Source organism: Triturus cristatus, chromosome 10 (genome assembly GCF_964204655.1).
Source record: "Triturus cristatus chromosome 10, aTriCri1.1, whole genome shotgun sequence".
Taxonomy (NCBI): Eukaryota; Metazoa; Chordata; class Amphibia; order Caudata; family Salamandridae; genus Triturus; species Triturus cristatus.
This window is the reverse complement of record NC_140593.1, coordinates 253,153,892-253,442,249: the sequence shown is the minus strand read 5'-3', so window position 1 is coordinate 253,442,249 and position 288,358 is coordinate 253,153,892.

Here is a 288,358-nt window from a genome sequence, read left to right as displayed (position 1 = left end):
ACAACCTCCAATGACTGGAATATCAGCTTTCCAGCACCATGCCATTCTTGAGACTTGTGCAGCATCATTTAAATTGAAATCGAGAGCTGTATGCCAGTGGCGAAGAGCCAAAGCGGTAACTGCATAGTTAAACAGAGCCCTTAGTTATTAAAATTGACCCCGTGCTTTGATAGCAATATGTTTAGTGATATATTCAAAAATGAAATAATACAAGTGTTTCAAATTGAAATATTCCCTGTACTCGATCCAGCTGGGCTCATAATCCGGACGTCAGTGTAAGCCAAGAATGGGAAGCTGGCACAGCTGTTGCATCTCTTAGCGACCTTCATCCCGCACTCCCGCCCCTGGCTTCCGTCTCCTGAGAGTCCTTCAGTTTCACTTCTGGCATGTGCTGCCCGCCTCTGCATTTCAACTCATAGTGATTACAATTGATTACATACCTCAATGTACCCGGCACGTTCTAGTGCAACAGTGTAGCTCTTCGAGGCAGAAATTATCTTGTATTTTAAAGACACCTACGGTACCTTTTCCTTGCCACAGATAGTTATACTCTGCCTTTTCAAGGTCATTACACCGCTATCAAGTTTTTTTTTACAGTGTTTCATATGATTACCAGGCAAGAAAGGCTCATGTAGCAAATGCTTAAATATGATTATCTTTCACCTGAATGTTTGAGTCAGACCGAGATTTCCAATACATCGAATATTGATTGCTTGTCGTAGGTAAGAGCTGGGCAAATGTGGCAGTACCTTGCTACACAACTTTCAAATGAACAGCCATACTGAATTATGAGAGAAGATTACGTATGTTTTAAAGTAAATATATTTCTTTCAGCTGTTCTACTTCGCGTGGGTATTTTGATGTATTGTTTTTTATCAATTCTAATGTAATTATATTGGTAAGTTTACTTTGGACAAACGTATACTCTGTTATCTGCATCGATCAATGCTATAGAAACAATAGTACCTATAATAAGAATTATAACCATCTTCGTCATCTCTGGTCTTTGGACATGCAGTTGCTCCCTCTATGGACCTAATTGATAAACTAGATGTTTCAGATATACACCAGCTGGTCACTGCACTGACTCCCTTCAGGTGCCCCATTCTGGACCTACTTTTATCGTTTTCCGGTCTCATTGTCAAGATTTTCATCCTGTTTTTGATACGGACATTTTTGTAATCACTCTTTTCTAGGAGTTTTACTAAATATGACCTACAACAGCCCTACCACAAGAAAAAGGGTAATCAATCAATCAATCAATCAGGGGGTTTAAAGCTACTCACCTGTGAGGGTCTCAAGGCGCTGAGGGGGGGAGGGAGAGGGGGGGTGCAGCTCCGGTTCAGCTGAAGAGCCAGGTGTGCAGAGTAGGGGAACGTCTGATGCTGATTGGGAGCCCGTTCCAGGCATTGGCTGCGATGTAAGAGAAAGCTTTTCCACCCCCTCTGGTTCTACGGATTTGCGGGGTATCTGCCAAGGCGAAGTCGGCGGAGCGGAGGATCCTTTCAGGTATTTGGAAGGAGACTCTTTCATTGAGGTATTTGGGTCTGATGTTGTGCAGGGATGTGTAGGCATGGGTGAGTAGCTTGAAGGTTACTCTCTTCTCGATGGAGAGTCAGTGGAGGTCTCTCAGGTGTTGGGTGATGTGCTCATGCCATGGAATGACGAGGACAAGTCTGGCCGCGGTGTTCTGGATGGTTTGGAGTTTGCGTAGTAGGAATTTGTTGATTCCAGCATAGAGGGCGTTTCCATAGTCCAGTCTGCTTGTTATGAGTGCGTGAGTGTTGGTCTTTCTGGCTTCAGGGGGGATCCACTTGAAGGTCTTGCGGAGGATGCAGAGTGTGCTGAAGCAGGTGGACGCAATGGCGTTGATCTGTCGGGTCATCTTGAGGGAGGAGTCAAGTATGATGCTGAGGTTTCGGGCGTGGTCCATGGGTGTTGGGGGGTGCTGAGGGCAGAGGGCCACCAGGAGTTGTCCCTTGCAGAGGGGGAAGGTCCAAGGACTAAGACTTCTGTCTTCTCCTAGTTGAGTTTCAGGCAGCTGCTGCTCATCCAGGCTCCGAAGTCTTTCATTCCTTCTTGGAAGCTGAGTCTGGTGGTTTCAGGGTCCTTCATGAGGTAGAGGAAGAGCTGGGTGTCGTCGGCGTAGGATACAATGCTGAGTCCATGTTGTCGGATGATGGCGGCGAGGGGGGCTATGTAGATGTTGAGGAGCGTAGGACTGAGCGATGATCCATGTGGTACTCCGCAGTTGAACTCTGTGGGTTTGGAGAGGAAAGGTGGAAGTCTGATCCTTTGGATTCTGCAGGCGAGGAAGGAGCAGAGCCAGTCGAAGGCGGTTCCCTGTATTCTGGCGTCATGAAGTCTGGCTGCGAGGGACCAGTGGGAGACGGCCTTGAAGGCTGCGGAGAGGTCAAGTAGGATGAGGGCTGCAGTGTGGCCTTGGTAGAGGAGCATGCAGATGTCGTCTGTGGCGGCAAGGAGGGCAGTCTCGGTGCTGTGGTTGCTGTGGAATCCGGATTGGGAGGGGTCGAGGATGGGGTTCTCTTCAATGAAGTTTGTCAGCTGGGCGTTGACAATCTTCTTGGTGACTGTGGTTGCGAAGGGAAGGAGAGAGATGGGTCGGTAGTTCTTAGGTCCGCCAGGTCTGCAGAGGGTTTCTTAAGGAGGGGCTTGACTTCTGCGTGCTTCGAGTCATCGGGTAAAATGCCGGATTTGAAGGTGGCATTGATGGTGCGTAGCAGCTCGGGTGCTTTGGAAGCGGAGGCTCAGTGGAAGATGTGTGGAGGGCAGGAGTCTGTGGGGGCTCCTGAATGAGTGCTCTTCATGGTCATGGTGGTATCATCGGTGGTGACCGGGGTCCAGGCGGTGATGGTGAGCCATCTGTCATCACTGGAGGGAAGGGTGTCTTCTGGAGTCTGCTCGCTGAAGTTGTCGTTGAGGGCTTTGATTTTCAGGTGGAAGTAGGAGCCGGATATGTTGCAAAGGTCTTGGGAGGGGGTGACGTCTGTGGCTTCGCTGTGGGTCTTGGTGAATTGCAGGATGAACTTGAAGAGTTACTTTGAGTCTTTGAGATGATGGACAGAATGCTGAACATTGTCAAACATTCACCACCAGTCACAGATGTGGGATAAATCCTTAATTGTTTTGCTCCCCATTCCACCCCATTCTGGACCCAACTATATGCAAATAAATGTTGGCCTTGCTCCCCAAGGGAAAAATTCAGCCCGAACCGCTAGGCCAGGTCCTCCCTGGGCCCGAAAACAAGCATCCTGGGACCAGTTTCGGAGTATTACCCTCTCATCAGCAAGGCTGACTGGAATCCAGTGGCGCAGTGAGCACAGGACCCACATCTGGGCATACCCTTCCCACTTAGGGTGACTATAGCAACACAAAACCATGATGGACACAATTTTAAACATTGTCAAATATTCACCCCCAGTCACAGATGTGGGTTAAATCCTTCGTTTTTTCACTCACCATGCCACCCCAGTTTGGACTCAGCCGTATGCAATCATTCTTGACCCTGCTCCCCATGGGAACAGTCCAGCCTGAACCGTCAGGCCAGGTCCTTCCTGGACCATAAAACTAGCAACCTGGGACCAGTTTCTGGGTATCACTCCTCATCAGCCAGGTTAGCTTGAATCCAGTGGCATAGTGAGAACAGGACCCACATATTAGAAAGTGGCCATTTCTCTGCTCTTAAAGTAGCTCTGTGTGCCTGCAGCCTGTCTCCAATACATGTCTGGGCTGGGTGACAACAACTCTTTGTGCATTCCCTCTATCCAGCCACAAACACAGGATGGTTGGGTGTGACAGAGGACTCATCTGCATTCCTCTGCATTCTGATAGCCTTCCTGGGCAGTAAGTGGGAGAAGGAGCTGACACTTACATCTGAATAGGCTGTGTCCTGTCCCCACACAAAGGACTGATTACCCTCCTGCAGATAGCCTGGCAGATAAGGCTGGGATAAAAGGGGACCTGTGCACTTCAACGGAGCTGCTTTGAAGTCACCCCCTGTTAGAATTGGGGGCCTCTAATTGGCAGAGTCATGCACATTTGTCCAAGTGGGTACGGAGGATACAGACTTTAGATAACCCCTGCTCTCCCCCTTGGTAGCTTGCACAAGCAGACTGGCTTATCCCAAAGGCAATGTGTAAAGTATTTGTACTCAAAACACACAGTAATATACTGATAACACCACAAATGGACACCACACCAGTTTAGAAAAATAAAGTATCTTTATCTAAACTCAACAAGACCAAAATGTCAAAAAATCAAACATACATGTAGTAAAATAGCACTTAAAAATAAATATTTTCAAAATAAAGCTTGTAGAAAACAAATAGCTCCTCCTGGGGCAATTGCGACTCTGTGACAGCAACAAATCCAAAGTACGGCGCCGACTGCGAGGTCAGGCATTGAGTCACACGGACCCCCAGGCAAACAGTTCCTTAGAAATGAAGACTATGATGATGATCGGCGTCGTAGAGGTGAGGTATCGGTGGTGAGGTCGAGGCCACAGGGGGAGGCCAGGTATCATGTCAGAGAGGAGGCGACGTGTCGAATCCAGGATGGAAAGTCGGTTACACCGCCTGTAAGACATCAGTTCCGGTGAGGTGATGCAAAGTCAGCGAGTTTGTGGACTCACCCTCAGCGGTTATCGGTGGTGCGATAACAGGATACAGGCGCTGGTGATGACGGAGTTGGTGCGAGTGCTGGCATCGGGAATGCTGATAACTCCAGGCATCGAAGGGCGTCGGGGCTGCTGTGCAGGCTGGTAGGTGCATCGTGCATGTCACTAGTAGTGCTTTGGCCTTAAAGCAGTTGGTAGCATCACAGTGGCGTCGCTGACGGCATCGGAGATTGCTTTTCTTGCTTCTATTAGGTTCCTTCCAGCTCCCCACAGCAGGAACAACCTCTCGAGGCTCAAAACTGGAATAGGCACCTCCTGGCAGGTCAGAATTCTCAGCAATAGAGTTCAAGGGAGCTGGGGTGAAGTCTTTGTGTCCGTGAGGCGTCAGAACAGGAGGCCAACACACACAGGCCCTTGGAGATTCTTCTTCAAGCAGGTTTCTCAGCAAAGCTCCAGTCTTTATCCTTTCCTTGGCAGAAGCAGCAACTGTAGGCCAACCCCACACAGCACACAGCAAAGGGGCAGTACCCCTCCTCACACCTCTACAGCTCTTCTCCTTGGCAAAGGTTCCTCTTGAGTTCAGTAGTGATCTAAAGTTCTGGGGTTAAAGGTCCACTACTTATGCCCATTTTTGTCTTTGTTCCTCTTTGTGCAAGGGTATTTGAGCCCAGTCCAAACCAGTTCTGTCCTGACTTGTGGAGTATGACCACAGGGGGTGGAGACAGCGTTGTGCAAGGGAAACAGGCTCTATTTAGGTGGAAGGAAAAATCCTCCCACTACTCTAAATGCAGCCAAGGTCTATTCAGCTCAGCTCTGAGTCATCCAAGAAGGGCCAGACACAACGTAACTCCCACAGTGGCTTTCTAGAGTGAATGCACATCCTCAGCCCCTGTCTCTCCAAAACCAGACAGTCAATCCACAAACAGACAGAGGCACACAGAATAGTTAAACAAGAAAATGCCTACTTTCTAAAAGTGGCATTTTGAAACACATAATTTAAAAACATCTTTACTAAAAGATGTGTTATTTAATTCTGAGTTCAGAGAGCCTAAACATTATTCCTCTATCTTGTCCCAATGGGAAGTTATACTTGTAAGGTGTTACAAAGTATCCCCCATGCTATCCTATGGGAAAGATAGCATTTCAATAGTGAAAAACTAAATTGACAGTTTTTCACTGTTAGGACTTGTCCCACACACATGTACATGTACCTTTCACATACACTGCACCCTGCCCATGGGGGTTACCTGAGACGTGCCTCAGATGTAAGAAAAGTGAAGGTTAGGGCTTGGAAAGTGGGTGCACTTGCCAGGACGACATGGCAGTTAAAAACTGCACACATATACTGCAGTGGCAGGTCTGAGATACATGTACAGGCGTTATTCATGTGGGTGGCACAATCAATGCTGTAGGCCCACAAGTAGCATTTCATTTACAGGCCATGGGCACACTCAGTGCACTTTACTAGGGACTTACCAGTAAATCAAAAATGCCAATCATGGATAACCAATCATGATAACAATTTACACAGAGAGTATATGCACATTAGCACTGATGAGCAGTGGTAAAGTGCCCAGAGTCCTAAATGAAACAAAAACAGGTCAGGAAAAACAGGAGGAAGAAGCTAAATGTTTGAGGATAACCCTGCAAAAAGGGCCAATTCTAACACTCCCACTTCAAAGGCACATTGGGTATTAGTACTGGCGCTCTGATCCTACCAAATCAGTATACTACTAGACCTGTGAAGTACTCTGCCAGGAGTAAGGACTGTTGTGCTACAAGGATTGCCACTCTGCTTGCCTGAGTGTTCCAAGGAACTGCTTTACTGCTGTGCTGAGCTGTCCCTGTTGCATGCTGATCTCTGCCCTGCTGAGGACAAGGACTGGACCCATCTCACCTGAAAGCAGAGTGACTCCAAGGGCGTGCTGGCTTGCTTCCTGTTTTCTGAAGTCTCAAAGACACAAAGGACTTCTTGTAACTCTGCTGGTACTGCTGGACTCTGCCATCGGTGCCCTCTCCAGCCATGGGCTTCAGAAGTGGATTTTGCAACTGATTTGCTACATAACTGGTGCATCCTCACCACTGCGCCAATCAGAACCAACGCAGTCCCCTTTGAAGCTGATGCAGTGCCGATCCGTAGACATCACAGTGCGGCTCAACGTTGACATGGATCTCAACTGCAATGTTCCATGACAATACAGCCCAAGTCCAAGGCCCTGACTGCGAGGCTCGACTTTGGCACATCGACCTAACTGTCTAAATTGGAACTGACACATCAGACTCTTGACGACGATGCTTTGCTCAATCTGAGGTACTTTTTGAGCAGACCTTGCGTGGGTCCTGTAGCCGGCCTGCCCTCCATAGTGGTTGGCCTGAACTTTCAATTTACCTCGGACCAGCCCAACCTCAAGTAAACCTTTAGCACTATTGACTTCTAAGCACTGTTTTTGGATTTAATCTATCTTTAAAAATTCATATCTTGACTTCTACTTATTGGATTTGCGTTGTTTTGGTTTGGTTTACTCAGATACATTTTCTCTATCATTCTAAAACAGTGTGGGGTCTTTTTGATGATTTTTCATTGTGTTACTGTGTGAGTGATCTGCACAAATACTTTACACATTGCATTTTTAGATAAGCCTGACTGCTCTGTGCCAACCTACCAAAGGGTGAGCAAAGATTATCTTTTAGTGTGAATCTAGCTAACCCTTAATAGGATCGTGGTCCCTGCTTGGACAGGGTGTAAACCTCTGTCAACTAGAGACCCCCTTTCTAACAGTTCCTTAGTCTGAAGACAATGAGAGAATGTAATGTATTGTGTATGGTGGGGGACACATGACTAACATATACATTTATGTATTATATTGAATTTTAAAAGGCGAGAGTAAATAAGAGAAAAGAAGCCATGACCAACCCACTGGAGCAAAAGTAATGACAACATATTATCTCCTCAATATACTATTTTAGGGGACAAGCAAGTAACAAATTGACTTTATAGAGGACACTTACATTTGAATGATATACAAAATATATGACAACATTTGCCTTCTTCAGCAATATAAATTCATTGAGTCTTTTTTTTCATTTTGCACCAGTGTTTTGAGATGAGTTTAGGATTCTAATATTACATGCAAACCATTCACAAGCATGGATAATTATTTATGTGCAGATACAGATCTGTTCCTTTCTTCTTACATCTGTGCTATAATTGAAAGAAATGTATGTCTACTTGAGTCTAATAGATTCTATCAATTCCTGTTATTAATGGTTTTGTTTTCTCTATACAATTGAAGTTCATGTGAAAGGCTAAGGAAAGTAACTTTAAGTCCACAATTTGTATATGGAATAGGAAGAAGAACCATTATGTATTCCCAACAACCATACCTTATATTAAAGATAAGATTAAGGATTTTGATAATATATAGCAGCAACATGGTTTCTCAAATATAAATACAATATTTTTAAAAAGATACAAGTAGAATGGGTCGATTGCCTCCTTAAATAAAAAAAAGTTTAAATAGAAATACTATTTCAAATTAAATATTAATATATGTACATTATCTATCTATCTATCTATCTATCTATCTATCTATCTATCTATCTATCTATCTATCTATCTATCTATCTATCTATCTATCTATTTATCTATAATTGGATTGGTTATTTATATAGCTGACAAGGCGCTGAAGTACTTTCTGAATGGGTAGCAAGCTACTCCAAGTGAGCCCAGTGTAAGTGATTACTCGACTATAAGGTCAGTAGGTATTCATGATGTTTCCATTTAGTGCCACACATTTTGAAATATTGTCACACAACGTACTGCCAGATTGCCCAAGTTTCACATTCACTGCTAGTTAATGCACTTGAATTAATGGAACGCTTCACACTATTAGTAAAATATTTGCCATGTGTATGGAAAATAGATTGTCATACCAGTATCCACTTTGGCCTTGTTTAGATAACTCATCTCACGAGGCAAGCTTTGGTCACATGCTCCATGCAGCTATGACGAAATCTGGCAAAGTATATACTCAGAGAAAAAGAGCAAGAGAAAACATACCCAGTTGCCTTCTCCCAAATAATCACTTACTCACAAAAGGGCAAGTAGGAAAAATAGGAAGAGGCGGAGTCCAATAAGGACACCACTTAACAATCCCACCAAGTTATCCAGAGATATTGGAGTAGAGGCCTCACTCACTGAATCATGAAATGCTTCATTATTGACACCTATCCACACCTTGGTAGGTTGATACCACCATGGCAGACTCAACCAAGAGAATGGGAGTCCTTATATAATATTTCTCTGGATAATGCAGGGATCTAAACAGTAGTAAGAGAATTAAAAATACCTCACTGGATACCCAAACGTTATACTCTTTATTTGTAGGGTACCATGGGTATACATAAAACCTGATTCTGGGTTTTAAGCCATCTTTAGTTTCTCAACTGACCCTGATTTTTCATTGCCAACATGTTTCGGCCGCCATCAAGAGCCCGTCCGGGCCTGTGGCCTTCGTTAGGGCTTATTGCATATCCCTGCCTACCTAAGCATGTATTCCATGCACATACGTGAGGTGTAAGACTCTCACCTGAGACTGTGTTCAATCATTCAAGGATAGCATATTGTTGGGTTATTCAAGTGTCAACCTGTAGTCAAACATGTGTCATGGTACTGGCACCGAGAGTGTACCTACACGATTCTGCTCAGATTGCAGCCAAACAGTATATACTACACAGGACTGTGTACATTCTGTTATTTTCACTCCATACTTTCTATCCAGCAATAAAATAGGACGCTTGTGAAGGGCAACTGCTGGATAAGGGGTCAAGAAGCAGAACCTATGATGTCATCAGAGATCAAAGAGAGCATGATGTTACTTCCTTTACACCAGGAACTTTGGTGAATCAATGTCTTTAACAACTTCTGGCAAATAAAGGAGCTTCAACAGTTTTCACATTGGAAGATTTATTAAATGTTTGCATTGCATATTAAAGTGCTACTAGAGGGATAAAGTGCTATTGTAGCTCTGGTTCGTGGGCGATTTCTTCAAGTCTCATAATCGAAAATATGCATCTACACAGTTATCACTTTTCTCTTGTGTATATTTATTAATTTGCTCATGTTTCACATTTTCACTATCTTTCCTTTTCCGAAACAACTAAAAGGTGATAATCCAAGTCCATACAGAGGTTGCAGTTTAAAAGAACACACATTTTTTTTTTCTATATTAATGACATAAAAGGACCACATGATTGATCTTGTCCGGCAAGGTCCGTGCTTATTTTAACCCAGACAATAATTAGGTGTGTGTTTTTTAACATTGATTTTATACTAACATCATAACGTATTTTTGTTTATATTTCCAAATCTCATTAAAGGGCTAGACGAGTCGAACAACTGGCTGAAGTCCACCTTATGACCCTCTGGAGTGGAGTTCACAATTTAAAAAACCTCTCCGGGGAAGCAGGTGAGGCCAGGGGGCATTGCACATTAAGAGACATGAAGCAGACATAGATGAAATCATTACAAGTTTTTGAATCTTAATTATTTATCGAATTGTTCAGTAAAGTGGAAACCCTGCAGTGTGCAGGCTGTGTATAGAAGAGGAGAAAGGTTATAAAAATACCCTTTCACAACCCGTGCCAAGATCAGCAGCCTATCAGCTGCCACGGAATTTATTAAAGCAGCCAGACTCTGTTCTGCCTCCGTTAGTCCTGGCAACGTAGGTTTAGCAGCAACTAAATGTCCCTACCTAATGAAATGTGTGTTGTTTCTTACTTTTTCTTTGAAATGCAACGTTTTGTATGTGCGAGACATTGTGCTTTACAAATGGGACAACACATTTTTTTTTTTTTGCTTCTCTAGATGATGCATTGATGACCTACTCAAATTTTGAAACAGAAAAATAGAAAAGGAAAACATACTTATCAGCAAAATTGCCACAAACTTTTGTTTTGTTCTATATGCTCAGGGATGGGCTAGTACTTTGCATGACATGAGTTATCGGCCACGACCATGCCCCTTTTCATACAGCTAACTGTTCTTTATAATTCCCTCTTACTCCACATCTCTGGTATTGCCTTGATCCTACACATAGTCCCAGTTGAATTGCTGTTCTTTCTGACTGTATGTTCAAATAATGAATTGCATCATGGAATCACATTCATATACTGTCTCTCTAATTATCCTTCTCATTTATCTTGACTGCTTGCTCGGACAGCATGTTTCATTGAGACCTTTGCATCACCCCCTTTTGATGACATTACATTTTTCATCACACAGATGCTTGCCAACTTGCCGTTAACCTGCACACGACTCTCATCTTAAAGTCTGAGCTACAAAAAGACTGCCACTTGCCGTCATAGGACGTGTCTCCAGATCCACTCCATTACTGCATGATATCAAAGGTTGTAGCAGGGGCTCAACAGATGTTCATGCTTGGAATCATATATCTGTTCACCGCTATACAGTTGTAAAAAATTTGTTGCAATTAGAGCGCTGAATTTGTGGTTGTACTTTTAAGAGTTTTGTATTTTTCACAATAATGAATGGCCCTTTTTTATGTCACATAGGGCAAATATTTTATAACATAAAGCGTATCCTCCTTTTGCTTTCGTGGCATAGCTAGGTTAACATAAGCCCAAGTGCAGGCAAAGTAACTAGGCTCCCTCACTAGGGTGACATCGCAGTCTGTCAGCTGCTTCAGACACTCATCAACCTCCTTCAACATAGTCTATTTCTGCCATATCAAAACTCACCACCAGTCTCATACACACGCTATTGGAAATTCTACTCCCTGTACTACAGTTCTGCAAGTTAAAGCCATACCCCTAAATGTATAACTAAAGCCAATAGGTGTGACCCTTGTAAAGTGCATGCACACAAAGGCATAACATGAAAGGACCCCACACTCACTCAGCTGCCCTCTCATAGGCACACCCTTCATGCTGCACTCAGACAGGCATATGCCTCACTCTGCACTCACACAGGCACAACTTTCAATCTGAAGAGACCACTCTCCCTGTACTCACAAAATGCAATAATAATCATGTATTCACAATGGCACATTCCTCACAATGCACTCTCAAAACATGGTGGCTATCTTGCACTCACAAAAGCACACTGGTCACACACAGGTACTCCACTCCTAGGAAGTAGCAGAGTTGGTGCACATGATGGCACAGGTTGAATGTGTGTTGTATCGGTCCACTAGTGCAATTCAAAGCTGTTGAGGTAAGCTACACTGAAGCCTGAATGTCAACTGAGGTCATCTAATCTCTCATCAGCCACACTTGGGCCATCTCAGAATTCTATGTGAGTCTGGTGTGTGCACTTTGCGGTGAAGTGAGGGGTAGGTATGTTTAAACTTTTCAGTAAATTTACTATGTACTCTCTCTTCTGTTTGGCTTAATGGACTGTGGTGCTTTTTGTAAAATAAGAATTTAGCCCACATTTAGGGTGCACATGGCAACTGACTTGCCTCCTAGTTCACTTTTAATCAATGCCTCTCAATGCAGTGATATAATTGGACATACTAGGGTAAAATACTTATTAAAGAAATATACTTTTTTGAATTTCGAAGACATTCTATCATAATTTTTCAACATATTTGTTCCACATTTTCCATGCCAAATGATGCCATGGCTTAGCTCCTATCAGGGCTCTTAGATCCAAGATAGACAATTGGCTCAGCTCTCCCTGTTAATTTGTTATCTCACCCACCTCAACAATTTAACTGGTACATACCCACAAGAAATCTACGCTCATCAGGAGCCAAAATGGTGACCGTTCCGACTACTAAAAAGGTTTCATGGGGAGGACGAAGATTTGTCTTCGGAGCGGCCAAGGCGTGGAATGATCTTCCAGCCCAGCTCAGAAATTCCCCTGATCTGCTGACTTTCAGAAGGACTCTGAAAACTTGGCTGTTCAACAATTAAAACTCCTTCAATGGTGATGGCTGAAAACACAGGTAACTAGCGCCAGGACACCCCAGGGTAACCGTTGCGCTTTAGAAATAAATTTAACATAACATAACCTCTACAACACTACAGTGTATAACAGTCACTCGAGTTCTCCCACTATCATTATCTCACTCTGGGATGCACACATTTTTTTTATGAGATTCTGCCTAGTTTTCACAGATCTCAGAAGAATAATGCTTCCTATTTCTGGTTTTAATAAGGAAGAATTATACATTAGCACCCAAGACATGGTTTTTAAGTTAACTATGCACTCGTTAGCATTAACTGAAACAAGCCACCTTCAAATAATTTATTTCCCAGTTCTAGTAGACCCAGACCCAGCCGGGTCTGGTGGCTCAGTGGACTAATGCGTCTGCTGCAGGGGCCTGTGTTCGACCTCATGGTCACAGGTTCAAATCCCGGCGGGTCCACTCAGCCTTTCATCCATCTGAGGTCGATAAAATGAGTACCATTGAGTTGGGTAACAATAAACATCTGTTATTCAGCGCCAAGATACCCGTAGTGGTGAACGTGCGCTTTACAAATACACGTGTTATGTTATGTTATGTTAGTACTCTATCCTAAACATGTCTATGTTCTTTTTTATTTTGTTTTAATGGTTTTTTTAAAGGTTATCTAAATACAAAGCTGAGAAACATAAACAGTACAAAGGGCAGCATACAGTGGTATGTGCAGGTAAGGAACATCTGCAATAAAACGATCTGGCATGTAGTCACCATTAAGATCATTACAAAAGAATGCACAGAAGAGAAATATGTTAGGATTAAGGTTCCACTGATGTTCCTTCTGGCCTGTGGGTCCCAAAGACAGCGATGCATGTATGCAAGTCCTTGGCGATAGATGTGGAAGTGAGATCCTGGAGAAGCTCCAATAGCTGGTCTTGTCAGTCCACATCATGCTTGCAGATATAGTGGAGTGAATCATACTTTCCATTAAGGAATTGTGTGAGAAAGGATAGGGGAATGGATGGGTAGATGGATATAGCACTAAAGACTCTGCAATACTATAGCCTTATAGCCCGCCGTAGCAGGCTATACCGGCTATTAAAGGCCCGCTGCACCGTTAAAGGCCCGAGCTGAAATAAATGCAATGGGAGCCAGGATGTAAGATGGGTGAGGAATCTACCCGATCCATGAACAAGGACGAGAAGCTAAAGGAGGGGAGGGTAGAACAAAGGAGGTAGCATCCACAGAATAATGATGACCTTGGCCATGTGTGCGGGTATCATGAGAAGTACAATGGAGGTCGGGCCGTGCCTGGGTAGTACTAATGTAGTTACATTTAGCTCCACTGCACCCGCTGCACTATTTATAGCCATGCCCCTGCAGATTTTGTAACATCTCGGTGGTCAGAAAGTGTGTTCAAATTCCAAGTTTTGCCATCTAAACCTATCTTTACCTCTTCTGCAGATGACACCTGGATCATTTATTAATCTCCAGGTTATGAGTAAAATTGTGTCATGTGCTCTAATTTTTATCTCTTTTTTAGATGCCACCTGGATCATTTGTTGATCTCAAGGTTACGGGTAAAATTGTGCCATGTGTTCTAATTTTTCCTTTGAGAATGAGTTTGATTTATATGTAAAAGGTTGCCTGAGAAAATATTTCAAATTAAAGAATTTTAATTGAAAACAGCTCAAAACAATTATTTTGGTTTATTCCATTATTTACAATCACCAAATTTAAATGTAAGTCCCCACTAGGGGATTTTCTTTCTGAAAATAAAAAAAATAGTGACTTTCTCATAGGTCTGTTTCATGTTTGATGCAGATGTCCGGCAAAGTAACAATGCATTGACAGGAGCCACCATGATGGTAGTTCCTGTCAATGGTTGTAATGTCTGCCGGGCCGACATAATTTGGCTGGCGGAGACTCCATCAGGGTGATGGAGTAATTTACTCCATTACCCTGACGGAATTAACTCCATCTGCCAAATTATAAATCAGGCCCTTTGTCTTGAGATTGAAGGTAGATTGAATTAGTATAGTCAAGATGAGATTGAAAGATAGCGTTCATTATTGGCGTATCAAAGAGCACTCAATAAAGAGGGTTCAATTGTCGCATAGTTTCCACCCATCAGTAGAAACTGTGCGTTTGTGGACGACATAAACTTTGAATGGTGAAAGACTGATTCCAAGCACCCCTGCATGATATATTGTCCCTTGGACCAGCTATCTAACAGTGCCACAGTTAGCCCCCCCTAAACCTAGGAAGGGAGGAAACAGTTCTGGCAACTACTGAACATGACAACTCTGTTCCCTTAGGAACCATGGTGACAAACTTAGAACCTTTTCCTTAATCACTCATGCTCTCTTTAGCTCAGAGAACTACACAAATAATACACAAAGGGATGTTTGCAATATTTATTGAACCGTAGTGATTCTTGTATAGAAGATATGTGCTGCAATGATTAATAGACAGAAGCAAAAGAAAGTTATGTGTCAAGACAGTGAATAAAGCGAAGAGTTCCACCATCTTTTGGAGACAACTTATAAAGGCATACATATACAATGTTATAACAATCTAGCGTACTCCTATTATGCAAACCTAACCTTCGTGTCTTGGGTGCAAATGTATGAACTGCCAAGAAACTCCCTTCTGGACGATCTAACTCCTTTATCTGGCGGTTAAGATTGTAGGACCCCTTCTTGGTCATGAACTTGACACCCCCCATGGAGATGTCAGTCAGCTGCTAGGAGAAACCTTCAGCATGCAGGGTCCCCTCGAAGTCAGCAGCAGTGTCTCCTCTGATTGTATTTGAAAACAAAAGGGTATATAGAAAAAGGCAACCTTGCCTTGGGCCGAGATTGTGATCGGGCTGCCATTGTTTGTATTCCACATATGGAGGTAATAACAAACACATCTCTATCATGCATGTGAGGGCATTGCACTTAACACCAAGGTATTGTGATAGTGTTCTCACAAATCTCTCTGTGTCAGCAAGGTCGGTGTTTCTTAGAGGTGACAAAATAAAGGCAACCTTTGGAAAGAACTGTGTACATGTAAAATTGCACTATTTAGTACCAGGCATCACACGAGCACATGACACCCACTCCTTTTACATAAGCCGGCTAAGAAGCTATCTAAAGCAAATTAATCCCATCACTAAAAAATGCGTCAGCTTATATAAAAGAAAATGCTGAAAAGAGTATAGGATAAAAGCACATTAAATCCAGGCACTCATGCTACATGGAGAACAAAAGCATAAAGAAAGCCAAGCATATATAAAAATATAAATGCAGTAAAAATGGAAGGCAATGTAAAAACAAATAAGGAGGTTTAGAACAGGCCAAATAAAAGGTTCTCACCACACAGTAAGCCAGATGTTTACATGTTCGGAGGGGTAGACGAAACATTGCTGTTCCCAGCGTCCACAGACAATATTCCCAGAGGCACACCTTGGACCAAATCAATAGAACAAATATGTTCCCATCCAACCCCCCTAGCAGCTGCTGAAGGAGCCCATACAGCCACCTGATGTTCTATTGAAACAGAGCCTAGATCCAAACCACTAGGTGCTGAGGCGACCCAGGGAAGTGCATAGAACATGTCCAGGAGCAAAGGAATCCTCAAGGGACTGCTCTACAAATTGTCCTATAGTGGGTCCATCAGTATATATATGTCTGAAGGATCAACCAATTGTGACCCCAAGTACAAGTCCAGGACACACTCATAAGTGCACAAGAGACAGCTGAACACAGACTGTATGCAAAGAAAACATACAGGCCGGAAAGGCAGGAACCAATGCTCATTCAGCAAAGGCATGCCAAAGAAATGCACCATGCATTCACGGCACAACAGGACATGAGACAGTGCCAGCTCCATCTGATCTTGAACTGGGACATTCATTGAGCAGCAAAAATAATAGAAGCAGTATCCTTGCAACTAGGATCAGGACCAGTGGAAGACCGCCAAAGATGCTCCTGAAGATGGAGTGGATAAAGGATGGAATAATTCCAAACATCTTCTGGAAGGTGCTGACCAACCCAGAGCCAATGCTCTTGACATACCCTACAATTTCAGTCGTACTAGACATGTTAAAAATATGATGAACCAGCTCCACAAAATGTCGTGGGAAGTTGGTATGGAGAAGCAGCTGTATCTCCGAAGAGGAAGGTGCCACCTGAAGATCAAACATCTTCTTGGCTGAAATTAAGGCTACATCTTTTTTAAACAATAAGGCTTTCAGTTTGCTCAGGGCATCAAAGTGCATGTCGTTAAGATTAATTGAAGGCCACAGTGTATCTTCCATAACTACTTGGGCAGGCAGAAATAGAACCTGTGTACAACATATAATAATGGAAGACCCGATCAACACATGGGCAACCCTTAGTTTAATCGCACAGCAACTTTAACTGTTCAACATCAGGGAACTGCCATTCGAGAGCAATGTGTAAACCAGATGTAGTACGGTCTCCGGAGATCCTTTCCTGTAGAAAGACAGATTTTCCACAGATGCATTGCATGCCTCGTGCATTGAAACATTCTTGCATACTAGGGACTCACTTAAAGTATTCTCACAGTCAGAGATGCTGAGAAACACTTCAGTCTCCTTGACACCGGAATGTGAAAGGAAGTTCCCATTGTTCATCTATGAACCTTTCGCCTAACGGTTCATATCTGATTACTTGATGGTGTTGTAGACACTACTGAAAGTGAAAATTCAAGATTGACAGTGTAACGTACCCATGAATTATCCAATCCGAGGATGCTATCTCTGCAACGGTAAAAGATAATTTCTCCAGCCTCTCAATGTGTAACATTGTTTTTTTAGCATCGTTCCATACCATAGTTATCTGTTGTTCAGAAAAATGGTAAGGGGAAAGCAGGTTTGTGATATTTGTGTTGCCACGGAATGTGGCCAGAATGTAGTGTTTACAATGTCCAGCTCAACAATAGAAGTGACCTAAGTTGAGACTGCCCATGTTGTAATGAGGACAAGTCTTGCTGAAGCACATCTATTGTAGAAGAGATAATGTTACCTAAAGAATAAATTCTGGATGATAAGGTAGTCATACCATTGTCCACTACTGCAAGAACATGTTCTAAGTTGGTCTCGTCAATCTCACACAGCCTTTCAGCAGCTTCTTGTTGAGATATTTTCCATACCTCATTATAGATACTCTAAAGGAAGCATTTTTGACATGGTTTCCGAGGACCCAATAGAAAGTCCTGTAATTCCAGGTCATCAGATAAAAGGGAAAAGTAATGTTTCACCTCAGACAGTGTTGAGGCCTTTAGCTAATCAAGGAACAACTTCTCAATACTGTAAGTTGTTACCACCCCCGAATGTTCACTCTTCACATATCGCATGTCAGGCCTATTGGCTGTAAATTCGTTGCAGTTACCTAGGAATCTATGTTGACATTTGTCACTGTCTAGTGGCCATACTAACCATCCCTTCTAAATTGGGATCTGATGAGTTGTGCCCACTTTTACACAGCATAGTGTCAATAATGTTTTCATCACATGGCTTTACCTGCTGGCAGTTGACAGATTGTGTAAGAGTGGGAACCTGTTGTGTGTTCAAATCTTTAATCCTGGCCAAGCCAAGGCACTGTCTGTTGCACAGTTTTGTTCAGGAAAATCATCTGTTGTGGTATTAAACAGGTCCTAAATAAGGCCTCAGTTCCCTGAACCTGCCAGTCTTTAGTCCCCCACATAGATTATACATCTGCCATATCACTAAAAAGTTGAAACCTTGTACAGATAGCTGGGAAAGGTAAGAAGCAAGGTCAGCCAGTCAGAAACTTTATTCGGGCTTTACGACCATTAAAGTGCAAAAGTGTACAGTACAATAAGTTCTTTGACACATACGTTGCCATAATTCATTATACAAACAAAGTTATCTGACGAATCAAGGAATATTAACTTCATAAAAGCAGTTAAAAATTAGGATTTAACAAAGGAAAGTAAGCTGATGAGAGAACTCTTGCATGATGTATTCCATAAGGATTACATAAAACTGCACATGCATATGGAGCAAAAGTACAATATTGCATACATGATGTTGTTACAATACGAGCACATCGGCCATTTTCCAGTCAAACAACTCCACCAAATGAAGCAACAACCTTAACGAAAAAAACAACAGTTTGTTAAAACAATGCATTAATAAAAACCACAGTACAGGTGGAAAGAAACCTTGACAAAGATAAACTGGAAGGGAAGCTCTCACGAGTTGAAGCCCTTAGAGGAATGCATGAAAGTGCAAGTGTATTAAGTGCAAAAAATGCAATATTGTGTGCATATTAAAAGATACTTTATGGGCACAGCTTCCAATATTGGTCCAATAGCTCCATCAGAATGGGGCGGCTACACCAGCGAATAAAAACAGCAGTTTATGGAGAGAACAGTGGGTTAATGATGCCATGGTACAGGGGGGACCCAAGGAGTGTTGTACAAATAACCAATATACATGTTCACAGTGGCATGGGCGCAATTCCAGAAGCTATTAATACGAGGGACGTAAAATAAGGCCATAAACTAGCTAAGATAAAAGTCAGTGCAAAGTCTGAAGATGTGATTTAACCATTCTGTAATGCATTCCTCCTGATAAACAACATTTTCCCCAAGAATGTTGCCCCTGCACAGACTACTAGTGGCCTTGATGCTGTTTTTAAAATACACAGTGCTTCTTGGTGTCATAAAGAACCCATCTGCCTGCAAACAGGGGCTAACTATTTACGTCTAGGGGATTTATATAGCGGGAAAGCAAAAAACAGTGTGCTTAATCATCTCATCAACCCCTGGGCAACATGGGCAGTAGCGTGATGCCCGCTGCCATGCCACTGTGAACGATTTCAGAGGGAGGGAGCCGAATCTGAATTGAATATATAACTTTCTGTCATTTGGGATGGTGATGACCTTCATGTACTGCTCTTACACAACTAATAGCTTAAACTCCAGAAATTCTAATGTAAGGGGGCCTCCGATTGTGTGAGTGACAACTGTCGGTGCCACCCAATTGCAATAGTGGGCCTTAACGTATTTTCTGCTAGGCTCTAGACTGGTGTCGGACTCATTCTACAGATTCCCTAGGCCTATGGAGGAAAGCAGTGACTGGATGTTGCTAAACCACCCAATTGTTTTGAAACAATCAAGCTTAAGGACTTATTCAAGGGTGACTGCGCAGTGGATAAGCTTGGGTGTTTGTTTTAAACGCAACCAGAAAAGAAGGGTGCGTAGCCTTGCTTTGCCCACTATAGTAGTTCTGCTCCTATCTAATCTTAGTGGAAGAAGCGGGGTACTCTGGGAGAGAGAGCGAAACGATCTTAGAAATTTGTTTTCGGTACAGAGAAGGCCCTCTAGATTGTCAAACCCCCATATTTCAGTCCCATAAAGAGCTGAACCTACCACCTTCTGATCATATATCTGGAGTGGAGCTGCTGCAATTTGTCTAGTTTGAGAAGCCCTGTGTTCCTTAATCAGTGCCCCTGTGTTTTTCTCTGCTGAAGAATTTGCTTCGAGATATGTTGTTTCCAGGACATTTTCTCTGTCAGGGTTATACCCAAATAATCAAAAGTGTCCACTCTTTCCAGGGGAGTCCCCCCCACCAGCAGTTTGCCTCTGAACAATTTGTGGGAGTTCTTCAGGATGAGCTTTGTTTTCGAGGTGCTAACTTCCAGTCCTCTCATTCCACAAAAGGCCATGAAGCGATCAAGTAGCAACTGGAGGCCACTGGGGGTCTTTGAAACCAATTGCATGTCGTCTGCAAACAGTAAAGTTGATATTTTTACACTTCCCATTAAGGGGGCTCTGCATGGACTTTTGCTAGATGTTTCACCACTTCATTTATGAAGAGCGAAAATAGGGTGAGTGCTAGGACGCAGCCCTGCAGTACCCCTCTGACGATTTTGATTGAGTCTGACAGCTGCCCTTGAACCCCCCAGTGAACCTTTGCATAGTTATCCTCATGCAAGCGGATTAGAAGCGCCAAGATGTCAGTTGGAAGCCCCAGATCACTCAGGACATGCCAAAGATAAGGTCGAAGGCCGACTTTAGGTCAATAAAGGCGGTGTAGAGACTGCCCTGTTCTAATGCCACTGTCTTCCAGGCCAACAAGGTGAAACGAAAGACCTGATCAATGGTGCTGATTTTCCTCCTGAACCCATGCTTGGAAGGGGGATAGTATGTTGTTCTCCTCCATCCAGTCAGTGATTTTGGTAAGGAGAGCACAGGAGAAGACCTTCTATTCACCATCAATTTGGCTGATCAGCCTATAATTGGAGGACAGCGAGCGATCCCCATTCTTGAAAACAGGAATAACCTCAGCTCCCTTACACGACGGGAGTATTGGGGCCCCAGCAGCATTGCCGTTCGCTAGTGTCCGGATGTAGTTGAAACAATTGGGAATGTCGATGAGAAAGACGTTTCCAGGTATGGAATTGATGCTTTGTGTTATATCACCTGAGGCAAATAAATCGCTGTTGGACTGGGTGCTGGTATATTCTTTGATGGAGCCTTCAGTGACTGTTCCTCCTGATCCCGAATATACTGCAGAAAAATAATCAAACCAGGCAGCATCTGCAATATTATTGGTTGGTGGTCTAGGTCTGTCAACATCCCCCCTATTGACTAGCAACCAGAACTGCTGTGAATCTTTCCTTTGGCAGACATCGCTAATCTGTAGCCAAAGGCTCTCGGCCCACTCCTTTTTTGCTTCTGCCTGCGCCTTCTTATAGGATCTCCTAGCCAGTCTTATATCTGCTACTTTATTTGCTTTAATCGCAGCTGTCAAATCTGTCCGTAGCGTCTTACATTTTTGGTTGAACCAGGAAAATTGGAAATTGGCGGATGGCTTCTTGCGCTGAGATCTCGGCAGGATGAAGTGGGAAGCTAGCTGAGTAAAAAAAGACGTATTAATGGCCTTAACCGTTGCAAGCTCGTCCCTCTGCTCTAGCCTATTATGGAGTTTGCTAATACTATCCAGAAGTGTTTGCTTTATTACTTCTAGCTTGTTGGTATCAATAGCTATGCGTGCCCATTTAAGGTGCCTGTTGTCATTCGTAGGGCATACATCCTTGGAAGAGAGCTTTGTACCAAAGCTGCTGCTGTTCTTGGTCCAAAAAGTGATCATGGCAAGCTTGAGAGGGTTATGGTCACTGTCTATAGTCGACCCGACTACCATATCCAATACTTCAGGCCGCAGTCTCACTTCTAACAATACGTAGTCAATTCGGCTCATATTAGCAGTTCTGTTGGAGGTGTTGGCCCCCATCTTGTCGGATTAGGTGCGACCGTTGGCTGCCCTAAACTCATACTCAAGTGTTACGACTTGGAGCTGCAAGGCAGTTTGTGTCCATTTTTTGACTGGTGGTAAATCAAGGGGCTGGACATGCCTAGCTCATCTACCTGGTCGCTGTCGGTTATGTCTCTAGAGTCCAATGGTTCAAAGGTGGTATTGAAATCTCCTGCTATTATTAGAGGAGATAAGGATTCTCTTTCCCCAAGACTGTCTTCCAATGCTTGAATTGCTGGTGAGCTGGAGCCCGCCTTGATACCATGAGCAGAGACATTAAATATGTCCACCGCCCTGCCGTTCCTACCCCTAAGGTTAGTCGCAAGAATGTTTGGACTATTGGGCTTGATCTTTCTGGTGGTACATTGTAAATCTTAACCCAGATCATCAGCCCTCCTGACGGTCGGCCTGGTCCAGTGGTGACTGCCGGACAGCTTAGTGTGACATATCCAGGGATAGCAACAGGTGCAGTGGCCCACGTTCCCAATCAGGGAGTGCCACCTTGTACCTTAGCCCTGCCACTTTCCATTTTAATATATGCAGTTTGGGTATCGGTTCTTCTAAGTCAGTGCAAACTGAATAATGGTCCTCTGTTGCGCAGCTCATCCAAAGGTGTATAGAGCTTGCTTGTAGATCTAGGCTTGTCCTTGATAGAGTACCAGCAGTGGATTGCATTGGGTCAAGAGCCTCAAGGCTAGGGGACTGTAGAATGAGTGGCAAAAAATGCAGTGGATTCCCGGCCTTGTGGGCCTCAAAGGCTAGAAGTTCAGCCTTATCTGGGTGGCATGGAGTCATGCATACTGCATAATTCTTGCACATCAGTCAATCGTTCGAAGCCAGGGATTAATCAGACCCCATCAAGAGGCCTTCCCTTTTGTTATCTTGGAACTGAAGTATGACTAGGGGATTATACTTAATCTATATGTTGGTGGTTGAAGGTAAGCATGATCTTGTCTCCAGTGCTATTAGATTGTGTGCTAAGTTCTCGTCTCTTAGATGCATCTCAATGGAATCCGTTAGAGAGGCGCAGTGGGATAATCGTTTTACCCAGAGAATGTCATCCTTGATGATAGACCTGCACCCCCTAATTTTCTGAATCTAGTGGATTGATCTATTAATCAAAGAGCAATTATCTTCGCATTTGGCATAGGACTGGACTTTGGGTACATTAATCATAAAAATGCTTTTGGAGGAGCATTGGTCTTGTTCACACCTTAGGCTATAATGATGTTCCATATTAGTTGAGTTAGTGTCATTATTACCCACTGGTTCCAGAGGCTTCGTGTTGTTTAGTTGTAATGGGTGACAAGTTTGGATGGACATGAGAGGCACTAAGTTGTTCATGGGCTTTGGGGTGGTACTGCTTCCTAGTGGGATGGCCTGATTCAATAACGAGCTCCAGGTCTGTTTGGGTGTGTCTGATCTATATTGATCTTTATCCACAAGTAGCTTAACCTGTTTTGTGAGCGCTAAGATTAGCGATTTTAGTAAGGTAACTTCATCTCTAAGTTCGTAGATGATCCTACAGGTGTCCATCCCTTCTGTTGGATGCTCTGCTAGATGACCCTCCTCTCTCTAAACTCTATCTCGGTGTCCATATACGCAGCTGCTGGACTTGATGGCAAAAGGGCCTTTTCTGCTTCTTCCTGCTTTCCTGTCATGTTTTCAGGCAAATCACGAAGTGGTGAGTATCGGTTGGCTAAAGAGATATTGATGATAGTATTGATGTCAGTAGTGTCATTAGTGTCATCAGTTAAACTTTTATCTGCCACTGCAGAGGGAGAGGTAAGAATCTCTACCTCCCTACCAACCTCCACTGGTGCATCATGCATAGTGAAGTTGGGACTTGGGGTCTTATTCTTTGGGCTCCATGTAGTGCTCTTGGTGAATATAGATGGGATTCGTTTGACTTGATTAAAGTTTAGACTAGGGGAAAGGACTGGTTTGGCTGATGTTTGCAGGTTGCCTGGGGTAACTGGGTTTAAAACAGGAGCTAAGATACGATGACATTCTACCAATAGATTGTCAATGCGATCGAGAACACTGTTGTTGACTGTGGATTTGCGAGCCATCTTGGTTTTACTGGCTTCCTGCGTGGCCCCTCGGTCTTTCCACCCCCATCATTATCAATGGATATCCTTTTCCCCATGTCACTAAATTGATAAGTGGCTATGATACAAAGGTAGATCTTATAATACCAAAGAAATAGGCTTTGTAGCAGTAGTTATGGATCCTTGACGAGGGTACTAGCTAAAGCAGTTGTATAAGGGCACCCAAAGCAATTCTTAGACTAGGAAGAAATGGTATTAGGGAATCAGTAAGTGTACTTCTTTAACTCACAGTTTTAGATGGTAATGGGCCACAAGTCCCAAAGAGTTCCACTTGAGGGTTGCGGAATCTAGAGCTGCTGCAAGGCACCTCGGGGCGCAAGGAACGACATCAAGGCCACGGGGGTTGCTGTTCTAGTTCCCCGGTCTCACGCTCAGGGGTAGAGTCATGAAGAGAGCCAATCCTTGTTATCTGAATATCACTGGAGAAGTCCAGCAACACCAAACCCTGGCCGTGAGAATGACCTGGTTTTCCTTCTATTTCCAAAGGGAGTTAGTGGCACCACCAAGGAGAATAATTCCAGGTTTCTGAAAAAATAGATCCAAGGGGGGTGGCCCTGCCCTGCCTCTGTCTGGTGCTGATGGGCGCAGACTGGTCCGCCCTTGGCCCGGGCTTAGCCTGGGCACAGCCCGGGCACGCCCGCATGCGTCCCGCACTGCAGGAGCCCTTCCCGGTATTAGTAGTGCCTCCTGGCATGCCGGGATGACGGCGGTGGCAGGCAGCCGCGAATCAGGCCGGGTCTTGTGGTTTCGTCTGGCCCGGTATCAGTGGTGCTAGATCGGGCATAGGGTAAATCGGCTTAGTTTCAGTTAACATATTTTTCTTTTCAGTGATGGTGCAAGCCTATAATAAAATGACCCTGGGTCAGATGTGTCATGGCCAGAAAAGTTGTCAAACTTATGTGCAAATGCTTTTGAACTACCCCATGGTGGTGTAGGGCAGTGTTCCCATTCCGTAATGTTAAAAACTTCACGAGATGTACTAGCCTTGTGTAAAAAATTATAACCGTAATGTTGAAAACAAACATCATATCAAATTAGTTCTACCATCCTATAGCTCATCAGAAGAAAAAACAGTTGAATGTTCTAGATCTTCTAACATTTCATACATTGTATTAATGTGCCAATTGTAGAAATAGTAATAGGTCGAAAATGTCATTTAAGGAAATTGTAAAGACAAGCAGAATTTGTAACAGTTCAGTGGGACCATACACATCAAATGATACCTTGTCCCATACAAACCTGTCCGGAACTGGAGCAGCTGACATGTTAACCAGGGACAAGTCTCTCTGTTCACAATGTGATGATGTGTGTGGTTTCAGAACCAAGTTAACCATGTGTACTGCAGAGCATTCCAGGACAAACTGTCCATTGAGTAGTAGAAAGAAACAGTCACAAAACCGATCCAGAGAACCAGTAAAAGTATTGCAATTGTAATCCAAAGTTGTAGCCATGGAGAGACAAAGTATGTTCTTTTCAGCCAAAGGTAGAAAACATGTACCTTCAGCTCTAAAGGCAGGGGCGGTTGGGGCGAGGCAACACTTAAGCATCAGAGGAGAAGTCATCAAAGTCAATGAAGTATCCAGAGGCTGTCCGGTCTATCTTTGGCAGCTCAGTAGATTGTGTTGAACATGATGCAGCTTTGGTCTGTAGTACATTGACTTACACCTTGTTCTTTTCAGGATTCCGAATATAAATCTGCATTTCTGTACTTGTTGACTACACAGTTGTAGTTGTTTCTTAAACAGGTACTATGAATACTTCATTGTTGTTTTATCAATGTCTCTTGTTGAAGGGATCAGGCTTAATTTGAAATTAAAGCTTCCTTCTGAATCTTCTGTATGGCAGCAAGAGGAGATTGGTAGCTACCAAGGAGTCGATACGGCTTACTTTTGCGAATTGGCAACATAGTGTGGTTTGATCAGATCAAGAGAGACATACCTTTTATCTCTGTGTACGTCAAGGGGCGGGAGAAGCACGGTTCATGTACCTTCAACAGCCAGGACTGGAACAGCTCTTTCAGATGGTCAAAACTCTTTCTTGTCCACAATCTTATCTTTGGCCGAATCCCCAATCTTTGGGATCCTGCTAGTTCTGGATCCTGCTAGTTCTTCCTGGAACAACTTTCACTTGGACATTGCTTTGTTCATCCCGGAAATCATTTAATTCCTGTAAAACAGCCAAATATTTATTGATGGCAAATGGTGTTTTGGCCTCCACTCTGCTGGCATTATTGAGGTCTGGGACCCACATCTTAACCCCAAACAGGATCTCATAAGACGTCCAACCACCCAGGGACGTTCATGGCATATTGTTCAATGCTCTCTGGGCGCCATATAGATGATGGCCCCAACTGCAACCAGAGCCTTATACCCTTACTTTCAAAGACTGCTTTAAGTCACGTTTTTTCCTCTCCACAACCGCATTTCCCTTGGGATGGGATGGAGATGGGAAACGCAGGGTTGCACCAAAACTCCCCATGGCCTCTTTGTAAGCCGAAGAGCTAAAAGCCGGACCCTGATCAGAATGTACTGTGCCAACTGCATATGTCCCTATAGAGGCTCACAGATCCTTTTTAACAGTTCGGGCGGCAGCCGATTACTGTGGCCATGCCAACAGGAATCGAGAGCAGGGATCCGCTGCAACCAAGATATGCTTGTAGTACCCATCAAATGATAGGGGCCTGTAATGGTCCAATTTAACACAAGCCAAAGGCTTGTTTGAAATCAAAAGTTGTGTATGGGGTGGACACGCTACAGTGGAACCCTTCATCTGCTGACAGATATTGCATCTCATGACAAAGTCCTTGGTCTGTTTATAAAGGGCCAGCCACCAATAGCGTTGCTGCAATAATGAAATTGCAGACGCTAGACCCTCATGTGCAGCCAGTATTAATCGTAGCCTGTGTTCACTGTTTGGTATTACTTTGTCCCCCACTCCTGGAATCTGAGCATAGGGTGTGTTTTGTGCATCTAGCTTGTAGGAGTACTTGAGTGGAAAGCCTTTCAGCAGGTGTGTGTCATTGTACACAACATTGATGGCCACCATGATGTCTCTGTTTATTCTCGTACTCGAGCCATTGATTGCAGCATCTGTGGTAGGAAAACCATCCCCTTTGTGGCTTCATCAGCCAGCAAATTCCCTGCACTGTGAATGCCAGTACGTAGATGACTCAATGTATGAATGACATGAGCCCATGGCAAGCGTTCTTTCAGCTTCACCACCTGTTCCCAAAACAACTTGTGCTTCATTGTGCAGCCTTTTGAATCCCTGAATCTATTCTGACTCCAATAATGAAAATGCTCATTATATGACTGTGCACAATGATTCAAATCACACATAAAAAGTGTGGGGAATCTGGCATCCATATTCTGTAGTGCCAGTAATAGAGCTGTTAGTTCTGCCTGCTGTGCCAAGCAATCACCTAGTGACTGCGTGTAGGTTTTTTCAGAATGGAAGTTTTCATTGCGCATACGCCTTTTATGACTGCGCATGCGGCTGAATATTGGTGTTTGGTCCCTACAGCAGGCTGAGCAGAACCATTAGTGTATATGATGTAGTCATAGCGATCTATAGGCATTATTTAATTAGGCAGAGGATATTCTTGTTCGTACTAGAGAAATGCTTGTGTCTTTAATGTAGGGTCAAATCTGTAGTGTATATCTATTGCAGTGAGGGAGTTTGCCCATTGTATCTATCTTGGATGTGAAACTTTAGTGTTTGTAACCCTTACTTTAATAGCCACCTCTAGGGTCGATACTGGGGTCACGACAATTATTCATTTTCCTTGAGCCAGGGCACGCTCTCTCACTACAGCATTTTGAGCTGCTGTCAGTATTTTCTCAGTAGGTGCAAAATGCTTCTCAGCATTGGTATAGAGATCCGATTTATATGCAATTGGTACTGTGTCACCTTCATTGAATGTATGTGCATCCTGATGTACCCACGATTACATGGATCACCAAGTTTGTTGTGTTTACACTTGTGTGTAAATGTTTGGAAAGTATCATATCAGCTTGGCGGAACGTAAAAGGTCTGTATGTTCTAGTGTACATTGTATACTTGAAATGTCTGGATGAATTAAGTTGTAGAATGGATTTACCCATTCTAGGTATGTATGTACTGCCAAAGTTTAAGAATCCTAATATGGATTGTAATCTTTTCAGAGTGGTTTGAGCAATGCACATTTTTCTAAAAAAATGGGTTGCCATGCTCTTGCCTTCACTTGAAAGCTCATATCCCAAAAATAGAACAGTGAGGTAGGCATATTTAGATTTTTTGAAATTGAATCTATAGCCCATGTGAACAAATCCCAAGATTATGCGGTATACTCTGGTCAAGTGTTCCATCAGGTCATTGTACGTTAAGTATATGCCATCGACATATAACTATGCCTAGTCTTCAAAATGTTCAAGTAATTCTGTAACTCTGGCTAAAAACAGCCCGGGGCTGTTCTTATACCCCTGGGACAAACAGCAGAATTGTTTCTGAGAGCCCAGCGCCGTAAAGGTGGTCAAATATCTGCTTCCAGGTGCTTTATTTTGGCAGAAAACCCCATTTGAGATGGCTAATGTTATTTTGTATTTTTTCTGCGCAATGTTATAAATGAGTGTGACACTGTGTGCATTTTGTACTGCAAATGCTGGAGTAGCTGTGTTCAGGTATCTGTAATCTAGATGTTATGATTAATCTGGTTTCATTACAGAAAATAGAGGATTATTAATTGAAGAGGTGCAACTTTCAATCACACCTTGATATTCAAGTTGTTCTAGGATTTCCTTAACTTGTTGATTCTCTATTGGGTATTGTCTTTGAGTTCCTGGGGTTGCCCTCAATGGTATGTCATGAGAAGGTGAACTGTCATCCCACCCCCACATGGTTGCAATATAATGCAGGAGCTAGCACTAAGGTCCACTCTCTACTGTGTGATGTTTAATTGATTCTGGAACGAGGTCGGAAAAGGATGGTAAAATCACCATTTCCCCCTTTGGGCGATGCATTATAAAGCCAGGTGGCCAATTTGTTTTGGGCCAAAAGAATATTGTACCCTTGAGTGAGAAAGAGGACATTAATGAACCTTTTTATGCCCCCCTCTAACCGTAGTTAGACTTTGTATAGACAATGTTGAACACTTACCCATTATGTACTCACTCAGCGCTACTCCCACAAGACAATCCATCAGATTCTGGTGAACTATCATGACTTCTACCACGCTGTCCAGCATTGTCAATGCCCATTCCCCGTTCAGAAGCCAAGTCGCTGTGGGGCATGCCTGACCTTAAATCGGACTACCTTCTTCTTTTTAAATTGATATATAGATATTTTAGGCTTGTCTTCCTGTTTAATTATGTAATCAGACGAGCATAGTGAGCCCTTCCTTGGTTTTGCATGCTCTTCTAATCTGCACTCTGATCATCCTCCTCTCTCTGAACTTTTATTGGATGAATCCTGAAAAGAACGTGTATCAGTATCTTGATACCTATCAGGTGGGTTAACATTATCACATTAAAGTAGGTTATAACGTTTCTCAGTAGATTTCTGTGAAGGAGACCCACCTTGTGATTTTACTTTATCCTTGTTTTTCTTATTGTCCCACTTCTTCTTCATTGACGAGTCAGGTGCTTGCTTAGAGTTATCCTTTTCAGAATTACTCTTTAACTGTGGTTTCCCAGATCTGGCTTCCACATTATCTCTACCGTGTAGCATAGTTTCTTCGATAATTTTAGGTAATTTGTGCTCCTCCTGGGCAGGAGTTAAATTCCTAATGTGTTAGCGTATAGATAATGCTGCTGCTTCCCCTTTAATGTTACTCATCATTATGGCAGATACTGCTGCAAAGTTGCTCATCAGTTTCATCCCTAAGTCCATGGCAGGTGCTGCCCATGCTCATTCTGTACCTGTTTTAGTACTTCAGGTAAAATCGCCAAGGAAGGGGTACCATGTGTTCTGGTATATACTGCAGCAAAGACCGTACCCCACATATCACAGTCCTCTAGTGGAGGGGCAATACCCATCGGCAAGCAAATTGTCAGTATCCTGTGTATTTCCTGCTGGCCCATATGGGGAAATACTGCTTCAACTGTTTTGCTTTCTATGCAATCCAAAATAGAATTTCTTCCCTTTATGTGGGATTTTTTCCCATTATTGCATTCAATGTTTATAGGCTAATGTGGTAATGTGGTAATGTGGTAGGCTAATGACCGCTTGGGGTGGTACAACTTGAACAGCCTGTGCAGGAGTAAATGTTAATGTTCATATCACAAACTGTGTAAGGCATCGGTATATTGTGACTAGATTATTATATAATCCTCATAGCTGTGCTGCGGTTAAATTATTGGTACCGGGATGCGGTGTGTATCCGGTTAGTACTGGTCATGTCACCCCTCATTGCTGAGTGGGCCTAGTCTCACGTTTTCTACAGCATGGGGAAGATTGCCTTTAAACCAATTAGCATGTTCTTGGTAAGCGAGGGAACTTATATTGCCTTATAAGGAGTGTGCTCAGCTGGTATTTCAACTACTTCATATGCGTGAAATACAGTGTAGCATCATCTGCAGGTGGGACGCTAACCCAGGAGTAGAATACCTCTGTTCTATATGCCTCGTGGGCCTCTACCACGAAGTCAACGTTCCCACCATCTAGTGTGAGGCCATTTTGTAATAGTTTCTGAGTAGCTACGTATCTGCAGTTTTCAGAGATGTTTAGTGCTATGTTATGTAATAAATGAATTACAGAGTAGGCTAACACAGTGGGAAGTAAATCCTTCCAAGCTTGAACAGTCAACAGCCAATACATAGGAGAATATTCTCCACCACCACAGACGTCTCCGGTTAAAAGGTGTATAGGGACCTCTGAGAAAGCATGATTGAAATACTCAGTTGATCCCTACAAAATAAGAAACCAACCAAAATTGGAGGCACCATGTTGTGAGTTTTCCACTAATCAGTATGAACTGCGCATTTGTAGACGACATAAACTTTGGATGGTGCCAGACTGATTCCATGCACCCCCTTCAGGATATGTTGTCCATTGGACCAGCTAACTCACAGTGCTACTGTTAGCCCCCCTAAACCTAGGCAGGAAGCAAACACTTCTGCCCACTACTGAACATGACATTTCTGTTTCCTTAGGAACGGTGGTGACATACCCTGAACCTTTCGCTCAGTCACTAGTGATGTCTTTTGCTCAGAGAAATATACAGAGAATACATGATGGGACATTTACAATATTTATTGAACAGTAGCGATTCTCGTATAGAAGATATGTGCTTCAATGACATAGGCAGAAGAAAATTATAATAAGTGTCAAGACCGGGAATAAATGAAGAGTTCCACCATCTTGTTGCGACAACTTATATAGGCATACATATACAATGTTATAATAATCTAGCGTAAACCTACCATGCAAACCCTAACCTACGTGTCTAGGGTGTGAGTGTATGATCTGCGAAGAAACGCCCTTTTGGATAATCAAACCCCTTTACCTGGTGGGTAAGAATGTAGGACCCCTTCTTGATCACAAACTGGACACCTTTCACAGAGATGTCAGTCAGCTACTAGGAGAAAGCTTCAGCATGCAGAGACCCCACAAAGTCAGCAGAAGTGTCTCCTCTGATTGTCTTTGGAAATGAAAGGTTATATATAGAAAAAGGCATCCTTGCCTTGGGCTAAGATTGTAATCAGATTGCCAATGTTTGTATCCACAGATAGCTGTGTTGCCATGTGGACGTAATACCAAACACATTTGTATCATGCATATGAGGGCCTTGCACATAATGCAAAGGCAATGCGACAGTGTTCTCACAAAGTTCCCAGTGCCAGCAAGATTGTTGTTTCTTAGAAACTAATACACGTGTCACTAATGCAAATGTGTGTCAAAAGTCGATGTGACAAAGTAAAGGCACCTTTAGGAAAGAACTGTGTACATGTAAAAATGGCACTATTTCCTACCAGACCTAACACAGGTACATGGCACAATAAATTGGAGAATGTTATGTTATGTTGTTATGTTAAAAGCACTTTTATAGCGCACAGCTGCCCCAGCTAAGGGGCATCCTGGCGCTTGGAGAAAAGGTCCCAACACAACAAGGCTAAAAAAAGGGCAGACAACCGCAGAACAGAATACTAACATGAGGGAGGAAACAGATGCGTCTTAATGGCCCTCCTAAACATCAGAAGCTCATCCATTTCACGCATGTGAGGTGGAAGAGAATTCCACAACTTTGCGGCCAAAACCCGAAAGGACCGGCCTCCGGCCCTACATAGCCTGAACCGAGGAACCACCACCAGGTTTTGACCTAGCGATCTAAGAGGACGCGAAGGCACATAGGGCACCAAAAAAGTGGAGAGGATCTGAGGGGAGGCCTTCCGGAGGATCTTAAATGAGAGGCACAAAGTCTTAAAATGGATCCTCTGTACCATCGGCAACCAGTGCAAAGCACGGATGGTACTTTCCGCAGAACAGAACCTCGGTAATCCTACCAGGGCTCTCGCTGCGGCATTCAGGACACGTTGCATCCGTGCAATTTCAGCCTGATTAGCCCCCAACAAGAGCGAGCTGGCATAGTCAAGCCGCGATAGTATGGATGCCTGAATAACCAGCTGTCTGGTAGGGGCATCCAAGAATCTCAGGATGTCTCGCAACCCTCGCAGAATGCCAAAGCAGGTGGCCACCACTTTTTTTGTGTGGACACTGAAGCTCAAAACAGAGTCTATCCATACCCCCAAGTTCTTTACCTCTGACACTGGCACAGGAGTCACACCCAATTCCGGCGGCCACCACCTATCACCCCAAAGGTCCGTCCGCTTGCCCACAATCAGGACCTCAGTTTTTTGAGCATTTAATTGGAGGCAATTGGCATTCATCCAACTAGCCACTGCCAAGAGCCCATCCCGGAATCTGGGGGCCTCAAGGTCGGAGTCACCACTCAGGGCGACCACCAGCTGCGTGTCGTCCGCATAGGAGACCATAGTCAGGCCCCAGTGCTTGACGACATCCGCTAGCGGTCTCACATATAGATTAAACAAAGTGGGACTTAACGACGAGCCCTGAGGCACACCCATCTCCAGCGAGTAGAACTTGGACTCAAAAGGCGGCGTGGCAACCTTAAAGGTCCGACCAGTTAAAAAAGAACGGAATCATTCGAGAGCAATGCCCATAACACCCGCCTCCCTAAGCCGTTGAAGTAGAATCCCATGCGACACCGTGGCAAATGCGGCACTGAGATCCAGTAATATCAGTGCCGTAGTCTGACCAGAGTCGAGCATAGTGCGCAGATGTTCTGTCATAAAGAGCAAGGCGGTCTCGGTGCTGTGACCAGCCCGGAAGCCATTCTGGGAAGAATCGAGAATATTTAACTTTTTTAGAAAGTGAAGAAAACAGCTGTGGCCACATTTGTGGCTTCCATGGACAGGTGTTGTCTAAAAGTACTCTCAAGGAACTCTTCAGGAAGTTGTTGGCCATCCGACTACATTCATGGCAGCCTGGAGGTCTGTAGCTTCTGTTTCAAGCACTAATTTAACCGTGTGAGTCACCCAATACAGGATTCTTTTAAACAGATTTTGAATGTATTATTGATGCTGCATATTCAGTGTATTGACATCGAATTTCTTAGGGAATACAAGTCATAGGAAGGAGGTTGTGGTCTGATATCATGTGACACATGTAATCTGTGGTCAAGTATGTGGCCTCACACGTGTACAGTGTGCAGGAATCTATCTATCCTAGTTTGAAGAAAGTGTCTTTAGAGTAGAAGAGTTGACGCTCTGGCCAGCGTATTCAGTTTCCAATTCATCTATCATTCTCCAATTACACTGCCAATTTGTGACTCTCACTGGTATTGTGTGAACTGCTGCTCTGGGTTATAGTGGTTATTATCAGTCTATGTCCAAAACACTGTATAACCCCCCTCATATAGCGACATGGTGTTAGTTTGACGCCAGTTCTGTCATTACTGCTAGGAAATATATTTGTAAGGTGTTTAAAATCATACACATTTATTAACCTCATTGGTTCTCCATCCAGTCTGCTTTCTACTATTCGTTATCAGCCAGATGGTTCTGTTAAAGCAGCTGCAGTACAAAAGGAACGCCTGGACTTTTTCACATCAATTAAACCCAACACATAGTAATAGTGGGATGTGTAGTACAGCTGTCATTTCCAGTTTCCATAGTTTCTCTCTTTCCCCCTCGGTAAAGTGTGTTTCCTGTAGGAAATTGAAGTCTGTCCCTTACCATCCTATGTTGGCAAAAATGTCATGGGGCTTGGATGAGTTATCCATCCCTTTCATGTTTTATGTTACCAATGTATATGTTTTTAGTTTTATCATGTGTTTTTCTCTCAGAAGACTGTGGGGGGTATGTCTGATCTGTTGCATCTAGTGAGCACTGATATTGGGCACGTAATTTATCTTACACTTCTAATATCTGACCCAGGGGTGCAGATCTGGGTTGGTGTTGTGCACTGAGTACCCTCCCTATTGTTCATGTTCCATCCTGCTGGAGCTATGGCTTAAAAATAATGGTAAACTCCTACCCAGGGCAAGGGGTTCAACTTTCATTGCCCAGTATTAACACTAACCTTCTGGAAAGATTCTTCATTGCCACCTTGCAGGTGGAATGTCTATGTGAGGGGGGGTGAAGTCAAGCAAATTGTCACTGACATGTTCAAGCTATCTTTGGTACCTCAACTGTATACGTTTAGTGCCACTTGTCACCTGAGAGGGCTGGTTCAACAAGGACAATTTTGCATTGAGGATACAAGGCATACATTTTGTTTCATAAGTCTGTATCTTTCACTGTGGTCATCAGACTGCATGGGCCTTTGTTCAATTTGGCAGAATATTTTGCTCCACTGTAAAAGCCTTTTTCTGTGTCACTTGCTCAAATATGCTATCATACTATTATCTATTCACCTCTCATAGGTGTGACCTAGGTGTGACCGTGGTCATATCATGACCTTAGTCTTCAGTGTCATTTTCCTCTAATTCTATTAAGTCTGTCTCTTTCATTGGAATGTCTATGAGCTCCCAGGCCCTGACAGTCACTAATGCTGCTTCATGTACATCAGAAATTTGGGTGTCAATTGTTTGGTTGTGTCTTTGTATCTCATTCTGCTCCTCCCTCTGTTTGAGAAACTGTGACGCGGCACTTGGGACCTTCGCAACCTGAGCACAGGAAGACCTACCTGTCATTGTGTCCGTGACTGTCCCACCCATACTGAAAGGCACGTACTCCTACACCATTTGCCACTCCACCTGAGAGCTGCTTTCTTCCCCTCCTCCATCAGCAGTCTCGCAAAACCTACTCGCACAACATCTACACAAACAACATACGCCCCACACTGTCATGCCTGTTACTAAATATTCACTCCCTCATCAAATATGATATCAGTATCTGTGACCTCCTGAAAGACCTCTCTGCATAGCTTCTCTTCTTGACCGAAACCTGGCTCACACCGACATCGGTCCTGGCATTGTTGTGGCTATGCCCCCAACTTCAAAGCAATGCAGAACCTGCAAACCCTGATGAGGACTTTGACAACATCACCGCGGACCAACCCACTGCCCTCACCTGTATAGACCACTCCTTGGTCAGCTTAGACCTGCACATCCCCCACCAATGGGCACCCTCTAAGAACACTCAAAGAAACTGGAGCAGAATTTCAGATGAAGCCTGGATATCTGAGCTCCAAACCAATTGCCTGCAACTCTGAGACGACCTCACGCAGTACATCACTCAAATCAACACCTGGACAACCTCATTCACAGACTCCCAAGCCCCACTCAAAACCACCACCACCCCCCACAGGACAAGACCCCAGGCAGGTTGGTACACAGAAGATCTCAGACTCTGCAAGCACCACTGCAAGCAACTAGAATGCAACTGGAGATACACATGACGACAATGACAAAGGAGCCTTCAAATCAGTCCTCCGACACTACCACCAGAAAATAAAAAACCAAAAAAAGTTCTCAATCCTGACTGACCAAATAAAAAACAGCACCAACAACGTCAAAGAAATCTTTGCAATTGTGAAAGATGTCACCTCCGCCGGTGCTAGCTCCAGCACTTTTACACCCTTTTAAGACCTCTACAACCAGCTCACACTTTTTCATGACAAAATAAGCAATATCCACAACAACTTGGAAAGTTAACCAGACCGATTCACCCATGTCACCCTCCAACCCGACAAGACGATCCACCCAGGAATTGCCTGACTTGCTGGCCACCAATCTCTGTAACAGAAACAGTCTCAACCATGTGATCCATGGAGGCATGACCTGATGCTGATGGACTAGGCTGCTCATCCAAGGAGCTACCGGCGTGACCTTTCCACCTGGCACCATCCTGTCCCAAATAAGAGCTCTTGGCCCTCTGTACCAGTGTTAGCAATGTACTAACCCCAAGACTGCTGGGGCCCTGAAAATGCTGCTGAGTGGAGATCGACTCTGGGGTGAGGAGAGACAGCAAGGAGCCTTCAAAATGGTAGCCCCCTAGCTGAGCGAAAAGGGGGAACAATTTAATTGCCTGGATGTCGACGCGGGCTCACGACTGCCTGGAGTGAGCTACGAGAGCTTCGGGACAAGCTCCCGGCCTGCCTGCAGAACAACCGCCACCCCTCACAGTACAGTTTGAAAGGCTGAGGGTGGCATCAAACATGAGATGCTCTTATGGGATGATCCTGGGAAGTGAGGCGGCCATCGAACTATGGTCAGAACACCCAGGCGGCCACCTACATTGTCTGTGGTGCCGCCCACTAAGTTGAAAGATTCAGGCCCGGCTTGGGCTGCCATACGGCCTCCGCAGAGCTGGAACTACAAGAGAGTGGCCCTCAGAGGTGCCGAGGGGGAGCACATTGGCTGAACTAGCCTAGTTAAGCCACATTAGTAATTGGAAGACGTTGAATGCTTCACAATGGCGGTCCCTGAACTGTGCTGAAAGGGGAGTGTTCTATCCACCCAGTCATTGACGTGGGCTTTCGCCCACCTGGAGTGAGCTATGGGAGCACCGGGATAAGCACCAGGCCCACTTACACACTAACCGCCACCCCCCTGAGTGCCTATTGTAAGGCTCTCAGTTTGGACGAGCCTGGGGAAAGAAGCAGCCCATGACTCCGGCTACACCAGACAGGCAACAGCCTACATTGCCTACATGGCCTCTCACTGAGGAGAGAGAGTTAGACCCCCAGCTGGAATTATTGGGGAGTGTGAACCCTAGCAGTGCTGACGAGGAGCGCAGGATGCTGGATAGACCCACTTAGGCACCATTAGCACATGGGAGACATTGGATAGCAGAAAAAGGAAGGCCCTGGTGGTGCAATAAAGTGGCCAGACAAGGAAAATCAGTGAGGGGGCCTCAGGAGAGACAGGTGTAAGCATAACCCACCTCCCTATAGCATGCGGGGAAATGAGGACTCCAGTGTTGCCCAACCCCCTTTGGCCTGGACTGACCCTCCTGGTTTCGGCACTGGCCCATGCATCAGATGCTTGCGGTCTTGACGCCCATCCCCAGCCATGGGCGCTGCAGTGAGATGACACATGGAACCCAGAAAGGGACTGATGCAGGGAACAATCGCACACAGGAGAACACAGAGGTGCAGGGTGACAACCTCCTATTCCATTTGACACATTTGACTCCATATTACTGGCTATCAAAGATACTAGATAGGCCCCAAACTTGCGATGGACACAGTAGTGACAAGCATCGGCTTACATAGAGTGGACCAGAGCAAACTGACTGATTGAATTGGGAAGAATGGACTGGTATTAACAGACTTAGCCTCCACAAATGGGCAGATGAAAAAATAGATGGCCAGCATGAAAGATAGAAGATGCAGAGGGGAGAGCATGCAGAAATAACATACGAATAGTGGGACTTCCAGCGAGAGCAGAGGGTGGTGACATGGTGGCCTTCCTGGACAACTGGCTCAAAAGTGCAGTAGCACCCAGCGCATTTCTCCCTTCTTTGCCCTGGATTGCACCCACAGAGTCCCGGCACACCCACACACCCCAGGTGTGCCATGCGCCAAATACTACTAAGGATCCTGCACTACAGAGATTCGAATCATAAAGTCCGACAAGCCAGACATCACGGAGAGCTATGCATCAAAAACAATAAAGTTATGATTTTCCCTGATATTAATCTGGCAGTGCTAAGAGTCTAAAAAGTACCTTCAAATGTTGGAATTTAAATACATATTGCTATATCCCACCAAGCACCATGTGGTCACTGATCAGGAGATTCATTTTTCCACAGACCCGAGGAGCTGTGGGATTGGATGATGAGACCGCCCCAGACCTGGGACCAACTAGATAATCGCCCTCATTCCTGTTCTCGTACCCGCTCCAAAGACATGCAGAGAGACTTCCCATTAGAGGCCTGAGCTCATCCCGATTATGAGAAAGCAGTGGAAACAATGAAAAAACTCACAATTTCTGAATCTGACAGAGAGACCCACTGCTGCCCATATACTCATAGGGAGACACCAACTCTGTACCGGAAACGGTCTCAATAATGGGCTCAGCCTGAAAAATCAAAGTGCCCCATAACACCCCAGGTTGGCAGATGATCTTGGTTGAGCAGTTTAGACCCTAAGGCCCAGGAAGTATTGGTGACTCTACACTGTGGGGGACACCTACGCTAACAGCACACTGCACTTACAATCTACATACGCTGTTGTAGCCAGGCAGTAAGTGATGCTACCAGGGATGCTGGACATGCTTAAATGGTCACCACTCCTTAAGTAGATAGGCACTGTTGACTGCTAATATGTTGGATTGCTTCAAAATGTTTGGATGGGGGGGTGTTGCCTTTCGCTCCTGGCATGGCAAAGGTGGGTTCTCTAGTTTATTACTAATGGTTGTCTTTGCTCCAAGTTTCATGTAGCATTAGTGAGAATTGGGTAATGGAGAGCCAGTAGTGGGGGTGCACCGGTTGGCAGGATTGCATATATGCCTGGCAATTCCAACACCTACAAAAAAATATCCTGGATTGTTTGGTGCTTCAATACGGTGACTAAAGGATATAAAGTTCAGACCTACTTGATGCGGAAGGGGGTTCATATCGCCCTATTGCAAGAAAAGTACTTGACTAGAGGTGTGGGCATAGCACTATTCAAAGGGTGGAGAGGTCATACCACATTCACAGAATACTCAGTTTTGCGCCAGGGGGACTTTGATTTGGGTGAAGCCCGGAGAACAATTCCAGGTCTTTCAGGAGAAACTGGATAAGGGGGGAGATGCACTATCCTCAATAGCTGCCTGGCGGGTAGGAATATCACAATTGTAAATGTTTATGCCCATAACATAGACCAGGGGTTATTTCCTGGCCCCATCCATGCCTTGAGTAGGCCTCATTGAAGGGGATTTCAATTGCATAGCAGACACTGGCCTTGACTGCTCACACTCCCCCACAGGGGATTCCCTTGTCACCTGCCTGATGAAGAAATGGAAATTCTCAACTTGGCAGGTCCACTGGGGCTTTGCGATGCTTGGCATTTGGCCAACCCCACAGGTAGAGTCTACTGATTTTTCTTGGCCCGGCATGACATCAACATCTGCCTCAACAAAATTCTATGTTTGCCAGATATACAAGAATCAGTAGTGAATACAGAATATCTGACTAGGACCATCCCAGACCATAATCCAAATCAATCAGTGGTTTGTAAAGCGCAACTGCTCACCTGTGAGGGTCTCAATTTATTTTTATTTTATTTAGAAAGTTTTATAGAGCGCGAACAAGATCCTTGCGGATATCAGAGCGCTTTACATAACAGCAGCCTGTAAGAGGAACAAAAAACAGAGATAAGCAAGTGAACAAACATATAAAAACCATGATGAGAGCAAATATAGTGGTATAGAGGAATTACAACATGGTGCTGTCACATAAGACAGGAACTAGCGAACTCAGTTCTGAAGGGAAAGAGCTCAAGTAAATTTTGCCATGAGAAGCACTTTGACTTCTTTTTTGAAAGTGGCGGAGGAGGCATTCCGTCTGGTTTCGGGGGGAAGAGTGTTCCAAATTTTGGGTGCCATCCCAGAGAAGGATCGATTATATGTTTTCTTTTTGTTGAACCTTTGAGATTTCAGTAAAAGGTTTTCGGCACTCCTGGAAGTCCATAGACCACCAGAGATTGTCAGTTTCTGCGCGAGGTAGCTGGGAGAGTTGTGGTGTAAGGCTTTATGAGTCATGCACGCCACTTTTAGGTGGATTCTAGCTTCAAATGGAAGCCAATTCAAGGATTTTAAGTCAGGGGTAATGTGTGCAGTTTTTTTCGAGCCAGTGATGAGTCCTGCCGCAGCGTTGATAGACGCTCTTAAGGGTGCTGTTGCGGCTTTTGGTAGTCCACACAGGGAGACGCTTCCGTAATCCACACAAGGGAGAACTAGCGCTTGTACTGCCAACTTGAGGTCCTCGATTGGCAGGAAGGGTTTCAGCTTCCTTAGGGTACTTATCTGGAAATTAGCTCTGTTTGTGGCGTTACTGATGTGTTTTTGCATCATGAGGTTGTTGTTGTCGTACTTTGAAATTTGGGACCGCGTAGGAGGCAGGGCCCTACCCCTGTCTATCCCGGTATTAGCGAACCGCAAATGTCAATGTGGTATGTACAAGTGCTTTGTATGACGTTCTAGCTATGAAAGCACTGTGTATACGATATTATACATCACTACGTGGGTTCCATCTTAGAGCGGTGGCCATCATATGGTTGCCCTCACATAGGCTACATATTATGAAGCAAATACGGGCCTTTAGAACACATGTGTCTTCCTTTGACTTCTCTGTGACCTGGGCAGCTTGGCTCCGCTGCCCCAGGTCAGTCCGGTCCCACGAGCTCCCCGTCCTACGGCCACCTGTGATTAGCATCAGGGCTTGACACACCATAAAGCCTTTTCCTCCCACACGAGCCTCCAGCTAATCTCTTTCACACCTGACTGTTCCTGCTTTATGGCTTGTTTTCCAAACAGGAGATGCTCGTCTTTATTGGGGCCTGTTGATATCTGATGTGGGATCTGAGCCTTGCTGGGTAAATAATTGTGGGCTGGCTTAACTGGAATGTGGGATGGTCATCATGACTCTGCCTTTTCGTTTGTAATGTATACATTTATATGGCCATATCATAAAACAAGGAATGTATGCCTGAAGCAGGATATTTTTGTATTTAAGGAGAAGCCCGTTTCTGTAACTTTAAGCAGTCTCCTGAGAACATACACGCTGTTGTACATCTAGGATACCTGTAATTGGTCTGCAGCCAATAAACTGATCTTTGACTTCACCCAGAAGACTCTGTGTTTCTGTAGGTCTGAAACAGGAAGAACCCAAAGTCATAGGGTGTGTTCCCCTGCACCGCTGGGCTTAAAATTCCCAGTACTTCAGTTGGCGCCCAACTCTTGACGATTTCAGCGGTACCGGTCCAAGCCAGAGGTTCGTGAGGAGCTTCGTGTGGAAATTCTGGAGGAAGGCCGCCACTTCATCGACCCCTGCATGTCGACGTGGTCCGAAAGTCTTTTCTGCGAGGTTCTCCGCGTCCCGACGGCTACGAAGGACTGCTGCCCTGATTAATCGCCCTGTTTTGGACCCTTGACAATTTTGGTAGAGCGAAACAATCGAGAGAGTCTTCTGGTGACGCCATTGATCATCGATATTCAGTTAAGTATAAGTGGAGCGTCTCCCAGTTTGTTTGGTATCCTTTGGGATTTTTGGTATCCTTCGGGATCATTTTGATTTGGAGTTTGCAAACGCCAAAGCCAGAGGACTCGTGTATTCACGAGACTATCGTAATCGATAATCCTTTGAAGTTTAGAACTAGACTAGTGAGCGAAGATGCCTGGTGCTAGTGTATTTGGAAGTTTGTTTTGTTTGGGTTGTGGAAGGGATTTCCAGTTAGAGGATTCATGTCCGGTTCCTCCAATTGGAACTCCAACTTATGAGCTTTATGTAAAACATGGCGTGGGCCCCATTGCATATAATGAGGTATGGATCCGATACACCAGAAAGGACGGTGTTTTAAAATGGCCCCAAAATGGTAGTTTCGATACAGATATCTTAGATAATTTGGAAGTGAAATTGTTTAAAAAGAAAGCCCGGCCGGCGATGTTTGATTCTTTCCGCCTATGGCGAAAGGAAGCCAAACAGAAGGAAATTAAGCTAGCGAAAAGGAATAAGAGAGAAAGAGGTATGTCAATGATGCAAGCAGCTGTGCAATTTAAAGACAATGAGGAGGAACAAATGAATGAACAGCTACATAGACAGCGCAAACTAGGGAGGGATCGATAAATGTTACCCTGTTTTGTCACCCCTTGTGCAAGATGAGACAAAAGAGAAAGAGAAAGATTCCCTAATGTCCCATTTGTTAAGTTCGCCACCCCCGTATGCGCAGAATGCCACAGCGCCTCCACAGCTTGTAAATGTGCAGCCCCCAGTAAATATGCCGCAAGCCTTCCCACAGCCGCCAGCTCCTCCTCAGCTGGCTCCTATCCCTGCAGTGCAGCCCTCTCAAGGGTCGCCAGTTTTGTTACCTGTTGCCCCCGCGCTTCCTGCGACTTTGCCTAGCACATCAGCTGCCTACCCTGGCGCTCCTTCTTACACTACCCAGGTACCTGTATCTGGCTCCGCTTTTCTTCCCTCTGTCTATCCCCCCGTTCTCGCCTCAACTTCTCCTTCAGCACGACAACGACTAGCTAATGTAGTTACTAGTTTAATGTCGCCTCTCTTTGGGTCATCCAGTGCGACTCCTGGCTTACAGCGTAAGCAATTGCGCAGTCAGCTGCCTGGTCCCGACGAGAAAGAGGTGTTAGATCATCTGGCGCGTAGGTGGATTGGTTTCCCTTCACTCTATAATGTGGAATCAGTTGTTAACGTTTTTCACCAATGGGATGCCCCAACACAGAGGTATGTCTTTGACAAAATGTGTGAATTCCTCTGTGAGGAATTGGAGGATAATGGTGCAAACCCAAACCCCCAGGAATTGTGTCGAGTACGATTTGATTTTGAAAAAGGTACAATTGTGGGTCCCAATGTAGATAAAGCAGTTGCGACTTTACTGTCCTTCAGAAATGGCGATTGTCAGCAATCATTGTTCGAACAGGAACTCCCTGTGGGGAAAAAGGTAAAAGCATGCCAATATCCGATGCGTGAGGTTCCCCCAGTTGGGAGACCTGCTGAGCCAAATGCTGTTCCGCCTGTCTTAGCACATTTTCAGCTTGTTTGGGTACATGTTCCATGGAAGCGTTCTGAGGTGTTAGCACTTAAGCAGTCATTGCCTGACCCCCGTAAAAACCCTACAGGATATTATAAGGAGTTATCACAAACTGCAGAATCATGTGTAATGAATCTGGCTGACATAGATATGCTGTTTGGGAATGTGGTTCCACAGCCTTTATGGGGATCCATTCGTAATGTAGATCACGCTGCAGAATTGGGTAACACATGGGCTAATATCATTGCTGCAGAGGCTGGCCAAGTTGGTGGTGCGAAACCTGACCCTTTAGTAGCAGAACTCCCTGGTAGAGTTATTACATACATGAAGACTATAATGTCCGCGATGCGCGTAAATTGGGATAAACTGTCCGCATGCAAGCAGAAGAAAGATGAGACAGTGTCCGATTTCTTTACCAGGTTTGAAGAAACGTTTATCGACCACAGTTGTCAAGACAGGGGAACAACCTTTACAACGCAACTTTTACAACGCACTACACTTACAACGCATTTTTTACAACGCACAATCCATTACAACGCATGACATTACAACGCATGACACTACAACGCATTTTTAAAAACTACCTTTACAACGCATTCCATTACAACGCATACTACCATTACAACGCATACCATTACAACGCATAATATAGTAATTTTTACCCCTATACTATCCAACACTTACCCTACTGTTGCACCCCCTGGAGTTAGAATAGTAATTTTTACCCCTATACTATCCAACACTTACCCTACTGTTGCACCCCCTGGAGTTAGAATAGTAATTTTTACCCCTATACTATCCAACACTTACCCTACTGTTGCACCCCCTGGAGTTAGAATAGTAATTTTTACCCCTATACTATCCAACACTTACCCTACTGTTGCACCCCCTGGAGTTAGAATAGTAATTTTTACCCCTATACTATCCAACACTTACCCTACTGTTGCACCCCCTGGAGTTAGAATAGTAATTTTTACCCCTATACTATCCAACACTTACCCTACTGTTGCACCCCCTGGAGTTAGAATAGTAATTTGTACCCCTATACTATCCAACACTTACCCTACTGTTGCACCCCTTGGAGTTAGAATAGTAATTTTTACCCCTATACTATCCAACATTTACCCTACTGTTGCACCCCCTGGAGTTAGAATAGTAATTTTTAACCCTATACTATCCAACACTTACCCTACTGTTGCACCCCCTGGAGTTAGAATAGTAATTTTTACCCCTATACTATCTAATACTTACCTTAAATGCAATTTAATATTATGCGTTGTAATGGTATGCGTTGTAAAGGTAGTATGCGTTGTAATGGAAATGCGTTGTAAAGGTAGTTTTTACAAATGCGTTGTAGTGTCCTGCATTGTAATGTCATGCGTTGTAATGGATTGTGCGTTGTAAAAAATGCGTTGTAAGTGCATGCGTTGTAAAAGTGTGCGTTGTAACGACATACATCCGGTCAAGACATGAGCACTGAAGTCGGCCAACGGTTATTTGTTGATAAATTTGTGCAGAATCTACTTCCCGAGTTGTCTAAAAAATTAAAAGACTCAGAAAGTTCCTGGGCTGTTTCCTCTTCAGCGCAAATACTGGCTACTGCACAGTATTATGAAAATAGAGATAAAGATGAGAAGGATAGAACAGATAAGAAAACGAAAGTTCTGAAAACAAAGGTCCTCTTGCAGCAGGCTTATCCACCACGTGGAGGACAGAATAATTATAGGCAAACACAAGGTATCTATCAGCAGCCCCAACAATTTCAGAGTAATCAGCAAATGAATGGGTATTATCAACCACGAATCCCTGTAGGTCCCAACCAATGTTCATATTGCAAAGAGGAAGGTCATTTTAAATACAGTTGCCCTAAATTAATGCAGCGTAACAGTAATGCGTATGGCGCAAGAGGTAGAGGTGGTCAGCAAGCTCCTAGAGGCAGAGGGCGTGGAAATGCTCCCCAGAACGCGCGTCCTCTTCCGCCTCAAAATACCATGAATAGCTTTGATCAGACCAACGCGACTGGTAATACAGCTCAGTACTACAATAATGATTATTATGCAGAAGACGACAATGTGGAAGGTAATGATTACTAGGACAGCCGTAGACCGAGAGAGGGAGTTGTTTCAGTGCCAGTGGATCAGAGCGGACCTTATGTTAAAGTAACTACAGCAAATGTAACGGAGCCCTTTCTGCTAGACACTGGTGCTGCAAAGAGTTCAATTATGCATTCAAAACTCCCTGGCGCGCCTTTGTCTGGCGAAATGAATGTTTCAGTAGGTTTTTCTGGCGCCCCAGTTAGGAACCCGATTTCTAGTCCTATGTCACTTTCTGTTGGACCTTGTGAGCTAAAAGCACCCCTCATCCTAACGACAGGTTGTGGTGAAAATTTGCTAGGATTAGATTTGCTAAAAAGATTGCATGCAACGCTATATTGTTCTCCCTCAGGAGTACAACTTACATTAGGTAAGAAAGTGATTTCCCCGATGTATTTGTCTAAAAATGCAATGCCACCTGAATTGTCATCCCTTCCGGATGGCGTTTGGGCTACTGGTCCCAACGATGTGGGACTTCTGGAAATACCGCCATACGTGGTCACTTTAAAAGCCAATGTCAGATTGCCACGTATTCCCCAGTACAAGATCTCCAATGAAGGTCAGAAAGCATTGTTAGCAATTGTCAGTGATTTGATTAAAAAGGATGTAATTGAAGAGACAAGAGGCAACGTTTGCAATAGTCCTGTTTTACCTGTCTTAAAACGAACGGACCCTTCACAGCCACCTGTTTACAGATTTGTGATTGATCTTAGAGAGGTTAATAAGATTGTTGTGCCACAGTTTCCAGTTGTCCCTGATATAACTGCCTTGTTAACTATGATTCCAGCCTCCGCTGCATGGTTCTCAGTGATCGATCTGAAGAATGCTTTCTTTAGCATCCCAATTGCAGAGGAGAGCAGAGACATTTTTGGCTTCAGTTTAGGAGGTCGCAGCTTCCGCTTTAAATGCGCTCCACAGGGCTACTGTGAAAGTCCATCAATATACAGTCAGGCTTTAAAAGCGCAGCTTGATGCACTTGTTTTACCTAGTGGCGCTATCCTTATTCAGTACGTTGACGATTTGCTAATCGCCGCGGATACTGAAAAGATTTGCAAAGAAGTTACATTGTCATTGTTGCGTCATTTGTCTGCCTTCCATCACAAAGTGTCTCTCTCAAAGATGCAATATTGTCGACAAGAAGTGACCTACTTAGGTCATCTCTTATCGAAGGAGGGAAGGAAACTGACCCAGAAAGAATTCAAGCCATTGCACAGTTGAGTGTGCCTAGAACACAGAGAGAAGTACTTGCTTTCTTGGGCATTACTTCATACTGTAGGCACTGGATACCAAATTTTTCCTTGCTGGCAAAACCTTTGTTAGCATTAACATGTAAAGACACACCGAATCCTATCCCATGGTCTGAAGAGTGTCAGAAAGGTTTTTTGGAATTGCGTAATGCATTGTGTTCAGCTCCTGTGTTGGGTACCCCTGACTACAGTAAGCCTTTTACATTGTATGTTCATGAGAAAGATGGTTGCGCATTATCAGTGTTAACACAGCCTTTTGGCGATAGACCGCGTCCATGCGCATATTTTTCGTCAACCTTGGACCCGGTAGCGAGGGCATTGCCAAGTTATCTGAGAGCCACAGCCGCCGCAGCTATGTCTATTCGACAGTCTGCTGGCCTAGTGATGGATAATACATTGATTGTTATGGTTCCACATGCTGTGGACACATTGTTAAACAGGACCAAGACACAACACTTAACTAGTGCGCGATTATCCGGATATGAGTTGACACTGTTAGCAAATCATATACACATAAAGAGATGCAACACGTTGAATCCAGCTACACTATTACCAATTCCAGCTGACCTAGATGAGATTGAGCAACATGATTGTCTGTTCAGAACAGAAGAAGAGACGAAAGGGAGAGTAGATCTTAAAGATACTCCCCTGACTGAGTGTGATGGTACTTTATGGGTGGATGGTTCGTGTTTCAAGCTTCCAAATGGTGATACAACTGCTGCATATGCTATCACGACTTTGCACATGATTGTTGAAACTGCACGTGTGCCACAAAATTCGGCTCAAGCAGCAGAATTGATTGCCCTTACAAGAGCATGCTTGTTGTCTAAAGGAATGAAAGTGAACATATATACGGATAGCCAGTACGCCTTTGGCGTGGCGCACAGTTTAGGGCGATTGTGGAAAGAACGTGGGTTCCTGACTTCACATGGAGCTAAGATTCAGAATGGCAAGTTGGTGAATGATCTCCTTGAGTCGCTGACCCTACCGCTACAAGTTGCGATTATGAAATGCAGTGCGCACAAGAAAATCACTGATGATGTTGGTCGTGGTAATGCGTTTGCTGATGAAGTCGCGAAAGAAACAGCAAAAGATGTGAAGACTCGAATGTATGTTGCAGGCCCTGCAAGATGGGTTGGTGATGTTGGAATGTGTGAAAACACAATAGAGAGTGTGAAGTCCCTTCAAGCTGAAGCCACAGAGAAAGAGTTGAGCAAGTGGAGAGAAAGTACGGGTAAGTTGGATGAGAATGGTTGTTGGATTGATTTGTCAGAACATAGGCGATGGTTGTTACCTGATGCATATGTGCTTCCAGTGGTTACTATGGCACATGGAATGGCACATATCAGTATGAAAGGAATCTGTAAGTTGTTGGCTCCAGTATGGCAGAATGCTGGAATTCCCAAGTGTGCAGAGAATGTGGTCAAGAATTGTATGGTATGCTTGAAATACAACCCTGGTAGGGGAACCCCAACTCCAGCTGGTCATTTTGCGCCTCCATCATATCCATTTGAAGTTTTGCAGCTAGATTTTATCCACATGGAAAGGTGCAACAACCTGAAATATGTATTGGTGGTTGTCTGCGCTTTTTCAAAATGGATAGAGGCATATCCCCTAAAAGACAACACTGCTCTATCCACAGCCAAAGCCCTTGTGAAGGAATTTTTTCCTAGGTTTGGAATGCCGAGAATGGTGTGGAGTGATAATGGGAGTGAGTTTGTGGGTCGAGTGATGAAGAATGTGTGTGAGGGATTAGGGATTAAGCAAAAGTTCCACGCTGCAAATCACCCCCAATCAGCTGGATTAGTAGAGCGCTACAATGGCGCTCTAAAACTCGAGCTGGCCAAAATCCAGGCGAGCTCCGGTCTTAAATGGCCTGACGCTCTGCCTCTAGCACTCCTGTCCACCAGAATGACCGTACACTCACGAGTGGGACTTAGCCCATACGAGGTTATTTTTGGCCGCCCAGCCAATGTATGGGGTGTGCCAAGACCGGCGAAATTCAGCGAAATCGAACATCCAGTACTGCTTGATTACTTGTATGAATTGACGGCTAAATTGCATGTTTTACACCAAAAGGTGCATGATACTCTCCCCCAGGCCTCTGAGGCTCCAGGACACCCTATCGACCCTGGCACATGGGTGCTCATCAAGAATTTCCAGCGGAAGAGCAACGATGAGCCCCGTTGGATTGGCCCTCACCTCGTACTTCTGTCTACAAGATCAGCTGTTCGAGTAAAGGGGAAAAAGAATTGGATCCACGGCGCCCACATCAAGAGGATACCTTTGCCTCTACCATATGACCAGTGGGTCCAGGAGGGTATCGCCGATTCTGAAACAGACACTGTACCTCGTTTTGTACCATTCAGTATGGCACGCGTAAGAGGCACAACTTCAGCACAACAGAGTGACGATATTTTGCAAGAAGCTGTGCCACCGTCAATTCGATTGGACACCACCGAGCCTGAACTCTTGTTTCAAGATCAGACAGTACCTGGCCGTTTCCGCTATAACTTAAGACCAAGGCCTATGGATAAATAAATATTCTTTCCATTACCTTTTTCTTTTTTGATATCATAGCTCTCCCATCTGAAGGACTTTCTTGATTTTTGTTTTTCGAACCACCATCCGGGTTCAGCCGCAGGGTCGCGGTGCCAAGACTTTGGGGTACAGGCCGAAGATGTTAGGTCAACGGTTCTGGTTGGTCTAGGGCGTTCCCTGGGCCGACAGGCGTACTCCTTAGCAGAAGATACTCACCCGCCGCGAGCGGCACGATTAGAGGGTGGAGTTTTTCAAGATGGAGAGACTCGCTGAAGAAATTAACTTTAAAACGAAAATATGTAAAATAATGAAGAGCAAACGTTTTGTATTATTATGTCTGTTTATATTATGTAGTATGGTAGTGTTTACTGTAGGATTTGTATTCTTCTCCTCTCAAGAGCCCATTGCACCCACTGTACAGCCTATACCTCCTCCTACTGTCTCCTCACACTCTTTTCACCCTCTGCCTGAACATGAACAAGCTAGACGATCAGAGTTTGTAAACAACTCGTTTATTCAGCTCCTGCACCAGCACCAACTAGTCATGAATACAACCAATTGCTGGGTGTGTGGGTTAATGCCACATACCATTAACAAGGGTATTCCTTATCTAGTGCTGCCGTTTAGTTACAATGGATCGTCATGGGCATTCCAGACCATGTTTCTCTGTGCATTAGACGCCTACTCCCCGCGACAACCGCGTTCCATCAGACCTAGCACAAATAATAAAGCCTTAGTGAAAGGAGTTGCCGATATGAGCAGAGATATCGATGCATACTCATCTATTCCCAAAGATGAATTGAGAGCTTATGTAGGGTGGAACGCGACGGGGTATAGTATTAGTCTGAGTGAAAGACAGCGAAAAATCTCATCCCCAAATTGGGTCGTACCCCACATAGGTCGGTTCTGTTTACAAGGTAATGGTCAGAATCCAAGAGCTCAACTGGGGAGAAGTGACTGTACTGAAACGTACACTTTTCCATCGCAGTTTTCCCCTGCGTTTTTGGCTGCCAAGGGTACATATTTTGTCTGCAATGACCGAGCATATACATGGTTGCCCCCTGATTTCTCGGGCACGTGTTATATTGCAAATTTGCTACCGCCAACATTCACTGCTGCCTCCGACTATCACAAGACCAGAGTTGTGAGAGGCGTGATTAGTAAGGAGGATACTGCTGGTCAGGAAGCGGGAGACTTCTTTTTGGGTTTCCTGCCGTTTTGGGGACCTATGGTCAATAGTAGGAACCTGAGACAACTGACTCGTGTGGTTGATGTTACGGCTGGTGCCCTTGGTAATTTGACAGCTGAGCTCCAAGCGGATCGCCTCATGACTTTGCAGAACCGCATGGTTCTAGACGTCATACTTGCAGACCGCGGTGGGGTATGTAAGGTCATCCAATCCAGTTGTTGCATTTTCATACCAGATAACGCTCCAACGGTTTATCAAGCCATCTCCAAACTGCATAAAATATCTGAATCCATACACGTGGATAAAGGAGATTGGTCACTGGTGGGGTGGTTCTGGGAACTGATATCTGCCTGGGGTTGGAAGATTCTGATGGTCATTGGAATGATCTTAGCCATCCTTTTCCTGTTCTGTCTGTGCATCCAGTGTGCTCCTGCGATATGTGGCCTCTGTGCTACATTATGTGTAAGGAAACCTGTATCGAGGGACGAGCTAAGTAATAGGATGATGCTACAGCAACATCTCCATGACTTCGTGAATATTGACCTAGACTCGGATTGATGTGAGTATAGTTATTGCCTATGTAAGGGCAAAAGGAGGGTCTGTCGTACTTTGAAATTTGGGACCGCGTAGGAGGCAGGGCCCTACCCCTGTCTATCCCGGTATTAGCGAACCGCAAATGGTCAATGTGGTATGTACAAGTGCTTTGTATGACGTTCTAGCTATGAAAGCACTGTGTATACGATATTATACATCACTACGTGGGTTCCATCTTAGAGCAGTGGCCATCTTATGGTTGCCCTCACATAGGCTACATATTATGAAGCAAATACGGGCCTTTAGAACACATGTGTCTTCCTTTGACTTCTCTGTGACCTGGGCAGCTTGGCTCCGCTGCCACAGGTCAGTCCGGTCCCACAAGCTCCCCGTCCTACGGCCACCTGTGATTAGCATCAGGGCTTGACACACCATAAAGCCTTTTCATCCCACACGAGCCTCCAGCTAATCTCTTTCACACCTGACTGTTCCTGCTTTATGGCTTGTTTTCCAAACAGGAGATGCTCGTCTTTATTGGGGCCTGTTGATATCTGATGTGGGATCTGAGCCTTGCTGGGTAAATAATTGTGGGCTGGCTTAACTGGAATGTGGGAGGGTCATCATGATTCTGCCTTTTCGTTTGTAATGTATACATTTATATGGCCATATCATAAAACAAGGAATGTATGCCTGAAGCAGGATATTTTTGTATTTAAGGAGAAGCCCGTTTCTGTAACTTTAAGCAGTCTCCTGAGAACATACACGCTGTTGTACTTCTAGGATACCTGTAATTGGTCTGCAGCCAATAAACTGATCTTTGACTTCACCCAGAAGACTCTGTGTTTCTGTAGGTCTGAAACAGGAAGAACCCGAAGTCATAGGGTGTGTTCCCCTGCACCGCTGGGCTTAAAATTCCCAGTACTTCATTGTCGAGAGTGATCCCCAAGGATGTTGCAGAATCCACGATAGTTGGTTGTACGTTGAATGCGGGGAGTTGTTTGATCAGGTCATGCATTAGACTACGTTCCTAGTTTATCCTTATTGAGGTCCTGAATGCGCTAATCGAAAGTTTTAGGACTTTTTTATCCTTGATCTAATGGCCATTAGTCCTGTCTCTACTACGCTACAATTATATGCGTTTATGATTCCCTTAGTTAATTGAGAACCATAGTCATCTTGAATACAACTACATAGGACTCGTTATCTATCACGTTATATTATCATGTCTACCTTATCTATTTGTCGTTTCATTTTTAGTTGCTTTGCAAAAACTTATACTCCCATTGAAGTCAGCTCACGTCCGTGGACTTCTAACATAAACGCTGGTTCCTAGTATGTATACATCTATGTTGTCTACTATTGAGGTGATGGGTATGCTAAATTTCTTTCTCTATACTTCTTGATTCACATATTTTTCGGTTTATCTATTCACTCTTAGGTGATTTAGGATTCTTGGGTGTAATTATCTCTCACCCTATACTTCAGCTTCATTTTTATCTTATTAAAAAATATTTTAGTATACTCATTTTGTTTTTTGTACCCACAGACCAACGGTTGTCAATATTGAATTTGTATTAGTACCCTCACCACGTGATGTTGGAAATGAATTTATGATCTCTACTAGTTGTTATTTTGAAAGACCTATCGAACAAGCCCTGAAGAAGGAGCCTGTATGTGATATATAGGATCTCCGAAACGCGCGTCGGCGCTGGTCTTGTGTAATTATTATTGTTTTATTGTCTTGTACATTGTTTTCTTATATAACATCATTCTCTCCTTTTGTAAATTGTGATGTTTTTCTTTTTGTAAATTGTGATGTTTATTGTTATAGTTTGGTATTGTGTCATATGTTATTACGGTGTGGGTCTTTTTAGACAGGATGTAATTCTGTTTTATGATTAAAAAACAATATGTATTATATGTAATAATACACACTCTATATATAAAAAATACACATGTATATGTTTTTCAAAAAATGAAAAAATGAAAAAAAAAAAAATGAATTGATGTAACTTTTGTACACTGTTGACTGTGGGTTTTGCATTATTATATGGACTTTTTGCCTAAGATTGAAATAGATAGGTGTAGGAAGTTCTGTTGTATTCTACATGCATTAAAGGGATCTTGGCCGGTGGTGCTATGAGGAGGAATTCTGTTTTTAATGCGTTGAGTTTGAGATGATTTTCTGATAACCAAGACTGGGTGATCATGAGAGTGGAGTTGAGCAAATTAATGTCCTCTATGGAGTTGATCTTGAGGTATAGTTGTGTGTCGTCTGCATACATATGAAATTGAACATTGGATGTTTGCAGGATTTCAGTGAGCGGTTCCATGAACAGGTTGAATAAGGACAGTGAGAGTGCGGACCCTTGTGGCACCCCAAGAGGTACAGGGGAGGCATTGGAGAGCGCGTTGTTAACCTTGAATTTTTGTGAACGGTTATGCAGGAAGGATGTAAACCATTTTAGCACTGTGCCAGACAGACCCATCCTATGCTCCAGGAGATCTAATAGTTTCTGGTGTTTGACCGTATCAAAGGCTGATGAGAGTTCTAGTAAGATGAGTAAGCACGAACCATTCTGGTCAAGGATTTGTAGCGCATCATCAAGAATGTGTGTCATGGCCGATTCAGTGCTGTGACGCGCTCTGAAGCCTGATTGGTGTTTATTTAGTAGGTTGAAGTGATCTATGTGATTGGTCAGTTGTCCGTTTACACATTTTTCCAGCAATTTGGCCAAAGTGGGGATGTTGGAAATGGGACGGTAGTTGTTGAGGTCAGTGGGGTCCGCAGTGAGTTTCTTTAGGATAGGTGAGACTTGGCCTACTTTGAGGGAGTCCGGGATGCAGCCTTGTTGGAGTGAGCTGTTAATGATTTTGGTCCAGAGTGGAAGGAGCCACGGTGAAAGGGCTTTGACTGCATTAGCCGGGAGGGGGTCAGTGAAATGATTGCCCGGTTTCAGGTTGTTGAGAATCTTGCCTAGGTTGTCTTCAGTGTACGTCTCAAAGGAAGACCAGGCTGCCTTGTTTTTGGGGCAGGCCTTAGGGGGGGAAAGGCATGGGATGGGTGTAAATAACGGGGTGATTACCGTATGAGGAGCAGTGTGTAGTGGGCTGTCATTAAGGAGGTCCTTTATGAGGTTGTCGGTCTTCAGATTGAAGAAGGTGGAGAATTCTTGACAGTTAGGTTGTGGGCGATCTAGGTCTCGGGCCCGTTGGGGAGCTTCCTTGGTTTGATTTTTGACAAGTTCGAAGAGCTTTTTTGGCCGGTTTTTAGCTTGGTCAAGTTGGTGTCTGAAGAAGTCAGCTTTAGTGCGTTTAATTTATTTGTAGTATGCATTTCTCTTTTTCCTAAGGAGTTTGAGGTGGAGAGCCGATGGGACTGCTCTCCAGTTGCGTTCTGAGGATCTGAGGGCTCTTCGATCTTCATTAAGTAGAGCGTTGTACCAGGGCTTGGAATCTTTAATGGGAGCTCTCTTAAGTTGCAGTGGGGCGGCCTCATTTATTATCGAGGTCATGGCGTCGAGATAGTGATTCGTGAGAACATGGACAAGGCACTAGAGGAGGGGGGGGCGCAGATCCGTAGGGTGCTGGGGTCATCGGAAGAGCCACGTTCTTACTGACTCTAGCTTGGGACCAAACATGACCCATTATCCCAAGCTGGAAACTGAAAACCAGTAGTCTTGACAACTCTATATTTTGTAACACTGTAGGGGAAAAAATCTGGCAATATTTTGCCAATAATGACTGTAAAGCCTTTTCACTACTAACTGAATGGAAGGTATTCAAAGAAGTCATGTGGGGACAATGGATATCTGAGTCAGTGGACGTTTGCCAAACTCTCATAATGGAGATAGCTACTCTTGAGATGGCCCTGATACGATTAGAGTGGGATAGACCAGGGAATTCAGGGTTGCAGAGGGCACTCCTTGATGCTAAGGATGTGATTGCAGAATGCGATGAGTGGATCAGATGCTTCGATTACAAAGAATATATGATCAGGGCACACAAAGAACAAGATAAAGCTGGAAACCTGCTTGCATGGTTGGCTAATCCGACCAACAGGGATTCACAAACATTAGAAATTAACACAACTCAGGGCATCAGATTCCACAAGCAGGGTCAGATAAAACAAGCCTTTGCTGATTATTACATAACACTATATTTTAGCTATCCTCGAAACAGAGGGGAAAGTATACATTTCCTTAGGAGTTACTTCTACAATGCCTTACGATGGAGGATGCAGAAGAACTGGGAGTGGGCATATCAGTAGAAGAGATTAGGAGGTGCTACAAATGGCTTGAGGTAAAGTTCTGAGCACAGGCTGCCTCCCAGTAGATTTTATGAGACTTATGCTGGAACTGTGGCTCCCTGGCTGGACGCCCTCAATCATCCCTCCTGAGTTTACAGCTTACAGACCATTATTGGACCTGGAATGGGGTTTCCTTCACTGGTCACACCTTTCCTAAACCTTCTATACTCTGCTCCAACCATGAAAGTTTGAATGGGGGAAGTAATCTCTGAGCAGTGGTCAGTGGAAAGGGGCAGCAGACTGCCCCATGTCACCTTCATTATCCTGCGCGGCTGTGGAACCACTGGCGCGCAGAGCTTGCTCAGGTCACCTCATCCCAGGGATAGATGCCTGTGGCATTACTCTTTGCGTCTTGTTATACACAGACGATATGCTGTTGGTCCTGGGGGAACAGGCGAGAATACCGGAAAGCAGGGCACAAGTCGGGGCTACACGCTGATACACGGCGTCCACCCACTATTTTCAGAGGGTGGGCGCTGTCCCCCCTGCAAGAAGTGGGCCCCACTCAAATATGATGAACTTGTCCCGGTGTAATTTTCAGTCACCGGGACACATTCAGCTGCGCCTGCACGTTGTCTGCTTTTGTTTCCAGCAGCATCGTGCAGGCAGTGAGGGGGGCTTTCATATTTCAGACTCCAGCTGAGCCCATAAGAAAGGCCGAATTTAAGGGGCCAACAGGCCTCCTTTTGCTTCACTATTCTGACTCGGAGCTATCTAAGGCTCACACTTAGATGCAAATGCAATGGAGGGAAAACAAAGGCACACAGATTGTTGTTATCGCTTCACAAATATTTGAGAGACATGCTTTTTACGCTGTTCAATCCCTGATATGCATGCCCTGCAAGAATGTCAGATTTGGTGGTAGGCTCCAGTATTTACACAAATAACAATGTAACACAATTTTGTTTTATTTCATTTATAGCGCTACTCATCCCAATGCAGGGTGTCAGAGCACTTTGCATCACACCTGCACATTATATACTGACAATAAATTATTTAAATGTGTTAAGCAATGTACAAAATGTGTTACAAAAAACAGTGAGGGTTACAAGGTGAATGAGTCTCATGTCCTTCCTAGCTACATGTACTATATTAGAAGGATTATAATTTATGAAGTGCAAGTGACAAAAGGATCTCTTTGTTAAAAGTACCAACTCATCTAGCTACATAAAATAAAAGTCTGTCATCTGCATTTTAGATGATGTGCTTTGCAGGAGACGCATTAACCCTCTGCACTACTTCGTCAAAACTTGACTAGAGAAAACACAGGCCTCCGGCAAACACACTACTCTCCAAAGTTATTCTTACCATTAATATTCATATTCATCCATGGGATTTACTGGGCCCACAAGGATCTCTGCAGCAGGTGCCGCACCCCATAAGATAGTTTAAAATGCATACTTTGCTACCAATTAAGCAGAATCGATTTACTACTACCTGTCTCTTTGTTTTCAACTTCTTTTTGACAGCGTTTTCAAAAAATAAGGGCCTCATTTACAAGAGACCTCACTTTTTATGACACCCCGGTGGTGCAGGCCTCTGAATAATATATTTAAGCCGACGCAAAGCAACCTTGCATGGCTTTGCATGGCCTCATAGATGTGAAGTCAGACAAAGCAGCGTAAATCGCTGCGATGCCTAACTCTATGTCAAGGAGGTGTTCCATGGACGCTGTGGTGGGTATTCCCATGCAACACCCATGGGTTTTGACACATTTCCCTATTTACAAGGATTTGTAAACCTGAGAATGTGTCCAAACTGTGCACCTCTCCAGTGGAGGAGTAACTAGGAGAAATAACTTTAGTCTTCTCGTTTTTTCCTCTTTCCATGTGTGCTGCATTTTGCAGCACACATAGAAAGAGGAAAACACCTCCATTGATTGATTTTGTGCAGGAAGTTGTCCCTTCCTGCACAAAAAGAATCCTGCCAACAATGCAGACCCCTCTGCACTATGGTGCCAAGGGAACCTGCATTGGTGCTAGGCAACAATTTGTGCACCTGCACATGCAGAAAGGACAGGAATGTGCCGTATTTCATTAATACTGTGCATTTCTACCCTTTCCTTAGTGCTGCAAGAAGCTTGCGGCACTGCCCTGCACCAAAAAGTTGTAAATGAGTCCCTTAATGCATAAATTGACGCCCACATTTTGCGTCGGGGTTGCATCACTTGTTTGGCACTACCCAGATGCAAAATCTAATTTGTTAAATTGCAAAATGTGCTCAAATGTACTCATTATAGACACACAAAACGTGTGGAGTAGTAAGACCTGATGGCACTTCCTGTGAGGTCTTGGTTGAGATATCACTTCCTGTGATGCCATGAAGTCACGCTGTGATATCACACGCCATGATGTTCCTTGCATACTGTCTAACTTGGTTATTCCCCCCACATCTTTTTTTCGGACTTGTGCCCTGTCTAAAAGGGAGATACAGCTCCTCACCAACTTCGGCGACGAATCCCGGCAGGGCATAAACTGGGGCAAGACCAGTTTGTTCCCCATTCAGGTCCCCTCTAATGAGGTGCCAGACATACACAGAATGTGGTGGGAACTGACCTCAATAAAGTACTTGGGAGATTGAGTCTACAGAACTCACCCTGACTTTCTTGAGGTGAGCATATGGGCATGATCATGGCACCTTAGGGCCAGTGTGGCCTTTTGGAATACATTCCTCATCTCAGTTGCTGGCCGTATAACTATATCCAAGATGGTAGCGCTGTCACCCAGCTCTACTATTTTGCCACTCTGCCTGTGCTTATTCTCAGAGGGAAATTTAAAGACATTGGGCCATATTTATTAAAGGGCTGCATCACTTTTGCCCCACGCAACGGGGTGCATGTGCGATGCAAGCCTTCAGTGTGAATTATCAAGCCATGCAAGGCCACCTTGCGTAGCTCTGAGTGTCTTGATAAATCCAGAGTAAAGCAATGCAGCACAAATTGATGCATTATGTTTCTATACTCCAAGGAGGCAGTTCATGGGTGGTGCGTGGGTTTTCCCACACACCACCCATGGAGATTGATGTCTTCCCAGATTTACCATAAGAGGTAGACCTGGGAATGTGCCAAAACTGGTAAGCCTCCCTAGGTGAGGAGTTAAATGTTTATTTCTCCTCACTCTTTCCTCTTTCCATGTGAGCTGCCATAGGGGATGTTTTTTGTGCAGGAAGGTACCCCTTCCTGCAAAACAAAAACAGTACTGCTTTCAACTTAGGCACCCTTGCACCATGGTACAAGAGTGCCTGCATTGGCGCTAGGCAGCACATTGTGCGCCAGTGGTGGGAAATGTTAGGAGTATGCTGTATTATGTTAAATATGGCACAAGGTGGCTTGCTGCGCTGCGTGACATTTTGATAAATAGCCCCTTAGACTCTATCTTGATAGACCAAATATGGGGTAGGGGATGGCGTATAGTATCCCTGACTAAAGTGATACGGCCAAGCTCAGATTGGGGCCTAGGAGTCCCAGACTTTGAAACATGCTACCCGGTGGCTCAGCTACAGTGGTTCCTGCATTGGATTCAGGTGATACGAGCACAGCCTGAGAGACTTCCTCCACCTAATGCCCCACCTCCAGATTTGTTGTGGTCCCTTCTACTTAACCCCAATCGGCCCCTGGAATTCTCAGCGACTTAAAGATGGCTAGATATTGCTGGATGCATGCACATCAGAAATGCAACACTTTAATACTTTATTCCCCTTAGAACCCTCTATGGGCTCTGGCCAATTTGTGCAGGAAGAGCACGGCAGGAGACTACAGAGGTGGGTGGACATGGAGATTGAAATTATTGGTGAACTGTTTCATGGGGATAACCACTAACTTTTGACGAGTTCAGAGAAGAATATGACATCCTATGGCACACTATTGGCGGCCATGAGATGGCACTGGGGGATGGGGAAATACCAAACCCCTGACACACTAGGCCTACTGGTATATATGCTCTACAGTGGCCACATGAAAGCTAGTGTCAGGGCTGTATGAATCTCTGCGAGTAGACATGACACAGCCTCTCACCCAGCTTAAAGAGAAATGGGAGGAAGATATAGACAATCTAATCTCTGAGGGAAACTAGGCTAAAATCCTAGCAGCAAGTCCAAAAATATCCCATAACACACAATTTAAACTAATCCACTAGTATGTATTACAATGGGCATAGCTCACCCATGGCAGACTCAATATTATATGGCTAATACTTCACATACATGCCCCAGATGCCATTTGGAAGTTGTGGGAATGTTGCATCTGGTGTGGGGGACCCTCTGATGGCTAGATACTTTCTGCAGCTTGAATGATAATACAGACTGTAGTATTGACTTGTTGGCCATGGCTTGCATACTAGGCCTTTGCCCCTGACCCACCAAACAAAAAATGAACATGCTATTTCATATACCTACCTCTAGTCCTGGCCAAGCTTTGCATACCACTTCGGTGGAAGGGTTCCACTGGACCGCAGATAGACAGATGGAAGGTCTACCTCCTTAGATGGGCTAAACAGGAAGGGGGAGTTGTTCTCTGAGATGTCAGGAAGGGTGGGGAAACACTGGTGTTTGCTAGAGTCTGGGAGAATTTGGTAGAGGCCAAGACAGAGAATATGGCCACTGACATTAATGCCTCATCCCGATGAAGGCTCCCCCCTCAGCTAGCACTGAGACATGGACTTCGGATGACAGAAGGTTGAGTCCACTCCCTTTAACTAGGGGACTGATTAACGGCTTAGACAGTTAACAGACACTGGGAGGCCCTGAAAATCAATGGAGAAACCCCACTGGGTCAAGCCTACCGGTGCTGTGGCCATCCACATCTCTCTTTCACCATAATCCTATCATGTGACACAACACACCATGGGAATACAGGATGGTAAAGGTAAGGGGACGGATAGCATTTTTGTAACATTGGGACCAAATTTTTCAACTGTTGAAAGATTTTAATCTTGACATGTAATTGCTGTCATGCACTGCTGTATTGTGGCAATCGAGGCTGCCTGATCGTGGGGTTCACCTCCCAAAGCTTAAATAATCTTTCAAATTGCTTATTGTATGTCCTATACTGTGAAGCGATCCAATTATGGTATTACTTGCTACCTGCATAGCTCAGTGCAATTATATCAAATTCAATAACATTCAATAAAATTAATTTAAAAAACATGCGATTCATCCATTCAGGAGCCCCTTCGACCTCAGCCAACACTTCACCAGAGGGCTTGCCCCCATACACTCTAAACTCACCCCAATCCTCAATTTCTCCCTCATTTCTGCATCCTTCCCAGAAGCCAGGAAGCATGCCACCATTCTTCCACTCCTGAAGAAACCCTCAGCAGACCTGAAGATACTGGCTAACAACTAACCTATCTCCCTGCTTACCTACCCAGCAAAAATCCTAGAAAAACTCATCATCAGATGAATTTTGGACTACCTCAACAAGAAATACCTCCTCAACCCCTCTCCATCATGCTTCAGAGCCAACCACAGCACTTAAACTGCCCTCATCACTGTCACTGATGATATGTGCATGATCGTGGACAGAGGAGACACAGTGGCACTGCTCCTGCTTCACCTATCTGCATATTTTAACACCGTCTCCAAACCCACCTCATCCAATGCCTCAACAACTCTGGAATAAGAGGACCTGCTCTGTTTCTTCTCCAAGGGATGATTACAGTTGGTCAACCTGGCACCTTACACCTCTACTGCCGCTAACTTCATCTGTAGAATCCCCCAGGAATCCTTGCTCAGCCCTACCCTCTTCAACATATATCTGACTCCATTCACTGACATCATCAGATCCTCTGGAATTAACATCATCTCTTACATGGGCAACACCATCTCTTCCTCTCCCTCTCTGATGACATGTCCAACACCCAGGTCACTTTCACCACCTGCATGTCTAAAGTTAACAACAGGATGAAGGTGAACTTCCTCAAGCTCAACTCTGACAAAATGGATGTGGTACTTCTCAGAAAGGGTACCACTTTTTGGACTCTGGTCTAATTGACAGCAAAACATGGACAAGAACCTAACCTGCCAATAAACTCAGGAAGCTAGACACAGTGGTGGACAAACAACTCTTGATAATCACCTAAGTCAACACCGTGGCAACATCCTGCTTCCACACCCTCAAACTCCTGAGAAAGGTCTCAAGTGGCTCCCATGGACAACTGGAGAACAACCACCCAGACTCTGATAACCAGCACTCTAGACTATGGCAACACTCTCAACGTAGGCCTCTCCGCCCACCTCACCAAATGTCTGCAGGTCATCCAGAAAACAGTACCAAGACTTATGCTCCAGCTCCCACTGCGCACATCACATCACAAACCAATTCAAGAAATTACGCTGTCTCCCAGTTCACAGACACAATTTCTCACTCACTCATACAGGTGCTACATAATCCTCGTCCCACCTCCCTGAACATCTGCATTAGCTTCCACACTTTATCCAGAACCTTCCAGTTGGCCAACTTCCTGATAGTTCACAACCCCTCGCTTCCGAAGAAATAGAGCAGATGGTCGAGCTTTGCTCCTAAAGTTTGGAACAGCCATCCCCTGCACATCAGAGCCCCTAGCTCTGTCCTTGAGTTTTGCAAGAAACTCAAAACCTAGCTTTTAAATAGGTCCCAGTGGGGAGCCGTCACATCTACTGCCAGCCGGATACCCCCTCACGTGATCTACGTATAAACATTACATAACATATAACATACCATATGACATACCACATAATATGACACATAACATAACATAACATGGACCGCAGTGCTCAATTAGGCTAGCGGATCTTGTGCTTGTGCTCTTTCAGCCATTTTAAACCAGCTTGTTTCTAGAAGTTTTAGGGCAAAAGCTACTGTTAACAAACATTTGTTTTAGTATTTCTCTAGCATTTTTTATGGTGCTGAGTATGGCTTTGAATTTGCCCATTGAGGTTTAAGTGTCCATGTTATCCAAGTGGTGCAGTTGTGGAGGGTCATTGTTGTTTTAATTTGTTCCTTGTTCTGATGATGGCTGGGTAGTGAAAAGAAGAGTGAGGGAATCCCTATTTTTTGCCTCTGTAGATTGCTCCTCCAAATAGTCATGTTGTTTGCAGTCCTTTGCCACCATGATGTAACAAAGTTGGTGATGTCAAATCGAGTCCACATAGAGCTAAACGCACTATGTTTCTAGGCTACAGTGCACATCCCAGTCCATTTGTACGTGGTGTGAAGCTAAATACGTGCCAGGAACACCCCGCCACACCAAGAAGCATTCCGTTCTTGTTCTCAGAGCATTGGGGGAGAGGCTAGTAGGGCTCTGTAGGAATGTAGGATTTGCTTTTATGGTTACCCCCACTTTTTGCCTGGTGCTATGCTGTTTCTGACTAGTCTGACTGGGATCCTGCTAATCAGGACCCCAGTATCTCTGCTTCATCCCTTAAATTGTTATGGTAAGTATTTAGGTACATCCCAGATTGGATACTGGGGTACCCTTATAAGTCCCTAGTATGTGGTACTAAGGTACCCAGGGCATAGGTACCCCAGAGGTCCCCCATAGGCTGAAGCATGTATTATGCCACCTGTGGGAGACCATTCAAATTGTCACTACAGGACTGTCATTGCAGCCTGTGTAAGCTGGCGCTAACACCTCTTACGACAGATATAGGTTCCCTATATCTAGGGTCACTGCACTTAAAACCTATAAGTCACCCCTACAGCAGGCCTTTCCAATCCTGAAGGCAGTATGCTCTGTTCTAAGTGTCAGGGTGCCCCTGCATGAGCAGGACACCCCTACAACCTTCGGAGTCCATTCTCCTGGGGTGTACGTGAGACAGCCATATATCATATAGAGGGGCACTGGGTCATTATGCGATGACCATCTCGAAACCGACTGTAACAAACCCTATTGTGTTTGGTATCAAACATGTTGGAATCCGACTAGCAAACCCTAAACGGTGTGGGAGGTATGATTCCAATCACTGTAAAGGCCCACGATTAGGTCCTCAGTGCTCCCGGTGCCAGTGTTCTAGACACGGACAGCACAACATGGCTGCTGCCGACCAGAGACACGATTCTGCCCTTCTGCGGCTGAGCCAAGCTCGAGCACGGGAAGGCAGAACAATAGGCATCCAGTCACAGGGAAGTGTGACCACCTCCCAGACAGGGTTTAGTGTATTGGGGCTGGGTGGGAGCGCTTGCCAGCACCACATAGTCTGTGTACAGGGCACATTTGGTGCCCTCCATTCAAAGTCCATTTCAAACCAGTTCAGGGAGTCATTGGCTCCCGCTCTGGTGTGGAACTGTACAAAGGGCAGGGGAGTATCCTCCTCCTTGTCCAGCCCCTCCTTAGGGAGGAACCCCTGAATCATCCCAAACCTTTCCTTACGGTATTTAAGGGCTTACCTGAGGTTGGGTCCCTAGATTCGTCTTGGGACACGATTCAATTCAGACATCACTTCAAATCCGACCATCTGGGCACTCTGGTCTTCGCTGGACTTCTCTCTGGGCATCAAGGTTGCAACCCGGAAGACTCCTGCTGCTCCTGATCTCTGCGCCCTGCTCATCAGCTGCAACGTCCGTGCCTGTGCTCCATACAGGAAACCTTCCAAGGCCTGTAGGCATCCAAGACACCTGAAGGAATCTCCCTTGAAGTGAAGGAGTCACTTCCCTGCATCTGCAGGCACCACAACTGAGCTGACCGGTCTTCTGATCCTGGGCTCCCACGGACTCCGAAAGGCTCAGGCTTCTTTGGCAAGCTGCTTGAGGTCCTCTTGTGACTCCAGTTCCTCCGGCCTGTGGGTCCTGCCCAGGGTCACATTTGAATTATTTTGGGCTTCCCTGATTGCTTGGGACCTGCCCTGACTCCCCTGCTTGTGGTGAGTCATCTGGACCTTGCTGGTCCCGACATTGCACCTTCTTCAACGTCCTCGTTGGTTGCAGTTGCCAAGGCTTGTTGGTGTTCTCGCCGGACACTGACCCCCTCAGTTCTCGACATCCGATGTGGGACAGCTCGTGTACAACTCCTGGTCTTCAACAGCATTGCCTGAATCACACAGCTGCAGTTTCAAGGTCACCGTCGGCTCCCCTGCAGCACCCGACATCGGTGGGCATTCGTCTTTCATGCCTCCTGGTCATTACTGAGTGGCATAGCCTTTGTCCCCTCTGCTTGCAGGCTCTTCACATCTTGAATCCACCCTTATGGTGATTTTAGTGGTCTTAGACAATCTTAGAAAGCTTTCTAAGTGGTAGCTGTGGAGAGCAGCCTTCAGGCTTAGTCCAGATGGAGTGTAATGCAGCTTGTTTTACCAGTACTTAATCTTATGGTATTGGTTAAGTGAAAAAACTACACAGTGTAGTTATAAAAACATGTATTTATTATAAACACTCACTAACACATTGCAATATCCCCTACCCATAGATATAACCATAATACACACAATTCTTTGATATTAGAACACGTAAGTAGCACAAATATACAGTGGTCTCCGGGGGGGCGACCAAACCATATACTAAAATAGTGGAATGCGAACTACGACTTAAGTCGAGATTGGACACAGAAGATGTAGAAGAGCCGGGGACCCAAGGAGCCACCCAAGGTAAGTACCCTGGAACCCTACGGAGGCCTTTTGCAGAGTGGGAACACGACTGCATGCTCAATACAAGTCAATGGCTCAGTCACAGTTGCTGTTTTAAAGAAGAAGGACCCTTCCCAGCAGACCCTGAAAAAAACCCTGGAAAATAGAAGGTTGGAGAGTCACCCCACCCGTGTATACCCCAGGAACCAGGATACCTACACCAGGGAAGCCGGGTGCATACGAGCGAAGTGATGTCGGAAACCACTGTGGACAACAATGGAGAACTTTAGTGAAGATGCAGCTGGCGAAGAAGTCGTAAGTGTCCGGTGGAACCCAAAGGTGGATTCAAGATGAGATGTAACTGCAATCAGAGGGGACAAAGTCTATGCCACTCAGGAGTGACCAGGAGGCACCGAAGATTAATCCCCACCGATGTCAGGGATGCAGGAGAGTTGCCGGTGCCCTTGAAGTTGCAGCTGTGTGGACCAGGTGATGCTGTGGAAGACCAGGAGCCATTCACGAGCTGTCCCACATCAGATGTCAAGAGCCTGGGGGTCTGTGTCTAACGGGCACCAACAAGCCTTGACAACAGCAACCAACGTAGTCGTCGAAAAAGGTACAGTGTCGGGACCAGCACGGTCCAAGTGACACACCATGAGCAGGTAAGTCAAAGCAGGCCCTGAGCAAGCAGGGGAGTCAACTGGAGCCAAAGTAGACCCTCAAGAGGACTCGCAGGCTGAAGGCACAGGAGTTGCAAGAGGCCATCGACCAGCTAACCAAATGATGAAGGGCCTCTGTGCAGAGGTTGCGGTGCAGGTGAAGATCTTGGTTGCAGGAAATGCTTGAGTATGGAGCGTCTTGGAGCCCGAAGATCTCTGGTGAAGAGAGTCAATAAGCCTTGGCAACGGCAAGTTGAGGCAGTACACAGCGGTACTGCTCCAGCGGTTCAAACGAGGGATAGTAGCTTCAAACTTGCTGTGAAGACAGTGCAGGTCTCTAGCAAGTTGCAAAACTACCACCTGTGTTGCGGAACCTTTTGGAGTCCCTAGCAGCTTAGGAACAGCAGACCAGTCAGCTTCGTTGCTGTGCCTGCAGATGCAGGGAAGTGATTCCTTCACATCAAGTGAGGTTCCTTTGAGTGCCTTGGAGGTCCACAGGTCTGTAGAATAACCTGTATGGAACACAGATAGAGATGACACAGAATATTGGCAGAACGATGAGACCAGGAGCAGCAGGATTCTTCCCCATTGCAGTCTCGGTTCCCGAAGTGAAGTCCAGCAAAGTCCAAAGTGCCCAGATGGATGAAGATGAAGTGGTTTCGGATCTGAATCTTGTCCCACGACGAATCTAAGGACCTACCCACAGGTAAGCCCTTTTGTACCCTAAGGAAAGGGTTGGGACTATTCAGCGGTCCCACCCAGAGGACGGCTGGACAGTGGGGAGGATACTCCTATGTCCTTTGTCCATCAGTAGCCAATCTGGGGGGGGCCTAAGTACTCACCATTACCAATTTAGGGAAGGAGCACAGAGACTGTGGTCCTGATTAGTAGGATCCCAGTCAGACTAGTCAGTAAAACATAATAAGACCAGCACAAAGTGGGAGTGGCCATGAAAGCAGATTCTACTTTCCTACACAACCACCCCTCCCCCAAACGTAAGGAAATGAGACTAACCTTTCCCAGCTGAGTCTTCATTTTCTAAGCTGAAATATCTAGAGAGTCCATCTGCGTTGGAAGGGTTTCTCCCAGGCCTATGTTCCAGTGAATAGTCCATCCCATGTAGGGAAATGGACCACTTCAAAAGTTTGGGATTTTCACCCTTCATTTGTTTAAGCCATGAGAGGGGCTTATGGTCTGGCTGAACAAAGTATTGAGGACAAAACAGGTATGGCCTCAACTTCTTCAAGGCCTAGACTACAGCAAAGGCCTCCCTCTCTAAAGCTGACCAACGTTTCTCCCTGGGGGTCAAACTTGTGCTTATGAAAGCTACTGGTTGGTCTTGGCCCTCTGCATTTAGCTGTGACAAAACAGCTCCTATCCCTATCTCAGATGCATCTGTCTGGACAAGGAAGATTTTGGAATAGTCTGGACTTTGCAGAATGGGAGCAGTGCACATGGCCTGTTTCAGGTCCTCAAATGCCTTTTGACAGCTAACTGTACACTGAACTTTCTTAGGCATTCTCTTGGAGGTGAGGTAATTAAGGGGAGTGACAATGGATCCACATCACTTAACAAATCTCCTGTAGTATCCATTCAGGCCCAAGAAAGCTCTGACCTGAGTCTGGGTAGTGGGAGCAACCAAGTCAATGATGGTCTGGATTTTACTCTCCAATGGCTGAACTTGGCCTCCGCCTACCAGGTGACCAAAGTATACAACCTTGCTCTGCCCTATCTGGCACTTTGTGGCATTGATAGTGCTTTCTGCAGGGCCTCCAGAACATTTCTGAGGTGGACCAGGTAATCTTCCCAGGTGGAGCTAAAAACAGCAATATCGTATAGATATGCTGCACTATAGGCTTCCAGACCTGTTAAGACTTTATTCACCAGCCTCTGAAATGGGAGCCCATCCAGGCACACCGAATCCCTCGATCATGTGGCTGTCTGGAAGGAATAAATAAAGTCACCCAGAAACAGGCTGCAGGCCCTAAATAAGGGAGGAAACTACCAACTTTTTAAAAGAGACATTTTCAAAATTGTAACTTAAAATCTAACTTTACCATTAAAGAAGGTTTTAAATTACAATTTATCAGACAGCAAGCGTAAAAATTTCCACCTGTTCCTAATCAAATGTTGTCACTTATTAAATGTAATAAGAAAACCCAATATTATCCTGTGGGAGAAGTAGGCCTCACAGAAGTAAAAAAACGAATTTGTGAGTTTTTCATTACCCGGACATGTCAAACTTAAAAGTACATGTCCAACCATTTAATTACAATGCACCCTGCCCTATGCGCTACCTACGGCCAACCTCAGGAGGGACTTATTTGTAATAAATGGGGAGTTTAAGGCTTGGAAAGGGGGTTATATTGCCAAGTTCAATTTGCTGTTTAAATCTGCATTCAGGCTGCAATGGCAGACCTGGTACATGTTTTAAGGGGCTACTTATGTGGGTGGCACAAAAAGTGCTGGAGGCCTACTAGTAGCATTTGATATACAGGCCCTGGTTATATGGTTTACTACTTGACTAGGGACTTATAAGTCAATGAAATATGCCAATCAGGTGTAAAGCAATTAATGATGTTTTAGAGAGTGAGCACATGCACCTTAGCACTGATTAGCAGTGGTAAGGTGCACAGAGCCCTAAGGCCAACAAAAACAAACTCATCAAAATAGGAGGGTGAAGGCAAAAGGTTTGGGGAAAAACCACTGTGAAGCTGACAGGTCTAACAACCTCCCACTTAGTAGTCAATATTCTCAATTTTCTAGCCACTCCTCCCTCATTTACTACTAAATCATAGCTATATGTGTGTGTGGAGATTCCAGCAGTCGAGGCGGAGATCTTCACACAGAAGTGATAGGAATGGCGGAGACCTTTGCATGCAGGTCTATGAATTGCATTTTGTAGTATGTGAGCAGTACTATTGTACTAAATGTACTACAAAATGCAGTTTGTGAATAATCCTCAATATGTTAATCTCTTCAACGCTCACTTGGGCCTAACAGGCCCTAGAAGGATTACCCTAATGCCCTCATTACAAGTTAGGCAGAATAGGGGAAGGTATTTACCATGTGTTAAATACCTTGTATTACCTTTACCTCTCGGTGAGGATTTTATCATGTGGTAAAAACCTCCTATTGAGAGTGTTTTCAAACAAGCTTTTGCAGAGGATCACAATTTCGCCCTGCACCTGGAATAAGGGTAACACCATCATTCAGCGTCGGATTGGTAACGCGGGCACTTGGGCAATGCCCGAGGGGCTGGTATTCGAATTCCAGCTGTGGGCTGTTTTTTTGAGCAGCCTTGGGGGGGGCGATTTGGGCGGTTTCTGCGTTGTTCGATGCCACCAGCGGCCCAGTGGGTGCCTGAGTGGCCTTTCTGGAGGTAGATGGGCATCCATTACCTCCCTTTTATCAACGGCAGAGGTGTCACTCCCTTTCTCTCGCTGGTCCAGCCCATTACTATATGCATTTTGAGCTGGGGGCAGAGGGCCTGAGCAAAAGTGGTCTCACTTGTTTTCAGGTTTGTTTCACCAGTGTAAACTAATCCGTGCATTTTTTTTAAACACCCCCTCCCTTTTTTAGGTCTCGCCTGACCCAGCGCATGCGCTAGTCTGGCGAGAATTTTTGAGAGGGCTCCAAAAAGTACTACCAGGCCAGCCTAGAGCAACAGTGCGTGTGCGCTGGCGCGCGCCGCGCCTGACCGCGATTACTTTCACTTTGATGTTTGATCGCGATCACTTTCGTGGCCGCACGACCGCTTGGCATAGCCAATAGGTCTCGCTTTTGGGACCTTATAAGTATTTAGTTATGCAACTGTTGCATGGCTAAACACTTATAAGGTTCCAAAGGCGACACCTATTGGCCATGCCAATGCTTGTTTATAACATTTCGCCGAAGCAGTGGTTTGTGGAAAGGCAATATGCAAATGTTGGCCACTTTTTTTTTGCGTGCCCGGTCCGATTTTGAATCCCAATCCAACCCGGCCATCATTAACAGTATTGAAATGTACTCTTAGCCCAATAGTTGCCGTCGCATATCTTATCAGACAAATGATGGGGTGAGCAGTATCACGGCAGAGCGGAAGCTTTAAAGTATTGTTTACCTCCTTTGCCTGTGCGCGCGCTAAAAAGGTTACTGACCCAACCAGGCCCTCCCCTCCTCCCACTGCCCCTCTCTTGCCTCGTTAGAGATAACCGTGACCTGCTGAAGGCTTAGCTTTTTCTGTTATCGGGTGAATTATCACAACTCAGCACCGAAAGCCCCATGACGCTCCACAGATTTTAACAGCTTGGCATCGGCACATTGCTCAGCCTGAACCGCGTGAGCGTATCTGGACTCTGTAACATTCTGGGGCTCATTTGTCAAAGCAGACATTAGAGCAATTTCCAGGTCCCGTGCCAAAAAGACGGGGTATCTCACCGTGAGGGAGGCGAGCGCATGAATGTTATTTTTGGCCGCTCAACACATTTCTGCAAAACATAATTTCTTTACTGGGTCGATTTGGCTGTCTGTCATAATTATTAAGACAGAACAACCTACCAGTTCGGGGAGCAGGGCACTTTCCAGCTTTTACGTCTTTGCAGGTCGTATCTGCGCTGCTTTTTGATCGGAATCTACCATTGACCGCCAATGGATGTAAAAGGTTAAAGTGAAAGGTTTTTGTTAAGTGCGGCATTTGACACCGAAATGGCTTCTTGGTGCTAGAGAAGACATGTCTGTTGCTATCAGTGCTTGTGGACTGTATTCCAGCCTCACTAAATGGACATAATGTGAGCCTGTGGTGGTGCCCAGAGGGGCCCTGTGCAAGGCAGAGCTCATGAAATCTGTAAAACGCTAGCCTGAGTGAAACTTTAGGGGTCCCTCATCAAATATTTCAGGATAAGCCTCCGATTATGTTGTTTACTTTCAGAAGAACATATGAGTTTTTTAATGCACACATAAAAGAAAGATGAGCAGCCATTTATAAGTCAATTGGAAGCTCTTACCACAATCGAGGGTGTCTGTGTGTAGCCCAATCAAAGGGCGGACACTCTTAAATGTCTTCCATTATCCGGGTCATTTTAGTCACATTGTTATGCATACTTGCTTCCAGCGATTGCAGCTTAGGCTCATGCATAGGCTATAATTGTATGGAAACCATTTCGATACATACTGTAACTGCCCCACAGCCTAATTCTATTCCATGTCTGGGACTCAAAGCCCATCTTCTCCCAGACATAACTGCAGTCTGCTCAAGCCCACTCTCTTCCTTTCATACCTTGTTATGAGTCTACCTACCAAAGAATGTAGGGGCATATTATCAAGAACCGACGTTAGAATTATCGCCGCTTTAGCGGCAGGAAACTGCCGCTAAAGCGGCGATAATGGGCTTGATAACATGCCCTTGAGAATTCCAATAAAAGCCCATGTTCACAAACATGGGCTTCTATTGGAATTCTCTGCGGCATATTATCAACTGCCGCTAAAAGCGGCGATAATTTTAACGCCGGTTCTTGATAATATGCCCCGTAGACTACTAAAAAGCACTTGGCGCAGGATCACAGAAAATTAGCAACATAATATATGGGATAACATATTTTCTGCTATACATTATGAGGATATTGCAAGTCACTGAGACTTCTGTGATCATATAGTGAAACGAGGCCAAAGGCCAAGTTCTTTTATAAGATCATGGAACTCCGAGGTGGCTTGCAATATCCTTTCAACGTATGGTTGTTGGTATTTTATTCCTTATAATAAAGAATCACACCATTACTCTTCCCATACACTATCACTCTTCACACACGCCTCTTAAATCCTTGGGGGGTTGCTGCTTCATATGACAGTGATACTGTGTCTGCGAATGTGAAGAATAAAACAAAACTACACCAGAAACAGTTATTAATTTGTTGCAAAAACATATAAGAATCAGTTTAATGTAATCAGATTTACAAAAACGACTATAGATCAAAATGAGTAGTAACACGCAGAGAGATTTTCTTTCTTCTAATAAACTGTATGCAAAAATATAAATATGTTGCCATAAATCTCTCCTTTTTGCAGATAAGTGATCATTTTAGAAAGAGGAACTGCAAGACTAGAAGCTTTTATTGTTTAAACTGCAGCTGCAAAAATGCTCCATAACCTGCCCATTATCTTGGCTGTTGATTTTGGTAGCAGGCATTATAACAACACAATTAACTGTAATAAACTATTATAATTGAACAGCTAGTTATTTTCTTAGTACAGGTGACTAATAAAATCACAACTGGACTATAACAAGCATTTGCAATGCAAATAGGTCTTGCATTTGTGAGTTAGAGCTATTGACATTTTAAATGGCAATGTTTTTCACCTACACGTTTTATTTTTGAAGTGAATGTATGTAGTGTGCAAAATCCCTTGGAAAGGTCCTACACTTCGTAATAAATATATTGAAAAAGACACAAAGTGTGGATTGTGTCAACAAATGCTTGGCACGTACCTCATGGGTAAAGTGCCGCTACACATGCACACCGTGGTGCTTTACAGATGCGAAACTCATGAATAAAATTAGTGCTTACAGACTAACCAACGCGATCGGAGCATGTGAATCTGAATCCCGGCTTCTCTTTCATTTTCTAGACTATTTAACTCACTCTCCTGCGTCTTGGTTATCCCCCAAACAGTGGGACGCAATGAAGTTTGCCAAGGGGGCGGGGGGCAGGGGTCTTCGGGGGTACATGATATTCATTGCCTAGTTGTCAAAGGTTGCCCGGTGCTACTAGTTAAAAGTGTGCAGATTTCATTAAGATATTAAGAGTACTTTACTCACATCTATGAGAAAATCGACATTAACTGAACAAAATGCCAGAATGCGTGTCAGTTTTCACAGTGTTTTAGACAGTACTGGTTGCTTAGTTTCATTGCATAAAGTTTTGTATTTACTCTTTTACACAGCATTCAAAGTAGGTTACCTAACTCCAAAGCCCCGAGTTGTTAAATGACCCATAGAAGGGAGTGTTTTACAGTTGAGCAAATGTGTTCAAATGTGATTTTGGTAGTGCCATGGAATGATCAGCCAATGAGGTACTCGATGAGCAGGTATTTAACTACACGTTCAAAACGTACGGTATTGTGGCTGTTGTTTGTTTGTACATAACCACCTCTCTGAATGTGTTTATTAGCACAGAGCTTCATCTACCAGACAGTGCTCACAGAGGGGCGACTAAAGAACAGAACAAAATGTATTCATTTATCCTGAGTGTGAAGGCACCCGGAAGGCTTAGGTGCCCGCCCGGAGAGGCTAGGGATCCCAGCGTTTCTACAGACTCTGCCGTGCCCCTCTGCACCAGCAGGGCACGGCTCAGAATCTGCCGCTTCTGCTAAGAATAGGTGAGGGGTATGAGGTTGGGGCATGCAGGAGTTGCCAGCAGATTTCCAGGTTATTGAAAGTGATGATTCTGACATGAGGCATTGGAGACTGACTTTGTCTGTTTGTCTGCACCAGTCTATTTATCTACCATCTACCAGGCTCACTGTCATGTATCCATTCATCTCTCTTTGTTAGAGGTGCGCGAGCCAATATATTAATTAACAGGTAGAGCCAGCCGGAGATGAGCCAAGTGTATACGAGCCAGTGGGCGAGCTGTGAAAATGATCGGCATGTTAATCATACAGTAAACATGATGTAAATGTGCGATAATGTCTCTTCAGAATTCAAAAAAGTGAATTTCTTTAGTGCGCCACCTCAGTACATAAGATTATAGCACTGAATTGAGAGGAAGTTATTAAAAGTGCTCGTTTTAAGCATGTGTTAAAACACTGCCGCTCCTCCCGCCCGACAACAATGCCATTTGTGAACTAAGAGGCATCAGTTGCCATGCATACACCGAATGTTGCCTAGAGTCTTATTATATTTAGAGTAACATTAAAATCTAGTTCATTAAACACAAGAAGTTTTTGTACAGCATCTTGAACTCGCATATTTCAAGGTGGCAATAATAAAGATGAAAACGGAAGTGCCGGCAGGCAAGAAAACACGAACAGGAGTGGGGGGGGGGGGTGTGGGAGGGTGAGAAGTCACAGACTGAGGGCGAGGGAGGTGGGTGTGGTGGGGAAACAGGGAAGAAAATAGTGTTAGGAGTAAAAGGGCCAATGGACGTGGAAGGATACAAATGATGAATGAGGAGGGACTAACAAGCCTCAAACCAATCAGAAGGCAGCATTTAAGACAAAAGCCAATGGGCAGAGAGTGGGGAGAGCTTCCACACTAAAGTATATGCTGCATGTCTCGCAAAGCGAACGCAGGGCATTTGCGCTACAATGCTAGACGAGACCTAAAAGAAAATAGTGTCAGGAGTAAAGGGGGCCAATAGCCATGGAAGGATACAAATGATGAATGAGGAGGGACTAACACACCTCAAACCAATCGGAAGGCAGCATTTAGGACAAAAGCCAATGGGCAGAATGTGGGCGGAGCTTCCACGAAGCTTCCACACTACAGTATATACTGCATGCCTCGCAAAGCGATGGCAGCGCATTCGCGCTGCAACGCCAGGCAAGACCTAAAAAGGAAGTAAGAGACAGGTGTTTACACTGGCTATGCAGGCTTCAGTATATGGCATGTTTTTCTTAAACCCTATTTAGCAGCAGGGGCGACTTCTCCATTAGGACGGAGGAGCGCCGCCCCACTTCTTTCTCGCAGTGCGAGAAGCAGAAAATAAAATGGTATTTTAAATACCATTTTATTTTCTGCTTCTCACGCTGCGAGAAAGCAGAAGGCAGAGGTATGCCTGGTTGGGGGCGGGCGGGAGGATATGCCTGGTTGGGGGCGGGCGGGTGGGTGGGTTGGTGAGGAGTGGCTTGCATCACTCTGAGTACCCTGACTGCTTTGGTCGGCCCTGGGGCTGACCAAAGCAGTCATGCACACTCTACATTTTCTCTATGAAGGCTGCAAGCAGCCTACATACAGAAAATGACCTCCCTACAGGTGTCCAGCTGGGCGCTGTCCGGGACTCTGCACCAATCACAATGCTGCCATTACTGCATTGTGATTGGCTACAGGAGGGGAGGGAGTATGCCTGTTCCTGTTCAGGTCCGGCCCAGGAGCAGAGTCGGCGCGGGACCGGGATCAGGTAAGTTTTACTTTTATTTTAATTTTAAACCCCCTTGTGGTAACACCCACGTGATAACCCCTGCGCACCCCTCCACTTCCCCACCCGCGAGAATTGCGAGCCGCGACTGTTTACCAGGTATTGCTTCCTGAGCACTATGCATATTGCCGGAGAAGAAATCGCCACCTTTGTGATAAATATAAACACTCAAATATGTAAATGTTGTATGGGTCAGTTGCAATGATCCCATAGGGAGCTTATTAACCTCCGTGGCACTTGATGCCTTACCTTAGTTAATGGGGAATTCAGAGATAAAACAAAACTTATTAATCAAGTAAACAACCAGATTCCCCATATAAAAGAGCATGTCACAGCAAAAAATGAAACCAAGCGCAATGCATGATACAGGAATACTCCTTTTGGTGGGTGCATATTACATATCATATGAGCCCACAGCTCCTTGGCAATAACAAACAGGAAGTGTGACATCTGACTTGTGCCATCGTTCCACTGGGAACTGTGCTAATATTATTTAGCAAGTTTAGTAGCAATGGGATAACCCAGTATCCCTCAGAACCTGGGTAATCGTATATAGAGAAAACAATGGTTCTGTCGGGTATCACATATTCCTTAAGCAGACGAAAAATCAATGAGTTATTCAATGTTTACTTTGAATTAAAGGAACACACACGAAAACCATATGGGGTATTGCGTCACTTTTTATAAAAAGTGACGCAATACCCCATATGGTTTTCATGTGTGTTCCTTTAATTTAAAGTAAACATTGAATAACTCATTGATATTATTTAGCAGCCTGGTACAGCTCAACATGTCAGGACCTGCTTAGGACTCCATGAAAATATGTCCAATTTATGGTATCAAAAGCTTTTTCATTTTCAATAGAAATGAGAGAGTGCAATGACATTATATTCCTCACATAGGAAATCAAGTGGTACGATTGTCTAAAGTAATGGAAATATTCTTGGCCAGTATAAAATGGATCTGGTCATCATGTGCTGTAAGAGGCAGTGCCATCAATATCTTATTGGCTATTAAGTTAGCGTTGCCAAGGGTTTATATGAGGGCTTGTCCATGGGATGCTTGACAGGCTTAATGAGCTCCTCCATCATAGCTTTTTTAGTTGAAAGGGGAGGACAAAAGCATCTCTTGATGAGAATATAGTTCTTCAGATGTCTTGGAGTAAGTGGTGAGGCATGTGTTGCATACAATTCCAGCAGCAGTACGTTTGAGTCAGGTGTCTTTCCTCGTTACATCATAATAATCAATCCTTTGATTTCTTAGACAAAGATTGGAGTCTCCATACATTTTTAGCCTCTAGACTCACTCTTGGAAGACCTCTTCTATAAAGTGGGTTAGAACAGATGCATCCAATATGTTTACTTCCCATATAGTTTTTTATAATAGGAAGGTCTCATTGTATCCATCTTTGTAAAGACATTGGTTATCACATCACTAATGATGATCAGATCATTACGATTGGTATTTTACCTATTCATGCTATTTTAAGTTCAGAATTGAGTTTATTAGGAGATAGTAAAATAAAAATATAGAATACAATGAAGCAATTAAACGGTCACATAAATAGAAACAAGGCATTAAAAGGAATAGTTGGGTATATATTAAGGTTTAACACAGCTTGAAAAGAGGTATATTGAATTAGAATATTCAAAGAAATATTACTTTGTATATAAAGAATAAAATGATAATATTAAACATAAGCAAATTAGTACATTGCCAATATGAGGAAAGTCATGGAGGTTTAGGAACTTCTTGTTGAATGGTGCTTTGAGAAAAATAGTTCTTAGCATTAGCATCTAGGATCAAAGTAACAAGTGACCATAAATTCAAAAGTTTTATAGCAATATAAGCAGGATGTACAAAAGCAGTCTCTAATCTATGGTTATTTCAAACTGCATACCGCCAAGTTTGAAATCATAATTTAGTGAAATCTTTCCAATTTTTGGTGATTTGTTGAAAAGCAACTGCTAATAATAGATCTAAGTTCTTTTTATTAGAATTACAATTGTTCCAAACAGGAGATAAACTTCCTAAAAATAAATTAGTAATGGAATAAGGGATCGGGGAAACAAAAATGTAATTAATTTGAGACCAAACACTTTTCCAAAAATTGTGCACATAAGGACAAGTAAAAAGTAAATGTTTTAAGTAAGGGAGTGTGGAGGAACAAGTCCAACATGAGGTCTGTGTGCCTTTTACTTAGAGTTACACGACATAAAAGAAGTCTATTATAGATAAAAAGACTGTTTGTTTGGTATTGGCCGCTCTAGAGGATTTTTTTTATTTTGGACCATACTTTATTCCACAGGAGAATCGACCAGTCAACCTATAAATCATGTTCCCACGATAATTCTACTTTCGTTTTTTCTCTGACAATATGTGAAGTGCGGAGATGAGAATAAATAATGGAAGCTTTGGGACAAGTACGAAGAAGATCATGTAACCTGTTAAAAGGAGAAGAAGTAGGAGGACTAGGAGACAGAAAGTGACCGTTTGCAGTATAGAGGGCATGTTTCAGGAGATTATAGTTGGGCTGAAAGGAGGAAAAGAGGTCAAAAAATTGGCTGTCCTGTGAAAAAGGTATAACCTCATCTTGTTCAAAGAGCTGATGTACCCAGATTTGCCCTCTGTGTCTCCAGGATTTCCAATAGAGGGCTTTGCCACCAATCAATACAAGTTTATTATGCCATACTGTGGTTTCAAGAAAAGAGTCTGAATCTCTGGGGACTAATGACGGCCCAGATTCTAAGATTTTACCTGTATGTTTAAGAATATGGGTAGATAAGGTTTAGGGTTTGCGGGAGAAAGATAAATATTTTTTAAATGAAAAGGGGGAGAGATAAGAACGCTCTAGCTCGACTCAAATTGGACAGTCCAGAAAAGACTTGGAAAGCCACCTCGAGGACTGGCATAGTAAAAAAGATTTGTGATAAGTGGAAAAATCAGGGAAGTTTGGCCCACCCTCCGATTTTGGACTGTTAACTTTAATAAAAACATGGTAGATTTTTTTATTGCTCCACACATATAAAGATAATGTGGAGTTAATCTCTTTTAAACATTTGAAGGGAATGGGTACTGGAATTTTAGAAACTGTATAAAGTATTATGGGGGCTAACATCGTTTTAATGGTGTCTAAATGGCCCCACCAGGAAAGGTATAGGGAATGCCAATTATTAGTTAGTGTGGAGATTTTCTGTATACATTTATCCATACACAGGGAGAGTGTTGTTGATGTTGACAGAGTAAAATGTAATCCTTGGGGGCATATCAGCAACAGACGGCGATAAATATCGCAAAGCGCGCTTAGCGCTTTAATATTTATCGCCGTCTGTCTCTGGAATTTATCGCCCGGTTAGCGCGTTATCATCAACACGTATCACCGAGGTGATCAAAAATCCTGCAAAAGCGGCGCTATGCGGAAATATCGCTGGAAATTCAGCGATCTTCCCGCAGCGATAGGGGAAAGCTTGATGATAGGGAGATGTGGATTCAGCCATAATATCCACCTCCCATTATATGCATAGCTAAGTCTGGTGTTTTGCAGACGTTAGCTTACGGCGGTAATCGACATTAGTGCAACTTTTCTGGACGCAACGCGGGCATTGATAATAGGGAGAACTTGTCTTTGCGACTCTTTCCCTTTACTGTTAGTGAGGAATGCCGACTTTGCATGTCATTAGCAATAAATATCGCTGACATGCAAAGCGGCAAGAAAACGGGCGCTATTGCCAGTGAACTGTCGCTAACTGCTGTTAGCGACAGCTTGCTAATAGGACGATAAAAATATCGCCGCTTTAGCAGCAAAAAGTGCGGCTAAAGCGGCGATATTGCCCTTGATAATATGCCCCTAAGTATTTTATGTGATTAGGACTCCATGTAAAATTTGAGATAATAAAATCATCTTTAAAAGTATATTTAGTCAGAGGTAATATTTCACATTTATCATTGTTCAATTTGTAGCCAGAAACTGAAGCAAAGGGTTCGTCTTTTTGTAATAATGCGGGGAGAGAGGATTGAGGTTGTGAAATGAATAGCAATACATACTCAACATAGGCCTGGGCGGTAAATTCCGTTCCGCCCACGGAATTTGCTGAAGTTGGGTAATTTCGCGTTCCTGCGGAGAACGCGGAATTGCCCAAAATTCTGCGATCCACAGCTTCGCGGAATTTTTTGCTTGTTCGTGCTTTCAAAATGCGTGTTCGCAAGATATTTCCCATCGAACAGGAAAAAATCATCGTGAACGGGCGGAACAAGCAATTCCGCGTGTTCGCCGGAACTCTGCGTGCTCGTGCAGATTGTTTACCATAATGTGGAGCTTTGCGGAGCTTTGCAGAGCTTTGGGTAGCGCGACTACGCAAATTCCGCCCACCCCTAACTCAGCATATGTTGCCAGTTTAATTTGTTGATTTTTAAAACCAAATCCATGTATATCCTGATTTTGAGGTATTCCAGACAAAAGGGTTCTAGGGCTTAATTTAAAAGGAATGGGGAAAGAGGACAATCTTGATGAACACCTCTACCCAAATGAAAATATGAAGACGTAAGACCATTTGCACAAACAGCTGTACCCAGATGTGAATAAAGAACAGAAATCAAAGATATCATTTTTGGGCCAAAACCAAACCATTTCAGTGTTTGAGAGAGATAAGGCCAATCAACTCGATCAAACGCTTTTTCTGCGTTTAAGTCCACTGCTGCTAGAGAATGGGGCATGTGGGAAGATTTTGATACAATATCAAAAAACAAGTGTGTATTGTCATATATAAGACATCCTTTAACAAAACCGGATTGTTTCTTACCTAGTAATTGAGGGAAGTATGATTCCAATCAAAGGGCCAGAGCCTGAGAAAAAATCTTATAATCATTATTGACTAGCGAGATAGGTCTATAATTTTTACAATATTTTAAATGCTTCCCTTCTTTAGGGATAAGAAAATTTAGGGCATCTAAAAACGAACCTGAAGATTTGCCTGAACTTAAAAAAGTATCTAAAAGATTATGGGGCATATTATCAAGGCTGGCGTTATAAATTATCGCCGGTTTAGCGACAGAAAACTGCCGCTAAAGCGGCGATAATGGGCTTGATAATATGCCCTTGTGAATTCCCATAGAAGCCCATGTTCTGGTGTGAACATGGGCTTCTATGGGAATTCTCCAGGGCATATTATCAAGCCCATTATCGCCGATTTAGCGGCAGTTTTCTGCCGCTAAACCGGCGATAATTTTAAAGCCGTCCTTGATAATATGCCCCTGTGTGTTTAGGGAGGAGTAGTTGTGTGAAATGTGTAAAAAACTCAACAGTCAAGCCATCAGGACCTGGATCTTTATCTTTTTTAAGTGTATACAAGACAGAAAGGAGTTCTTTTTGTGATACATCAGACTCTAACAAGAGTGACATAGGAATGTTGTGTACCAGAAAGATATTTAGGAAATATGAAGCTCCAAGGGAAAATTCTCTGTTGTGTACAGTGATTTATAAAAATGAAGAAATCCATCTAAAATTTCAGAATCTTTAAATTTCAATGATTGTCATACATCCATAATTGATTCAATGTTAAGCTTATTATGTTTAACCTTAAGATCATTAGCTAATACTTTACCAGCTTTGTTCTGGCCACCATAAATCTTTGTGCAAGAGAAAGGTGAAGTATCAGTTTGAATAAATAAAAAATATTCATTAAAGAAGGAGACAAAAGAGGAGGTGAACACAGGGTCCAAAAGGTGTGCATTATTAAAACTCCATCGTTTAGGCACATTGGGTTTTTGCAAAATATCCAATTAAATAGAGATGGGAGCATGGTCAGATATAAGGATAGAACCAATATCCGCAGCTCTTAAGGATTGGAAAATATTGTGAGATATAAAAAAATAACCTATTCGTGATTGGGTCTGGTGAACCGGTGAGTAATAAGTGTACTCCCTTGTAGTGGGATTGCAAAGTCTCCAAGCATCAATAAGCTTATTTTGTTGGACAGTGTGAACAAAAAATGTATGCACCTTATGTGATGTAAAAGAGACTCTCGAATTACCGTCAATAAAGGAATCAACAACTTGGTTGCAGTCCCCTCCAAGGACAAAATTATCATCAATGCATTGTGTAATTTGCTGAGAAAGATTTGACCAAAAAGGGGGATCACCAGAAGTGGGAGTATAAATATTGAATAAAGAAACCGGAGCATTCCCAATCAACAGTTTAGTATATAGCCATCTTCCATCGTCATCGGAAATCTGAGAAAGCAACTTGACAGAAAGTGATTTACGACAAAGGGCCCGATTCCGATCTCGAACGGAAAGCATTCCTACCGACACTGTTTAGGAATGCTTTCCAAAGAAGTTGATTGAGAACTGTCCGAATGACGGAGTACGATGCATTGAATGCAAACTCCAACCGACGCGTTCGGAGTCCGATTCGTCCGACCAGTTCATCCGTAACCAAGCCCGATCAGACCGAATGGTACTGGAATGCTGACACATAGCATTGCGGGCATGAATCAGACACGGTTCAACCCGTGAACAGTTGACGATGTATACAACGCAGTCTTTGAAACGTGTCAGCTTGTGACAAATAATGCAACCGACTTGTTTATGAACGTTGAAACATAGCATTGCGGGCATGAATCAGACACGATTCATCCCGCGAACAGATGACGATGTGTACAACACGGTCTTTGAAACGTGTCGGCTTGTGACGGAAAATGAAACTGCAAAATGTCAAATCTTAGGAAAACAAGCATTGGCCAGGCCAAAAGAAAAATCTAAATCATTAGCCATACCTGCCAGTCCACCTATATAAAGTGAAAAACAGATTAGCATGATCCTTTGTAACAACTGAACTGCTGAGAGGACACAGACATAGCCAGAGATTCATTGCTTTCTGCCTCATACACTCACACTTCAACCACCACTCAACTTGCACACATTTTTATATTTGCAAAAATACACTCTCAAACACACACTCATTTACTTATTCACACTCACCTTCACACTCACCCTAACCTCCATCTTCACCCTCACAAAAGCAGGCATGTTTCACAGATAAGGAGTTGGAAGTACTTGTAGATGAAATACTCAGAATAGAGCCACAGTTATTTGGGAACCAAGTCCAACAGACACCCCTGTCCCTCAAAAATAGGTTGTGCGAGAGGGTAGTTGACAAGGTGAACGCTCAAGCACCTTGCCTGCGCACAATGGATGATATCAGGAACAGTTACTATGATGTGCAGAGGAAGGGCAAGAAGCTGATTGTAAGACAACACGCCTTAAGTCAGCGGACTGGTGGTGGCCCTCCTGCACCACCAGTGCACTTCACTTCCTGGGAGAAGAAAGTGCATGCCATCCTTCCACCCGAGAGTGTCTATGGAATACCAGGAGAACCAGAGGCTGGTAAGTACCTACTCAACTGTCCAATGATGTTATCAATTACACATCCAAACACATCTCTGTCAAGGACACAGTGATATAAATCACTGTTAGCAAAGCCATAACAATATGGAGCAAATGAGCATGTGATGTGTATGCCAGTTTGACAAACAAAATACCTGCAATGTGAGAGTAAATTTAAATATGTCATAACATGTACAAACTTCTAACAAACTCACAGCAAGGCTTTGTGCTCCCAACAACAGTCACCAGCATCAGCCATCTTGCCAGCACACTTTCACTCACTCACAGGGAAGCTGAGACAAAAGAAGGAAGGTTAGGATGGCTGGAAAGGTGGGTGTGGGCACAGACCTCATGTGAGTTGGAGTCACAGATAACAATCCTCCTCCCACATAGCCCAACAACCCCACCTGGAAGTATGCTTTACTCACAGTAGAAAAGTTCCTGCAAGATGGCTGACATTGGGGACTGGTGTGGTGAGCACAAGGCCCTGATGGGAGTTGTGGTCAAAACAAACACCAGGCACCACTGTCAGACATCTTGAATGTAAAGTTGTACTCACTGTCAGGGAAGCATGGTTCATGGTGGACTATTTGGTCTGGGCGGGAGGAGGACTGTCTGCAATGAATACGTTTACCGTCATGCCCTGTCCTCCACACAACTTCCCAGCCAGCCCAAACAGAACACATGGGACTATGCTGTCCATGAGACTGAATGGAAATGTACTTGCAAGATGGCTGACACTGGGGACTGGTGTGGGAAGCACAATGCCTTGATGGGAGTTGTGGGCAGAAGCAAACAACAGGTCTTAATGTCAGATATCTTGCAAGTACATTTCCATTCAGTCTCAGGGACAGCATGGTCCCAGTTGTGCTGTCAGGGCTGGCTGAGAAGGTGTGTTGAGGACAGGACATGATGGGAGATGTGGCCATTGACAACACTCCTCCACCTTGCTGGGATTGTCAGGTTCTCACTCTGCGGAACCCAGACGCAGCAATAAGCTCCACCTCCGGACCTTCCAAACACCCTGAAGGAATATCACACAGGGTGTTCGAACGATACCGCGAGGGAAAAAACCCCTAAAAGGGGAAAAAACCTTAGGAGGGGAAAGGAAGGGTCAGCGGGGAAAAGGAAGCTGAAAAAACACAAAACACATGGATTAACAGAAGGCATACATACTACTCTCAGTAAATTCTCACTACAACCAATGATGATTCACCTGCATTGTTTCTGCACAATAGCTCTCTTCCATGGAACGCTACCGCTATCCATTCTCCCTACAGGACACAAAAACCAGATCAATAAGCAGGGGGGTTGCGATCTCCCACTCTCCGTATATGGTACATCAATATGCAACCTACCCTCATTAGAGGACTGCTAAACCCTCACTGGATTCAATGTATTAACTCCTATGTACAGAGAGTTCACTCCTGATTGAGACCCCCAAGTGTTGCTGCATATGAAGAAAGAAAATATCTTGCCGCGGTGTATATTGACTGCATATACTCCGTAGGTCTACCAAAGGAACTCTCCCCGCACGGGGACCCCTCCAACCACGGTAGGGCGTAGTGATCAACTACCGCCGTCCGCGTTGGCACTTATAATCCAAATGCGAGCGCGCTTTTCGTGACGGCAATGCAGAGGATGCCTTCCCCTAGCACTCCGCCACTTGTAATCACTCCGTGATACCTCCAGCAAGGCACCACCACTAGTCTTCTCCCTGAACTCACCGCTCAGCTGTCCGGTCTCTCACAGAGTCCCTCGGACTATCGCCGGATTTCAATACCCTCCCGGGTGCGTCAGCTTGATATCTGCCTCGAGCGCGCCACCTGTCCAAAAGCAAGACGGTCCTTGTCTGCAACCAAATGGAGAGGGGAGCGCCACTGGAACTCCAGATAACGAGAGCAGCCGCTCCCGCTGACCCCACAGAATCACGAACGTCTCCTTCTCTGTTTGCTCTCCCTATATCCGGTCCTGCAGCAAAGGCTGCTGGGATCGGTAGTTCAAACCCCCGGGAATCTGGGAAATGCAGTGTTTTCGACAGGCGCGAGGGCTAAACCCTGACAGTACGCCCCCCTCCCAAGCGCCTCCTAGGACCAGGCTTAGATGGAAACCTCCGGTGAGAAGATGCAACGGCTCTTGGGGCGTGCACGTTGCTCCCGGGTTCCCAGGAGTCATCCTCCACCGGATAACCCTTCCAGGAGACCAGGTACCACAACACTCCCCTACGCAGCTGCGAATCGCGTATGGACTGTACTTCATATTCAAGCCCTTCATCACCACACACCGGTGGGGGACTCCTCCTGTGGGCCGTAAAGGCCTTCTTTAGTAAGTGTACATGGAACACGGGATGAATCCTTAGCGAGCATGGTAGTCGCAATTTGTAGGCCACTGGGTTAACTTGCTTCACTATAGGATACGGACCAATGTAGCGTGGGTGGAATACGCTTCGTAGTTTGAAACGGATGTATCTGGTGGACAACCACACCTTGTCCCCCACTTGGAACTGAGGGCCCGGGTTCCTGTGCTTATCCTCCCAATGCTTGTATACTTCTTTCGCCTTCACCACATGGGTGTGCACCGCCTTGTGCACCTTCCTCAACATGCGTAAGTGCGCCATCACCGCGGGCTGGTTTCGGACTGCCAAAGGGATGTCGATGGGCAAGGTGTTGGCGTCGTACCCGAAATTGGCTCTAAACGGTGACATGCCTGTAGAACTGTGCCAAGCATTGTTATAGGCCAATTCGGCCACCCATAACAGATCCACCCATGATTCGTGAGCTTCTTTGGAATAGCACCGAAGGTATTTCTTTAGGGTCTGATTTAACCTCTCGGTCTGCCCGTCGGTCTGTGGGTGAAAGCTCGTTGACAGTGCAGCTTCCATCCCTAGTGCCTGACACCATGTTTTCCAGAAGCGGGCAACAAACTGCGGCCCTCTGTCAGACACGATCACCCCGGGGCAGGCCGTGTAGGCGTATGACCTGAGAAGCCAGTAACTGAGCAGTCTGGCTGGCCGTGGGAAGATTCGTACATGGTAAAAAATGACCCATCTTGGTTAAGTTATCAACTACCACCAAGATAGCTGAACACCCTTTGTCCACAGGCAACCCTGTTATAAAATCTAAGCTTATGTTCTGCCATGGGCGAGCCGGCGTGGGCATGGGCATTAGTTGGCCTTTCATTCTGGCGTTCTCCCCCTTAGCTCTGGCACACACCTCACACTCCCTCACCCACCGCTTGGCGTCTTCCACCATCGAGCCCCACCAAAAGTGTCTCCGAAGCAGGTGCAATGTCTTGGTGACTCCTGGATGACCGGCCATGGGCGTTACGTGACACCATACGAAGGCCTTTTTCTGCATATCCACCGTGGGCACATACAGTCCTTCTCCTTGAAAAGGCAGCCCTTGTTTCACCACCCTTCCTGGTTTACTCACCGCCCATCGTTCCCATGCCACTAGCGATCTGGAACCCCTGATCGTGTCCAGGAACTTCTCAACCCGGACCACGCAAATCACCTTTGTAGCCGGAATGATGGCCTGAGGGGTGATCTCTTGTTACTCCCCTGGCACCACCTGTCGAGACAGCGCGTCTGCTTTCCGATTATCGCTGCCCGGTCTATATGTGACCACAAAGTTGTACACTGCGAAGAACAGCATCCAACGCATTTGTCACTGCGTTAAATGCCTCGCGGAAGTCATGTACTGAAGGTTTTTGTGGTCAGTATAGACTGTTACTGCCTGACATGCCCCCCACAGATAGTGCCGCCACTCCTGAAAAGCCCTCTTGATAGCCAGAAGCTCTTTCTCGGCTATAGTGTAGTTAACTTCAGCAGGGCTCAATTTTAGTGACAGGAATGCTACCGGATGGAGGAAGCCAGTGTGCGCATCACGCTGGGATAAAACAGCTCCTATCGCTTCCTCCGAAGCGTCGGCTTCCACCACAAATGGATATTCTGTTACAGGATGCGCCAAAACCGGAGCCGTAGTGAACGCCCTCTTTAAAGACTTGAAGGCCTCATCGGCCTCTCTGGACCACACGAATGGTACCCCTTTTCTCAACAACCTAGTTATAGGAACCGCTGTGTGGGAAAACTGCACTATGAACCGGCGGTAGTAGTTGGCGAACCCCAAAAAACTTTGCACTTCACGCACATTCTTTGGGGCCGGCCACTCCTGTACCGCCCGGACCTTCCTATCCGACATCTGTAACCCCTGGGGACTGAGATTCACCCCCAAGAACTCCACCTCACGTAGTCCAAACTCACATTTGCTTAATTTAACATACAAACTGTGTTCTCCCAACCTCTCCAACACACGGCACACATGCTCAACATGACAAGACTCGTCCTGGGAGTATATCAGGATGTCGTCTATGTACATGGCCACAAAACGGTCCACATACTCCTTCAGCACATCGTTAATAAAGAATTGGAAAGCCGCCGGGGCATTACACAACCCAAACGGCATTACCGTGTACTCGTAGAGGCCGTATCGCGTCTTGAACGCCGTCTTCCACTCATCCCCCTCGCGCACTCTGACCAGGTGATAAGCCCCCCGCAAGTCCAAGCGGGTATAGATCTTTGCTTCCCTCACCTGGTCAAGCAACACCGATATGAGGGGGAGAGGATAACGGTTGCGTACGGTGTTTTTATTCAAGACGCGATAGTCCACACACGCCCTTAGATCCCCATTGGCTTTCGCAATAAAGAAGATGGGAGAGGCAGCCGGAGAGCGCGAAAGCCTGATGAAGCCCAGGCGAAGGTAATGGTCAATGTACTCTTTGAGATGGACAGTTTCTGGTACCGACAAGGCATACACTCTGCACGTTGGGTGGTTAGCTCCCTCCACCAAATCAATTCGGCAATCGTACTCCCTGTGAGGGGGTAACGTTTCCGCTCTGGCTTCGCTGATCACGTCGCTGTAACCACTGTACTCAACAGGGAGTTGTACGTTGGTTTCCACCGCCATGGCGGCTAAGTATGGGGAAGCTAACACTGCAATGTGAGTCGAAGGACAGGGTGACAGATGATCCTGACAGTATTCGGGCACAAAACGGAGCGCCTTAGCTCTCCAATTGACAACAGGGTTGTGTCGTCGCAACCAGGGCATGCCTAAGATAACCTCGTATTGGGGGGCTGCTATGATGTTTAGGGTCAAAATCTCAGAATGCACCTCTCCCTGTGCCCTAACAGAGAGCCCTACCTTGCTGGTCCTTTCAGTTATCTGACCGGATTTCAACGGCTGTCCGTCCACCGCCAAAACTTCCTCAGGATTATCTCTGGGAACACGGGGTAAGGCCAGACGGGACACCAAACCTTCGTCTATAAAATTGCCCGTTGCGCCTGAGTCCACCATCCCCGAAACTCGATGGGTTTTTTGGTCGCATTCAAGCTCCATGCTCACGACAAGATGTGACTCTGTTTCCCCTACCCCGATGGTGGATAATGAGGTGAGTTTCCATTCGTGACCTCCCTCCTCCCCCGGTCTTTGGGCCTCGGACTGTACCTTATCTGTCACTAAGGAAGAGACTGCTACTCGCTTGAACCTATTGACACCAGAGGTCTTGGGTTTTGAGGGGCATTCTCTAACGTAATGCCCCTTCTTACCGCAGTACATGCAGAGACCCTGCGTTCTCCTGGCCTCCCTCTCTTCTTTGGACAACTGAGCTCGAAGTGCCCCTATTTCCATCGGTTCAGAACTATCTTCGGACCCTCCCAATGGCTTACGACCTGACCGCTCTGGAATTCCAGACCCTCTGTCCCATCGTCTCCGGCTACCCCCTCTCTCTGTCATACGACTATCCAGTCGTAACACCAGATTAATCATATCCACACACGTGGTTGGCTAAGGGTCAACTTGGGCCACTACATCCTTCAACTCCTCCTTTAACCCTTGGTAAAAAAGAGACATCCGTTTTTCCTCTGGCCAGTCCGCCTCAGCCACCAACCGATTAAACGTAGTCAAATACGTAATCAACTCATTCCTTCCCTGCCGTAACTCCAGGAGTTCTTTGTCTGCACTGAAGGTGGTAGCTCTCCTATCAAAATTTTCTCGAATTCTACCTTAAAGGCTGACCAATCCGACAAGATAGGATCGTTGCGCTTTACCAACGGCACAGCCCAATTGGCTGCGTCCCCCGCCAAATAGGAGATGGCGAAGGCCACTCGCGAATGGTTGTTGGGGAATGAGGCTGGTTTACAGGAGAAGTGCAATAACACCTGTGTTAAAAACACTTGCGTCTTGCGAGGGTCGCCTGAGAACCTCTCGGGGGTTGCCAAAGGAATGGGAGGGGGCACCGTTACTTGAATGGAAGACGCAGAAGAGGAAGCACTGAAAGGGTTCCTAGATAACTGTTCCACCTTGTCTCTTAAAGCAGTAGTTTCGGCTCTAGCCGATGCCAACTCCTGTTGCACCAGAACTAACGCATGTAACACATCCACCATGGACGCCATTATTGCTGCGACTGAATCGGGCAGAATGCAATTTGTGGGTTTGTGATTCTGTCAAGTTCTCACTCTGCGGAACCCAGACGCAGCAATAAGCTCCACCTCCGGACCTTCCAAACACCCTGAAGGAATATCACACAGGGTGTTCGAACGATACGGCGAGGGAAAAAACCCCTAAAAGGGGAAAAAACCTTAGGAGGGGAAAGGAAGGGTCAGCGGGGAAAAGGAAGCTGAAAAAACACAAAACACATGGATTAACAGAAGGCATACATACTACTCTCAGTAAATTCTCACTACAACCAATGATGATTCACCTGCATTGTTTCTGCACAATAGCTCTCTTCCATGGAACGCTCCCGCTATCCATTCTCCCTACAGGACACAAAAACCAGATCAATAAGCAGGGGGGTTGCGATCTCCCACTCTCCGTATATGGTACATCAATACGCAACCTACCCTAATTAGAGGACTGCTAAACCCTCACTGGATTCAATGTATTAACTCCTATGTACAGAGGGTTCACTCCTGATTGAGACCACCAAGTGTTGCTGCATATGAAGAAAGAAAATATCTTGCCGCGGTGTATATTGACTGCATATACTCCGTAGGTCTACCAAAGGAACTCTCCCCGCACGGGGACCCCTCCAACCACGGTAGGGCGTAGTGATCAACTACCGCCGTCCACGTTGGCACTTATAATCCAAATGCGAGCGCGCTTTTCGTGACGGCAATGCAGAGGATGCCTTCCCCTAGCACTCCGCCACTTGTAATCACTCCGTGATACCTCCAGCAAGGCACCACCACTAGTCTTCTCCCTGAACTCACCGCTCCGCTGTCCGGTCTCTCACAGAGTCCCTCGGACTATCGCCGGATTTCAATACCCTCCCGGGTGCGTCAGCTCGATATCTGCCTCGAGCGCGCCACCTGCAAGACGGTCCTTGTCTGCAACCAAATGGAGAGGGGAAGCGCCACTGGAACTCCGGATAACGAGAGCAGCCGCTCCCGCTGACCCCACAGAATCACGAACGTCTCCTTCTCTGTTTGCTCTCCCTTTATCCGGTCCTGCAGCAAAGGCTGCTGGGATCGGTAGTTCAAACCCCCGGGAATCTGGGAAATGCAGTGTTTTCGGCAGGCGCGAGGGCTAAACCCTGACAGGGAGAGGACAAACTCTGGACATCAAATCATCCTTAGCTTCAGTAGACAATGTCATGGTAATGATCTGAGGGGCTGTGGACAGTCACAACAATCATTGTGTCTTTCATGTACCCACAGGGCAAGCTGGGAACACCTCAGCAACAAACCAGGACAGCAAGTCCCAGGCTCTGGTCAACCCTGAGCTCTTCGGCGTTGAGGTCTCTCAACGTACTTCGGATGACGATAAACTACCTGGCCCATCAGGTGTGGGTCAGACCACCGCACCAGTAGCAGTAACACCGGCAGTGACCCTTCCCGCCTCAACATCCAACACATAGCTGACCTTCACAAACACAGCATCCCGAGCCAACACTGAAAGCACAGCAACACAGGGCAATCTCGAGTTGGCGGACAACCCCAGTACTGCCAACGAGGAAGGAGGCTCTGTGGTGAATGTGCCAGCACCAACTGGTCCTGCTTGGGTGGGTAGGGGTGGTGGGAAGGATAGTGGGAACATGCACCAACATGTAGCTGGTGCTGATGCTGCAGATGACCCACACCTATCCAGAATCCTCCATGCCTATGAGGGTTGCACTGTTGATTTTGGCCTTGTAGTTGGGATCCTCAGAACCATGCAAGATCAGTAGGCAGCCCATTATGCTAAAGAGGAGGAAATTGTTTTTTTTTTTAAAATATGACCTAATGGCGGTGCACAGGGACATTGTCACCTGCCTCTGCCAAATTGACACCAACATGTCCAAACCTCCCTGTGTGCCCACAACATCAGGTGTATCAACAACTGCGCCTGTCACAGGGAGTGATGTGGATGCTGGTGGAGCGCCCCTTGCACCGCCGACGCTGCCTGCACCTAAGGGTCCCCCCGAGAAACAGGGTTGTCCGCCGAAGAAGACAACATGAGAGACCGATGGCTATGCATTACCCCCACGAAGTGGAAACCTGCTCCTGATACACTCCACTGTGTGCCAAGCATACACTTTATTCACTCTCACTGAACTCTCCTACATTGGATGGAGGGTCTTAGTTGGACTTTGAACTCGGCCTGGGCAGTAAATTCCATTCTGCTCGTGGAATTTGGGTAATTTCGCGTTCCGCGGAGAACGCGGAATTACCCAAATTTCTGCGTTCCGCGGCTTGGTGGAATTTTTTGCTTGTTCGCGTTCTCAAAATTTGTGTTTGTGAGATATTTCCCCCCGAGCACGCAAACAGCGATCGCGAAGAGGAAAAAAGCATTGCGAACAAGCAAAACTGCGTGTTCGCGGAGATTTTTTACCGTTTCGCAGAGCTTTGCATAGCGCGACTACGCAAATTCCGCCCACCCCTAGTTTGAACTCAAATAACTGTGGATTTACTGCTGACAACTTCATCTACAAAAATTACCAACTCCTTTCTGCACTTTGTTGACTCTGTTTTGTTTGATCACTCCCCCATCAAATCATTTGTCTTCAACCAACCATGCACTAAAATAACTCACTTTGTACCAAATACTTGCTCATGTTGTGACTTTGAAACACAAATGTGCACGTTGAAATGGCGCACTGAAGATCAAAGTTGAAGGTGTCCACAAAATTGGACAAGGAATCAATCTAGTAATGTCAACTACTGGCTTGGCAGTAGATTTAACCATGAGAGACAGACAAAACCAGATTATCACACAACCCATCATACATGATAATGATGCCATCGTAGTCTACTGTCTGCACACATCTCCATCTGCAAGCCCTAAAACATTCATTGTTAACAAAATTGAACTCAATGGAACATGTTTTGTATCAGGATAACCTGTGCATTTGTGCAAACAGACAAGGCACAATGCAATGTGGAACACAGGTTTATTTAAATTATATAACCTTGCACCTTGAAACAAACTGCACTCACATCACACAGTTGCAAACGTCTCACAAGTCCAAACAAATGACCATTTTTTCAAAAGGTGTCGTGGCCCAGGGATGTCCACCACTGTTCACTGTTGGAGTACGACACAGGATCATGGCTCTGGTGTGGTCACAACTCAGCAGTTCACTTGGTGAATGATCCTGGGAAGGAGAAAAACATAATTGAGTCATGAACTCATGAGAGATTTAGATTGATGTTACAAACTGCCTCAGCTAAAGCATGCCCATGTCAATGTGAACACAAGCTGTTACTGAGTGTAGCAATGTTCTTGTCACATGCAAATTTGGATTAGGCAATTCTGTCCAAAACTATTGAAGAATAACAGACACTCAGCAGCATACATACACATAGGACAACAGAAACACCCAAACAAACATTTATGGGCTGACTCCTCTCATTCAATACTCACATTTATGTGAATAGGTTGCGGATAAGTTGTTGTCGCAAGTCACCCTCATCATCTTCATCATCACTGGCATCATGTCCCAAGTCTGATTCCTCCCTTGCTGGTGGCTGCTGGTCTCCGTCATCCAGTATTAGTGGTATTTCCATATGGATTGCAAGGTTGTGGAGCTTGCATGCTGGAGTGATAATGTTACACACCTTCAGGGGGCCATATCGTAGTGCACCTCCTGTCCGATCCAAGCACCGGAACCTTGTCTTCAGTAGCCCAAATGTGCGCTCATTCATTCTCCTGTTCCTCCCATGTGCCTCATTGTAATGAATCTCAGCTGGGATGACAGGGTTCTGGAGTGGTGTCAGCAACCAAGGCATGTTGGGGTATCCAGAGTCTCCTACAATGAACGCAGAAATTACTTCAGTTTTATGAAAACAGAGCACAATCTGACATACAAGCCACACACAACATAAACATACAACATAACCTACCAGCAAGACAGGCAAGCTCAGGTTGCAGCTGAGACATCTACTTTGGGATGGCACTACTCCTCATGATGAACGTGTCATGTGCTGATCCAGGGAAACATGCAAACACATGGGAGATCACCATGTCAGCCAAACATACCGCCAGGACATTGAATGAGTGGAAGTGTTTCCGTTTCCTGTAGGTCTGCTCATTGGCTTGTGGGGGGATCAAAGCTACATGTGTCCCATCAATTGAGCCAATGACATGTGGCATGGTCCCCAATGCATAAATCTCCCCCTTGATGTCTGTGAACTGTGTAGGTGTTAGGAACTTCATGTATTGTTACAGGAAATGTAGCAATGCCTCCATAACATCACTAAGCACACAGCTGAACATGGTCTGTGACTTGCGACCCTGATGTTGCCAGTGTATACTGAAATGAACCCATGGCGAATAAATGTAGGGCCGCCATCACCTTTACCTTAGGTGTCAGCGAAGTGGCATATGCGCATCCAGGCTGCAAATGCAGTGCCAACTGGTCAGCCAGCTCAACAATAAGTGGCCTGCTAAAGTGGTATCTACGGATGCAATCATGTTCTTCCATGGTCTGGAGGTCGGGAAGGGCCTGTAGACTGGAGATCTTCGGTGATACCTATGTGTAGAGTGTTGACACAGTTGATGTCAAATTACAATGTAGAAAGCTACATGCAGTGCAACACACGTTACATGATATTTGGACAAAAAGAAGTTCCAGGACATTGAAATGAACATTGATTGGATACATGTTGAGCCTAGATACAAAGCACAGCATTATTTCCCTTTCCAGACATGTCAACAAACTATGGTTACACAGCAGTGTTAGTGCTGTACTGTAAATAGTCACTAGTGTTTGTCACCGTACATGTGAGCAACCATCACATACTCAACTACATGCCAAACCCATTATACAAGAAATGGATTTGTGACAGCCATCACATGGTTGAAAGGTAAACACAATAGGATTAAGTAATGACACATACATGTTAGACAGCAGACACAGAGTGGGTCACCAGGAGAAACCTGCACACCACTGTCACAGGTTGGCCACTGTCCTAATGTCATGTCTGACAAACATTTACAATCACATACACTGAACTGCTACAATGTAGGGGTGGCATTAAGGTTGCAATCATCCACATAAGCCTGGGACACAAACACACAACCGCAACTCACATAACATACACCAGCTGATGTGGCAGCTAAATGTCATGGTGCAAAATGTCAAAATGTACTGCATTGTACATGACTCAGACACAGCAAAGTCCCAGTCAGAAACTTCCCCCAATGCACAGTGGGCCACACAGTCCACCAAAGCAGTGAATATGTGTAGCCAAAACATGTTTTCACTAATGATCCCCTGGGACAGTGACCAAGCCTAGGAGGGTAATCTGAGAAGTGTACTCTCAATGTAATGGGCCTCACAAACAGGGTGTTGTGTGCCCCTCAAGGTTAGCTCATCGTTGGAGTGTGACCTATCAATTCAAATGTACAAGATAGCATGAAAACACTGCCTCCACACATGTAATGCACCAGAATATCTTTATTTGCACTAGTGTCTGCCCTGCCGACCGATTAGTGGAAGGACTTGGTAGCCGCATCCGAACCGAGTCCATCGTACCCATTTGCAGTTGGCTGTCATGGTGAATGACGCGGGTGAGTATTAAAAGGATGCAGTAGCCGCATCCAAACCGTGTCCGTCGCACCCAGTTGCTGATGGTTGTCATGGTGAACGACGCGTGCAAGTATTCAAATTATGTGGTAGCCGCATCCGAACGGAGTCCGTCGCACCCATTTGCTGATAGTCATCATGGTGAACGACGCAGGTGAGTATTTAAAGGACGCGGTAGCTGCATCCGAACCGAGTCCTTCGCACCCATTTGCTGTTGGTCGTCATGGTGATCGTCGAGGGTGAGTATTCAAAGGACATGGGAGCTGCATTCGAACTGAGTCTGTTGCACCCATTTGCTGATGGTCGTCATGGTGAAAGACACGGGTGAGTATTCAAAGGCGCATCCAAACCGAGTCCATCACACCCATTGGTTGTTGGTTGTCACGGTAACAGACGCACGTTTTTTTCGTGTCCGATTTGCGTGCAAAACAATTCGGTAACCTTCCATCACCAATGTATCTAAGTCAATAGTGGGACGATGCGGGTATTTTGAGCTTTGCGGTAGGCGTGTCGTATGCTAGCAATGTTATGGATTAGACAGATTTGGATAATGCGACTGAGTCAGACCTATCGCTTTGTCCGCATGGAAAAGAGACCGCCTCTGCTGTACAGATAAAAGTCTGTCTGTTCCCTACAGCCCTCACTTGCCTGCACTACCTGCACATTACCTGCATCTCCCCATCTCTCTGCTGCTGTCTCCACATCCTCTGGGAGCTACCATGGCACGTACAGTGGACAGGGCCCCAGCCTTCACTGAAGAAGAAAACCAGGCCCTGCCGGACAGCCTCCTCCCAATGTACAGCCAGCTGTACGGCAAACCAGAGGAGCAGGTGAGTGATGATTCCACTGCCTTTTCATTGGACATATGCAAAAACGTGCACTGCTAGCATTGGGAATCTCAAGTGTAAGCATGCAAACAGAGTTCCTGTAAGTTACGGTGTGTGTAAAATTGTGTTATGGCCAGGTAAACTGCTGTAGAAGTGTATGTACTGGGTGGTGTTGACTTCTCAGCACTGTTCACATGGGATGGAGGGATCATTGCACACAGGACAACTGCCCATAATGCCACTTGTTCACCCCTTAGACATTGTTTGCAATCTTATCCTGAGCAATGTGTAAAATTGTGTGAACAGGAAACATGTAGCATGTGACTCAAGGGACTGTCACAATGACATCCTCACATGTTGACTCCCATCAGAAGGTCAAGATGTGGCAGACCATCACCCAGATAGTTCGCTCAGTGGGGGTCACCAACCAACATGTCTGCCACTGCCAGAAGAGGTGGCAGGACCTCCAGGGCTAGACTCGGAGGATTGCACGGGTAAAACTGAACCTGTCACGTCCACTCAAGAGTGGTGGATGCCAGACCCTGACCCCCCCACATGCTCCGGATTCTGGTGGCGGTCTTCCCTGACATGGATGGGCAGTTGAAGGTCAGACAGCAGCAAGGAGTGGGTGAGCATGTGCCATTTCACACACCTATGTTCAACATGCATGTTGCAGTCTCTCACCCTTCTGCCAGTATTACAGTTGGTAAGTATTCCAAACACACAGGTCTGTCTCAAGGGATTCATATGCACCCTGACTACTAAATTTCCTGTTGTGCCCCTTTCTATCTGTGACATATGTGTCACTTATGTCCAGGCTAGTGACTGTAGGCTCATGCTCATGTGATCTGCACAATCTACAACATGTACATGGAGATGACCTTCTTGAGTGATGCACATGTCTGACATGTGTCAGCACAGTGACTGATGTATGACCTGTAGAGTAGATAAAATATATATGTGCAGTATGTTGCAAGTGGAGCACACAGGTGTGTGATGCCAATGCTCTACACCCTGGCTACAGTTGACACTCATGTGGATGCCTTGTAGAGTTTATCCTGATCATCCAGGCAAATTTGTGTTGCAGCTGTAGTGCTCATGGGCCAAGGGGAGGAATGCGAATTCCGGGCAACTGTGTCACTGGCCTATCACATGTCAGTATGTGTTATTCCTTTTTCCATCTTGAAATGAGAAAATCCATGTGTCAGACTCTGTCACAGTGACTACATGTGACAATCTTTGACAGACACAGGTGGTCACTGTTGGAAACAAGGCTGCACTTCAAATGTATTATTATGTTTTGCATACATAACTGTTTACATGTGTGTAAAATCTCTTGACTATACATACTTGTGGCTTGGTCATCCATGTGCATGCTGCATTACTTTCATCGTGATAGATGTCAACTGTGCATCCAAGTTCGTTTGTGTGTTCACAAACCCTGATGGCGAGCAATGTCAGTTTGTCAAAGTGTGCAAATTGTGTCTGCCACGTAAGGGACATGCAGACTTGGCAGCCAAAAATTTGGACTGAAGTAGTCTGGACAGGATTGGGACACAGTGGTGACTGGAATTATGTGATATTAAGGTCTGTACTACAAGTACATACAGATGGTGCACCCAGACAGTAGTGTGTGGCATAATGTACCACATGAAGCATTGTAATGATGCAGTCATTGGTCTTCAAATTATGTTTGACATTGTATAAATATGTAACAGTTGGACTGTATACAATGTGCATGACATCCTGGCTAATCCCACCAAAACTGTCCATGGTTAACATAAGACAGTGGGCCAAGTGCCTCTCACCCTAGCTAGGCATAACACCTTGTGGTTTACAAAATGAGAATCAGATGTGTGACCTGATAGCAGAGGACCAAAGACAATGGACAAATGACCACTATCACTGTTATCTGTGTGAAATGTGTCATTCACTGACTATGGAAGCCTGCTATATTGCAGGCTGAACATTTTCCTAGCTATGCCATAGTCATGGCTTCCAAATGAGATGACTGGGGATCGAAGAATGTTTACCATGTCACATTTCAAATGTGTGCATCACATTTGCAGTGTCAGTTCAAAACTCCCTTGCAGGAGCTGAGACGGGTATGTAATGACACAAGACCGTCAGGAGCATTAGTGATCATACCACATGCTACATGGTGTAGGAGTTGACAGTGTGGTTGTGGTTAGAGCCGCACTTCGCTATACCATTTCTTCTTTATCCAAATAGATGTGCACAACAATTCCTGCACCGCCTTAGTTAAGTGCAACTGCAAACGCAGAACAGAAATAAAGAGTATTTGGAATGGTGCACCATAAGTGTTCTTGTCCATAGTCAATAAGGAAATCAGTCCGGCAATGTCTTCTTTTTAGACATCTCTATTATTAAGTCAGCTCAAGTTCTTCCATCAATGAACATCACCCAGCCAAAGCGTTTTGTTCAGATATTACTTGAACTTCGTCAGGTCTCATGGAATATCGATATGTTTGGGTATCCAATTTGATCCCAGGCCTCTTCAAGTGAAGGGTGTGGCACCTGTGTCACTTTCGAGTGCGCCAATCATCAAATACAGAGCTGGCGAGTGTTGAAATGACAAGACCTCATATTAGAGCCACGGGTTTGATAGCCCTTAAAATATGCCTATTAACAGCGACCTCACATCTAAGCACCAACAGGGTCAGAGTCTGGATACCCAAACCTATTGATATTCCATAAGCCCTGACGAAGTTCAAGTAATATCTGACCAAAACATGTTGGCTGGATGATGTTCGTTGATGCTATGAACTTGAGTTGACTTAATAAAAGAGATGTCTGAAAAGAATACATTGCCAGACTCATTTTCTTATTGACTTTGGACAAGAATGCTTATGGTGCACCATTCCAAATACTCTTCAATGTTGCACATGACATCATGTGTCTGTGAACCATGGTTAACTGGCTGACTGACAAGTGCTATATACGTATATGTGTAATGAGTAGAAAGCTGCAGTCAAAATGATGTATATGCTTGCACTGTGATGATTTGTGATGATAACCATTTGTCAAGTACATGCGGAAGCATCTCTCTAGACTGGGTCCAGTGTGGAGGAGTGACCTAGTGGCATGGAGGGTGAGGGAGCCATACTGAGGGCAGCTCCACATCACCATCAGAAGGAGCTGCCAAAGATTACACCTCTAGCGATGACTCCCTTGTGGTGGTGGGTGAGCCGCCAGGATTGGTTCAGACTATATCTGAGTCTGCCACCACCACCACCATCTCCCCCCTCCCAGCCGCTCCCATTTAGGGGAGCATGTCTTCTTTGGGCCAGGCACTGCACCTCCTCCACCAGTCTCCCCTGCTGCCCTGAGTGTGGAGGCCTTGGATTTGCTGAAGCAGATCCATGTGGGGCAGACATCCATGCTGAATGTCCTCCATGCGCATACCGGTCTTTTGACACAATTAGTGTCATACATGGAGGGCATCCACTCGAACATGTCTGCCCAACAGAGCTCAAACCAGGCACTGGCCTCCACGCTGATGGCAGCAGTGTTACTGATCCATCAGTCCCTCACCCCTCCTTCCTCTTCCCCATCCACAGTCCCAACTACCCTACCAGATCCAAGCACACGCAAACATGCGCATGCACACACACCAACATCCACATGCAGCACACAACCCCACACACACAACTCCAAACACACACACACATACACTTGGGACTGACAGCACATACACCAGGGTGAGGCGTAAACTTGACAAACATGTATCCACAGGCACTGTGCATACCTCAGATACCTTGGCCTCCACAACCCCTACCCTTGACTCTATTGCACCCACCTCGGCCCAGAAGCTATTCCTCCGTGACCTTGGCCTCTTCCTCAAAGACCCATCTGTTCCTCCTCCCAAGGGGAAGAGGAAACCGCCCCGACCTCACATCCAAACCTGGCCCCACCACCCCCCTAAAGAGGAATAGCCCAAATACCCCCACCTGAAAAATCCCCCCGTAGAGTCCCAAATCAAAAACCCCACCACCAACCCATACTTCACCCAGAAAAAAAGGACATCCCAATCCAAGGCCCCCCTCCCAAAGATCCAGAGTCCATCACTATCACAGGTTTCCCCCTCAACATTCCCCCTCCAACTGTCCCCCCTCTGTCTGAAACTGCCACTACAGTGGACCTCCCTACTCAATCTGGCCCAACAACTGCAGTGGACCCTCTCTCCCTCAATCTGACCTATCCACTGCAGTGGACCCTCTACCCCCTCAAAGTGGCCCATCCACTGCAGTAGACCCTCCACCCTCTCAATCTGGCCCATCAACTGCAGTGGACCCACACACCCCTCCGGATCCCATCCCTCCCACAACCCAACACAGTCTTCCCTAGTCCGGTCCCATTGGTGCCTGACATGCCCCCAGATGCCCTTATCAGAGGAGGTGTCTCCTTGTACATAGAGTGCAGGCAAGTGATGGAGGGGGATTACCCCTGACCCCCTTAAAGACTTGGAAAACTATGGACTGGCCATTGGCCTTATGTTTAAGTTTAAAATGTTTGCATTTTCATGCTGAATAATGCATGTTTAAAGTTTCTCACTGTTGATTTCTGTGTCCCACAATTTGCTTATAAGTCAACTGTTACTCGTTTACAATTCTTTTGTGGGTATAGAATGAGGTTCTTATGTCATGGACTGCATGTTGTCCATGGAGTATGTGACCTATTACAATATGTATACAAGTCTGCATAGTTTACCTTTGCAGGGTATCATCATCCATATCATTTTAGCCCCTGAAAGTGACATGAATCTGCCAAGCTTCTCTGTTTTAATTTCACCTTCGCACATAGGTAATGCTGACATATGTTAACATAGTGCAGGTGTTGCAAAGTGCAACAATTTATGATGGGCATGCAGAATATTTTTGTGATGTGCAGCAAGTCACCTGTCTCTTCAGTACATCTGGATTTTGTATACATGGTGGTGACTTTGGACACAACCATGTGCACAAGGTATTGGTCCAAAGGCTATCATGTGACTTGATAGTATTTGATCCATATCTGTGTCTCCTTTTGATCTGGTAGAGCCCTGCCAATGACAAGCTTGCTACAGGTGGGCTTCCAATGTAGGGAATTTCCATCATGGCATTGTGACCATCTGTGACATCTCCTGAGCCCATGGTATGTGTGAGGTGAGTATGAATCTTTCAGTCTTCAGTCTTCGGTTGCCTCCAAATACCCAGGTATACGAAGATCTTGTTTGAGAAGATTTCCATGGTCTTACTAGTCCAGTGCTTTCTCATCCAAATGTGTGTTGCGCCATCCTGCTTTTGTCTGGATACTTCATGTTGATGCTCTATTTTTTTGTCTGTGCAAGCTTTAACGTCATGTATTCACCCACACACCATTTGTACTTGAGCATGAGATTTGTGTGTTGGCAGTTTTGGTGTTGTTGACATGGTGTGTCCACATTTACCCTATGTGAGTGCTTGACATGCAGGTGTGTGATTCAGAGTACGCACGCTTGATTTCCATCCTCCATCCTGCTCAAGGTACGGTAGTAATGTGTAGATGTGATATGGGAATATCTAGCAGGACAAGGTTGGATTGTGATGGGAGCTGTGGTCTGTGGCACTATTGTGCAATTGGGCAGTGACGTGGCATTTTTGATGAGTGAGGCTTGTTGATACTGGGCATGAGTCCATGGTGTTCGTGCTCATGGAAGTCTGATGTGGTTGTGACAGGGCCACATTGCGACGAGGATTAAATAGCCATATGTAACAGAGTTGACAATTGTTTGTGAAGGTATGTACAACAGTACTGTGATTATGGTTGCTCAATGGAGAAAAGTGAGGTATTGTAGAGTTGTAGTATGTTGTGTTTGATAATTGATTCATGCAGATGGATCTTTTACTCAAGTGACAAGTGGTTGGACTTGTGCTAATATTAGTGTGTATGTGGTGATATGCAAGTGACTGAGTACACATCCATTGATCTATGTATGTGTCTTGTTGTGAGATCCTGTGATGTGTGGAGTGTGCATGTCAGGGTGTGCAGTGATGCTGCACATTGTGCCATGAGTGCAGTCCAAGGCATCACTGAGTGTGATACTGTTGAGGGGAGTTGTCCATCTGGCATGTTACGTTTGACGTCTGCTGAGGAGGGGATATCTACTGTACATTGTGTGCATGTCATGCATATGAGAGGTGTTGTGCACATGCTGATTGATAGTGGTGCTGCCAGTGTATGTGTGGATGAGATGAGGGCAGTGCACATGTGAGTGAGGATGACTCAGATTGTAATAGTTTGAGTAGTGTGCCGGAACTTGTTTGTCAGACATGCTTTTGCATTTAGATTAAACAGAGGGGGCTCATGATGTGCTTGTGTGACTGTTAGTAATGAGAGTTGAGTATGTACTGTGACCTAGATGTTGGAGGGGTGAGACATGCACATGTTGAGTTGATGCAGGCCTTGTGTTGAAGGTGACTTGTGCATATGTGTTGATTATGTGTATGTGAGTGTGCAGACACAGTAGCCAGAGTGAATCTGTAGATGTGTTATGTGTTTTCTGAAGCTTGCTATTTGCCAATGTATGCACATGGATGATTGTTGTAATGGTCACTTTAAGGACACTGGAGTGTGCTAAACCGATTGGCATCACAGAAGGAGTAGCCTCCCCCTAGCCTTGGCTTGTGTGAGTTGTGTATGGGTATGAGTGGCAAGTTACCCTTTAAAGTCAGTAGTGGTCACTGATTGGTCAACAAAGCCCTTGTATGATGCCCTGTGATGGATGTGGTGATTGCTTCTGATGTTAAGTCATGATTCGAGAATATTGTCTGGCATTCCATTACTTAGGAGGTTATTGGCACCTCAAGTGAATGTGCATGGATGTGTGTTGTTATGCCACCTGTGCTCAGACTAGTCCAGACATGCATCCCCACACTTCCCAGTAGACTACACACGCGTCTATATTCATGGAATTCTGACTTTGAATGGCCAAGATGTTGGGCCACCAGGGGAGTGGACTCATAGTGATGACAACTATTGTTGCGCTATGGACAGCACTTTGCACTGTGAGTTGTCTTCAGTACACAATCTGCATTATCAAAATGGCATTAGTCATTAGCTGCACATACTTCAACTTTTGTAGTATTGTGCAGGCTTGCTGTGAATGACATGCAACAAAGTTGACAGTGTACATTTTCTGAGTTAGAGTTGTGTGCAGCACCACCAGGCCACACATGGTGACTGTCTCCAACATTGTTGTTGGTCTTATGGTTTTCACCATTGCAAGTAGGAATGTAGTCTACAGATGTGGCCCTGACAACTGTGACACAAACACTTCTGGTTTGTTGTATTGTTAGAGTAATAATTTTTTTGTATAGTTTGTCTACTTGTGTGCTGTTGGTTCTGGTATCCTCTGTGCTTCAGTGTACACAGACTCATAACAATGTCATCCTTCTGTGAGTATGCATACTCCTGTTGACCTGCGAATTTTGAGTGTGTGTTGTGGTAGACAGATGCTTAGACTATGTGTCACATACAAATGTGTAGGTCTGACACTTCCTGTTCCACTGTCAAATGTGTGTTTCTCCTAGTATGTACCGTGCTAGGTGTACTTACCTAATGCTGACATTCCCTCATTGCTCATACTCAACATGCTATGGACCCATGGTCAAATTTGAATCACAATGATGCCAGGACACTCATTGAGTTCTTACCATGCATTCCCTGATCTTCACTGTCATGGTGGCCTCTGCGATGTCACCTGTCAATGTTGTTTGCAATGAGAATCAATTCTGCTGATCAAGGGGTGGGGTGTGGGATATTAGACTGCCCAATAGTGACTTAGCTCACTGCAAGGCCCCTACCTCCAATACAGCCTACCTGCACCTGCCATGCCCTGAAAGTCATGTTTGGGTGTGTGAGAAGACACTGCTACTTTGATGGCACATGACAAAGGGCGCAACAGAGTGTCTGCTCTGAAGTTTGGACCACATCATCAATTTGCAGCACAGCAGCTCAGCGAACTTGATACTGGCACCACAGTGCTGTGGCCTGATGTGGACTTGGGAAGTGAGTCAGTCTCTTGTTGTGGTTGTTGGAGGCCACCCACAGCTTGGGCCGCGGGTGAACCTGGTGACACCTGCTCATCGTCAAATGCCATATTGCCCACATTGCCAATCTAATGGCCTATCCAGGCCACTTCCTGATTGAACTCAACACACATATGGCTCAGTGTAGTTCAGCACCCCCGTCGTGTGTGTCAGGCCAGGCTGACACCGCTTACACACACATGATGAAATTTATCTGATGTGCGTGGCTAGCCCATTGCCTTTGTGCATCAGCACCCATGTATTTCACCTGTATTTGAGGTGCATTGAGTAGATGGTGGTCTTAGTTCTTTTTTTCTCTTGGCCCTGGTCCTCCGACATCTCCACTCTGGCCATTCTTTAAGCTTGCCAATCAACGTTAATGCCAGAGTGTGGGACTGAGTTTCATTGAAAGAGAAAATGTGCTTAGAATATTTTGTTGTTGCAGCAGCTTGTACTACAAATGTGTGTATTGATGCATTTTTGATGGTAAAACAATACATTGTCCAATTACACATTGCTGGGAGTGTTAACCCTCCAAACACCCGATTGGGCTACACATAGCTGTGTGTTAATAAACCCCCAAACAATGCTTGCATGTACATTGCTGTGGGTATTTGGCCCCCAACACACAAAGAATCTCTCACTTGCGGATGGGGGTTTGCCCACACAACCCTTATGATTATGCCATCCTGGGTGTATTTGACACCCACAACCCACACATTTGCCTCTACATTGCAGCAGGGTTACCCCCATAACCCCAATTTGTCTCCACATTGCTGGTGGGGTTAGCCCCCCAAACCCCATATTGTCTCCACATTGCTGGGGGAGGTTAGCCCCCCAAACACCATATTGTCTCCACATTGCTAGGGGGTTAGACCCCCAAACACCATATTGTATCCACATTGCTTGGGGGGGTTAGTCCCCCAAACCTCATTTTGTCTCCACATTGCTGGGAGTAGGCCCCACAAGCACCATATTGTCTCCACATTACTGGGGGGAATAGCCCCCCAAACCCCATTTTGTCTCCACATTGCTGGGAGTGTTAGCCATCCACCCCCTATAGGGTAGACAGTGCTGGTAGTGTTAGCCATCCACCCCTCTATAGGCATTAGATTGCTGGTAGTGTTAGCCATCCACCCCCCTCCATAGTGTAGACAATGCTGGGAGTGTTAGCTATCCACCCCGCTTTGGGGTAGACAATGCTGGCAGTGTTAGCCATGCACCCCCCTATAGGCATTAGATTGCTGGTAGTGTTAGTCATCCCTCCAATGGGCGTTATATTTCTGGGAGTGTTAGCCATCCACCCCCTATGAGGTAGAGAATGCTGGTAGTGTTAGCCATCCATCACCCTATAGGCATTAGATTGCTGGTAGTGTTAGCCATCCACCCGCCTATGGGGTAGACAATGGAGGTAGTGTTAGCCATCCACCCCCCTATAGGTATTAGATTGCGGGTAGTGTTAGCCATCCACCACCTATAGGCACTGATTTCTGGTAGGTTTAGCCATCCACCCCCCAATAGGGTAGACAATGCTGGGAGTGTTAGCCTTATGGGGTAGGCAATTCTGGTAGTGTTAGCCGTTCACCCCCTATAGGCATTAGATTGCTGGTAGTGTTAGCCATCCCCCCATGGGCATGAGATTGCTGGGAGTGTTATCCATCCACCCCCTGTGGGGTAGACAATGCTTAGTAGTGTTAGCCATCCACCCCCCATAGGCATTAGATTGCTGGTAGTATTATACATCCACCCCCTATAGGGTAGACAATGCTGGGAGTATTAGCCATCCACCCCCTATAGGGTAGACAGTGCTGGTAGTGTTAGCCATCCACCCCTCTATAGGCATTAGATTGCTGGTAGTGTTAGCCATCCACCCCCCGCCATAGTGTAGACAATGCTGGGAGTGTTAGCCATCCACCCCGCTTTGGGGTAGACAATGCTGGCAGTGTTAGCCATGCACCCCCCTATAGGCATTAGATTGCTGGTAGTGTTAGTCATCCCTCCAATGGGCGTTATATTTCTGGGAGTGTTAGCCATCCACCCCCTATGAGGTAGAGAATGCTGGTAGTGTTAGCCATCCATCACCCTATAGGCATTAGATTGCTGGTAGTGTTAGCCATCCACCTGCCTATGGGGTAGACAATGGAGGTAGTGTTAGCCATCCACCCCCCTATAGGTATTAGATTGCGGGTAGTGTTAGCCATCCACCACCTATAGGCACTGATTTCTGGTAGGTTTAGCCATCCACCCCCCAATAGGGTAGACAATGCTGGGAGTGTTAGCCTTATGGGGTAGGCAATTCTGGTAGTGTTAGCCGTTCACCCCCTATAGGCATTAGATTGCTGGTAGTGTTAGCCATCCCCCCCATGGGCATGAGATTGCTGGGAGTGTTATCCATCCACCCCCTGTGGGGTAGACAATGCTTAGTAGTGTTAGCCATCCACCCCCCCATAGGCATTAGATTGCTGGTAGTATTATACATCCTCCCCCTATAGGGTAGACAATGCTGGGAGTATTAGCCATCCACACTCCTATGGGGTAGACAATGCTGGTATTGTTGACCATCCACCCCCTGTAGGCATTATATTGCTGGTAGTGTTAGCCTCCCCCCATGGACATTAGATTGCTGGGAGTGTTAGCCATCCCCCCTATGGGATAGTGTTAGCCATCCAACCTTCTATAGGCATTAGATTGCTGGTAGTGTTAACCATCCAACCCCCTGTAGGCATTAGATTGCTGGGAGTGTTAGCCATCAACCTCCCTATGGGCATTAGATTGCTGGTATTGTAAGCCATCTACCCCCCCATAGGGTAGACAATGCTACAAGTATTCCCCCACCATAATGGTGACTGTGGTTTCTCACAAGCTGTGTGTACTGTTGCCTTATGCAGGGTAGTGGCATTTTTGTCTGTGAGGAACACGTCGGTTGGGATTGTAGTATTGTCCGTAGGCATAGAGTATGAGTATGACATGAGTGATAGGATTCATGGCTGCACCGTCTTGTTCGCAGGGATCGTGTTGTTGCACGCTTCAGAGCTGAAATACTGCTCTTCCGGATGCTGTGACGTGTGGGTAGTGATGACGGATTCGGCACATGGGAAGTACGCATCATACTTGTAAAGTCGTAATCGGGCTGGAAATATGCCTCAGTTCAACTCCATTCAGCGTTTACAGAGGCTTCACGTGGGGAAAATGGTGATGGATTCGAAGTGACCGAGATGTTCGGTGAGTAAGGGATTTTGAGCATCTTACTTCGAAGTTTGGAAGACGCAGCTTCCAGTACGAGTCGGTTGGAGGCTCTGGCTCCAGACGGCTCTGTGAAGGCCTTCTTTACGGGTTCGGAATCAACCCCAAATATAGCTGGGTCTGGTGGCTTAGTGGAAAAATGCATCCACTGCAGGGGCCTGTGTTCGACCTTATGGTCACAGGTTCAAATCCTGGCAGGTCCACTCAACCTTTCATCCATCTGAGGTTGATAAAATGAGTACTTAATCAAAAGGGGGAACTGAACAGCTAATATTTATAGAGGTCCTGTACCCATGCTCCTCAGTATGTATATGTAAGACATTTAAAGGGTAATCATGTCCACTCTTATAGCATATATGGCATATACGTGAAAGATATCACTGCATTCCTGGAAATCTCTGTCGCTGGGAGATCTGAATTTCAGATCATGTTGCCCTCACACACCTTTTTAGGGGTGTCATGCTTCATCATAGGGCGCTCCTCGTCGGACCGGCGCTGCAATGTCCAACGGGCCTGGTGGCTACTTTGGCGGAGTTCTTTTGATCTGTAAAACGCCGTATGAGAAGGGTGTATATGGGCAGTCAGTGTTATGTGTAAAGTAACGTGAATGCGTGATTTAAGAAAGGCTCCAGGTCTATAGAAAAACTTTATTCAGTATTAGAGCTGGGTCTCAGTAAAAACAGTGATGCCACCTACAGGGCTTAAGGTACCAAGGTGGCAAGTGGAGTGTATCAGGTCGACATGTTTCATGTCATAGAGGCTCCAGGTACGAGCGACACTTCTTCAGGACCTATGGTGTGTAGTGACGCATCCCCGTGTGGTACGTCAAACAAAATGAGCCTCCAGAATTGGAAGAGGTAATAGGATCAAAGGGGAATCCCGAATAGGGACATCACCCTTCCTTTCCACCTAAGTCACATGGGAGACATAAGGGGAGGGGGTGGGAGGGGAGGACAAGGGAAAGCGACATAAATAAGTGCACTTCATAGAAGGCGGGTGCTTCAGAAAGAAGTATAATGTCAGCTTAAAAATATCTGAAATGGTTGTGCTGAATACCTCCTCACAAACAGGAAGGGTCTTTGAACAGGAATACTATTGGCTAAAAACGTATAGGGAAGATAAAAACTAAAAACTACTAGTAAGTGAATCATATGCATATAGCAAACACCTTAAAAAACAGAAACCAGAAAACAGCCCAGTCAATAGTGATAATCCAAGCTAGGTTATACCACCACATTTCAGGAACACTCAAAGTAAGGTGTAGTTCTTACCTTGATTAAGGCAGCGGGGTAAACAACATGGAGGAAGGGGAGTCAGCCCAATATACTAAAAGGTAGCCAACTAAAATCATAAGAGAGAGGCAAAGATACAACCATTAGTGTAGAGTATGGGCGTCCGTCAAGGGGAGGTGGGGCAAGGGCTTAGAGTGTGGAAATAGTTCCCAAACTAGGGCAGTGATAATATCCTACTATAGAAAGGATGTCCTTTACTAGGGATAGGAATGCGCTAAAAGAGCGCTGAAAACAGGGCTTAGGTCCCATATTAGAGTACGTCATGACATGTGATGTCGAGCAAAGGTCCAAAGTTGTATTTAATGGGACACGTAACCGACACATGATAAAGGGAGACTAGCCATAGGTAATAATGTAGTACTAAGAGTGTTAAAGGACGCCTAATATTACAAAACTAATAAAATACAGCTCAGGGGTCTGTAAACAAAGAAACCATTTGTGCGAAAAACGAAACCAGAATAGATCCGGAGTGCCGATATATCAGATATATGGGACCGGCAAAAATATCCCAAGCCGGACACACGCGCATATCAGAATGCACGCTACGGGTGCCGTACCATGGATTATGCGGAGGTGCCGTACTAAGAGTTAAAGGTTAGGAAACACTCACCGTCTGAACCGAGGGCAAGTGCTCCTCGTGCCAGGTCTCCGCCGCTTCCACTGTGTGAATGGGCTGCCGGAGCTGCCATTAGTATAGGCAGATGAACGGGAAGCGACCCAGCGTAAGCAGGCGCAATGACGAAGTTGGGGGCGTGGTTACACGCCATCTTGTCCCAGAGTCACTGCCTGACTATGTAGAGAGTGAGGTCGGGGACGAGGAAAATAACACATCATATGAATCGATGTGTATATGAAACATTTATTAATGAGGGGTGGCTACATGAGAGACACCAAATAAATTGGTATGCAGTTGGACACAATTGGGGGCAGACTTAAGAGAAGTCATGAGGATGAGTCAGGTATCAGAATGTATGTGTGATGCAAAGGTGTATAAAGTGGTTTAAAATAGGTAATTCATGTGTCATGTAATGTAAAAAGGTTAGTACATGACAGACATGGTTAACACACACTTAATATATGGTTCCATGCTTGTGTGGAGCCTTATTATGATTTAGTGACCGTTCCGCATCTCGGACCAAGGAATGGCATCGTTCAGACCCTTCTTTTGAGTGGATAGACGGAAAATCCATCTTTGTTCTGTTTCAAACAGTATTCCCGTTGACCAGTTGGTACTGCTTTCGATTATTGTCCATACCATCTCATCTGCCCCATGGGGGTGGGACAGGAAATGGGTGCTCATTTTCGTTGATGATCTACCACAACGTATGTTGCTGCGGTGCTCCATTATCCTGGTTTTGACGGGGTGCGTAGTCATCCCCACATATTGTAGATTGCAAGGACACTTGATAAGGTATACGCAGTTCTTTGTATTGCAGTTTGTATGTGACCTCTGTACCCAAGCTTTTCCTTCTTCCTGATGGAGTTCCTTGGTAGTCCTGGTAAGGGGGCATACTCCGCACTGTCCACATGGGTAATGTCCCTGCACTGGTGTGGTGTTCCAGAGAGTGCCTTGTGTGGTCAGTTGTGCAGTTTTTGGGCGGGTATGGATAAGGATGTCTCACAGGTTGTTTGTCCATTTATTCGCAAACCTAGGTAGGGGTAATGACAGTGCACCTGTGGAGAGGATTTTCCAATGTTTGCGGATAATCTTTTGGATGGTATTGGATTCTGGAGTGAACGTCGTAACACAGGTGACTACCTCTTCGGGTTTCCTGCTTTGAACTTCCAACAGTGCCTCTCTATTGTTGTTTAATGCTCGCTTTCTTGACTGCTTGATAATGTTCTGTGGGTAGTCCAGAGCCGCCAGGTTTTTGCTCAATGTTGTTGCTTCTTTTTTGTAATCCATGGTTGAATCACAGTTTCTGCGAAGGCGCAGAAACTGGCTGAAGGGTAGATTGTTCCTTAGTGCTCTTGGGTGGTGACTCCCATACAGTAGTAGATTATTGCAATCCGTGGGTTTTGTGTAGGTATGTGTTGATAACTTCCCTTCACTAGGGGTGATAGTCAAGTCTAAGAAGTGTATCTCCGTAGAGGATACAGATCTAGTGAAGTGGAGAAAGGTGTCCAGGGAATTAACCCAGGCGAAAAAGTTGTCACAAGTCTGTCTATCTCCCTTTCAGAAGATAAGAATGTCATCTATGTAGCGCTTCCACATTATGATGTTGTGTTTGAATATATTGTTCTCTGTTAGGTGTAAGCGTTCAAATTCTGCTACATAGAGACAGGCTAGGCTCGGCGCAAATGTACTGCCCATACAAGTGCCCTGGGTCTGGAGGTACAATTGATCTTGAAATTGGAAGAAGTTTTCACACATTGCGAGGGTAGCACATTCCATTATCAATGTTACAGGTGTCCGTGATGTCCAAATTTCTGCGAGGAGGCGCTCCTCTACTACTCTCAGAGTCTCCTCTTGTGGTATATTAGTGTAGAGAGCCTCCACATCCATTGTCATTAGCAGATTTATTTCCTCACTGTTGGTAGTGTTGGAGATAAGATTCAGGACATCCCTTGTGTCTTGTAGATATGACGGGATCTTTTTTACCAATGGTTGCAAGAAGCAATCACAAAATTACTCAGTGGTTCCAACAGTGAGCCTATCCCGGACACTATGGGGCGTCCTGGGGGGATAATCACCCCCTTATGTATCTTTGGAAGGGTGTAGAAAGCCGGCGTACGTGGTTCCAGATTCACCAGGAATTCTGCTTCATTCTTCGTGATCCACCCTTGTGTCTCGGCAGAGGTCACAATCGATTTGATTTTAGTTAGAAGTCGTCCCGTTGGATCTTTGATGATTTTCTTGTAGTGTCTCACCTGGGCCAGTTGACGGAGGCATTCCTGATTGTAATCGCAGATGTCCATCAGAACTATCGCACCTCCCTTGTCTGCTGGTTTGATAGTCAAGTTCATATCCTCAGACAGACTTTTGATAGCTACACTCTCTTCTTTGGGTAGGTTGTTGAAGTGTGGTTTGGTGCCAATACTGTCTACATCTTTGATCACTGCTTACTCAAAGGTGAGTATCTCATGGGGGGTCATATGGTCTAGGGGAGTAAATTTGGATGGTTTCCGTAAACCTGTATCGGATTGTTCTTGCTGATCCCTATCCTTAAAAAATGCCTTCAGGCGAAGCTTGCGGAAGAAATCATGTAATTCCTTGTGTAGTAAGAACCGGTCCAGATGTGGCGTGGGCACATAGCCCAGTCCACGGTTTAAGACTTTTATTTCACTGGCGGTCAGATGTCTCTTGGAGAGGTTAACCACTAGTTTTTGTTGTTTCTCTTGCTCCGTAGTTCCATCCGTTCTTGTTGCTGTGGAGCTGATTGGTCTTGCCACTGGACCTGTTTCGGGGGTCCCGTTTCGTCTTCTGCCTCTTCCCCTGCCCCGGCCTCATCCTAAAAAAGGCTGCTGGTTCTGATTGTAGTGGAACATGGGTGGGGGGGCGTGGTACATGGGGTTCCATGGTGGTTGTTGTCCAAAGAAAGGGGTTGCTGGATATCCATACATAGTTGGTGGGTGCGGTCCCCAGTTCTTTTTGTAATTTGAGCGACTGTCATTGCTGGAGTTGCTGCTGCCCGAATCTTGGCGAAGATCCCCCATCCGAGGAATCATCTCCGCTGGGCATCTGATAGTCCTCTTTAAGATAAGGATATACCTTTTCCTTGTCAAATTTTTTGATATCGTTGATAACGTTGATAAAACGAGTACCATTGAGTTGGGTAACAATAAACATCTGTTATTCAGCGCCTTGAGACCCATGGGTGATAAGTGAGCTTTACGAATACACGTGTTATGTTATATATAAAACTCCATTTCGTTTAACCTCTCCTGGTGAAGAAAAAGACTTCCCCTACCCAACCCCTCTTCAATTTTAAATATTTGTTTGTCATAAGGTGTGTTTCCTGTAACAGGGCTATATCTTCCCCGAGTTTGGACAAGTGTGATAAAACACGTTGTCTCTTTATGGGAGAGTTTAAACCTGCGACGTTCCAAAATACTATTTTCATAGACATACAAATATTACCAACAAAAAAAAGAAAAAGAATGATCTACACAAACCACTTAAGAAGCAAGATACAGCGCATATGACTGCCCAACCATTCAGAAAAATAAAAAAGCAGTACAAATGAAACAAGAAAAGTGGATATGAGTACATAAAAGAAAAGGTGTGTAAAGAAAGGTAAAAGAAGTATAACAAAGAAAAAGGAGGACGAAAGGACAGTTAGATAAAAAGAGAGAAAAAGTGAAAGAGGATAGGACAAGAAAGGTAAAACATACCTACAAGCTCCAGATAAAGATAGGGGGAAGGTAGGACCACATCACAAAGGACGAGGAAACAGGGTAGGCACAAACATCAACAATCCTACAAAAGAGGAGAAAAGGTGATTAATGTAAAATAACCATAATAATATGATGTTATATAATATAACGAACAGCTTTAAACCAGTCATCAACACGTTAAAGTACTAACAAAAAGAGTAACAGGCTAGGTATTACTATGGAAGTCCACTGAAATTAAATGGCCTGGGATGAGGAGGCTCAAGTGAAATCCATGGATTCTGGTTTACAGGAATTGATGAAGCACTGCAACTTAGCTGGATCCACATATGTTGCGGTTTTGTTTTTATATATACTTTAAAGGGGCATGGATGTAAATGTCTGTAGCGAGCCCCCAGAGAACGAAGATCAGATCTCATGGTAAGAAACTCTGACGTCTATTTGCTGTGGCTTTGGCATAATCTTGAGCAAAGTATGAAGTAGATTCTGACCAAGAAACACAATGAATTTCCTTAACTGCTGCGAGAACTTTAAGCAGATCTGTTCAAGAAAGTACATAATAACTCCTCTTGGCCTCCTTGAATTAGACATGTTTCTTCTGGCAAATTCAATAACATGGGAAGGAAGGACTTGAAGAAAGACAGGGTTTCAGAGCCTTCTGAGCCTTCCGGTAATCCATAAATGTGGAGGTTGTTTCTTCTATTTGATTTTCAAGGTCCTCAACCTGCTTCTGAAGTGAGGAAACCTGAGATTGAAGTGCGTTGACTTTAATTTCAGTGAGTCCAACAGAAGATACGTTATGCTCTACCGCTGTAAGTCTTCATCCATCTGGGACCAGTTGTCTCTGAGAAATTGCAACTTAGCATTTGTTTCTTCCATGAAAGGACGTAGGGCCCGTATCTTCTCCAGCAACAGATCCAAGGAAACAGGAGAAGAGGACATTGGCGGAGAAGGCGGATATTTTTTCAGCTGTTTTGTAGAGGCCTTCCCTGTAGCAAGAGGGATGGGGCCTGATGACGAAGAACCTTTAGAAAGAGACACCAATGAGTGCTCCATTTTGGAAAATTCCGGGAAAATCGTAGAGTTCTTAATAAAAGATTGTGTAGAGCATGAGGCGGGGGGACACTTTTTTAACTCTTCCCATTAGGAAATAAAAGAAGGCAGTAGTGCAATTCCAAAAGATTATGTAAAAACAAAATAGCAATAATATGGGCGTACACCACCAAAGAAGGGAGCTACAATAGAGGCACACCGTCCTATTGCTGAAAAATTATGAGCTCAGTTCAAATTTGTTGCAGAATAAACCATTCTGTCTGCAAAGAATGGCATTGAAGAATTCCGCTCAGGAAAGAAAAGAAGAGGCAGCTAATTTAGCTAGTACCGCTGTTTCCATTGAGCCGCATTGACACATGGAATCATCACAGTCCAAAATGGAGGCTGCAACCGGTACCGCACTGAGGTGATGCCTGCCTTCGGTAAAAAATGGTCACTGAGCCAAGTGCTTAACCACAAAGGCTAACACCCGTAGTAGCACGAAATCCGCAAGCAGAAACGCCTTATCCTAAATTGAAAAAACGGCATTTAATCCGACCGGTCCATGACGCTCAGAGGAGTATCACTCGGGCGCTGCCATCTTCCGTGGGCATCAAGCCACGCCCCCTAATAATGCCATTTTAAATTTACTTCATAGCTGCCAACATTTTCAGGTCTAGGCTTGATGTGCTGCTCCAGTAAAGGTGTTTACCTTTGATTTGTAGTCCTGTTTTATTATGAAATAAACAAGACTACAAGTCCCAGAATCTGAAGAAAAAAACCTGAACTAGAACAGAACATCATGCATGGACTTGGTAGACTTGGCAGCTATTTTCCTTAGCAACAAAACTCGGGCTTTGAGGACATATGTGGTAGCTGACAGATCCAAAGGCGGTAGTGTGTCCTACAGTTGCATAAGCTCATAATTAATCAACTTCCTAGCTCCTAATGTTTCTGCCATATGTAGTCCTTTCAACGCATCTGCACAGTACTCTCATTTTAAAATGTATAGGAAGTACTTCTATGTTAGAAAGGTGCAAATAATTTGTCCCGCCTGTTGAAATGAGAACTAAACGCATGTTGGTATACCACAGAATGATGAAAACCTATTCAGAAAAGGACACTGGAAAATAAAGGTGATGCAACTGGACATTGCTTCTTAATACATATGTAAAAACATAGGGTGAATGGGCATCCTTGAAAGGTCCTAGCCAAATATATCTGTCTCTGTGGCCATCAGTGAGCTTTGACCAATACAACTACAGGATGCAGGAGAGGAGAACAAAGATAAGAGTTGCTCGTCAGCATCTCTTCCATTCGAAAGGAGAGATCCCTTCATCCACATAACTTAAAAAGCCCCAAGTCACTACATGCCATTCCACACGATACCCCGCTGAACAGCTGCTCCATTACAGATTCCATAGCTGACTAGCCCAGGGCCCGTTCTTGCAATGCGCGCCTGAGAAGCCCAGGCCTTGGGTTGTCCACTCATGCTGTCTGCTTAGTGTCCAGGTAGGGTGGACGGGGCATATCGGGAACTCAGGTACCTCTGCGTGTTACATTCGCACTGCCAAACACATGGAACAGATGCTGGTGCTGCCGTAATCTGCACCCTCTCTTTCAAGCAGGTAGGGTTGACATCTTGTAACTTGGCAAAATGGGGGATGGGCACTGTTAAATCCAGTAAAAAACAGGTACGAAGTAGGGTCTGAGGGAACACACATCCAACCTGGACAAGTCCCCCTACTAATAATATCTATAAACAGAAATCCAGGAGTAAAAAGGTAAAAAGGAACAAAAACCACTAAATAACCAAAAAAATGATTGGAGGCATACAGAACCTGAATGGTAATTAAACTAAAGCCTAACACAAGAAGTCCTCAAAAAGAGGACGTAATCCCATCACCCACCGTGGTGGCATGCTTCATCATTTGGGACCTCTTAACCAAACCTGGTTTGGCTAAGGAGCTGCTACTCCCAAGCTAGAACTAAGGGAGGAGCTCGCGGATGTTTAAGTCTACGCTGATGGAAACAAGATCTCCTAAAGATCGATGAAGGTAGCCTAGGTTAGGTGAAACCCTATAGTGCAGTGTGAACCTAAGTGCGATAAAATTGACTACAGGAAAAGGAAAATACTTTAATTGAAAATTTCCCTGTGCCAATACTAAAAGCAAAGTAGTGGCGCAGTCTGAACAAATTAGCGAGTGCGCTCACAATAAACCAGGAAAAGGTCTACATGTTTCAGCCTAAAGAGATCAGTATATTATGATCAAGGCTTTCTTCAGGACCAAATATCAAAACTACTGCAACTGCAAACTCGCGCATCAAGCTCTATGTGAACAAGGGTCCAAAACCAGTCAAACGGAACGATACAACAAACCTTATACCGCAGGATCAATTCCACAGTTTTAAGATCCTACCGGTCAAGAAGGTAAGTACCTGGAACAATTTGACAGAGAACAAAACAAACAAGACAAAATTAATGGATAGGCAATGTAATTTATACAAGTCTGTAGCCCACACATAGCTGGCCAAAAGGACCATTAGAGATGAATCTTACCTGTAATTAAATCGGGACTAAGCCTGCCGCTCCTGGTAGCAACTCAGGGTGTGAGGCAACGCTCTGTGAAGAAGAAGATAAAAACATGGTATAGTATATTGGCCCAGTGACTGAACAAGGCGCACAAAAGATGCAACCAACAAAGATGGTTACCACCCTCTCAGCTATTTGGAGTTATACCCTTTATCAAAGAACGAGGCCAATGTGACAGAATCTACCACGCTCGATGTATGCACGCTGTTGCCTGTGTGGATGATTGCAGCTGTTCAAGCACTCATCTCAAACAAGGCGGCAACTCGAGAATGTAGAAACACGTTCATGTATACAAACGGGGCTCCCTTAGCTATCAGCAAATCTACGGCCAGAAAGTACCACCCCTCAATGATACATGAAGACCAAGTGAGGCAGAATGAACAACTACCAAAGCACTCGGTGCAAGTAGAACCGTCTAAAAACGCCACTCAAGTAGTCATGATGGAAACGAATGACACCCAAATTAAAGAAATACGTGAACATGGGCGAATCAATCAATGCCAAATGGTGTCCAGCGGTCCAAATGCATGGAAAAAAGAGAGAGTTCCTTACCTCTCCGTCGTTACCCTGGGCTTCCTTCCTGGATGCTCACGGCGGCAACCGGAGGGTGGAACACAATGAAGTTAAATAGTGTAGAAAACGCACTATCACGTAACCCAGCGTCGTGACACTTCGCCTCAAGGACGCAGCCAAAGACGTTACAGAAGGCTCGGGCAGTGTGGGAAATGTAGTATAAAACCCAAGCAGGCGCAATTTGACTCTTCGTAAACACAAAGGTGACAACATGCAAGTTAAAAAACGTCATTTGCAAGTTCTCCAACAGCATATGTCACCAAGCAGAAACGCTGCATCTAAATGAACCAAGCGGACATAGATCGATTCGTTTAGATCGTAATGATAGCGTATCGACGGCCAGATGAAACAAAAGCTGCCCTCGATGAACAGTCCCCACTAATGGGAGGGACAAGTCACCATACGTGATCATAGTATTCGTGTAACCAGCACAGACACAAGATACCCTTAATGAATAGTACTGCCTAATCAAATCACAGAAAAACCCACAAGTGGCAGGATCTTGTCAAGTGCTAAGCACGACGGACATATTGACAAGGCAGTCATAGAACAGTCTGCCAAAAGGCAACAGACTCAGATCCATGGCAGGTGAACAATCACAAAGCAGCCCATGGTATGGAATCATTAAGACCACGCCGGTCACTCTGCAACCTGAACACCCACCGTTGTTCTTTATTAAAAAAAAATCTGGAAGAGGGAAGAGCCACATTTTAAAATGTTTCTTTAACTTGTTGAGATCTGAGATTGGATATAGTCACTGCTGTAACCTGTTCCACACGATGGAATCAACAATGAAGATGGCTACACCACCCTTCTGTTTCCTCTGAAAGACGAAATCTACAGGAGGACTGATTGGAGGAATTAAGAGCATAAGTGGGTGTATAACCAGGCAATTTTCTATTTAGGAATGATGACGTGTAATCATACACTGGTGTGTGTACAATGCACGAGGACTTCATAAGAGAACCACCATGACCAATGAAGTAAGCACAACAAAAAGCGTTTAGCCAGCCACGGTCCGTACAGGTAACAGCCGTGGAGCCGGGTAAGGGGGGATTTCGAGGGACGATGAAGAGGGAAAATTAAATAAATAATTAATTTTCCCTCGCCATCGTCCCTCGAAATCCCCCCTCACACGGCCTCACCACTGTTACCTGCACGGACCGCGGCTGCGTTTAGCCACTGATTTCGCATTAAATTAGAAGCAAAACTGCACATATCAAGCACAACAAGATTCTTTCCAAGAGCTTTATATGAAAATAGCATCACAAAGAAGTTGAACAGACATTTGGGTGCAGATATAGCTCTGACTCAATATTAAAGCACAGTTTCTTCACAATTTTCACAGGAGAGGGTGGCATTCGTAATCATGTGGCCAAAACGATTGGAACCAAAAGTCTTTCTTCCTTCAAAAATCAAACCTTTTTTTTGTTTGATGTCAACCAGTGCTCTGCCATCTAGCTAAACATTACCCACACCCATGATTGACATTTTGCAGTGGGTGTGTCTATACACCTGTTCTGTCTGAGTAATAAGTGAGTATTGCACATACACATCAAAATATGGCACCAACATTACTGGAGTAGGATTGACTGGTGGAGGTGGTTAATGGCTCAGTAAACGCATTAATCATACTGGGAAACAGTGATTACCACTGGAGAACTCTTCACACCCCAGACAGATTGTGCAGCCAATACTGTAACTTGTAAATTATTCAAGGGGATTGAATAGAGGTCGGTGGCAATTTTTCTGTTCATTATTTGGCCGATGAGGCAGGTATTAAGTAGTTCAGTGGTAAATGGAAAAAAGGCATTTGGGAAACATCCTAATACATTTCATGGCTGGGTAGATTATGTTTTTTACAAATAAGTGTGTTGAATGCTTTTTCACAGTGGCCTGATTCAAAACGCTTTTTCTGCCATTATTACGTCTTGCTCCTGACTTGGATGCGAATTAGAGATGAACAGCAAGGCCTGATTCACAGAGCATTTTCTGTGAGTTATGTCTTGCTCCCGGCTAAGGTGTAACTTCCTGTTAGACTTGGCATTTCTTGGCGTGGTTACCCCTGAATTTTTGCCTCTACCTCCTCTCTTTTTGATGCTGTGGTGGATTTCGTTTTGCGGGCTTAAATGCTTTGGGCACTTTGCCACTGCTGATCAGTGTCAAAGTGCAAGTGCTCCCTGTATAAAGTGTTATGGTAATTGGTTGTCCATAATTGGTATGTTTGTCTTACTAGTAAAGGTCCTAGTAAAGTGCACTATGTGTGCCAGGGCTGGTAATGCAAATGCTACTAGTGGGCCTGCGGCACTAATTGTGCCACCCACACAAGTAGCCCTAAAAAGAGATCTCAGGCCTGCCACTGCAGGGCCTGCGCGCAGTTTGTTAACTGCCTTGTTGTCCTGACAAGTGCACCCACTTGCCAGGCCTTACCCTTCCCTTTTTATGCACATCAGACACCGCTATAGTAGGCCCAAGGTACCCCCCGGGCAGGGTGCCTTGTATGTGAAAGGTAGGACATGTACTGAGGTGTGTACCATGTCCTGACAGTGAAATACTGCCAAATTCGTTTTTCACTGTTGCAAGGCCACCTTCCCCATAGGACAGAATGGGGAATGCTGTGTCACATGTTTCCAGCATTTCTTCCCATAGGCATAAGATGGAGAGATGGAGTTTAGTGTGCCTGAACTCAGAATTTAATAACACATCTTTGTGTGAAGATGGTTTTTAAATTGTGTGTTTAGAAACCACGCTTTTAGAAGTGGCTGTTTTCTTGTCTTAAACCATCCTGTGTGCCACTGCCTGGTTATGTATTGACTATCTGGGTTTGGATGTGACAGCGTCTGGGGAGTGTCCTGACACCAGGGAGGAGTAGGTGAGACAGCAACAGGCTGACCTGCATTTGATGTGGGGGGAGGAGTAGCCCCCTGGATTTGAAGAGGGCTGTGTTGCTGCCACCAAAGGATGGCTCCACCTCCTGCGGAGCGTCTGGGGCCCAGATCCTCACTATTAAAGGAAGAGGGTGTGCACTGGCAGGAAGATACCCAGGTCTGGTTTGGACTGGGCTCAGAGCCCCCTGAACACAAAGACTTCAAAGGCATTGAGGGTATAAATGTGAGAGCTGGAACCCCTGAACTCAAGACTGAACTCGAGCCTGAAAAAGGATTGAAACTATTTTGTGATCAAGAGGAATCTCTGCCAAGGAAGAACAGCTGAAGAGACTGAAGAGAGGGACTGCCCTTGCTGTGTATTCTGGGGCTGGCCTGCAGTTTGCTGATTTGACTAAGGAGAGGACAAGGGACTTTGCTGCGTGCTATGTCCCCCTGCTTGAAGGGACTTTGCTGTGTGCTGTGTCCTGAAGTAACTTTTCTCCAAGGGCCCAAGAGGAGTTTCCAAGTGTGTCTCAGCGACGTTGTGTGCGTGTGATCTTTGCAGCCTGAGACCGTCGTGAGAATTGCCCCGTGACGTGTGCCCTGGAGCAGTCTTGTGCTCTGCTTCGATCGACAGCGTGACCAGAAGTACTGTGACCATTATCGCCATCGGCCCGGACAGTCGTCCCAAGGGGGAGCCATGAGAACTTACCGCCGCCGGCCCGAGCCTGCCTTTGCCAAGGAGAGACCTGTGAACGTTCACCATTGTGGGTCCGAGGTCCTTTGCCCAAGATCAACGGAGTCGTGCAGAGACCCAATCAGCTGCAAGGCCGTCACCCGGTAGCCCAACTCTCACTGCGGGGAGCATCCGACGCCAACCCGAACCTGCACAGCATGACACCCAAGCCGCGAGAAGAGGCGAGGGAGACTGCATCCCCCCAGGTAATGCTCAGTGAGCGTGTGTGTGTCGCCTCCTGGGGCGGAGTGCGTGTTACGAGAGACCACTCTCGGCCTTTCCCATCTTTGTAGCGCAAGCCTCCGCTCAAGTCAGTATCGCAGCCCGTACTCGCTGAGGAGTGGCAGTACCGGGGATGGATTGGGGAGCTGCCCTTTGTTTCCTTCGCATATTTTGGCAATCGCTGACCGCGAGTCAGCCAGGAGTGGCATAGAGACCTTCAGGAGCACCGTGATCGGTGCCTTATTACTTGCTTTTATGACCTGCATTAGTACTTGCACTACGAACTGCATTATTACTTGCTTTTACGATCTGCATTAGTACTTGCATTAAGGACTGTCTTATTTCTACATTACGAACTGCATTACGAACTGCATAGCATTGCATTAGGACAGCATTAGATCATCGTGAACTGCTCATTAATACCGCAAGAACCTACAAGTGATTGTTGGCCTTATAGCCGGCCCAGTGAAATATTACAAATACGCATATGCTGGATATTTTTATTGTTTGGTCTTATCGTATTTCTTCTTGATAAAGAAACCGCTATTTTCCTAAATCAGCGTGGTGTCCATTTGTGGTGTTATCACTGTGTTACTGGGAGTGTGGTTGCAAATACTTTACACATTGCCTTGAAGATAATTTCCTATTTAGAAATGATGACGTTCAATCATACACTGGTGTGTGTACAATGCACAAGGACTTCATAAGAGGACCACCATGACCAATGAAGTAAGCACAACAAAAAGCGTTTAGCCAGCCGTGTTCGGTGCAGGTAACAGCCGTGGAGCCGGGTAAGGGGGGATTTCGAGGGACGATGAAGAGGAAGGTGCAGGTTATCACTGTGTTACTGGGAGTGTGGTTGCAAATACTTTACACATTGCCTTGAAGATAAGTCGGGCTGCTCGTGCCAAGCTACCGGGTGGTGAGCAGGGGTTATCTAAGCGTGTGTCCCTCCTTTCCCTGACTAGAAGCAAGGGTCCCTATTTGGATAAAAGGTACCTACCTCAGCCACCTAGAGACTAGTTCTAACACCTCCTCTAGGATTTCCAGGTGTAACAAATGATTAATAATGGAGCAATACCCATCTACTCATAGAACAAGCTTTGGGAATTGGGCCCTGAGGAAACAACATCTGTTTGCATCATTGTAGATTAAAGATGGCTTGGAAGGGAATAAATGAACACAGTTGCAAACATTAAAAAAGCTATTCAAGGTACAAGCCCACCACTCACTGCAATAAATTATGACTTTGAGATTCATCTGGAAAACGTAGGGCCTCATTACAATGTCAGTCGTAAACCATTCCGACCGACTCGGTGTCGGAAACGTTTCCGATGAATCTGATTCGGGGAGTCCGACAGAACGATTACGATGTCTCTGAATGGGAGCCCGTTCTCTGACCAACAACATTGCCTCCCTTTGAAGAAAGGGGTGGGTGGGGAAAATCATGCACCCTGTGGCAGGCACCCCATGATGCCTGCCACAATGTGCATGGTTGGAAAGAGAGGACCCATGAGTACCCACACGGGGCCAATTCAGAAGGCCCCTGTTGAAGGGAGGCTTGCTACAGACCCCCAAAGTCGGTTTCCGACAGCCGATCCGTGTCGGGACAACCGATTCGGAAAGGCTATCTGAATCCGACATCGTAATCCGCCGGTCGGAAACGCGGTCCATTGATCTGTACAAGTCGGCTCCGACCAACTCAGGGGCATATTATCAAGGACGGCGTTAAAAATTATCGTGGGTTTAGCGGCAGCAAACTGCCGCTAAAGCGGCGATAATGGGCTTGATAATATGCCCTTGAGAATTCCAATAGAAGTCCATGTTCTTGTGTGAACATGGGCTTCTATTGGAATTCTCCAGGGCATATTATCAAGCTCATTATTGCCGCTAAACCGGCGCTAATTTTAACGCCGTCCTTGATAATATGCCCCTTAGTTCCTCAGAATGATGTTCGGAATGGAGTCGGAACCGAGTCAGAAAGTCCGAACGGTTTCCGACCATCGTAATCGGTCGGTTGGAAGGGTTTCCTAGTCGGTTGGAAAGGTGGGTTCCGAATCGGATTAGGACAAAGAGAATGCCATTAGGAGCCTTTTCGACCGACATCATAATGAGGGCCGTAGTGTACTATAAAGTGAAATATGATCAATTATAATAATAATAATATGATAATAAAAATACTTATTCTTAAAATATTGTTAATAATAATAATAATAATTTTTATTATTTTTATTGCCATCAGTATTACACTGATTTGAATAATCACGACTAATAGAATTCTTTCTTCAGAAGTTGAAATCTAGAAGCCAACCGGTATGGTGGAATTACCATATTCACAATTTTAGGGAACGATTCAGGACAGTTTGCATTTCTTGGTGGAACACCGTTTTGAAGAAGATAGACACCCACCTGATAGGCTTCTCTCTCAGGCTTATATCTTGGGGATAATTTCCCACCCTGAAAATACACACACATTTTCACCTGTGAAACAGAGGAGTAAGTGCCATTCCCATAGGATGGAAACTCTACTTTTATTGAAGTGTAGGAATGTCTCCACAGGAAAAACAGAACAAAGATAGGTTACATGGGCTTATGCATATTCATGTATCATGTACATATGCATAAAGCTTCACTTGGTGCAAATTCTGTATTTTATACCTTTTAGGATGTGTTGTGAATCAATAAAAGTGATCTGCTCTGAATGTAACCCTACAGCAGCAGATGGCTGCCTTCTCTACTCGATGTTTGTAAATCAAGCCCTTAATGTTGAACGATACTCCAAACCACAGAACTAACAGTATCTAAACAGAGATCTTTAGGAATGAGGCAAGTAGTACAAACTAAAGGAAGGAGGGTGGGTAATACCCTCTCTAAAAGTTGGAGATTTGCTAAAGACCTTTTATTGACACCTTTAGAGCACTCCCTAAAATGGTAGTTTGAAACAAGGATTGTGTAAAAAAACCTGTTATAGTACATCACTGGACATGCCCTTTTTTTATGGCAGAGGCCATAACATAAGACGGTGTTCTTTTCACATAATTAGGCATTGATTTTTAATTAAGTCACACTTTCTCTGCTCTACCTAATGTTTTACAGAATAGGAGATTTATAATAAAACTCTGAAGTCGAGCCTATGGTGTGAAGAGATGCACTAAAATATCTACGAACAAGAAATTCTAACCTATGCACCATCTTGGTTATTCGTTATGGTTATATGTAAGTAGATGTACAAATGTGCAGTACTATGCGTTAAACTAAATACATTATAAGTAATAATGGAAATGGCAAATTACATTGACACAAGCTGTGAAGATACTATGTCCCAAATTCCATCAATCTTCATATTCATTACAAAAAGTTCAAAAGATTTTACATCCAGTGCACTTTTGTGCATGGAGGCGCAAATAAAAAGAAACAAAAGAGGGAATGAGAGAATCAAGCATACAGCAGTGGAAGACCGAAACTCCTCTGCTGTTCCAATTTTAAAATATAGAGGCTGAGAAAGGTGTACTACCAGAATATTGTGCGCAAAATATTGCTGTGCAAAAATATCACAGCCCAATTATTGTGAAAGTAAATACAGGTAGGTAGGTCTACATCTGCAAATATGTACTTCAACGATATATATATATATCTTCAACATATGTGTTTTGTAGTTAAATATACATTTTTCCTTCCTATATATACTTCACTTCACCATGTTTGTTGCTCAGTATTTAGACTATTATAGTATTACACATTGATATAATGCGCCCTCTCTATTCTCACATACAACCGCCGAGAATAGTGAGGTCCCTTAGCAAGATCAAGTGGACAGGTTGGGCAAAAGCACCAAACTGTGTGTGGAATTTTGTTTGGTTGTATGCTTATAGCTGTTGGTAGAATCCACCCGATCAGTGCTCATAAATTCTGTCACGTGACATTTTTCAGATTCAGAGGAACAGGGTAAATTTTAATACTTCTGATATTGATTTCAAAAGAGGACATGAAGGAATAGTAAAACAAAGCCTTATATAAAGAACTCATTTAATTGCAGCTTTCTACTGTGTTAAATGAACTTTAAAAAAAATCTAAAGTAAAAACAGCACTTTGAAATCTGCAGATGTGTTCTGTGTTCCCCAAAAATCAGTTTGTGTGCTCAGTTTTGGATGCAATTGCATTTGCAAATTTTAGTGCATATTCACAGCACCTTCTTGCAAGCATACTTGCCTGTGCAATCAGCTGCAGCTTTGCAGCCACACTTAACAAGTACACCACATGCCTTAGATGCCACTGGTGTCCAGCACTGACTTTCTTCTATGTCCATTTTCTACCCCCATCCCTCCGGAGTAGGTAGATCCTGCTGAGGTATATCACATGTGGACCAGATCCCTGCTTGGTAAACAGCACGTTTTGTATGTTCAAGAAGAGCAGATTGTGTTGGTGGGATGGCTTCCATTGTCTTGTTTTGCTGACAAAACATCTCTCTGTGGGCTTCATTCAATGGCTCCAGTTGACTTGTTCTCTGGTGCAAGATTACGGTAAAGCTTTCAAGAATTCGGAAGCTGTCACTCTGAATGTCCACTGGTACGAATGGATTCCTGGCAAAGTTGTGAAGGCTTCTGTAACTTTCGGATAAGATTTCCAGGCCATCCATCCTGATTTCTTCTGCTTTCAAGGAATGCTGAGACAGTGTCATAGCCAGTGAAGCTGCCAAACACTGGCAAGGCTGTGGATTTCTCCTTTCCCAAGGTCTGAGCAATGACAATAATGTGAATGTCAGAAACGTTCCTCCCTGTACCTAATGGATATTGGCATTGGGACCCAAGTCTTATAGCTGGTGAAACTTTCCTATCAGAATCCCTATGACAATCCCTATGACAATACTATGAAAAGATTTATGTCCCGCACTCCATATTTTCAAGTTAATCAGCTATCCTGGTATGCGCTTCGTCCTCAAGAGCGCGATGAGAGTAATTAAAACAGTTGCTGATATTGATATAAACCAAATCTTTATTCATTCGTGTACTTGCAATCATTACGTATAAATTGCGTTGCATCACGCGGGAGGGTAAAACGAACCGAACCTTATGGGGAAGGTGAAATACGTTATGTTTGCATCTGAATGGATATTTGAGGTATGGAGGATCACCTTATCAATTTCAGTTTATGGTTATTGTAGAATATGGAGGATGTTGGGAGGTTGATAACGATCTGGTCAAATTTGGTAATTAATTGTGAAAGCGTTCGTTGCGCTTTCGTAGAGGGAAAGTGTCGTTTTTCTGGGAGTTTGGATAACTGGGAAGAGAAGATGTAATGTTGTGAATACCAAGTCCATATTAGTGTAATGGCAATTCCTTTTGTTTTTTAACTTTACAGAAAAGACCCCTGACGAAGGGCAGTAATTGCCCGAAATGCATTGGGTTAAACTTCTGACATTATTCAGAGCTTGGGATTTTAACATGCTGTATCTAAGGTGTTTGGGCATTGTGCAGCACTTGAAAATTGGAATCACCTTGTACTATAATTTCAATGAATGTACAATAAAACAAATCTTATGTGAGAAAACGCGGTGGACATTGAATGCATTTGGTTTACGAGGATTTCATTACCTCCATTGGCATGATGCATCCTGGATCTGATATCATCAATATCAGCAACCGTGTTCACTGTGAACAGTGTTCACAGTGTGGACCAAACAAGACACATAGCCTTGTTACAGGGCATGTTGTACATGTAAGCCCAGCCTTGTATCTGCCTCTTTACGGTTACAGGCTGGCCTGGATAGGTTACTGCCTCTAACCAGAATGCCATCTCCATATGTTGTCACTACTTCCTTGCCAGGGGGAATTCACTGCTCTCTATCTTCTAAGCCAGGAATGTGAACAACTCCTGTTTGTTGTCTGCATCACACAAGACGTTTTGACACTGTCCTAAAATCTTATTTGACTTGCAACCTTTCTTCACTTTCCTTTTCCTCTTTTCTCTCTGACAGAGCATTTGATGCTGCCTTTGACATACCTGTCCCAACCAATGCCCACCCTTCTTGAGCTATCAAGCTGATGCACTATGTAAGGTATGAAAACATAATTGGCATAGTGTTCAAAACTCCTGACACCTGTAGTTGGCGAGAGGAGGTGCACCAGGGCAGCACCATCTAACACCTTCACATCAAGCACCTTTGACATATCTGTCTCAACTGTTTCTTCCAAAGACACCAGTCAGGAGCAAGATCCCGAACTTTCACCTCTGTTGATGGCACTTTTTCCTCCAGTTATTCCAATTTGGCCAACAATGCATTGTATATTCAATGTCATCATATTCAAGTACGTTTGGTGCTTCTTTCTCTGATGTCTTAACGAAACATGCCATTAGGTCAAACTTATTCCAAAAACAGAGCTTTCCTTTATCAGACAGGGACGGTGGAAACGTGTGGTTGTCATGGTTGAAGAAAGTATTCATATAATGCTGTGGTGTGGTGCAACGATGATGTACAGTCTCAAGAAAAGGTTGACATCTGTCTTAAGACATGCAGTCTTGTGTGCTTCTTTGCCGCTGATTTTCGGACCAGGAGACTTGAACAGTCAGAGGGAGTTCTTATTAATTGGGTCATGAACAGACCTTTCACAGTCAATGAGGACTGACTTGCAGTAGTCCTTGCACTGTTGTTCGCCAACCTATTTAATCATACGCACTGCATTCACTACAGGCTGGTTAATGACATCATGAGAATCCAAAGTTAGCAGTCCTTTAATAATATTTTGAAAGGTATTGCCCATTTCCCTGATAGTGTCTGTAAGGTTTAACACCTGTTGCTAGACGATCTCCTGTGTTGTGAGGCCTTATTCATGGTGACAATGTTTTGCATTCACCAGGCTGCTTCAGCTTTCAAACTCTGTGAACAACTGTGCTAGTCCAGGACCTTCTAGCATCAACATTTTGACTGCAGACGTATTTTTTGTGAGCCCAACTGCCCTACCAGAACCCTTGACTAACTCTTGTTCTGTTCATGAGCTTGATCAATAGGCATGGCTGAGAACTTTGTTGTCTTACGGACAACCCTGTGGCCATGTTTCACAAATTCCTCCTAGATGAATGGTGGCAGGTTTTCCATTTCATGTATATGGATAGGAATCGAGTGGGCAGATAGCAAATTCTGATGGTCCAAGGCAAAGAACCATGGGACCAGGGCTTTCAGTGACTCTACATACAAAGCAAAGTCAGCTTCTCAATGAGCTATGACAAGGAGGAGACCAAGGAGTTCAAGCCTGAAGTGGCATCCCAGTACTTAAACGATGGGCTCTTTCTAATCATTTCCTGTCTCCATGCTTTTTCTGATTTCTCAGTGTCTGGGGACTGTGATGTAAGAAAAGCATCTCTCTGAAGATTCTTTTGAACAATAGCACATACCTGGTGTGCATGTCTCATCCTGTTGATAAGTGAGCAACTGAGAAAATAATTGACTGTTCATGACGAGGCAAGTTCTGCTTGTGTCAGAGGGTTTGTCCACCCAGAGTCTTTCAGGTAGACGCCAATGGTTTTCCATACAGCTAGCTCTATGTGGACGCCACCAAGCATCACAGCAAACGTGACTCCTTCATCCATCTTGGGCCGTTTCCACTTTTTGTACTTTGCCATTGCAAACTGAAAAGCATCCATTACAACTTCTGGGAACTGCATGGGATTAAGGAACTCTGTTGACTGATGAACAACATCCATGCCATGCTTGATCATGGCTGCTGAAACTGCCTCCTCATTGAAGGGAGGCAGAAGCTGTGAGAGAGCAGGCTCTTCATTCAGAGTTGGTTCTGTCTGATGGGAAGCATGGAAGGTTGACCATGCTAGACTGTCTCTATTTTCTAGCTTCTCCTTCTCAATCAGTTGGAGACATGATTCAATCTACATTTTCTCATGCTTCATTGCTTCCACCATATCTCTCAAAACTATCTTTGTCATGTGGATTTTTGGCACCTCAACTGTAGATTTTTTGAGAACTACTGCTGGTACAGTGGTGAAGCTGTCAGGCAAAGATAGGTTCTTTCTCTCAGCCTCTGCAGGAAGAGCGATAGCTTCTCCAGTATGTCTTGGGTTGGAGGTTGATGGTATCTCATAGATGCTAATCCCTGTGCCATGGAACGAAACCTTTGCAGTGATGCTTGAAGGGTTGTGATCAAGATTGTCTATTTCACCAACTTTAAAAAGCCTAGTTTGAAGTTTAGCTGGGCAACTCTTTCTCTCTGTCCTTTCTGGGAAATAGCAGCTCAGTGGTAACTGAGGCTAATTCACAAATGGTGCAATTGAGTTATCAGTTTTCTTGACCGTGTCAGGGGGTGCACATTCAGCCTTATGCACCTTGTAATTGGCGGTTCAAATGACAAAGAATGGCAAGATTGTACCACAGATCTTGTTGTTTTCTTGCAGTTGAACATGATTGAGTTTCTTGGGACTCATGCGAGTCTTGACTGTTGATGCCAGACCCATTCAACAACTTTGAAAAAAGCATTTTCAATGTCTTTGCTACTGATTTATTTTGGCAGTTTGGTGGGTAGGTGGCATCGAAGTGAAATCCATCAGGTCAGAAGATGTCTTCACGAATGATATTGGCAGTTTTGCCACTATGGCTGCATCTCCTTCATAATCTGTAGAAGCATATTTCAGCATTTGTTTCATGCCTTGGTTGAAAATAAGAAAAACATGCTTTCCATCATTCTGTACTTGGCCCTGTGGAAAGTAGCCAAGAAACATTTCCTTAAAGCAAACTTTGTTGACCTCCTTCTGAACTCCAAGTGCCACATGAAGATTTGCATACTTGTAACACAACTCAGTCAGTTTGAAACAGAAAACGTCTTCTACTGAGTTTTCTATGAAGTGGATAAGTTTAATGAAAGCCCACACCTCTATGTTATTTTCTTCCATCTGACCTACATCAGCAGTTTTTCTTTTTCTCATGAGTGATGATAATGATTCCGGCACACAGTGAGGCAATTCAGGTGGTACATGCCAACTATTGCTACTACATCTCCAGCAGCTATTCTTGCCACAACAACAGTATCCTGTAGATCAGTGGTCATGTGTCTGATATCCTTATCCATTCATTCATTCAACAAACTTTATTTCGGTCAATATAGACCATAAAAAGTAGATGATACAAATACATACAGGGCTAAATTTGAGCAATATAAAAAATTAATCAAAGACAGATTATAAAAGATGGCCACAATGCATTTTAAGTTAGTCAAGTATTACAGCAACAGTTCAGAGAGTAAAAATAATTAAATATAGGTTAAAAAAAAGTTTAAAAAGTTAAAATTAGAGAAAGTACAAAGAGGAGTATTTAAGGTTGCTGGGGTGAATTTAACAACAGCCTACGCCTATGCCACATAGAATTGAGGAATCGGGACACGGCAAAAACTGTGGGGGGGTGAGTATCAGATCTCAATTTTCTATATGCCTCTGAACACTGCCTACACCCCAGATTTCTACAGAGTGGAACAAGCCAACGCCGTCTGGCTATTTTATAGCCAGGGCAAAAAAAAAAGAACATGAATGTCGAAATCGTCTTGGCTATTGCAAGCAGGACACCCAAGGGAAGGAGCTTTTTGACCATTTGCTCGTGAATGCATGAACCGGCAAGGTCCCTATTCTAAACTGGATATAAAGCTTCCTTGCCATGGAAGGTTGTATATCATCCAGTAAGTGCTCAAAGAGGTACTGAGCTTTAATATTAAAGAAGTCAGCAGTTAGGTACCCAAGTTTAGTGTTCCCCTGGATATCAGCTAGTCTGAGCAATCTATAGGCTCTTGCTAGGCATTGTCGGGGACACTTCCTCAGGGTTACTCCATAGGTTAGGAATGCCAAATCTAAGACATATATCTGTTATATATTCAAACCATGATACTTTTCTCGCCCCCGGGAGTCCCATAATCCCCTTGAGTTCAGACTTGTAGACTGCTAATTCAGGGGTCGACCACAGTCTACGCCAAGAGGTCAACGGTCTGAGTCCAATCTCCTCCACAATAGGTCTAATTCCTAAATCCAGGTGTAGGGGGATGAGGGGAGTGCTTAGCGGTAGGCCCAAGTGCTGTCTCATAAATGTATTCTCTATTTTGGCCAATACGCCAGAGGGACGGTGACCCCACAGTTCCACCCCATACATTACAGCACTCCTGACTTATACTTTATATATCTCAGCCACTGGGCCAGGCGGTTTGTATGACGAGTTCCTAAAGGTTTTTGCGATTCCCCCAACCATCTGTGCTAGCCTCAAGCTTGCTTTGTCTAGTTGCGGGCCCCATTCAAATGTTTCGGACAACGTGACACCAAGGTAATCAAAGACAGTCACCCTCTCTAACAGGGTGCCATTTAAGAAGGGGTTTGGCCGAGATGTTTTGGCTGGGTTAAAGACCATATATTTGGTCCTAGATGTATTAATCTCCAACCCCCTGTTTTTACAAAATAAAGAGAAACTGTCAAGAATCCTTTGGATAGCCATAGGGGACTTAGATAACAACAAGGTGTAATCCGCAAACATCATTGCTGGCACCTTACCATGCACAAGCTTTGGGCCTCGTTGTCCACTACCTCATTTAATTGAGCCACCAAAGCATTGAAAAAGAGACAAAACAGGGTAGGGGCCAGCACACACCCCTGTTTGACTCCTCTGTTGACTGGGAAGCGGGGGGTTAATTCCCCGGATTTTGCATACCTTACTTAGGCAAAATTACCTGCATGCAGTGGCATGATCAGTGACAGCAAGTAGGGCGGGATATCCAGTTGTTCAAGAACCTCCAACAATTTGTCTTGGGGGACCAAATCGAAGGCCGATTTAAGATCAACGAATATAAAATGGAGGCTGCCACCCTCTATTGACACCGTCTTCCAATTTAATATTTGGAGCCTGAAGATTTGGTCGATAGTGGAGATATTCTTCTGAAAACCAGCTTGATACGCACTCAGGATTTCACACTCTTCCATCCAGGAGTGGAGGCGCTCGAGGAGAATCCTAGCGAACAATTTCTGAGTGACATCGATCAGGCTGATCGGTCTATAGTTGGTGGGCAGGAGAGGTGAGCCCTTCTTATCCTTATCAACATCAAGTGTCATGAACTCATGAGGGTCACCCTCACTTACTGTGCAGAAAATGCAGATCTTCTTAGTCTGTGACAGGAAATCGCTTTGTCGCTTTCCTTCTGCACCTTCGTTGCATGGTCCTGCTTCTTTTAAGTGTCTTTGTTTCTGAGCTCTTTCGTACTTGCACTTGTTGAATTTTCCGTGACAGGATTTATACAAACTAGCTTGATGCTTGAGTAAATCCTCAACAGTTGTGGCTTCTTCGAAGTAGAGAGACACAAGGAGTATATTCAATTTTCAAAATTCACTGACTGTGTTTAGAAAGTTCTTATATGGCTGAGATTTATCTCAAGGTCCTACTGAACTTAAGGGACTCAGTAGTTCTTTCCTGGCAAAAAACAAAGACATGCCAGTCCATGTCTTCATCTATAGAAGGTCAAACCTGAAACATACAGAATGTAAAGGTAACAACAGTTTTTGAGAAAGCGATTGAAATTAAATATGAACGAGAAGCAATATATATATATATATATATTTATATATATATATATATATATATATATATATATATATATATATATATAAAACGCCAAGCCTCCCTTTTACTTCAAAAAAGAGTGTAAACAGCAGATTTATTGATTTTCTGCACAGGCAATGAAATGTCCCTGAAATGCTGGGCAGACACGTTTCAGCCTCCGATGGCCTCATCAGTGCCCGTTTCAGCTGCCTCGCTGTTCCTGGGGGTCCCTTATGTCGATGTTGAAGGCCGTGGCCACTCCCACTTACGTGGTCACTCGCCCCTCCTTTGCTTCACAGGTGTAAGGTACCTTGCGCTCCTTGCAACACCAATGCATTCTGGGCAACTAAGTCCTTCTGTTGGAGCCCTTACAGTGAAGGGATACCTAAGCAACAAGTGATGCCTCCAAACATTGTTGGCCGGTGGTCCCACGCCACAGTAGGCAGATTGCAGGTAAGTCCGTTCTTTGTCCCCCTTATCAGGCAAACATAATTTGCCTCCTCTCTCCCTTTGTGCCAATTACCTCCAAGTGGGAATCAAACACCGGGGGGGGGGAACGTGCTGTAAAATATACTGCCAAGAGATGTGCAGGTCAGGCGCGTCCCGCCAGACTGAGAGGGCATGTCACCAAGCCAGCACCTGCAAGCTGGCGAAAACACACAGGTGTAAGGCACCTCGTGCTCCTTGCAACACCAATGCATGCTGGGCAACTGAGTCCTTCTGTTGGAGTCCTTACAGTGAAGGGATACCAAAGCAACAAGTGATGCAAAGAACGGACTTACCTGCAATCCGGCTACTGTGGCTTGGGACCACCGGCCAACAATGTTTGGAGGCATCACATGTTGCTTTGGTATCCCTTCACTGTAAGGAATCCAACGGAAGGACTCAGTTGCCCAGCATGCACCCGTGAGGCAAAGGAGGGGCGAGTGACCACGTAAGTGGGAGTGGCCACGGTCTTCAACATCGACATAAGGGACCCCCAAGAACAGCGAGGCAGCTGAAACGGGCACTGATGAGGCCATCGGAGGCTGAAAAGCGTCTGCGCAGCGTTTCAGGGACATTTAATTGCCTGCGCAGAAAATCAATAAATCCGCAGTTTTTTCCCACCGAGCTGTGTGACACTCTTTTTTGAAGTAAAAGGGAGGCTGGACGTTGTGTTTTCACCAGCTTGCAGGTGCTGGCTTGGTGACACGCCCTCTCGGTCTGGAGGAACGCGCCTGACCTGCAACTCTCGTGGCAGTGTAGATATATATATATATATATATATATATATATATATATATATATATATTACCTACTGGCGGTTGCCAGTAGGTAGTTATAGTTAGGACCGTGTTTCCATAGGAAATCTTAAAATTCTATTTTGAATAACTTTGGCGCCGGTTGACGAATCCTCGCAAAATTTTCAAAACTAATGGGGCGCTCCGCTCAGCTCCTACCCTGAAAGTCTCGGGGTGATTCGTCAAGCGGGGGCTGAGAAAAAGGGGGGGTCCCAAAACACGTTTTCCCCATGGATTTTTCCATAGGGACTTTAGTCGCAGCTACAGCCCGAACGGCTGAACAGAATTATGTGAAATTTGGCAGAGAGGTAGCCATAAGGTCCATGAAGTGCCTTTTGCAGGTTTGGTGTAAATCTGTTCAGTATTTCCAGAGAAAATAGCATTTAAATCAATATATATATCTATACGCGCGCAGCGTGCGCGCACTGAGCAAGCCCTGTGCGCGCACCCTGCCGTGCGCGAGCGCACTTCTGATTGGTTGTTAGATGTCAGTAAACATTCGAATCAGTGGAAATCAGGAAGCGGCGGCCGCCATTTTGTCTCTCGCAGTCTGAGGCAGTAAAAAACAAAGGGGGAGAACGTGTAAAGGGGACAGAGTGGGGAGATATTGACCCACTAGGCATTGTCAGGGGGTCACAGTAGGACCTTGTAGGGCAAAAAAAAAGAATTATATATTTTTTAAAAAAATTGCCGAGTGCGCGCACCTAGCGCGCACCCAGCGCGCACCCAGCGCGCACCCGAAAAAAACTTTTAACAAAAAAAAGAAAAAAAAATCACAGTAAAGTGTTTAGATATTAGGTGGCTCTAAAAAGAGCCCTTGTGTTCATTGAGTGCTTTTTTTGGTAGTACCTACAAGTAAGTACCGATGCAGAGTCTTAAGTTCAAGAGGAAGACTCTGTTGCCTTCATCAGTGAAGTGTACACCATCTCCTCTATAAATGTCTTGCATGTTGTAACGCAAGTTTTTGTGGTATATAGAACCCATACCATAGTCTCTGAGGAAAGCAGAAATAGATTTGTTGACGTGCTTCCTTGCTTTGTCAATCTGCGGACAATGTTGGTTGGACCAGTTCCACTTTTGCCTTTGGCATATATTAGAATATACAAAGGCAGTTTGTGGAAAAAGTGACATCAATTGCACAAAGGTGTCCTTAACAAGCATTTCCAGACCTACCCCAGTTAAAGTGTCTAGGTCATTTCCACCACAGTGCACAATAATAAGGTTAGGCTGTGGGAGATGTAGAAAGGTTTTCACCAAAGGCATTAATTGGTGCCACTTTAACCCTCTCTGACCAATCCATTTAATGTCTACATTTGGCAAAGCAAGGTCTCTCACCATACCTCTTTTTACTGCATACTTTTCACTCCAGAAGACATAGCTGTTACCTACAATCCACACTGTGAACATCTTCCAAGGAGATCTGGATGCACTCAGGATGTGTCTTTCAGCAGAATGGCAATATGAAAAGAAAGACAGTTGAAAAATGGAGGCATACATATTTTTTTTTAACAAAAAGAACTGATTGGCTGATTCAAACTATTTTAAAGTTAAAACTAGGCTGTCTGTATACATTTTTAGAAGCATGTTTTGTATTGGTTATGAAAAATGTGTTACCACTGAATATTACTTTGGATTTGCTGAGAGGTTTGACAGGTCAAGCACTCTTGCTCTTTGGATTTGAAACATTGTGTGCTGAACTTTTGACCTCTCTGCACACACCAGTGTTCCATGACCTGTTGCTATGGCAGCAGGCAGAAGTCATGTTGGGGGAAGGGTTCAGTTGGAAAAGGGTTGAAAATGACAACCAATAAAAAAGTGTGATTCCATTTGAAAAAATGTGGGAAGGAATGTGATTTGGAGTTAACATGTATATGTGTGAAAAAAGAGAGGGAAACTGTGCCATTAACTGGTTCTGCTGAGAGGAGAGAGGTGTTCAGCTCAGAGATTCTGGTCTGATAAACTGCTGTGTGACTGCCATATTTCTTTCACAACTAACTAATTTTAAAGGTGAGTTATGAGTTTGAGAGGGGGTGTTTGTGGTTAATTTAGATATAAATAAAAGAATTGTGATTATTTGTTTAAAGTTGTGATTTACATTTTGTGTTTTGGGAGATATTTAACTGTCTTGAATATGTAAAATATTATGGAGTATGTTTTCACCATAAGTTAAGGTGTACTGGTAACAATGAGGAATAATATTTTGTGCCTACTATCAAACCATGAGTCTGTGTGCAGAGAGTAATTGTTGACAGAGATTTAATTTGTGTTGCTGTTGAAAAGTAAGACTTGCACTTGAAAGAAAAGGAAAGCTTCTTTTTAACTGTGATGGTTAGGATTTAGCAGAAATCAATTTGAAAGAAATGAGAGGCAAATGCCAACACATTTGAAATTAGCATGGTAGATTTTCGTTCTACATTAAAAGTTGTGAATTACATTTTATGTTGTGGAAGATATGTATCTGTCTTGAACATGTTAGATATTTTGGAGTATGTCTTCCCCAGAATCAAAGGTGTGCTGGTACTATACAAGTCTCTCTTGTACCAGAGAATACACAGTCTCCAGAAACACACTCTTGGCACACAAGCAGCAGCTTCTCCAACACTCCCATGCGTAGTACTCAGCTCTGTGTGATGTTTCAGATAGCAGTGTGTAACGCAAACACATAAAAGCATCATCAAGGCTCATTTTCTTTGCTCTAGTCTAATCACTCACCCTGTAACACATGGTCATGGTCTCAAGGAGCTGTTAGGACATGTGCTGTTTTCTGCCTCTCTAAATGATAGGGAAAATGTGTCAGGCTGTAACAGTAATTTGGTACTATCCAGGAACACTGTTTTGTGCCTAAAATCACAGCATGAGTCTGTGTGCGCAGAGGAATTGTGGGCAGAGATTTAATTTGTGAAGTTGTTGTTCTGAAAGAATTGCAGTCCCAGGAAAGGGGCAGCCTGTGTTATGTGCCTAAAATGACAGCATGAGTCTGTGTGCGCACAGGAATTGTGGGCAGAGATTTAATTAGTGAAGTTGTTGTTCAGTAAGAATTGCAGTCCCAGGAAAGGGGCAGCCTGTGTTATGTGCCTAAAATCACGGCATGAGTCTGTGTGCGCACAGGAATTGTGGGCAGAGATTTAATTTGTGAAGTTGTTGTTCTGTAAGAATTGCAGTCCCAGGAAAGGGGCAGTCTGTTTTCTAAACTCAAATTATCCCTTAGCACACATGCACTGTTACATACATCCCTGCAGTCTTCATGCAGTTCTGAAAGTCTCCTTGCTCATCTCTCTTGCACCAGAGAATACACAGTCTCCAGAAACACACTCTTGGCACACACATGCAGCAGCTTCTCCAACACTCCCATGCGTAGTACTCAGCTCTGTGTGATGTTTCAGATAGCAGTGTGTAACGCAAACACATAAAAACATCATCAAGGCCTCATTTTCTTTGCTCTAGTCTAATCACTCACCCTGTAACACATGGTCATGGTCTCAAGGAGCTGTTAAGACATGTGCTGTTTTCTGCCTCTCTAAATGATAAGGAAAATGTGTCAGGCTGTAACAGTAATTTGGTACTATCCAGGAACACTCTTTTGTGCCTAAAATCACAGCATGAGTCTGTGTGCGCAGAGGAATTGTGGGCAGAGATTTAATTTGTGAAGTTGTTGTTCTGAAAGAATTGCAGTCCCAGGAAAGGGGCAGCCTGTGTTATGTGCCTAAAATCACGGCATGAGTCTGTGTGCGCACAGGAATTGTGGGCAGAGATTTAATTTGTGAAGTTGTTGTTTTGAAAGAATTGCAGTCCCAGGAAAGGGGCAGCCTGTGTTATGTGCCTAAAATCACGGCATGAGTCTGTGTGCGCACAGGAATTGTGGGCAGAGAATTAATTTATGAAGTTGTTGTTCTGTAAGAATTGCAGTCCCAGGAAAGGGGCACCCTGTTTTCTAAACTCAAATTATCCCTTAACACACATGCACTGTTACATACATCCCTGCAGTCTTCATGCAGTTCTGGAAGTCTCCTTGCTCATCTCTCTTGCACCAGAGAATACACAGTCTCCAGAAACACACTCTTGGCACACACGCAGCAGCTTCTCCAACACTCCTATGCGTAGTACTCAGCTCTGTGTGATGTTTCAGATAGCAGTGTGTAACGCAAACACATAAAAACATCATCAAGGCCTCATTTTCTTTGCTCTAGTCTAATCACTCACCCTGTACCACATGGTCATGGTCTCAAGGAGCTGTTAGGACATGTGCTATTTTCTGCCTCTCTAAATGATAAGGAAAATGTGTCAGGCTGTAACAGTAATTTGGTACCATCCAGGAACACTGTTTTGTGCCTAAAATCACAGCATGAGTCTGTGTGCGCAGAGGAATTGTGGGCAGAGATTTAATTTGTGAAGTTGTTGTTCTGAAAGAATTTCAGTCCCAGGAAAGGGGCAGCCTGTGTTATGTGCCTAAAATGACAGCATGAGTCTGTGTGCGCACAGGAATTGTGGGCAGAGATTTAATTTGTGAAGTTGTTGTTTTGAAAGAATTGCAGTCCCAGGAAAGGGGCAGCCTGTGTTATGTGCCTAAAATCATGGCATGAGTCTGTGTGCGCACAGGAATTGTGGGCAGAGAATTAATTTATGAAGTTGTTGTTCTGTAAGAATTGCAGTCCCAGGAAAGGGGCAGCCTGTTTTCTAAACTCAAATTATCCCTTAGCACACATGCACTGTTGCATACATCCCTGCAGTCTTCATGCAGTTTTGGAAGTCTCCTTGCTCATCTCTCTTGCACCAGAGAATACAAAGTCTCCAGAAACACACTCTTGGCACACACGCAGCAGCTTCTCCAACACTCCCATGCGTAGTACTCAGCTCTGTGTGATGTTTCAGATAGCAGTGTGTAACACAAACACATAAAAACATCATTAAGGCTCATTTTCTTTGCTCTAGTCTAATCACTCACCCTGTAACACATGGTCATGGTCTCAAGGAGCTGTTAGGACATGTGCTGTTTTCTGCCTCTCTAAATGATAAGGAAAATGTGTCAGGCTGTAACAGTAATTTGGTACTATCCAGGAACACTGTTTTGTGCCTAAAATCACAGCATGAGTCTGTGTGCGCAGAGGAATTGTGGGCAGAGATTTAATTTGTGAAGTTGTTGTTCTGAAAGAATTGCAGTCCCAGGAAAGGGGCAGCCTGTGTTATGTGCCTAAAATCACGGCATGAGTCTGTGTGCGCACAGGAATTGTGGGCAGAGATTTAATTTGTGAAGTTGTTGTTCAGTAAGAATTGCAGTCCCAGGAAAGGGGCAGCCTGTGTTATGTGCCTAAAATCACGGCATGAGTCTGTGTGCGCACAGGAATTGTGGGCAGAGATTTAATTTGTGAAGTTGTTGTTCTGTAAGAATTGCAGTCCCAGGAAAGGGGCAGCCTGTTTTCTAAACTCAAATTATCCCTTAGCACACATGCACTGTTACATACATCCCTGCAGTCTTCATGCAGTTCTGGAACTCTCCTTGCTCACCTCTCTTGCACCAGAGAATACACAGTCTCCAGAAACACACTCTTGGCACACACGCAGCAGCTTCTCCAACACTCCCATGCGTAGTACTCAGCTCTGTGTGATGTTTCAGATAGCAGTGTGTAACGCAAACACATAAAAACATCATCAAGGCCTCATTTTCTTTGCTCTAGTCTGATCAATCACCCAGGTTGCACATGCTCATGGTATGAAGTAGCTGTTAGGAAATGTGCTCTTTTCTGTCTCTGTAAACTATAAGGAAAATGTGTCAGGCTGTAACAGCAATTATCACTTGCTCTACCACAGTAGTAAATGTGCATTTAAATTGCCAATCAAATATTGTTTTTTGCCTAGAATCACACCATGAGGCTGTTTGCGCACAGGAATTGTGGGCAGAGATTTAAAGTGTGTTGCAGTTGTTCTGAAAGACTTGCACTTGCAGGAAAGGGGCAGCTTGTTTTTTTCAACTGTGGTGGTTAGCACTCTGCACAAATCAGTAAATCACAAATGAGAGGCAAATGGTAAAACATTTGAAATTATTGAAAAGCTTAAAAAATATTTTAATGAATTATAATTACAAAAAGGAATTTTTTTTAAGTTTCTTGCAGGTATTGCTGAGCAACAGTGAAAAAATAAAAAAATGCCTTTAAGGACAAGAAAGAGGAAAGAAAAGCAACAACAAGTATATCTGGACAAAACTGGGAAAAATAAATAGGAGGAAAAGCTTGTGATGGAAAAAAGAAAAACTCTACTGGTAAGAAAACTAAAGTTTTCTTGAAAAATATCTTCAAAAAAACAGAAAATGGCAAAAATAAATGTAAAACAAACAGTGTTTTATGTACAAAGCAACAACAGAGTCAACAGCAAAAAACAAAAGCTAATGTACAATCAGAAGTAAGTAAAACTGATTTAACCCGAAAATTAGATTTTAAAAACATTCTTCGAAAAATGTTTCAGAGAAGAGTGATGTTAAATTTGCTAAAGGATGTGAAAAAATCAAAATTTATTAAGAAAAAAATATTTATAGAAAATATTGTAAGTAAGGCTTTGGAAATAAAAAGAAAACTTGTTATTCTAATTTTGAATAGGATGCGTAGATTAGATAAATTAGTCAATGCAATGAAGTCACAAAGCAAAAGGAAAAGAGAAGTGAAAAAAAGTAACTTTTGTAAAGTGTTCTTGGGAGAATGGAAGCACAGTTCAAGTACTGAACCATTTTTTAATGAAGAGAGTTATCTTCAAAGTAATAGTTTGTTGCATGCAGTTGACACCAATGGTAGAGCATATGAAGTTAAGGATGGTTGTGTGATGGAAAAAGAGAAAATGGTCCCAAGAAATGAGGAAGAAGTAATGGCTGCTGAGGCTATGGGGAGAAGTCCAAAAGCCCCAGTGTACACTTGGAACTGTAGTAGTATTTGTACTGCGCGTCAGGAATCTATTGATAAATTACGTGACTTTCTAAGAGAATATAGTAAAAAGAGTGTAAAACAGAAGATGAAGGTGCTTCAAACACTAGATCCATGCAGAGTGAGAGAGAATACTGGTTTGCAAGGACATTCTCTGGCTTGTCTATCTAGAAAAGTGTGTAAAAGTGTTTTTCACCATTTTAGGATGCTGGCTGTTCATCATACTGAAATGAGAAAGTTTGTGAGAACATTGTATTTTGCTAAAAGTCCAGCAGTAAAGTTAAATGAGTTAAATAATGCTCTGTTCCGTGGATCTGTATCAGATGTAGTGAAGGTTACCGATGAGATTCAGATTTGCTACTTCGGTCCAGAACAAGAAAGTGCAGAAAAGGACACAGTTAATGAGGAAAATGAGGAACAGAATGTAAAACTCATTATTACTAAAAATTTTGAAGATGAAATGACAAAATTTACTATCATCTCTAATGAAAGACCAAATATTACTTGTATTTGTTGCCGCAGAAGCCATTACAAAATTCAAACAAGGAATGTGGATCTGTATAAAAAAAGTGAAAATGAAGATAATTATAAGTGGAAGGATTTTGCAACATATATATTTCTGGAAAATTGTTTTGATTTGGGTGAAGATCAGCGTATTTGTAAATACTGTTATAATAAGTTAGAAGAAAATAGAATGCCGACCAGAGCTGTACATAATAATTTAGAATTGGATGCTATTCCTGCCGAACTTTCTGATTTAAATACATATGAGTCTATACTCATTCAATGTGTTCATCCGTTCCAGACCATAGTACGTATGGAGCCCAAAACTGGTAAATTACCTCCTTCAGATTTACTGAGAGGTTTAAAAGGAAGAGTGGTCTATTTGCCGTTGGATTTGAAAAAAAATATGGAAACTATTGATGCAGATACTTTGGAAACTGAACCATTAGTTATTCTGGTTAATGGTGTACCTACAAAGAATAAGAAGATTTGGCAGGAGCTGGTAGATGTACGGAAAGTACAAAGAGCAAATTTATATTTGAAAAGGAATAATAAATGGTATGAATCAATTTATATAGATGAAGAAGAAGAAGATTTACAAGAAGACACAGAAACACCAACTGGAAAAATTGAAAAAGTGGACAAGTCAAAAGAAGAAGAAATTTATGAACATTTTAGCATACATCCTCTTCATTCAAAAGAAGTTATGGGAGACACTATTGATCTGTTTCAGATGAAGAAAGCAAAAGGAACTCCCGTGAGTGTATGGGAGAAGAGCTTGGAAGCTCGATGTTTTCCTCAGCTGTTTCCTACAGGAAAAGGTGGACAATACGATGAACGCCCAGAACAGATTCCAGCTTCTGAGTATCGGACTACAAGACTATATGCTGAAGATTCAAGATTTCGTCGAAGTATTCCTTATTTGTTTCATCTTTTATTTGAAAGCGACTTGTCTGCATTATCTTATGCAGTAAATCACATTTTAAAAAGTGGAGTACATCTACATAATGTGTCTGCTAAGGATTTTATGGAGAAAGTGCAGCACCGAGATGATCATTTGGAAACACAATTGATCAATCTTATGGCTTGTCAGCGTGGGACAAATGAATATTGGTACCGACGCCATGGAGAATTGAAATGTATGTTACGGAATTTAGGAACTCCTACATGGTTCGTAACCCTAAGCTGTGCCGAGTACGCTTGGGATGATTTATTGGATTTTCTACGAGAGGCAAATTCAAACATTAAAAACATTGAATACAAGACAGCAGGAGAACTGTGCTCATTGGATCCGGTTAATGTTTGCAGATATTTCAATCATAGATTTGAGGCTATGATGTCCTTCATCTGCAATAAAAAAAATCCACCTCTTGGAGAAGTTGTGGATTTCTTTTGGAGAAAAGAGTACCAGGCAAGAGGTGCTCCTCATATTCATATGCTGTTGTGGATCAAGGATGTTCCAAAATTTGGAACAGATGCTGATGAAGCAGTGTTATCTTTTATTGAAGAATGTGCAACATGTGCTATACCTAAAAGCACAGAAGAGAAAAAGTTAAAAGAGAAAGTTTTACGTTTCCAAAGTCATCGGTGTGGAAAATACTGTCGACGGAAGTACAAGACCAAAGATAAATTCTACACAAAGTGTCGATTTGGATTTCCTAGACCTGTTCTTTCAAAAGGAAGAGTCAACAGTTTTATGTCAGCTGTGCGACATACTATAACAAGAAAATCTCCCAAAAATACATACAACCTAAGAAGAAAAGAAGAGTCAAAATTTATAAATGACTACAACCCAGTCATTTTAACCCTGTGGAATGCTAACATGGATATTCAGTATGTGGCAGACAATTCTATTGCTGTTGCTCGGTATGTCACATCTTACATCACTAAATCTGAGAAAACAGAATTGAAGGAAATGTGGGAAGAGATTTCTCACGAGAAGACTGTCAGTAAGAAGCTGTACAGTTTCAGTTTAAAGATGTTATCGCATCGTGAAATTGGATCCTACGAATGTTCAGATAGGTTATCATCTGCAAGTCTGTACTCGAAATCAAGAAGAATAATTTGGGTCAGTTTAGGCCTTGCAGGAATGCGAAATCGGGTACTGAAATCTGTTGGAGAAATTGAATATTTGGCCGAGAATGACCCAGAAAGTACAGATATTTTGAAAACAAACATGTTGGACACATATTACCCAAAAAGAAGTCATCATCTTGAGAACATGTGTCTCTATGAAGTGCTGCAGAACTACATTTTTTCACGGAAAGCCACAGAAGACATCAACAATGGAAAATATAAAGTCATTGGTGAGGAAGGATGTTTGGTGAAGCAAACAAAAGGAAGTTTGATAAATCACAGGAAGCTGAGTTGCGACACTACTGACAAAAAGGAATTTTACTACTTGGCACTTTTACAGCTGTTTAAACCATGGCGTTCAGAGGACGAACTACTGGGAGAATTTCAAAGCTATGAAGATTCTTTTAATGCTAGCAAAGACAGCATAGAATGCTGTACTTTCACAACTTATGTCCAAATGTTAAATGAAGAAAATGAACAGGAAGCAAAAATTGCAGCTGAAGTAGCTAGAGACAGTTCTCAAGACAGCCAAAGTTCTGGAACACTCAGTCAAGATCCCCTAGGACAACCAATCATAGAAAATAAAGCTGCAGTAGCCATGACTGAAGTAGAAACGGCTATGAATCAAGCACAGGAAGATTCAATAGACTTACTAAATCTGGAACAACAACTGAATGAAGAACAAAAACAAATTTATGAAGAAGTCACCAAAAAAATTGATCATGGATTACTACATGAAAAAAAACAGTGCTCATGCACATCATTTGAACCAATCAGGATGTATGTGAGTGGACAAGCTGGAACTGGTCAAAGTTTCCTAATAAAAGTCATCAGAAGCTACCTACAGCAAAAAACAGCTTCAAATTTGTCTTGTGTGGTAACTGCTCCAACTGGGTTAGCAGCCTATAACATAAAAGGAATTACCTTACATCGCTTGCTAATGTTACCAGTGGAGCATGAGAACAAAATAGAATACCACAAGCTAACTGGAGAAGCACGCTTCGAAGTTTCAAGAGTGTTGAAGAAGATGCAAGTTCTCATTATTGATGAGGTGAGCATGGTATCAAACTTAATGCTTGCCTTTGTGCATTTAAGAATGCAACAAATTCTTAAGAGAGACTATGACGTGTTATTTGGAGGAAAACACGTCATAGTTTTTGGGGATCTTTTACAGCTCACTCCAGTTAAAGGACAACCCGTGTTTAATACTGTCACACATGAAGATACGAAGAAGTCATTAGGAAGCATTGGTAATGCGAATATTTGGTCGTTCTTTGAGTACAAAGAACTCACTACCAATATGAGGCAAGCAAACGATGAAGATTATGCAAGTATTCTGAAAGATATCAGAATTGGACTACTCACAGAAGTTGGCAAAAAAGCATTACAGAGTAGGATGCTACATAATTTATTTCCAAATGAAGAAATAGTTGCAGAGAAAATATACAAGAACATTGCTGAAAGAAATACTGTAATCTGCCTAATGCCAACACTACGTGAGTGCTCAATATTCAATGAGGAACTTTTGAAATTGGAAAAGGAAATGGAAGCAGAGGACAAAATTCAGCATGAAAGAATTACTATTACATTTACAGGCAAACTGAAAAATAAATTGGATTCACTAGAGAAGAACATTTCCAAAACAGCTGGATTAGAAAAAAATCTATATGTTTGCATGAATTGTCGAGTGATTTTAAGGAGAAATTTGGATGTAGAAAAAGGTTTAGTGAATGGAGCTATGGGAAGAGTTGTGGGTTTTAATAATCACCAGAAAAAAGTTGGAATTGAATGTTTAAAAATAAAATTTGATCAGATAGAAGAAGTTAAAGACATTTGTCGTTGTTCAGTTTGTTTCATACTTGTGAAAGACTTATATGTGCGTAGAAAGCAGTTTCCATTTTCTCTAGCATATGCTGTAACTATTCACAAGTCTCAAGGATTGACTGTAGATAGTGCTTTTGTAAACATTGGTTCTACTGTGTTCAAAGAAGGTATGGCATATGTTGCTCTGTCACGAGTAAAAACATTATCTGGTTTATTTATGATAGACTTTGATGACTCAAAAGTTAGTGCTGATACAAACTGTGTAAAGGAGTATAATAGATTAAGAAGAACCTATGCTCCTCATTTAGGTCAGTATCCTGTGATTGAAAAACATGTTGTTTCTCGGAAAAGGAGAATTGAAAATATCTGTAATGTGGATGAACAGAACAAAAAAAAAAGGACAGTGATGTGATAGCAAGGAAAAAGAAAAAGGACAGTGTTGAAGAGGTTGTTGGTTGCCATTTTGAAAATAGCTCTGGTGTCAACTGCTATGCAAATGTAGTGCTGAATGTTGTATTTTATCTTGAAAAGTTGCAAGAACAGATAATAGTAAATCATGGAAAAAGATTGTGTTCTCTGCTGAGTCTCCTTTATGAGAAGGTAAGTAATGATAAAACTAAAATAGAAAGTGCTTCTGATGTTAGAAATCTTTTAGATGTATGTTCTGGATCTACACAGTTTAAAGAAAATGTCCAGCAAGATGCACAGGAATTCTTAATATATATACTGAGCGTACTTGAAGATGAAGGAGTAGAAGTAGAAAACTTATTCGGTGTCTCTTACAAATGGGAACATTGCTGTGAAAACTGTATGAACACATGCAGTAGTAATGTTGATTCAGAAAGGTTAATATTTTTACCATTACCACAAAGTAAATCAGTGACTTTTAGTAAATTAGTTAAAGATGCCAATCACAACATGGAATGTTCTGAATGTAAATCTGACATGTTTTCCACGTTATTGTTACAGAAATATGGTCAGTATGTAATTTTAATGATGCAACGTTGTAGAGCTGATGGTTCAAAATTGGATACTTTAATAAAGAAGTTTATAGGACAACAATTATCAATTTCTGGAAAAACTTTTGTTACAGTTGCAATAATTTTTCATGAAGGACCTACTGTAACTTCTGGACATTACACAGTTTATCTTAAATGTGAAAAAGGCTGGACACTGTGTAATGATTCCCAATTGATTTTCAAGCAACGTTTGCCTTATGATTTACCCAATTCTTACTTAATTTTTCTGAAACCTAAATTTTGAAAACTAAAAACTGCATCTGAAGAAAGCATTTTTTGTAATTTTAAAGGATTATAATTGAAGATATCACTTAAAAAGGATTTTGAAATTACTATTTGGCCTAAAGGAAAAGTAATAAAAACAATTGTGGACTCCTTTGACAGAAATTATTTTGGCATGTGTGCTTTTGCAACAAGGTTTAAAGACGGTTTATCTAGAACATTTTTATTCATCTAGAAAAGTATTTGTAATATATATGTAATATTTCTAACAAGGTATATTTTAGTGAGGATAGTTTTGGGGCTTTTTTTAAACAATCTTTCAGATTGTTTTTTTTTTTGCCCGCTGTTAAATGATGAATACAATTGTTTTCACTATTTTAAGTGAAAATTAAAAAATTCCGAAAACAGCAAAAAAAGGGCAAAACATTGCTTTGTTAAATATGTAAAAACATGTAATGCTTAAATTTTTTTTTTTCAAAATAAGTTATTTTTTAAAAAAAATAAGTGAAAAATATTTGTATTTCTCAATCCTCCCTTTTCATGCTTCCATTTCTTCACCTCTCTTTGTACATTAAATAAAAAAAAAAAAAAAATTAAAAGAGCCTTTGAGTTAATGTAGGGAAACAGGAAGAGAAAAACGAAAAAAAAGAAAAAACATCTATGGCCTACTGCACTCATGCGCATCAAATTTTCTCTGAATGAGATCAAGACTGGTCTCACCCACAGAAATAAGTCGACCGCAATCAGTGCAGCGTGTGGACAACCTCGCCAAACAAGGTGGTCCAACAAGAGGTGTGGAAGAAGGCGAAGGCACCATCGCCGAAGATGTGCTCGGCTGAGCTGCTGCAGATGTCGTCGGCTGAGCAGGTGGAGGGTTTGCTCCAGAAGCTCGACGAAAAGTCACTGGATGCATTGCCTCAACATGCCTCATCATAGTATGAATACTAAAAGAATACTTCTTGTTAGCATTCCCACGTGATAAGACTTTTTGACACAATGTACAAGTAACTTTCGGTGCATTCACCTTTTTTTGTCCCTCAGGGAAAGTAAAAAACTGCCATATAAAGCTGTCTTTCTGCTTCCTGTTCCTCTGTCTCTCAAGAGTGTCCTGGTCACTGTCTGAAGATGGTTGCTGTTCAGCCACAGAATAGCTCCTTCTCCAAGGGAATCAGAACTAATAATGAGGGGAGTAGGTGTGGTTTGGGAAGAATCTGGAACTGAAAGTACTTCAAACCAATCAAAAGTGATGATTCTAGATCACATGACTTTCCATGAGGGGATTGGGTGTGGTGTTGAAACAATCAGAAACTGAAAGTAATGAAAACCAATTAGAAGTGTTGTTTTATTAAGCACATAACCCGAGGTGCGCGCACTGAGCAAGCTCCGAGCGCGCACCTTGTGATTACGCATGCGCGAACGCGTAGGAGCCTATGCGCATACGTCATATGCGCGTACGTAACGCGCATACGTAGCACACGCGTAATTTAAGCGTATGCGGAAGTGAACCGCGTGGAGCGCGTACGACGCACGCACGCATGCGTACGTACGCATACGTACGTACGCATGCGTACTGGGTGCGCGCTCCCAGCGCGCACTAAAACGTATGTATGCGTACGTAAATAACGTACGACGGTATTCATAAAAAACTTACGAAAACGTACTAGGTGCGCGCTCTGAGCGCGCACCCCAAGAATTTATATAAAAAAAAAAAAGTGGAGAAAAATTAATAGAAAAAATTAAATATACTGTTCAACTTTATCCTAATTGAAAGTTAAAAAAAAAAGAGCCAAAACAAATAAAAGGATACAGATAATATATAAATGAATACATAGGAATTTAAAAAAAAATAATAATAATAATAATAATAATAATTCAAAAATTAGCATTTAAAAAACCATACAAATTCACTGAAAAAACCATAGGTTTCACACACGTTATAGTTAGGAATTAGCATTTAAAAAACCTTGCAAATTCACTTAAAAAACCATAGGTTTCACACACGTTATAGTTAGCTGGACATTTCTCTCGTAAAAAAACATTGAAATTCCCCCGTTATAGTTAGTACAGCTAACTATAACTTGCGCGACCGCAATCCACTGCTGATGACGTCACATATTACATCACTCATGACATGGTCAGTGACATCACTGATGACATCTCAAATGACATCACTGATGATGTCACTGTTGAAGACATCAATGTGATAAATTACCACATCTTCTCACACCCTTATAAAACCTTTGATATACCAACTGAAAATTACACAGTTCCATTCTCAAATCCATAAATAATGCAATACTAATAACTGCATACCCAAAAAATAACTTTTAGGTCTTCATTCACCACCACACACTCACCTGTATAGTCACTCATAGTTACATTCAGTCCATAAAAAAGTATCATATGAATTTATACATACATCTATATAGACACTCACACACTAACAATCATCCATAGAGGTACTCTCACACCTAGTCATTCATACAAATAATCACACTGCCATTTACTCACCTATGCAGTTATACACACTCAAGTTCACTCACTCACAAAAATAGTATCATATTCTTATGCTCTATTAGAATCATTGACACAAGCACACATTCATCCATACAGTCACTGTCACAATCACACACTCTCACATCTAGCCACTTATATACTCTTACACACATATATAATGCCTTTTACATATTTAGTTAGTCACAAATGTACCACTGATATATACATTCAAACCATAACACAGCCATACATACACTCACTCAACCATACAGTCCTTCAGAGATGCACTTTTAATAACATCCAGTCATAGAATCACACACTCACTCATCTATGCACACTCACACACACTTTACCCACACAAACACTCAGGAACTCATACAGATACTGAGACAAGCAATCAATAACCCATATAGACACTTATATAGCTATTCACAAAACCATGCCACCACTTATACACCAACACACAGACACATACAAAACATTTATACAGTTTATGCACTAGTCAGAAGTAAGATGCAGTTAAAGGACTCACTTGTCGAGTCAGTTACGCAACACAGAAAATCATCCCTTTACACACTTGTACACCCACTCATTCTTTAACAGGCCTTTCCCTATATTTATAAAAAAAATTGCAAATTAAACATTCACTAGATGACATCATCAGTGACGTCATCAGTGATGTCATTTGAGATGTCATGAGTGATGTCACTGACCATGTCATGAGTGATGTAATATGTGACGTCATCAGCAGTGGATTGCGGTCGCGCAAGTTATAGTTAGCTGTACTAACTATAACGGGGGAATTTCAATGGTTTTTTACGAGAGAAATGTCCAGCTAACTATAACGTGTGTGAAACCTATGGTTTTTTAAGTGAATTTGCAAGGTTTTTTAAATGCTAATTCCTAACTATAACGTGTGTGAAACCTATGGTTTTTTCAGTGAATATATATATATATATATATATATATATATATATATATATATATATATATATATATATACGGAAGCGCCTTCCGTGTAAAAACAGCCTCCTCCAGATCAGAAGTCACTTCGTTGTGAGAGGACCCCATGGAGGCAGGTCCTGTTTAAATTCTATTGAATTCTTCTTATATCATAGAAGAAAAATGAAGCCTTGTGCGGTTTCTTAATTATTTATTCAGCCACTTTGCTAAACGCGTTTCGAGTGCAACGTTCCTTTTTCACTGACAATAGAGACTATAGCGAGCGGCCATTTTACGTTGTTTCACACGTGATTTAGCTAAACTACATTTCAAGTGCATATGAAAAAAGACTAGTTTTTGTCATTTCATTGCTTTAGATGTACTGCGCAAGGCATTAGACAAACGCTTAGGTTAATACTCACATGAATATTGTATAAAACATGTGTAGTTCAGTATCGTATTAAATATACATATTAAGAATAAAAATATATATATATAATAAATACTTTTATAAAAATATTTCTTTTAAATATTTTGTTATTCTTTTTAGCCTAAGTGGGCTAACCAAAGCGAGACATTGCCTCCTATTATTGCTCCAGTGGGCATTTCACAGTTGCTGATACAATTTAATTCATTCCACAAGCCTAAAACCATCAAAGTTCATAGACATTAAAACAATAAAAGCAAATTATATCTAAATATTCACACTAAATGAGTATACAGATCTTCTTCTATGTTCAGACCGTCTGGTTGTTTGGCATTTAACTCCAATTTTCTCAATTTTCTTTCTCGATTCCCACCTCTTGGGTTTTTTTCTATGGCATCAATCACAAAATAAGTTAATCCTTTCACATCCTTATTGTGAAATCTTTCAAAATGTCTGGCGACCGGATAAGTCCGGTCACCATTTTTTACAGCCCTAAGGTGTTGAAGGATTTGCTTATGCACCTCTAGGATTGTGCTGCCCACATACTGTAGGCCACAAGGGCACTGGAGTACGTAGACAGCGTAGTCCGTTTTGCAGGTGAATTTTCCTCTGATTTTCTTCAGATTTTTACTAAAACCTGGTTTATATCTCTCTGTATTTACACCATGTGAACAAGCCTTACATTTAGTGCACTCCACAAACCCTTTGTGCCTTGTGAGCCAAGTGGTTTTCTGCTGCAGCTTTTTCAAAGTGTTCTTGACCAGAGACTGCTTAAAGGACTTTACTCTACGAAATGTGATTTGAGGCCTCCGGGGAATCGTTTTACCTAAAATTGGGTAATTTTTTTATCAAATGCCAGTGTTTATTACAAATGTTTCTCAATTTATCATGCTGAATGCTATAGGATGTTATAAATCTACAATCATTATTTGTTTCTGCTGAGTTCTTTTTGTTGTTTGTTGCTTTTTTATTGAACAAAATGTCTTCTCTTTTCCTTTCGTTAGCTCTACGCATAGCATCTTCAACCGTACTATCAGGATAACCTCTTTCTTTGAACCTTTGTCCTAAGATCTTCATTTCTCTTTTCATTTCTTTTTCACTGCTGCAATTACGCTTAGTTCGCAAGCACTCTCCATAGGGAATGCTTCTCTTTAAATTCACTGGATGGAAGCTCTTGGCATGTAAGAGCGTATTGCTGGAGTTGGCTTTCCTGTATAATTTGGCTTCAACTCTTCCATCTTCTATATACACTGTTAGATCTAAAAAGTTAACACTGGCACGACTGATTTCACTAGTAAAACTTAAATTGAGCTCGTTTTTTTTAAGTGCATTAATAAAAGATTTTTCCTCGTCTTCAGTGCCCTTCCATACCAGAAACAGTTCATCAATGAACCTGCTCCAGTGCATGATGTTCTCTTCCCATTCTTTTTGGTATTGTGACCGGACCACCTGCTCCTCCCACCAGACCATATGCAAATTAGTATAACTGGGGGCGAAGCAGGTGCCCATCGCCGTACCACAAACTTGATGGAAAAGCTCACCATTGAACAGGAAATAGTTACTCGGTAAGCATTTTTCAACCATACTCAAAATCATTTGTGTAAGCGACCACAATGTTATTGGTCTCATCCCTAAAAAATGCTTGATAGCCATCAAGCCATCTTTATGACGGATGCTGGTGTATAATGTTGACACATCAATAGTTATGAGTAGATAATCATCTTCCCACGGTAAATCATAAATCCCTCTCAAAAAATCTCCAGTGTCTTGAATATAAGACGGTATAGATCGCACAAAAGGGTTTAAAAACACATCAACATATTTGGATGAATTTTCCAAAGCACTCCCCATTGCTGAAATAATTGGACGCCCAGGGGAATCTAAGATATTTTTATAGACTTTCGGGATTAGATAAAAAACTGGTGTCACTGGTTGATCAATTAAAAGAAACTTGTATTCATCGTGATTGAGTAATCCCTGTTCATACCAATTTCTCAACTTGGCATTGTAACTGTTATTACTCTCAATCATGTCTCTTTCTACCACTCTTACAAAGTACTTTTTGTTATTTAACTGCTTATAGGCTTCTAATAAATATTTCTGTTTATCCCAGAGGACTATATTGCCTTCCTTATCTGCATTCCTCACAATACAGTTATCATTTTCTGCTGCACAGTGCTATATTTATTTTTCCCTTCACTTTCATTCAATTGTGTACTCAGTTTTTTTATTTCATTAGCCACAATGTCACAAAAGACATCTATCCCGTCTCTAGCTGTTATGGGAATGAAACGTGAAGTAGGTTTAAATTTTGTTGGCGCGTCTTGTGCAATGGATAAATTCTCCTCTTGCGCAATTTTTTCTGCCCTGTTGTTTCATTCGTTTCTGTAATACTCCCCATGTCCATATCCTTGAGTTCCATGATTAGATCAAAATCTCCAACTTGCAGTCCTTCTTCTTGGGGTGTGCATATATTTGTACAAGTAACATTTTGCACTGGATTGGATAAGAAGTGCTTCCTTAATTTAAGTAATCTGATGAACTTGAATAGATCGATCCTGGTCTGTACATAGTCTAAATGGGCTTCTGGGCAGAATGTTAACCCCAATTTTAATATATCTTCTTCTTGACTGGTGAGAGTAACATTTGCTGGATTGATTATTGTTACTTCGCTTGATGTTATTATTGTCGATTGTTCTTTTTCTTCTCCTGTCCTTGTTGCCCTCTTCCTGCAGGTTGCCCCTTTCCTCCTCTTTGTCCTCTGCCTCTTCCTCTTGGTGGTTTTTGTGTCTGTATTTGTGGCCTTGGTCGCAGATTGAACCTGCGTTCTTCTCTTAAAAAATCAAACTCATCGATCACAGTTGGTGTCTGGCCCTGAATTTGTTGTTCATCATGATGATCTGTGTCCACCTCTGAACTTTGTACACTGCTATGCTCTGAGTGCACCTCTTGCATTGATTTGCTTGACTTTTCCATTTTGTTGCGCCTAATGCTGTCAAATTTTTTGGCAAAGGTGTAGATCTGGCCTCTGTCGTAATCTTGTTTGTATCTAATGAATTTTTTAGCTTTCCTCTCCTTTATGGAGGTTTCTAACTTCTGCATTCTATCTTTCATTGCTACCTAAATTCTTTAATTTGTTCTTGATCTTCTTCTTTGCTCAAAAGGTCCGACAGTACCTCTATTTCTGCGAGAATTTTCTTCCGATCAATATCAGCATATTTGATCAGAATGGCCAACATTCTTCTTGAGGCATCGTTATTATTAGCAGCCCACTCTCGTAGCATATCTGGATTAGGCTGTTCATAGGTTGGTGTCACCATTATGCGCAATCCTCGGGGCACTCGCTGTACTTCAAGGTACCGCTGTAAAGACTTTGACTCCCACCATTTTTAGAGTTCCAGACGTTGCAGTTTCTCTAAGCGTTTTAAATGCGTTTTCAAATCGCTCGTTGCTCCACCTCTTTGAGCCACCCCCAAGCCTTTATTCATTTCTGTGTACTCATCGTTGAATATTTGAGAAGCTGCCTCCTCGCGTTCTTTGATTTCCGTGGCTGACATGTTATGCTATTTACGGGATTTCCCGTTGTAACCGCAAGCGTTTTGTGCTTCGTGAATCAAATGCACTGCATCATGAACTTTGCTTCCTCCCGCTTCGCGCAGTCAAAAGCCCAGCCTTACCGCAAAGTTCCAGCGCTGTCTTCACCTCTCCGGCGTTGGCTGCGTTGATCACTTTGGTGCTGGTTTCTTGAAATTAAATAAGTTCTTAATCCTTTTGCGGCGGGGGGGCAGTAGCGTCGAGATATGGAAGCGGCTTTCGTGTAAAAACTGCCTCCTCCAGATCGGAAGTCGCTTCATTGTGAGAGGACCCCATGGAAGCAGGTCCTGTTTAAATTCTATTGAATTCTTTTTATATCATAGAAGAAAAACAAAGCCTTGTGCGGTTTCTTAATTATCTATTCAGCCACTTTACCAAATGCGTTTCGAGTGCAACACACTCTTGTTCACTGACAATAGAAACTATAGCGAGCGGCCATTTTACGTTGTTTCACACGTGATTTAGCTATATATATACACAATCGACCCCCCATTTATTCACTTTACTTAAATGACACATAAATAACATAGGAATAGTCTGTGGTGATCCAGCAATTTTTATTTGTAACACAGCACTATCCGACAGCTGCACACTCTGTTGGCTGACATGTGGAATATAACTCATAACTCTTGATCAATTGTCTTTATCATGTGGATCCTACCAAAAATCTAAAGTGTTAGCAATACATATCTCAAGAAGAAAACATGGTGCTTTTTTCCGACCTGTAAATTCTTACAGGTGAGAGTTTTAGGAGTCAAAATACTTTTTATTTCTTGCTAGAGTGACAGTCAATCCCGACGTAAGATGTGACACAGTGCTTCATTATTCACAACTGGATAGCCAGATTTAATTCATATATGTGGAAGGAGTACATCAAAGTTACCTACAAAAAAATGTATAACCCATGCTTTGTGAATCTTGAGCAAGCATTTCTTCCTGCTGTAAATGTACAAGTTGCACTTAAGTCTGGAAAAAGCACAACGTCTCACACAAAATGGTTTGTTAAAGGATTTAAATCATGAAAGCTACAGAAGCATTCCTAAACTTCAGCAAGCATTCCTAAAATTCAGCAAAACACTGGAAAGAAAAGAATTAGACTTCACTTTCAAAAACTAATTAGAATAAACACACTCTCTCTCTCTCTCTTGAGCAGACTGTTGGCTGTTCACTTAACTGGCTGTAGGTTAGAAAAGAAAACGTGTTTTCTCTGTTTTATATGTATTTGTGTAATCCCAACCTTTAAATGACCCCTTCAGTATATAAACACATGTAAGTGTATTTTCACCTCCACTTAAAAGCTGTGTGGTTCTTTCCTGGCCAAAATATAAATATGTAAACCCATAACGAATTCCTATGAAAAGATGTGTTGTTTCTTTCATACTGGTCGTGTTACTTGATATATTTTCACTTGGCAAGATCTAGGGGTGATATGTGGTGTATTTTGCTTTTAGGACCTGTCAGGAAAACATTCCTTGAATTTCACGTAAAATTCTTCTAAAACAAAAGTAAATAAAAAGCCTTTATTTTCAATAATCCCAAAAGACCTTTGTGGGGTACCAGGATATGCCAGTCTTCCTTTGATCTCCATGTTTTGCAATTCCATAGCTGCTGTGGGAATTATGAACGTCTATTCTTAGACATAGAAAATATTGCACATTTCCACTCAGGCCACATGGTGGCGTATTACTTCATGAATAGATTTTCTTTCTAACTTTGTAACTCCTATGTACATTAAATGAACTCTGAAAGTAGCGTAAACAATGGAATTAACCTATAGTATTTGTTTTGAGCAGCTTGCAATTAAAATGTTTTAATTAGATATGTTTTTGTCGTGCAACCCGTTATATATAAATCGAACCCATTCTCAAAGGAGAAATTAGAATCTGGGTTTAGCAGGGTAACGTTTCTCGTAAACTGGTGTATATACTCCAGAGCCAGAGATCCACAAAAGATCCAGGTGAAATCTATAGCGGGGTTAAAGATAGGCCATGAAGGCAAACTTTGGCATTTGAACAACCTTACTGACCCCCAAGACGTACCCATCATTGCAGGGACTTGGCTATAAATAGTGCATCCGGTGCAGTGGAACCGGGGACCAGGAGCGTGACTGCTCACCGCGATTCAATCACAGCTGTGTTTTTTATTACAACTAAACAAAGCATTGGGGGCCCATTTTCCTTCTTTATATTAGTTAAAAATACAAATTGGCATGTATGCCTGAACATAAAGATTTATGTGGCTAAAACTGTGGTGAACTAATAGTGAGAGAACAGGTGCAATGGAACCACGTAGGTGTAGAAATCTCACTCGCACAATGACCCAAACAACAAGGAGCAATGAGCCATCGCAGGCCAAGGCCTCTTGCTCATTTGCTAAAGTTCAGTTTTGGTGTAGCCCAGGCCTGTGGTACCCACATGGACTCCGAGGCTGTATATAGTATGATTAAAGTTACTGAATAGGAGGTGCATTCCACAGTCTGCTGTGTGAGAGCAGTATGATGAGATCGACTGTGTTGCACCGCACATTCTAAGTGCAGCTGCCGAGCAGGCGGTACAGGAGAATGCCACTTTCCTGCCAAATACGCCAGGGTATCTGTACTCAATTGGGGAGCTGATCCACCATTTTCGGAATAAGAAGAAGCAAAAAATAGGCCCAGGTACCACAATAAAAGTGGTCCCAATTGGTGAAACAGACAGCTAAAAAAGTGACACACATTTGCAAATCGGAGGCAGTTATGACCTTGTAAGGGCATATTATATGTGTTTTGCGAGGTATGGGACTAAATGTTATGTTGTGTTAGGAAATTTTTAAAGCGCAGGATTACCAAGGTGTCTTGACGCTGTCAGAAGAGGAAGGTGAGTGGAGACTTAGATGTTAAATAGCCAGGTTTTTATCTCCTTCCTAAATAATGTTAGTGAAGGAATAGCTCTGAGGTGGGGTTGGAGGCGGATCCAGAGTTTGATAGTATTGAGGACTATACCTCTGCCACCCCATTGCATCTACTTAAATGTTGGACCAACTAATAGATTGGCATTGGCCGATCTGAGTTCTCTGCTGGGCTTGTAGCTCTTGAAAGCCGACCTGAGGAATTCTGGGCCTGAGTTATGCAGTCCTTTGTGGGCCAAGCAGAGGACTTTAAACTTAGCCCGGCTGCGCATGGGAAGCCAGTGCAGCTTGCAAAGTCCCTGCTTAATGGAATGGGATTTAGGAAGATTAAAAATCTGTCTTGCTGCAGCATTTTTGACTAGTTGTAGTCGACTCCTATGTTTTTCTAAAACGGTTAAATAAAGACTATTACAATAGTCCAATCTGGGAAGTACAAGCAGGGTTATTAAAGTTTTTCTGTGGTTGTCTGGAATGAAAGGAAGAATGTTCTCATCATTTTTATGATATAGTAAGCTGCGGATATGACAGATGATATTTGCGTGCTCATATTAAGGTTGTCATCAATGATGATTCCAAAATTCTTCACTTTAGTGACAGGACGAGAGGGTTGTGGCAAATTATTAGGCCACCAATTGGTGGACCAAGCTGGGGAGGGATTGCCGGACACCATAATCTCGGTTTTCCCTGCATTAAACTTCAGGCAATGACCATTCATCCAGCCACTGATTGCCTTGATGCAGTTTCAGCATCTTCGAGGGCCTGATGAGTCATTATGAGCTGCTGCAATTATTAGCTGAGTGTCCTCTGCATACGAAGTTACCTGCAGATTGAAGCTTCTCATCAGCGGGGTCAGTTTTGCTACATAAACGTTCAAAAGCGGGGGGCTAAGGAACGACCCCTTCGGAACTCCACAAGGCAGGGAGTAGGGTGGGGAGTTGAAATTCCCTAACACTACTGTTTGAGATCTGTCAGTGAGAAAGGAGGAGAAAAGCTCGGGCGCGATCCCTTAACTCCTATTTCCTTTAGACAGCCAATAAGAGTGGCATGATCAACAGTATCGAAGGCAGCAGATAAGTCCAGTAAAATCATAACTGCTGAACCTCCGCCATCTACTGCTTTCCTCACTTCGTCCGTTGCCTTGACCAGGGCGGTTTCTGTGCTATGTCCTGGTCGGAAACCATACTGGGCGGAGTCCAGGAGCGGATTGTCAAAAAAGCATTTAGACAGTTCCAGATTCATTATCTTCTCACAGATTTTAGCAGCCATAGGTAGTCGAGCGATAGGACGATAGTTGGCCGTGTCGTTAACCTTTAAGTTGGACTTTTTTAAGAGTGGAAAGATAGAGGCCTCTTTCCAGGCCAAGGGGAATGTCCCAGTAGTGAAGATGATATTAAAGATCTGAGATAGGTTCTTAGTGATAATGTTTGGGACCAGCTTCAAGATCTTTACTGGGCAAGGGTCATAAGGGGAGTTGTTGTGGTGAAGTGGCAGAAAAGTGTGAAAAAGAACAGTCACCTAACACATTCCCAGTAATGGCTCCAGGAGGATGAGGGTCCCCCTTGTCGAAGTCCTGAAAGATAACATTTACTTTCTCTTTGAAGGCGGTAGCAAGGGCATCACAAAAGGAGTGATTATCAGAGGGATTGGTTTTATTTGAGATGGTCGTAACTCTCTGAACAACTTGAAAAAGCTATTTCGATGAATTAGAGGCCCTGTTGATTGCCTGGGCAAAGCAGCTACTCTTTTCCTTCTTTTTAAGATATTTGTATGAGGTTAAGGCCTTCTGGTATACTAGTCTCATCTGGTTATTGTAGTTTTTTTCCAAATCCTTTCTTGCCTTCTACAGGCTTGTTTTTCAAGCCTCAAGGCTTCAGAGAACCAAAGATCCAAAGGTGCCTTCCTAGAAGAGTGCTGATTTTTGGTGGGAACCAGCTCCCTGAAGGTGTCCGACAACCAGTTCGTATAACATGAGGCAGCCGACTCGGCCTCGGCAGGTGGGGGAGGGAAGTGCTTAGCTAAGGACTGTTCCAAAGTAACAGAGTTAAATTTGATCCAATATTTGTGGCTGATGGTGGCTGGTCTGTTCTGCCCATGCAACTGATCACTAAGGCTTTCAGTAGAAAACCTGATAACTGAATGATCAAACCAGATCTCCAGAAGGATGTTTATGATTTTTAAAGATGGATCATTAGGGAAGAGGCCGTCTAATGTATGACCAGCTGAGTGCATAGGCTCCTTAACTAACTGTTCTAGTCCTAAAGAATCTGCAATATCAAGGATATTGAATGTATGTTTATCATTTGAAGCCTCCAGGTAGAAGTAAAGTCTCCTAGGATGGTGAAGAATCTTGAAAGTAGACTGCTCGCTGCTAAATATTTTTATTGCATCCAGGGTGTCTATAAATAAGGACTCCAGAGAAAAGGACTTGGCAGTCCCTAGCAATTTTAAACTGGACTGCCTCATGGGCTTCAATTGTCACATCCTTACAGATCACAGAGAGTACATTGCGATAGATAAGTGCCAATCCACCTCCCCTTTTAGTAAGTTTATCTGCCTGAAGAGGGCATAGGCCTTAGGGATGGTGATCATGAAATCAGGGCTACAAGCACTATCTCCCCACGTCTCAGTGATGAATAAACAATCCAACCCTGCTGTTTCAATCAGCTCTGCGATCTCAATTGTATGTTTAGGAAGAGACTGAGCATTGACTAAAGCCCAAAAAAGTCTCCTAGATTTGTTCAAAATGTCAGCTTTTTCTGAGGGACCTATGCAAAGCATTAGGACCCCTCCTGTCCTCATGATCGGATTTATATATTGACAGTTGCATGCTAAGCAGGTAAGCAGCGAATGCTGTAAGAACAGCCTAGGATCCATGCAAGAGCAGTTATTCATTAAAGCTGGTCAGAGATCCCAAAGCTCCTTAGATGAATAAGTCAACTTTTGTATGAGTCCTAAATGCCAGGGGTCCTGGCCCTGTGCCCGGTCCAGGCGTGGACGGGCGCAGACGGGCTTGCCTTAGGCACGCCTGCTGCACGCGTCCACTGCGTGCGTCCGGCTCAGCATCTGAAATGTATTGCTGGCCAGAAGCGCAAGTGCAATGGAAGGGGGAGGAACTGCACCCCTCCGCAACAATCGGCAATGCCGTGGTAGACCGGGGACACAGAGAGCAGCAACCAGCCGCTGTGAATCGTGAGTTAACACACCACGCAATACTTAGTAAAAGTATATTTTAAAAATAATTCTACAGCAGGTTAGAACAAGTTAAAATATTGTCATAGGTTAAACTACAAGTGTAAAATTAATTTGATTGAAACAGATGTACAAACAACGTAAAAAAAATGGCCAGGCTACAACAAGGGCTTCCACCTTGTACTCACTCAATGAATGTGTGCTTGCCTCGGGGAAAGTTAGTGTTAATATCAGGGAAATCGACAGTGAAAACCGGCACACCAGACCATAAAATAGGCCCGCAAAGAACCAGAAAACCGGCCCATCATACCAGCTCTTATGGCACTACCAGATTGTCTTACAGGTCACCCCAGATGTGTCAAGGAGAATATCACCAGATTGTACATGTACTATATGACACCTTTGTTTCACTGACAGTTGAACACAGGAGTATGAAGCAGTGTTGGATCAAACCAAGGAGCATATTTACAAGGCCCCAGCACCACCGGAGCTTCACTTTTTTTGATGCTCCGGTGGTGCACAATGCTGAGCCAGATCTACAAGGCCATGCCAAGTCACCCTGCGTGGCTTTTCTTGGCCTTGTAAATATGGCCCCCTTTCATGCATTACTCTGCGTGAAAGGGGCGTTACATGGCTGCTGCTGTGGGCAGTTTTGCAAACTTGGGAATGCGCCTCCCATGGGGAAAAGTTAAAGTGGCGCGACAAGGAGAAATACCTCTCCACGTTTTTTGCTCTTTCTACGTGTGCTACATTCTGCAGCACACCTAGAAGGAGGAAAACGCCATCAATTATTGTTTTTTTACAGGAAGGTGTCCCCTCCTGCATAAAAACAATCCTCCCTGCAATGTATGCACCCTTCCACCATGGTGCAAGGGTGCCTGCATTGGCACATGGTAGCCAATTGTGCGCCAATGCGGAGGAAAGCAAAGGGATGCGTCATATTGCTGCAAACACGATGCATCCCTGCACTTTCCTAATGACGCAGCTCGCTGCAGCACGATGACATATAGAGCCGCACTGCGTCATTTTCTACTAAATATGCCCCCTAATTTCCTGACACCTCCAACCCAGTCAATCTTGGCGAGATGCTCAACCATTCCACCTGAGCCTATTATGCATGCATTATATTACAGTCACAGTGCACACAGTCCCTCAGGCCCTGTGTTTTAACTCGAAGGCATAGCATTGCCAACAAATATCCCTTATCCCAGGTTTCGGTGCACTCCATCTTGTAAGCACTTTGAGTCCAGCCATTTACTTTGCTGTAACTTATTGAGGTGCTTTCAAGGGAGAATGATGCCACTTCTGCTGACTGACACTCTGTGGTGCTCTCTTGCTGAGGTGGAACTGAGCTAACTTTGTTTTTTCCCTCTTGCTGAAGTTCCTTCTGGGCTTACTGGAGAACCTAAGATGCTGCTCTCAGCGGTCTATGCTCTATGGTGCCAGTGTACACTACAAAAGTGTCTAAATTAGTGGTTCTAAACCTTCTAACCTATTTGGTCCACCACTGTGTCACTGGAAGGCAGTGATCTCATACTAAATAATTTCTACAATCTAAGGGGTATATTTACAAGCCCCTATCACCACCAAAACATCACTTTTAGTGACGTTGTGATGGCTATAGGGGCTTTGCCTTATGTACAAGGCAGCGTTAAGCCACTTAACATGGCTTTACACTGCCTTGTAAATAAGGCACCCTTTCATGCTGTACTTAGCTCGAAAGGGGTGGGCAATGGGTGTATGGTGCTTGGCAGTCCACCGCAACACCCATTGATTTTGACGCTGCCCCCTATCTACAGGGGGATGTTATAATTAGGCTCAGATTTTACTCCTAAGAAACCATTAAAATTCAGCTGTTATAGTTACCTAAGCTAACTATAACCCACCTCCCGCAAAGCACTGATTATGACCTCACATATTACATCACTCATGGCATGGTCAGTGACGTCACTGATGACACCTCAAATTACCTCACCGATGACATCACTGCTTGAGTGTAAGTGTTTTGTGAATGTTTCTGAGACTAAGCTACAGAATAAGTTAAATTACTATTCTTTCTGTAGTAGTAATTAGTTGATGCCTGAGTGGATGTATGGGTGTGCGAGTGGCTGTATGGATGCATTAGTGCATATGTGACTGGCTCTATGAGTGAGAAAGTGGCTGTGTGAGTGGCTGTATTGGAAACTGAGTGGGTGTGTGAGGGGATGTATGGGTGAGTTAGTGGCTGTGTGAGTGGCTGCATCGGTGTGTAAGTGGGTGTGTGAGTGGCTGTATGGGTGACTGAGTGGCTGTATGAGTAGCTGTATAGGTGAGTATAGGTAAGTAAGTGGGTATGAATGGCTGTATTGGAGAGTGAATGTGTGAGTGGCTGTAAGGGTAAGTCATTAGGTGTGTGAGTGGTTTTATGAATGTGTGAATTAGTATTTAAGTAGTTCTGTGGGAGTATGAGTGGGTGTCTTAGTGGTTCTATGGGTGACTGAGTAGCTGTACAAATCAGCGAGTGGGTGTGTGAGTAGCTGTATTAGTGAGTGAGTGGCAGTGTGAGTGGCTGTATGGGTGAGTGTGTGAGTGGCTGTCAGTTTCTGTATGGGGGATTGATTGGCTGTATGAGTAGGTGTTTAAGTGTCTGTATGTCTGTATGACTTGACATGTGAGTAGCTGTATTGGTGAGTTAGTGGGTGCATGAGCGACTGTATGGGTGAGTTAGTGTGAGTGAGTAAGTGTCTATATGAGTGAGTGGATGTGTTAGTGACTCTATGGATGAGCGATTGGTTGTGTGAGTACTTGTAGGGGGCATAGCAGGACCAGCCCTGAGGGGGTGGTAATCCCCAGAGCCATGTATGGTTCCAGAAGGGGGGCAGTGCTGCCCAACACCTTTGATTTTCAAGGACCTGCCCCAGGGAAGTGGTGGTCCTCAGGGCAGAGAATGGCCACTCTCCTTCTAAAAGAAAAAGAAAAAGCCCCGGGGAAGTTGTGATCTTGGGGGACTCAGTGCGGCCCCATATATGTTTTTAGTTACAGCCCGGGGAGGTGGGGGTCCTAGGCAAGCGGGGGGTCAATGCAGCCCCTCACATTAAATTTAACATTAGCCCGGGGGAGGTGGTGGTCCCTAGGGTTCAGGAGGGTCCTCGCTGCCTCTCTATTCTTTTCAATTATTGTCCCGGGAAGGTGGTGGTCCCCGGTGCCCAGGAGGTCCACATGACCCTCTGCAATAATTATAATATAAGCACCTAGGAGGTGGTTGTCCCCAGAGCATGAAAATGCCCTACGAGAGGGGTCCTATGCACCCCCCTCCTTTTATAAAAAGGTGTACTTGAGTCCGGGACCTGGCCTACCCAGGGGCTTTAGTATAAACAAGCGTGGCAGACCATGCTTTTCTTTTCATTTTTGCTGCAAATTTGTCATGATTGCATGGAAAAAGTGTTTTTTGTAAAGTGCTTTTTTGCCGTGGCAGGGTCCCAAGACCAAGGCTTGGGGGTCAGGATATTCCTACCTTGGCCCCTTTCATTTTTTTCTGCATTTTTTGGGTGGACTCAACTGAAGTCCCAAGATGGCTGCCAAAACTTCCTGGTTGAAGTGTTGGCAGGCAACTAAAGGTCTGCAAATCTCTGAACGAGCTCATCATTATTTGTGAAGGCTTTCTCGATTTTAGATATACAAATTTGGATGTCCTTTAATATCTTGCATATTACTGAATGGATTTACACCAAAAAAAGCATAATCTGTAGATCAAAAACTACCTTTCTACCAAATTTGGTTTAATTCCGTTCAGCAGTTCGGGTCGCAGCCGTGTTTAAAGAGTCTATGGGAATTAACATGCAAAACGCACTTTTTTTTACCCCCCTCCTTTTTCTTAGCTCCTGCTTTAAGAATCACCCCAAAACATTCCACACTCAACAAGACCCAATCTGACATTTATTTTGGAAAATTTAGTTAAGATTCGACAAATTGCGCCAAAGATATAGGCAAGTCAAAAGACGCTTTTCTATAGAAACATGACTGGATGCATGATTGAGAGCTTCTGTGACTGGGTGCATGAGTATCTGAGTGAGTCCATGAGCAAGTGTATGACTCTTTGAGTGGATCTCAGACTGCACACCTGAGGATATGAGTGGGCCTGTCAGTGGCTGCATATCTCTCTGACTGGGTGTGTGAGTGGGTGCATGACTCCCTGAGTGGTTCTGTGAGTGAATGTGTGAGTGTTGGTAGGTGTGTGAGTGGGTGCATGAGTCTTTGAGTGGGTCTGTAATTGGGTGCGTGAGTGTCTGAGTGGGTGTGGGTACATGATTGTTTAATTTGGTCTTTGAGCAGATGCATGCGTTTCTGAGTAAGTCTGTGAGTGGGGGCATGAGTGTCTGAGTGCATGTGTCAGTGGGTGTATGAGTCTCTGAATGAGTCTGTGATTGTATTTTTTTTTTTTTTATATATTTGAGAATTTGGCATGACATCAGTACCCATAATCGCAAATGTGTTGCCAGGTTATACGGGGGCCGTGCTGATGATTACGACGTCTTAGCCAATCTAGCGCTTCCAATTTTTATTTTATTTCATCACATATCTTATTGCATTGAAACCCCTTTCTGTCAAACATGGGGTCAGAGTACCTCTACTCTCACCCCTTATATCACTTCTGTGTTGAATTCTCAGCTCTGGAAACCATTCCCCGATGCATAAAATTGGGGCCGCAACTTTCTCTCACGTAATTTCTCTTGCCGCTGCCACAGATCTCACTGTCCTGATTCTCTTAAATTTCTCAACAACTACTCAACGGATTTGCATTAAATAACAAAAAGCAGAACCTACGTAACTAAACCTACCTTTCTCCCAAATTTGGTGAAATTCTGTCCAGTGGTTCGGGCTGTAGACATATTCAAAGGTCCTATGGGAATTAACATGGGAAAACACACTTTGTTTGCGCCCCCTTTTCCTCGGCCCCCGCTTGATGGATTGTCCAAAAACTTTCCATGCACAGCAAGACTTACTATGACACTTATATTCAAAAATTCTCTGAAGATCCGGCAAACAGTGCCAAAGTTATAGGCAAGACAATAAACGCTTTTCCTATGCAAACAAGGTCCTAACTATAACTGCCTTTTGGCAACCATATACATACACATATGTCATACATTCTATTTATTTCCTAATATTATTTAGTTTACTAAACAGTTGTGAGCCCCCTAAGTAGGCATTGAGGGTCACCACACACCCGTGGTACTTATGTTAAGAACCACAGGTGTATAATATATTGGCAGGGGAGATAATTGTGTTGTAGAGGCAATAGAGTTGGGTAATGGTCAGAATCATAGTAGAGCAATAGTTTTATGTCCTCCATCCAATTGTTCAAATCACATTTTGAATGATTTAATAAACTCTAGTATACACAAGACCCACTAACCATAGGTACATCAGGAAGGAGCCTGGAGGGAGACAATGATCATTCCTTTATAAGTAATCTTTATTTAATGTTCCTATCATTGTTTTTAGTGATGTCTTCAGTCTCCAATGAGGAAGGGATACTGTTCATTGCGACAGGCTCAAGAGTTCTATTTGTACCAGTCACACATGGGCCACCTGGGGAGGCAAGGCAGCCTGTTGTCTCCTTTGATGAAAGAGTCCATGAATAAACTCATTCCAGAGCCTCAGTTACCCCTTGGAGCCCAAGCATCACTCCTATGCATATTAATGTATAATATTCAATTGCCCAGGTATTCTTCGAGCACTACAGACTGCACATGGGCTTTGATGGTAGAACAATATTTGATGCTGATTTTATGGAAGCCAAGTGAGCATTGGCTCACATTACGTCTATATCCCAATATAGGTGGTGGGTGTAGGAATCTTGGGGCATATGTATCAACATCACCATTTGCGATTCTCAAATAGCGATTTTTAAAGAATCGCTATTTGAGAATTGCAAAACGGGATGTATTTAAAAAATTGCAAACTTTTTGCGATTTCTTAAAATTCCTTAATTGCGATTAGCAAATTGCGAAATCGCAATTAAGGAATACCTGCCCATTCATTTCTATGGGCCAGGAGACCCATAGGAATGAATGGGAAGTAATTCTCAAATAGCGAATCGCAATTTGCAAATCGCAATTTGAGAATAATTTCAAAGGTGCAAGGGTGTCATGATGACACCCTGATGCACCCCTGAAATGAGCATGTGTGTGCATATGGCGCACATACATGCCCTAAGGGCATGTATGAGCGCCACGTGGCACATTGTAAAATTAAAAATAGTGCATTTTGAAAGGAAATCGCAAATTACCACCAACTGGAAGTTGGTGGTAATTTGCGATTTCTTAAGGATAATTCGCACAACTTGGGTGCTTTTTACATATCATTTAAGAAATCGCAATTTGCGATTTCTTAAATGCTTACGCAAAATTAAGAAATCGCTAAATTAGCAATTCCTTAATTTTGCGATGGGATTTGGCTCATACATCCCGATTACCGATTTTTTAATCGCAAACGCTGTTATTTTGCGAATCGCAGCGTTTGCGATTAAAAAATCGTTTGATACATATGCCCCCAAGTCTCTGTAGAGTTAGTATCAGTGTATATTGTTGTCACGTTTGGTACTTTGTGCTGCTGTCAATTTAGCAGACACATGTTCTTATCTGTTAAAGTTAATGTGATTGTATCACCAGGCATAGTGACTCACACATATATTATCTCGGTATACTTGCAGTTTCACAAACACAATTAATGTGACATTCAGCTCCTCAATATGAATTTTGTTTAAGTACCTTTGTGAATATAACCTTTTGCCAACAAGATCAGCTCTCAGTAAACCAAAACTATGTACCACACGTACTTATCTTCAAAGACATATGCATATATTTAAAATAAACATGGCCACTTATGTGGCCATTCACATTTTGAACAAAGACTTATTCACCCCTGGCATCTTGGAAATTAGGGACATCATTCCAATTGTCTGTTCTGATCACATGGCGATTCTTTTTCTAATCTCAAATCCACAGGCTCAGTGCAATACTGATCTTCGCCCAACTCCTACTTGCCCCAAATCATGGAATGAACATGATATTGCACAATGGAACACATTTCTAAGTGACTCCAAAACATGCCTGAGTGATACTGATCCTACGAGTGGCACTCTAGCAATGAATGAGTGCATCTCAACCTCTCTTGATTCTATAGTCATATTCATATACTCTTCTCATAAGAAGAGAACTCCGTCTGCACCATGGTATGACTCTAATATTAGGGCATTGAAATTAGATTTTAAAAAAGCTGAGCGGACTTGGAGAGGGGTCAACACTGGGCTCTTAAAAGATGCTTGTAAGCGCCAACTAAAAGTATATAAAAAACAGGTACTAGCAGCTAAAGCACAATTTTATCATGAAATGATCACTGCAGCAAAAAATCCTACAAAAGAGTTGTTAAAATTATACAATGCAATGGCACATCCAGAGGCCTCAATCAGTCAAACAATGCCTCATTATAATTAAGCAATAATTAAGCTACCTTTTTTAAGGAAACAATCAGCAGTCTCATTAGCAAATTTAGAAGAGGGATGGTCAGCTCACCTTGCATTGTGTCAGGTCCCATTCAGGGCCCTTCACCTACTTCTGCTGTTAGCTAGTCCCATTTTATGACGGCCTCCTATGATGACATCCTTTCAACTCAGACCAAGCTTAATTCTGCTTTGTCCTTGATCCCTATCCAGTCTCTTGTCTGAAAAATGTTTCAGTGACTGTTTCCCAAAATGCAGGTGTTTTGTATCACCGCCCTACAGTCAGGTGTAGTGCCTCCACAATGGAAGACAGCCATTGTGATTCCACTTCTAAAGAAACCATTATTGGACCTATTTGCCCTGGCTAATTTCCATCCTATATCATTACTTTCCATGATGGGTACATTTTCAGAAGCAGTCATCAATAAGCAACTAGCAGCCTTTCAATTGGATAACCAGCTACTCCATCACACTGCTGGATCTGTCAGTAACTTTTGATACCATCTCTCATGCTATTTTGTTAGAAAAGAAGGCAGATCTGGGGGTTGTGGTCACCTTATTTAAATGGTTTTCACCTTTGCTGCATGGTCAGACACAGACTGCACAGCTGGGTAATTTTCATTCTACCATGAGGTCCACAGCCGTGGGAGTGCCTAGGGGCTCACCAGTAAGTCCCACTTTATTTATTCTGTATGTCTTTGCTTTTGGGAATTCTTAAAAACACTATCAGAAAGCTTCAAGGCATCTTAAACTCGGCTGCCTGGCTGGTGCTGGGATTGGGTTTTAATACCCTGGTCTCTGACCAGCTTTGTAAATTACACTGACTTCCAATAAGAAAGAGATGTCTATTTAAGAACCAATGCCTTGCCCATGCTGCAGTTCATTGCCAGAGGAGCAATAACTATATGAAGTCTCTTTTCTAGATATACTCCATCTAATGGGCACGTGCATAAAAATTGTAAATTACAAATACCTGATTGCGAATTCCTGAGAATCCCAATTAGGTAATCGCAATTTACAATGCATTAAACTCAAGGAGTTTCAGATTGCGATTCCCAGGGGGTCGCAAATCATACTACCTCATTAATATTAAAGAGGTATATCGCAATTTGCGACCCCTTAGGAATCGCAAAAATCCCGGGGATGGTGGCCTGCTGAGGTCAGTAGACCACCATGTCCGTGATTGCTGTTAAATATAGCAATCTTTTTTTTGTAAGGACAGCCCGTTTTCCTGAAAGGAAAACGCGATGCTTTACAAAAAGTAAAATGTAATGTTTTCTTTTCATTTTTTAAGACCAGGCAGTGGTTTGTGGGACCACTGCCTGCTCTTAAAAATGTTTTTACAACCATTCACAAAGGGGAAGGGGTCCCTTGGGGGCCCCTTCCCATTTGCCAAAGGACCCCTTCCCATTTGCGAATGGGTTACCACCTACTTCAAGTAGGTGATTAAATGCAAATGTTTTGAGACTGCATTCACAGTCACAAAACATTCATGCATACCGTTAGGATTCGGTTTTTGGAAGGGACTCACTAAACACACCCCTTCTAAATACTGAATTGCAAACCCATTTTGCGATTCGGTAACAGGTTACCGAATCCCAAATTGGGGTTTGCTGCATCTGAAAGCATTTTTGTAGTTCACAAAAAGGCCGAATTGCCCCATTTGCAAATTCAAAAATGCTTGATGCATGTGCCCCTAAGACCCTATGATCCTCCTCCCAATTTCAGCAGGCTGTTTCAAGATTTAATGAAACAAGAGTTGGAAGAACAATGATTGCGGTGATCCTACCGGAAGTCTGGAGCAGCATATATCTTGAAATCTATTCCTAATCTAACCCAACAAAGCCTTGGAAAGATCTCAAACGTTTTTGATCCAAATATCTAATTCAGCATAATTATCTTTCTCTTTTTTTCTGTACTGCAGTCTTTCTGAGTCCTGTGACTCTTCTTCAGGTACATTAGTTTGTGCTTTACACATGTCCTACACAAACATAGACATAAAATGTGAATATGTGGTTCCCTACAGTGACACACAGCTAGTAACAGAAACTGTAATCAGCTGCAGACAGTATGCATTCAAGTTAATTTGTTTGTTGACTGTTTGAAAAGGCCCTGAAGGCTTAGCTTGAAGTTCGTTCTTTCTAAAGAAGAATAGCAGCCTTTCTGTTAGATGGTATTTGGACAAAATATTGAGTTGTAAATAGCGATATACAGAAATTTTGGAAGGACAATATCATGATACAAAAATATCGTGATGCAGAAATATCAATGCCAAGAATATCCGTTTTTTCTGGTAAGTAATATCATTAAGAATAGCGTTGTTGTTAATATTGTTTTCAATATTAATAAAACATATTGTTGATAATATCTTTAAATATAGTTTGTAATATTAAGTGATTTATAATTTTAAATGTAATTATTAATAGTTATTCATAGTGTTATAGCAGGTTGTTATTAGTTTGGGAAGTTAATTAACCAATAATGAATTAAAATGTAATTGTTCATTTATTATTAATAACTGAATTGATTATTAATGATGTTAATTGTGTGATACGTATAATCTTTTTAGGTGTGGGCTACTGGTTTTGTAGGGGTACATGCTGGGAATTTAATTAAGTAATAATTAATTAACAATTAATTTGTACTTTACAATTTATTATTTAATGTATTATTATTGTTAGCTATATTTTACGTGTGGGCTGCTGGGTTTGTAGGGGTACAAGGTGGGAAGTTAATTAATAATTAACAACTCATCATTGTTATTTAATTGATTATTAATTATATCTATTGTGTGATAACCTTATATTTTAGTTATATTTTAGGTGTGGGCTGTTGGGTTTGTAGGTATTAAAGGTGCAAACGTAATTAAGCAATCAGTATTTATCAATTATTTATGTATTATTGATTATTTATTTGAAAACTATTTATGTACACTATGTAAAACTGATTTTTTTGACTAATATTGTAGTTGTGTGTTGCGAGGTTTTTAGGAGTATAGGGTGGGACGCTAATTAAGTAATAATTAATTAATACATATTCATCAATTGTTAATGAATGAATTAATTAATTCAGAAATATATAAATTGTGTCATACTTATTCTTTTTAGCTATATTTTAAGTGTGGCCAGCTACGTTTGTAGGGGTATAGACTGGGAAGTAAATTAAATAATAAATAAATATATATTTATTTAAATGTAAAGTTATTTATTAAATCAATTTAATAATCATGTAAATTGTTTAATTGTTTTTTACTTTTTATATCTATATATGTAAACAATCTAAAGTCTGAATCTTTCTTTACTGTTGCACAGACTATAGGTGGAACACTAAATCTTACCCCTCCTATGTCCAATACTTTCCCTACTGTTGGCCTGTTTGGAGTGGGAATAGTATTTTTAACACCACTGAAAACATACACTTTCCCTACTGCTGCATAAACAGGAGTGAGAATAGCATATCTATCATTCCAAGACTCCAATCTTGATATTGTTTTAGTATATAATGTAATATTATTTGTTTTTCCTATTATACTATTATATATATGTATATAATAGTATTTTAAGTAAATGTCTTTATTGGGATTTATTTTATTTATTTGGTGATTTATTTAAAAAAAATATAACCAAAACAAATTGTATACAATGTAAAATGTATATCTTTGATAATAGTGTAGCATTATGTTTATGCATATGTACATATACACATACAAACACATATTTATATGTATGTGTGTGTTTATATAAGTATTACCTACTGGCGGTCGTAGTTAGGACCCCTTTTCCATAGGAAATCCGCAACATTCTATTTTGAATAACTTTGGCGCCGGTCGACGAATCCTCGCGAATTTCTCAAAATAGGTGGGGCGCTACGCTCCGCTCCTACCCTGAAAGTCTCGGGGGGATTCGTCAAGCGGGGGCTGAGATAAAAGGGGGGTCCCAAAACGCGTTTTTCCCATGCATTTTTCCATAGGACCTTTAGAACGAGCTACAGCCCGAACGGCTGAACAGAATTACTAGAAATTTGGCAGAGAGGTAGTCCCTAGGTCAAGGAAGTGCCTTTTGTAGGTTTGGTGTAAATCTGTTCAGTAGATTCTGAGAAAATAGCCTTTAAATCAATATATATATCTGAGCCCGCTTACGGTACGCTTACCGTACGCTTACCGTAAGTGTACGGTGGCGTGCGCGAGCGCGATTCTGATTGGCTCTTAGATCTTAGTAAACATTCGAATCGGCCGAAACCAGGAAGCGGCGTCCGCCATTTTGTCTCTCGCACTGAGTGTTATTTATCAAACATGATGCCCAAAAACATGTTACGGGGCTGTTTTGACAACTCCCTCCCACATAGTCATGTTGAGGGAGTCCCCAAACATCCCCCACGAGCAAAAACGGTATTATTTTTTTTTCGGCAATTTCGCCGATTACGCTTACCGTACGCGTACGGTCAAAAATTTAAACCGAAGGCCACCATTTGTGCATGGCTTATTAGAGCACAGAAATTCCCCAAAAAAATTCAACAGATTACCGATCACAAGGAAGCGCATAATATGTCCTCCATGTGCGCACGGTGCGCGAAGCGCATCGTGCGTACATGGCCCATCTAGCGTAACGTGGGCACGGCACTAACTGCGTAAAGTGGGTGCGCGGTGCGCAAAGCGCACCGCGTGCTCACTGTGCGCGCACGGTGCGCGAAGCGCACCGTGCGCGCACGGAACGAACTGCGTTAAGTGGGCGTGCACGCCACGAATGGCGTAAAGTAACTTAGCATTTAAAAAACCGTACAAATTCACTGAAAAAACCATAGGTTTCACACACGTTATAGTTAGGAATTAGCATTTAAAAAACCTTGCAAATTCACTGAAAAAACCATAGGTTTCACACATGTTATAGTTAGCGGAAATTTTACTGATAAAAAACCAATGAAATTGCCCCGTTATAGTTAGTGCTGGCAACTATAACTCACGCGACCGCAATCTTCTGCTGATGACATATGTGTCTTTATGAAAAAAAAATATTTGTAATATATGTATAGCTAAAAATGTATGGAAGAAGACATGGGCAAATAAGTGTCTAAATACAGTATTAGCATCAGCAGAGGATTGCGGTCGCGTGAGTTATAGTTGCCAGCACTAACTATAACGGGGCAATTTCATTGGTTTTTTATCAGTAAAATTTCCGCTAACTATAACATGTGTGAAACCTATGGTTTTTTCAGTGAATATATATATAATTAAATATTATTTAAATTTGTTTAATTGACATATTAATATTATATATGACAATGGTTAACATTTACTATTTGAAACTATATATTTATAGCAATATTTTTGTATGTTTTTCAACAATATTATTGTGAAATTATATATTTGTAAAATATTATTTTACTTACCATTATGAGCATAGGGACACAATATTTTTGTAAACTCTATTTTTGACACAATATGTCACTGATCCTGTTGGACACTAAGCCAAGTTTAAAATAACTGTTTAGAGGAAAACCCAACAGAACTCCATCATGAAAACTGCTCTGCAAGTCCCCTACTCTGTGAACAATTATGAGCTTTTAGCCATATAGCTGGACTTTCACCGTATGTATTTGCTTTTTCCAAATTCGAAAACTTGGTTAAAAATGACCACCAATCTCAGCTGTGCGCCCCTAAACTTGTGAGGGTTCTCAGCGTGCCTGTGCGGAGGGGTTGGAAGTACTGAAGCTAAGCACTGTTTTGTGCTGCTCTGAGGTGTGAGCTGCACTGGCTTAGCGCCTTTTTTTGGTGGTAAAGGAGGCGCCGATTCTCATACCTGTTTATTGGTGTTCCACTCAAAATAACGTGTAACACACATGACTAATGCCTGCTATGGTTGGGGGGGGGGGGGAAGGGGGGCACTTTTTAAATGTCCATTCATCATGGAAGCTTGAAACAAAAATGCATGTAGCGTGGACCATGACTTTTGGGTTACCTTTATATTTGTCGAGCTTTTGAGATAGCATGTCTATTGTTTCTGACCCTACCTGGACGGTGACGCCAGGTAGGGTCATTTATGTTGCTGAACCTCTCATTATCATCACTGAAACAGCTAAGCTGTCGAGAAGCTGCTAATCAAAGTTTTGATTCTGTCCAGATTAGCAAGCTAGGTTGCCAGGGTTGTCACTTCATTAAATACAGGTATTCTCTCTCGTCCAACCTAAACTATAGCTGTGATAGCTTACACAGAGGGAAAACCTGCACACTTTCGTGACATTTTCTGAGAACAGCAATGTAGAAATAAAAAGAAATATGCCTGAGAATGCACGCTAGACCTCAAAGCATATATGCATAAAGGCCACTCTGACAAGGTACCAAGAAGGGCATTGAGACCACCCTTCACCACCCATTAACATATCTTGGTGGCCACGCAGACCTCACCTCCCTGTCCATCCCTTAGAAGCGAACACTACAGCAGACAGACCTAAGCCTCCTGCCTTCATTGGTCCCCACACGCAGCACACGGATCTCTCCTACTGCACCTTGGCCAGCCTTTCAGGCGAAACGTGTGCTTTGGTTCCTAAATGCAGACCACAATTACTCCCTTTACCACCCTCTACCAACATACCAACCATCTGATTCGAAGACATGGATATGTGCATACATGTAAGTGGGGCTCATTTATGGCTCAAATCTAGCTACAACCTATAGATTGGGGAGTGTACATAAAATGCGTACAGCCTATGGACTTTGACAGACAATGCAGAATAAGCATTGGCAAAGACAATAGGTCTCGGCTTTTAAATTATGAGCTATTGAATTTTCCAATGCTTGTTGACACCCGTCCCCGACAGATCACTGTCTAAAGTACCACAGATACCGTTCATAATCTTCCTCTCTCGAAAGCTAAGAACTAATTACAAAACAATGGAAAATGGAAGCTTTAGAACGCTGGGTCCATGTCACTTGTTAATTTACTAATCTTGATTGGTAAGAGGTGCTACGTTCTAGGGACACAATCTGTGATGACGCAGCGAGTCATCCCTGGCCTACGGGACCCCGCATGCAGTTCTGGGTCAGGGGTTGAAGAAGCCTTATGTGACTTTGGCTTTCTGCTCCAAAGAAAGAAAGGAGCGAGAGAAAGAGAGAGAGAGGGAGAGAGTGAGAGAATGAGAGAGAGAGAGAGAGATTGAGTGCAGGGGAAGAGAGAGAGAGTGTGCAGGAGAGAGAGAGAGAGAGATAGAGAGAGACTGAGTGCAGGACAGAAAGAGTGCAAGAGAGAGAGCGAGAGCAGGAGAGAGAGTGAGAGAGAGAGAGGAACAATGAAGCTGACAGAGTGTGTTGCAGGGTGCCATCAACATTTCTCTCCTGCTGTTTTATTCACTGGTCTATCTGCTCAGACTCCCGCCAACAGGCTTAAAGTCATCTAATAGCACTGGACGGTGGGATGCAAGGGCAGTGGGTACAGTTCATTACCACGTGGCAGCTACATGCTGGCTTTCATCATCATTGGTGCATTCCATGACATATCCAGGAGTCAAAATATGTGGGAAAGGAGACACACACCTAAAGCCTATTTAAAGTTCCCCAGAGTGATATCCTTAGCCTCAAGTGTGAGGGTGGCCGGCCACATGTAAACAGTAGTGAAGACCAGAAGCGAACAGAAGAGCTGTCAGACCTGCTTCGCAGCTTCCATTGGGTCAGCATGCAGGAAGGCGGTTGTCTGCGGAAGGGTGGAAAAAGAAAAACAAGCAATGCCAAAGCCAGTTGATTTCGACTGTTAGACCTACTGCTTTGGCAATGGTGTTTGCTGTCTTAGACACCTGCTGTGAAAGTGCATGCATTTCTGGTGCTGTCTTGGAATGGTATTTTGTAAACTATTACACAACTCATGCAAAGATGGCCATAACAGATGCACACGGATCTACAGTGACCATCTTTGAATGAGATTTGGTAAATGAAATGCAGTCCATCTAGAGATGTCCCCATGCCTTTGCAGGCAGCTGTCTTGAAGTGGTTAGAAAATAATTTTAGGATGACTGCCAGCTGATAGTGGATCTTCGAGGGTGTGAGAGGACACTGGAAGGGAAAGGAACAAGCATTGGCATAGCCAATAGGTCTCGCCTTTGGGACCTTATAAGTGTTTAGCCATGCAACAGTTGATGTTTCTGCACCAAGGATATTGTGCTGCATAACTAAATACTTATAAGGTCCCAAAAGCAAGACCTATTGGCTATGCCAATGCTTGTTCATGTTTGAAAGTGTGTGGCTCTCAGTTTGGAAAGAAAAATGTGGCCATTTGTCAAATCATTTTGGCATTTTGGTACTTGCAGTCTAAAAATGTTTCATTTATTCTCTTTCACCATGACAATTCCTGAAATGTGTTTCGGTTTTCTTTTAGTTCTGCAGTGTTAATGCTACAAAATATATTTATTTGTATGCAGGTCCCTCATTTAAAATAAAGATCACTAGTTACTTTTTGTTCAGATGATACAGTTATTGGAGTGGGTTGCAGGCAGATTTATTTGTTTATTTTATAACTTGCCTGACATGCTCAATGCACATGTACTTCCTATGCAGAGGTAATCAACTATACACCAAGGTAGATGGCCATATATGAGGGAGAGGTTGTTGGACCCTGAGAGGAAAGAGACCGAGCTTCGGAGTATCTGTCAAAACAACCCCCAGGTCGCGTTTTATAGAACCCGGCTTCGTTTGTTAGCACTGCATAAAGCCATTGCCTGATTTAAAGGAATGACATCACACCCATGATTTATTGCTCATAATTGGCCAGGTAGGTTTTTAATAATATGTGCATTCGTATCACTTTACAGAAATGCCACTGAAGAAGAAATTATACACAGAAGAAGCCAAAGAAATAGATAAAAGACCGTATGGGCACCATAGACAGGCTACAGTAGCCTTTGTGATGGTTTGCAGGTGCTACTCTGGGGAAGAATGTCTAAGTTCCACATTTGGAGTGTTCGCTGGGATACTTATCTTAAAGTGTAGTTGAAGAGCACAGTATATTGACATTAACATATCCCCCCTCCCCTCCGTTTAAACTCCTCACCCAGCAACTGACTGAGGTATTCCTGCGCTCGTCAAGCAAAGACACCAGGTAATCTCAGCTCACCCTGTACATGTTGTTGTCCAAGATCACACCAGCTGTCATCTTATGGTGTTTAACCAAGCACAACGATGTACCACATTCTTCGGGTTGAGATGTACTTCATCAAACTATTTGACACCACACAATATAGGTTCCAACATGGCCTCGCTACTGAATAACAGTAGTGTGCACACCACTTTTGAGGGATGAAGTGTCCTAAAAGACTGCAGAGAGGGTGGGACATGTATCCTATATTTAAAGATTGTAAATAAACCGAAGTTATGCACAAGTCCTTTTACTGTTCAGAAGTGGTTATTCGCCACCGATGAGTAAATTCACTATTTGTAGTTAGTTATTGCATAAGACTTAGATTTTAATTGTGTGAGCTGAGAGAGTAATATTCCTTTGGGAGGAGCCAAGAAATGGTAACAATAATCACCAGACTGATAGTCTGTCACGCCAGAACTAAACAAGCGCTGAAACACAAACGTGGCCCCGCGGCCGCGAAAGTGAAACAGTACAGGGCTAACAAATGGGAGGGGTGAGGGGAGTGCGAGAGGACACACAGCCATTCCCTTGCGGGAGCACGCAAACATATGTTGCCAAAGCTCGCTCCCGCGAGGGAATCGCCAAATGTGCACGCATTGCCATTGCAAGCAATGCAATGCGTGCACGTTTTTGGCCGAAAAGCCGAAGCAATTTCTATAGGTCTTTTTCCTAAGCAGCGCATGCGAGCTGCGTAGGCGAGACCTAAAAACGGAGTTTTGTGAAGGGGGGGGGGGGCAGGGAGAGAGGCAGAGGAAATAGTCTCTCCAATGCAATGCAAAGTATGATCTTATGTCATCAGTGGAAGGATACATCATCCAATAAGAACGGTAGGAGATTGAATTGTTCCTGGAGGACAAATGCAAGAATGGGGAGGAAAGCTATCGAATGAGCAACAGGGAACTGCGATAGACACCAAAGTCATCCAATCATGAAAAAGGGGCTGGCCGGAAGCTCCCTTTAAGCATATGTAATGGATTAGAAACAATAGGACTTGCCAACAAACGACTAAAGCTGTCTGTTGCTGAGATCAAAAAAAGGGTACAGAAATGAGGAGTAGAATTGCAGGACTATATAATGGTCTTATTCTGAGTGGCCTGTTATTAGGTGCAGTAATAATGTACATAGAAAACTTTCGCAAAGCAAGTCGCAGTATTTACCGTTTGAGTTGTTCACTCTTTAGTCTGAGTTTTCTTGTTTGATATGAAGGATGCCCTACAGTGTGGGGGTTCGTCTAACAACTACTAACTACAACTGATTTTGCCTTTCTCTGGCCAGTTTGCCGAATTTACATTTCAGCTTTTATATCCTACCCAGTGCAGAACATGGAGGACATTTCTAAACTTTGTCTGGATGATACCACCATTGTTGACATGGCAGACGCAAACAGAATAGATACAGAAGGAATTGATGTTGATGGGTGTCCCTTCTGACATTGTTTGGGTTGAAGTTTAGTTGATCACAAATAGTTTTGAGATGGCAGAGCTTGAGGAGGCTCAGCAATGAGGACAACTGCACTCTCCACACTTTAAACAGGAATGGGGAACTGAGAAGGACGAAGGGCCTTTCATCAAGTTTTGTCGTGTGGCAGATTACTGTCCTCTTCAAAGTGAGTCCCAAACATTTTTTAAAGGTTTTACTGTGGTAATTCACTTCTCAGATGTTATTGTCACCATTATACAATACTTCACTTGAATTATCCTTAATGAATGTATTTTTAATCAACAAAGTAGTATTTCCTTAGATGGACTCCCTGTTTCCAATTGCATCAAGAATGCTTGGCTCTCGTTTGTCTATTTGATGTCACTTAGAGCGCCTTGGTGAAAAACAGCCTTGTAACTCACAGTGCCCCATCTATAATTCTATATATTATTTGGGGTGGGCAACTAACCCCCTCAAGGGATAATCACAGGTCTTGTCAGGGTGAACCCTTGAAGTCACCAAATTAGCCTGTATTAAACCCCCTGGTAGCTTTGACACAGAGCAGAGAGATTAAATTCAGGGTGATTTGTAACATATTTATGCAGTAACGAAACAGTAATAAAGTGAAAATACCAAACAATGAAAATAATAGAGTAAAATGGCAAAAAAAACAACCATTGGAACTGGCTGCATCACCGAGTTAGCGATGCAGCGAGCACAAGGTAAATAGCTTTATTAATCTATTTAATTACTGTACTCCTGCCTATCATATGTCCGAGTCCACTGCCCCCCACCTTAGCCCCTCCCCCACCCCACCACACCGCCCCACAGCACTCCCTCCGCGAGCTGCCACTGGACTGGAGATATGATTTTTAAGTGGACATAGCTCCATAAAGCGGTAGGCGGTAGACCGGGAATTAGGCCAGGGTGGAATTATTAATCGGAGGACTATTGTAATCAGGCGTTACTCTTGTAACACAGAATTACTTATAAATTCTCCTGCTCCACCGGCTGAATTAATTTGCAGTAAATAAATGCTTCTAAAGAGGGCAGGAATGGGGAGCAGTCCCTCTATGTTTAAGAACCACTGCAGATGTAATGTTTAATCTGCAGTGGTTTTTAAACATAGAGGGACTGCTACCTCTCCTGCCCTGTTTAGAAACCACTATAGTGCATACATCTCGGCGCCCCTATATACTCTGCAGTAATTACTGCAAGAGTATTTAAGGGGGCCGAGGGGTGTGCACTGCAGTGCTTAGGAGCTGATTAAATGTGGGAACTCTGGCACAGCAAATAGTGAGACAGAGAACCCCTGAACCCAGCACTTCCTCCCACCAGCATAGCCTTTGGATGTGATATATCGATTAGCCTCCAGGAGTGAGTATTTAAAGTGTCTTAAAATACATATGTTATTCCGGCATAGAGGCTCTTATATATACTCCAGTGAAGTGCAAAACAGCAACTATAGTGAGCACTGTGGGGATGACACATGCTAGTACTGTTTTGAAACATCTTTTTAGGGGCAGTGATATACTATGATTGGATGACCCCATCTGTTGCATTTCTTCTACAAAATAACCTTACAAGAATCAGTGTGAGGTGTTGCTTTAAACAAGTACCCACACATTGAGGTAAACTATGTACCATCTAGCCATTTATCGTGTATTCAAGTATGTGTCACCGTTCACAGGTGCCGCCGCCCGACCCACAAAAGGAACCGTTTCGTTCGCTGTTCATGTGCAGCGAACAATCATTGCATTATCTAAATCCTATGACTAATGTGCTATTCAGCATGCATGATGCCGTTCTAACAATACAACACATGCTTCCAGAGTTATTTAATGGACCCTATGAAGCAAAGGGCTGGAAGTCTTGTTTAAGGACAGTTTCACAGTACTTTTTTCGGATCCACACCAGTGCCCGTATGATATTCTAAACCGTATGCGCCGCTCCCCTGGAACTGATGAATGGTCTTGGCGGTGTTGTGTGCAGGTTACCTGAAAAGATGCGTTATAATTATGGATCACGCTGCTATTAACATGGTTTTACAACCCATATATTCTGTGTCATAAAACCCGCATGCGTTCGCCTTCAGTGCCTCCAATCCATACAAGTGTTCATAATTCACTGGACAGTGTCTTCTCTTCCAGGTCCCTGGAAGAAACAGCATGCCACCTCCTGACAGCATCATCTGGCATTCCTAATACCAGCTCACCTTAGTGGTGAGGTAAGAAAGAACCACCAGCGTCCAGAACCACGGGTATCAAAACATGTTATGGGGAGTTTTGGGAGTGAGGTATCCAGTGAAGATGGACCCAAGAAACCATGCTTTTATTCACAACGAGGGTACATTGGTGCGAAGGTACAATCAGGGTTCGCTTCCAGGTGGGGTGTATGATGCGCCCAGGGGATGGCTTAATTGCGTTCCCACTTGATAAAGCTTGATAAGTTCTGAAGTGACAGCTAAAATCTCAACCTTCAAGCGTTCCATGGGGTTTCCAATATGCACTTCCCCATAGAGCAGGCAGCTAACACTGATGTCGCACGGGAGCTCTTTGTCCACCTTTTCATTCACAAGTGCATCAGACTTGCCCTGGTCGCCTACTACAGTGCATACTCCTCTGCACCCTTACATACTCTGCAGTGATTACTGCAAATTATGTGAAGGACACCAAGGGGTATGCACTGCAGAGTAATATGTAGTGGTTTCTAAAGTTTACAAACCACTTCATGCCACTCAGTGCCAGCGCCCTTACATACTCTGAAGTAATCACAGCAGAGTGTGTGAGCACACCGACTGGTGTTTGGCTGTGCTATTTTATTAGAACAAAATGCACCTTCGCATCCATTTTTGGAAGCAAGGGTGCCTTTTGCTCTAAGAAAATAGTGACAATGCCTACCCCGTCCCATTGGGGAACTCCACGGAATCTTGCAAAACTTTTATGTAATTCCACGGAATTCTGCGGGACAGAATTCTGCCGATTCTGTCTACCCCTACTGGGAACTAGGCAGCATTTCAAGCTGACTGCAATTGTTACAGGTCAAATACACCAACCTGGTTCATCCCTGTCAAAGAGTTTACCTTCAGATTTAGGGGCATATCAACAAGGGCTTTATCTCTGCTTTTTTGGCTTTAAAAGCCAAAAAAGGAGAGATAAAACTAGCGCCCTATCAACAACAGGGTGCTAACATGCAAATTTGCATGCTAGCACCCTTTTACTCTACGCTTCCCCTTGCATCTCTAATGAGATGCAAAGGGGGCATTCCAGAGTAAAATAATAGGAGAAATGTCGCTAAGCGACATTTCTCCTATTATCAAGAATGTCGCTAACCCTGTTAGAGACAAAAAAAGCAGCGCTAACCGCGGTTAACGCTGCTTTTTTACGTCTGGTATTTTTCTGACTTAGCCATGATATCCTATGGAATAAGGATATCATGGCTAAGTTTGCCTGTCCCTATCAACAAGGTAACGTGAGATTATCGCTGGGTTTCCAGCGATAATCTCACGTTAGCCTGTTAGCGTGAGGATTTTTATCGCTTTTGAGATAAGCGTTGCTAATAGCACGCTATCTCAGCGATAAAAATTCACGCTAGCCGGCGATAATTATCCTAGCGCTAAGTGCGCTTAGAGATAATTATCGCCGGTTGTTGTTGATATGCCCCCATGTGCCCAAATTACATCTTGGGGGATGAGTTACTCCGTCACAACGGTGACGGATATCCCGTCCATCAAAATATAAATCCCATTGGTTATAATGGGATTTATATTTTGGAGGATGGGATATCCATCACTGTTGTGACAAAGTAGACAGCCTGCCAAGATCTAAATCAGGACCTTAGTGTTTTGAGTTCTGACTTTTCAAGGTTTCTGGAGCAGAGCAGCTTTTCAGGGTCACTTCTAAGGCTCCCAGGCCCTTAGGAGCAACACTTAGAGGCCAGGAGTAACTCACAGAGAGGCCACAAGAAAGGTCTGGTCGAGGTCCTGTTGCTTGTGGTCAGCTGGATACTCAGAGTAAAAATCCTCTTGCAGCTTGTTGTGCCCCTGTAGCCACACAGAAGGTCAACCAACTGTTACTTGGAGTCCACTCTTTGGTCCTGTGGAAAAGGGGAAAGTAGGTCTAGTCCTTCTGGGCTCTTCTCAGGTCACAGACAGCAGGTCCAATCCTCTTCTGTTCTTCTGCAAGTTCAGAAAGTGTTCTGATGGGGGGGCCTTGTTGTGCTACCTTTATTTTTGGACACTAGATAACGATGGGGATGGCCCCAGGACACACCCTAACCAATTAGGTAAAAGTTCCCTGGGACAACCCTACCCACTTTTTCAGTAGGTTCTCTTTGCCTTACTGCAAACAGGCCTAAAGTGCCACATTTCAGGGCATTTTGAAGTTGGTGAAAGTCTTCGGCCACTCTAAAGTTGGGCTCAGTGGGTAGTGGGTGTGTAGAGGATTTCACTATGGTAATCATTAGTGTTCACCCACATCGAACACTAAATCTCAGTTTGAAGCAGACACTGTAGTCACAAAAAAAACCAGAGAGAAAAAAATCTGTATCCTTCAGCAACCAGATAGGGGATACACAAGAATTGTCCTGGCATCTTGTTCATTCTCTCCCTTTCAAGTGTGCCAAAGTGTTACATGTGGCTTAACAGACCTATCAGGAAGGATTTGACCTGTGGTGTGAACCGGATGCCCACACCCCCCACCCTGCATATTCTATTGATGTCAGAGGAGTTATCTCTGCCCATTTAGGTCAGACTATTGTGCACTCCTGGGATAAATTTCACACCTCTTTCACGCTTCTTCCCAGACTGAGCACAGACTGGGATTTGCTGGAGACTAAATGCAAATTAGCCTCCAGGAACATTTTCCATAATATTAATTAAAATTCGGACTTCACCATTGAATTGGATTTTTTATAATTATTGAAAATAGTTGTTTAATTATTTTTCAAACTCGTCCAATTTTCGAGATACAATATTAGTATTTTAATCTGTACTCTGATTTACTAGATAGGTGAGTTGGGACTGCCAGACTGAAATAGCTTCTAGGGCCTTGTCACTGTGGGACAATATTAATTTTCTACCTGTCCAACTTATAAATATCATGCTCCCGGCCTTGTGAGCTACAAGGCCTACATAGGGATGAATTAATACTATTTAAAACAATGATCTTTATCTGTCAAAACAAATCATTTGGACAGGTGGTACTACAGGTTTTGTACTTCAACCACACAGCGTAGCCCTGTAGCCAAGTTTGCACTGCCACTGTAGCGTATGGTACAATAGGTGCTAACAGTCCACTAGTGGCATTTAATGTCCAGGCCCTGGGTGCACTTTCTCCACCACTATTAGGGGCATACAAGCCAGTTAAATGTGTCAACTAGAGATAAGCCAATTTCATCATTTTTAAAGGGGGGCAGAGGCACTTTACTCCTAGATAGTTGGGGTAAAGTGCACAAAGTGCTAAAATCAGCAAACGTAGGGTCCAGCAAAAGGTAACAATTCTTGGGTGACCACACAGAAAAGGCAGATTTTCTACAGTTGATCTGCTCATCTAGTGGATGTATCGTGAGTATTTGATCAGATAGCGAACTGAACAAATTAATCAGGGCAAGGTGTATCCTTACTTTTCTTGCTTATTGATTTATATTACATTGTGCTACTCTGGGCCGAGAGGGTAGTGCCTGTGAACTTGCTGATGACCAGTCTGCACAGCGAAAGCACCTCTCCTCATTAATTTTAATGCATGCGCTGATGTTGCCATTTTTCCAAATTAGTAGTGTAGCCTAACTCAATCTACACCATGAAGGTTGGACAATGAAAACGCCCGCCTATTGCAATCTATGAACCACTTGATTCAGCAACATTGCATCACAGACAAAAACAACCCACTCCATCTCACATTCTAAGGGCCCTCCACCATCTACTATAGTTATTGAACACAGTAAATAAAGCCAACTATCTAGGACACAAGACACAGTTCTCATACAGCCTATCATTCCAAACACAATTAAAATACACATTTGACACAATTACAAAACAATAAATGTATCAGTGCTAATAAATATGCACTCTCACAAAGGCAAGGCCACAAGTACGTTGAATCAGAACTAAACATCCAACATCAACCAGCAATCCAAATTTGCAAACCGATCTTCACCTCAAAACTGAATGTATATGTGTATGTATATGACCCTAATAGTGAATGTGTACATACAGCGTTAATGATGGAAAACCATTGCAAGAAAAATATACTTCCAAAATATATATTGGCATTTGACTGGTGTACTGGCTACATATTAAACTATTTCGCATTTATTTTGTTTGTTCAAACTCATTCTCTGCCTGGTTTTGCATGTCGATACAATAATGTTCTAAGAGTACATTTTTATTGTGTGTATTTGTACACAGAGTAACGTTCCCTTTGCCTGAGTTTGGCACTATCTTTCTGGTGAGTTTTTCTGTTGTTATGCATGTCTTTTACTTTTTGCGAACTAAGATATGAACAATAGGTTGCCCTGTTCAATTCTAAGGTTTCTCCACACTTTCACTTTTTTCCTCACCTCTTCGTCTGCTTTCCATCTAAAGTGAAACTGAGCAAAGTGATGGCAACTGCCCAAATAGTTATTGCATGCTTAATCAGGACCGATGCTGTTTGGGCTACTTCATCACTGGTAAGAAAGCAAGAAGCTGTTCAGAATCAAACAGAATATGACATATTTCTGGAAGTGCCTGAAACATTATTTGATGTGTTACTGTGGGCAAGAGGTAGATGTGCACATTGGCATCCAACACTGAGTGTTTGTGTATACTACTAAAAAAACACACTCTACATTCTGGTATGTTCACATATATTTTAATTCCTATCAAACCCATTATTTTAAGCCCACGTCATGCAGTAATTGTAAAATGGATTCCAAGTAAACTTGGTTCCTGGAAATGGGAAACAACATGCAAAAATTGCTGTCACTACACTGAGTTTCGTATGGCATTTCATAGGGCCTGATTACGAGTCTGTTTTAAAAAATATTTTAGCAGGATTCACGGATCCAAAGCGACTCCCCCAAATTTGTTTTAACAAAAATGCTTTATTGAGCCTTGGGTGCTGTGGGATCCCCTGAACAGGTCTAGGGGCTCAAGGTGTTTCTCCCCTACCCGCTTTCCTTTTTTTAAATGTTTTTTCTTGTGATTCGGTTTAACCGAGTCACAAGATGGCTGCCAACACTTCCTGGTTTGAAGTGTTGGCAGCCAATCAGCTCTCAGGCATGAGATTAGGAGGGGTCGCGGATCCACCGTGACCACAGTTGTATATCTGAGAAATCTTTAATTTTCTCTGAAACTACTCAACAGATTTACACCATTCAACGAAAAGAGCTCCTTTCTGACCAAGAGCTACCTTTTTGCCAAATTTGGTGTAAATCTGTTCAGCAGTTCTGTCTGTAGCCATGTCTAAAGATCCCTATCGAAATTAACATGGAGAAAAAGAGTTTTGGGACCCCCCCTTTTTCTTGGCCCCCGCTTGATGGATAACCCACGAAAATTTCAAGACCAGAGCTGAAGTGACTGGCATATTAGTTTTGAAAGTTTCGTGAGGATTCATCAAACGACGAGAAAGTTATTGGCAAATGCATGTATTTAATTGCCATTATATTAATGTTATGTATGAAAATGGTTAACATTTACTATTTTAAACTATATATATATCAAGAAGCAATATTTTTGTATGTTTTTCAACAATATTATTGTGAAATTATATTTTATTTTAAATGCTTTTGTACTTTTCATTATACGTATAGTGACACAATATTTTTCTAAACTATATTTTTGACACAATATTTTTAAAATGATATTGTTGTATTTGATATTATGTCAGTGATCCTGTTGGACACTAAGCCAAGCTTAAATTATGTGTTTTGAGAAAAACCCTGCAGAACTCCGTCATGAAAACTGCCCTGCCAGTCCCCTATTCGGTAAACAATTATGGGCTTTGGGCCATACAGCTGAACTTTCACCTTATGTATTTGCTTTTTCTAAATTGGAAAACTTGGTTAAAAATTACCACACATCTCACCTGTGCGCTCCTAAACTCGTGTAGGTTCTCAGCGTGTCTGTGGGGAGGGTTCACAGTACTGAAGCCAAGAACTGTTTTGTGCTGCTTTGAGGTGTGGCGCAGCACTGGCTTGGCGCCTTTCCTTGGTGGTAAAGGAGGCATCGATTCTTCTTCCTGTTTATTGGTGTTCTTTTCAATAGAAGCGTTACACACATCACTAATGCCTGTGATAGCCAATGGGGGAGAGTCGTTTTTTAGATGTCCATTCATCATGGAAGCTGTAGGTAGCTTGGACCATGACTATTGGGCTACCTTTATATTTGTCGAGCTTTTGAGATAACATGTCCACTATTGTTTCTGACCCTACCTGGGTGGTGACGGTAGTGGTCAAATCCAGTCAGTACACATTAAACCTTATTCATTTATGTTGCTGAACCTCTCATTATCAGCACTAAAACAGCTAAGCTGTCTAGAGGCTGCTAATCAAAGTTTTGATTCTGTCCAGATGAGCATGTTAGGTTGCCAGGGTTGTCACTTCAATAAAGACAGATATTCTCTCTCGGCCAAACTAAAATATAGCACTGTTAGCTTACACAGAGACAAAAACCTGCAAACTTTCGTGAGAACAGCAAGGTAGAAATTAAAAAAAATGCCTGAGATTGCAGACTAGACCACATAGTATATATGCATAAAGGACACTCTGACAAGGTGCCAAGAAATTGCTGAGAAGGATATTGATTTCAACCCTCACCACTCATTAACACATCTTGGTGGCCAGGCAGACCTCACCCTCCCTGCCCATCCCTTAGAAACGAACACTACAGCAGACAGACCTAAGCCTCCTGCCTTCATTGCTCCCTCACACACAACACACGGATCTCTCCAGTAGTGCACCTACTGCACCTTGGCCAGCCTTTCAAGGAAAACGTGTGCTTTGGCTGCTAAATGCAGACCACAATTACTCCCTTAACCACCCCTCTATCAACATACCAACCATCTGATTCGAAGACATGGATATGTGCATACATGTATGTGGGGCTCATATATGGCTCAAAACTATCTACAAACTATATAATGGGGAGTGTACATATATGCACTTTGACAGACGATGCAGAATAAGCATTGGCAAAGACAATAGGTCTCTGCTTTTAAATTCTGAGCTATTGAATTTTCCAATGCTCGTTGACACCAGTTCCCGACCAAACCACTGTCGAAAGTAACGCAGATACTGTTAATAATCTCCCTCTCTCATAAGCTGCAAATTTATTAAAAAACAATGACAAAGGAAGCTTTAGAATGCTGGGTCAAACTCACTTGTTAAATTTATGAGTCTAGCAGTCTTGTGACCACTAGACTCGCACAGGCGGTCCACGGTCTGCCATATTACAACTGTTAAAGTCATAGGGGAGATGGACTGCCAGTTGAGCCAGGGAACAGTTGTTCCCTGACAACGTTGCAGGAGCGCCACAATGCAATACTGGCTCAGACCCTCTCAGCATATTTTGAGTTCCTGCTCCACCAGCCATTTTATGGCGGTGCCGTGCCATGAAAAGGCTGACAGAGTAGGCCCCTGCCGTGGGAATATATTCAGGGGGCACAACATGTGCCCCCCTGTCTGTATTTTTACCAAGTTCCACCACTGCATGGACGTCCACATCCATTGCCGTGCTGGCATTTTTTTGCCGTTCCCATTGTGGTGCTTGTTTTTAAGGCACCGCCATGGGAAAGGCAAAGGACTGCCGGCACCGTAGTTCCAAACTCGTCATTTGATTTAATGTAATTTACGATTAGGGCAAAAAGTAATATAATATAATACCAGGTGATTTAAAACTACTAAATAATTTAAATTAAATTAAACACAGGGTTAAGGTTAGAATAAGAACTACAATAAGCTTACTACTTTTTTATTTAATTATATAGATTAAAATAGGGTTAACCTTTAGGGCCTGATTACAATGCCGGTAGGACCACCTGTCCAACGGCCTCGGACGCGATCCGATTTTAACCACCTCAGCCGGGAAAGTTTGCCCCACTGTATTGCGATGCAACTGCTGTTACTGTGGTGGTCTCCTTTACGGTGGTACACATATCCCTGAATATGTCGCTGCAAGTGCATTCTAAATCACAGGAAACATGTGAAACGTATACACATGTATGTGAGAATATGCCTTGTGCACCATGTACCATATTGCTGTAGAATAGCGATCTGTGCACAGTCCAGTCAATGGGGATACATGCCACCTCAGATTTACCTGGATTCCGGCTCCCACAGGTTCATAGTGTTCGGGGTTCAGCTGTCGCAGTGAAGGGGGGACCTTGAGAAAGGGATCCATGCCGGATACTGCACGGGGAAGTTGATTTGGGTGAGTATGCACCCCAAATCTATTGTTTCAGAAAGCTGGAGGCAGGCAGCTGGACCACCACGGTTGGGTCGTCAGAAACCCACATGATAATCTGGATGGTGGGCAAAGATTCATGAACTGCCCTATGGATGTTATTCTTCTCCGACTGCCATCTCGGTGGTCTGAAAAAGACTGTTGGAATCAGTGATCTTTCATCGTTCGCACCAACTGCTTTTGACGAGACAGCGGTGGTCAGACCGCCTCCGACATCGTAAACAGGCCCTCAGTGTTAGTAGTAATTTATTCTCACACAAATATTCTAAATTATTTACTTTAATTTAAGTTGAGGTTAGGGTTGGTGTTCTAACAAGGAAACATTATTTAATTAAATTTAAAAAAACTTAGTGTAATTAAATGTAGGTTCTAAATTAGTAATATCAACACTTTAATGTAAGTAAATTGAACTAAAACAACATTATGTATGCCATTAGTATATGGCAAAGTTTAAGATTAGGGATTAGGGACAAATTGAAGACAGGATGAACGAAAGGGGACAATGTAAATTTAATTTCAATATTATGGCCATATTGGCGAATTAAAGGTAGCATAAAGTAGATGTGGGGAAGAAAAGGTATGGGTATTATTGGAAATAGATACGACCCACAACCACCACAGTAAGGTATGGCTCCTGCTACTGAAATGACATGTTTGGCTTTAACATCAATGGTTAAAGTCCCAACTCGGCAAAGTGATTCTCATCAAGATGAGTAATGCATCTGATATATATGTTTTGATACTACGTCATTGGAAAAATACTGCAAATAATAGAGTTAGTTTTCATGCTGCATGTTGTAAATGTGAATTAGGAGAGCAGTTTCATGTTGCATAACTTTGTGGTCTGGAAGAAATCAAATGTTTTAATATACTTGCATCTAAAGCTCCTATTCTCCCCATTGTGAACTGAATTTCTTGGGCTTGAGTGAATTACTCTCCGCTGAATGTGTGTTGCTGTGGTCTGTAAATCAACGTGAGGCACTTTCTTTTTCCTATCTAAATCAGTTAGTGTTAAGAACACACATTTTCTTGCAAACACATTATAACAGAGGCAAGAGTCATATACTCTCCAATCTGGTTAATGTAACTATCGGAGGACTGTCACCAAGTGCGTGTCTCGGGGCTCCCCACTCAACGTTAGGCCAAGAAAGGACACCGTTTGAGATAGCCCTGCTCACCCCCTTAGTAGCTTGGCACGAGCAGCCAGGCCTATCTCCAAGGCACGAGTGTACAGTATGTGCAACCACACCCACAGCAACCCTCTGGTGACACCACAAATGGACTCCACACGAGTTTGATTAAAACGAGTATGAACTTTATACAAAAATATATATGATCAGACCACTAGATACAAAAGCCAACATAGAATCAAGGGTAATATTCGTTCCGGCTGGCTGGTAGGTTCAAATCCAAACCAGCGCTTTTCAAATGCTATGCTGGTCATAATGCTAGAATCACACACATTGCAAAGGACAAACAATAGTGTATTACTTAACGATACAATCCTGTGCTGGGCAAAGGAGAAATAATACAATGCGTAACGATACACCTCAGTACCTTGCAATGGGAGAAATAATGCAATGCGTTCCGCTACAATAATGTACTGCGCAATGAAGGAATAATGCAATGCGTCACACCCCAATCACGTACTTTGCAGTCAAGCAATAATTGCAATGCGAGCCGCTACAATTATGTACTTTACAATGAAGGAATAATGCACTGCTGGCTGCTACAATCCTGTACTTTGCAAGGGAGGAATAATGGAATGCGTAGCACTACAATCATGTACTTCGTTATGCAAGAATAATATCAGGCGTCATAAGACAGTCCGGCAGTTCGTTAGCCGCAATATTGGCAATGTGTGGCCTCTTCGATAAAAGTTGCCCCCCACACGTATCAACGATGACACAAAGTACAGCTTCTTACTCGGGCCCCAGTTCTGCCACTCCTTTTGTCAGTACGGGCCCCAATCTGTGCCGAAGCAAAGGCTCACGTCGTCAGAAGGACTGAGAGGTCAAGAGAGTGTCCCTCCGAGCCTGCACCCCGCCCAGGTAGTGATCTGCATTATCTGGGGGCGTGACCTCATTCTTTTCGCCTCCTTCCACAAACTGGGCCTTCCATGCAGAACTTTCTCAATGGGCCTCAGCGGCTCGGCCGGGCAGCTCAGCTCCTCTGGGGTGCCTGTCCGGGCTGCGACTGTTAGGAAGGTCTAAGGCAGCCACAGGGCACACGTACCTCACACCCCCAAGATGACTTCACTCCGGGTGCACGTTCACTACAGCACCCGCTGGGACTTCTCTGGCACGAAGCCACACACACAATGCTGATGGGGCTCCTCGTTGACTCCGAGTGCACGCTCACCAGGCATTCCTTCTTGCGGTCTCAGTTGGCACCAAGACATGCACACCACATTGCAGAGACTCACCTTCTTCAGGTGAACACGATGATCAGCCGATCACCTCCACAGTCCCAGGTTGCACCAAAGCACACATGCTGCCTTACTGAGAGTCACTCTAACTCCGGTGACCCGATATCCAGGCGCTCTTCACCAACGCCTTCGGCCACACCACGACATGCTCACCGTGTCCGAGCCTCACTTCTCATTCGGTGCACACGCCGACCAGGCGCTCTTCTCCAACGCCTCCGGTGCACCCCGACATGCACCCTGCACGTCTGAGACTCACTCCACTTTCGATGCACACATTGATCAGGCGCTCCTCACCAATGCCTCCTGTGCACCATGACACGCACACTGTGAGTCCGAGGCTCACTCTACCTCCGATGCACATGCCGACCAGGCGGTCTTCACCAGCGCATGCGGTGCACCACGACATGCAACCTGTGCATCCGACTCTCACTCCAGCTTAGGTGCACACGCTGACCAGGCGCTTTTCACTAACGCTTATGTTGCACCACGACACACACCCTGCGCGTCCGAGACTCACTCCAGCTTCGATGCACACGTTGGCCGGGCGCTCTTCACCCGCGCCTCCTGTGTACCATGACACACACCCAGCGTGTCCGAGTCTCACTCCTCCTTCGTGTGTCCAAGATCCAAGAGCACACCTTTCGAGGGTCTCAAGCTGCCACAACACGCACCCACTGCGTCACTTGAAACTTCTCCGGTAGCTTTTATGTTCCTGTGTTTCCAACCAGGGATCCAGCGCACCTCGGGCCCTTGGGGATACAAGACACAGCACAAAGCACAGTCTTCATCAAGCAGGGTTACACAGCGCACCCAGCACAGTCCCAACAGCCGCTTCCTTGGTTAGAACAGCAAACCGCACACCAGCCTCAGATCACGAAGCATGGGTTGGTCTTTCCCCAGCAGTGTCTTTAGTTGTTCCTTCCTTAGCAGAGGGTCCTCTTGACCACGAAATGGTTCTAAGCACTCAATCCATTTCTGTTCCATTCCAACGTTCAGGGGTTCAGCTCTCATAGTTATACCCCTAAATGTTTTTGAAGTTTGTTGAGCTCAGGGGTCCCTGACTCCTGCCTAAATCAGTTCTGGGTGTCTCCTTCCCAGTGTGACCTTTCATCCTTTGATACTGGGGGTCTGGATCCTTAATCACTCAGCAGGATACAGGTCAAATGTTTTATAGTAGCAACCCAGACCTCTTCACCTCCCACGCTTCTCCTCGCCTACTCTCCAGATGCATGTCAGCCTGGTGCCATCTCAACCCCTCCCTTGGGTCAAGACCTCCCCCAGCTCCTCTCACCTCTCAGACCCAGACAGAGAATCCACATTCAGCAGAGACACGCAGAAATGCTTAAAGCACAAAACTCAGCCACTTTCTAAAAGAGTGGTGTCTGAACACACAGTGACAAACCACTTTCATAGAAAGATGTGTTATGACACTGTGAGTTCATACATACTAAACTTCACCTCTCCATTATAAACTTATAGGAAACTAGGCTAACAAAACACAATACCCAGCCTCCCCCATTCTGTATGGGCATAATGGCCTTACACCAGTGAAAAACGAAATGCAGTGTTTTTCACTGTCAGGACATAGCACACACCTCAGTATATGTCCTGCCTTTTACTTACACTGCACCCTGCCCAGGGGTTACCCGGGACCTACCACTGGGCTGCCCAATGTATATGCAAAAGGGAAAGTAAGTCATGACAAGTGGTTGCACTTGTCAGGACAACATGCTAACTTAGTAAACTGCACGCAGGCCCTACACTGCAGGCCTGAGTTCCCTTCTCCGCACGCCTTTGCATTACTAGCCCTGGCACACACAGTGCACATCACTAGGGACTTTACCAGTAAGGCAAACATACCAATCATGGCCAACCAATTACAATTACACTTTACATAGGGAACACTTGTACTTTGACACTGATGAGCAGTGGCAAAGTATCCAAAGCATCTAAATTGGCAACTCTATGTCAGGAAAATGGTCTAGGGGGAAAGCAAAAAGTTTAGGGAACTTTAGCCCAAAAGGCCAAGTCCTACACCCCCCCCCCTCACATGCAAAAGCTAGGGTAGACCAATCATTACCTTGATGGACTTCCCAGTTTCAGGTGATAGAACCAGTACGACAGCCCTCTACCACAGGGACACCCTCCTGTTCCACGCCTTCCTGACCCCAGAGGGTCTTCTTGATCACTACTCCCTGACTCAACAATGCTATTCCATGGATCCCTCCCAGCCAGGGGGACCCCTCCAGGAATGCTGGTCCCACGCCAACCCCACCCTGGAGTGGTACCCTGGGAAGGCCCATCTTACTACCTCCAGTCATCCTGTCCTCTAGGTTAAGAGTGGGTCTACCTTGGTCACTCCTAGGGGACCCAGGCCAACTGGCTGGACACTGTCCTATTGGTGTCCCCACCGGGGAACACAACTCTCTCTTAATCTTCCATTTAGTTTTCTGGGCCTGCCACTTAGGAATGGCACCCACAAACTTCAGGACTGCAGGAGCTCTGACTACAGACTCCCCACACCCTCCTGACGCTAGGTGTCTTTCCTCACATTTCTGGCAACTAGGCATTAGGCCTCCACCCGGGGGTTCTCCTACGCCCCCCCCCCCAGTTTCCTGTTTGGTGCTGCTGATCCCTGGCTTACTCTTCCTCCCCCTCCCTTGAGACAAGGGGCTAGCCAGCAACCTCTTCTCACTACTCTTGGATCTCCTTGCGCCACTTGTCCCTTCTTCCATCTCTGGGGCCTTTTCAAACTCCTGGACCCATGACCAGGGGTCCAGTTCTCGTGCAGGCTCCTGGGAATCAAGGAACCCACACCTTAACCCGGGGTGACGCAATCCTGGAAAATAATTTCTGAGCCTATGCTCCCCTGGGGCTAAATCGGACAACCCCTCCGAATCATTTACCATGCTAACCACTACCCAATCTTCCAGTGCACACTTGTATTCATCCACACTTGGCACTGGCTGTGCACTGCCACCAATCACACTGGACTCTGTTTGTTTACCCTTAATGTCCAGTTCCCTCATGCTTAACTCATGAGCGAAAAGACTCCGTTTCTCTTCCAACGCGAGAGTGTTCCTGCTCTCCTCTGCTTGAGTTTTAAGTTTGAACACCTCCAACTCATGCAGGCTGACCCTTTGTTTTTCCTCCAACTCCTCTGGTGAAAAACTCCTCCCTGAATGGCTACTACCAGCCCCTACGGCTGGTCCCTCCACTGGCAAATCCTGTGGACCAAATCTATTCCCTGGGTCATCCTCATCCACCTCAACATCACCCGTCTCCTGAGCCTCTTTGGCTTCCCACTAGGCCCTCAAGGCCACTTGCAGCTCCTCCTTCTTGGCGCTACTCTTCATGGGACATCGTAAAGCTCTGCAGAATTTCCGCACCTGATCAACATTGTAGCTAAACAATGCGTCAATGTTAAACTCTAATTCTGCAGCCTCAACCTCACCGGCTATCTGGCTCCCCCCTTGAGACATGATGTGTGGTTTAAAGCTTACTCAACAATAGAACCACTGAATCAAAGCAATGTGTTGTTGCGTTGTGGTCTGCGATCAATTTATGATGTACACCAATTACTGTGAGTGGTTTTGCACACATATATTTAAATTACATTAGGATGGTATCCCACCTCTCTGCCGCCAAATATTGGAGGCCAGAGTCCCAGTCCCACTCTGCTGTCACCAAGCGCGAGTCCCGGGGCTCCCCACTTCATTCAGCAGAGACACGCAGAAATGCTTAAAGCAGAAAACTCAGCTACTTTCTAAAAGAGTGGTTTCTGAACACACAGTGACAAAACCACTTTCATAGGAAGATATGTTATGACACTGTTAGTTCATACATGCTAAACTTCACCTCTCCATTATAAACGTATAGGAAACTAGGCTAACAAAACACAATACCCAGCCTCCCCCATTCTGTCCTATGGGCAGAATGGCCTTTCAACAGTGAAAAACGAATTGGAGTGTTTTTCACTGTCAGGACATAGCACACACCTCAGTATATGTCCTGCCTTTTACTTACACTGCACCCTGCTCAGGGGTTACCCGGGACATACCACAGAGGTGCCCAATGTGTATGCAAAAGGGAAAGTAAGGCCTGACAAATGGTTGCACTTGTCTGGACAACTTGCTAACTTAGCAAACTGCGCGCAGGCCCTACACTGCAGGCCTGCGTTCCGTTCTCCGTGCACCTTTGCATTACTAGCCCTGGCACACACAGTGCACATCACTAGGGACTTTACTAGTAAGGCAAACATACCAATCATGGCCAAGCAATTACCATTACACTTTACATAGGGAACACTTGTACTTTGACACTGATCAGCAGTGGCAAAGTACCCAAAGTATCTGAAATGTCAGGAAAACGGTCTAGGGGGAAAGCAAAGCGTTTAGGGAACTTTAGCCCAAAAGGCCAAGTCCTACAGTAACTAAAGAATTCACCTCTTGTATTAAGACTTGTATAGCTTAGCCACAGATGACACTTAGCCACAGAAAAAAAGCTTTCTACAACAGCTTCGAATGCCATGTATACCCTGCGCAATGCAAGACCAATTACAGAGTGACATCTCTGAAACTGAAATTGCTGATGCCTTAAAATCAAATGTCGGCAGGGAAGGCTCCAGGACAGAATGTTTTCCCGAGTGAGTTTTACAAAATCATTGCGACTGTAATAACACCTTTCCTTTGAAGGTAGCTGCAGATATAGAGAAGTTGTGTACAAAGTGTATTCCCTGCTTCCAAATCCTGGAAAGGACCCCAATCTCTGCACTAAACTACATGCCTATTTCTTTAATCAATTAAAACTTAAAATGCTTAACAAGATGATATTATCCCGATTGCAAATAGTGATAACATTGCTGGTGCACCAGAATCGAGTGTAAAAAGTCAATAGAATATTCTAGAAGTCGCCCTATGATGCTCTTACACCTGCAGCAGTAAGTGGGTGATGACTGTGATGACAAGCTGGCCTTCCCTCTAGATGCTTAAATGGCTTTGTACTGGGTTAAATGAGTGTTACTGTCCAATCCCTAGAGAGGATAGGTTTAACATATTTGATGATAGTATATCCGGAACCTAAACACCTATTCAAGATACACAGCGCAAGAACCATGGGCAACAGCCGTAACACAATCAGCGGAGGAGAAGGGCATAACAGCAGCGGCAGGGTAATTGAAAATGTGCAAGAAGGCTGACAATATTATGAAGATGATCTCTGAACTGGATACCTCCATGCCATATTGGATATTATGTCTAAATTCGCAAGCTTTTCAGGATCCAAAACGTGGTAAAGAACAAGTTCTGCTAATAACAAGGCAGTCTTTTAAAGGTCCTTTAAAAGGACTGCCTTTGCAGAGGATGCCCAGATAGATGGAATATCTGGACACTTTCAGTAGGCTAGAATACCACTGACATGGTGAGCAACAATATTCTCCTTCTGCTAGAAATAGCTCAAAATGGGGAGACAGTTGTGTGAGCGAATGAAGATGGCAGCTGCGCATTAGCCACTACCACTCTCCTGCCAAACAACACATATGCAGGAAATATCAATGCTTTTCTTGTGTGGGAGCCTTTTTTCCAGTCTGCAGGGTACATTTTGATGTCTTTTTCGTCAGTTTTCAGAATAGTGTAGGTGAGTTTCAGGACTTGCTCAGACAACAAGATTAAAATTCATGACAGTGTCAGAGCTATTACTGACATCACTTCACTAGTATATCCAAAAAATGAACAGGGGGGGCGTAAGGGCGCTTTATGAAAAGGTCCAGCTATGTGTGCCCTCAGAAAGTACAACAAAAATGACAGAGCTGTTCCTGTAAGTGGAAAGACAAGGGAAAGGAAGAGGGGACGAATAGTGTTCACGGACAATTGAAATATTGGATATTGAGGCCCTCACACAAACTAAAGGGTATCGTAATTCACGTACCCCTTCGAATGTATTGCATCATCATCGGGCTGCTCCTGCGTCGAGTCGGCTGGTGCAATACCCGACGGGCTCTTTTTTAAGGAGCACTTTTATGGAGATCTTTTTTATCCAATGAAGCCGGTGGTTGCATGGGTGTGTGGGGCTCTAGGGTGATGTAGATGAAGTGTGTTGATTGTTAAAAATAGGGGTCGAAGTACTTACTCAACCAATTTATTAGGAAGTCTTCTCCCCTAATTAAAAAACTCTGAGGTTGAGTGTTACTAACTTAGGGTTATCGACTAGGTTATATACACTGCCTCAGTCAGGTCGACATGTTTCTCGCTCCATTAGAGAAATACTCTGGCGATTCCTCAGGACCAAAAGATGTTCTCTATCTACATCTAAAATTCAACATAATATCTTAGTAAACAGTGAGCATTCTAAGTCACAGTTGTAGTGTTACCTGCAGCTCGGTCTACCCTAACGATTCCTAAGGATAGTCCACTGCAGTTCCTGGTAGATAAACGCAAGGAGTTCCTCGCGTTTGACACGCCGAGTCCGTGTCTCGTAAACACCTACCTCGTTCTACCAGGACTGGGTGGCCTATCACTCCACTAGTCCAACAAATTTCACCAATGCATAAAACTCTGGTGGACCTAGAAAATAGAAACCAACAATATAATTTACACATATTTAATGTTCCAGAGTGTGTTGAAGGTTCAAGCTGTCGACTATACGTGGAATGTACCCTGCCCTAAAATCCTCAAACACAATTTTTCAGAATGTTTTGAAACAGATAAGGCTCATCGTATTCTTTCTCATTGATCACCTCATCTGCTTAAACCCCATAAAATCATCTTTAAAGTGATCGTCATCTCTTCCTCATCTGGGATGCTGCTCGTGAAATCCCTTCCCTTTTGATGAAGGACAACAAAGTATTTATTCATTAAGATTTTGCTAAAGAAACAGTGAAAAATCATCATCTTCTTCATAATTACTACAACGATTGAAAGATGCTGAATATAAATATGGCCTGTTCAACCTCTCGACAATGTGTGTATGGAAAAACTAGATTTCTAAATCTCTCACTTCCAACTGATTTAATTACCTACCTTGACTGGAATGATACAGTTAAAATGGACTCACAGGCTCACAGTTCCACTTGACTGATCATCTGTAATTTGTTTATCTTGATATTTGTAAAGAGCAGGTCTGTGCAGTGTAGCTTTACTTATCTTGTTTGGTACCTCTGTCTTTGTCACATATTAGCATGTGGCCCTAGAGTGGTACCGTTATGTGTTTTCTATGTTTTGTTTGTCATGTTTGTCTAACTTCCCTGGACTACTAGCTCCTTGCCTGGTATACAGTTCACATTCTTTTTTAATATGTCTCTCCTATGGCTACAAACATGTTCAAAGATAGTTGTTTAAAAATTTGTGATATTGTTGTTTGTTTTAATATTGCAGCTACCCCTAATGCCCATATAGGCATTTCCTCAGCATTTGAAACTAATGGGATTCACAAAGTTTCAAATTTAAAAGAAAAAATGTGATTAATTTATGGATTATATCGTGGATAAACTTCTGATTAATATGAGATTAAAAGGAAATATCGAATGAACTGGAGTTTGCAAGAATTCTTATTTTGCTATGCGACTTGAATGTGGAGAACACGAAATATGCTCCACTTGGTTGGAAAGTATCGAAGACAAGTGCTGTGGGGGCATAGCACGATCACATCTGCATGCAAAACCCTGTCAAAGAGTATCCTTAAAAAAAACAGTGGATCATAATTAAAACGGGTGTGCAGGCTATCCTTTATAATAAATGGAATCATATTTGTGTCCCTTTGATCGTTTGCACCCAAATGAGCATAAGAGTGTGGATAAAATTGACAACTTACAAACAAGCAGGAAATCGCAAGTTGAAGGCAGCTTGAATACAACATACTCACATGGAGGAATTTGCACAAAGGAAAAGAACCAAGGCAATCCTATTAAGGACTTTAAACTATCCGCAGTATTAAATGTACAGTCACTATAGAAATGTTTTGGGTCATAATATGTGTGATGTCTTGTTTAACTTAGTTATGTAGGCAAAAGCATGCAGATAATAAATAATTCGACTACATGGGCAGGTATTTTCTTTATGTTCAAGGTTAAAGGGAGGTTTTCTATCACATGGGTGTTCCAAGTTCCGGGGAGGCTTTTAAGAGTAGAATAGTGTATGGAGGTGAAATTTCAACTGTCAAGATACAGGTTGCAGTGCACACCACAGTGCCATGAAAATGGTCAATTTGCTGATATATGCAATAGAAATGAGCAGGTATTCATTATGATTTTTTCAGGAGTAGGTTGATTAACTAGAAGGCTGGTGCATTTATTTAAAAGGTTTTACTTTTACAAATAACAAGTATGTTAATTGTAAACGAGGGGGAGCACAGAATGGATGAAGCCGTTGTTTTCTAATTCTCTGTTTTTAAAATTTTTAGTCTCTGTTTAAGGGGATGTAACTTTGCACAGAAGGATGTAAAGGAATGGTAGCATTAAAAATTAAAGTTGGTTTGCCTTAAGCGTCAAGATCACAAACATGTTCAAAGATAGTTGTTTAAAAATGTGTGATATCGTTGTTTGTTCTAATATTACAGCTACCTCTGAAGAAGGGCGACTTTTAGCTCGAAATTGGGTAATCATAAAATCTGGCTGCCCGGGGCTGCGTCTCCCACGTGCATTTGTAAAGGCCCGGATAGGCATTTCCTCAGCATTTGAAACAAATGGGATTCACAAAGTCTCAAATTTGAAAGAAAAAATTTGATTAATTTATGGATTATATCATCGATTAAAATGAGATTAAAAGGAAATATCAAATGAACTCGAGTTCGCAAGGATTCTTATTTTGCTGTGTGACGTGAATGTGGAATGCGAAATACGTTCCACTTGGTTGGAGAGTATAAGAGAGATAAGTGCTGTGGGGGCATAGTACGATCGCGTCTGCACACAAAACCCTGTCCAAGAGTATTCTTCATAAAATTGTGGATCATAATTAAAATGGGTGTGCAGACTATACTTTATAATAAATGGTCTTCTATGGCTATCCCACGTAAAACAAACAATTACCTCCTTGGTTAAAGGTCTATGTTATCTTGTTAAGCATCCAAATATTTTAGAATATTTAAAACAATTCAATACTGATATATGTTTTCTTCAAGAAACTCATATACATGATGGTACCTTACATTCTATGTGGAAATGTTGGGTTGGAAATATTGTTTCGTCTGCTTTGGGTCACAAAAATGGTGTTGCCATTCTCTTTTACAAATGAGCACAAGCACAGCTTTTTAATCACCATCAAGATGCTGATGGTAGATTTGTATATGCCCAAGTTCAATTTGATAAACACTTTCTCATTTGATAAATGTATACTCTCCTACTAAAGATGACTCCCCGTTTTTGGAAAATTTTTACTACTGAAGTTGTTAAATTAGCTAACAATCCATTATCGTAGGAGGGGACTTGAACCTTATTCTTGACCCCTACTTGATAGGTATTATTATGCTTTTAAATTTCACCCACTAAATCTTATTATCTACTGAAATTTTTTTTTTTGCCACAACCAAATTGGTTGATTTCTAGAGGCTTGGTAATACAACAACCAAAGATTATACTTTTTTTTCTCACACTCACTCCACTTTTGCTAGAATTGATTGTCTTCTTACTTCCAGACACATATGTCACATGATTTCTAATCCTAAAATTGAACAAATCTCTGTTTCAGACCATGCCCTGATATCCTTCTTACTTATCATGGTACACACTCACTCAAATCCCTCTGGAGAATGAATACAGGTATTCTGCTCAATTGGACCACCCGGACCAAACTTCTAACCTAACCAAATGAGATGCCTTTAAGGATTATGTCCATGGGATTACTTTAATAGGGTTACTTTAACAGTTACTTTACGTTACTTGGGGTTAGTTTAATACCTCAAGGCTTATATCCGTGGAGTTACCATATGTATTATGGCACATCAACACAAAACATTTTCTGCACAGCTGAAGTCCCTTGAAATGCAAATTGCAGAATTAGAGCATTGTTTTATTTCTTCCAGAGATCCCAAATATAAGTCTTTACATCAAACAGTATGATATAATTGCAATATTTTACTAAGTAAAAGAGCTGGATTTCTAATAGCTAATAAAAAATCAAAAGTTCATCTTAATTTCAATAAATCTGGACTTTTGTTAGCTAACTACGTACGTATTGAAAAGGAGAAAATTCAGATCCCTTCTTACTACTTATAACAAAAGATATAGCACAGCAATTTTTATCTTTTTATTCTACCCAATATAATAAATATAATAAATCTGTTAATATCCAAACAGAAGTTATTACTAATTTCTTAGCTAAATGCAAGTTACCTCAGACTCTGTTGAAAATTGCCTATTAATATCCATGAGATTCAACTTGCAATTAAGTCACAAACTTCTAATAAATCTCCAGACCCAGATGGCATCTGAGCTGAATTTTATAAATGGTTCAGCTCCCAACTTTCCCCAACATTACCTTTTAATGATGTCGCCACCACACAGATGGTTGGTGGGTCTTTTAGAGAGGCTATTATTATTGTTACACAAAAGCCAGACAAAGACCACACCTCTGTGGCAAATAACCCTATCTCCCTCATAAACCAAGACTATAAACTATATGTGAACATTTTAGCTAATAGGCTAACCCCTGTTTAAACTCCATTATTTATTCAGATCAAACTGGTTTTATGAGAGGGAGACTCTCAGCACACAATACACATCTTTTATGTCATGTTGTCTCATTTGCTGATACATTTAAGTACCAAGCTGGCCTACAAGCTTTAGATGCTGAAAAAGCATTCGACAAAGTAAGTTGGCATTATGTCTTCCAAACAATGAAAGCCTTTAATGTTGGACTAACTTAATAAATATGACTAAAGCACTAAACCATCACCCAACAGCTTCTATTCTCTTTCAGTCTTTATAAAGGTACTAGGCAAGGATGCCCTTTATGCCCTCTTCAATTTGTATTGGCTATTGAACCATTATTATGCTTGTTACGTCTAAATCAAGAATATACTGGTATTGAATATAAAAATACAGTCATAAAAGTGACAGCATATGATGATGATATTTTACTATTTTTAAATAACCCTTGTAATTCTGTTCCTATTATTTTACAAATTGTCAACAAGAACACTCATGTGTCTGGTTAAACACTAATGTCCGATAATGATGTCGGTCGCAGTTGCCTCCGACCGACATCATGGCGGAATTGGGACCGACTGATCTCCGGTTGGCGGTCCGACCGCCCAATAATGGTGGTGCGGTCTCATACTCACATTTGCCTATGGGAGCATGTGCTACAGTCATAAACTGGCCGTAGCACAAGCTCCCATAGGGAAATAGGAGGTTGTGTTCATCCCTGCACTGCGTGGCAGGCACCAGGGTGCCTGCCACATGTTGCAGGGCTCAACAGGGGGCATCATAGGTGACCCCTCTGCCCCCAACCAGAGGCTGGAAAGAGAAGGGGGCCCTGCTAGGGGCCCCCAAACTCGCTTTCCAACAGGCGTTCCATGTCAGGAAGCCAGGCATGGAAAGTCTGTCAGAAACCGAGCATCATAATCCCAACAGTGGAAACACCATTCATTGGATTATGCACCCGGTTTCAAATCTGACCGCCTACATTGTGATTAGGATGTCGGAATTGAAACCGACGATCTAGGTCAGAAGACCTCCGACCTAGATCGTAATAGGCCCCTTAATGTTAATAAAACCGAATTGTTTCCATTAAACATTCTATGCACATCTAGTATGATAGCCAAAACAAATATTTCATGGAATTCCAAATCCCTTAAATACTTAGGTATTCTGTTTCAAAATCCATTAAATTTGCAATTGTTGAGACCTATTCTAATCTATTCAGTAAAAAAAGAAGGCAAACTTGAAAAATGGTCCACGCTGCATTTTAATTGGTGAGGCCATATTGAAGCACTCAAAATGGTTATTACTCCAACTGTATTATACACATTATCTATGCTCCCTTTGACTTTACCAACCCTTTTTTTTAATTAGTGGTAAAAACTAATGAATGAGTTTATATAGAAAAATAAACCTGCATGTATTAGTTTTAAAAAGTTGCAAATTCCTAAAAAAGAATGAGGATATTGGTTATATCACATGTCTTTACTTATTGCACAAAACTCTTTATGGTTCCAACCTATGGTTTCTGAAAATGTTCCCCAATGGCTTTTAGTACAGTAAGCTGTATTGGCACCTTTGCCTGCTTTTTAATCCATGGTTAACTCAAAATCTAGTAAAGTCTCTCCTTTTCTTAAAGTTATTAAAACAGCTCTTTTAACTCTCAATTATAAATTCACTATTAATACTACTCCTTCCAAAAAGCTATTCCTTTTGTATAATTCCCACTTAAAACATAATAAGCATGTATCGTATATTTTTTACATCAGGAATGTTTATCAAGGTAATATGTTCTTTTCTTTGGTTGACTTATCATCCAAATTCCACCTCCCCAGCTCTGATTTTTATAAATATGAAATTATTTGTAATTCCATTCTTAACCACTATGGGCCTTATTACGATGGTGTTCAGATGAGCATCCGACCGCCCTCGCAGTGGGAGCAGGACCGCACAACAAGTTGTCGGAGGTCCCACCTGCCAGATTAAGATGCGACCGCTGTGTAGACGGAAACATTCCTTTTTCTATTGCAGCTTGTGCTGTGGCCTGGAAAAGGGGTGCAGCACAAACCACAGTAGAAAAAGGGATGTTTTTAAACATCCATGCAGTGTGTGCCAGGCACCATGTGGTGACTGGCGCACTGTGCATGGATGTTTGGGGGTACTACATGTGCCCCCCAGGCTACTTCGCAGAGGCCTACGGGAATGGAGGGCCTGCTTGGGGCCACCAAAGTCCATTTCCTTGCTTTTCCATGGAGATGGGACCACAATCAGAAGGCTGTTGGAAACTGACATCCTAATCCATTTGGTGGTGTCTCCACAGGCACCGTCTCCATTGTAGGGATTAGGTTTCGACCGACAGCCCAATGCGCTCCTTGAGCCAGTCAGAGGTGGCGGTCTTTCCCCTTGCCTGCTGCATTGTGACCTCCAGTATCATAACCCAGCAGTCTGACCACTGCCCAAGATGTAGGGCAGACTGCCACTGATGGCCTGTCGGAGGCGGTCCACTGACATCATAATCGGGCCCTCTGTTAATACAATACCGCCAGCTAAAGCATCTGGTATGGAACTATATATTACCATTTTGCAACTTTCAGGTCACAATGCTTCAAATGTGTATCAAAAGCTCAATCTTACGCACAACCCCTTTATCACTTTAACAACCAAATGGGATTCAGAACTGGATACTCAATTATCTGCAAACCAATGGAAATCTATTTGGATGTGTAATCTAGTTGGTTTTCTTCCAGTATCTCTTATGCAAACTGACCTATTTCTTTTATATAATTGCTTCTGGACCCCTGTGAATTTGTTTAAGGCAAAATTAAATACTCCACCCAATTGCTGGCACTGTAAAACTCTACTTGGTTCTCTCAAATATGTATTGTATGATTGTCCTCTTATTTGTCATTTTTGGACAGATGTATGGAATATAATTCAAAAGATTTTTCATTTACAGATATCGCTATCATATACGATTGTTAAAGATAAATCTGGTACCCTTCCTTATTCACTCCTTCTAAAGATAGCAAGCTTTTTTACTTACTTTTATCTACAGCTATTAACTCCATTATGTCACACTGGATAGATGCTAGTTCATTATATATTCATGCCTGGTGGGAATGGTTAATTCTTCTTAAACATGGATATTTTTGTGTACTATCTCCCAATACTTATTCTAAATCAATTGTTTCTTCTATGTGGTTTAGTCTTTATTTATACTGTGGAATTTTCAATATAGTTGTCATTTTAGTTTTAATTATGTCATAGACTGTCTACACTTCCTAATCTTCTAATAAACTTATGTAAGGTAAATTTTCATTTACCTCTTAGATACGTTTTACATATGCATTTCCTTACAACTATGGTATTATTTTTTGTACCGTATGTATGTGTTAAGTATTGAAAAATAAAATATTTTGAACTTAAAGAACTTGACTTGGTAAAATGGGAGACGTTGAAACATCCATGTTATTAAAATGATCGTTGATCTCTCTACGAGTCCCTCGCTCAAGCCTGTCAGCGATTGATCGAGAAGTGAAGAAATACAAATGGGATTGAAAGCAACAAATGCTGACTATGTCCACATTTTATGCTTTGAAGATACCTAGGGCCATATTTATCAAGAAGTGATGCAGTGCAGCACAGCAAGTCACCTTGCTGCGCTGCATGACAGGGATAACGCAGGAATGCACTGTATTTAACACAATTAGGCATATTCCTTCCTTTTCCCAGCGCAGATGCACAATGTGCTGCCTAGCGCCAATGCAGGCACTTTTACACAATGGTGCAATGGTGCCTGCGTTGTAAACAGGATTTTTTTGTGCAGTAAGGGCACCTTCCTGCAGAAAACCAATGCACTAATGCATTTTCCTCTTTCTATATGTGCTGCAACACACATAGAAAGAGGAAAAATTAGGAGAAATTAAGATATTTCTCCTTGTTATGCCTCTCCTGGGAAGGAGTAGCGTTTTGGTGTCTTCCTAGGTCTACCAGTAATGGTAAATCTGGGAATGCATCAAAATCCATGGGTTTTGCATGGGAACACCGACTTATCACCCATGGATGCCTCCATGGGGTGAGAAATACAATGCTGCGATTTGCTCCGGGTTGCATTACTCTGGATTTATCAAGACACTTGGGCCATGCTAGGTGACCTTGCATGGCTTAACAAATCGCATCTCAAGGGTTGTGTTGCTTTTTTACAAAATGTCAGAAAACACATCCAATGCCAACTTCTGCCACCCCACATGCCGTCATTAACTTCTGACTGATGAATTTTTGCCTGGAAGTGAGCTTGTAGACCGGACTTTCCAAAGCAGAAACCATTGAGTCACTGGCTTTCAGATCTCCTGAACAGTAGGATATTTCGCCCCACCTCTGTGTCTCCCTTGAATGTGGTGGTATACAAGGTGGGACAGTTTCCATGTATTTGATCTGTGGGTTCTCTTTCATCGGGAGGTGAAGTCTGAGTCTTCTCATGAGGAGGAGCACTGACAGAGATGAGCTCCAGGATGACTCCTTTGCTGCTGTCTCAGGAAAGTCACTGCTTGCCCATATTTTTATAGTGCATCCAGGATTTGGGTAATTTCAGTGATTACACTGTAGGCCCGATTTATTTTTCTGCAGTCAGCATAAATATATTAGAACAGGACCCCCTGTTTCACTTGTATGGTTCCTAGCACAAGGCAAAACTATCATTAGGAGCAATTCGCTCAGCAACCTTATTCTTCCATAAAAGCTCATAAGTCTCTCAAACGCACATACATGTACGGTCCAAGAGGTTTATGTTTACCTTTATTCACCTTTGTTTATATATTCAGCCATTTTGATAAAATCAACCTGACTCTGAGGAAAGTGGCAAAGGGGCACATGCATCAACAATGCCATTTGCGATTCCTTATTAGCGAAAAATAAAGAATCGCTAATAATGAATAATAAAAGGCTATGCATGTAGGAATCGCTATTCAAATAGTGATTCCTTAACTTTCCTTAATTGCTACTAGCAAATTGCGAGTAGCAATTAAGGAATGCCATCCCAATCATTCCTATGGGCCTCCAGGCCCATAGGAATGAATTGGAGATTGCATGAGCAAATAGCGAGTACCAGTAGGTTCTCGCAAATTGCTCATGCAATTTCAAGGGTGCAAGGGTGTCAAAATGACACCCTATTGCACCCCTGAAATTGATATGTGCACATATGTTTCACACACACATGCTCTAAGGGCATGTGTGTGCGCAACTTGAAACTTTGAAAAATGCACAAAAGTGCATTTTTCAAACTTTTAGCAAATTACCATGCAGTTCATCTTCATGGTAATTTGCTCCCCCTATTAGCGAATTCGCTAATTTTTTAACTTTCATGCATTGCATTTAAGGAATCCCAAATTCAGATTCCTTAAATTAAGGAATCTAAATTTGGGATTCCTTAAATGCTATCGCTATTTAAGGAATCGCTATTTAAGGATTCCTTAAATAGCGATTTTTGCTTTTGGGTTGATGCATTGGGATTGGGTATTTTTAACTCAATACCGGGAGCTATTAGCGAATCGGTATTTTACCGACTGGATTTTGGCTTGATGCATGAGGCTGAAAATGTCTTACAGGCACCATTCCTTGCTGTAATAAGTGTGGAGTGGAAAAGACTAATGATTTTCACGTTTCATTACTGCCCCAGGCTGCTCCATTTTTGGGACGGTGTAAGTGTCAGCACCGATATAATGATAAGCCCGGCTTGGATTTTCATAAATGATGCCTAATATGATTTATGTATATCTCAGTGTCAGAAACAAGTACTTTTCTATCTGATCTTTATGGTCAGGAGGGAGATCTGTGTAAACTGGTTGACAATGGTGCTGCCCCTTTTGAGCAACTGGATAAAGGCGGTAGAGAGGACATGCAAATTGGATATGGACTGCAACAGACGTGTGAGGGATGAAAGAATGTGGGCGAAATATAAAGCCTGGCGTGATTGCAATCCTGATCCTTTTTTGTCCTGCGTTTAAGCCAACCTGCTGATACGTGGAGGTGTAAGGAGGTTTCCTTTTCATTCCTCGGCTGGGCTGCATCTAGTCAGATGGTCAGTCGACACCATTTACGTTGGGGTTTATTGTGTCTGTAGGTGTATGAGAGAAAAAAAATATAAAAAATATGATGGCAAGCAGTTTTCTTTTATAATTTTCAAAAAGAAAATCCTGAAATGGGATTTTCTTTTAGAAAATAAAAAAGGTATCTGCAGCAGCGGTAGCGGTAGCGGCAGCAGCAGCGGCTCTCACACTCGCAGGCTCCACCGGACGAGTAAGGGGGCGGAGCCTGCCTTCTGGTTGGCGTCCCAGGCGGAGTTCTGCGGAGTTTCGCATTGATTCGGAGGGCGCCTGCGGAGCAGTCCTGGCGCCCTCGAAGTGGTTTCACAGGAGGAGGAGCGTAATGGCACCAAAGGCAGCAGCGGGTGGGAAAAAAGCCATACAAAGGGAAAAAAAAATACAAGAAGGAGGAAATGTGGCAGGAAGCGAGGAAGGGAGTGGAAAAGACGGCCGAGCAGGTTCATTAAAAAGCAGCCAACAAACCCTTGGGAGAACCAGACAAGCTACATCCTCTACAGCCTCAATAGCCGACATCTTTTCAAGAACTGGTAAGGAGCAGGGGGGTCCAAAGCCCAAAGGTCCGGCAGACAGTAGGGATAGTGCTCCCTCGGAGATTATTGAGGCTATCAATCTAAATGATTTAAAGGACGGACCCACCATTCGCGAGCAGGCATCATCCTTGGAACCTTGTCAGCACACTGTGGGGGAACATAGCAGGGGTTTGTTTATTGGAGATGAGATGAATAAAGATCTCAGGTTGCAAGAGGCTGCAAGCGATAATAGGGGCCCTCCTGAGCAGGATCCTAAAAAATCCGAAGGGGAGCTGTGTCCGCAAGAGGCCGGGCAGCAAACGTTGTTGAGTGCGGTGGCTGACGTGGTTGTTGGCCCGGACATCGGCCTTGGCACTGGGGCTCATCAAGATGAAGGAGAAAAGGGTAGAGATAAAGATAAAGATTCTAGCGAATGCTTTTTCTCTGTTTCAGAGGGGGCTGAGTGGTCCAACGACGATGATGATGTCGAATGCAGCTCTTTTTTGGACTCAGGAAGTGAATTAGAGCTAGACCCACCTGTAATTACATCTAGGCCCCCAGTGGGTCCTCCTGGGAAAAAGCAACCCCTAGTCCATGTTGGCCTTCAAGGTGAGCTTAGCTGGGATCACTCCTCTACTTTGGCATTACAGGGCTCCCCCAATCCGGACACTGCTCATATGACTATGTTGGAAACCATTCATAAAGAGATAATCTCACATCGAGAGGAGACCCGTCAGGACAACCGCAAGGCCCAAGCCGCTATGAGGAAAATCCAGGGGGTTGTTAGGAAACTGTCTAAGACATGTGCAAACATAGGGGATCGAGTATCTAACCTGGAGCAGAGAATTGTGTCAACGGAGGCAGAGTCAGCAGAGGCGATCAACCAAGTAAAGACCCAATCTGCACAAGTGGTTGACATGCAGTGGAAATTGGAGGAGATGGAGAACAGGCTGCGACGGAATAACCTGCGAGTTTTGGGGATACCGGAAGGAGTCGAGGGTCAGGATATTAAGGCTTATATGGTCAAACTTTTTGTGCAAGCATTCCCAGAGCTTTCGGAATGGAATTGGGCGAGCGAAATCCAACGGGTACACCGTACTCCCTTTACTGTTCGTAAAAAGCCCAAGGAAGGGGATAAGCCGAGGGCTGTGCTGGTTTTCTTTGGTAATTTTATTTTGAGGCAATCCATCGCGGAAAAAGCCAGACCAGACTCCAAAAGAAGTGGTGAAGGGGTCTCTTTCTTTGTCCGTCCCGATTTCTGCCATGCGACAGTAGAGCGCAGGTGGAGACTTAGAGGGATGATAAGCCTATTCCAGGATAAAAAGTTACAAGCCTATCTGATAAACCCGGCGCAGCTGAAAATAATTAATGCAGGGAAGACGATCTTTTTTTCCTCAGAAATCAAGGCAAAAGAATACTTGGTCTCTCTTGATAAAATGGAATAGTATGTTAAGTAGGCCGGGGGAGGGATCATTATCCGGATTGTCTTCCTTTATTCAACTTGTTCAAAATAAGAGGATGGGGGTTCTCCCACGGCTATTATGAAGGTTACAATAATAGCGGGGTCTTGATGGGAACTAAGAGTAATTTCTCTCGCTGTTTAAATTCTTGGTTTCAACAGCTAGCCGTCACTGCAAATCACGCGCACCATCCAAGCACAGACTAGGTCTGAGCGCTTCACTAGAAGGGGGGTGGCACAGGGGGAGGGGGGGCAGGGAGGGTAAGGGTGGTGGGTCCTCAACAAAAAATAGAAAATATGGATGCAATATGATGTGTATGGAAATTTGTTACTTTTGTAGACAGGTAAGAGTGATTAAACTCAGTGCTAAATCGCTAAAGGATCAGTTGGTTTTTGTTATATGTATATATTTTAGGGATGTCAGGTATTAAAATATGTTCAGTCAATATTGGGGGGATGAACGATTGGAGGAAACGTAACAAACTTGCATTGTTTGTGAGGCTTAATAATTTCGATATTTTGTGCTTACAAGAAACTCACCTCCCCTGGGCTCGGAGAAGCCTCATGCATATCAATGGCTTTGAGCTATTAGGTTGTACTACCCAAACATCAACAATTAGAGGGGTCGCTGTTTTAGCCAGGACCTCCATGGGGGGTGTTAGACGTATTAAAACTGACAGTAGTGGGAGATGGCTATTGGTGGAGATGGTAATAGGCTTGACACTGTGTGTTGTCTATGGTTCAAACTGTGACGACCCGGAGATTTTTGATTTCCTAGAAATAGAGTTGGTAAACTGGATACCCCCTTTAATTATGTGTGGGGATATGAATATCTCGGCTGACTGGGTCAATAACATAACGTATACTGGACGGAAACCTAGAGTTTTCAGGGCTATAAAAGCTCTTATGGATTCACATGGGATGATTGATGTGTGGGGTGTGAAAGAACCTGCTAAATCTGGCTTCACTTATTTTTCGAATCCTTTTCGAAAATACTCGAAATTGGATTATTTCTTTACATCCTCCTCAGAAATTAACAAGGTTGAAATCTCTAAACTTCCCAAATTCCTGTCGGATCATAATCCTTTGGTATTGTCACTTCAAATGGTAGGAGTACCTAAAACTCGGACACGTTGGACGTTTGAAAGGAAGTTGTTATTGGATACCCGTTATGTTGGTCATATCAGGAAATGGTTGGTTGACTTTTTTGATGCTAATAGATATAGTGCATCACGAAATGGAGTTTGGGAGGCGTTTAAGGCCGCTTTTAGAGGTGAAACAATAAGCTGTGCAGCAAGGTTGAGAAAAGAGGACAGGAGAAAGGTTGAAAAATGTCTGGAGGATTTATCAGCTGCAGAGGAACAACATACCTTTGATATCGCTCAAAACCGGGCTAGTAATGAGAGCTATAGGCTAGCATCGGTAGCCAGAGCTGAATTACAGAAGGAGATCTCTCAGAGAGCAATGTTGGAGTATCAATCGTCTAGGGCTAAACGGTATGAAACTGGGGAACAGGCAGGCAGAATATTAGCCTTACAAATAAGGCAGGGCAAGTCTAAAAATATTATATCTCAGATGGAAGAAAATGGTATAGAATATTCAGACCCTCCAGATATTCTCCAGGTTTTTAAGAATTTTTATCAAAAATTATACACAGAAACAATATCAAATGAACCTGGGACAGAGGAGATTGCTGATAATGGCCCTCGTTTAGGGGATGCCGCAATAGAAGAGATAGAGAGGGAGATTTCTGGGAGGGATATAGCGGAAACCCTGCAAGAGTCAGCTGTTGGCAAGGCAGCAGGCCCTGATGGAATACCTTTAGAAGTCTATCGATGCTTTGAGGCAGAGATTACCCCGCTTCTCAGTGATCTTTTCAACGGGGTAATGGGTACAGGAGTGGCCCCGGAATCATGGAAAGAAACAAACATAGTGGTGTTCCATAAGAAAGGGAAACCAAAGGATAAACCGGGCTCCTATCGCCCAATTTCGCTAATTAACTCAGATACGAAGTTATATTCTAAAATTTGGGCTAAAAGACTGGGTAGGGTCATTGGTGATCTCGTCTCCCCTTGGCAGCATGGATTTGTACCTGGGCGAGGTACCACAGATCATATTAGGAGGGCAATAGCCTTATTTGATATTCAGTCTGCAGTGGGAGGAGAGATGGCCATGATCCTGCTCGATGCAGAGAAAGCCTTTGACCGTGTCTGTTGGAATTATTTATGGCGGATTTTAATCGCCAGAGGCTTTGGTAAGAATTGTATTACAGCTCTGCGGGCAATGTATAGCGATCCAGTTGCCCGGGTTGTGGTCATGGGTGAGTGTTCTGAGAAAATGTATATAACGAGAGGTACGCGCCAAGGATGTCCTTGTTCCCCTATCCTCTTTGCTCTGTATATCGACCCTCTCATTCGTAAGATCTTAGCCAGCACCCGGATAGAATCAGTGATGCATAATGGATTTGAAAACAAAATTATGGCATATGCCGATGATCTGGCTGTGATTACAACAAACCCACAACAGACACTTGGGGTTTTGGTGCAGATGGCTTATATATTTGGCATGAGGTCGGGGTATCTGTTAAACGAGTCTAAAACCCAAATTATCTGTACAGCAAATATAGTTAAAGCCGACTCTAGATATGTGGATTCAGCAATTTATTTGGGAGTTAGAATTAATGCCGCGGTTAATAAGATCACGGCTGAGAATTTTATCCCACTTGGGAAAATGATAGAAGCGGATCTCAAAAGAATTGATGTTTTACATCTCTCATTGATAGGCAGGGTCAATGTTCTTAAGATGACAATGTTACCAAAAATTTTATATCTCTTTTGAGCGATACCTTTGTTAGTAGAGGAAAAAACTATTAAGTGGCTAGAGTCAATATTCATTAGATTTGTGTGGCAATACGGGAAACTTAGACGCTCCACCAACCTTTTGTCACTCCCATGGGACAGGGGGGGGCTTACCTTACCAAACTTAAGATTGTATCATTGGTCCTGTCTGCTGGCAGAAATGTTTATTCTTTTTCAACCTATTCAATCTAATGATTCTGGGCAAGACGATCTACAGACCCCACCATCTATATATGAGCTACTAGTTGGAAGTAAGGCATATGGTCTCCTGATGTGTGAGGTTGAACGGAGGTATTATAAAAGACCACGTTTTAAGATACTGGAAGGAGTATGGGGACTCTGGAGAGCTATATCGTGCTTTTGTAAAATTCCGAAAATTCATGCGTATTTGCACCTTAGTAATTCGAGCTTATTTCGGGGCAGAGGTCTTGAGAGGAATATCCGGATCTGGCAGGAGCATGGAATTAGCACATTAGGCGATATAGTGGGGGCAGATGGGCTGATCGGCTTTGAAGCACTTCAGAGTAGAGCTGCCATCCCTTCAAGTCACTGGCTCTCCTATGTTCAGCTGGCCAGTGTCATCAAAGCTTTAAGAATCAGATGGCCAACAGGGTTAAAAGTTCCTCTGATTGATATGTTGGTAACAGGGGGTATAAGAATTAAAAATGTTTACTTGTCGTTGCTGGATGCCTTACAGAGCGATATCGAGAAAATAGAGAATACTCTTGTACGGATATTGGATAACCCCGATGTGGATCTCGATAAGGCACTCTATTTAAACAAAAACATTTTTCGTTCTACGAATTTGAGGGCCCAGCATTACAAAACCCTGTTTGATTTATATTTTACTCCAGCAAAGCTTTTTAGGTGGGGGGTTAAAAGTGATGACAGGTGCCCCAGATGCAATTTGGCTCAAGCAGACTTGACGCATATGTTTTATAACTGTAGCTCGTTATTAGCTATCCAGGGAGAGATAGCGAAATTCTGGGCGGAGGTGCTTGGTCGAAAGGTTGAATGGTCTTCCTCGTTGATGATATTGGGTCTAGATAATAGTTTAAAACTTGGGAAATCTGAGGAAGCTTTGGTCTTTTTAACTGTAGCAGTACTTCGGATATTAATCACCTCAGGGTGGAAAGATGTAAATGCCCCTTCTTTTCAGCTATGGTTATCTAGATTATTGGCTATATATAACATTGAAATTTCTTTATATGCTTAGAAAGGGAGGAAAAAACAGGACATTGGTAAAAAGATATGGTCTCCAATCTCTGACTGGATTGCTGGAAGACCAAGAGTTTGATGTATATTGTATTGTATTTTCGAATGTATGTAAATAATGCCTCCTCGTCCCATGTTCTGATATGTTCTTACCGGGCTTTGGTGCCTCTTGAAGATTTAGCATTTGTTTAAATTGTTGATAATATTTGTTTTTGTCTAATGTATTATGTAACATCTACTTGCATCAATAAACATTTTTTTTTAAAAAAAAATAAATAAATAAAAAAGGTAATACCCTCCCCCCCAATGGACATCATCTACCATGGTGAGGCAGGCATTAATACTTTTTTACTGTCCCTCATAGCCAGGGTTGCCTGTGGTGACAGACAGTAAATAATGGCTATATGTCTGCCGATCCTAATTGGGCAGATGGATATATAGCCAATTCTCCCACAGCCCTTACTCTGTTGGGCAGTCATAGACATTTTGCTACGCTGGTGACAGAGTAGTCACCGCTGTAGGCAAACTTAAGGTCCCCTGCATCTTTATCGGGTGGGGGGACCACTGTGTTGGAGTGGAGGGAACTCTGTCACCTTTGCAACAGAGTTCCCTCTCAACTAACATATAAATTGGACCCTTTGTATCTATTGGTGCACAGAAAAGGTACTGACTTGCTATCATAGAACCACCCCACCCTGATAGACACTAGAGAAGACAATTGAGACAGTCAGGCATTGATAGCATCAACTATATTTAGTAATGTGCATGGGGGCACAGGTGCACTGCACATACACAACATTTTAACCACTGCACTTCCATCATGGTTGAGCTAGGGAAGGGATTAAGCGATGATTGTCTGAACCAACTGCAGACGCTCATGCTTTTTTGGTGCGCTGTCACACCTGTGTGCACCATTCATCAAGCAACAGCCTATGGCTCATGCATGCATTGACAGCAATGTGAAGTTACTGAGTAGTGCTTGCAACTGTGCATCTAGCTCACACTTGCAATGGTTGTGGGCCAGTGCTTGCGCCCTATGAATGGCTCCATCTACAGTTATACTACTTATAACCATGACATGGTCCGCCGAACCAAAGGAGACACCCAACAAGGCACAGAGGCCCAAAGGTCCATTCTTCCTTCGAGTTTTTTGGCTGTGCTGTAGTTCTGTGTAAGCACTTTATATATAAGTATTTACTGGGTCGAGCGTCATAACTCGAGCAGACTCACACCCCATGACCAGGAGTCAGGGTATCGCAGGAACAAAACGCAGGCCCAATATACTATTATAGTATGGGCATGGAATGGTGTGCAGAGAGTCAAATGAGTGCTGACTCTGAGACCCCCCTTACCAGAAGCGAGTCAAGTTTCAGTGATCACTAATTGCTTCTCCCCTGATGGATGGTACAGTGTCTACAATGTCTGATATGTGTGGGAGGGTTATGCATGTGTTGATGTGCATGAATATTAAGGAGGGATAGTGGATTGCTGTTTTGTGGGTACCTAGGCGAGATGGACGCAGTAACTATTTTAAAGGCATATGACATACTGCTTTCTTTGTGGTTGCTCTCATGCCCAATTGTTGTATTGATTTCCTGTAGGCCAAAATATTTTCTGTAGGTTTTTTGACAGGAGGACTCCTTGGATGAAGATGGAACCTAAACATGTATCTTTTTTACTGTGACTTTTTTTTACTGTTCGTCTAGGCATTCCCTAATCCACCTATAAAAAACCCATATAAATCCGAATCACATAAAAATCACTAGGAAAAATAATTGGTAGGAGATGATAATGCTGACAGGAGAGCAGGTTTTTCTGTTGGTATAGCAAGCCTTGTGTTCTGTGTTTTTTTTCAATAGGAAGAAGTTGATACTGATTGTAGGTGCTGATTTGTCAATGGCAATGGACACATTTTTACATCCCCTGCTGTGTATCAGGATATGTGATGCTCTTTCCTCGCTGGTTGGCCCAAACGGGTGATTTTGGAGATGTATGACCCTTTCTTCTATGTCCCTAGCTGCACCACAAGGCTCAAATATCCTTGTAACAGCAACAAGGTGATGAATGGAATTCTTGAATGAATCTTAGCCACACGTAATCGCTCAGGGCCGCATCCCAGTTTATCGTTTTTTGCCCATCAGGCCACATCAGTTTGGACCCAGCCATATACAAATCAGTCTTGACCCTGCTTCAATGGGAACATTTCAGTCCCGAACTGCCAGACCAGGTCCTCCCTGAACTGGAACAGAAGAAACCTAGGACCAGTGGTGTCCCATTAGGGCTCATCAGCCAGGTATAGCTTAGTTCCAGTAGCTCAGTGAGCAAGGTACCCAATGAAGAGGTTTTTTCAGTGTGTTTCAAAGATTAGCAAAGCCACTGGACTGCATGGTGAATGCTAAAATTTGTGATATAACAAAAATCTTACGATTCTTTAACATTCCTGTAGAGATGCACCTATCTCTTCCCATTCGTTGTGTTAGCGGTAGATGTAAGATAAATATGAGCACATTGTTTCGAATATGACTGCTGTTCTTGGAATATGGGTCTGCCCCCAGATGTAGATTCAAGCAGGAGTTAAGTGGACTTCACATTATTTTATGCAGAGTTCAAATTTAGTTCAGGGGTACAAATACATTTAACAACTTGAAGGTATTTCTGTAACCTGCACACAAGGGTATGACACTGCCTGCTTGTTATAGAACAACTGAAAGCATTAAAACATTGTAAGGAATTTAGGGATGCCTATGAGCTGCTAGTTATAAATCCCCAACTTGCGTTTATGGCATGAAAGTGCCACTTGTTGTTGCTCTATGTGTGTCTTGGTATTGACAGGTTGAATTGAAGTTTGTTGGGTCTATGCTATTCTCCTTTCTCTTGGAGAGAATGGGTACTGGGTATAAAGCCTGCATGATGCAAGCAGAACCTGTGCAGTGTCTTCATAGCAGTTACCAAACCTCGTAGTCCGACTTCACACCGCATCTTTTGCACTCACTGTTCAATAAATGAAAGTTTGTTACAATTCCAAGGAAACGTGGCAGATATACTAGTAATGTATTTTTACATTTATTGACAGTGAGTGGGCAGCAGCGAACTCGTTAGTCTGACAAGAACTGGGAGATGGAGCTGCCAACTTTGGAGCTGGGACACCAGGTTCGAGCCTCGGCGTTGCCTCAACATCCTGTGATTCTGGGCAAATCACTTAGGGGCATATTATCAAGGACGGCGTTAAAATTATCACTGGTTTAGCGTCAGAAAACTGCTAATAGCAGCCCATGTTCACACCAGAACATGGGCTTCTATTGGAATTCTCAAGGGCATATTATCAAGCCCATTATTGCCGCTTTAGCGGAAGTTTTTTGCCGCTAAACCGGCGATAATTTTTAACGCCGTCCGCGATAATATGCCCCTTAATCTCTCCGTACCTACCAAAAAATGAATGTGTCCTTGTGTAACGTAACTGGTGCTCAGGTAAAGTGCTCCAATACCTTCCGGTCCAGTTGCGCTATATAAATCTGCAAAAAAAACAATGCACAGTCTTACCACCATCAATTGGAGTCGGGGTCAAAAGGCAAACAACATGGAGGGGCAGAGCCACACATAATTAAACATAAACACATTTCAGATCAGAAAACAAGAGTGTGTGCATCTGTTTGACAACATTTTGAGTTTTGCCAAAGAACACTCTGGCACATGCATCAATCTAGGATTTTGCGAGTCCTTAATTGCGAATATTAAGGATTCGCAATTAAGGACTCGCAAAATCCTATGCATGTAGGAATCCCTATAATAATAGCGATTCCTACACATTCCTTATTTGCGACTCACATATTGCTAGTCGCAAATAAGGAATAGCTTCCCATTCATTCCTATGGGCCTAAAGGCCCATAGGAATGAATGGGAAATTGCAAGCGCAATTTGCGAGTACCAATAGGTACTCGCAAATTGTGCATGCAATTTCAGGGTGCAAGGGTGTCAAAAGGACACCCTGTTGCACCCCTGAAATTGACCTGTGTACATATTTTGCGCATGCACATGCCCTAACGGCATGTGTGTTCGCAACATGAAACTTTGAAAAATGCACTTTTGTGCATTTTTCAAAGGTTTTGCAAATTACCATGAGGTTCAACTTCATGGTAATTTGCGCCCCTTATTAGCGAAATCGCTAATTTTATTACTTTGATGCATTGCATTTAAGGAATCTCAATTTGCGATTCCTTAAATGCAATCGCAATTTAAATAATCGCAATTTAGAGATTACTTCCCAAATGTAAAAATACCAGTCGCAAAGGGGCAGATTCTGAGAATCTGCCCGTTTGTGACTGGTTTTTCTTTTGATGCATGTGCCTGTCTGTGCCTAATCCTCCATTCAGGTTGTGTGTCTCCTAGGAATAAACGATTTCACTTCATGGCTGTAGATCTATGAGTTACATGTCTAGCACATCCTATGAGAGAAGTGAGTGCTGAGTTAATGGTCATTAATAATCTTTGTTGAGAAGTTTAGTAAGCACCTGCCTGCTCTCCAGTGAGACGAGCAAGAAATAGATGGAAAAAAGGCTAATGCGAAGGAGTCTGGAATAGTTCTTACTCGTGTACTTTAAAGCTCCGCACACTAATGATTTAGGAAATCTAGTCTTTCACAGAAGTATTTGCATGGTTTTCTCATATTTATGGTGCTGTCCAGATTTTGTTATGTTGATTTTTATTTATAGGAAAGTAAAATATTTTTCACAAAGGAAGTAAGTTAATTGTTTATTCGATTGAAGGTCAACAAATACCACAACAGACATCAACAATAATTTAAAAAACAAGCACAATTAATACAATGGAAACATTATTTTTTTTTAAACCACCGTGGCAACCAGTAGAAGTAGGTGGACACAAAATAAAGTCCAAAGCTTCTTTTGCAGTTCTCATTTTGTTACGATTAACCATGCCCTTGCGAAAATGTATTTGTAGGTAAAGGAACATGAGACAAAGAAACATAATGTGATTCATATTTAGTGTAACACTATGACAGAGTCAAACAAATTCTCACAGTTGTTTTCCATTCCATCCATCTCTGATACATTTTAATGGCAAGTTTCCCTTCCTTAAAATGGGAAAAAATGGTCACTGTAAGTGTTCAAGTAAAAAGATAAATAACACTGGTTTCTTTTAAATCCTGCAGATTCTGCCTTTCCTGTATATCACTTAAGATGTCTGCAATGTGAGACAGAAAGCTTACCATTCCCACTGCGTTCTTAATTTCAAGCGTCATCAGCGAAACAGTATTTCAATACATCATATTAAAAAAGGAATATTTAGCATTTGCAACACAAACTTTAAAGAATACGAAGATATGAACAGGCATCCTGAGCCGGTTGAAAGGTGTGCCTGGCATAGTCTCTTAAGGAATTGGTAGCAGACCTAAGGGTACAAAAGCCCCAGTGGGTATTCGCCCTAAGAGTTTTATGGTCGCTGCTTAATGATCCAACTTGTAGGTGAAATTCTTGCACTGGTAAACTCTTCTGCTGAATCGTCAGTCGTTTTAGGACGTCTGTTTCGGTTTTATTTAGGAAAGCTAGTTGTCACACTACAAGAACTCAGCTGCATGCAGAAGAGTTGAAGGTACCATTGTCTCCAAGACGTTCTACAATTACAAAAGGTACATTTTCCCTCCATGCGATTATGCACGTGCAGTCTGCTGCTGGATTTATAGGTCTCTACTCTGTATAAGAACTATACCATGATAGGTATAATGCTGAACACTATCCGGTTTTAGTTATCAAAACTTCAGCTAAATTACTTACATTTTGATCTTTAGAAAAGACTGCCACTTTATTTATTTTAAAAAGAACCCGCTGGAGGCAAATGGGTATTAGAGCGAAAATAATAATGTCAGCTGCATGCAGTAGGGTATAGAGTGCTCTATTTTCCAGGCATTATTGAAACTTACTAGAAACACTTATGTATTCCTACCTCTGTTGATGGAATCAAGACCTTGCAGTTTGACCTCTCTGTGGTATGAGAGGTCTTGGAGGTACTGTTATTGAGGTTGTACAAAGGACCATTTTCTGACCTGTTGAACTTCTATGTGTGGTAGAGTTTGTAGTCAGTAGTACTGACCTGTGTTCAGCAGGGTTAGTCTCTTGTGTTATGTTATGTTGATTTGTATAGTGCACTAATCACCTTAGAGGGTATCCAGGTGCTTTGGCATGGTGTGTAGGTGTGTGGTCCCAAGGTGCTTATATGAAGAGCCAGGTCTCCAGCTTTTTGCAGAACTTAAGAAGTGAGGAGTCCGCTCTGATGTGTTGAAGGAGGTCGTTCCATGTCTTTGGTGTGATGTAGTAGAATGAGCGACCTCCAGTTTTGAGTTACAGATGTGGGGAGTGTGTGTGAGTGAAAGTGAAGCAGGGGATAGATGTCTGGAGGGTTGGTGAAAATATATGCAACTGTTCAGGTGTTCTGTTTCTGTGTTGTGTAGAGCTTTGTATGTGTGCATGAGAAGTTTGAATTAGTTGCACTTGTGAATGGGGAGCTACATATACATAGCTGGGGATTTACCAGCAGCTCACAAGCTACTGGTTGGAGATGCCTGGGCTAGACTCACAGCTGCTGAGCACAAGTATACCCTTATGATTGATAGTATGCTCTGAAGATCAAGTATACCCTTCGGATTGATAGTACGATCTGCAGATCTACATAACATAACATAGCATCACATCACATAACATAATACAACACAATTATAATATAACATAGGAATGTGAAATAGCCATTATTTTGTAAAATGAGTATGGTACAGAGTATTCATGATGTTTATTTTAAAATCAGTGTTTCAAAGGATGCATATGTGTACGCATACTATTCTTGCACTGCATTACATGCATTTTGTACCACTTCCTAACAACTCCCATAGTGCACTTCATGTGGTAGCATATAAGCTGATCAGGATGTGAATCTCAAAATCTAACTGTGATATATGACAGTGCACTGCCTGATCAAACAAAATACATACATGTTGGCGACACTTATAATCTTAGAAAAATTGTGTCTGGAATATGGATCCTGGTGTGGTGGTTACTGTGGACTTAAACACGTATCATTTTCACTAACTCCAGTGCCGCAGTGTAGTCTGAAAGGCCTCTTCCATCTGCATAGGTGGTGGCTGTTTGGATGGGCACCCTCCAGTATCAGCTACTTTGTGCAATTCACTAATCAATTTTTCTTTGGTCCTCAAGCCCATGTCATAGTACATTTTTCGAATGTCCCAAATGTTCCTGGTAAAGACCGCTACATTATTTATCCTTTACTGTTTCTCTTGTCACAGTCTCCGTTTTGTGGCTTCAAACACAGTCAATAACCCTTTTCCAGAAAGCTCTATTTTTACTAGCCTCACACTACTTCATAAATAGCTTCAACTTATGGTCCAAAAATGTTTTTTCCTCTTTCTTCCTCCCTGTTTTTTTCCGCCTCCTGGTATCCAATTTGTTCTTTTGCCCTACTTGTCTCGCACCCAGACCCACTGCTCAGCCCTCCTCTGACCTAGAATCTAGCAAATTGGGCTACTTCATGCTTGTGATATCATCAATTGCTGCCCGTGCAATGTTTGCAAATTGCAAAACCGATTCACAATTTGCGGTCCATGCCAAATGAATCTTTATGAATCAGTATTTGAGAACACCGGTGTTTCTTACAGAGGTAATTATGATTTATTAATTTTCGCAATTTCTGGATCACAATTCCAAGGGTCCATTGGGACCTCAGAACTCTATGTTATGGTTGTCCCTTATTTGAATTGCTCATCAGTTTGAAGAGAAGTATTATATGTGCTGATTTCATGTTTTAGTCCATTCATGTGCAGGTGGATATCAAGCTTCACATGTCTTCAAGTAACAAGACCGAGCACATGCTTAATAAATTGTGATAACAATTGAAATCACAGATTTGCAAACCACCATGTTTTAGAGTTGCCAGCTTCTTTAATATTTTGGAAAAAGAAAACATGAGTTAATTCTGTGGCCTAATAAGACTAATGCTCGGACAGACCGAAGGTATGTAAGGAAGTGTGTGAGTAAACTTTGTGGCCAAGGAAGGGACGTGCCTCAGACAGATGGGCTGGATGGACTACTTGAAACATACTTTGCCCTGAGTTGAGGGGTGGACATGTTGGGTGGATTTGAGCGAGAGACCATGTGGACAGGAATGTCAGTGCTGATGGACCGGGTCTTTAGGCAGGGAGCAGGGAGGATGGCTGCTGAGAAGCACCAGCAAGCCCATCAGTTTCCCAGAGAGGCACCTTATTTATTTATTTTATGTATAGATACATCAAAATTTTAAATACGCCTCTACAACTACCAATTTATTGACTATGCATACGTAAGTTTAAAATTTAATTAATACATTTAGCATTCCAAAGGGTAAGTCAGACAATAGTGTGGGACATGAAATGCAAATTAGGACAAAACCTAACTTGAGGTATTTGGACAAAATATTAAGTTGTAAATATTGTGAGACAGAAATAGTGAAAAGAATATACCCCAATGTAAAAATATCATGATACAGAAATATCGTTGTCAAGAATATCGTTTTTTCAGGTAAGTAATATCTTTTTTAGTTCTCACATAGGCAGCGCATGTGCTGCCTCTACGAGGCATCAAGTAAGCAGTATTACTACTGAAACTCCACCCATTGCATTTGTCTTTGTTTTGTCGCTTGCCATTGGTGGAATCTGGCATTGCTGTTCTATCTTGCTCATTGTTGGCTTGTGGTCCGATACATCACTTCCTTTTTCTTCCGCTTCTGGAGGAAGCAGCATCAACCAACTACAGTTAACTTACGCTGCTGGCTGTTATCTTTTTATTTAGGGACTACTTTTTTCTTTGCTGCTCGCATTTCCACATCTGGCAGCTTCCTGCACGTACCCGACCCTGTTTATCTATTTACCTTTAATTTATTCATAATTAAATCATGCTTAAATGATGCAGCCCACGTTCGAACCCTGTTTTCCTGCTCCAAAGTCAGCAGCGTTATTTGTTGAGCCACCTCCCCGCACCGTTTGTTGTACTTGGTTTCAGATTCTACATTTGTCCATCTCAACCATGTTTTTTTTTATTGTATCTGTCTCCCCCTCCATGTGCCATGTGTATTATTTTCTTAATTTGTCTCTCCCCACCCCCACTCCAAGATCGCTGTTTATTTTTTAATAATTACATAATGCAGCCCACACTGAGGTTCGAACCCTGTTCTCCAGCTCCACAGTCAGCAGCTTCAGCAGCGCACGCAGCCTGCCATCTGTTTTGGGTCAGGTTACAAATGCTTTCAATTTCGCGGCTTCCCTTCCACGCTTGTTTTCCCCAGCGAGCGCACACCCCTTGTTCACTTTCTTGTTTAAATAGCTTTCTTTTAAATTTCTCTAGGGCCACACGCCTAGGATAGAATAACGGTGGCCACACCTTTCATTTCGTTGTGATTGCGAAGGGCCACATGCCTTTTTTTCTCTTCATTTACTTTGCTTACAATGGTGGCACCCGTGCTTTGGCTGTAAACAAACAACTAAAGTGCGGGTGCCGCGATTGCTTCAAAAGTAAAGAAATAGACAAAATATATTTTTCCAAAACATTTTTCTATTTCTTTACTTTTGAAGCAATCGCAGCACTCGCCCTTTACAGCTAAAGATACTGTTCGCTGTTGATGAAAGGGTGCTTTTGTTTTAACTTTCGGACCATGCAACTGGAAGTGTGCCCCTTTCACTTTTTGATTTATTTTTATGGATAGCCTCTAAGGTAAGTAGAGTGCCGTGTGTGTCTGGGGGGCCCTTCATTGTGCTCTGGGTGGAAAAGGCAAAAGATTGAGGAAGACACAGTTGTAGCCCATGCAGCTGGATGCGCTTCGCCTTGGAAGGGGTAGACAGGTGATTGAGGCGCTGTAGTAGTTGTTGCATCCTTAGCAGAGGTCGCCTTAAACAAAGAGCGTTTGGAGGAAGCCGTGAGGAGGGGTTGCATTGGTGTCAAAAACAGCTAGCTTGGGCCCAATTTTCTGTGCCGGGGCAGTGACGAATGTTTAATGTCACCTTGAGCACATTTTCAATGCAATATGTCTGGGTTTGCTGATATTAGACATTACTGTTCGAATGTAATATGTCATTGATGATAGTAACTATAGTAACTGGATGAGTTTGAGTACGTTGCTTTTAAAGCGATAGTGGTATTGCTGTGTTCGTGTTTTTTTTGCACAGCAGCAATTATTGAATGTTTATAAACGTGCGCGCAAATTTTCAATAAGGATGGGGGATATCAAAATTGATATTCTTGTCAGTGTCAGACAAGGATGTAGACGTAAATGCATGGTTTACATAAGCACGCACGCATTTTATATACATTTAAATGCATGAGCGACATGTATATGATAAGTTTCTAGTTCAGCTTTGACAGAAGACACAACCATTTACATTAAAGTGATGGGGTGTTATATCACGCCCAGGGCTGTCAAGCACTGCAGACACACTGTAAACACATTTATATGGTAATTATAAAATCCATTTTATTTTTTGCCTTGTTTCCTGCACTTTGTTCTAGGGAGTGCAAGTGAAGTATATAGCACTGGGAGGTGCTAATAATGAGAGATTTATGCAGGCTATAAGGACCTCAAAAATGTGAAAACAACAATTAAATAAGTGCTTTAAATGTGAAGGTACACACGGGTATTAAACACCTGCACTTTTTGTCATTTCTGAGGTGCGATATTTTTAATGAGGAAATATCGCACTTCTCTGAAGCAAACAGGAGCTCAGGGAGATAGTACCTGCACTCTTCTATTCTAAGCAGTGGACAAAACCCAAAGGGGGCACACAAACTCTCCCCCACCTCCCTTTCTACTGGGTATGCGCAGCTAGTTCCTTAAAATAATGTTGCCTTCCCCTAATCCCACAATGAAACTATCCTCGGGCGTGCCTGGACTGAGTTAGAATGGTGAATTAATCAAACCATTCAAAAGGTGGGAAAAAAGCTTGCTTGATTTAATAAATTAAAACAGAACACAATAGTTGTAGGGAGAGATGCAGGTATGGTTGACTTGTGGGCAGTAGATGTTCTCAATGTATATTTGTGTAGTCTATTTTTAGGTCTCGCCTGACCCAGCGCATACGCTGGTCTGGCGAGACTTTTTGAGAGGGCTCCAAAAAGTGCTACCAGGCCAGCCTAGAGCTACAGTGCATGTGCGCGGGTGCGCGCGCCCACTTGATTACTTTCACTTTCGCGGCCGCTTTGATGTTTACCTCGATTACCTTTCGCAATCACTTTCGCAGCCGCACGGCCGCTTGTTTCTACTTACAACCAGTTTGAAAAAATCGTTCCATTCCTGCCTCTGTTCTTGCAACATTCTGTTGTTCAGTCAGTAATACTTATCATCTTGACTACTTTAACACTGTCTTAGCCTCAGGATTTTGCTCTCGGTCGGCTCTGCCGGCTTCAACATGCCGCTGTGTGCCTCATTTTTACCCAACCTAAAACCGCTCATATTTCTCACTGTATGTCGTCTCGTTACTGGCTGCCAATTTCATCTTGTTCAAATCCCTTTGTCTCCACCAATTTTCCTTTCATAAATCAGGACTGCTTTTTCTTCAAAACAATTTACATTCCACCTGCCATCAACAAATGTGTGTGCCATCTATCGCTCGAATCTTGAATTTGCCCAAAATCTTCCATGCTGTTCTTTCCCTCACCTTGCAGCCAAACACTAGAACTTGCTGCCGCTTTCCAATCGCATTATAGCTGGTCATTTTCTTTTAATAAAATTTCTGAAAACTTTCCTTTCTGCAGGCACTAACTCAGACGTGCTTCTTGCCATCGTATCCTCTAATATCAGGATACCCTGTTGGTTGGCAGATGAGTTTTATAAATGTCTATCATTATCTCCCTCGATAATTAGTCTCACATTTTTGCAGGAAATGTTCATAGGATTACACGTTGAAGAACTTTCCCACTTCTTGCAAGGAGAGTAATCAGCATAAAGAAGTACTCAAATTTGAGGACATCTTGTGTTACTTTGCTCAGTACAACCAAGAGATCACTGGCCTATGGGTTGAATAGCACAATGATTAGCAAGCATCAAATGTTTGGTTCGAACAACCTGAAAAGTCGGTTTGAATTATCAGTCACATTGTGCAGAAGAGTATAGGTAAAACTCTGAGATTTGGACATCTAGGTGAGCATTCATTCCCTGCTTCCATAGGCTTGACTAAAGAAGTTCTCTTTGAACTACATCGAACACTTGGGAAAATTCCAAGAAAGCAGAAAAAAGGTGGCCATTCTTCCCGATTGCATATTTTTCACCCTGGAATTCTAATGCTCTGACAGCGGTGGAAACACATCTCCTAAATCCATCATGTACCTGGGAGAACACACCCTATGCTGATCGATTCACTTGCTGTGTATTCAATTTGGGGAGTTTCCATCATTTGCACATCCTGAAATCTATATGTTGCCAGCGACTACATTGCTTCTACCAAACTCATTATAAAGGTATATACTGTTTCACAAACTACTTTACCAGGAAAATTGGCCATCCAGTGTTCTCTGTCATGTAAATTATTAGTAATCATCTCTTGACCTTACGATAGTGTTGTATGAATGGGCTAGCAATTGTCAAAACCATTCCTTGCAGTAGCCACTTTAGATCTCCCTCTGATAGCTGTTAGAGCATTACATTAGCAGGACACATGACTAGAAAAGGGCTCTTCTTTAACTAGGTATATAGGTTATGGAGAAATTTGTCATCACAATTGAATATGTGTCTACCCTACTCATCCTCGCATTGCCTCTGGCGTAACTTCCGTTTCATGCACTGTGACACATTAAACGTGTTCTGACCACACCTGTTCTAATTGCGTTTATAAATTGCATCATACCCCTGGCAAGGCATCGGCAGACTTTTAATGCTAGGCCATGCTTGGTTAGACCTGGAAGAGGGTTGAATTGTATTGCAGGTCGGCTAAGTGGGTCTTCTTTTAGTGTATCAGAATTGACCAGATTGATGCTGTCATGCAGGTTTCAGTCAAACAGCCTCAATGTGAGCTGGAGAGAAGATGAGCAGGGGATGAATACATGTACTTTACATTAATTCATAGTTGTCTGGTTGAAAGCTTGTAAGCAGGGTCTGTGTGGGAAGTGTTGTGCTGTCATGTATCTTGAGTAGTGGAATGCAGTCCATTCTTTGTAACTGTAAATGTATAGGTTTGTTAATGGGTAAAGTGGAACAGATGAGCATGAGACAGCTGCATATGTGAACTTCCCGGCGTTCTGAGAAGGGGTAACGGTATAGCTCTTATTTGCATTTGTACTATCGAGGAACAAGCCACAGGAGTGCACTTATAAGCAGCCATGCTAAATGCACTTTGGAGCCTATCAAGAAAAAAAAGGGCAACTCACAGGCATGCAGAAGATGCAAGCAGCAAGGGCAAATGATCTGAAGAGTCCACAAGGAGTAACAGAGAAGCATCCCACAATTGTGCATCGTAGTCAGGCTGCCCTGGCAGGTGATCTATATAGGCCACCCAGGGTGAGCAACAATGTTTCCAAAATCAACAGGTTGATTAGAGCATAAAGAACTACCGTTAGCTATACCATTTTTTTTTTTGCCATGATGTCGGCAATGATATGCCACTCAAACAAAGTAATGTATAGAGGTATATCAAATATATGTAGTGGTCGTTTTGAATGCATTTGCATTGAGGAGGTTATTGTACACATGGCATCTTCATTCCCTGTCCATCCATGTATTTGATAATCTTCAGATAATTCAGACCTCCGAAAACACCTGTGTTCCAATTCTGCTTGGATCATTCTCTGATGTTTGATATTGTAGACCATAACACAACAATCAACCAGCAAACCTCTGTAGGAATAGCAGGACTGATCTCTAATGGTTTCCTTCCTTTCTGGGAAATTAAAAGCAAGAATTTGTTCTTCTGTCCCTACTGCTCCAACTATTGTCCAATCACTTGTGGTGTTTGGAAGGGATCCCCCCTCTCTCCTGTCTTACTCAACATCAGCGCCTTGCACCTTTAATCATTTTGGATTCACCTTTTCCACTCAAGCTGATGACATTCAAATAATTCTGCACCCGGATTGGACTGTCTCTAACTCTGCTCACACTTTAGCGATTGTTTTGTGCCATCCTTCGCTGAAATGGAAGCAACTTGTTTACTTTAAAGAGCAATGAGATGAAGGTTTTGCTGGTGGAGTATGATGAATTAGTGAAGAACTTCGGGATTCAGCTGTGTAGATGATGACCTTAGGCAGCACCTCTGCCCACTTTCTGCACAGTTTGTCAAAAATGTGAGGAAAACTACAAATCAGCACAGATGTGGTCTTGTTTGGGATATTCTTGCCTTCCTGGCCTGCATATTCTTGTCTCAAATACGTTCACCTCTACCAGATTAATATAGGACAATGTACTAGATCTCAGCATTCGTTCACTTCTGATGTGTAAACTTCAGAGAATACAAAACCGGCCTGATAGAGACCAAGGTATGCGGGAAGCTCCACTTGTTATACATTTCTTTGCACATTTCTATTGAAGATTATTTTTTCGCTCAGTACTTTTTTAAAATCTCTGTTTTGGCAGCACGTATGTCAATCAGACCTTTGGTTCACAATATACATAGCGTGAGTTTTCGGGCAGTTTCTTTCAGCCATTGACATGAGACGACAAGTCACATGTTTCTGCTGGCTAATGCCGCCCAGACAGCAAGATGATGCTGAAGACAGTGCCTTAAATTAAACAAGCATTTGCAATGCAATAGGTCTCGTATTTACGTGAGTTTGAGCCATTGACATTGCAAATAACAATGCCTTTTATTTTTGTTTTCGTTTTAAAAACATAAATAAAAGGCATTGCCATTTACAATGCCAATAGCTTAAATTTGTGTAACTGCGAGACCTATTGCATTGCAAATGCTTGTTTCACTTGGGATGCAACACCGAGGCCTCGGAGCATGCAGTGTATGGGGGTCTTTTTTCTGAGAGTCTTGGGCAAGTGGGTGCGGGCATGGTTTCGCAGTGCATGAAAAATATATGGGTGGAGCTCTTCTTGTGGTGTGGGCACAACCAATGGTTTGGACACTCCGCTCCGATAAGCAGATTTCTCTACTTTCCTCTGCTGTGAAGCCACCCTTGGATGCCTTATATGAGGGTTCGTTTGGCAGGAAGAGTAACATTACAATACACCTTCTGCGGCAGTCTCTGAGGAAGTAAATTTTCCTTGATTTTTAATAGAAAAACAATTCTGTGTTGTCAAAAGTGATGGGCGCGTGTGTACGGACCACGACATAGGCAGGGAATGCAGCTATGCAAGGAGTGAGATATGCATGTCTGTGATGGAGGGGGTGCAAGCTACAGAGGTATATATGTAGGGAGAGAAGAACTGGAGAGAGGAAATACTGTATCTGTTAATGTTCTTTACGTAGCGCTTTTGCTAATTTTGTGGATTTGTGGCACTTTGAACAACAGACATTCTTTACCTGCCGTCATCAACAGTTCTTCCTGTGACCTTTGAAAATTGAAGGGCAAGTTAACAGGGCTGTGGTCTGATCCGACATTGCAGGCTGCAATTAGTGCCTGAACCCACTGAGCTATTGAGGGCACAGGGTTTCGACTGAAGGCGACAGTGAAGGAGAGACCGGAAAGAGCAATCAGCAGAGTAACTGGAACATACTGCGGCTCCTGCAATCGATATCTAGTATCAGAGAGAGGACTTCTTGTCAGGCACTCTGACTCCACTTCCACTCATTCCCTCTGCCCACACCCCACTTGTGTAATTCCTTATTCTAAGTCCTCTAGGCAGTGCTGAAGCTGTTTCTCTGGTCCCAGTGGTAATACCTCATTCTTAGACCTCTAGACAGTGTTGCAGCTGCTTCTCTTGTCCCATCGGTGTGCCCTCATTCAAATCAAATCAAATTTCAAATCAAATCATGCCCTCATTCATATTCCTGTAGACAGTGCTGGTAGATGTGTCTCTGGTCCAGTTGGTAATTAATCATTCTAAGTCCTCTCTCTACACAGTGCTGATACCTGCTTCTCTGGTCTCAGTGGTAAATCCTCATTCTTAGCCCTTAGGGCAGTGCTACAGCTGTGTGTCTGTTCCCAGGGGTAATTTCTCATTCGAAGTCCTCCAGACAGAATTGCTTGCTGCGTCTCTGGTCTCATCGGTAATTCCCCCATTCTATGTCTTCCAGACAGTGCTGTTAGCTGCTTCTCTGATCCCATCAGCAACTCTTTCATTCTGAGTCCTCTTGGCAGTGCTGCAGCTGTGTCTCTACTCCCAATGGTAATTCCCCATTCTTAGTCCTCTAGACAGCGCTGCAGCTGCTTTTCTGGTCCCATTGGTAATTTATCATTCTAAGTCCTTTAGGCAGTGCTGCAGCTGTGCATCTGTTCATACATCCACTACAATCCAAACCAAAACACATAGATTAAAGACATTACCATTTACAACGCCAATAGCTCTAACTCTGTGAGAAATGCGAGACCTATTGCACTGCAAATGCTTGTTAAGAATATTCTATTATAGTTGTTTAGACATATGCTAGAGGTACCAGTATGTGAGCTACAACATCTTTTCAATACCCAGAAAGTTAGGATCACTGAAATAGTATTGGAATCAACAATATTCTGTAACAGAAATCTTGTGTGAAAATTTACCTTTCTGAAAATATCGATTTCCTATTCTTATAATGGTAAGTACACATTTTTTTAAAAAATTTGTTTCACACTAATATTGTTAAAAAAACATACAAAAATATTGTGTCATCATATATATTATAATATATATATATATATATATATATATATTCACTGAAAAAACCATAGGTTTCACACATGTTATAGTTAGCGGAAATGTTACTGATAAAAAACCAATGAAATTCCCCCGTTATAGTTAGTGCAGGCAACTATAACTCACGCGACCGCAATCCTCTGCTGATGCTAATACTGTATTTAGACACTTATTTGCCCATGTCTTCTTCCATACATTTTTAGCTATACATATATTACAAATAATTTTTTTTCATAAAGACACATATGTCATCAGCAGAAGATTGCGGTCGCGTGAGTTATAGTTGCCTGCACTAACTATAACGGGGGAATTTCATTGGTTTTTTATCAGTAAAATTTCCGCTAACTATAACATGTGTGAAACCTATGTTTTTTTCAGTGAATTTGCAAGGTTTTTTAAATGCTAATTCCTAACTATAACGTGTGTGAAACCTATGGTTTTTTCAGTGAATTTGTACGGTTTTTTAAATGCTAAGTTACTTTACGCCATTCGTGGCGTGCGCGCCCACTTAACGCAGTTCGTTCCGTGAGCGCACCGTGCGCGCACAGTGAGCACGCGGTGCGCTTCGCGCACCGCGCGCCCACTTTACGCAGTTAGTGCCGTGCACACACGGTGGGCACGCGGTGCGCTATGCGCACCGCGTGCCCACGTTACGCTAGATGGGCCATGTACGCACGATGCGCATCGCGCACCGTGCGCACATGGAGGACATATGATGCACTTCGTTTTGAAAGGTAATATTTTAATTTTTCGTATATGTTATAAGCCATGCACAAATGGTGCCCTTCGGGCACCATTTGCACACGGGGTGGAGAGAGTGTGGATAATTTTTTTTTTTATTATGTTTTTTTTAAAATATTTTAGTTTAACTCAACTTTAGTAAGCCATTCACAATTGGTGCCCTTCGGGCACCAATTGCACACGGGGTGGGGAGAGTGTGGATAATTTTTTTTTTTTAATAATTTTTTACCGTACGCGTACGGTAAGCGTAATCGGCGAAATTAGCGAAAAAATAAAAATTCCGTTTTTGGCCTTGGGGGATCTTTGGGGACTCCATCAACATTGCTATGTGTGTGGGAGTTGTCTAAACAGCCCCTTTACATGTTTTTGTGCTTTATATTTTAAACATCACTCTCAGTGCGAGAGAGAAAATGGCGGCCGCCGCTTCCTGGTTTCGGCCGATTCGAATGTTTACTAAGATCTAAGAGCCAATCAGAATTGCGCTCGCGCACGCCACCGTACGCGTACGGTAAGCGTACCGTAAACGCACCGTAAGCTGGCTCAGATATATATATTGATTTAAAGGCTATTTTCTCAGAATCTACTGAACAGATTTACACCAAACCTACAAAAGGCACTTCCTTGACCTGAGGACTACCTCTCTGCCAAATTTCTAGTAATTCTGTTTAGCCGTTCGGGCTGTAGCCCTGTCTAAAGGTCCTATGGAAAAATGCATGGGAAAAACGCGTTTTGGGACCCCCCTTTTATCTCAGCCCCCGCTTGACGAATCCCCCCGAGACTTTCAGGGTAGGAGCGGAGCGTACCGCCCCACCTATTTTGAAAAATCTGCGAGGATTCGTCGACCGGCGCCAAAGTTATTCAAAATAGAATGTTGCGGATTTCCTATGGAAACGTGGTCCTAACTATAACTACCTACTGGCGACCGCCAGTAGGTAATATATATATATATATATATATATACATATGAGTCACCAAATGCCACGAAAGCTTTAGGAGGGCACTCAGTAACCAGCCGACCATCTGGTCTTCTCTCCGTGACTCTCCTCGTAGTCCCGAGTAAATTATACTGCCTGACGCGTTTCGATGTCACAGAACATCTTATTCATAGGCTTGCTAAAGGTAGGTGCCAGAGACGCTCCTCTTTTATAACCGCCTTTATTTAATTGATTAATTACCATCAGTTGGTTTCTGCTTAGTGCAATTTGTATTTTCAGTGGCATCATGGGACTGGTAGTCCGTATTTGCATGGGACTGGTAGTCCGAATTACGAGCAGTCTTTATCCCTAAGTGGGTTTCTGTACACTTTCCATTGTAAAAACATATTTTTTCCTTGGTAGGAGTTCAGGATTTTCCATGAATAAGATGTTCTGTTACATCGAAATGCGTCAGGCAGTATAATTTACTCGGGACTACGAGGAGAGTCACGGAGAGAAGACCGGATGGTTGGCTGGTTACTGAGTGCCCTCCTAAAGCTTTCGTGGCATTTGGTGACTCATTGTTGACGCAACAGCCCGCGCCATGAGGAGGCAGCACGATCTCGATTGGAATGCAGCAGAGAGGCCGTGGTTGCAAACTTTTCCAACCATATAGAGTTATCAGCCTTATGGATAATAAAAGACTCTCCTGGAAAATCCTTTCCTCCGCTCCTCAGGCATTGCTGCCTTGAAACGCGTCGGGCATGGTATAATGAGGAGCTGAGGAAAGGCGGGCTGCTAAAGGCAAATATATCAGAGCATCGTCAAGTGCCATCTCAAGCGCAGTGGTGTTTGTTTGGGAATGTTTTTGCACGGCGGCCATAGCCGTGGGAGATGAGCACCATTCTTATACCTGGTGAGAAGGCTGTGGAGAAGGACAACCGCTCTCCGGACGGCACGATGTTCTCAGCTAATCAAAGCCTGCTCTCTGAAACTCCGTCCTACTAAAGGATTCACAATAAGCGAAACTGACATGGAAGCATGGAGCCTTCTAAAGGGAGTGAAACTTACCTGAATGGACTGCATTTCCCAAAATGCAATTGACACTATCATAAGCCACGCCCACTGAGGGCGGTCTCACTAAATCAAATAAAAAGAGTGATGATCAGGTGAGCGTTTCTGTGCCTCTGTGAAAGCCCATGATTAAGAGGCGTTGCTGCCTTGAAACGCGTCGGGCATGGTATAATGAGGAGCTAAGGAAAGGCAGGCTGCTAAAGGCAAATATATCAGAGCATCGTCGAGTGCCATCTCAAGCGCAGTGGTGTTTGTTTGGGAATGTTTTTGCACGGCGGCCATAGCCGTGGGAGATGAGCACCATTCTCATACCTGGTGAGAAGGCTGTGGAGAAGGACAACCGCTCTCCGGACGGCACGATGTTCTCAGCTAATCAAAGCCTGCTCTCTGAAACTCCGTCCTACTAAAGGATTCACAATAAGCGAAACTGACATGGAAGCATGGAGCCTACTAAAGGGAGTGAAACTTACCTGAATGGACTGCATTTCCCAAAATGCAATTGACACTATCATAAGTCACGCCCACTGAGGGCGGTCTCACTAAATCAAATAAAAAGAGTGATGATCAGGTGAGCGTTTCTGTGCCTCTGTGAAAGCCCATGATTAAGAGGCGTTGCTGCCTTGAAACGCGTCGGGCATGGTATAATGAGGAGCTGAGGAAAGGCGGGCTGCTAAAGGCAAATATATCAGAGCATCGTCGAGTGCCATCTCAAGCGCAGTGGTGTTTGTTTGGGAATGTTTTTGCACGGCGGCCATAGCCGTGGGAGATGAGCACCATTCTCATACCTAGTGAGAAGGCTGTGGAGAAGGACAACCGCTCTCCGGACGGCACGATGTTCTCAGCTAATCAAAGCCTGCTCTCTGAAACTCTGTCCTACTAAAGGATTCACAATAAGCGAAACTGACATGGAAGCATGGAGCCTACTAAAGGGAGTGAAACTTACCTGAATGGACTGCATTTCCCAAAATGCAATTGACACTATCATAAGCCACGCCCACTGAGGGCGGTCTCACTAAATCAAATAAAAAGAGTGATGATCAGGTGAGCGTTTCTGTGCCTCTGTGAAAGCCCATGATTAAGAGGCGTTGCTGCCTTGAAACGCGTCGGGCATGGTATAATGGGGAGCTGAGGAAAGGCGGGCTGCTAAAGGCAAATATATCAGAGCATCGTCAAGTGCCATCTCAAGCGCAGTGGTGTTTGTTTGGGAATGTTTTTGCACGGCGGCCATAGCCGTGGGAGATGAGCACCATTCTCATACCTGGTGAGAAGGCTGTGGAGAAGGACAACCGCTCTCCGGACGGCACGATGTTCTCAGCTAATCAAAGCCTGCTCTCTGAAACTCCGTCCTACTAAAGGATTCACAATAAGCGAAACTGACATGGAAGCATGGAGCCTACTAAAGGGAGTGAAACTTACCTGAATGGACTGCATTTCCCAAAATGCAATTGACACTATCATAAGCCACGCCCACTGAGGGCGGTCTCACTAAATCAAATAAAAAGAGTGATGATCAGGTGAGCGTTTCTGTGCCTCTGTGAAAGCCCATGATTAAGAGGCGTTGCTGCCTTGAAACGCGTCGGGCATGGTATAATGAGGAGCTGAGGAAAGGCGGGCTGCTAAAGGCAAATATATCAGAGCATCATCGAGTGCCATCTCAAGCGCAGTGGTGTTTGTTTGGGAATGTTTTTGCACGGCGGCCATAGCCGTGGGAGATGAGCACCATTCTCATACCTGGTGAGAAGGCTGTGGAGAAGGACAACCGCTCTCCGGACGGCACGATGTTCTCAGCTAATCAAAGCCTGCTCTCTGAAACTCCGTCCTACTAAAGGATTCACAATAAGCGAAACTGACATGGAAGCATGGAGCCTACTAAAGGGAGTGAAACTTACCTGCATGGACTGCATTTCCCAAAATGCAATTGACACTATCATAAGCCACGCCCACTGAGGGCGGTCTCACTAAATCAAATAAAAAGAGTGATGATCAGATGAGCGTTTCTGTGCCTCTGTGAAAGCCCATGATTAAGAGGCGTTGCTGCCTTGAAACGCGTTGGGCATGGTATAATGAGGAGCTGAGGAAAGGCGGGCTGCTAAAGGCAAATATATCAGAGCATCGTCGAGTGCCATCTCAAGCGCAGTGGTGTTTGTTTGGGAATGTTTTTGCACGGCGGCCATAGCCGTGGGAGATGAGCACCATTCTCATACCAGGTGAGAAGGCTGTGGAGAAGGACAACCGCTCTCCGGACGGCACGATGTTCTCAGCTAATCAAAGCCTGCTCTCTGAAACTCCGTCCTACTAAAGGATTCACAATAAGCGAAACTGACATGGAAGCATGGAGCCTACTAAAGGGAGTGAAACTTACCTGAATGGACTGCATTTCCCAAAATGCAATTGACACTATCATAAGCCACGCCCACTGAGGGCGGTCTCACTAAATCAAATAAAAAGAGTGATGATCAGGTGAGCGTTTCTGTGCCTCTGTGAAAGCCCATGATTAAGAGGCGTTGCTGCCTTGAAATGAGTTGGGCATGGTATAATGAGGAGCTGAGGAAAGGCGGGCTGCTAAAGGCAAATATATCAGAGCATCGTCGAGTGCCATCTCAAGCGCAGTGGTGTTTGTTTGGGAATGTTTTTGCACGGCGGCCATAGCCGTGGGAGATGAGCACCACTCTCATACCTGGTGAGAAGGCTGTGGAGAAGGACAACCGCTCTCCGGATGGCACGATGTTCTCAGCTAATCAAAGCCTGCTCTCTGAAACTCCGTCCTACTAAAGGATTCACAATAAGCGAAACTGACATGGAAGCATGGAGCCTACTAAAGGGAGTGAAACTTACCTGAATGGACTGCATTTCCCAAAATGCAATTGACACTATCATAAGCCACGCCCACTGAGGGCGGGCTCACTAAATCAAATAAAAAGAGTGATGATCAGGTGAGCGTTTCTGTGCCTCTGTGAAAGCCCATGATTAAAAGGCGTTGCTGCCTTGAAACGCGGCGGGCATGGTATAATGAGGAGCTGAGGAAAGGCGGGCTGCTAAAGGCAAATATATCAGAGCATCGTCGAGTGCCATCTCAAGCGCAGTGGTGTTTGTTTGGGAATGTTTTTGCACGGCGGCGATAGCCGTGGGAGATGAGCACCATTCTCATACCTGGTGAGAAGGCTGTGGAGAAGGACAACCGCTCTCCGGACGGCACGATGTTCTCAGCTAATCAAAGCCTGCTCTCTGAAACTCCGTCCTACTAAAGGATTCACAATAAGCGAAACTGGCATGGAAGCATGGAGCCTACTAAAGGGAGTGAAACTTACCTGAATGGACTGCATTTCCCAAAATGCAATTGACACTATCATAAGCCACGCCCACTGAGGGCGGTCTCACTAAATCAAATAAAAAGAGTGATGATCAGGTGAGCGTTTCTGTGCCTCTGTGAAAGCCCATGATTAAGAGGCGTTGCTGCCTTGAAACGCGTCGGGCATGGTATAATGAGGAGCTGAGGAAAGGCGGGCTGCTAAAGGCAAATATATCAGAGCATCGTCGAGTGCCATCTCAAGCGCAGTGGTGTTTGTTTGGGAATGTTTTTGCACGGCGGCCATAGCCGTGGGAGATGAGCACCATTCTCATACCTGGTGAGAAGGCTGTGGAGAAGGACAACCGCTCTCCGGACGGCACGATGTTCTCAGCTAATCAAAGCCTGCTCTCTGAAACTCCGTCCTACTAAAGGATTCACAATAAGCGAAACTGACATGGAAGCATGGAGCCTACTAAAGGGAGTGAAACTTACCTGAATGGACTGCATTTCCCAAAATGCAATTGACACTATCATAAGCCACGCCCACTGAGGGCGGTCTCACTAAATCAAATAAAAAGAGTGATGATCAGGTGAGCGTTTCTGTGCCTCTGTGAAAGCCCATGATTAAGAGGCGTTGGTGCCTTGAAACGCGTCGGGCACGGTATAATGAGGAGCTGAGGAAAGGCGGGCTGCTAAAGGCAAATATATCAGAGCATCGTCGAGTGCCATCTCAAGCGCAGTGGTGTTTGTTTGGGAATGTTTTTGCACGGCGGCCATAGCCGTGGGAGATGAGCACCATTCTCATACCTGGTGAGAAGGCTGTGGAGAAGGACAACCGCTCTCCGGACGGCACAATGTTCTCAGCTAATCAAAGCCTGCTCTCTGAAACTCCGTCCTACTAAAGGATTCACAATAAGCGAAACTGACATAGAAGCATGGAGCCTACTAAAGGGAGTGAAACTTACCTGAATGGACTGTATTTCCCAAAATGCAATTGACACTATCATAAGCCACGCCCACTGAGGGTGGTCTCACTAAATCAAATAAAAAGAGTGATGATCAGGTGAGCGTTTCTGTGCCTCTGTGAAAGCCCATGATTAAGAGGCGTTGCTGCCTTGAAACGCGTCGGGCATGGTATAATGAGGAGCTGAGGAAAGGCGGGCTGCTAAAGGCAAATATATCAGAGCATCGTCGAGTGCCATCTCAAGCGCAGTGGTGTTTGTTTGGAAATATATATATATATATATAAATATATATATATATATATATGAAAGGCTCAGGTGTAGAAACACAATGCACTCACGGGAAGTTCAATCCTTTATTTTCAAAGCACACATCGCGAGGACGCGTTTCGGCGTTTTTGCCTTCTTCCAGCTCGCATGTGCTAAACATTACGTGGATGTGTCCGTTCTTTAAATTGAGAGAGCAGGATGCTCATTGGATGCGGTAGTTGGTTGGGAGGGAGGGATAGGTCGATCAATATCCTGTGTTGTATACCCCTTCAGTTTGTACATCTCCCATTACCGCTAACTCTGGCACCTCTCCACGTTGTATGAACATCCAAGGAAATCCCTCGTCTGCCACCAGGTTTCAGGATACATAGCGCTGGGGTCGGCATATTTCCAATATCCCTCCAGTCTGTATGGCTGGCGCTTCTGCGACGCTGATGCTTCTGCGCCCAGTGGCGGTGCAGGACGTAATTTACCACGCTCCAAAGTCCACCTTGGCGTACTGCACTCTTGAGACGGGTGCAAGATAAGTGGAGGTGGGTCCACTTAAATATGAAAGGCTCAGGTGTAGAAACACAATGCACTCACGGGAAGTTCAATCCTTTATTTTCAAAGCACACATCGCAAGGACGCGTTTCGGCGTTCTTGCCTTCTTCCAGCTCGCATGTGCTAAACATTACATGGATGTGTCCGTTCTTTAAATTGAGAGAGCAGGATGCTCATTGGATGCGGTAGTTGGTAGGAAGGGAGGGATAGGTCGATCAATATCCTGTGTTGTATACCCCTTCAGTTTGTACATCTCCCATTACCGCTAACTCTGGCACCTCTCCACGTTGTATGAACATCCAAGGAAATCCCTCGTCTGCCACCAGGTTTCAGGATACATAGCGCTGGGGTCGGCATATTTCCGATATCCCTCCAGTCTGTATGGCTGGCGCTTCTGCGACGCTGATGCTTCTGCGCCCAGTGGCGGTGCAGGACATAATTTACCACGCTCCAAAGTCCACCTTGGCGTACTGCACTCTTGAGACGGGTGCAAGATAAGTGGAGGTGGGTCCACTTAAATATGAAAGGCTCAGGTGTAGAAACACAATGCACTCACGGGAAGTTCAATCCTTTATTTTCAAAGCACACATCGCAAGGACGCGTTTCGGCGTTCTTGCCTTCTTCCAGCTCGCATGTGCTAAACATTACGTGGATGTGTCCGTTCTTTAAATTGAGAGAGCAGGATGCTCATTGGATGCGGTAGTTGGTTGGGAGGGAGGGATAGGTCGATCAATATCCTGTGTTGTATACCCCTTCAGTTTGTACATCTCCCATTACCGCTAACTCTGGCACCTCTCCACGTTGTATGAACATCCAAGGAAATCCCTCGTCTGCCACTAGGTTTCAGGATACATAGCGCTGGGGTCGGCATATTTCCGATATCCCTCCAGTCTGTATGGCTGGCGCTTCTGCGACGCTGATGCTTCTGCGCCCAGTGGCGGTGCAGGACGTAATTTACCACGCTCCAAAGTCCACCTTGGCGTACTGCACTCTTGAGACGGGTGCAAGATAAGTGGAGGTGGGTCCACTTAAATATGAAAGGCTCAGGTGTAGAAACACAATGCACTCACGGGAAGTTCAATCCTTTATTTTCAAAGCACACATCGCGAGGACGCGTTTCGGCGTTCTTGCCTTCTTCCAGCTCGCATGTGCTAAACATTACGTGGATGTGTCCGTTCTTTAAATTGAGAGAGCAGGATGCTCATTGGATGCGGTAGTTGGTAGGGAGGGAGGGATAGGTCGATCAATATCCTGTGTTGTATACCCTTTCAGTTTGTACATCTCCCATTACCGCTAACTCTGGCACCTCTCCACGTTGTATGAACATCCAAGGAAATCCCTCGTCTGCCACCAGGTTTCAGGATACATAGCGCTGGGGTCGGCATATTTCCGATATCCCTCCAGTCTGTATGGCTGGCGCTTCTGCGACGCTGATGCTTCTGCGCCCAGTGGCGGTGCAGGACGTAATTTACCACGCTCCAAAGTCCACCTTGGCGTACTGCACTCTTGAGACGGGTGCAAGATAAGTGGAGGTGGGTCCACTTAAATATGAAAGGCTCAGGTGTAGAAACACAATGCACTCACAGGAAGTTCCATCCTTTATTTTCAAAGCACACATCGCGAGGACGCGTTTCGGCGTTCTTGCCTTCTTCCAGCTCGCATGTGCTAAACATTACGTGGATGTGTCCGTTCTTTAAATTGAGAGAGCAGGATGCTCATTGGATGCGGTAGTTGGTAGGGAGGGAGGGATAGGTCGATCAATATCCTGTGTTGTATACCCCTTCAGTTTGTACATCTCCCATTACCGCTAACTCTGGCACCTCTCCACGTTGTATGAACATCCAAGGAAATCCATCGTCTGCCACCGTGAGTGCATTGTGTTTCTACACCTGAGCCTTTCATATTTAAGTGGACCCACCTCCACTTATCTTGCAACCGTCTCAAGAGTGCAGTATGCCAAGTTGGACTTTGGAGCGTGATATATATATATATATATATATATATATATATATATATATATATATATATATATATATATATATATTGCTTCATTTCCAATCCAGTGAAAGTGGCCCACCGAACAAAACAGGACACGGACCACAAGTAAGTGCAAGAGATGTAAAGTTTACTCCTTCTCTGCCATGACGCGTTTCAGCTCGTCAAAAAGCCTTGTTCACATGACATGTCGGGGCGAGTCCGAGATTACTTAAAGTGAAAGTGCATACACGTGGCCACCTCACATGATCCAAAAGTCATAGACATAGAAATGATAATGTAGTAAACATTTAGACGATTTTTTTACAATCTTAAAACCTTAGAACCTTAAATAAGCTTGCGGTTAGAGTGTAAATAATACATTGGTTTGTTTTTACACCTTCCGAAATGTATTAATAACTGTGAAATACATAAACACTGATCAGAGATAACCGAATTGTTAAAAGAAGCTTATAGTTGACCACCCACTATATGAGTCATGCCTGATGTAAATAACATGAAAATGTAAATTCATAGCAAAGCTAAACATCAACAATGATATAAAAGGCAAAAACGAGGGTACAACATAAAGGTTACTGGACTACATTGATGGACTGAAGGATAAGTGGGCTCACGTGTCATAGAAAATGTTCTGCCAACACAGTGAATGAGGACAACCAACAAAATTAATAATAAGAAAAAAGTATAAAATAAAATACCCATAGTGTAAAAAGAGATACAAATCTAATTGGACAGATAATATAATATTGGTAATTACATAAATTGCATCACCAAATATATCCAAAATGGCATGTGTGTGTCAAAAATTAACCAAATTAAGGTTGCGTGTAAATACATGACCATAGACTCAAAGGGAAATCCCTGAGTTAAGCCCTCAAATGGAGGGCAGAATGGACAAAAATGCAAAGTGCTGGATGCAGGAAGGGAGGGGAGAGTGCAAGGACTGTCCTGAGGGACTAGAGATATAGTCTATGCGTATTCAATAAAGATTCAAATAGGTAGAATGTGCCGAAAATGAGAAGAAACAATCTCCTGTCCTATAAGGTACAGTCGGACAAGATTGCTGTCGTAGCATACGGCCATGGATAGGAATGCATCCAAATTAGGATAAGACCTGACAACTTGTCATCTCCAAAAAGTATATATATGGGATATCCGATGTTGATGACTAAGACTATGTCTTATGAAGAAACTGTGCATAGGAAAGAATGTATATAATATATATATATATATTATCTACTGGCAGTCGCCAGTAGATATTTATAGTTAGGACCGTGTTTCCATAGGAAATCTCAAAATTCTATTTTGAATAACTTTGACGACGGTTGACGAATCTTCGCGAATTTTTCAAAACTAATGGGGTGCTTCGCTCAGCTCCTACCCTGAAAGTCTCGGGGTGATTCGTCAAGCGGGGGCCTAGAAAAAAGGGGGGTCCCAAAACGCTTTTTCCCCATGCATTTTTCCATAGGACCTTTAGTCGAAGGTACAGCCCGAACGGCTGAACAGAATTACTTGAAATTTGGCAGAGAGGTAGTCCTCAGGTCAGGGAAGTGCCTTTTGCAGGTCTGGTGTCAATCTGTTCAGTATTTCCTGAGCAAATAGCATTTAAAAGCATATAAATATCTATACGCGCGCACGGTGCACGCACGTGCGCGCACGGTGCCGTGCGCGAGCGAAATTCTGATTCGTTGTTAGATGTCAGTCAACATTCGAATCGGTCGAAATCAGGAAGTGTCGGCCGCCATTTTGTCTCTCGCACTGAAAAGGAAAGGGGGAAAAAGGTGGAAAATGTGAAAAGGGGGCAGGGAAGAGAGTTCCTGACCCCCTAGCCTTTGTCAGGGGGTCACAGAAGGACCCCCATGGGTGAAATAAACATTTTATGTTTTTTTATGAAAATCGCACGGTGCGCGCACGGTGAAAAACCTTTAAAAAAAAATAGATATTAATAAATACATAACTTAGCATTTAAAAAACCGTACAAATTCACTTCAAAAACCATAGGTTTCACACAGGTCATAGTTAGGTGGACATTTCACTCGTAAAAAACCAATGAAATTCCCCCGTTATAGTTAGTTCAGATAACTATAACTCGCGCGACCGCCACTCTATCACAAGGATGATGTCATCAGTGATGTCATGAGTGATGCCACTGACCATGTCATGAGTGATGTAATATGTGACGTCATGAGCAGTGGATTGCGGGCGCGCGAGTTATAGTTATCTGAACTAACTATAACGGGGGAATTGGGGAATTTCATTGGTTTTTTACGAGTGAAATGTCCACCTAACTATAACCTGTGTGAAACCTATGGTTTTTTAAGTGAATATATATATATATATATATATATATATATATATATATATATTACCTACTGGCGGTCGCCAGTAGGTAGTTATAGTTAGGACCACGTTTCCATAGGAAATCCGCAACATTCTATTTGGAATAACTTTTGCGCCGGCTGACGAATCCTCGCGAATTTTTCAAAATAGGTGGGGCGCTACGCTCCGCTCCTACCCTGAAAGTCTCGGGGGGTTTCTTCAAGCAGGGGCTGAGATAAAAGGGGGGTCCCAAAACGCGTTTTTCCCATGCATTTTTCCATAGGACCTTTAGACACAGCTACAGCCCGAACGGCTGAACAGAATTACTTGAAATTTGGCAGAGAGGTAGTCCTCAGGTCAAGGAAGTGCCTTTTGTAGGTTTGGTGTAAATCTGTTCAGTAGATTCTGAGAAAATAGCCTTTAAATCAATATATATATCTGAGCCAGCTTACGGTGCGCTTACGGTGCGCTTACCGTACGCGTACGGTGACGTGCGCGAGCGCGATTCTGATTGGCTCTTAGATCTTAGTAAACATTCGAATCGGCCGAAACCAGGAAGCGGCGGCCGCCATTTTCTCTCTCGCACTCTGAGTAGGGCAGCATAAAAGAAGCCCAAAAATGGGTAAAGGGGCAGTATATTGAAATAATAATCACCCAGCAATGATATACGGGCCCTCAAACAACCCACAAGGCCAAAAAAAATTTTTTTTTTCCGAAAAATCGGCGATTACGCTTACCGTACGCGTACGGTAAAAATTTTTTTTTTTTTAAAAAAGTATCCACACTCTCCCCACCCCATGTGCAAATGATGCCCGAAGGGCACCATTTGTGCATGACTTATGAATTATTTGAAATTAATAAACAAAACATTTCACAACGATGCGCATAATATGTCCCCCATGTGTGCACGGTGCGCGAAGCGCACCGTGTGCGCACGGAACGAACTGCGCCCACGGAACGAACTGCGCCCACTTAACGAACTGCGTTAAGTGGGCGCGCACGCATGGCGCAAAGTAAGTTAGCATTTAAAAAACCGTACAAATTCACTGAAAAAACCATAGGTTTCACACACGTTATAGTTAGGAATTAGCATTTAAAAAACCTTGCAAATTCACTGAAAAAACCATAGGTTTCACACATGTTACTGATAAAAACCCAATGAAATTCACCCGTTATAGTTACTGTAGGCAACTATAACTCACGCGACCGTAATCCTCTGCTGATGACATATGTGTCTTTATGAAAAAAAAATATTTGTAATATATGTATAGCTAAAATTTAATGGAAGAAGACATGGGCAAATAAGTGTCTAAATACAGTATTAGCATCAGCAGAGGATTGCGGTCGCGTGAGTTATAGTTGCCTACAGTAACTATAACGGGGGAATTTCATTGGTTTTTTATCAGTAAAATGTACAGCTAACTATAACATGTGTGAAACCTATGGTTTTTTCAGTGAATATATATATATATATATACATAGATATATATAACTGGAACTCCACAATCGTCTTTCGTCTTTAAAACAAATGGAGCGCGGACCACTGTATCAGCGATTTGAATTTTTTATTTTTCCTAACAAAAATGTACGGCAGCCATTACGCGTTTCATCCCCGGAGGGCATTGATCACAAATACAAAAGATCTAGATAGATAATCTATCCAGTTGCTCTGACCATCAATTATCTAATTGCGTTCTTTTTGCAATACGTTAACATTTTGAATTTTTGTAAATGACCAGTTTTGTGCAAAATAGCAATGAACAGTGCAAATTTAACTTATCGGTATAAATACCTTTAGGTTGTACTGTGCAAAATTGGCAAATATATCTACTTAATGTTGTTTATCCTGGCTTAAATGCCTATAAAAACCTGATTCTAAAAATATCATAAAATCGGTTTAGATTAAAAGATTGCCAAAGCTAAACATACTCATTATGCAGAATTTTCTATAAGACAACATTTGATTATCAAACGTGCAAATTGAGCAATATGCTGCTGGTTTAAAGTGTGTGGTGTTGATATTATCAAGACCATATAGATTTTGTGTTATCAAAGCAATTGTAATATGCAAGTGCCAAATTATCCCTATCGTGTGTTTAGAAGTGTTAAAAAAAGATTACAAATGTGGTCAATGTAAATAACAACCCTAATGGTTTTTATTTTGGTGATCTTGAGGCAAGCTGCTTGTATGTTCGGTAATGTGACAGTTGTTTAGATGTCATTGATGGTAAAATACCCTATGATGCCTGATTCATTTTTATTATTGTTTCCTATATGTTAGAGGCATGTATGGAGATCTTCAGTCATATTAAGCCCACCAGGATGCTTGGAGTCTAACTCCAAGGTATATTTAGTTTCCAGCCTACATAAAGCCTTTTCCCTGTCGCCACCTCTTTTAGTGTTGAGTATTGCATCAATCAGATAAAATATTAGATGTTTAGGATCAGATTGTTTTTATCCCTGAAATGGCGGGCCACTGATTATGTTTGATCCGCATTTTTTATGGCCCGGATATGTTGAAATATTCTCTTGTGCCCCTGCAGTTTGGTACTTCCCACGTATCTCAAACCACAGGGGCACTCGAGAACATATACAACATGGTCCGTCTTGCAGGTTAAGGCTTTATCAATGCTTATTTCTTCTGTGCTGAAGGGAGTGGTGTATGAATTTTTGCTGATACCGTCTTGGCATGCCTTACATGTTTTATATTTCGTAAAGCCCTTTCTGCTTGAGAGCCAATTATCCTGTGGTTTATCAATTGGATTGTTCTGCACGAGTTCATCCTTCATTGAAGTTAATGTTGGTTTTCTGGGCAACAGATGGCCTATCACAGGATCATTAATAAGGATAGGCCAGTTTCTTTTAATGATTTGATATATCTCTTTTTCCTGTTTGCTGTATCCCAGAATTATCCTGAAAGTGTCTGTTTGTTTGTTGATGTTTAGTATCTCTGTGTTTGTATTTGAGGTGGCAGCTGACGGAGACTTAACTGTTAATAGCTCCGACCTGGTGAATTTCATATTTTTTTGATTGCCATCTCAATGCATTTTTTGGAGTAACCCCGCTGTAAAAACCTGTCTTTACTTTCTGCACTGTGTGTAAACCTTGAGAGTTACTGCAAATTCTATTTAACCTTATCATTTCACCATAAGGGATGCTTTGGATAAGGAGTTGAGGGTGGGAACTGGAAGCGTGTAAAACTGAGTTTTCCGCTGTTGGTTTTCTATGTGCTTTGGTTTCCATTGCCCCTTCTTTAATGTATACCTCAACATCTAGAAATATGACTTTTTCAGGAATGATATTTGCAGTAAACTCCAAATTGAGGTCATTTACATTGAGATCATTTATAAATTATTTTGCTTCGTCCACAGTTCCATGCCAAATTACGAACAGGTTGTCAATATATCTCAACCAAAGTTTTACATTATATATATATCCACAAAAAGAGTTGCCCCTGTGAGGCCGACCCATCAGAAACTTACACCTCAAAAATGACGAAGGCAGCTTGTGGGAACTCCGCTTTTATTCATTGAAAGGATCAACGCGTTTCAGGATCACTCCCTTTCTCACGAGCCACACAGCAAATGACACAAACAGCAACTCGATGCTGAGCACCTGCATAAATGCAAGTCTCGCCCTTGTGGGCGTGTTCTCTTGCAGAGTAGGCATCTGGTATTTGCAGTCTCTCACCGTAATACTTCCCATGTGGGGGTTGTTGTGTGCCAAAGTTCCAGCCTTATTCACCAAGTGGGCACAAGCGGAATGCCCAGTCTGTTATGAATTTTTCACCATTTCGTGCAGTTTCCATTCCTGTGGCCCAGTGCCAGGTTCTCCCAGTGCTGCAGGTCCGCTCCATACGGCGGGTCATACCGCGCGGCGTAGGCTAGCCGCTCATATCCACAAAAAGAGTTGCCCCTGTGAGGCCGACCCATCGGAAACTTACGCCTCAAAAATGACGAAGGCAGCTTGTGGGAACTCTGCTTTTATTCATTAAAAGGCTCAGCGCGTTTCAGGATCACTCCCTTTCTCACGAGCCACACAGCAAATAACACAAACAGCAACTCGATGCCGAGCACCTGCATAAATTCAAGTCCCGCCCTAGTGGGCGTGTTCTCTTGCAGAGTAGGCATTTGGTATTTGCAGTCTCTCACCGTAATACTTCCCATGTGGGGGTTGTTGTGTGCCAAAGTTCCAGCCGTATTCGCCTAGTGGGCACAAGCGGAATGCCCAGTCTGTTATACATTTTTCACCATTTCGTGCAGTTTCCATTCCTGAGGCCCAGTGCCAGTTTCTCCCAGCGCTGCAGGTCTGCTTCATACGGTGGGTCATACCTCACGGCGTAGGTAAGCCTCTCATATCCCAAAAAAGGGTTTGCCCCTGTGAGGCCGACCCATCGGAAACTGACACCTCAAAAATGACGAAGGCAGCTTGTGTTAACTCCGCTTTTATTCATTGAAAGGATCAACGCGTTTCAGGATCACTCCCTTTCTCACGAGCCACACAGCAAATGACACCAACAGCAACTCGATGCTGAGCACCTGCATAAATGCAAGTCTCGCCCTTGTGGTCGTGTTCTCTTGCAGAGTAGGCATCTGGTATTTGCAGTCTCTCACCGTAATACTTCCCATGTGGGGGTTGTTGTGTGCCAAAATTCCAGCCTTATTCACCAAGTGGGCACAAGCGGAATGCCCAGTCTGTTATGAATTTTTCACCATTTCGTGCAGTTTCCATTCCTGTGGCCCAGTGCCAGGTTCACCCAGTGCTGCAGGTCCGCTCCATACGGCGGGTCATACCGCGCGGCGTAGGCTAGCCGCTCATATCCACAAAAAGAGTTGCCCCTGTGAGGCCGACCCATCGGAAACTTACGCCTCAAAAATGACGATGGCAGCTTGTGGGAACTCTGCTTTTATTCATTAAAAGGCTCAGCGTGTCTCAGGATCACTCCCTTTCTCACGAGCCACACAGCAAATAACACAAACAGCAACTCGATGCCGAGCACCTGCATAAATTCAAATCCCGCCCTAGTGGGCGTGTTCTCTTGCCGAGTAGGCATTTGGTATTTGCAGTCTCTCACCGTAATACTTCCCATGTGGGGGTTGTTGTGTGCCAAAGTTCCAGCCGTATTCGCCTAGTGGGCACAAGCCGAATGCCCAGTCTGTTATTTAGTTTTCACCATTTTGTGCAGTTTCCATTCCTGTGGCCCAGTGCCAGGTTCTCCCAGCACTGCAGGTCCGCTTCAAACGGCGGGTCATACCTCGCGGTGGAGGCTAGCTGCTCATATCCACAAAAAGAGTTGCCCCTGTAAGGCCGACCCATCGGAAACTTACGCCTCAAAAATGACGAAGGCAGCTTGTGGGAACTTCGCTTTATTAAAAGGCTCAATGCGTTTCGGGATCACTCCCTTTCTAACGAGCCACACAGCAAATGACACAAACAGCAACTTGATGCCGAGCACCTGCATAAATTCAAGTCCCGCCCTTGTGGGCATGTTCTCTTGCCGAGTAGGCATCTGATAATTGCAGTCTCTCACCGTAATACTTCCCATTTGGGGGTTGTTGTGTTCCAAAATTCCAGTCTTATTCACCAAGTGGGCACAAGCGGAATGCCCAGTCTGTTATTAATTTTTCACCATTTCGTGCAGTTTCCATTCCTGTGGCCCAGTTCCAGGTTCTCCCAGCACTGCAGGTCCTCTTCATACGGTGGGTCATACCTCGCGACGTAGGCTAGCCGCTCATATCCACAAAAAGAGTTGTCCCTGTGAGGCCGACCCATTGGAAACTTATGCCTCAAAAATGATGAAGGCAGCTTGTGGGAACTCCGCTTTTATTCATTAAAAGGCTCAATGCGTTTCAGGATCACTCCCTTTCTAACGAGCCACACAGCAAATGACACAAACAGCAACTTGATGCCGAGCACCTGCATAAATTCAAGTCCCGCCCTAGTGGGCGTGTTCTCTTGCCGAGTAGGCATTTGGTATTTGCAGTCTCTCACCGTAATACTTCCCATGTGGGGGTTGTTGTGTGCCAAAGTTCCAGCCGTATTCGCCTAGTGGGCACAAGCCGAATGCCCAGTCTGTTATTTAGTTTTCACCATTTTGTGCAGTTTCCATTCCTGTGGCCCAGTGCCAGATTCTCCCAGCACTGCAGGTCCGCTTCAAACGGCGGGTCATACCTCGCGGTGGAGGCTAGCTGCTCATATCCACAAAAAGAGTTGCCCCTGTAAGGCCGACCCATCGGAAACTTACGCCTCAAAAATGACGAAGGCAGCTTGTGGGAACTTCGCTTTATTAAAAGGCTCAATGCGTTTCGGGATCACTCCCTTTCTAACGAGCCACACAGCAAATGACACAAACAGCAACTTGATGCCAAGCACCTGCATAAATTCAAGTCCCGCCCTTGTGGGCATGTTCTCTTGCCGAGTAGGCATCTGATAATTGCAGTCTCTCACCGTAATACTTCCCATTTGGGGGTTGTTGTGTTCCAAAATTCCAGTCTTATTCACCAAGTGGGCACAAGCGGAATGCCCAGTCTGTTATTAATTTTTCACCATTTCGTGCAGTTTCCATTCCTGTGGCCCAGTTCCAGGTTCTCCCAGCACTGCAGGTCCTCTTCATACGGTGGGTCATACCTCGCGACGTAGGCTAGCCGCTCATATCCACAAAAAGAGTTGTCCCTGTGAGGCCGACCCATTGGAAACTTATGCCTCAAAAATGATGAAGGCAGCTTGTGGGAACTCCGCTTTTATTCATTAAAAGGCTCAATGCGTTTCAGGATCACTCCCTTTCTAACGAGCCACACAGCAAATGACACAAACAGCAACTTGATGCCGAGCACCTGCATAAATTCAAGTCCCGCCCATGTGGGCGTGTTCTCTTGCCGAGTAGGCATCTGGTATTTGCAGTCTCTCACCGTAATACTTCCCATGTGGGGGTTGTTGTGTGCCAAAATTCACCAAGTGGGCACAAGCGGAATGCCCAGTCTGTTATTAATTTTTCACCATTTCGTGCAGTTTCCATTCCTGTGGCCCAGTGCCAGGTTCTCCCAGCGCTGCAGGTCTACTTCATACGGCGGGTCATACCTTGCAGCGTTGGCTAGCTGCTCATATTCACAAAAAGAGTTGCCCCTGTGATATATATACATATGTGTGTGTGTGTATACATACTATCTACTGGCGGTCGCCAGTAGATAGTTATAGTTAGGACGGAGTTTCCATAGGAAATCTGAAAATTCTATTTTGAATAACTTTGGCGCCGGTTGACGAATCCTCGCGAAATTTTCAAAACTACCCATTAGTTTTGAAAATTTCGCGAGGATTCGTCAACCGGAGCCCAAGTTATTCAAAATAGAATTTTCAGATTTCCTATGGAAACTCGGTCCTAACTATAACTATCTACTGGCGACCGCCAGTAGATAGTATGTATACACACACACACATATGTATATATATCACAGGGGTAACTCTTTTTGAGGGCAACTCAGGAGCTGAGCGGAGCGCCCCATGCGCTCCGCTCAGCTCCTACCCTGAAAGTCTCGGGGTGATTCGTCAAGCGGGGGCTGAGAAAAAAGGGGGGTCCCAAAACGTGTTTTCCCCATGCATTTTCCCATAGGACCTTTAGTCGAAGGTACAACCCGAACGGCTGAACAGAATTACTTGAAATTTGGCAAAGAGGTAGTCCTCAGGTGAGGCATGTGCCTTTTGCATATATGGTGTCAATCTGTTCAGTAGTTCCTGAGAAAATTGCAGTTAAAAGCACATAAATATCTATAAGCGCGCACCGTGCGCGCACCATAACGTGCGCGAGCGTAATCCTGATTGGTGGTTACATGTCAGTCAACATTCGAATCGGTCGAAATCAGGAAGTGTCAGCCTCCATTTTGTGTGTTTTGTGTGTGACAGTGAAAAAGAAAGGTGGAGAACGTGAAAAGGGGGCAGGGTAGAGAGTTCCTGACCCCCACAGCCTTTGTCAGGGGGTCCCTAAAGGACCCCGAAGGGTGAAAAAAACATTTTTTTTTCAAAAAATCGCGGGGTGCGCGCACGGTGCACGCACGGTGCGCGCACGGTGGCAAAAAATTCGTAAAAAACATAGATTTAAAAATCATGTGTAAGTGTTTAGATGTTGGTTGGCTCTAAAAAGAGCCGTTGTGTTCATTGAGTGTTTTTTGGTACCTACAAGTAAGTACCGATGCACAGTCTAAAGTTCAAGAGGAGGACTCTGTTCCCTTCATCTGTGAAATGTACACCATCTCCTCTATAAATGCCACTCAGAAGCATTGGTTCATAGTAGTTTCTGTTCCAGAATCTTCAAACACCACACCCACTCCCCTCACTATTTCTTCTTATTTGCTGGGACAAGGAGCCAAACAGCTTTTCCAGTACTTGAAAATGGCAGAACAGCAGTCTACTTCAGGGAGTGAGGAGGAGACCTGGATGCACTCAGAAGTCTGTGAAATGTACACCATCTCCTCTATAAATGCCACTCAGAAGCATTGGTTCAGAGTAGTTTCTGTTCCAGAATCTTCAAACACCACACCCACTCCCCTCACTATTTCTTCTTATTTCCTGGGACAAGGAGGTGAACAGCTATCAATTTTACTTGAAAATGGCAGAACAGCAGTCTTCTTCAGGGAGTGAGGAGGAGACCTGGATGCACTCTGAAGGTGTCTTTCAGTAGAATGACAATATGAAAAGAAAGGGTTACAGAAACAGGTACTTATAAGTCAGCTGAGGGAACAGCAATTACTCGCCCTACATCAATGAAGTACCCTGGGGAGACTTTCTAAAGAGTATCTCCTAGTAAAAGCTGACCCGCAAGCAGAAGTCTTCCTAGATGTAATTTACCCACCGCTTGCGAGGAAGCTTTATGTACAGCTAAGACATGACACCCTACCACTTAGGGCATTCACCTACAAATGGGCACATTCAGGAAAAATTGCTTGCCCGGCATGCAACTACAGCCGAGAAGATGTACGCCATGTTATGCTCTTCTGCCCTGCCTATCAATCAATAAGAAAACACTGGTTGATCCCGCTATGTAGGAATCTTGGGTTTAGACACTGCACCCAGGCATGTAGGGTTTTAACATATGATACCCATCCCCCTATTGTTTTTGCTGTCTCCCGTTTTTTACTGGGTATGTGGCGAAGGAGGAAAAGTTTCGAGTAAATATAGCCTCTTTCTTATTATCCACTATTTGATAACTTCACAGTTTAATCTTTTTTAAACTCTGTATCAATTTGTTGTTATTTATTGTTTTAATGATCTGTGCATTTCTGTATGTATTTTACTTGCACTTTTATGGTCTATGACCGAAATAAAGTATCGATTGGAAAAGAAAGGTAGTTGTAAAATGGAGGCTTACATACTTTTTTTTTAATACAAAGAAATCATTGGCTGTTTCACACCATTCTACTCTAAAAACTAGGCTGTATGTTTACATTTTTAAAAGCATGTTTTGTATTGGTTCAGAAAAATGTGTTCCCACAGAACATTACTTTGGATTTGCTGTTAGGTTTGAAAAGTCAAGCAATCTTGCTGTTTGGATTAGAAACATCGTGTGCTGAACTTCTGACCTCTCTGCTCACACCAGTGTTCCATGATCTGTTGCTATGCTAGCAGGCAGAAGTCATGTTGGGGGTAGGAATCATTTGGAAAGGGTTGAAATTTTCAACCAATAGAAAGGTGTGCTTTCATTTAAAAGAAAGGTGGAGAACGTGAAAAGGGGGCAGGGTAGAGAGTTCCTGACCCCTAGCCTTTGTCAGGGGGTCTCTGAAGGATCCCGAAAAGTGAAAAAAAAAATTTTTTCAAAAGATCGCGGGGTGCGCGCATGGTGCACGCACGGTGCGCGCACGGCGGAAAAAAATTCGAAAAAAAATAGAATTAAAAATCAAGTTTAAGTGTTTAGATGTTGGTTGGCTCTAAAAAGAGCTGTTGTGTTCATTGAGTGTTTTTTGGTACCTACAAGTAAGTACCCATGCACAGTCTAAAGTTCAAGAGGAAGACTCTGTTCCCTTCATCTGTGAAATGTACACCGTCTCCTCTATAAATGCCTTGCATGTTGTAACGCAAGTTGTTGTGGTATATAGAACCCATACCATAGTCTCTGAGGAAAGCAGAAACAGACTTATTGACGTGCTTTCTTGCTTTCTCAATCTGCGGACAATATTGGTTGGACCAGTTCCACTTTTGCCTTTGGCATATATTAGAATATACAAAGGTAGTTTGTGGAAAAAGTGACATCAATTGCACAAAGGTGTCCTTAACAAGCATTTCCAGACCTACCCCAGTTAAAGTGCCTAGGTCATTTCCACCACAGTGCACAATTATAAGGTTAGGCCGTGGGAGATGTAGAAAGGATTTCACCAAAGGCATTAATTGGTGCCACTTTAACCCTCTCTGAACAATCCATTTAATGTCTACATTTGGCAAAGCAAGGTCTTTCACAATACCTCTTTTTTCTGCATACTTTTCACTCCAGAAGACATAGCTATGACCTACAATCCACACTGTGAACATCTTTCAAGGAGATCTGGATGCACTCAGAAGGTGTCTTTCAGTAGAATGGCAATATGAAAAGAAAGATAGTTGTAAAATGGAGGCTTACATACTTTTTTTTTAATAAAAAGAACTCATTGGCTGTTTCACACCATTCTACACTAAAAACTAGGCTGTATGTTTACATTTTTAAAAGCATGTTTTGTATTGGTTCAGAAAAATGTGTTCCCACAGAACATTACTTTGGATTTGCTGTTAGGTTTGAAAAGTCAAGCACTCTTGCTCTTTGGATTAGAAACATTGTGTGCTGAACTTCTGACCTCTCTGCTCCCACCAGTGTTCCATGACCTGTTGCTATGGTAGCAGGCAGAAGTCATGTTGGGGGTAGGAATGATTTGGAAAAGGGTTGAAATTTGCAACCAATAGAAATGTGTGTTTCCAATTGAAAAAATGTGGGAAGCAATGTGATTTGAAGTTAACATGTATATGTGTGAAAAAAGAGAGGGGAAGTTTGCCATTTAATGGTTCTGGTGAGAGGTGTACAACTCAGAGATTCTGGCTCTGATAATCTGCTGTGTGAGTGCCACATTTCTTTCTCAACTAACTACTTTTAAAGGTGAGTTATGAATTTCAGAGGAGATGTATGTGCTGTATTTTGATATAAATAATAGAAATGTGTTTCTTCTTTTAAAGTTGTGTTTTACATTTTATGTTTTGGAAGATATTTAACTGCCTTGAACTTGTAAGATATTATGGAGTATGTCTTCACCATAAGTTAAGTTGTACTGGTATCACCCAGGAATACTGTTTTAAGCCTAGAATCACACCATGAGTCTGTGTGCACACAGGAATTGTTGTCAGAGATTTAATTTGTGTTGCTCTTGTTCTATAAGACTTGCACTCGTAGGAAAGGGGCAGCTTGTTTTCTTGAACTGTGATGGTTAGCATTCAGCAGAAATCACTATCTCACAGATGCGAGGCAAATGCTAACACATTTGAAAACAACAGGGTAGATTTTCCTTCCACTCCTGCAATGGGTGAGGTAGTTCCTACATGTTCAAGAGCCCAATTAACCCTTACCACATGTGCTCTTACATACATGTATGCAGTCTTCATGCAGTTGTGCAAGTGTCCATGCAGATCTCTCCTGCACCTGACAATACACAGTCTCCAGAAACACACTCTTAGCACACAGCCAGGTGCTTCTCCTGCACTCCCATGCTTACTATTCAGCACTGTGTGGTATTTCACATAGCAGTGTGTAACGCTAACACATTCAACATCACCAAGGCTAATTTCCTTTGCTCTAGTCTAATCACTCACCCAGGTTCCACATGCTCTTGGTCTCAAGTAGCTGTTAGGACATGTGCTCTTTTCTGCCTCTCTAAACTATAAGGAAAATGTGTCAGGCTGTTACAGTAATTATCACTTGCTCTACCATAGTAGTAAATGTGCTTTGAATTTGCCAATCAAACATCGTTTTCTGCCTAGAATCACACCATAAGTCTGTGTGCACACAGGAATTGTTGTCAGAGATTTAATTCGCGTTGCTCTTGTTCTGTAAGACTTGCACTCGTAGGAAAGGGGCAGCTTGTTTTCTTGAACTGTGATGGTTAGCATTCAGCAGAAATCACTATCTCACAGATGAGAGGCAAATGCTAACACATTTGAAAACAACAGGGTAGATTTTCATTCCACTCCTGCAATGGGTGAGGTAGTTCCTACATGTTCAAAACCCAATTAACCCTTACCACATGTGCTCTTACATACATCTATGCAGTCTTCATGCAGTTGTGCAAGTGTCCATGCAGATCTCTCTTGCACCTGACAATACACAGTCTCCAGAAACACACTCTTAGCACACAGCCAGGTGCTTCTCCTGCACTCCCATGCTTACTATTCAGAACTGTGTGGTATTTCAGATAGCAGTGTGTAACGCTAACACATTCAACATCACCAATGCTAATTTCCTTTGCTCTAGTCTAATCACTCACCCAGGTTCCACATGCTCTTGGTCTCAAGTAGCTGTTAGGACATTTGCTCTTTTCTGCCTCTCTAAACTATAAGGAAAATGTGTCAGGCTGTTACAGTAATTATCACTTGCTCTACCACAGTAGTAAATGTGCTTTGAAATTGCCAATCAAATATCGTTTTCTGCCTAGAATCATACCATGAGTCTGTGTGCACACAGGAATTGTTGTCAGAGATTTAATTTGTGTTGCTTTTGTTCTGTAAGACTTGCACTCGTAGGAAAGGGGCAGCTTGTTTTCTTGAACTGTGATGGTTAGCATTCAGCAGAAATCACTATCTCACAGATGCGAGGCAAATGCTAACACATTTGAAAACAACAGGGTAGATTTTCCTTCCACTCCTGCAATGGGTGAGGTAGTTCCTACATGTCATGTTCAAAAGCCCAATTAACCCTTACCACATGTGCTCTTACATACATGTATGCAGTCTTCATGCAGTTGTGCAAGGGTCCATGCAGATCTCTCTTGCACCTGACAATACACAGTCTCCAGAAACACACTCTTAGCACACAGCCAGGTGCTTCTCCTGCACTCCCATGCTTACTATTCAGCACTGTGTGGTATTTCAGATAGCAGTGTGTAACGCTAACACATTCAACATCACCAAGGCTCATTTCCTTTGCTCTAGTCTAATCACTCACCCAGATTCCACATGCTCTTGGTCTCAAGTAGCTGTTAGGACATGTGCTCTTTTCAGCCTCTCTAAACTATAAGGAAAATGTGTCAGGCTGTTACAGTAATCATCACTTGCTCTACCACAGTAGTAAATGTGCTTTGAAATTGCCAATCAAATATCGTTTTCTGCCTAGAATCACACCATAAGTCTGTGTGCACACAGGAATTGTTGTCAGAGATTTAATTTGTGTTGCTCTTGTTCTGTAAGACTTGCACTCATAGGAAAGGGGCAGCTTGTTTTCTTGAACTGTGATGGTTAGCATTCAGCAGAAATCACTATCTCACAGATGAGAGGCAAATGCTAACCCATTTGAAAACAACAGGGTAGATTTTCATTCCACTCCTGCAATGGGTGAGGTAGTTCCTACATGTTCAAAACCCAATTAACCCTTACCACATGTGCTCTTACATACATCTATGCAGTCTTCATGCAGTTGTGCAAGTGTCCATGCAGATCTCTCTTGCACCTGACAATACACAGTCTCCAGAAACACACTCTTAGCACACAGCCAGGTGCTTCTCCTGCACTCCCATGCTTAATATTCAGCACTGTGTGGTATTTCAGATAGCAGTGTGTAACGCTAACACATTCAACGTCACCAAGGCTCATTTCCTTTGCTCTAGTCTAATCACTCACCCAGGTTCCACATGCTCATGGTCTCAAGTAGCTGTTAGGACATGCGCTCTTTTCTTCTGCCTCTCTAAACTATAAGGAAAATGTGTGAGGCTGTTACAGTAAATATCACTTGCTCTACCACAGTAGTAAATGTGCTTTGAAATTGCCAATCAAATCTCGTTTTCTGCCTAGAATCACACTATGAATCTGTGTGCACACAGGAATTGTTGTCAGAGATTTAATTTGTGTTGCTTTTGTTCTGTAAGACTTTCACTCGTAGGAAAGGGGCAGCTCATATGATAGGATTTGAAAAGCTCAAAAAAAATATAGTAATATATTTAAATTACATAAAGGTATCTTTTTTTAGTTTCTTTTAGGTATTGGTGAACAACACTGAAATAAATTAAACATGCCTATAAAATCAAGAAAGAGAAAAGAACAGCAAAAACATCAATATTTGAAGACAACTGGACAACACAAATTAGTTGAAGAACCTCATGTTGGAAAAAAGAAAAAGTCTTCTGGTAAGCAGACTAAGGATTTTTTTAAAAATAGCTTCAAACATAGAAAAAATGTAAAAAATATATCCGCTGCAAATAGTGTTTCAAGTAGAAAACAACAAGACAATAGAAAGAAAATACTAAATGCTAATGTACAATCAGAAGCAGGAAAGAATGACTTAAAAAGAAAAATAGAATTTCAAAACATTCGTAGAAAAATGTTTCAGAGAAGAGTGATGTTCAATTTGCTAAAGGATGTGAAAAAATATAGGAAGAACGCAAAATTTTATAAGAAAAAGAAACATATTGAATCAATTGTTGCAAAGGCTTTGGAATTAAAAAGAAAACTATTCATTTTAATTTTGAACAGGATCCGTACATTAGATAAAATAGTCAATGTAATGAAGTCAAAAAGCAAAAGGAAAGGAGTAGTGAAAAAAAATAACTTTTGTAAAGTGTTCTTAGGAGACTGGAAGCATAGTTCAAGTACTGAACCAAAATGAAGAGAGTTATCTTCAAAGTAATAGTTTGCTGCATGCAGTTGACACCAGTGGTCGAGCTAATGAAGTTAAGGATGGTCGTGTAATGGAAAAGGAGAAAATGGTTCCAAGAAATGAGGAAGAAGTGTTAGCTGATGAGTTTATGGGGAAACGTCCTAAAGCCCCAGTGTACACTTGGAATTGTAGTAGTATTTGTACTGTACGACAAGAATCTATTGATAAATTACGTGACTTTCTAAGAGAATATAGTAAAAAAAAGTGTTAAACAGAAGATTAAGGTGCTTCAAAGACTAGATCCATGCAGAGTGAGAAAGAATACTGGTTTGCAAGGACATTCTCTAGCTTGTCTTTCTAGGAAAGTGTGTCAAAGTGTTTTTCACCATTTTAGGATGCTGGCAGTTCATCATACTGAGATGAGAAAGTTTGTGAGAAGATTGTATTTTGTTAAAAGTCCAGCACTAACGTTAAATGAGTTGAATAGTGCTCTGTTCCATGGATCTGTATCAGATGTGAAGAAGGTTTGTGAGGATATTGAGTTTTGTTACTTTGGTCCAGAGCAAGAAAGTGCAGGAAATGACACAGTTATTGAAGAAAATGTGGAAGAGAATGTAGAACCCACTGTTAGTAAAAAATTTGAAGATCAAATGACAAAATTTACTATCATCTCTAATGAAAGACCAAATATTACTTGTATTTGTTGCCGGAGAAGCCATTATAAAACTCAAACAAGGAATGTTGATCTCTATAAAAAAAGTGAAAAAGAAAATAATTATGAGTGGAAGGAATTTGCTACATATTTGTTTCTGGAAAATTGTTTTGATTTGGGTGAAGATCAGCGTATTTATAGTGTTATAACAAGTTAGAAGAAAATAAAATGCCAGCTAGAGCTGTTCATAATAATTTAGAATTGGTTGATAGTCCTGCAGAACTTAGTGATTTAAATACGTATGAGTCTATACTCATTCAATGTGTCCATCCGTTTCAGACTATAGTTCGTATGGAGCCCAAAACAGGTAAATTACCTCCTTCAGATTTACAAAGAGGTTTAAAAGGAAGAGTTGTCTATTTGCCATTAGATTTGAAAAAAAATATTGAAACAATTGATGCAGATAGTTTGGAAACTGAACCATTAGTTATTCTGGTTAATGGTGTACCTACAAAGAATAAGAAAATTTGGCAGGAGCTAGTAGATGTACGAAAAGTACAAAGAGCAAATGTATATTTGAAAAGAAATAATAAGTACTATGAATCAATTTATATGGATGAAGATGAAGAAGTTTTACTAGCAGACACAGGAATACCAACTGGGCAAATTGAAAAAGTGGATAAGTCAAAAGAAGAAGAAATTTATGAACATTTCAGCATACATCCTCTTCATTCTAAAGAAGTTATGGGAAACACTATTGATCTGTTACAGATGAAAAAAGCAAAAGGAACTCCCGTGAGTGTATGGGAGGAGAGCTTGGAAGCTCGTTCTTTTCCCCAGCTGTTTCCTACAGGAAAAGGTAGACGATATGATGAACGTCCAGTACAGATTCCTGCTTCCGAGTATTGGACTACAAGATTATATGCAGAAGATCCAAGATTTTGTCAAAGTATTCCTTATTTGTTTCATCTTTTATTTGAAAGTGACTTGTCTGCACTATCTTATGCAGTAAATCACATTTTAAAAACTGGAGTACATCTACATAATGTGTCTGCAAAGGATTTTATGAACAAAGTGCAACAGCGAAATGATCATTTGGAATCTCAATTGATTAATCTGATGGCTTGTCAGTGTGGAACTAATGAATATTGGTACCGACTCCATGGAGAATTGAAATGTATGTTACGGAATTTAGGAACTCCTACATGGTTCCTTACCCTAAGCTGTGCTGAGTACGCTTGGGATAATTTACTGGATTTTCTTCGAGAGGCAAATTCAAATATTGAAAATATCCAATACAAGACAGCAGGAGAATTGTGCTCATTGGATCCAGTTAATGTTTGCAGATATTTCAATCATAGATTTGAAGCTATGGTGTCCTTCATCTGCAATAAAAAAAATCCACCTCTTGGAGAAGTTGTGGATTTCTTTTGGAGAAAAGAGTACCAAGCAAGAGATGCTCCTCATATTCATATGCTGTTGAGGATCAAGGATGCCCCAAAATTTGGAACAGATTCTGATGATGTAGTTTTATCTTTCATTGAAGAATATGCAACATGTGCTATACCTAAAAGCACAGTAGAAAAAAACTTCAAAGAGCAAGTTTTACGTTTCCAAAGTCATCGATGTGGAAAATACTGTCGACGAAAGTACAAGAGTAAAGATAAATTCTACACAAAATGTCGATTTGGATTTCCACGACCTGTTCTTTCAAAAGGAAGAGTAAACAGTTTTATGTCAGCTGTGCGACATACCATTACAAAAAAATCTCAGAAAAATACCTACAACCTAAGAAGAAAAGAAAATATATAAATGACTACAACCCAGTCATTTTATCCATGTGGAATGCTAACATGGATATTCAGTATGTAGCTGACAATTCTATTGCTGTTGCTCGGTATGTCACAACTTACATCACTAAATCTGAGAAAACAGAATTGAAAGAAATGTGGGAAGAGATTTCTCACAAGAAGATGGTCAGTAAAAAGCTATACAGTTTCAGTCTGTACTCCAAATCCAGAAGAATAATTTGGGTAAGTTTAGGCCTTGCAGGAATGCGAAATCGGGTACTGAAATCTATTCGAGAAATTGAATATTTAGCAGAGAACGAACCAGAAAGTACAGACATTTTGAAAACAAATATGTTGGACACATATTACCCAAACAGAAGTCATCATCATGAGATTATGTGTCTCTATGAAGTGCTGCAGAACTACATTTATAAACGGAATGCCACAGAAGACATCAACAATGGAAAATATAAAGTCATTGGTGAGGAAGGATGTTTGGTGAAACAAACAAAAGGAAGTTTGATTAATCACAGGAAGCTGAGTTGCGACACTACTGACAAAAAGGAATTTTACTACTTAGCACTTTTACAGCTGTTTAAACCATGGCGTTCAGAGGATGAATTACTTGGAGATTTTCAGAGCTATGAAGATTCCTTTAATGCATGCAAAGAAACATAAAATGCAGTAATTTCTCAAATTATGTACAAATGTTAAATGAAGAAATTGAACAAGAAGCTACAATTGCAGCTGAAGTAGCTAGAGACAGTTCTCAAGACAGTCAAAGTTCTGGTACGCTCAGTCAAGATCCCCTAGGACAAACCAATCGTAGAAAATGAAGCTGCAATAGCCATGACTGAAGTGGAAACAGCTATGAATCAAGCTCAGGAAGATTTAATAGACTTACCAAATTTGGAACAACAACTGAATGATGAACAGCAAGAAATTTATGAAGAAGTCACAAACCAAATTGATCATGGATTACTACATGAAAATAAAGAGAGCTCATGCACAGCATTTGAACAAATCAGAATGTATGTGAGTGAACAAGCTGGAACTGGAAAAAGTTTCTTAATTAAAGTAATTAGAAGCTACCTACAGAAAAAAACTGATTCACCTTTGTCTTGTGTTGTTACTGCTCCAACTGGGTTAGCAGCATATAACATAAAAGGAATTACCTTACATCGTTTGCTAATGTTACCAGTAGAGCATGAGAACTAAATAGAATATCACAAGCTAACAGGAGAAGCATGTTTTGAAGTTTCAAGACTGTTGAAGAAAATGAAAGTTCTCATTATTGATGAGGTAAGCATGGTATCAAACTTAATGCTTGCCTTTGTGCATTTAAGAATGCAGCAAATTCTAAAGAGAGACTATGACGTGTTATTTGGAGGAAAACATGTTCTAGTTTTTGGGGATCTACTGCAGCTCACTCCAGTTAAAGGACAACCAGTATTTAAACTGTTACACATGAAGACACGAAAAAGTCGTTAGGAAGTATAGGTAATGTGAATATTTGGTCATACTTTGAGTACAAAGAAATCATTACCAATATGCGGCAAGCAAATGACGATGATTATGCAAGTATTCTCAAAGATATCAGAATTGGACTACTCACAGAAAATGGCAGAAAAGCTTTACAGAGTCGATTGCTGTGTAATTTGTTTCCAACAGAACACATAGTTCCAGAGAAAATATACAAGAAAATTGCAGAAAAAAATACTGTAATCTGCTTAATGCCAACACTACATGAATGCTCTATATTCAATGAAGAACTTTTGAAATTGGAAAATGAAGAGATTATGAAAATGGAAGCCATGGATAAAATACAGCATGAAGGAATAACTATTACATTGACAGGCAAATTGAAAACTAAATTGGATTCTCTAGAGAAAAACATATCGAAAACAGCTGGTTTAGAAAAGAATCTTTATGTATGTATGAATAGTCGAGTAATTTTAAGATGTAATTTGAATGCAGAAAAAGGTTTAGTGAATGGAGCTATGGGTAAAGTTGTGGGTTTTGTTAACTACCAGAAAAAAGATGGAATTGAATTTTTAAAAATAAAATTTGATCAGATTGAAGAGGTTAAAGACATTAGTCGTTGTTCAGTTCGTTTTTTGCTTGTGAAAGACTTATATGTACGTAGGAAGCAGTTTTCTCTAGCATATGCTGTAACTATTCACAAATCTCAAGGATTAACTGTAGATAGTGCTTTTGTAAACATTGGATCTAGTGTGTGTAAAGAAGGTATGGCAGATGTTGCTTTGTCACGAGTGAAAAAATTATCTGGTTTATTCATGATAGACTTTGATGATTCAAAAGTTAGTGCTGATGCAAATTGTGTAAAGGAGTATAATAGATTAAGAAGAAGCTATGCTCCTCATTTAGGTCAGTATCCTGTGTTTGAAAAACGTGTTGTTTGTCAAAAAAGGAGAATTGAGAATATCTGTAATGAGGATGTACAGAAGAGAAAACAAAAGGAGAGTGATGTGATTGCAAGCAAAAAGAAAAAGCACAATGCCGAAGAGGTTGTTGGTTGTCATTTTGAAAATAGCTCTGGTGTCAACTGCTACTCTAATGTAGTGCTGAATGTTGTATTTTATCTTGAAAGTTTGCAAGAGCAGATAATACTAAATCATGAAAAAAGATTCTGTTCTTTGCTGAGTCTCCTTTATGAGAAGCTGAGTAATGATAAAACTGAAATAGAAAGTGCTTCTGATGTTAGAAATCTTTTAGATGTATGTTATGGATGTACGCAGTTTACTGAAAATGTCCAGCAAGATGCACAGGAATTCTTAATGTATATGCTTATGGTACTGGAAGATGAAGGGGTAGAAAATAGAAAATATGTTTGGTCTCTCTTATAAATGGGAGCATTGTTGTGAAAACTGTATGAACACATGCAGCACTAATGTTGATTCTGAAAGGTTCATACATTTAACATTACCAGAGAGTAAAGCAGTGACTTTTAGTAAATTAGTTAAAGATGCAAATCACACCATGGAATGTTCTCAATGTAAATCAGAAATGTTATCAACGCTATTTTTAAAGAAATATGGACAGTATATAATTTTAATGATGCAACGTTGTAGAGCTGATGGAACAAAATTGGACACTTTAATAAAGATGTTTACAGGAAATCAATTATCAATATCAGGAAAGACTTTTGTTGCAGTTGTAATAATTTTCAATGATTGACCTTCTATAACTTCTGGTCATTACACAGTTTATCTAAAATGTGAAAAAGGCTGGACACTGTGTAATGATTCTCAATTGATTTTCAAGCAACGTTTGCCTGCAGAATTACCAAATTCCTACTTAATTTTTCTAAAACCAAAATTTTAGATACACATTGCACCATCTGAAGAAACCATTATTTCGATTTTATAAGATTACCATTGGATATTTCACCTAAAAAGGGTTTAAAAATTACCATTTGGCCTCATGGAAAGGTAAATATTTCTATTGTGGACTTCTTTGACCGATATTATTTTGGTACATTTGCTTAAGCAACAAGATTTACAGACGTTATTTATTGCAAATAGTTACTGTTCTTAGAAGATACTTTTAATATATATGTTACATTTCTATCAAGGTATGTTTTACTGAGGTTAGATTCAGGGCTTTTTTAAACAATCTTTCAGATTGTTAATTTTTTTGCCCGCTGTTAAGTGATGAATGCAACTGATATCACTATTTTCAGTGAAATTCAATATATTCTGAAAACAGCAAAAAAAGGGCAAAACATTACTTTGTTAAATATGAAAATATGTGTACTGTATTCTAAAATGTATTGTTAAATATTACTACTTTTTTCATGTTTTTCAGATCGAAAAAGAAAATTTAGGAAATTGAATCCATTTTTCTTGTAATTAAAAAAAAACATTTATTTCTAATTAAGTTATTTTGTTGGTCAGGTAAGTTTAAAATATCTGTATTTCTCACCCCTTCACTTTTATGCTCCCTTTTCTTCACTTCTCCTTTTCTCATTGCCCTTCCCTCTCTTCCTTTACTGCTCTTTCGTAACTCCCTCACTCCTTCTATACTACTCCCCTAGGTTTATTGCCTCCATCACTATTTTTTCAACCATGTTTCTCTCCCTGTCTCCATATGTCTCAGTCATTCTAACTGCCTTACTCCTTCTCAGTTCCTTGCTCTCTGTCTCTGTCTCCCTCCCTTTGTCTGACTTACCCTTAATTTCCTTAACATCACTGGGGCAGATTTACAAGCCCCCTGCGCCACCACTATGTCACTTTTCATGACGTACTGGTGGCGCAGGGGGCTCCTCCATATTTACAAGGAGAGGAAAAGCCACCCTGCGTGACTTTTTCTCTCCTCGTAAATACAGCCACTTCACACGCAGCACTGTGCGTTGAAGGGGCGTTCCATAGAACTAGACACATCTCCAGATTTACGAGAAATCGTAACTCTGGAGATACGTGTGAATGCTACGCCACCCTAGAGGTGGCGTAGCGAGGCGCAATGAGGAGAAATGTTTTCATTTGTCCTCGTTTTAGCCTCTTTCAGTGCGTGCTGCATGCTACAGCACGCATTGAAAGAGGAAAAAGGCTCTTGTGATTGTTTTTGTGCAGGAAGGTGTCCCTTCCTGCACAAGAACAATCTCCCCACCACGCAGGCATCCTTGCAGCATGGTGCAAGGGAGCCTGCGCCAGCGCATGGCTGCAGTTTGTGCGCCAGTGCAGGGGAAGCATAGAGATGCGACATATTCTTGTAAATATGTCGCATCTCTGTGCTTCGAAACTAACGCAGCACGGCGCTACAAAATTACTTGCTGCACCGTGCTGCGTTAGTTTGTTATAAATATGTCCCTCTGTTTCTACCACTCCTCCTCTTTCCATCACTCATTTTCCATCTATGTTAATCTTTTAACCTTCTCTGTCATTCTCCTTCCCTCACCTTCCCTAACTGTCACTATCCTTTTCTCATAGTCACTCCTATTCTCCTACTTCACTTCCTCCTGTCTGTATCTCACACCCTCACCTTTTCGCATTCTTTCCTTCACTCTCCCTCACTCTGCTTTGCTCATTGAAATCCTGACTCCCTTTCTCTCACTCCAGTTTCCTAAATCCCTCCGTCCCCTCACTCCCCATCTCTCACTTTCCCTTACCCCTTTTTCTAATCCTCATACCTGTTATCTCACCATCACTCCACTTCTCTTACTTTCAATCCCTTTACCCTGCTGTACTTCATCCGCTTCATCTGTTACTCCCTTTTCCTATCTCCGTCCCTTACTCCCCTTTTCTCACTCACCCCTCCCTCACTCTCCATTACTCACTGCCATTCCCTTACTCATTCACTCTTCTTACCTGTATCCTCTACCTTTAGTCCTTTTGTTGCAGTCAGTCTTTCACTTCCCTTTCATGACTGATCATACTTTCCTTTTCTCACTCATTCTGTCAGTCGTTTCCTCCTCTTCACTCAGTCATTTCAATCATTTCAATCATTCATGTATACACTACACATTCATTCAATAAAATTACAACACAGCATATTAAGAATATAGCTCTTCTTGGAGAAGTGAAGTGAGTTCTGAAAAGAACTGTTTTTTTTGTCGAGCAGCAAAAAAAAAAAAAAATGAAAAACTGTTCACCAGGACCAAAAAAAAAAACAAAAAAAAAATTATGGGGTGAAGCAGCAAAAACAAATGAAAAATGAAAAACTGTTCACCAGGAACAAAAAAAGAAAAGAAAAAAAAATTATGGGGTGGTGCATTTGTGCTGTTGGATTTTGTTCTCTATCAGGTTAATGCTGCTCTCACCATAACAGAGAACAACATTGCACTCATTGCACCGGATATGAACCCTCTGGAACAGAGGGATTGATATCCAGAGGTCTGGAACCTGGTGATTCCGCGGCCTCAGATGATGTGCTCGGCTGAGGACCTGGAGGGTTGGCTCTTGTGGCTGTTCTACACTCACGTGCATAAGCCACAGGATGCACTGTTTGAAAGTGCCTCAACATAGTATAAATACTAAAGGAGTATTTTTTTTTAGGATCTCCTCGAGACAAAACAACTCCACAAACAGTGCAGGTGACTTTTGGGGCATTCACCTTCTTCTGACCCTCTGGAAAAGTAAAGAACTTCCAGATGAAGGAGTCCTTCTGTTTCCTCTACCTTGCTGCCACAAAGGTCTCCTCCTTACTCTCTGAAGAAGTCTGGTGTTCTGCCATTGCTGTTCAGCTCCTTCTCCCAGAAAATAACAAGAAATAATGAGGGGAGTGGGTGTGGTGTTTGACGATTCTGGAACTGAAACTACTATGAACCAATGAAAAGTGTTGTTTCGTAATCACATGACTTGCCGTGCGCGCACCGTGCGCGCACGGAGCACGCGCGCATGCGCACACGGGGCACGCCCGCATGCACACTCAGAGCACGTACGGAGCACGCACGGAGCACGCACGCATGCGCACACGAAGCACGCATGCGCACACGAATACGGTACGCGCACGGTACGCGCACGGTACACGCACGGTGCGTGCACCCCCGCGGCAGAAGATAGCCAAGGAGAAAAGTTAAGAATGTGAAAACAAGTAACGGAAGACACTTCCTAACGCCCTAGGCCTTGTCACAGGGTCTCAAAAGGACCCACAAGAGGAAAATAAATGCTTTTGATTTTGCTGGTGCGCGCACCGTCAAAAACCCTAAAAAAATTAATAAAAAAAAAAAAACTGTTTATAAGTTTATAGAAGATATTAACTATGCTGTTCAACTTTATCCAAATTCAAAAAAAAAAAAGAGCTGAGCCATTCCATATTACAGGATACAGTCAATCTATAACTATATACATAGGTGGTTTATTGTAAAATAAATATATAAAAAATATAATAATACATACATAAATTAGCATTTAAAAAAACTTACAAATTCAGTAAAAAAACCATAGGTTTCACACACGTTATAGTTCGGAATTAGCATTTAAAAAACCTTGCAAATTCACTGAAAAAACCATAGGTTTCACACATGTTATAGTTAGGAATTAGCATTTAAAAAACCTTGCAAATTCACTGAAAAAACCATAGGTTTCACACACGTTATAGTTAGGAATTAGCATTTAAAAAACCTTGCAAATTCACTGAAAAAACCATAGGTTTCACACAAGTTATAGTTAGCTGGACATTTCACTCTCTGAAGAAGTCTGGTGTTCTGCCATTGCTGTTCAGCTCCTTCTCCCAGAAAATAACAAGAAATAATGAGGGGAGTGGGTGTGGTGTTTGACGATTCTGGAACTGAAACTACTATGAACCAATGAAAAGTGTTGTTTCGTAATCACATGACTTGCCGTGCGCGCACCGTGCGCGCACGGAGCACGCGCGCATGCGCACACGGGGCACGCCCGCATGCACACTCAGAGCACGTACGGAGCACGCACGGAGCACGCACGCATGCGCACACGAAGCACGCATGCGCACACGAATACGGTACGCGCACGGTACGCGCACGGTACACGCACGGTGCGTGCACCCCCGCGGCAGAAGATAGCCAAGGAGAAAAGTTAAGAATGTGAAAACAAGTAACGGAAGACACTTCCTAACGCCCTAGGCCTTGTCACAGGGTCTCAAAAGGACCCACAAGAGGAAAATAAATGCTTTTGATTTTGCTGGTGCGCGCACCGTCAAAAACCCTAAAAAAATTAATAAAAAAAAAAAACTGTTTATAAGTTTATAGAAGATATTAACTATACTGTTCAACTTTATCCAAATTCAAAAAAAAAAAAGAGCTGAGCCATTCCATATTACAGGATACAGTCAATCTATAACTATATACATAGGTGGTTTATTGTAAAATAAATATATAAAAAATATAATAATACATACATAAATTAGCATTTAAAAAAACTTACAAATTCAGTAAAAAAACCATAGGTTTCACACACGTTATAGTTCGGAATTAGCATTTAAAAAACCTTGCAAATTCACTGAAAAAACCATAGGTTTCACACATGTTATAGTTAGGAATTAGCATTTAAAAAACCTTGCAAATTCACTGAAAAAACCATAGGTTTCACACACGTTATAATTAGGAATTAGCATTTAAAAAACCTTGCAAATTCACTGAAAAAACCATAGGTTTCACACAAGTTATAGTTAGCTGGACATTTCACTCGTACAAAACCATTGAAATTCCCCCGTTATAGTTAGTTCAGCTAACTATAACTCGCGCGCCCGCAATCCACTTCTGATGATGTCACATATTACATCACTCATGACATGGTCAGTGACATCACTCATGACATCACTGATGACATCTCAAATGACATCACTGATGACATCACTGATGACATCATCCAGTGAATATGTGTCTTTCTGAAAAATAAATATTTTTTATATATGTATATCTAAAGGTTAATGGAAGAATAAATGGGTAAATAAGTGTCTAAATGGATGGTTTTTTTTTGTAAAATTAATTGTATAACTGACTTATTAACAGTATCTTAGTGAATACAAGTATTAGTGAGTAATGTTTAAATATTTAAATATCTGTATCAGTGTCTCACTTTGTGGATAAGTGGCTGCATGGGTTGGTGAGTAGCTACATGAGTGTGTATATGGGTTATTAGTTCGTTTTTAGAGTATCAGTATGAGTGTCTGTATGGTTCAGTGGGGGATGTTACTTAGCGTATGGACGCATGAATGAGTGACTCATTGTTTGTATGTATTTTGAAGACAGTATGTGAGTAGGACAGTATGGGTGGATGAGTGTGTGTATGGGTCAGTTAGAGAGTGAATGACTGTCTCAATAGTGTCTTTATGAGTAAGTCCATATGTTTTGAACTAGTATATGTGAGTATTGATGTATATAAGTGAGGATATATGAGAGTGAGAGATTGGAAGAGTTCCTGTATAAATAAGTATGTGTTTCTATAAGTGATTGTTTTAGAGAGTAAGTATGTGTACGTTTCTGTAGACGTAAGTGTACTGGTGTGTGTATAGCTGTACATGCAAGTAAATGGATGTTTATTTGCATGTGTGAGTATGTGTGTGAGTAACTATGTATGAGTGTAGGTGTGTAACAGGATGTATAGGTGTATGAGTACATATGATGACTGAGTACATGTATGAGTGACTATATAGAAGTGTTGATGAATGAGTGGATGCGTATGTAGATTTTGGAATTACTGAATAGGTTGTTCTAACTGGTATTGGTATCTCTATAGTGTTCAAAACTTTAGTTTGTATTTTTCAATGTGTGTATCAAAGTTTATATTAGGATAAGAGGAGGTCTGCCACTCTTACACAAGGATGATGTCATCAGTGATGTCATTTGAGATGTCATCAGTGATGTCATGAGTGATGTCACTGACCATGTCATGAATGATGTAATATGTGACATCATCAGCAGTGGATTGCGGGCACGCGAGTTATAGTTAGCTGAACTAACTATAACGGGGGAATCTCAATGGTTTTGTACGAGTGAAATGTCCAGCTAACTATACCATGTGTGAAACCTATGGTTTTTTCAGTGAATTTGCAAGGTTTTTTAAATGCTAATTCCTAACTATAACGTGTGTGAAACCTATGGTTTTTTCAGTGAATATATATTTACATTACATACATTTTTTATATATATATAACAATTGAACAGTCTCCCCTCATCCCACCCCCTACGCCACATACCAGGTGGGTGATGGGACAAATGCCTTACTCCGACCATGATGTGTCATACCCTCGATCCCCGGGAGGTCCTACTCAGGACCCTCAGAGATATGGTCAGACCATTGACACTAACGCTAAATCTTTGACCCAGGAACAACTACCCACCACCTTGGGGCATGCAGGCTTAAACAGAGACTCCCCTTCTCTATCAACACATCCTATATCCCTTTCAGACTTAGGTGAGCGCCTGGATGATATATATCTTAAGCTGCACCTTCTCACTACCGAACTACATGACCTAAAAGTCCTTTCAAAGGATTTTTCCCCAATGATCAGTTCCTCACTCACTTCAATGAATCTGCCTAGAACCTCCCCCAGTGATTGTGACTGTGTAGGCCAGTTGATAACCTCCGCCGTCTTGCAAACCATTCCCTTAGCTAACGTGCCCACACGACTCAGAGGAGCAGAGACCTTGACGTACAATGATCTTAATGACCTTCAGAACTCTTATTCGACTAGGTGTAACCCCAACTTGACCCCACCGAAGCAAATACAAACCATACATCCTAACCTGAACAGAGAACCTCCTCATAATCCTAGAGTCATCAATAAAGACAATCTCAAGAGAGTTAATGTCACCCAGACCCCTTCAGCCACAAATTCTCCACGTTTGAAATGTGTTCTACTCAATTGCAGGACAGCCAGCAAACATGAAATATTCAACCTAATACAACACAATGATCTTGACATCATCATCCTTACTGAATCCTGGCTAAATCCAGCCTCCACTCCTATTTTAGACCTCCTTGTACCTCCTACCCGCGACATAATTAGGCCAGACAGAGTCATGAAGCTTGGAGGGGGCCTAGCTTGCATTCACAGGAACACACTCTCGATATCCCACATAGAGTCCTCACCGCCCTCTGCTTGTGAATATCTTTTTCTCAACATCGCAAGTAACAACCGGCCGGTCTGCAAACTTCACACCTTCTATCACCCTCCAGGAGACAACCTCCCCTTCATTGAACAACTAATGGAGATCATCTCGAGTAATATCGACTCAGCCATGTCCCAAATCTTTCTTGGCGATTTCAATCTCCACTGGTCTAATCCTAATGACCAAGCGCTTACTTGCCCTAAAGACTTTTTGAAGGATCATGAACTTAAGCAGCACTTTGACCAACCAACACACAAGAAAGGCGAAACCTTAGACCTCATTATCTCAAAAGTGCAGTCCATCACACTTGAATCCATTACCTTTTGCGATTGGTCTGACCACCACTGCATTCTATTCTATATCAACATGGAGGTGAAGCAGAGGAAGGCTCATCCAACGAAATCTAAGATTTGGAAAAGGGATCTCAGCTCAATTAACCAAGTTGAATTAGCGGACCACTGTAAAATTGCCCTCTCCTCCCAAGCCGACCTGAGTGAGGTTCCGTTACTCACCGACGCCTACAACTCGACTATTTCTAACATTCTAGATGATATTGCACCACTTCAACTAAAATATACCTCAACAAAAAAATCCAAACCGTGGTACAACGACAAACTAAACACGGAACGACGCAATCTTAGTGCAGCTGAACGAGCCTGGAAGTCCAATCCCTCCCTGGAACACCTAAAATTCCTTAGAGAAGTCAGGATTATTTACAACAAGCAAATCAAGTGCGCTAAGGCAGAGTACTTAAGACAACAACTTGATCAAGCCGCTAATCGCCCCAAGAAACTCTTCGAACTGGTCAAACAACAATCAATTGAGGGTACAAATCACTCTGTCTCCAATGTCAGCCCACCGTCTGGCAATGAATTCTCTGTTTTCTTCACTGAGAAATCACAACTCATCTCCAGTGAACTTGCATCCATGAAGGCTCTAATAACAGCTTCTGGGACCGCACCACCGCTCATCATAGAAAAGCCCGTTCCCACTAGCCTGACCATCAAGAACAAGGCCTCATGGAGCACCTTCACCCCTTTCAGTGAAAATCTACAAGATTCTCCAGAACATCAATCCATCCAACCACTTCAGTGACCCACTGCCCCTGACCATCTTCAAAGAGATCTTGAACGCTCTCATTCCCACATGGACAAGGATAGTAAACGCTTCTCTATCTCAAGGCCCGATACCAGATTGTCTAAAAGCAGCACAGGTATCACCCATACTAAAAAAACCAACTGCAGAGAAATCTGACCTCAATAATTTCCGCCCCATATCTAACATCCTCACTCTAGCTAAACTTCTCGAAAAATGCATACAGTCCCAACTTTGTGCTCACATGGAGAATTTCCAACTCCTTAACCAACATCAATCAGTCTTTCGGAAGGGGCATAGCACAGAATCGGCACTCACGCACGTTATGGACAAACATATTAAATATACTCGACCAAAATGACTCCTGCCTTCTGATCCTCCTTGATCTTTCCTCCGCATTCAACACGGTTAATCACAACAATCTCCTTTCCACGTTGAAGAAAAGCATGGGATTCTCGGGACTGGTGCTACAATGGTTCTCCTCCTTCCTCCACCAAAGAACTCAAAGAGTTAAGGCAAACTACTTCCTCTCCCAGACCTCTCCAGTACTCATGGGTGTCCCCCAAGGTTCCGCCCTCTCTCCAATCCTTTTAAACCTCTTTTTAGAACCTCTTGCTAATTCTCTAAATGATAAGAACATTCCCTTCCATATGTTCGTGGATGACACACAACTTTACCTGAAAATTTCATCCCTTGATAACATCATAACACTAAACTCTACCTTAACATCTACTCAAAATTGGTTAACTGAGAACCACCTCCTGCTAAACACCTCCAAAACTGAATTCCTTCTCATCTCTCCTCCGAACCACCCCTGCAAGTTAGACCTTTGGCGGACTCACCTCACTGCTTTTAATTGCACCCCTCTTATCATAGACTCTGCTAAATCCCTCTGAATCACCTTGGACAAGCACCTGAATATGAAAAATCATACCAGCAACGTATGTAAGGGAGCTAATCACTTGATGAGGACACTTAGAAACATCAAGCCCTTCCTTCCACAAAAGGACTTCAAACAAGCGGTCCAAGCACTGGTCTTGCCGAGGCTAGATTATGGCGGCGCTACGCTCTGTGGCCTTCCCAAATACACCCTGGCTCCACTAAGGTCAGCACTGAACGTTGCGGCCAAACTAATCACTGGTACCCAACGAAACAAGCACATTTCATCAGTCCTAAAGTCACTTAAATGGCTGTCCTATGAAGCTCGAATCCAGTTTAAGATTATCGTTCTAGCTCACAAAGCCCTGCACGACAACACCCCCAGGTACCTAGCACAAAAGCTTGAATTATCATGTGGCGAGAGAGCTTCAAGAAGTGCTAGCAACTTCCTTCAGAAACCACGTATCATGAATAAAAAGAGAACTTGTCGTCGAGCCTTCTCAGGTGCTGCACCAAAGATCTGGAACTCTCTTCCATCTGAATTGCGCAGAATATCATCAACTACTGCTTTCAAACTTGAAGCGAAAAGTTTCCTAATGAACACATTTTTACCTTAATTTGGACGATGTGGATTCGCGCACTACCCTGAGCCTACGACAGGTGTTGAATGACCCTACACCCTTGTTACCATCATGTTTTTTTTTCTTTTCTTGTGCTCACTGCTCCTCTCGGACGTAGGGTGTGCCATCCGTAGCAGCCTGTTATTTACCTGTTAATCACATTACTCGCTGTGCACCATTTGTTTGTGATAATTGTGACTATAACTGTTTGGTATTATTATCCTATATCGGACTGGAGTTTTATTCTCCCTCTCTTCTCGCTGTGTACCATTTGTCTATGTCTGCTGTGACCACAACTGTTTGGCATTTTTATTTGATATTGTTACGGGAGTATTACTCTCCCTTTTATCCTTCTGTAAAGCGCTCTGATATCCCTCGGGATCTGGTTCGCGCTATATAAAACTTTATAAAATAAATAAATAAAATATATATTAAGTAGTAAAGCTTAGATATTTTAATATAGACCTTTGATATAAGGTAAAGTAAATCAATCTCAGCAATATTTAATACTATGTGTACATATATATGTGTGTGTGTATGTTCATGTATATATATATATTACCTACTGGCGGTCGCCAGTAGGTAGTTATAGTTAGGACCACGTTTCCATAGGAAATCCGCAACATTCTATTTTGAATAACTTTGGCGCCGGTTGACAAATCCTCGCGAATTTTTCAAAATAGGTGGGGCGCTACGCTCCGCTCCTACCCTGAAAGTCTCGGGGGGATTCGTCAAGCGGGGGCTGAGATAAAAGGGGGGTCCCAAAACGCGTTTTTCCCATGCATTTTTCCATAGGACCTTTAGACACAGCTACAGCCCGAACGGCTGAACAGAATTACTTGAAATTTGGCAGAGAGGTAGTCCTCAGGTCAAGGAAGTGCCTTTTGTAGGTTTGGTGTAAATCTGTTCAGTAGATTCTGAGAAAATAGCCTTTAAATCAATATATATATCTGAGCCAGCTTACGGTGCGCTTACGGTGCGCTTACCGTACGCGTACGGTGGCGTGCGCGAGCGCGATTCTGATTGGCCCTTAGATCTTAGTAAACATTCGAATCGGTCGAAACCAGGAAGAGGCGGCCGCCATTTTCTCTCTCGCACTCTGACAGGGGGTTGAAAAACCAAGTGCAAAAACATGTAAAGGGGCTGTTTACACAGCTCCCAAGCACCTAGCCATGTCGAGGGAGTCCCCAACGATCCCCCAAGTGAAAAAGGGCAATTTTAATTTTTTCGAAAATTTCGCCGATTACGCTTACCGTACGCGTACGGTAAGAAATAATAATAAAAAAAAAAAATATCCACATTCTCCCCACCCCGTGTGCAAAAGGTCCCCGAAGGGCACCTTTTGTGCATGGCTTATTAAAGCTAAACAAAACATATATTTTACCTGTCACAACGATGCTCATCATATGTCCTCCATGTGCGCACGGTGTGCGAAGCGCATCGTGCGTTCATGGCCCATCTAGCGTAACGTGGGCACGCGGTGCGCAAAGCGCACCGCGTGCTCACTGTGCGCGCACGGTGCGCGAAGCGCACCGTGCGCTCATGGAACGAACTGCGTTAAGTGGGCGCGCACGCCACAAATGGCGTAAAGTAACTTAGCATTTAAAAAACCGTACAAATTCACTGAAAAAACCATAGGTTTCACACACGTTATAGTTAGGAATTAGCATTTAAAAAACCTTGCAAATTCACTGAAAAAACCATAGGTTTCACACATGTTATAGTTAGCTGGACATTTTACTGATAAAAAACCAATGAAATTCCCCCGTTATAGTTACTGTAGGCAACTATAACTCACGCAACCGTAATCCTCTGCTGATGACATATGTGTCTTTATGAAAAAAAAATATTTGTAATATATGTATAGCTAAAATTTAATGGAAGAAGACATGGGCAAATAAGTGTCTAAATACAGTATTAGCATCAGCAGAGGATTACGGTCGCGTGAGTTATAGTTGCCTACAGTAACTATAACGGGGGAATTTCATTGGTTTTTTATCAGTAAAATGTCCAGCTAACTATAACATGTGTGAAACCTATGGTTTCACACTTCCACTTGCAAAGCTTGCAAATTCGGACAGAATAAAACTCATTACACCAGTCCTTTTAAGTCTGAACCCACCCTGATAAAGAAGAGAACCACATGCAAGACAGAATATGCTGTGTATGTGCTGGAGTGTCCGTGTGGACTGAAATATGTGGGTAGCACTAGGTTACCGGTCCACAAAAGGATACTCCAGCACATCAGGGCAATTACAGGAAAGGATCAGGCATATCCTGTCGCTAGACATTTTGAGCTATTACACGAGTGTAACCCCAAGTTTCTCCATTACTATGTTATTGACATGGTTCCACCAATGAAACATGGGGGTAACCGAGAGGGCAAATTACGCCTCTTGGAGACACGATACATCTTAGAGCTCAACACAAAAAATCCGGCTGGATTAAATGCTAGTGAGGACTTTTTTACCTGCTTATAGGACCAGTCAATTACTAAATTAATGGGTATTTTCATGACATGTCTGTGGGGAGTGATAACTTCTAATAATTAACAGTTCATAGATAGGGATATCTGAAATCTGAGGTAATGAAAATGAAACACCTATTACCGGGAGTTGGTAATACCATATATGAATTTAGATCCCATACATCTTCTTTTTAACTGTTTTTTAAACAAGGAAACTAACTGGTTTTGAACATATATCCTTTTTAGAGGAAGGATTTCATCCTTTTACACTAATCTTGCACTATTTTGCACATATCTTTTGAGTGGTTTGTTTAAATTGTGGTTGTAACAAAGGAGTCATTGGCTAAAATAACAACGGCCCACTTGGGCGGTATTAAATTAATTTCTCATTTATTTCATTGAATGGAAAAGGATAGCCAGTCACTGAGGGGAATGTCAGCTCTATATTGACTAAGAATTTTAGAAGAGTAATACAAACAACTCAGGGAGGTGTATTTGACACCCTAAATAAATGTCGCAAACAAAGATTTTTTGTAAATATTGTAAATAATCTTAATAACAAGTACACAGTAACATAGGAAAATCTGTTTTTAGATATATTCAGGTTTTAAAAGATTTATATATTTTTGTATGTATTTATTCTATATATTTATATAATGATTGATCTTACTGTGTATATACGTCGACATGTTGTAGTATTTCTTCTATGTCAAACAGGCTGCAATGACACCTGAAACTCATTTCCTGTTTACCACTTTAAATACCACTCGTTCCGTCAGCAATGTGTCATGTGATCAAGACCCGAGTGGGGGTCGAAACGCGTTATGGCGGACAGGCTGGGCAACCAATAAAGCACTTGTGATTGGCACTAATCGTTTGGGTCCGCTTCTCGTCTCTGTGTTCGAGCGAAGCACTGGCAGTGGCGTTTTTTCATTCATATATATATATATATATATATATATATATATATATATATATATCCAGAACAGCTTACGTGAAGAAACCCGAGCCTCTTACAGCGGTGGGCTGTGGCGGGGTCGCGAACCCCAAATCTCCAAACAAATCGTAATTTACTCGTTCCTGAAAGAATGATGCCACAGCCACAGATCCTTATCACAGCGTGTTTAATTAATTTTTAGTTGGCCAGTCACTCGACACATTTCGGAGTACAACTCCTTTGTCACGAGCAAGATTACATTGCAAATCATCGTCTTTAAACAATTCAAAGTGTCACACCCATTTACAAATGAACACTGAAAACAGACCTCACGGCATATCATGGGTCAAGGAGCTAAAGAAAAACAGACTTTTTTTTTTCCCATATTAAATAAAATTCATTTAACATTTCCTTAGCATTTGTAAATCAAAAGTAATTCATTTTGACCGGCATCATATGATTAATATATATTATATCAACAGACATTCTTAATTCGGTTTTTTTTGGTGGGTAGATGTGAGAGTGTGTGATTGTGAAAGTGACTGTATGGATGAGTGTGTGCTTATATCAATGTTTCTATAAGATTGTAAGAATGTAATACTATTTTTATGAGTAAGTGAACTTGAGTGTGTATAACCGCATAGGTGAGTAAATGGGAGTGTGATTATTTGCATGACTGACTAGGTGTGTCAGTACCTCAATGGATGATTGTTAGTGTGTGAGTGTCTACATAGGTGTATAAATGTATATGTTAGTTTTGTATGAAGTGACTGTAAGTATGAGAGACTGTACAGGTGAGTGAGTTGAGGTGTATGAAGACCTAAGAATTAATAAGTGTGTATGTAGTTATTGGTATTGCAGTATGTATGGTTTTGAGATTGGAACTCTTAATTTTTGAGTCGGTGTTTCAATGGTTATATTAGAGTGTGAGAAGATCTGGTAATTTATCACATGGATGACGTCATCAGTGATGTCATCAGTGATGTCATTTGAGATGTCATCAGTGATGTCATGAGTGATGTCACTGACCATGTCATGAGTGATGTAATATGTGACGTCATCAGCAGTGGATTGCGGGCGCGCGAGTTATAGTTAGCTGAACTAACTATAACGGGGAAATTTCAATGGTTTTGTACGAGTGAAATGTCCAGCTAACTATAACTTGTGTGAAACCTCTGGTTTTTTCAGTGAATTTGCAAGGTTTTTTAAATGCTAATTCCTAACTATAACGTGTGTGAAACCTATGGTTTTTTAAGTGAATTTGTATGGTTTTTTAAATGCTAAGTGTATCCTGCAATATAGAAAGGTTCACCTTTTTTAAATAAATGGTTAGATATAGTTCAATAACATAGTTAATATCTTCTACAAACCTTTTTTTGGGGGGGGGGATTTTTTCCCCAGCACGTACGGTAATCTTACCGTACGCGTACGGTACTCTATGTACTGTACGCTTACGGTACTTTATGTGCCGTGCGCGTACGTAATCTTTATGTTCCGTTTGCGCATACGTACGCGAATTCCGTACGCGTTCGTACTTCCTGTGCGACGCGTAAGCGCATCCTCCCTACGCGCACCCGCGCGCGCACATTACGCGGGCACGCCGTACGTGCGTGCGTGCCTCTAATGCGCATGCGCACGTACGCGCGTGCCTGTAATGCGCATGCGCGCGTGCGCATGTCTTACGTACGTGCATGCGTACTTTTACCGTACGCGTACAGTAAGCTTACGGAGCGCGTACGGTAGGTCATGTGATCCAGAAACAACACTTTTCATTGGTTTAAACTTGTTTCATTTCCAGAAACTTCCACACCACACCCATTCCCCTCATTACTGCTTGTGATTCCTTAGGAGAAGGAGCTGAATTGTCTTTGGGATACAATGGCAGAGCAGCAGTCCTCTTCTGAGAGTGAGCAGGGCAGCAGCATCATTAGACAGAGAAGGAGGAAACAGAAGAGTTCTTTTATTTGGGAGTATTTTACATTTCCTGAGGGGCAGAAAAAGGTAAATGCTCCTTTAGTTACCTGCTCACTTTGTGAGCGTGTGTTATCTAGAGGTAATCCAAGGAAGAAGTACTCCTTTGGTAATCACACTATGTTGAGACACCTTAGGGATGTTCATCCAAGGACTTTTGCTCGACATACTGAAGCAAACCCTTCAGTAAGTCACCCGAGCACATCCGCAGAAGCTCAGCCGAGTACATCTTCGGCAGCTCAGCCGAGCACTTCCTCTGCGGTGGGAGCATCACCCTCTTCTGCTCCTCTGGACATATACCCTCGATTTCAGAGGGTACAAATAAGGTGCAATACTTGCTATGCTCTTATTGCTTATGGGGAGTCCAGTATTCCTTTAATAGACAATAAGATTGAGCAGCACAAGTGCGGTCCCTTTTAATATTCCCATTCTTTCTTTCCTCTGTCCCTGTATTAACACAAGGGCTCTTTTAAGAGCCACCCTACCTCACAATTTTTTTAAAATTTATTTTATCATTCTTTTTTTAAAATATTTTTACCGTATGCGTACAGTACGCGTACGTTTTAAAAAAAATATATATATATATTTTTTTTTTTTCACCCTTCAATGTACTTGAGGGACCACAATGGAAATAACAAAAGCAGAGTGAGGAGAAGTGAAAACAAGGGACTACGAAAGAAAATGTGTGATAAATACAGATATTTCAAACTTACCTGACCAACTTAATTATCAATAAATGCTTTTTTTTTATTTGCTAGAAAAAAGGATTATTTTTCCCAAAATTTCGTTTTTCAATCTGTAACAAAAGAAAAAAGTATTAATATTTAAACATACATTTTAGAATACAGTCCATATATTTACATATTTATCATAGACATGTTTTGCTTTTTTTTTGCTGTTTTCAGAATATATTGAATTTCACTGCAAATTGTGAAACCAATTGCATTCATCACTTAACAGCGGGCAAAAAAATTAACAATCTGAAAGATTGTTTGAAAAAAGCCCTGAATCTCTTCTCAGTAAAACATACCTTGATTGAAATATAATATATACAATAAAAATATCATCTAACAATAAAAACTATTTGCACTAAATAACGTCTGTAAATCTTGTTGCTTAAGCTTATACACCCAAATAACATCTGTCAAAGAAGTCCACAAGAGAAATTTTTACTTTTCCATGAGGCCAAATGGTAATTTTTAAATTGTTTTTGGATGAACTATCCAAAGGTAATCCAATAAAATCGCAAAAAATGATTTGTTCAGAAGTTGCAATTTGTATCTAAAATTTTGGTTTCAGAAAAAATAAATACGAATTTGGTAATTCTGCAGGCAAACGTTGCTTTAAAATCAATTTAGAATCATTACACAGTGTCCAGCCTTTTTCACATTGAAGATAAACTGTGTAATGACCAGAAGTTATAGAAGGTCAATCATGGAAAATTATTACAACTGCAACAAAAGTCTTTCCTGATATTGATAATTGATTTCCTGTAAACATCTTTATTAAAGTGTCCAATTTTGTTCCATCAGCTCTACAACGTTGCATCATTAAAATTATATACTGTCCATATTTCTTTAAAAATAGCGTTGATAACATTTCTGATTTACATTGAGAACATTCCATGGTGTGATTTGCATCTTTAACTAATTTACTAAAAGTCACTGCTTTACTCTCTGGTAATGTTAAATGTATGAACCTTTCAGAATCAACATTAGTGCTGCATGTGTTCATACAGTTTTCACAACAATGCTCCCATTTATAAGAGAGACCAAACATATTTTCTATTTTCTACCCCTTCATCTTCCAGTACCATAAGCATATACATTAAGAATTCCTGTGCATCTTGCTGGACATTTTCAGTAAACTGCGTACATCCAGAACATACATCTAAAAGATTTCTAACATCAGAAGCACTTTCTATTTCAGTTTTATCATTACTCAGCTTCTCATAAAGGAGACGCAGCAAAGAACAGAATCTTTTTTCATGATTTAGTATTATCTGCTCTTGCAAACTTTCAAGATAAAATACAACATTCAGCACTACATTAGCGTAGCAGTTGACACCAGAGCTATTTTCAAAATGACAACCAACAACCACTTCGGCATTGTGCTTTTTCTTTTTGCTTGCAATCACATCACTCTCCTTTTGTTTTCTCTTCTGTACATCCTCATTACAGATATTCTCAATTCTCCTTTTCCGACAAACAACACGTTTTTCAAACACAGGATACTGACCTAAATGAGGAGCATAGCTTCTTCTTAATCTATTATACTCCTTTACACAATTTGCATCAGCACTAACTTTTGAATCATCAAAGTCTATCATGAATAAACCAGATAATTTTTTCACTCGTGACAAAGCAACTTCTGCCATACCTTCTTTACACACACTATATCCAATGTTTACAAAAGCACTATCTACAGTTAATCCTTGAGATTTGTGAATAGTTACAGCATATGCTAGAGAAAACTGCTTCCTACGTACATATAAGTCTTTCACAAGCAAAAAACGAACTGAACAACGACTAATGTCTTTAACCTCTTCAATCTGATCAAATTTTATTTTTAAAAATTCAATTCCATCTTTTTTCTGGTAGTTAACAAAACCCACAACTTTACCCATAGCTCCATTCACTAAACCTTTTTCTACATTCAAATTACATCTTAAAATTACTCGACTGTTCATACATACATAAAGATTCTTTTCTAAACCAGCTGTTTTCGATATGTTTTTCTCTAGAGAATCCAATTTAGTTTTCAATTTGCCTGTCAATGTAATAGTTATTCCTTCATGCTGTATTTTATCCATGGCTTCCATTTTCATAATCTCTTCATTTTCCAATTTCAAAAGTTCTTCATTGAATATAGAGCATTCATGTAGTGTTGGCATTAAGCAGATTACAGTATTTTTTTCTGCAATTTTCTTGTATATTTTCTCTGGAACTATTTGTTCTGTTGGAAACAAATTACACAGCAATCGACTCTGTAAAGCTTTTCTGCCATTTTCTGTGAGTAGTCCAATTCTGATATCTTTGAGAATACTTGCATAATCATCGTCATTTGCTTGCCGCATATTGGTAATGATTTCTTTGTACTCAAAGTATGACCAAATATTCACATTACCTATACTTCCTAACGACTTTTTCGTGTCTTCATGTGTAACAGTTTAAATACTGGTTGTCCTTTAACTGGAGTGAGCTGCAGTAGATCCCCAAAAACTAGAACATGTTTTCCTCCAAATAACACGTCATAGTCTCTCTTTAGAATTTGCTGCATTCTTAAATGCACAAAGGCAAGCATTAAGTTTGATACCATGCTTACCTCATCAATAATGAGAACTTTCATTTTCTTCAACAGTCTTGAAACTTCAAAACATGCTTCTCCTGTTAGCTTGGGGTATTCTATTTAGTTCTCATGCTCTACTGGTAACATTAGCAAACGATGTAAGGTAATTCCTTTTATGTTATATGCTGCTAACCCAGTTGGAGCAGTAACAACACAAGACAAAGGTGAATCAGTTTTTTTCTGTCGGTAGCTTCTAATTACTTTAATTAAGAAACTTTTTCCAGTTCCAGCTTGTTCACTCACATACATTCTGATTTGTTCAAATGCTGTGCATGAGCTCTCTTTACTTTCATGTAGTAATCCATGATCAATTTGGTTTGTGACTTCTTCATAAATTTCTTGCTGTTCATCATTCAGTTGTTGTTCCAAATTTGGTAAGTCTATTAAATCTTCCTGAGCTTGATTCATAGCTGTTTCCACTTCAGTCATGGCTATTGCAGCTTCATTTTCTACGATTGGTTTGTCCTAGGGGATCTTGACTGAGCGTACCAGAACTTTGACTGTCTTGAGAACTGTCTCTAGCTACTTCAGCTGCAATTGTAGCTTCTTGTTCAATTTCTTCATTTAACATTTGTACATAATTTGAGAAATTACTGCATTTTATGTTTCTTTGCATGCATTAAAGGAATCTTCATAGCTCTGAAAATCTCCAAGTAATTCATCCTCTGAACGCCATGGTTTAAACAGCTGTAAAAGTGCTAAGTAGTAAAATTCCTTTTTGTCAGTAGTGTCGCAACTCAGCTTCCTGTGATTAATCAAACTTCCTTTTGTTTGTTTCACCAAACATCCTTCCTCACCAATGACTTTATATTTTCCATTGTTGATGTCTTCTGTGGCATTCCGTTTATAAATGTAGTTCTGCAGCACTTCATAGAGACACATAATCTCAAGATGATGACTTCTGTTTGGGTAATATGTGTCCAACATATTTTTTTTCAAAATGTCTGTACTTTCTGGTTCGTTCTCTGCTAAATATTCAATTTCTCGAATAGATTTCAGTACCCGATTTCGCATTCCTGCAAGGCCTAAACTTACCCAAATTATTCTTCTGGATTTGGAGTACAGACTGAAACTGTATAGCTTTTTACTGACCATCTTCTTGTGAGAAATCTCTTCCCACATTTCTTTCAATTCTGTTTTCTCAGATTTAGTGATGTAAGTTGTGACATACCGAGCAACAGCAATAGAATTGTCAGCTACATACTGAATATCCATGTTAGCATTCCACATGGATAAAATGACTGGGTTGTAGTCATTTATATATTTTCTTTTCTTCTTAGGTTGTAGGTATTTTTCTGAGATTTGTTTGTAATGGTATGTCGCACAGCTGACATAAAACTGTTTACTCTTCCTTTTGAAAGAACAGGTCGTGGAAATCCAAATCGACATTTTGTGTAGAATTTATCTTTACTCTTGTACTTTCGTCGACAGTATTTTCCACACCGATGACTTTGGAAACATAAAACTTGCTCTTTTAAGTTTTTCTCTTCTGTGCTTTTAGGTATAGCACATGTTGCATATCCTTCGATGAAACTTAAAACTGCATCATCAGAATCTGTTCCAAATTTTGGGGCATCCTTGATCCTCAACAGCATATGAATATGAGGAGCACCTCTTGCTTGGTACTCTTTTCTCCAAAAGAAATCCACAACTTCTCCAAGAGGTGGATTTTTTTTATTGCAGATGAAGGACATCATAGCCTCAAATCTATGATTGAAATATCTGCAAACATTAACCGGATCCAATGAGCACAATTCTCCTGCTGTCTTGTATTGGATGTTTTCAATATTTGAATTTGCCTCTCGAAGAAAATCCAGTAAATCATCCCAAGCGTACTCAGCACAGCTTAGGGTAAGGAACCATGTAGGAGTTCCTAAATTCCGTAACATACACTTCAATTCTCCATGCCGTCGGTACCAATATGCATTAGTCCCACGCTGACAAGCCATCAGATTAATTAATTGAGATTCCAAATGATCATCTCGCTGTTGCACTTTGTTCATAAAATCCTTTGCAGATACATTACGTAGATGTACTCCACTCTTCAAGATGTGATTTACTGGATAAGATAGTGCTGACAAGTCACTTTCAAATAAAAGATGGAACAAATAAGGAATACTTTGACGAAATCTTGGATCTTCTGCAGATAATCTTGTAGTCCAATACTCAGAAGCAGGAATCTGTACTGGACGTTCATCATATCGTCCACCTTTTCCTGTAGGAAACAGCTGTGGAAAACAACGAGCTTCCAAGCTCTCCTCCCATACACTCACGGGAGTTCCTTGTGCTTTTTTCATCTGAAACAGATCAATAGTGTTTGCCATAACTTCTTTTGAATGAAGAGGATGTATGCTGAAATGTTCATAAATTTCTTCTTCTTTTGACTTATCCACTTTTTCAATTTGCCGAGCTGGTATTCCTGAGTCTGGTAGTAAAACTTCTTCATCTTCATCCATATAAATTGTTTTATACCATTTATTTTTTTTTTCAAATATATATTTGCTCTTTGTACTTTTCGTACATCTACCAGCTCCTGCCAAATTTTCTTGTTCTTTGTTGGTACTCCATTAACCAAAATTACTAATGGTTCAGTTTCCAATCTATCTGCATCAATAGTTTCCATATTTTTTTTCAAATCCAATGGCAAATAAACAACTCTTCTTTTAAACCTCTTTGTAAATCCGAAGGAGGTAATTTGCCTGTTTTTGGCTCAATAAGAACTATAGTCTGAAAAGGATGGACACATTGAATGAGTATAGACTCATACGTATTTAAATCACTAAGTTCTGCAGGAATTTCAACCAATTCTGAATTATTATGTTCAGCTCTAGCTGGCATTTTATTTTCTTCTAACTTATTATAACAGTATTTACAAATACGATGATCTTCACCCAAATCAAAACAATTTTCCAGAAACAAATATGTAGCAAAATTCTTCCACTCAAAATGATTTTCTTTTTCACTTTTTTTATAGAGATCAACATTCCTTGTTTGACTTTTATAATGGTTTCTCCGGCAACAAATACAAGTAATATTTGGCCTTTCATTAGAGATGATGGTACATTTTGTCATTTGATCTTCAAAATTTTTACTAATAGTAGGTTCTACATTCTCTTCCACATTTTCTTCAATTACTGTGTCATTATCTGCACTTTCTTGTTCCGGACCAAAGTAACAAAACTGAATTTCATCAGTAACCTTCTCCACATCTGATACAGATCCACGGAACAGAGCCCTATTCAACTCATTTAACTTTAGTGCTGGACTTTTAGCAAAATACAATCTTCTTACAAATTTTCTCATTTCAGTATGATGAACTCCCAGCATCCTAAAATGGTGAAAAACACTTTGGCAAACTTTCCTAGAAAGACAAGCCAGAGAATGTCCTTGCAAACCAGTATTCTCTCTCACTCTGCATGGATCTAGTCTTTGAAGCACCTTAATCTTCTGTTTAACACTCTTTTTACTATATTCTCTTAGAAAGTCACGTAATTTATCAATAGGTTCCTGGCGCACAGTGCAAATACTACTACAATTCCAAGTGTACACTGGGGCTTTAGGACGTCTCCCCATAACCTCATCAGCTAACACTTGTTCCTCATCTCTCGGAACCATTTTCTCCTTTTCCATTATACAACCATCTTTCACTTCATAAGCACGACCTCTGGTGTCAACTGCATGCAGCAAACTATTACTTTGAAGATAACTCTCTTCATTAAAAAATGGTTCAGTACTTGAACTATGCATCCATTCTCCTAAAAACACTTTACAAAAGTTATTTCTTTTCACTACTCTTTTCGTTTTGCTTTGTGACTTCATTACATTGACCATTTTATCTAATGTACGGATCCTGTTCAAAATTAAAATGAATAGTTTTCGTTTTAAATCTAAAGCCTTAGCTACAATTGTTTCAATATCTTTTTTTCACTTATAAAATTTCGCTTTCTTCTTATATTTTTTCACATCCTTTAGCAAATTGGACATCACTCTTCTCTGAAACATTTTTCTACGAATGTCTGTTTTTCTTTTTAAGTCAATCTTTATTGCTTCTAATTGTACATTAGCATTTAGAAATTTCTCACTTTTATCCTGTTGTTTTCTACTTGAAACTCTATTTGCAGTGGGGACATTTTTCAAATTTGTTCTTTTTTTGAAGATATTTTTAAAAAAATCCTTGGTTTGCTTCCCAGAAGACTTTTTCTTTTTTCCAACATGAGCATCTTCAACTAATTTGGGTCCTCCAGTTGTCCTCAAATATAAATGTTTTTTCTGTTCTTTTCTCTTCCTTGATTTTATAGGCATCTTTAACTTATTTCAATATTGTTCAGCAATACCTGAAAGAAACTAAAAAAAATACCTTTATGTAATTTAAATGTATTACTACATTTTTTTTGTGCTTTTCAAATCTTATAAAACTATTTACCCCTTTCCTACAAGTGAAAAACACAATGAAACCATCACAAATTAAAGCTTCCCCTTTCCTACAAATCTAATTCTAAAAGAGCCACAATACCACACATTAAAACTCAGACAACAATTCCTGTGTGCGCACAGACTCATGTTGTGATTCTATGCAAAAATGAAATTTGATTTGCAATTTGAAAGCACACTTACTATTGTGGTAGAGCAAGTGATAATTACTCTAACAGTCTGACACATTTTCATTATTTCTTTCAGAAACAGAAAACAGCACTTGCCCAAACTGCTATTTGAGACCATAAACATGTGCAATCTGAATGACATACTACACTCTAGCAAAGGAAATGAGCCTTGGTGAGGGTAAATGTATTAGCGTCACTCACTGCTATCTGAAACACCACACAGCTCTGAATAGTAAACTTAACTGTACATGAGAAACAGCTACCTCTCTGCTAAGAGTGTGCTTCTGGAGACTGTCTACTATCAGGTGCAAAAGAGATCTGCATTGACGCTTGCATAACTGCATAAACATTGCAGACATATATGTAACACTACATGTGTATTAAGAGTTAATTGGACTTTTGAACATGTACAAACTACATGACCCATTGCAGAAGTGGAAGGAAAATCTACCATGTTAATGTCAAATGTGTTTGCATTGCCCTCTCATTTGTGACATATTAATTTGGGCACAATGCTAGCCATCACATTTTAATAAAACAAGCTGCTCCTTTCCTACAAATTCAATTCTGAAAGAACCAGAGTAACACAAATTGAATCTCTGAGAACAATTCCTGTGTGCACACACACTCATGGTTTGATTCTAGGCAGAAACCGAAATTTAATTTGCAATTTGACAGCACACTTACTACTGTGGTAGAGCAAGTGATAATTACTCTAACAGTCTGACACATTTTCATTTTATTTTTCAGAGACAGAAAATAGCACATGCCCAAACAGCTTTTTTATGCTGAATACAAACCATCACAGTTCCAAAAAACAAGCTGCCCCTTTCCTGCGAGTGCAAGGCTAACAGAGCAAGAGCAACACAAATTAAATCTCTGATAACAATTCCTGTGTGCACACTGTCTCATGGTGTGATTCTAGGCAGAAAACAGTATTCCTCGGTGATACCACTAGACCTTTATTTTTGGTGACGACATACTCCATAATATATAACATTTTCAAGGCACTTAAATATCTTCCTTAACATAAAATGTAAAACACAACTTTTAAAGTGGAAGGAAAATGTACCATGCTATTTTCAAATGTGTGTGCATTTGCCTCTCATTTGTGAGAAAGTGATTTTTACTGAATGCCAACCATCACACTTCATGAAAACAAACTGCCCCTTTCCTGCGAGTGCAAGACTAACAGAGCAAGAGCAACACAAATTGAATCTCTGACAACAATTCCTGTGTGCACACACACCCATGGTGTGATTCTAGGCAGAAACCGAAATTTAATTTGCAATTTGAAAGCACACTTATTACTGTGGTAGAGCAAGTGATAATTACTCTAACAGTCTGACACATTTTCATTTTATTTTTCAGAGACAGAAAATAGCACATGCCCAAACAGCTTTTTTATGCTGAATACAAACCATCACAGTTCCAAAAAACAAGCTGCCCCTTTCCTGCGAGTGCAAGGCTAACAGAGCAAGAGCAACATGAATTAAATCGCTGATAACAATTCCTATGTGCACACTGTCTCATGGTGTGATTCTAGGCAGAAAACAGTATTCCTCGGTGATACCACTACACCTTTATTTTTGGTGACGACATACTCCATAATATATAACATGTTCAAGGCACTTAAATATCTTCCTTAACATAAAATGTAAAACACAACTTTTAAAGTGGAAGGAAAATGTACCATGCTATTTTCAAATGTGTGTGCATTTGCCTCTCATTTGTGAGTAACTGATTTCTGCTGAATGCTAACCATCACACTTTAAGAAAACAAACTGCCCCTTTTCTGCGAGTGCAAGGCTAACAGAACAAGAGCAACACAAATTAAATCTCTGACAACAAATCCTGTGTGCAGACAGACTCATGATGTGATTCTAGGCACAAAACAGTATTCCTTAGTGATACCAGTACACCTTAACTTACAGTGAAGACATACTCCATAATATCTTACAAGTTCAAGACAGTTAAATATCTCCTAAAACACAAAATGTAAAACACAACTTTAAAAGAAGAATGACAATTCTAATATTTATATAAAAAATCACCACATACATCCCCTCTCAAACTCATAACTCACCTTTAAAATTAGTTAGTTGAGAAAGAAATGTGGCACTCAAACAGCAGATTATCAGAGCCAGAATCTCAGAGCTGTACACCTCTCTCCTCTCACCACAACCAGTAAATGGCAATGTTTCCCTCTCTTTTTTCACACATATACATGTTAATGTAAAATCACAGTCCTTCCCACATTTTTTCAAATGGAATCACACATTTCTATTGGTTGCAACTTTCAACCCCTTTCAAATCATCCCTTCCCCCAACATGACTTCTGCCTGCTACCAGGTCATGGAACACTGGTGTGAGCAGAGAGGTCAGAAGTTCAGCACACAATGTTTCAAATCCAAAGTGCAATAGTGCTTGACTTTTCAAACCTAACAGCAAATCCAAAGTAATGTTCAGTGGGAACACATTTTTCTGTACCAATCCAAAACATGCTTTTAAAAATGTAAACATACAGCCTAGTTTTAACTGTAAAATGGTTTGAATCAGCCAATGAGTTCTTTTTATTAAAAAAAAGTATGTATGCCTCCATTTTTCAACTGTCTTTCTTTTCATATTGCCATTCTACTGAAAGACACCTCCTGAGTGCATCCTGTTCTCCTTGAAAGATGTTCACAGTGTGGATTGTAGGTCATAGCTATGTCTTCTGGAGTGAAAAATGTGCAGCAAAAAGAGGTATTCTAAAAGATCTTGCTTTGCCAAATGTAGACATTAAATGGATTGGTCAGAGAGGGTTAAACTGGCACCAATTAATGCCTTTGGTGAAATCCTTTCTACATCTCCCACAGCCTAACCTTATAATTGTGCACTGTGGTGGAAATGACCTAGGCACTTTAACTGGGGTAGGTCTGGAAATGCTTGTTAAGGACACCTTTGTGCAATTGATGTAACTTTTTCCACAAACTGCCTTTGTATATTCTAATATATGCCAAAGGCAAAAGTGGAACTGGTCCAACCAATTTTGTCCACAGATTGACAAAGCAAGAAAGCATGTCAATAAGTCTGTTTCTGCTTTCCTTAGAGACTATGGTATGGGTTCTATATACCACAACAACTTGCGTTACAACATGCAAGGCATTTATAGAGGAGACGGTGTTCATTTCACAGATGAAGGGAACAGAGTCTTCCTCTTGAACTTTCGACTCTGCATCGGTACTTACTTGTAGGTACCCAAAAAAACACTTCATAAACACAAGGGCTCTTTTTAGAGCCACCTAACATCTTAACACTTTTTTTTTTGTTGTTGTTTTTTTAAATAATTTTTTACCGCCGTACCCGTACCGTACGCGTACCCCTGCGCTTACCGTACGCGCACCCCGCGATTTAAAAAAAATGTATTTATTACACTTCTTGGTCCTTCTTGACAAACGCTAGGGGGTCTGCAACTCTCTACCTTGCCCCCTTTTCATGTTCTCCCCCTTTGATTTTTAGTGTGAGACACACA